The 220,714-nt window shown below is 41.4% G+C and overlaps 1 protein-coding gene, 2 long non-coding RNA genes and 4 other non-coding genes across 19 annotated transcripts; 2 read left to right on the top strand and 5 right to left on the bottom strand.

Moving 5' to 3' along the window:
- Positions 1-74,374: 74,374 nt before the first annotated feature.
- Positions 74,375-214,130, top strand: Ube3a (ubiquitin protein ligase E3A). Of its 13 annotated transcripts, none has more exons than XM_048329465.1 (14): positions 74,375-74,716; positions 77,796-77,867; positions 95,357-95,401; positions 99,218-99,347; positions 122,988-123,286; positions 126,769-128,015; positions 133,926-134,070; positions 136,274-136,479; positions 137,058-137,222; positions 137,480-137,635; positions 137,731-137,804; positions 144,021-144,164; positions 165,159-165,221; positions 213,902-214,130. In XM_048329465.1, exons 4-14 carry the CDS (start codon positions 99,295-99,297, stop codon positions 214,113-214,115), a joined length of 2,766 nt encoding a protein of 921 aa, XP_048185422.1. In that variant the 5' UTR covers positions 74,375-74,716; positions 77,796-77,867; positions 95,357-95,401; positions 99,218-99,294; the 3' UTR covers positions 214,116-214,130. The 13 variants fall into 13 exon arrangements, with proteins under 13 accessions (XP_048185422.1, XP_048185433.1, XP_048185434.1 ...); XM_048329468.1 differs by lacking the exons at positions 74,375-74,716; positions 99,218-99,347 and adding exons at positions 75,343-75,357; positions 90,360-90,479; XM_048329476.1 differs by lacking the exon at positions 77,796-77,867.
- On the bottom strand, positions 165,571-165,624 carry LOC125339167. Its single transcript, XR_007208455.1, has one exon. It is a non-coding gene; the product is annotated as a small nucleolar RNA SNORD109A (small nucleolar RNA).
- Positions 181,071-181,137, bottom strand: LOC125339165. The gene has a single exon (XR_007208453.1). It is a non-coding gene; the product is annotated as a small nucleolar RNA SNORD109A (small nucleolar RNA).
- On the bottom strand, positions 183,634-183,687 carry LOC125339166. Its single transcript, XR_007208454.1, has one exon. It is a non-coding gene; the product is annotated as a small nucleolar RNA SNORD109A (small nucleolar RNA).
- On the bottom strand, positions 188,302-188,382 carry LOC125339173. Its single transcript, XR_007208460.1, has one exon. It is a non-coding gene; the product is annotated as a small nucleolar RNA SNORD115 (small nucleolar RNA).
- Positions 211,833-216,046, bottom strand: LOC125338584. The gene is made up of 2 exons (XR_007208337.1): positions 215,287-216,046; positions 211,833-214,028 (listed from the first exon to the last, which is right to left on the bottom strand). It is a non-coding gene; the product is annotated as an uncharacterized LOC125338584 (long non-coding RNA).
- A 534-nt stretch (positions 216,047-216,580) lies between these two features.
- On the top strand, positions 216,581-218,210 carry LOC125338585. The gene is made up of 3 exons (XR_007208338.1): positions 216,581-216,970; positions 217,257-217,258; positions 218,171-218,210. It is a non-coding gene; the product is annotated as an uncharacterized LOC125338585 (long non-coding RNA).
- The last annotated feature ends 2,504 nt before the right edge of the window (positions 218,211-220,714 follow it).

Genomic DNA, 220,714 nt, shown 5'->3' with positions numbered 1-220,714 from the left:
TGATGAATGCCTGTGTTAGTCAGCCTTGTGTCACTGTGGGGGGAAAATGCCTCAGGTAATCGACTTAGAAGGAAGGAAAGGTTTATTGGGGCTCACAAATTAGGTTGATGATAGCAACCTGGTTGGGATATGAGGAAAAGGGAGTTACTCTCCGCACAGGGGTCAAGAAGCAGAGAGAAGGAGGAAGGGGTAGGTAGCCCTCAAGGACACGCCCCAATGACCTAACTTCCTCCCACTAGACCCCTCCCTCCCCTTAAGGATTCCACTACCTCTCAGTAGCATTAAGTTAGTAAAGGAATCTTTAACATAGGGACCTTTGGGAAACACATATCCAAGCCATAGTGATGGAGACATAAATATTTGGCCTAATTTTTTTTTTTTTTGCTACTACAAAAGTACTTCAAGGACTGACATTGTACACACACACACACACACACACACACACACACACACACACACACACGATAGAATCCTCAAGGAGGAAAGGCATATTATTCTGCAGAGAAAATGCAGTATGCAGCAGTTGCTGTGGCCTTTTCTTCTGCAGGCTTGGCAGCTTTCCAGAGTTTAACTGTTGCCTCCTAAGAGCTCAAGATCACTCTGTTTCTGGTGCTTTTTTTTTTTTTCTGGGCACAAAGTAGAACCAAACACTGCCTGTCTGCAGTACACACTTCCAGTTGGGGAAAAAAAAAATGTCTGAAAAGATTCATAGTAAAGGATGCCAGCGATGATGAGGAGAGACGGAGCTGTCTTCTAAAATCCTCTCTGCTTTTGAATTCACTTTTTATTTTTTTCCAAGCAGGGCATGGATTATTATTATTTGTTGGTAGTGGTGGTGGTATTTTGTGTTTGTTTGTTTGTTTGAATTTTCTGCCACACTTGCCAGCCCATAGGGAGAGAAGACCAGGGAGAAATGAGAAAGCCAAATTGCCCACAGTAGGTGGACCGAGGCAAGCTGGAAGCACGGGGTCAGCCTTTGGGAGAGGGTGTACACCCCAAGCCAGTCAGGACACAGCCTGCATCCTTGAGACCCTGGAGGGAGCATGGTAGCTAGAGCAGAGTGGGTTTGGAGCCACCTGTGGATTCTAGAAGCCAGGAAACTGGAATCAGAGGTTCACCGAGCCAGAGGGGACACCTTGGCTCAACATTTAGAGCATGACCCCGTCATCCCACGAACAGGCAGACGCGGCCTCTTGAGGGAGACATGGGCTGGTTTTAGGAATGCTGAACTTCATTCCTCACGACCCAGGACTTCTCTCTCCACATTCTTCTTTCTGGCGCATTCCCCAGGCAGCCTTGGCAGTCTCTCACAAAAGGTCCCTCCCTAGGAGAGGCCCTCCGAGACCCCACCGCTCTCCTACATCAGCCCCAAGGCCTTGGCCACGGTGCACTGAGGCAGCTCTAGGCAGCGATGTGAGACCTGGAGGCCCTGCACCCCGATAATGTCCTAATCACCAGGGACAAGACAGGGCAACAGCATTCAGCTGTATGTGCCTGTGTGTGGCATAGAGTAGGAGACTTGAAATAGACACTGGTGAGTAGCTTTTTCTTGTTTGTTTGGTGTGTGTGTGTGTGTGTGTGTGAGAGAGAGAGAGAGAGAGAGAGAATTGGAGTTTGAACTTGAGTATTTTTGCTCACAGCTGGCACTTTGCCACTTGAGCCAGACCTCTACTTTACAGCTTTTTTTTTTGCCAGTCCTGGGCCTTGGACTCAGGGCCTGAGCACTGTCCCTGGCTTCTTTTTGCTCAAGGCTAGCACTCTGCCACTTGAGCCACAGCGCCACTTCTGGCCATTTTCTATATATGTGGTGCTGGGGAATTGAACCCAGGGCCTCATGTATATGAGGCAAGCACTCTTGCCACTAGGCCGTATTCCCAGCCCCTCTTCAAATCCTTTAAATGCCCTTATCCTTGGCCTATTTTTTATGGGCACTCCATGGGACTTTTTAGACAAATTTAAACATGCAGTTCTTAAAAAATAATAATAATGCTGTTGGGGTGTGGTAGCTCATGCCTATAATACCAGCTACTGGGAAGGTGAAGGTAAGGAGTATGATAGGGCAAGGCTCAGTATCATTCAGTGTGGGGCCTCACATTGGTTCTTCTTTAGATGAAAAGGGTAAGGACTGGGTACAATTAATACTATGATATTAGGGCTGGGGATATGGCCTAGTGGCAAGAGTGCTTGCCTCGTATACATGAAGCCCTGGTTTGATTCCCCAGCACCACGTATCTAGAAAATGGTCAGAAGTGGTGCTGTGGCTCAAGTGGCAGAGTGCTAGCCTTGAGCAAAAAGAAGCCAGGGACAGTGCTCAGGCCCTAAGTCCAAGGCCCAGGACTGGCCAAAAAAAAAACAACACACAAAAAACTATGCTATTGGCCATTATAATTAGTTGTTGGTTAATTATAATTAATTATATCATCAATCTAATGGATACATGAATACAATTAATACATTCATACATTAATATATAAATACTATATTAAATACTATATTAATGGCCAAGGTCATTAATACAAATTGTCTGTCCTTGAAAAGCAAAGCAGTATGTTCATCTCTGTATCCCAAAAAGTCAGTGAGATTGAAAAAAAGAAAGTAAAAAGCTAGTGAGACCACATCCAACAAATAAACTGGGTGCTCTGACACACACCAGTAATCCCATCTATATAAGAAGTATAGGCAAGACCATACAGTCCCAGGAAGACCCAAGCAAACAGTATGACTCTCTATATTAAAAAAAAAGATTAACCTTAAGCAAAACAAAAGTGGGTAAAGGATGTAGCTCAAGTGGAAGAGCATCTGCCTAACAATTCAAGCCCCAGTACTAAAAAAGGAAAGAAGGAAAGAAGGAAGGGAGGGAGGGAGGGGGGAGGGAGGGAGGAAGAAGGAAGGAAGGAAGGAAGGAAGGAAGGAAGGAAGGAAGGAAGGAAGGAAGGAAGAAGGAAGAAGGAAGGAAGAAAGGAAGGAAAGAAGGGAGGGAGGGAGGGAAGAAAGGAAGGATACAATGCCAACATTTTATTCACTGACTTCAAAGCATTTTTATCGTTGTTGTTGTCTTCCCCTTTGATACCAAGGATCTACTCCAAGGCCTCCTGCCCTTTACCACTTGGTTACATGCCCAGGCCTAATTGCATTGTTTGGATAGTAACTGTTCATTACTCTTGTCTTCCAACATTGCTCTTCTTTTCGGTTTCCCTCCTTATTTCTCTGGTGACTCATTCCATGAGTATGTGTCCCCGCTCCTGACATCTATGGGCTGGCAGTAGTGGGAGGAAGGCAGTGACTCACTGGCCTCTGAATAGTCAGTTCTAGAAAATCAGATGTCTGATGCACTGAAGGGGGCGGTCTGTCCTCACTGCTGGAACATGATTTGGTCCCATTCATTGGATTTACTAGGTGGAGAACTAAATACAAATCTTCTGTCCTTAAGAATTAAAGGAGTATGTTCATGCCTGTATTCCTGGTACCTGGTATCCAGTTTGGTATCTCAAACAATCCTACCCAATCATTATTTTGTGAGGGAATGGATGAATACATGCAGGAGTCCCACCCAGAGCTACAGTTGATAATAAGAGCGTGTGTGTGTGTGTGTGTGTGTGTGTGTGATTGGAGGTGGAACCCAGGGCCTTGTACGTACTGGGCCAACACTCTTCCACTGAGCTACACCTCAGCCTCATTCATGACGGTGATGTATTCTCACTCACGATCCTTCCTGTGTTCGCGGTGCTGGCCTGGGACGTACGTGTACATCGTTTCACTCTTTGCCCTCCTCTACCCAAGGAGAGGTTGACTGGATACACTTTTGAGGGCTCTGCCTATCCTGAGAGTCTAAACTTCCTTCGAGATTCATGAAGGGTCGCTGCCCTTCCAAGGCACAGATCAAAGAGGAAACTTAACAGAGGGGAACATAAAACCAAAGGGCCAGGGAGAGAACGAGGGGCAGAGACCAGGCATGCGAGCGTTGACCATGGGACTGAAAAGAAGAGGAACCAGAAAAGATGGCGGAAGTGAGAATGGAAGGAGGTTGCAGTCTGACAGGTGAGGAGCGGGGGGGGGGGGGGCGGGGGGGGAAGGGAGGGCTCTGTGGGTGACTGGGGTACTGGGACACATCCATCCGGTCGAGAGCAGACTGGGGGCCTGCGTCTCCTCTGTTTCAAAGGTTGGCAATAGAGGGGACGGATGTCTTCTCTCTGCCCTAGATGCCATTTACAGTCTGACCCAAATGAAACAGAGAAGAGCAATGAGACTCTTTCCTCTTCTGCTCCATGTTATCAAACTCTGGCTCACAGCCCAGATCTTGGAAGTAGGCCATCTTTGATAAAGTAATGCAGTCTGCAGATGAGAAACGCATCGGAGAATCTGGCTCAAGGGGCCCGAAACACAGGCTGTAGGAGTCTGCAAAACACCATTTCCTTCAAATAGTTCAGAGCTCTGCCCTCATAGGATACATTCAGAGAGAAACTTTCTCTTAAAAAAAAAAAAAAGGAACATTTTTCCCCCCACTGCTGGTGGGAATGTAAATGAGGGCAGCCACTATGGAGACTAGTAGGGAGGGTTCCTCAAAAATCTAAAAATAGAACTTCCCATATGTTCCTGCTCCTTGGCTTGTAACCAGAGGAATCAGTCAGCACACAACGGAGACACCTGCATGCTCTGCACACTCACAGGTTGTTTGGATTCCTTTTTTTTTCCCCCTTTGAGGCAACAGATAAATGGATAAAGAAAATGTGCTATGTACCCACAATGGAATATTATTGAGCCATAAACAAGAATGAAATCCTGCCATTTGTGGGCAAATGGATGGACCCAAGAGACATTGTGTTAATTAAAGTAAGTCAGTGAGGGCTGGAAGAGGGCTCAGCAGGAAGAACACCAGCCTAGCAAGCATGAGGGCCCGACTTCAAAGCTCAGGGCTGCCAAAAAGTATCTGGACTGGAAGTGTGGCTCAAATGGTAGAGCACAAATGAATTGTAAGACCCTGTACTGGTAAAACAAAACAAAACAGAAATTAACCAGAAAAAAAAAAACAAAACAGAAGTGGAGCTGTGGCAGAAGTGATAGAGTATCAGTCTTGAGTAAAGAAGAACCAAGGGAGAGTGTGAGGGCCTGAAGTTCAAGTCCCAGTAAACGTGTGTGTGCGTGCACACAACCACACACACACACACACACACACACACACACAGCACTCAGAGGCTTCATTCTTCAGGAAGACTTTACATACACTTTAGATGTCGTAGCTTAATCAACTGATCCCCATTCCATGGGTGGCTTTATACAGGTGCATCACTGGTTTCTATTGTCTATTTTTTAATCCCATTTGTATATCAAATATAACAGTTCTTCTTTATGAATCAAATCAGATCAATAAGCACCTATTGCCTTCCATTGCTCTCGTATCAGTTTTGCTGATTGTGTGTGTGTGTGTGTGTGTGTGTGTGTGTGTGTGTGTGTGTGAAGAATTACAGCGGTAGACACCAAAGGCAACCTGCTTCTCAGAGTATCAAGCGCTCAGATGGTTCTGTTTTCCCGTTGTTTTGTTTTGAAGGCAGCGTCTTCCGATGTCTCCCAGGCGGGCCTCACACTTGAGATCCTCCTGCCTCAGCTTCCCTGAGCGTGAGCCTACGGCAAGCTGCAGAATCTGCTGCTCTCCTCAGTTTTCCTTGTGTCTATAATGCGGCTAGTGGTAACACATCTCTAGGGATTTGAGGGCTTTTTCTAGTCTTAACCAACCACAGTCCATTGCTCCACAGGAAAAGCTATTTTAAAAACCACACATTGCTTTTTGTTTTGTTTTGTTTTGGTCATGGGACTTGAACTTGGGGCCTGGGCGCAGTCTCTGAGCTCTTTTTCTCAAGGCTAGTGCTCTACCACTTTGAGCCACAGCGTCACTTCTGGTTTTCTGGTGGTTCATTGGAGGGAAGAGTCTCACAGACTTTCCTGCAGGGGCTGGCTTAGAACTGCAATCCTCAGATCTCAGCTTCCCATGTAGGATTATAGTCACAAGCCACCAGCCCCTGGTTGCACACTTCTAACATTCTACCTATTGGAAAGGCCAGTTATGCCAGAGTTTTTAGAATCTTTATCTTGACATCTACCCCAAGACAGCAAAAGATCCTTAGGACCTACCTATCCAAATGATTTCTATTTTAGAAGAACAAGAAGGGGGGGAGGGAGAGGGGAAGGAGGAAGAGGAGGAAGAAGAAGGAGAACAACAACAACAGCCCTCTAGATAGTTTTATCTAAAACTCCTAAGAGGAGATTATTGGGTTTAATCATGTATTTCAGATTACTTCACCCTATAAAAGTAAGATGACTGTCTTAGTCAGATTTGTATTGCTGTTACAAAAGTAGCCAAGATAAATAACATCACACAGAGAGAGAGAGAGAGAAAGAGAAAGAGGCTTACTTTATTTGTTTGTTTTTTTTCTTTTTTGCCAGTCCTGGGGCTTGGACTCAGGGCCTAGAGCACTGTCCCTGGCTTCTTTTTGCTCAAGGCTAGCACTCTGCCTCTTGAGCCACAGCGCCACTTCTGGCCATTTTCTGTATATGTGGTGCTGGGGAATTGAACCCATGGCTTCATGTATAGGAGGCAAGCATTCTTTCCACTAGGCCATATTCCCAGCCCCTTATTTCAGGTTTTCAGAGGTTTTAGTCAGTGTGTCCCCTCCCCAGGCCCCCTCCATCCCTGTTGCTTTTAGGCCAGTGGAGAAACAGAATTGCAAGGGAAGGGTGGAGTACTTACAGAACAAAGGTGCTCACCTCCAGGCGGCTAGGAAGCAGAGAGACAGAGAGGAAGGGCCTGAGCGCCCCCGGCCCCCCCCCCCCCTTCAATCTCCTTCAAGGGCACTCCCCAGTAATGTCACTTCCTCTGCTGGGCATAGGTATGAAGCATAGGTTTAAATAGACAAAGTACTGTGGGCAGGGGGTATGCGTTATTATTAAACAGTCCTGAATTCTTGGCTCCTGAGGAGTCTCAGAGAGGTGACTATGGAGAGTCTCTCCTGAGGAGGCTCCATTGTTCCTCAGGGCTAGTTTCCATCCTGGGTCTTAAAGAGAGGTGTTCTCAATCAATTCTGTCCTTCCTTGAAGGCGGAGTGATCACAAGCGACTGCAGAATGGCTTAGAGCAAAGACATGTGCAAAATGAAGTCAGGGAAGTTGAGATGTTCTCCCGCTTTTAATTTGTGGGTCCCAGTGAGGAGTCAGTGCCCTTCCACAAAAGCCGCTTTTAATTTAAGTGCACGCTACAGCAACCTCTGACAGTTTGCCAGATGGGTCTGATAACCAGAAGACAGCAACACTGGGATGGAGTCCTTTATCGCTATGGTCTTGAAGAATAAATCCATAGAAAACAGACAAAAGTAAAATGGCAAAGATGTACTGAAGGAAAAGTAAAACAGAGCTCCGGGGAGGCAGGAGGGGTCCCAAGGGAAGGTATCCCCTGTGATGCTGGGTGCAGGGGTCAGTGAGGTTGCCTCGGGAGAGAGCTGGGTGTCGCTCAAACTCATTGGACGGTCTCTAGGCTGTTTCAGTCCTCAGAACCAATCAGAGGCTTCTCACAGCCAGGACAAGCTCGAACCATGCATCCTTTACGTCTTGTGATTGGATGTTCCGTCCAGCACACATCTCTGGGGTCCAATCAACTCAGTGTTTGCAAGTGAGCCTTCCAGGGGGCAACAGACCTTGATGCCCACAGGGCTGCTCGAGGCCGTAGTGACTAATGGGTAGGGGCCTGCCTATGGAACTGCTCTCGGCCATGGTGAGGAATGAGGAACCTCTGTGGGAGAGAAGCCTTCTCCCCGATAGCCTTGCCAGGCTTTCTTTCTGTTTTCAGTTCTTGAGGGATATTTCAAATCCAAGTCATGTATTACAGGCTGTACTGTGAATATTGGGTACAGGGAATGTATCCTGTCAAGTCAAGATGTATTCTACTGTAGTCATTTAGAAATGTTTTCGGTTATTAAAATATCTTTAGGGGGCTGGGGATATGGCCTAGTGGCAAGAGTGCTTGCCTCTTATACATGAAGCCCTGGGTTCGATTCCCCAGCACCACATATACAGAAAAAAACGGCCAGAAGTGGCGCTGTGGCTCAAGTGGCAGAGTGCTAGCCTTGAGCAAAAAGAAGCCAGGGACAGTGCTCAGGCCCTGAGTCCAAGCCCCAGGACTGGCCAAAAAAAAAAAATATATATATATATATATATATATATATATATATCTTTAGTTCTCATTGACATTGACTTCTTTCTTTTCTGCAGTGATTTCACATTTAAAATTGTAATCATCTAACATTTACGTTCTGCCTAAATTGATCCATGCAATCTCAACAAACACACAAGCAAACAAAAATCCCAGGCCAGGCATCGGTGGTCATATCTGTAATCCTAGCTACTCAGGAGGATGAGATCTGAGGATCATGGTTCAAAGCCAGCCCAGGCAGGAAAGTCTATGAGACTCTTATCTCCTATTAACCAACAGAAAACTGGAAGTGGTGCTGTGGCTCAAGTGGTAGAGCACTAGCCTTGAGCTAAAGAGCTCAAGGACAGTGCCCAGGCACAGAGTTCAAGCCTCACGACCAACCAAAAAACAAAACAAACTAACAAAAAACCTAGGAACATTTTTGAGGCTTGCTAATAAAAAAAAAAATTCTTCCAAAATTTAAATGGAAATTCAAAGAAAGAAGAACTGTGAAGATCAATCTCACTAAAGATCAACAAGGGAAGATTTTTCTCTTCCACATATAATGATGTGTTATAAAGCTACAGGCAGTTCAGAGAGCACAATATTGTTCTAGGGCAGACAAATAGATTAATGACAAGTGAAACTGACAGCCTCATCTGCAGGGGGAAAAATACATTTCTCCTCTGCTCACAGACCACCAACAATCAACACTTTCCCATGACCTCTTCACTAGAAAGCAATCAATTCTGCAATCAACACCAGCCAGCCAAGTGTCCAGTTCTAACTCAACTCAATTCTTTCTGACACTGTCAATCCAGACTCAGCCTCAGATCCCACAAACAGTCACTTCAAAGATCATTTTGCCCACATCTGTAATCCTAGCAAATGAGGAGGCTGAGATCTGAAGATCACAGTTCAAAGTCAGCCCCAGTAGGAAAGTCCACAAGACTCTAATTTACAATTAACCACTGAAAAGCAGTAGGTGGAGTTCTGGCTCAAGTGATACAGCACACTAGCCTTGAGTAGAAAAAGCTCAGGGATGGGACCTGGGAACCTGTCAAGCCCCGGGACTGGCACCAAAATGAAAGTCAGGCCAAGAGTGTGGCTTAGTGGTAGAGTGCTTGCTTAGCACTCATGAGGCCCTGGGTTTGAGTCCTCAGTACCACATACACAGAAAAAACCGGAAATGGAGCTGTGGCTCAAGTGGTAGAATGCTAGCCTTGAGCAAAAGAAGCTCAGGGACAGTGCCCAGGCCCTGAGTTCAAGCCCCAGGACTGGCAAAAAATAAAATAAAATAAAAGCTGAACCACCCCCACTTGCACCTGTGCCCTTTGTTCTGAGCCAGTTCCTGATGCAATCACTTTTACAATCACCTTGAACTCTGGGAAAAACAAGGTTCTCAGGTAAGCATCCTGGGACAACATGCAAACTGCCCCTTGGACTAGGCAATATCCTTCTTGTTTTCAGCTTGAAGAGAACAGCCGAAAGCTACAGATCACCCCCGAGGCCTGCACAGTCAAAGGCTGAGCTAACAACGGTCACTCAGACGATACCTGTGGCTTGGGACTGTTTTAACTATGTAGATCTTTCACATTCCCTGCTCCTAATTCTTCCTATTTTTTCTGAGTCCGAGGTCTCATGTCTGTACCACTGAAGATGACTGAAGACGTATTAAAGATCTATCTACGCGTGGCCACCATGCAATAGATATCCTTCCTTTGCACTCCACCGTGTTTCTTGTTTTGTTTTTGCTGGTCCTGGGGCTTGAACTCAGGGCCTGGGCTCTGTCCCAGAGCTTCTTTGTACTCAAGGCTAGTGTTCTACCACTTTAGCCACAGGACCACTGCCAGCTTTTCCTGAGTGATTTACTAGAAATAAGAGTCTCATGGACTTTCCTGCCTGGGTTGACTTTGAACCGTGATCCTCAGATCTCAGCCTCTGGAATAGCTAGGAGTACAGGCATGGGTCACCAGTGCATGGCCTGTTTTTACATTTCTGATGGGCCACCCTCTCTGTAAGAGGTAAGATTAGCTAAATGCTTGTACAGTGCCTGCCAGGACATTCATGCTGTCTCGATGTTAGATCTGACAATCTGGAGTTGTATTTTCTGCTTCTGGGCAAGGGTCAGTACTTAGACCTCCTTTTTCCAAGCAAAGAAATCTCCTCTTGCCAAGACTAAGTAAGTTCAATGCTCTGCATCTCTAATGCTGGGAGACTTTCCTTTTTGAAAACCTCACCCTGCATAAATTACCCAGCTTGTATACAATCCTTATAGAGCATACCCAATTGAAGGTTCAAGAAAAGGGTCTTTTCATTAACCAGGAAAAGCTGTTGGAGGGAAAAAGGAAGAAGAAGGGGGGCGGGAAAGAAACTAGAAAAAGTCGTTTGCTTCACAATGTGAGCATGTAGGATTCTGAACATTGGCGATGCTGGTAATTATGACAGGATTTTCTAGCCCAGTATTCTGTTCCTGGAAAGATGTTAAGAGGATGATTGTAGGGAAGAAGGAGGAGGGTGGGCTACTCTCTTCATTCATCTCAGAGTATTTTCCAAGAGCTCCATGTAAAGAACCAGCCCCCACACAGACACCCCGTCACTGGCGTGAAGTAATTACATGTAGGAGGGACCGAATAAGCTCAAAACATTCATCACAGTCACTAGTGTGACAAATCAAGAGGAAGTCAGATGTGTAATAACGTGTGCGCGCGCACGTGCTCATTTGGGGTCTGAATTCAGGGCTTGGGTGGCTCGTGCCCACAGCCTGCTCAAGTCTGCTGCTCTACCACTCGAGCCATAGCTCCACTTCCAGCTGTTGTGATGCTTCATTGGAGATAAGCATTTTGTGGACTGTCCTGCCCAGACTGGCTTTGAACTGTAAAACTGTGATCCTCCGATTTCAACCACTTGAGTAGCAAAGATCACAGGCATGAGTCACCAGCACCTAGCTCAGAGAACATACACTTTAACTCGCAGGCAGCTGGGTCAGTATGGTAATGCCCAGGGCCCTGTCAGGGGGCATTCCTGCTTTGCTGTTCATTCCCCATCTCACAGCCTGTCTTTGTTTATTTATTTTTTTTGTTGACTGTGTTGTGGCTAATGGCATGATTACCTCAGGGAAATTAGGGCATGATGCAGAGAATGGGGAACTAATTGGCCAATATGTGAGCAAACTCCCTTCTGCCAGCAGCCTTTCTAACAGCAGGGTGCAAGACGGCAAATCAAAATGAACTGAGTCCCCACAAGCACCTTAAGCTCCTTCTACAAACAAAAGATTCAGGGAAACAGTGCTACTTACCAGCTTCAAGGTCAGCATCCATTTTTACATCGGCTGGAAGTCTTCCTGCCAGGGAGACTGAACTAACATAGAAGCACTTCGAGCTTTAAAACGGGGAAGGGATCAGGTCAGGAGCGACGGGAATGGGAATGGCGGCTGGACGGCTGGACGCAGTCATTCTACAGACTATACATGTGTGAAAATGGAAATAGGAAACTTAAAGGGGAAGGGAAGGGTTGAGAGAGATGAGAGAAGGGGGAGAGAAGAGGTGTCACTGATCAAGATGCGTTGTGCGCATACATTGATATGTTGAATTGAAAAACTTGTACAGCTAGTTAAGGATAGTTTTACTTTTTTTTTTATAATTTAAAATAAAAGAAGACCTAACTAGTCCTGTGTTCCTTACTAGCTCCCAATTGAAAGGAAACGTTTAACTCCTACTATGCTGGGGGCATAGGAGGGATTATAAAAAGGCTCACCCAGGCAGAGTGTGGCTGTGTAGGCCTATAATCCCAGCCACTCACTTGGGAGACTAAAGCAAAAGGTTTGCTTGAGCCCAGTGACCAGAAGACTTTCCATTAGACCTCAGCTCTTAAAGTTCTATGGTCTCTTGATAGCCTCAATCTAGAGACAAAAATCTTAAACACACACACACACACACACACACACACACACACACACACACACACCCCACATGGGTTTGGGAAGGACCTTTAAGAGCTATACTAACTGGGCGCTGGTGACTCACACCTATAAACCTGACTGCTCACGAGGCTGAGCTCTGAGGCTCTTGGTTCAAAGCCAGTCCGGGCAGAAAAAAAAAATCTGTGAGACTCTTATATCCAATCAACCCGCAAAAAGCTAGAAGTGGAAGTGTGAGTCAAGGGGCAAAGTGCTAGCCTTGAGCAACAGAGAACAGCACAGTGCGAGAGGATAAAGCACGGGGCTGATCTCGTTGGCGGAAGGAGGAGAGCCCCCGACACGCAGCGTATCCTCCCATAAATACTGAGCACCCCCAAACACCAGGTACTCTCATCCTGATCACCCAGGATCTACAGAGGCTCGTTCAGACTGTCTCTTTAAATCCAGGTCCAAGTTCTGCCTCAGGAGCCCAGACGATATCTACCAAACCAGGGGCTCCTTTTCTTCTAACTCCAGGCTAGTAAGCATGATCTTTTTTCTTTTTCAATGGAAGAAAGAAAAAAAAGAAGGTCAGATGGAGAGGCGCTGTGGCCTGTCTTCTCTTTTGACTCTCTTTGCAAAGGTAGGGAACACAAATGAGTAAGATGAATGCACCCAGGCAGAATGCCGTAAGTCTATCCATCGAGCCATTCAACTCTCCTTCATGGAATACACTGCAAATGACTTCCTCACATAGGAGTAGGCTATGCCATTAGCTGGTTTATAGGTGTGTGTGTGTGTGTGTGTGTGTGTTTGCACATGTGCATGCATGCATGCATGTGTGCCTGTGTTTTAAGGGGCCAATTTTAAATTCTATAACCACATGATGACTTGAGCATAAATAATTCTACTTTTGTCACACCAAGAACCCACACCGTTCATGGCTTTCCAGCCAGCCACATGTCACTGCAAGGATATACATTTATTATTTCTGAAGCTTCAGGGGTGACACGACCCACAGAGAAGGAACTGGAACACAAATCAGTGCAGGGAAAAAGGACAAGACGATAAATATGTGTTGTGTGTGGCGTGCGTCCTGCTGGGGGAAACAAAACGCTAATGTGTGCCGAACTCTTGGGGTTATGGCAGCTGGATCATTGTATCCATCTAAGCTGACTGTAGACCCAGAAACATGCCAGACTCTGAAAGGTCTGCAGATAGATGCTCCACATGCACCAAGGACAGCATACAGGTTTAGAAAACAGGAAGAGCTGTGAGAAAGGTTGGGTTCCAATGAGTGGAGGCAGGTGCCACCCAGCCCAGGTAGAGCAAGGATTCTGTTAACTGATGTCAGCTGCGCTTGTCTGTGCCTGTGAGGTTCCTGGATCCTCTATGAAGTTGTCAGGGAGCCCCACAACCAACCCAAATAAATCCACAAACACATAGGACATCCTGCATTAATTACAGGGTACCCAGGGCCTCCCTCAAAGGGTCCACCCAGGAGAGAAGTAGCTGAAGGGCCAACACCAAACATAACTAACCTACAGCAAGCAGGCTGTGTCTTTTCTCTGTACCCTGCGAACAATGCCAAAGGAAATCAGCCATGAGAACTTGCAAAAGCGGAGCTGAGACCCTGCTCTTGCTGAGGAGTTCCCAGCCTCCAGCAGGCCTGAGTTCTCCCCAGATGGAGCTCCCAGGGCTGATTCCTACCTCAGAGTGAACACGTTCACCTCTACAGCCAGAGAACAGTCATGACAGAGCAGGTCCCAGTGTTCCTACCACCGACGTGTATGGGCAACGGATGCTCAGGCCTCAGCGTCACACTTGAGATCTCAAGCCCAGAAGGCAGTGGTCACACGCAATACTCAGAGTCTCTGTCTCTCTCTATCTGTCTCTCTCTCTCTCTCTCTTTCCGTCTCTGTCTCTGTGTCTCTGTGTGTGTCTGTCTCTTTGTGGATCCCTGGATCTCTCTGTCTTTCTCTTTATGTATCTCATGTGTCTCGATGTCCGTCTGTGTCTCTTTGTCTCTCTATCTCCATCTCTGTCTCAATCTCTACCTCCCTATGAATCTCTGTCTGTCTTTATGTCACTGTCTCTAGCTCCTCTGTCTCTGTTTTTGTCTCCAGCTCTCTCGCACTCTCTAGCACATTTATAAGCATTATGAACTAGATGATGTCTTTCTTTTTTGAAGGGAATTGCACAAAATAGTCTTGGTCAGAATTTGTGTATTTGCCTGTCATCCTAGCTACTCAGGAGGCTGAGATCTGAGGATTGCAGTGCAAAGCCAGGCCAGGCAAGGAAAGTCCGTGAGACCCTTATCTCCAGTGAACCATCAGAAAACTGGAAGTTGTCCTATGGCTCAAAGTGATTAGAGCACTGGCCTTGAGAAAGAGTTTAGAGACAACTCCCAGGCCCTGAGTTCAAGCCCCATGACCACCACCAACAACAACAGCAAAAGTCTCCTACCTTCTGGACTGATGGGCAGGCTTCGGCCTTTATCCCTTAGCTGGAGAACTGTATTCAGGTACTGCTAAATTGTACCTTACATCTTCATATTACAGATACATCAGAACAGCTACATAGAGACTAAGTTATTATACTAATTCCTCACACTCAGCCAGGCATGCGCTGAGCTACAATATATTTAGATCTAAAGCTTTAATTAAAAATGGATGGTTAATTTCTTGTTCTGTGGAATCAGCACTTTTTAAAAAAATTGCATTTAAGTGGGTAAAATTATTTAGCATATAAAGGTGAAGATAAAGATTGTTCAATTTTCCTTGAACCAAGGTCTTCAAAGTTGCTAGGCAAGTACTCTACCACTTGAGCTGTGCCTCCAGCTCCACTTTTCTCTTCCCCTCACCCCTGAACAAAATTGCCTTTTCCAAAGATTGCTGCTCTTCTGTGACAGGACCACATGACGACCTCCTGTGGCAACTTAACCAATGCCCACCAGAATTGAAGGCAGATTTTGTTTATTTGGGTTCACAGTGGTGAACAGGCCTGTAACAGTTCCATTCAAGTGCAAAAAAAAAAAAAAAAAAACCGAACATGAGTCACCTTAGGCTTGTCAATACAGGATCAAAGTTGAGAAACTTGAGAGGAATCATGACAGCTATAGCACAGAAAACACATTTCTTGGCCAGGCACTGGCGGCTCACACCTGTAATCCTAGCTGCTTAGGAGGCTAAAATCTGAGGATCAGGGTTCCCAAAGCCAGCTTAGGCAGCAAAGTCCATGAGACTCTTATCTCTAGTTAACCACTAAAATCCTGGAAGTAGAGCTATGGCCCAAGTGGTTGAGTACCAGGCCTGAGCCTGAGTTTAAGGCCAAGTATTCACACACACACACACACACACACACACACACACACACACACACACGTTCCTTTCCTTAAAAATTTAAGACCCAAGAGCCAAACTGAAGGAGTCTGTGTCAAAGTTGAAACATCTCTAACAACAAGATAAATAATAAAAATAGGGCCGCATTTTAACCCATCAAGTTAAATAAAACAAATAATCCTGCGCCCATGCTGATATAGATAATTCCAATAAACACACGAAGGAGAAGAGACAGCTCTTTTTTTCATAGCAGGATTCCACTGCGTGTGGACTATACGAAGGGAAACACGGTCCTGGGCTGCCTTCTAGGAAATCTTTTAGACATATTCCTTGGTAAGTTGGTTTGGAGACGTGTTTTTGAGGCCAGTCTACCTGTGTCACTTCATACAGTTCTGTGTGCCTTTCCCCAGCAGATCTGGAGGACTTTGTCACTATCTTGGAAACCTAATTGTTTCAGTAAGAATTTTCCACACTACACTGGAAACTACTTAAAAAAAAAAAAACAAAAAACAGTAACTGGCCAGATGAGAGCAGACATCAGGAATGGAATTTCCAAGTCCTCACTGTTGAGATGCCTTTGAGAGAGGTCCCAGTACATCTCCAACGAAATGTTCAAGGCAGATAATGAGGTCACCATGTGTACTCACGTGAGCCCAGGGCCTGGCGTGTCTCGAGGCCTTGCAAACCTGCGGCACTGAGGAGACTTTCTGGTACAGGGTGTTACTCTTCAGTGTTTGCTGGAGCCAATAGAGGTAGCACGTGTCTATAACCCCAGCTTTTTGGGAGGCTTCTCTGGCCAAAAAGTTAGTGAGACTTCATTTCAATCAATAAACTGGGCATGATGGTTCAAGTTTGTAACCCCAGCTACCAGAGAGGCTGTAGATAAGAGGATCACGGGGTGAAGCCCAACTCTGGATTAAAAAAAAACAACAACTGCAAACTCCTTTCCTGGAAAATAATTCATAAAAGGGGAATAGGAGCATGAAAGTGGTAGAGTGCTGATCCTATAAAGCACAGGGCCCTGAGTTCAAAACTCACTCCTAACACACACACACACACACACACACACACACACACAGCACAAATAAGGTAACAGGCAGCGTACGCCGCACCAAGTCCTTCACTGTTGTAATCAAGGGCTATTGAGCAATCTCTGGGCTCAAGCCCCCACGTCTGACACAAACCAGGGGACAAAGGTGAACTTCTGAGTCGATGTCCTCTATTATTTTGTACCGCTTTGAATAAAATATTTACTATAAAGCATCTGATTCCAATTTGCTTCTCTTTCCCCAACAAATGCAGCTTGGGTTTGACAGGCAACAGAAAAGGCGAAGTTTATCCCCGGGCATCTGCTTATTAGCATATTCTTCCTGTAATTACCTCGGTGCTGGGATTTGCAGCTGTGCCCACCCCACAGGTGCGGCTCCCATGGTGGGGGAGGGGGGGCTGGGGTGGGAGCAGCAGGAGCACCCCCCCCCCCGCCGCCTCCTCGCTGTCATTTCTGTGTCGGTGGCAATGCGGAGGTGCACATAATTGTATCTGCCTGGCAACAGTCCTGCACGAGGAGGCAATCCCACCTGCTATGCGGGGGCTGAGGAAGAGCCCTTTTCATCCCTACCCTTGGCCTGGACACTTAGTCAGAGCTGATAGATCAAGCCGGTAGCTTGACCTCTGTCTACTACATTCTCTGATCTATAGTCTAACAAGAATGAGGAAATCCGTCTGTATAACAATGGGGGAGACATACATAATACACTTCCACTCATGAGAACTTAGATGGGAATAGACACGATCTGAGGCTCTAGAGTAGAAAGCCCCCTACTAGTTTTATACTTTACTGTTTTTCTTTGCTTCTTTGTTCTTTTTTTTTTTTTTGCCAGTCCTGGGGCTTGGACTCAGGGCCTGAGCACTGTCCCTGGCTTCTTCTTGCTCAAGGCTAGCACTCTGCCACTTGAGCCACAGCGCCACTTCTGGCCATTTTCTGTATATGTGGTGCTGGGGAATCGAACCCAGGGCCTCATGTATACGAGGCGAGCACTCTTGCCACTAGGGCATATCCCCAGCTGCTTCTTTGTTCTTTTATACATGCATATGAATTATAGAGGTTATAATACAATGTTATACACAGTTATATATGAATTGTGATCATGTATAGATCTGTCTGGAAAGATTCTCCTTGAAGGACCCAAGCATCTCTTGCTAGTGATTCTGAAACTTTAGGACCCAATAGAATCTGCTTGCTTCAGATTAGAGGAGGGTGGCTGTGTTTCCTGTATGAGCTTCCTGCAGGTGATCTAATTAATAAGCCACCCCATATTTGGTGTCTTACACCAAGAATTGATTCCTCAGATTTCGGCAGGCCCGAGGGTGAAGACTGGCTTCGCAGGATGGTAACCAGCCTGTCTGCCAGGCAGATCCCAGGAGAGAAGCCGTCCCTCGCCTCTTCCCATTTCTGGTGGTTTTGGCAATCTTCAACGTGTGGCTCTCTCCCTCTCATCTGTGACTTCAGTCTATTGTGGCCGCGATAAATAAAAAGTGTCACCAACTAGGTGGCTCAAGAAGAGCTGATTTCTCACAATTCTGGAGGCTGGGAAGCCCAAGATCAGGAAATCACAGACCTGATGTGAGGAGAGCCAGGTTCCTGGTTCCTACGTGGTTTTCTCTTCTCTATATCCTCACACAGGATAAGGACAAGGGAAAGGGAACCGAATGCATTCGTGAACATTCTGTACTCCTGGTCTAACCACCTCTTCTAACACTGTTACGCTGAGGACTGAACTTCAACATCTGAACAGAGGGACGTAAGTAATTCAGCCTGTAGGGCTCTGTCCCCATCCTCATCACATCCTCTCCCTCCCTCCCTTCCCCTCCCTTCCTCCTTCCTTCCCTCCCTCCCTCCCCCCCCCCTCTTTCTCTCTCTCTCTCTGGTGCTGGTACTTGAACTCAGGGCCTGGCTTTAGCCTTTTCACTCAAGGTCGGCACTCTACCACTTGAGCCACACCTCCACTTCCCATATTTTGGTGATTAACCAGACAGAAGAGCTTCAGACTTTCCTGCCAGGGCTGGCTTCTGAAAGGATATGTCCCGGCCATCCCAGGGGACCATGCAGAGATAATCACAGACAGGAGAAGAAGGTTCATAAGGAGGTTTATTAGTGGGGCCATAGTTCTCACGGGAGAGGGAGCTACATGGCTTCTGTACCTTATCCAGGTGGGGGTAAAGGGGAAGTAGGTAGGTAGTGAGTAGGAGTGGCTTATTGGGTATGGGTGAATCTGGGGGCTAGTGTGGGAGGAGCTGGGGACTTGAGGCTAGGGAAATGCTAACAGCTTCAAACCAGGATCCTCAAATCTCAGCCTCTTGAGTAAATAGGATTATATTATATTCTAAATAAAAATGTCATCTACAGTTTCAAAGATCTAGATGGAGATATTTTGGGGGTGCCTATTTTTTCCCCACCTACCACAATTTCTGTTTGCTAAAGTACAAATCCAGAGACACGCATGAAGTTATTCCTGAATTCACACGTGTTTCAGTATCGACTCAGAAACTGCAAAACTCAGCCCTTGGCTTTAAAAAAAAAAAATTGAATGCAGAGACTATCCTAGTGAACACTAAGCACAAGTGCACTTTTGTGGACTGGCCACCTTTTGCACACTTCCCAGAAGGCAGACTCCAGCCCTACAGGAACCAGGAAAGGGCAGTTTGACCCCATGATGGTCACAGAGGTGACCTGGGCCCAGGTCCTTCTCGAGTCTGAAGTAACCCCCTGCACCCATGCTGCTGTTCATAACTGAACCCTCTCCTCCTTTCACAAGTCTACTCTAGACCACACGGCCCATCTCACAGGGGCTGGCTGATGCCACTGGAAGAACCTTAAAGACATAAGGAGTCTTTTCATCTTAAAATTAAAAAAAAACCCAACCTGTGTTGAATAAACCAAGCTTATTCCTAGGAGGGGAAAAATTACGCAGGCTCTGAAAGGGGTCTTTATCATCTGCCTGGCAACAGTTGCTATAAATAGAAGTGCCCTGTTTTGCTATTTTTATGATTAATAGCTCAACATTTTCACAACATTGGCCTTGCTGGCATCCTGGCATCCTGATTTCTTGTTTGCAGTAGGCCTGGATCATTCCACCTCCTTTCTCTGCAGGCAAATTAAGGGCAGGGAGATTTAAACAAAAGAAAGGCTGCCTTTGGCTACACACACTCATATGCAAAACAACTAGAGCTACAGAAAGCAGGGCCATGCATGGACCACATCCTACAGGATCCATTACCTAACTATACCCCCCTCCCGTCCCCTGCTATGGCCCACCTCTGACCCGACTGGTTCCAGCATCTTCCAGTAAGTACCACGTGATGGGGACCAAATATCCAACACCTTTGTGGATTATTTTAGATCCAAACTCTAGTGCCATGGAATGGAAAGGCAGGGGTGCGGGGTGAAAGCCTCCTGCCAATGGATTCCTGGGGTAGGAGTGTAGCAGGAACATAAAACTGATGTGATGTGCACTTAAGAGCTCACCATACCAGCTGTGATTTCTAGGTATGCTCTTTCATTATTGCTTAAGTGTTGTCTTCATATGTTTCTCTGTTGCAAGAACAGATTCCCTGAGACTCCATTACAAAGGAAGGAAGTTTATTGAGTTCATAGTTTGGAGCTAGGTCTAAGAGAGAGCAGGTATAACTGGAACCTGGCACCACAGTGTTATAACACGGCAGAAAATTGGAAGGACACAACTTGATGCATGAGGAAGAGAGACAAGCAAGAGGACTGGCTTCACTTTTTTGGGTTGTTTTTTTTTTTTTTGCCAGTCCTGGTGGTTCACTCTACCACTAAGCCACATTCCAAGCCCCTGGCTTCACTTTGTGACAAGTCAATTATATAATATAGTCATTTTATGACAAGACTGCAAAAGTAGTGTTGTGGAACCAATCCAGTCCCAAGAGAAGCATCGGAATAGCCTCATCACCTCTTATAGGCTTCTTCCAGACCTTGCAACAGAATTTCCGGCAATCAAATTTCAACGCAAATTTTAGAAGGGGCAAACAATACATTATGTATATAATGCAGGAAAGTGGGCTGGCTCCTTAAGACATGAACTTTGATCACTATAATCTCATTATCTCTCTCTTTATCGATCTTTTAATTTCTATTTCTCCTCTCTCTCCTCCTCACCCCCACTGTTTTTACTTCTAGTTGTTCAGGTAAACAACTCCTAGTTTCAAGCTCCACCAACTCTGGCTTCCAGCTTCTTAACCCATAATGCATGGCCCTGGTCACTTGCAGCAACAAGACTCATATTGTATTAAATTCTACCCTGTCACAGTTCATGACATTCAAGTTACCATCTTCTTTCCGTGTTTGTTTTGTTTATATGTTCCGGAGATTCCAGAACCGGCCCTGAATTTCACTTTTCTCTGGTGTTATCCAACCTTGTGTCTTGGGTTGACTGGAGGAGGTAATAAGACATAAGGACTGTGCTTGTCAGGCAGTTTGCCCGGCAGTCTGTCCTTACATCTCAGGCCTCTGGATCCTGATCTTGACTTGTAGTTACAAATGAAGGAGTTCCTACCCTCACTCCAGAGCCAGTACCACCACCTCCCTCCATTTCATTTCTCATAACTCCATCGAATGTTTCCTCCAAATCGATTCTTTTTTCTCTCTCTCTTTCTGTCAGCAAGAACATGACAAAAACAAAACACAAAACCTTTCCATTACCAACCAGATAAATTTACCCTCTTTTTTTTGTTGGCCAGTCCTAGGCCGTGAACTCAGGGCCTGAGCACTGTCCCTGGCTTCTTTTTTGCTCAAGGCTAGCACTCTGCCACTTGAGCCACAGCGCCACTTCTGGCCATTTTCTGTATATGTGGTGCTGAGGAATCGAACCCAGGGCCTCATGTATACAAGGCAAGCACTCTTGCCACTAGGCCATATCCCCGGCCCCTAAATTTACCCTCTTGATCTGCCAGAATTCCTCTCACTTTTTCTGGCCTCCACTAACCTCCTATCTTCCTGATTCAGTATGACATTCCTTCTCAATTTCAGTACGTGTGTGTGTGTGTGTGTGTGTGTGTGTGTGTGTGTGTGTGTGTGTGTGTGTGTATTCTAGTTCTGGGGTTCTTGAATTCAGGGCCTGGGTGCTGTCCCCGAACTTTGGTGCTCAAGGCTAGTGCTCTACCACGTGATCACAGCACCACTTTTGGCTTCTTGCTGGTTAATTGGAAATGAGAGTTTCACACATTTTCCTGCTGGGGCTGGCTTCAAACTGGGACCGGCAGACCTCAACCTCCTGAGCAGCTAGGACTGCAGGCATGAGCCATCGGTGCCCAGCTTAGTTTCCAACATGTTAACAGCTGTGCTAGTTGAACTTCCATTTCCTCAAAAGTCTTTAAGATTTTGAAGGATGATAGCTCTTCATCTGTTTTTGGATGACTCAAGTCAAGTAGGCTATTATTGTTGTTGTTACTAAGACAAGGGCTCGCTGTACATCCCAGGCAAGCTTGGAACTCATGCTCGTCCTGTCTCGGTGTTGCAGGGTGCTGGAAGTACAGGCATGTGCTGCCACACCCATTGACAATCATTCTTTACTGTATAGTTTAATATACAAATTATGTGTCTCCCTTTACATACTCACTTCTTCTTTAAAGGGGATTAGCAATATCATTCTCTTCCAGGATAAAAATGATCATATACCTATTTTAAACAAAACAAAACAAAAACCTGTGAATAAGCTTGTTTTAAAATGAGAAAAAAAAAACTTGAGTGGGTGGAGCACTGTTCCCATTTTATATGCAAACAGTGACACCTACTGGTGGGGATATGGGCCATGATGGGGCCTCACGGAGAGAGAATTTGGGTTCAGACATATAGGAATTTCAGCGAGCTCTTGTGTTATAGCTGTCTCTTCACAGAGTCACAGAAGGCAGGCATTCATGAGACCCCGAGATGAGGTCTCACTTTGACTTTCCATGTGTTACCCTGGGAAACCACACAATTTAATTAAGACAAGCCATGGATAATTAAAACAAAGCCTGCCTTGATCAGACTCATTAGCCTATTTTAACTTTTAATTCACTTCCTTTGTGATACATTAAAAAAATTTTTTTTCAATTACTGGATGGTCATGGAGCTTGAAATTGGGACGTGGGTCCAGTCCCTGAGCTCTTTTGCTCAAGGCTAGTGCTCTATCACTTGGAGCTACAGTGCCACTTCTGGTTTGAGGTGGTTCATTAGAGATAAGAGTCTCACCGACTTTCCTCCCCAGGCTGGCTTCAAACTATAATCCTCAGATCTCAGCCTCCTGAGTAGCTAGGATGACAGGTATGAGCCACCAGTGCCACCAGCATTGCATTTCTTAATTTTGGAAGAAAATGAAGATTTGCCAATCTAGTCCAGTGTTTAAAATATCCATCTCGGCTGGGAATATGCCTAGTGGCAAGAAGCCCTGGGTTCGATTCCCCAGCACCACATATATAGAAAACGGCCAGAAGTGGTGCTGTAGCTCAAGTGGCAGAGTGCTAGCCTTGAGCAAAAAGAAGCCAGGGACAGTGCTCAGGCCCTGAGTCCAAGGCCCAGGACTGGCAAAAAAATAAAATAAAATAAAATAAAATATCCATCTCATCAAAGATCAGCAATCATGAGTCCATTTTCATCGGTAATTCTGTTTTTCTTGTATGGTTGTAAACAATGCCTTCAGGGATAAAATAATAAACAAAGCTGAAGCTGAGGATTACTGTTCACACACGGTAATGATAATGATAATAATAGCAATCGTGCCTATTGAAAACTCTCTTTCCTACCCCAGCTCTCTCACACTGGGAAAGGGGACGGAGCCCAGCTCCCCTAGGCCGGTAACTATCAAGAGCCCCATTCAAAGCACAACAAAGGCTGTTTCCCTTGGCCAACGTGCTTACTTAGGAGGAAGCTAAGCCATGCTCTGTGGTTTGAACCATAAGAAAAACTGAAACTCCATTGCACTTCTGGTTGTAAATGTGTCATATGACCACCAAATACAAAAATGATAGGAAAATACATCCCTACAATTTGCTGGGGCCATGACAGAAAAAGCCCGGCTCTCAAGTCCTAGCTCAAATCCAGGACTCTGCAGCAACTCTATTCCTGTGTGGGGCACTGTAAGAAGTGCTTAGCAGCTGCTTTTGATGAGAAACATTGCCTCCTTGTTTGAGTTCATTTACAAGCAGGATCAAAACTGAACCCAGTCCCTGTTTTGCATCTGTGTCCTTATCTAAGCCCCAAAACACAGGGCTTACTAATAAGCATCTTGTGTCACAAAGCAAACTGCTCCTTACATGGGTGATGCCTTCTTAGGATCCTCTTGTGGCAAAAGGTAAAACTATCCCCAAAAGAGCATAGCCAAAGTCAGGCACAGGTGGCTCATGCCTGTCATTCTAGCTAATCAGGAGGCTGAGATCTGAGGATTGTGGTTCAAAGCCAGCCCATGCAAGAGAGTCCATGAGACTCTTATCTCCAATGAAGCACCAGAAAACTGGACGTGGAGCTGTGGCTCAAAATGGCAGAGTGCTAGCCTCGAGCAAGAAAACTCAGAGATGACACTCACTCAGTCCTTGAGCTCCAGACCCACAACCAAAGAAAAAGAGAGAGAAAAAGAGAAAGAGTGGACAGCCGAAAAACTCAGACAAACCACTCCACAGGCAATAACGACGGGAAACAGTGCCTTCCTCCCTCTCCCTTCTGTGTGACAAAGCTAACATCCCCACAGGCGAAAAAGACTGAAATATCGTTCAGGCCATACCTGTCACGGGACTGTTTAATCATTATGGATACCTTTCTTCCTTTGCCTCGGGTTCTTTGTCTAGCAAACCTAAAGCTCATGTGTGTGCCTGAAAGATAGCTGGAGAAGAGCTAACACCCTGTCTTTTCATGACATAGCATGAAATCTTTTCTGCCCTTTTCACTAGGTCTCTTTATTTGACATCTAAGGGTGAGCAGCCAGATCTGACAGGTGGAGTTCCTGGGGATTTGGGCTGAGGACCTAAAACTCTGGGTTGAGTGCTATCAGGTAGGCAACCCCTCTGAATTCCTTTAGCTCATTCCTCAGCCGCATCAACCTCCAGTCACACTTCTGGATGGTTCTCATTCTGGATGGTTCTGGATGGTTCTGGATGGTTCTCATTCTTTTTTTTTTTTTCTTTTGTAATCTGTCAAGTCTATCCTTTTACTTGTATTCGTCCTATCGTCAACCCTGGTTGCATTCCAGGTACCTCACAAGACCTCTGTAATTATCTATCTACCAGTCAGCGCCTTCTGGGATGCTGCCACCACTTAATGATTGAATACATTTCTCTAGATAGAAACTGCAAGGCAGACACCATTTGCTTCCAGTGGCAGATCTAGGTAACTCAGGCTCAGAGAACAACTGAGCAAATGGCCAACCGTTAAGAAAAATAAAATAAGCCAGGAGCTGGTAGCTCATGCTTGTAATCCTAGCTACTCAGGAAGCTGAGATCTGGGCTGGGGATATAGCCTAGTGGCAAGAGTGCCTGCCTCGGATACATGAGGCCCTAGGTTCGATTCCCCAGCACCACATATACAGAAAACGGCCAGAAGCAGCACTGTGGCTCAAGTGGCAGAGTGCTAGCCTTGAGCTGGAAGAAGCCAGGGACAGTGCTCAGGCCCTGAGTCCAAGGCCCAGGACTGGCCAAAAAAAAAAAAAAAAAGGAAGCTGAGATCTGAAGATCATGGGTCAAAGCCAGCTTTGGCAGAAAAGTCAGTAAGACTCTTGTCTACAATGAACCACCAGAAAACTGGAAGCGGTGCTATGGCTCAAAGTGGTAGAGCGCTCGCCTTGAACAGCGAAGCTCAGGGACAGTGCCCAGGCCTGACTGGCTTGACAAACAAACAAATGTTAAAGATGGAGCCAGAATTCTAACAAGGATCTGCTTGGTGACTGAAGAGCATGCTTTTACCAATTATACTGTGTCGTGGAATTCTCCTGCTCTAAAAGCTTTGCTAGTTCCCACAGCCTACTGCATTCAACCTAAGCCGGCTCCTCTGGGGCTCACAATTCCTTAAGAATGTCCCTCTATTCACCCGAAGTGTCCTGAAAGGGAGCCCTTCACTCCTTTCAAAGTTCTTCCTCTTTATCAGCGCCTCTGGGACTCCCTAGGAAAAGCGCCTCTTACAAACGCTACCATAGACCTCCCTCATAATTCTGTATGAAAATACCCAGACGGGAGAAAAAACAGTCCTGCTTTAAAATTCTTTCTTAGCCCCTTGACTTTTTAACAAAAAGAAACCTGGCATTATAATCAAATATTCAGCCAAATAGTTATTGCATAGATGAGCAGTAGATGATAGATAATTAATGAAGAATTATCTTTTCAAGTTGTGTTTCAATTTGTAGGAAAATCAACTTGACTTACCCACATAAAAATAAATGATTTATGATGGCAAAATAAAACAATACTTTATTAGCAAAACAAAGCAACGTTTTATTAGCAAACATTAGTTGTACAAGGAAATTTCATGGTGACATTTTCATACATCTATACAATGCAGCCCCATCAACCTTACCCCCTCTATCACTTCTTCTTTTTTTTGCTGCCAATACTGGGGTTTGAACTCAGGACCTGGGCACTGTTTCTGAGCTCTTTTGTTCAAGGCAAGCATTCTGTCACTTAAACCACACACAGCTCCACTTTCAGCATTATGTGATTAATTGGAGTCGCAGACTTTTCCTGCCCAGGCTGGCATCGAACCACAATCCTCAGATTTCAATCTCCTGAACAGCTAGTATTACGTGCATGAGCCACCAGCTCCTAGCTCATGCCTGCTTATTAAAACAACCTCACAAGTTTCATTGCTTTATTTTCATACATGCAAAGCAAATACTTTGACTACATGCATCCTTGTTTACCTGTTTTACTCATTTACCAAGACAGCTTGCTTTATTTAACTGTCATTCATTTGTGTGTGTCTAGTATGTGTATATGTATGTGTGTGTGTGTAGTATATATGTGTGTGTGCATATGTGTGTGTATTAATTGCTCCACGGGATTTCACCATGGTATTTTGGATGTGCTTACACTACGTGCACTATCTCTGTTGTTTTTGTTGGTTGTGGGCCTTGAACTCAGGGCCTGGGCATTGTCCCTGAGTTTCTCACTCAAGGGTAGTGCTCTACCACTTTGAGCCACAGTGCCATGCCCAGTGTTCTGGTGATTCATTGGAGATAAGATTCTCACAGACTTTCCTGCCCAGGCTGGCTTTGAACCATGATCGTCAGATCGAAGCCTCTTGCCTAGCTAGGATGACAGGTGTGAGCCACCTAGGTGCGCTATTTCTGAATTGCAGGGAGTGGTTAGGGGTTGGCCCTGCAGTCGATCCCATGATTGGGACATGGGTAAGCATGGGCTCTAGCAGCGAGTTCTCTGGCCTGGGGACTGGGAGCCACAGGCATATCAGCACCAACAGAAGCAAAGTCATTTTGAGTGGCTGCACTATGCCATCCGAGTTCTCAACACACGTTCGCCCCTTCCTGAAGCAAAGCTAGGGAGGACGTGGCTGACACATCAGAGCATCCTGGTGTCACTCTACCGCCACAACTGTCCCGTATTTGGGGACAGGCATCACTTCTAATCCACTGAGAATGTGAACATTTCGTATATTGTATATTGTGTCCTTAAAAGTATGAAAACCTGGGGCGGGGGGGTTGGCACTGGGGGTCTAATCCAGTGATACGAGTCTGTGCTTAACATGCTCAAGGCCCTTCCAATCTCCAACACCCCAGCAAAGCATGAACATTCAGAAAAAACAAATCACAAGAGATATGTACTCATATAGATGCTACCTACATAAACACAGCATGTATATATATATATATATATATGCTACCTTTCATCTTAGGATGTCAGGAGTTGTAGAGTTTCATTATAGCCACATGCAATGTATTTAAGTAATTTTTTTTAACATGACAGCCCCATTTTATATTTTCTCTGTCTAGTATTGATGGTTATTGTTGTGGATTGAATGTTTCTGTCCTTAGGGACATAGCGGAAACCCCCATTTAAGAGGAGATTATAGACAGAGAAATGCCAAGGTCCTTAGCTGGGTACTGGTAGCTCAGGCCTATCATCCTACTTTCAGGAAGCTGAGATCTGAGGATCACAGTTCAAAGCCAACCTAGGCAGGAAAAGTCCATGAGACTCTCATCTCCATCTATTATTCACCAGGACACTGGAAGTGGCCCTGTGGCTCAAAGTGGTAGAGTGCTAGCCTCAAGCACAAAAGCTCAGGGACAGCATCTAGGCCCTGAGATCAAGTCCCATGACTTGTCGGGGATTTAAGCAACACCCCCCCCTCCCCACACTCCCCTGACCTACGGGAGAGATGGGGAAGGCACACCCCAATCGGATGAGGCAAGAAAGGAAGGGGCCGGCAGACCGCCCGCACCCAGCCCTCCCTCACCAGAGGACAATCAGACACATCTGGGAGACAAGTCAGCGGCAAGATCTTGTTTATTGAGGGGAACACATGTAACTAATATAAGGCACAGGAGCCAATCAGATCAAAGATCGGCAGGAAGGGGCGGGGTGTACGTGCACCTATCTAGGGACTGTAAGGGGATGCAGGAGCCGGGGACCAATCCTAGAGGCGGCCAGATTTGTTGTCACAGCCCACAGAACCGCCTCTGGGTTCATCATCAGGCGCCATCTTAGCCACACGCGTGGCCCCTGAGAAACAGGTGGGGCCAGCTAATTGACTTCCTCTTTCTGATCCAGGTGTGTCCCACAATGACTGAGGGGAAAAAGAGAGAGAGAGAGAGAGAGAGAGAGAGAGAGAGAGAGAGAGAGAGAGAGAGAAGAGAGAGAGAGGTGTGAAGGTCCAGGTGGAAGGTAGGTGAGCCTAGTGCGTGAAATGGGCCAGACAGAAGGATTCCTCCCCCAGTCGAAATGGAACACAGATATGAAAAACAATCACTCACATGATTCCCACACTTGTGAAACCATCTAACCAAGAGACATCCAATCGGATTCAGGAAAAGAGAAATAACCAACCAACAACATCCTCACCCACTCCGGACAAGCTGTCTCCAACCCTCTATGACCAATGCAGCAGCAGCAGCAGCAGCAGCAGCAGCAGCAGCAGCAGCAGCAGCAGCAGCATAGCCCAAGCTTCTCTAGCCCACTGCCTGCTGGGTCCCCAGTGAAAGCAGGCCTCTGTGTCTCCTAGCCCTCTGTCTCAGTAACTTCTTTTACCAACTTATATCCAGCACACACCCTCAGGCCCAGTGTGAAGGTATTAGGAAGGGGGCCTTTGGAAAGGGACTAGGCCATCAGGATGAAGCCCACAGGAAAGAGAATAGTAGTCCTACATTTATTTTTTTATTTTGCCAGTCCTGGGGCTTGAGACTCAGGGCCTGAGCACTGTCCCTGGCTTCTTTTTGCTCAAGGCTAGCACTCTACCACTCTTGAGCAACAGCGCCACTTCCAGCTTTTTCTTGTTATGTGGTGCTGAGGAATCGAACCCAGGGCTTCATGCATGGTAGGCAAGCACTCTACCACTAAGCCACATTCCCAGCCCAGTACCCCTATTTTTAAAAGAGTGCAAGCAGACAAGACAGCCAGGTGCCAGCGGCTCACATCTGTAATCCTAGCTACTCGGGAGGCTGAGATCTGAGGACTACAGTTCAAAGTCAGCCAGAGCAGAAAACTTGGTCCACTTAACTAGCAAAAAGCCTAGGGTGAAGTTGTGGCTCAAGTGGTAAAGCACCAGCCTTGAGTGAAAAAGCTAAGGGGCAGTGCCTAGACCTTGAGTTCAAGCCCTACTAGTGGCACAAAACAAAAACAACAAACAAGCAAACAAAAAGAACAAGTTGACTGTCTACACCCCAGAAGATGATTCTTACTACAATACAATACAGCTAGTTAAGCTGGTGCCCTGATCTTAGAATTGCAGCCTTCAGAACTTCCAGAAAGCAATGCCTGTTGTTGCGAAGCTCCCACTGCTAGTACTCCATGACACAAGCCAGCTGATAAAGATGACAGAACTCCACACAGTCCACGCTGATCATTCAAGAGTTCCTCTATCCCCAGATATAGAAATGCCTTTCTCGAATTCCGACGATAATCCTCTCTCAGCCCTCAGCAGAGGAGATGAATCATGAAAGACTGCAAAGCGGGCTGTGTTACTTGCCAGCAATGACACACAGGATCTTTCTCCTATCGACTTCCTCCCTGGCTGGTCTCGGGCCCCATTATCCCAGCTGTCCAGGGGCCTCTGAATCTTCTCTTCACCCATCAAAATCAGGGAGCCACCAAACCATGAGGAGAAATGATTTTCCATTTCCTTGGAAATTTGAAGGCTGGCAAGATAGCTGTAACACACACACACACACGCACGCACGCACGCACACACACACACAGAGCAAATCTCTCCACAGCATAGGGAGAAAGTAGGACAGAGAACACGGTACTGGCATGGGACAGGAGAGCCAGCTTAGCTACCTGGAGGTCACCTCCCTGGAAGACACAGCCTCCCCAATACCACCAGGCTCCCGTTTCCTGGCCATGTCTGGTGCAGCCCAGTAAGACTTTGCTCTGAGAGAACCAGAAAGGAATTCCTCTGAGAGGCCTGACATAGATGAATGGCATGTTGGTTTATGGATGTGAAATTTCAAGAAAGTAAGTGAGAACTGACTTCAATGATGACTTGAATCTTTTTTGAGCAAGATAAGAAAAAACAAGAGAGATGGTGTGGCTCACATCTGTCATCCTAGCTACTTAGGAGGGTGAGATCTGAGGATCATGGTTCAAAGCCAGCCTGGGCAGAAAAGTCTGTGAGACTCTTATCTCCAATGAACCACCAGAAAACTGAAAGTGGAGCTGTGGCCCAAAGTGATAGAGCACTAGAATTTCTTTCTTTCTTTCTCCCTTCCTTCCTTCCTTCCTTCCTTCCTTCCTTCCTTCCTTCCTTCCTTCCTTCCTTTCTTTCTTTCTTTCTTTCTTTCTTTCTTTCTTTCTTTCTCTCCTCTTTCTTTCTTTCTTTTTGCCAGTCCTGGGGCTTGAACTCAGGGCCTGAGCACTGTCCCTGATCCTCTTTGTGCTCAAAGCTAGCACTCTACCACTTGAACCACAGCACCACTTCCAGCTTTTACTGTTTATGTGGTACTGAGGAATTGAACCCAGGGCTTCATGCATGCTAGGCAGGCACTCTACCACCAGGCCACATCCCCAGGCCTAGAGCACTAGTCTTGAACACAAAAGCTTGGGGACAGTGACCAGGCCCTGAGTTCAGCCCCATGACCAACAAAAAAAGGAGAGAGGGGGAGAAGGAGAAGAAAGAAGAGGAGGGGGAGGAGGAGAAGGAGGAGAAAGAGAAAGAAAAGAGGAGGAAGAGGAAGAGGAAGAGGAAAGAGAAGGAGAAGGAGAAGGAGAAGAAGGAGAAGGAGAAGAAGGAGAAGAAGGAGAAGAAGAAGAAGAAGAAGAAGAAGAAGAAGAAGAAGAAGAAGAAGAAGAAGAAGAAGAAGAAGAAGAAGAAGAAGAAGAAGAAGAAATTTTTGATGATGTTCTTGTATCACCTTCCTGTGGTTGTACCTACACTATCTCTGTAATCTTATCTGAGTATATTGGAAACCGTGTTTACTGGTATTGGAAGTAGGAAATTCAAAGGAAATACCAAATTTGAGAGACACAGGGTAAAAAAAGAGAAACAACTACAAAAGCAATACTTGCAAAACTGTTTGGTGTAAGTGAACTGAACACCTCTGGGGGGGGGGGAAGGGAAAGGGGGAGGGAGGGGGGTATGAGGGACAAGGTAACAAACAGTACAAGAAATGTATCCAATGCCTAATGTATGAAACTGTAACCTCTCTGTACATCAGTTTGATAATAAAAATTTGAATAAAAAAAAAGAAGAGGAAGAAGAAGAAGAAGAGGAAGAAGAAGAAGAAGAAGAAGAAGAAGAAGAAGAAGAAGAAGAAGAAGAAGAAGAAGAAGAAGAAGAAGAAGAAGAAGAAAATGAAGAAGGCTGGGAATATGGCCTAGTGGCAAAGTGCTTGCCTCCTATACATGAAGCCCTAGGTTCGATTACTCAGTACCACATATATAGAAAACAGCCAGAGGTGGCGCTGTGGCTCAAGTGGCAGAGTGCTAGCCTTGAGCAAAAGGAAGCCAGGGACAGTGCTCAGGTCCTGAGTCCAAGCCCCAGAACTGGCAAAAACAAAAACAAAAAGAAAAAGAAGAAGACAAAATTTCCTCTACCTTCATGTCTCCAGTTCCAGAGAAATATAGTCTATTACACACTAGTTGCAAAAAATCAGTAGAAAAACCTGAGGGGTTAGGCGTGGAGAGGAGAAACACTAAGATAGAAGTTGACCAAGAGTAAAAGAGAGCTGGGGTGATAGCGTGCCAATCTCCCATGGATAGGGCTCTGATTCCACCCTATCAACACATACACACACACACACACACACACACACACACACACACACACAGAGAGAGAGAGAGAGAGAGAGAAATAGCCAATCCACAGAGGATTGGGGGAAGGGCAGTAGGGTGACAATGGTTGATTGACAATTACAGCATGCGGGACATGAGAACTGACATGAATTTCCATGCATTTGCAGATTTCATGCTTTTTCCAGGAAAAGTCGAGTGACATTTCTTTTGAAATTCATGTATTTGCTGCAATTGCTATTCTTTGAATAGGACTCCTTAGAGAGATGGTATCTCAGGAGTCTTGAGCACCAACGGTTCTTATTCCTAGTTTGGCTATCTTGCCTTAAAGGTGAGAAAACCAAAGCCCAGCGAAATAAAAGTCAATGGGCTACAACCTAGCAATGGAAAATTTTGATTCCTTTACCTCTTAACGTAAATTCTACTATCTTGTGATTGTTCCCAAACATACTCGCACGCTGTCACAACCCTCCTGCTCCGTAGATGCCTGCCTGCTCTCTGTGAGACTTACAGACGATAAAAACCCCAAGCTATGGGCTGGGAATATGGCCTAGTGGCAAGAGTGCTTGCCTCGTATACATGAGGCCCTGGGTTCGATTCCCCAGCACCACATATACAGAAAAATGGCCAGAAGTGGCGCTGTGGCTCAGGTGGCAGAGTGCTAGCCTTGAGCAAGAAGAAGCCAGGGACGGTGCTCAGGCCCTAAGTCCAAGCCCCAGGACTGGCCAAAAAAAAAAAAAAAAAAAAAAAAAACCCAAGCTATTCCATAGAAAGAATTTAAACTTCTGAAGAGAAGGTACCTATCACCATAGGAACCACTCCCCAAATAAATGAAGTCCTGGGAATGAAGCTAAGACACATGTACACAAAGGTAGAATCTTAGCTTTACACAACATTTGTGTAGTTGACACCAGAGACAAGTATTTAGCCACCTTAAAAAAAAAAAGCCCATGGGGCCCGAGTAAGGCTTACATTCCATCCAATAGATGGCAGTAGTCACTTACTGTTTTTTGGGTTTTTTCCCCTTTAAATAAGCACCTACAAGTCTAGTGTTCAGAAGGGGAAAACAACAGTTAGTGAAATGTAATATGAAAATCTTTCCATCCTTGCTAGAAAAACAAGTCATCCTACTTTCTAAAAATAGCATAGAATAAGAGGCATAAAAGAATCCCACCTACCTAAGCACTTCTCGAGAAAATCAACTAATAGCCCACTAATAACATGTTACTGATTACAACTAAGAATTGCTTTGCCTGTGCATGCGCTCTCTCTCTCTCTCTCTCTCTCTCTCTCTCTCTCTCTCTCTCTCTCTCTCTCGATTTTGAGTGCTGGAGATGATACTCAGGGGCTTGTACATACTAGATAAATGTATTCTACTAATGAGCCACATCCCCAGCTTGAGTTTTGGTTTTATTAGAAATAGTAAGGATCATTCTTTTTGTTGTTGTTGGTTGTGGGGCTTGAACTCAAGGCCTCGGTGCTGTCCCTGAGCCTCTTTGTGCTCAAGGCTAGCACTCTACTACTTGAGCCACAGTACCACTTCTGGTTTTTGAGTGGTTAATTGGAGATAAGAGTCTCTCTGGGACTTTTCTGCCCTGGTCAACTTCAAACCACGGTCCTCAGATCTCAGCCTCCTGAGTAGGTAGGATTACAGGCGTGAGCCACCAGCGTTGGCAAGGTCACTGGTACCCAGCAAGATCATTCATCTTCTATGATGAATTTAACTAGGCTTGAGTAAGTTTTGAGTTGTTGAATATAGCTTGTTTTCCACCCACCAGCCTTCTTGAAAGAAGAACAAACAAACAAAAAGAGCCAAGTGGTTGTTAACGATACTTCAAATACTGCCTAATTCTTGAAGTTTATTACACTTGCAAGCATTCATAGACTACCTGTTTTCCAATTTGAAAGCATTTAGAAAAAAGTGGTTCCCTTCGCTTGGAAGAGCCCTTAAGCAATAGATAAAAATCGTATACATACATATATATGTATATATATATATATACCATAATTTATGCCCATTGTAATTGCACATTAATATCTAGTCCCTAATAGGATAGGCATGTTTTTGTGATATGCTTTTTATATTTCTTTCAGGATTTGAATATAGGGCCTTGAGCTCTTATTCGGTAGCTCTGTCACTGGGACCACACCTCCAGCTACTTAAGCTGTTGTGCCAAGTTTCAAGACCACCCCAAGAAGACCACCGAGATTCAGACACTCCGAAATGCAAAAGCAAGGCAAGGCTTTATTTAACGAGCTGCCAACTCGGGCCTCGTCCTACCCACCGACACAGCGGAGGTTAGGAGGAAGCCCCGAGCTGTGATTACACAGGGCTTATAAAGGCAAAGAACAAGGTTACAACAATCAGCTGTGCAAGCGAGATTAGAACACAGGTACAAATCTGATTGGCTCAGGGTTCGATTCTAAAATGGGGTTCACGTGGTGGGGCCTGACTTCAAAGTCTGGCACCTCATTTCCCCCTTTTTCTTTTTGGTACCTTGGGAGCCAATCATGGCTCCATTCTGTCCATTTCAATGGCTTGCATGTCTAGGGGATGATATAGAGGTAAGGCATGGGCCAGTAGGGCCCAATGTAGTAACCAAAGGGCCTGTCACCATTTCTTACAAGAATAGTCTCTGTACTTCTGTTTTGCATGCCTCTAGTTTATCCTGCCTCATCTTCCCCAAAACAACTCTGGTCCCTTGATTTTAAAGGGGGGCTGATGGGTGAAGATCATCCATCTTCTGTAACTTCTTCAGGCTGACTCAGGGGCGTAGACCTTACCTAGCCAGGAACCTATAACCTTAGTCTCAGTCTTGAGACGAAGGCAAAGCGGCTGAGTTGGGTGCTTGGAGACCTCCCATGTTCCATCACGGTAGTTGTCATCCAGTGCAAAGCGGTCAGCTGGCCTGGCGTGGAAGCAATGAACCCAAGTGGCGATGCCGTCTAGGGTCCCTTCCACCGTGGTTCTTAGGATTTCAGTCCCCTGGTCTGAATAAATGGGGGGTAGGGACAGAAGCAGAATTATATAATGCCTTAAGTTGGGGTCACATTCTTGTACACGAGCTGCAAATCGAGTTTACACAAAAATTCAGCATTATCCAAATCAGCAAGCAATTCAGTCTGAAGGCTAGGGATAATGGGTGGGGGGTACCCGTACATTATTTCAAAAGGAGTAAAGCCAAGCTGATAGGGAGAATTTCTTACTCTAAGCAGAGCAAAAGGAAGGAGTGACACCCAGTCTGCGCCAGTCTCTAAGGCCAGTTTAGTTAAGGTCTCTTTTAGAGTCCGATTCATTCTTTACCTGTCCTGAACTCTGGGGTCTATAAGCACAATGCAATTTCCAATCTGTCCCCAGTGCTATCCTCTCATTTGACAAACTTACCCTTACTAACCATTATCACAGATGACTGGCAAATTCCTGCCCAGTAGACAGACATGGGCATTGGAAAGGCATGCTTATGAACTATTCTTCTAGGACTTCCCGGCTTTAACTTTTGAAAGGCCAACAGTAGTGACTCTAGGATCTGACACCATCTCTGCCATCCAAGCAGCGGCTTACTGCCTCTGGATGCTCCATCACTTTTGTCCCAGGAGGAGTGACTTTCGACTTGGACTCAGGGCCTGAGTGCTGTCCCTCAGCTCTCCAGCTCAAGACTAGCACCCTACCACTTTTGAGCTCCACACCACTCCGTTCCCAGCACTCTGCTGGCTGATTACAGACAAGTCTCTCACAGGGACCTTTCTTTGCCCGGGCTGGCTTCGAACCGCAGATTCAGATCAATGAGTCTTATAAGGGGCCACTTTACTCCAATTATAAGCAACAAGGTGGTCCACACAGAAGTAGTTTTTAAGCATGCTCTCTTACCTGGAACTTATTAAGGGTCAGTATTAGATCTTGACAAACTTGTAGGAATCACCTGTGCTTCTCTGTGGGCCTGCTGGAAACTGTTACAAAAAAACCTACAAAGAAGCTGGAATGGCAATTAAACATTTTGGTAGCCATAATTCTCCTTTTCTCACTTTGCAATAATTATTTAGGACAATTTTACTTCCAAATTTCTTATCTAGAAATGTATTCTTGATTTCCAAAGCCTTTTTAACACTAACACAACACTTTAGCTTTTATCTGCATCAGAAAAACTGAAGCTCACAGGCAATCTGAAACCAGGTGCCGCCCTTTGCTTACGGGCTGCTTGTTTCAAAAGAGCCTTTTTTTTTTTTTTCTTCAGTCCCAGTTACTGCATGGCATGAAGACCTTTGAATTTAAACTTAGTTTTGCATCATACTGTAGTCTTGAACATGTTCACACTCACACATGCACACACACATACATTTTCAAAAGATCTTAAAGCGTGCTGAATAAGCATCGGCCGTACATTTTAAGACAAAAACCTTTAACAAATGATTTTAGCATTCTCCAGCCTCATTTCCCAGGGTTTGATAGTTTTAGTAAAACATTTTTAGTCTTAGTAAAACATTTTAGCGCACCAAACAATTTTCTGCTTAAGAAGGCTGGGTGGGGGTCCCCTAGAGTTCTTTTTTTGCGGACATTCTCACTGATTGACTGATTGTGGGCTGTCACCTGTACATCTTTCCAGTGAGCTAAAGTCAAGTCCAGGGGAGTGGAAGGAACGTTCCCCATCATCCGTTTGTCAGTCAGGCACAGTGCAAGAAAAAAACACACAAAAATGATCTCCTTAACCTCCCTCCAGTGAGCTAGGATCAAGTCTAGGGGGCTAGATGGAGGTCCTCAGAACGTTATCCATAGCTCTGATCAGAAGTTCAGTCCAAAAGGCTACAAAAAACAAAACAATAAAAAAGGAGGAAAACACACAGGCCTGAGAACAAGAAAAGCTACGAGTTGCAGATCTCCCAAGCTGGCCCACAACCTCCTACAAGGGTGCAGAAGGAATGGACCCGAGTTGGCCCACAACCTCCTGCAAGAAGGAGTGGACCCGAGTTGGCCCACAACCTCCTGCAAGGGTGCAGAAGGAGTGGACCCGAGTTGGCCCACAACCTCCTGCAAGGGTGCAGAAGGAGTGGACCCGAGTTACGAGTTGGAGATCTCCCAAGTTGGCCCACAACCTCCTGCCAGGGTACAGGAGGAGTGGACCCAAGTTGGCCCACAACCTCCTGCCAGATAAGCAGAAGGAGCAGACCCAAGTACAAGGTGGGCGGGTTGAGTCTCGTTTAGGAGGCCCTCCTGGTCAGTTCCGGCCAAAAACCAAACTGACTCGTGCCCTACAAGTATAAGCAAAAGCAAAACAGACAAACAGACAAATTACAGGACAAGACAAATGAAGAGCGCTGTTTTCTTACCTTCGGAGTCTGGGATCTCGGGGTCTCTGGGGCTATCCCGGACGAGCCCCCAAATGTTGTGCCAAGTTTCAAGACCACCCCAAGAAGACCACCGAGATTCAGACACTCCGAAATGCAAAAGCAAGGCAAGGCTTTATTTAACGAGCTGCCAACTCGGGCCTCGTCCTACCCACCGACACAGCGGAGGTTAGGAGGAAGCCCCGAGCTGTGATTACACAGGGCTTATAAAGGCAAAGAACAAGGTTACAACAATCAGCTGTGCAAGCGAGATTAGAACACAGGTACAAATCTGATTGGCTCAGGGTTCGATTCTAAAATGGGGTTCACGTGGTGGGGCCTGACTTCAAAGTCTGGCACCTCAAAGCCATGCCTTCAGGTCTGCAACCCCTCTCTCCCATTTTGCTGGTTAATTAGAGATGGAGTCTTGTGGACTTTTCTGCCTGGGCTGGCTGGCTTCAAGCTGCCATCTTCCAGCTCTCAGCTTCCTGAGTAGTCAGGATTACAGGCATGAGCACAGGCTAAAAATACATTTCATAGGCTAGGGATGTATTTCAGTGGTAAGGTGTTTACTTAGCATGCGCAAGGATCTAGGTTCCACACCTACCACTGCAAAAAAATTAATAATAAAAACAATGTTTTCTTATGTTCTTTTTCCTATTCTTCCATTCTCACCCCCTTCTCTCTCCAGGGCTCTTGCTCTTCTTCACATGAGAAAAAGAATCATGTATTCGAATCAATATAAGAGTATGAAAAGAGAAACGAGGAGCAAGGAAGAGGGGGAGAGAATGGCATCTGAATTGGACACCAGTTTGGAAACCTATACATGCTTTTAAATATGTATGTTTAAGGGCTGGGGATATGGCCTAGTGGCAAGAGTGCTTGCCTCATATACTTGAAGCCCCGGGTTCAATTCCCCAGCACCACATATACAGAAAATGGCCAGAAGTGGCGCTGTGACTCAAGTGGCAGAGTGCTAGCCTTGAGCAAAAAAAAGCCAGGGACAGTGCTCAGGCCCTGAGGCCAAGCCCCAGGACTGGCAAAAGAAAAAAAAAAGTATGTTTAAAATATAATAATATAATTTTAAATATATATAATTCTTAAAATAAAAATGTGTACAGTGTACCTTTGCCAGAACATAAGAGAAACAGATATGTTTTAAAGTTGACCATTTGCCAGGTGCTGGTGGCTCATGCTGGTAATCCTAGCTTCTCAGAAAGCTGAGATCTGAGGATCACAGTTTGAAGCCAGCCAGGCAGAAAAGTCCTTGGAGGACTCTATCTCCAATTAACCACTGAAAAACTGGAAGTAGCACTGTGGCTCAAGTGGTAGAGCGCTAGCCTTGAGAACAAACAGGCTCAGAGACAGCGCCCAGGCCCTGAATATAAGCCCCACAACTGACAAAAATAATAATAATAAATAAAGTTGACCACACATTAATATAGAAAGAGATCATTTATTCTTTGAACAAAATCAAAAGCAGGAACCTTGGGCCAAAATAAAACCAAGACTCCCAACCAAAACTCTTCCACAAGCCCAAAAGTCCATAATGATGTTAATATCCCACTCGAGACTGGTAGCTCCCACCTGTAATCCTAGTGATTCAGGAGGCTGAGTGAGATCTGGGACAGAACTGCCCAGGAGATTTTTTTTTTTTAATCTCCCATCAGTCAGTAGTAAAGCTGGAAGTGGAGGTGTGATTCAAGTGGCAGAGCTGCTACCCTTGAGTGAAAAAGCCGATTGAGAATACTGTAGTACCACACACACACACACACACACACACACACACACACACACACACACACACACCAATGTCTCATGCCCATTCAGGTACAACAGAGTGACTTGTTTTGCTACTCGGGATAGTGCAGTGCTGCAGTGTTTAAGATCCCATCCTAGAAGTGAGAGGAAAGGCCAAGAGGCCAGGGGTGGAGTCAAGTCCTGGATATCTGGCCGGATGTGAAGCTACACTTTCCATCCTGCAGAACTTCAAAGAACCATCTGGAACACTGGTGCTTGTAAATAGGGGAAACAGAGCCTACAACACACAGAGAACAAGAATGTGAGTCCAAGGATCCAGGATCCTGTGCTTTCTCAGGGGTTACCAATTAGCAAGGACCAAGGAAAGGAAAAGGAGAGTCTTACTTTCCCCTAAAGGAAAAAGGGGAGCTGGTTGAGCCCCTAAACTGAAATGAAAAGAATAAGGCTCTTGAGCCTCCTACCTGGGTGACTAGAAAGAAGGTCCAAGGTTTTGTCAAGGTCAACTTGACTATGAAGATGCCACAAGAGAAAGTAGCTGCTGAGGAGCAATGCCCAGCAAGGGGGGGGGGGGGGGGCGGGAGGGGGAGGGGGCTGGGGACTCACTCCCATCACCCCAGCTATTAAGGAGGCTGAGATCTAGAGAACTGCGGCTTGATGTTAGCCTGGGCAGAAAAGCCTGTGAGACTTCATCTCCAAAATAACCAGTAAAAAAGCTGGGCTGGAGGTTTGGCTCAAGTGGTAGAGGGCTGGCTGAACAAGAAGCAGAGCAAGTTGGAAAGTCCTGGAATTCAAATCCAGGTCACCATGTTTCCCCCTTAGGGGGAAAAAAGTTACAGCTAAAATGGTACATCGACAAGCTCTGCAAATCTATTTCTCCATCAAAGCAATGCATTCCACTGGCAAGATTGGTCAGCATCCATTCTTTAAGAATTCTTTAAATTAAGTAGAATATTGCAATAATCACAAGAGCACTTTTGAAAGAAGAAATTGCTAAAAGTGGGTAAGAACACAATGGCATTGTGATATGATCTAACCACATCTCTCGCTGTTCAGTAGAAATGAAATAATATCTGTGGGATAATAGAATTCTTCAAATAAAAAGAAGTGTATGGCGTGCCTTGATCAGAACATAAGAAAAAGATAAATGAGTGTAAAGAGGATTTTATTGCTGGACTTAGGGAAGCAGTACCCTCAAGAACAAACAAAAGGAAGTGGTAGCTGTTATAGAACAAAAGCTAAAAGGAGAGGAAAGATGGCGGGCTGGATGCTTTCAATAAAAAAAGGGGTACTTAGGGACAGCCAGAGATAGCATATTTGTCCCAGGGGCTTAACCACTTAACTGGTCAGATGTTGCTGTGGTGCTCTGATTCAGAGGTCGCATGAGTCATTTCATTTAATTTTGAGGTAATTTTGCTTTCATCAATCCATTGTTTCATACACACCACACACACCCTTGCATCAATTGATAGCAAGTGCTTCCGACTCACCATTCAATGATCAGATCTTGTGCTTAGTAGCAAATCACATTTGGAAGCATTATGCAGTGTCAAGGCCAGCGCAAACGCAGAAGCATCATCTAGAAAAATCCGTGAGCGCCGCAGGTTTAACTAGAAATTCTCAGAGGAAATGTGTTTTTCTTCCTTGTGAGGAGGAAGCCTGTTGCTTTGTTCAAACCCAGAGGCTATTGCTTCTGTTTCCGTTCTAGCTAAGGTGTTCCCATGACTGTCTTTTAGAAATCTCAGTAAAAGACTGTAAGATGGAGACAAAGATATTTGCGAGAAGAATGAGAGATAACTGTAAACCCTACAAACAATGTCAATCTGTGGATAACTCTAACTCAGCAAGTCAATAATCCTTAATGCTATAGTTCATTTGGGGGCTAGAAACCAAAAGAAGGCTTTTTCTGATTTAATTGGAAATATCCTTGGCCCCACGAATCTCTTAAAACAAGCATTCACATGCATTCAAAACGTGTCAAAGATCACTTAGGTATTTTAATGCACACGGCTGTTGCCAAACCAAATGTTTGACATTTCTCCAGCGTAAAACTCCAATTTCTATGTTTAACTGGAGAGGGGGCACCGCTAAATCAGTCAAATACTTAATGACTAGAATTGGAGGTGGGTGCAAGGGAGGGGGCAGTCCTGGGGCTTGAACTCAGGGCCTGGTAAGTATCTCTGAGCTCTTTTGCTCAAGACTAGCACTCTACTATGTTGAGTCTCAGCTCCGTTTCCCATTTTCTGGTGCTAAATTGGAGATGAGTCTCATGGACTGTCTTGCCCAGGTTGGCTTTGAATTGAGATCCTCAGATCTCAGCCTCCTGAATAGCTAGGATGACAGGCATGAGCTACCAGTGCCCAGCTTATGAATAGAAAATTTAAGACCTATGCTTTTATGAATTTCTAGTACCTTCCCCAGACATCCACATTTGGCTCTATAGTTAATTCTTTCAGCCAAATTCACTGCAGGATAATCTGGGTGATGCTATGGTGACAAAAACTCCCCACCCCCAAATACTCCAGTCTCCTAATTCACATATGAAGTTTCCTGCTGGCTTACATTTTGCGCCCTCTGAGATCTGTAGGGGATGTTCTCTGAGCTGTCATTACCTCCCTCTGGGATGTGGGCTGGTGGAAATGTGACTAGCTATCGTGATGAGAACAGTACAAAATGAAGGCCCTCCTGGCTCTCGAAGCTGCCACCTCTAAGTGATTCTTGTCATTTCTGACTGCATTTCATGAGCCAGATGAGTCACATACACACATACAGAGCTGCATCTCAGAGGGCTCCTGGGTGTGAAGAACAATAGCCCAGTCAGTCAGCTCACCACATATGCCACTCCGCATTCTATTCTGGGCACTGGAACTACAGAGGTACAACTATAGTCAGAGTTCGTGTGACGTCCATAGTTCCTGCTATCGTTCAGATCTCCAAAGTTCCCCTGATTAAAAACTTGATTCCTCGGGCTGTGGGGTTGTTGGGAGGTGGTAGGACATGTAAGAGTTAAGTGGGGCACACCCTTAAAGTAGATTTGGGGAGCTTGGCTTCTTCCTCTTCCTTGTTGAAGGGCTTGAACTCAGGACCTGGGTGCTGTCACTGAGGTTTCTTTTTACTCAAGGCTAGCGCTCTACTGCTTCAAACCACAGCTCCATTTCCAGTATTCTGGTGATTAATTGGGGAGAAGAGTCTCACAGACTTTTCTGACTGGACTGGCTGCAACCTGGAATCCTCAGATCTCAGCTTCCTGAGTAGCTAGGATTACAGGTGCCAGCCAATGGTAGCCAACTGTACTTGTTATCTATATGTAATTGTACAAAGGGGTTTCAGTTCAACATGTTAGTGTGTGAATACAGTGCATCTCCATCAGTGTTACTACCCCTTCCAATGTTCTACCCCCTTCATACATGGTCTCCTCAGTGGTGAGAAGCAACAGGGCCAACAGAGCCTAGACTGAAACACCCAAAGCTAAGTGATTATAAACTTTTTTTTTCCTTTATGAGTCATTTATCTGAAGTATTTATTACACAAATGGGATATTGGCTTACACAAGTCTATAGCCTTGGGAAAGTACACACAAGAGAATTCACTCCATTGTCATTCACCCAGGATCACCACAAGGACACCATTGAGGCAAGGGGCCTAGCCCAGAAAGCTCCTTTTGCTCCAGTGCCCTGAGCCGCCTTTCCTCCTCCCAGAGACATTTGGTAGTCCAGCCTAGGGGACCTGGTCCGTCTCTCCCGCAGCACCATGGAGCAAACCAAGAAGTCCAAAGAGATGAAATTGAATTGATTTGGAAGTCTGGTCTATAGACATCATCAGGACCTGCGTTCTAAACTTAAGCCGAGTAAATGTCTGCTAAATTAAAAGGTTTAAGCCAGGCGTTAGTGGCTCACACCTGTAATCCTAGCTACTCAGGAGGCTGAGATCTAAGGATCATGTTTCAAAGCCAGACCTGGCAGGAAAGTCTGTGAGACTCTTATCTCCAATTAACCACCAAAAAACTGGAAGTGGTGCTGTGGCTCAAGTGGTAGAGCGCTAGCCTGGAGCTGAAGAGCTCAGGGACAGTACCCAGGCCCAGAGTTGAAGCCCCACAACTGACATAAAAAGAAAAGAAAAGATTTAAGTAGGATTCAGAACTTCTTAGTGTAGTGTATCCAGGATACAATTTTTTTTAAAGTCAGCCAGTATGCCAAGAACCAAAAAAACCCACATCTTGCCTAAAAAAATACAATTAATATAAATACTGAGATAAATATATGGTTGGAATGATCAGATAAGGGTTATAAAACATTCATATAAATCTGCTAACAATTGATGACAATTTTTCTTGAAACAAATTAAAATATTATTTACAAAAATCTCAAGAAGGAAATAGAAATTACAAAGAAAAACACATGAGAATTAAGGTACCAAAAAAAAAAAAGTAATAGAAATTTTACAAACAACCATCTAGATAGGGTCAATAATCAAACAGAAAGGCCAGAAAATTACAATCATGGCACTTGAAGATATAACTTCCCTAATTTGAAAAAAAAACAGTTCAATAAAAATAGAGAGAAAAGAGGCTACAAATGAAAAATGGGAGGTCTATGGATATATAAGAGATCCAAAGTTTATGTCATTAGAATTCCAAGACAGGAGAGAGTGCAGCTGAAAGTATGTTTGAAGAATCAAGAGTTTAGCCATGTGCACAAACCTGTGGATTATTATTTTTTAATTTAAAAAAAAACAGAATAAAGCTTAATTACATGAAGCCCCAAAGTCCATGTCAGAGAAAAAGAAAAATATCTTGAAAGAAGCAAGAGATAAATGACACATTACCTGTAGGAGGAAATTGATTCAAATAGCAGTTGATTGCTCATCTGAAACAATGAAAGAAAATAGCACATGTTTCAAGTATTTGAAAGGAAAAGAAAATTAACCATGAATTTCATGTCTGAGAACTATAGCCTTGAGGAATAAAAGGAAAAAGAAACTCTCTCTCTCTCTCTCTCTCTCTTTTTTTATCAGTCATGGGGCTTGAACTCGGCTTGGGCACTGTCCCTGAGCAATTCTTGCTCAAAGCTAGAGCTTTACCACTTTGAGCCAAAGCACCATCTCCCATTTTCTGGTGGTTAGTTCAAGATAAGAGTCTTACAGATGCTTCTGCCTGGGCTAGCTTTGAACTGCGATCCTCAGATCTCAACCTTCTGAGTAACTAGAATTATAGGCATGAGCCACCAATACCCAGCTAAGAAAGACATTCTTAGATGAAAGAAAAATAAAAAGAATCTATTTCTATAAGATCTATCCTTCGTGTATGGCTAATTTGTCAAAGCTGATGAAAGAGGGAATCTTAAAGTGTTAGAAATGAAGAAGGCAAGGGACAAATAGCAGGTATGGGGACACGTAATAGACAACCATCTACGTGACCTTTATAGATCATACTTGGTGGTTGTATTTAAAATAGTGCTGGGCTCCACTACTTTATGCCTGTAATCCTAGCTACTCAAGGAGGCTGAGACCTGAGGATGACGGTTCAAAGCCACGTTCAAAAGCAGATAAGTCCCATGAGACTTTTATTTCTAATTAATCAGCAAAAATGCAGCAGAGGAGTTGTGGCTCAAGTGGTAGCGCCCCAGCCTTGGATGAAAAAGCAAAGTGAGACTGAGAAGTCCTGAGTTCAAGCCATGGTATCTTCCCCCCAAAAAGAAAAAAATAACATCGTTTGGTTTTCAAACCAATGAACTTCCAAAGAAAAGAAAAAGAGACCTCTACAGTAGGGATGCAACTCCACACAACACCAATATGGTAAAATGTTGATGCCAGTAGATTACCATAAGCTGTATGCTATATTGCAATGCCCAGAGAAAACACACACACACACACAAAAACAACTTCAAAAATAGATACTCAAAAGCACAATAAGGGGCTGGGGATACGGCCTAGTGGCAAGAGTGCCTGCCTCATATACATGAGGCCCTGGGTTCGATTCCCCAGCACCACATATACAGAAAATGGCCAGAAGTGGCGCTGTGGCTCAAGTGGCAGAGTGGTAGCCTTGAGCAAAAAGAAGCCAGGGACAGTGCTCAGGCCCTGAGTCCAAGGCCCAGGACTGGCAAAAAAAAAAAAAAAGCACAATAAGTCAAGATAGAATTAAGAAACTTCTCAAGGAAGACAAAGCCTGGTGGCATATGCCTGCAATCCCAGATACTTGAAAGGCATAGCTAGTAGAATAATATTCCCAGGCTACTCCCAGGTAAAACCATGAGAACCTGTCTGAGAAACAATGAAAGCAAAAACTGCCTTGAAGTGTGGCACAAGTGGTAAAACTTAGCTAGTGTAAAGTCCTCTGTTCAAAGCTCAGTACTACTAAAAAAAAAAAAAATTATTATTGTATCCAAGGTAAGAAAATTGAGAGAGGAATAAGATCCAGGGGAAGCAAACAGAAAATAAAAATTATTTACAAAAGAAGATGTGAACACCAACATGTAAATATTTTTCTTCCATCTAGGTAGTTTAAAGACAGCAATAAGCAAGGCAGAGATTGGCAGAGTGGGTAAAAAATAACATAATCCCTTTACATGCTTCATTACTTCAAATGAAACAATATAGGTAAATTGGAAGGGCAAATAATAAAATAAACTCAATCCTCTATACCATGGAGTATTATTCAGCAACAAAAAGAACGAAATGAATTATTGATACATATACAATGACATGAATGGATGCAGGAGAGTTACAATTATGTAAAAGGTAATTGCAGGTAATGTCATAAGTACATGATTACATTTATATACAAAATCACAAAATCAGAGCAAAGAAGAATAATAGGGTCTGTGATTGTGAAGGGATGGAGTAGAGAAGGTGAATGTGGCCTGCTTTCTTTCCTTTTTTTTTTTTAGTGTGTGGGGGGATGGGCTGGTACTGGGACTTGAACTCAGAGCCAGGATACTGTCCCTTAGTGGGTTTTGGGGGGTGGGATTGTTTGTTTGTTTGTTGCTGAAGGCTAGCACTCTACCACTTGAGCCACAGCTCTTCACTCACTTATTTTATCTTATTTTATTTTTTGCTGGTTAGTTGGCAATAAGTAACTTTGGGACTTTCCTGCCTTTCCTGGTTTTGAACCCTGATCTTCAGTTCTCAGCCTCCTGAGTAGCTAAGATTATAGCCATAAGCCACTGGATACCCAGCTTAGATGGAGTTTTCATTGGGCAACAGAAGGAAATCTAGTGGTGATGAAGCATTCCGGATCTTGACTGTACAGGTGGAAACCTAATTCTATAACTTCTATACATATAACACAGGGGGGGGGGCGGGGAGGGAGAGAGAGATTTGTAACCTTCCCTCTTTATTGAAGTAGCATTTTGCTCACTCCTGGAGTTCATTGCCTCTCAGTTGTCCCTCGCTTCTCCCCTTTAGGCAATGTAAGATGTCTGAATAAAGGGAAGCACTTTCAGGAAGCGACCTGGCTCCTGCAACCGCCTCTGCTTTTGTTCGAATCTCTCTGTAAGGTCGCTGACATAGCTTTCTGGTTGTGAGTCAGCTAGTCTTGGCTCCCGATAAGCGAGCTGTAGAGTTAACAGCACAGCTTTGACTAAGCCCCAATTTGGCAAGCGCAGATGAAAAGGGAAAGGAACAGAAAAAGGAAAGCCAAGACTGCAGGAAGGCAGCATTGAGTAATAAAGATTTGAAGGCAAGGAGGCGCATGGCAATGGAGCTGCTCTTATAGCTCTTGGGGAGGCTACTGGCTCCTCTGATAGCAGGAAGCAGCAGCTAGGAGGGGGTTATGATGTTCCTCTATTAAATAATAGGAGTCACTATTAAAGAGCCTGTGGTTTTGAAATAAGGATACTGGGTCTAAGTAACTACATCTTGTTCTCACTGCCATCGTGGTGTTGTGCTGGGTGGTGGGGACTTGTCACCCAGATCTAAAATCCCTACAGGTGAGATGAGACATTCTTTGAGTTGCACATGCCCTGCTATGTAGCCCCAGGAAAGCTGTTGCTACAGAGAGAGGTCCCCCCTGATTGTTTCCCTAGATGGTTGGTTTTTCTCACCTCTGAGTATTTCCCTAGATTAGTCTGCTTCTGTTGGGTTGGTCCCCCACCCCTGACATGTGGGTTTTGCCTTTAAAAGCTCTGCGCTAACAGCACTCTGGGCTGCAGGTCTTGGAGACAGGAGTCCACCTGCAGTGGCCAGCCTTCTAATCAAGACTCCCAATGTGACCTCTCAAAACGTGGCTTCTCTGTGTCTCACAACTGAATTCCCATATAACAGTATAAATGCTTTCCAGGCCATACGAAAGGTTTAGCTCTCTCCCTGGGTTTCTTCAAGGAGGCTAAACAGGTGAGACCAGGAACTTGATATGAAACTCCAGTGCAAGATTGTATCGTTAGCAGAATAGCATTGCCATCATGCATCACCTTTATACATTTCTTTGGTGTGCTAGCATTGACAGGCATCAGGGGATATTCACTGACCGTGAACCTCTAACTGGGGTAATACCCTACAGTTGGAGTAAGCGGATATCCCAGCGAAATCACCACCAGCAATTCAGCCAGTAGCTCTCAGATGCCTCAAGTTACCAACCTTGCCTTCCAGTGCCAGTGAGGGAAAGGAACAGGGAGCGAACAGGGAGCTCCACCTGCCTTGGAGTCAGATCTTCCTTCCGAGGGAATAAGAAATGCTGGCCACATTGCTCAGTTTCTATTGCTTTTCCAACCTATTGCCCTCTCCTCACATTTACTTGTCTAACAATTTCTCTTTTTTTCTTCTTATTGTCAAGGTGATGGACAGAGGGGTTACAGTGACATACGTAAGGCAGTGAGTACATTGTTTGTCAAACTTGCTACCACCTCCCTCACCTTTCTCCTTTGTCGAAGAATTTCTTGAGGGAAGTTGATTATTTTTGAATCTCAAAATTTATGCTAAACTTCATTTGATCCTGGGGGTGATTCCATACTACTCAACTTTGTTCATCTTATTTTTTTTTTTTTCTTTTTTGCCAGTCCTGGGGCTGGGCACTGTCCTTGAGCTCTTTGAGCGTGGTTCCTTGTGTCATCCTAGCTACTCAGGAAGCTGAGAGCTAAGGATCATGGTTCAAAGTCAACCTGGGTAGAAGAGACTGTGGGACTCTTCTCTCCAATTTTACCAGCAAAAAGCTGGAAGTAGAGGGATGGGTCAATCAGGACAACAGTGGGCCTTGAATGAAAACCACAAACGGCAGTGAGAGGCCCTAAGGTCAAGCCTCAGTACCGGCACGCACACATACACCCAAAAAGGAAATACAAGGTAAAGAAGCAGCATTATATTGGTTTTAAATCTCTATTTTGTAGCCATCTCTACTAATCCTGGATAAGTGATTCTCATGGCTTTTCTAGCCCTGCCATTTAACAGTAGGGTCATTTGTTTAACAATTGTATTTATTTTGGTTTCAGTTCTTTTACATTTCAAATGAGTCTTTCCCCCCTTTATTGGTGTATATTAATTGTACAAAAGAATTTCTCAATGATAGTTCCCTGTGTACATATAATGTACTTTCACCAAATTCACTTGCCTTAAGATGTTCTTAAATAATAAGTGACAAGATGCCCAAATTCTCACTCAGCATGCCTCATCTGCTAAGAAAATGTCATGAGTAAGATGGAATGTTTTTCACTTTTCACTGTGTATATGCACACACATGCACACACACACACACACACGCACACGTATACATGCTCACTCGTTAGGTTTCTGGGTCAGTACCAGCTTTTTGGGGACCAAAAAAAAAAATTGCTTTTCAAAGACTCCATTTCCAATACCAGCTAAATCCCATCACCATTTAACAGCAGTTCAGGACACTAACAATGAAAACTGCAGACATTATTACCCAGTTGGATATTTTTTCTTTTTATTGCCAGCAGATTTATGTACCCAAAGAAGGAAAGGAAAATTCAGCTTAGATGAGAACATTATAGGCATTGCCCTCAGGAGCTAGGAGGATGCATGCAGGATACAGAGAGGCAAAGCTCTGGAACCTTCGTTTCTAAGGGAACCCTTGAATATCACGGTGCAGCGCAGGAGGTGGGTGATTTTTACCTCCCCTTTTCTCATTCACTCTGCCAAAACTAACAAAAGGAAGGTCTCTGGAGATGTATTGAGATTATCCTGTCATCAGAACAGCACCCGTACCAGCTTGGTGTATCAGGGAAGAAATCTGGCTCTTGGTTATTATTTTTCAGAGTGAGATCATTAAAAATAATAATAATAATAACCCTCTCTTAGAGTCCCCCTCCAGCATCAAGATCGGCTGATGATGGGAAGAGCTGGGTGTCTGCCTTTGTTCATAATGGAACTGACGCGTGTATGTGTGTGTGTTCTTAAATCGATTCAACCCATGCTGTTGTTTCTTATTCACCCAGGGTAGTACACAAGCTGGAAATTAGGAGGTCCTGAGTGACCTCTGACAAATCAGCTTTATTGATTCTCTCTCTCTCTCTCTCTCTCTCTCTCTCTCTCTCTCTCTCTCTCTCTACACAAAGAAAGCATTTACTGTGTTCTGGGAGCTGGGTTTAGCACAGTGATAAACTACATTCATAAAACCGCCAGCCTTTTCCGATTCATAATCTAGTGAGGGAGAGTGTAGATTTAAAAAAAAAAAAAAGAACACATACATTCGTAAATGCACACTGAATAAAAATAATAAGAGCTATAACAAGATTTTACTTGTGTGGGCTGCGCAGGCTAGGCCTCTCCCCCAGTGGGGACGCTCAGGCTTCAAGGGTGGTGAAAGCACTTGGGAGGAGGTGGCTTGGGGGAGGATGGGCTGCGGGCAGCAACAGCAGCCGCAGCAGCAGCAGCAGGAGGGGCCTAAGGCAGGAAAGAGCTCTGTCCATCCAGCAACTAAGAGCCAGCAAACAATGGGAAGCTGACAGAACAGCAGCGAACAGGTGGTGGGGTGAATCCTGCCGAGGTCTCTACAGGCTTCATTAGAGGGTTTAAGCTGCTGGGTGGATTTGGTTGAGTTTAGGGGTAGTAAGAGTCTATGTGCCCTGGGTGCCAGTGGCTCAGGCCTGTCATCCTAGCTACTCTGGAGGCTGAGATTTGAGGATCATGGTTTCAAGCTGGCTTGGGCAGGAAAAGTCCATGAGACTCTTTTCTCCAAAGAACCACCGGAAAACTGGATGTGGCACTGTGGCTCAAAAGAGCTCAGGAGCAGTGCCCAGGCCTCAAGTTCAAGCCCCATGACCAAAAAAAAAAAGTATTGATGGAGTGGCAAGGATAAGTATCAGATTGTAGAAACTGAGGGTAAGGCTATAGATAAGAAGTGGAAACATCCCTGCCCCCAGCCCCATGCAGGTACTAGGACTTGAACTCAGGACCCGGATGCTGTCTCTTAGCTTTTTTGCTCAAGGCTACCACTTGAGCTACACATCCACTTCTGGCTTTTTGCTTACAGATAAGAGTCTCCTGCACTTTCCTCGTTGGGCTGGTTTTAAACTTCAATCCTCAGATCTCAGCCTCCTGAGTAGCTGGGATTACAGGCATAAGCCACTACCCAGGCTCACCAATATTTCTTCAAGAGCCCTCCATTATAAAGGACTACAGAAAAGAGATGGATAAAGGATTCTTTTTATGGGTAAGGTTTTACAGGCTAGGGTAACGTTTTATAGACTACATGTTTACAGAATGCGTCAGTGAGAATACAATGGAGTTGAGAAGAATGGTTCCCCCCTCCTGGAGTAGGAAGTAGGTCTCCAAGAATGTACAGTGCACCCCCTGTGAGTCTTGACCCCTCTCAGGGGCTGGTTAGAAGTAAGACTTCCTAGGTAACACCCAGCATTGGACTGAACTGAAGATGAGGCCCATGGAATTTCCATTTTAATGAGGTCTTTAGTGTGTATAACAGGAGCTGGGAGCCCCTGTGAGAACAATGGTGAGTAGACCAGCCTCCAAGGAGAAGGGCACTTTACTGGAGACAATGAAAGCAGGAAGAAGTACTGTACAGGAAAAGGTAAATCTATCTATAGAAGAAGAAGCTCACCCTTGTAATATCCAATGAGTTAAAAGCCCCACCCTACTCCAGTCCTGGTAAAATGTTTCCCCCCCCCCCAAAGAAAAACAAAACCAGCTCTGATCTGGGTACAGGGTACAGGTGGCTCATGCCTGTAATCCTAGCTACTCAGGAGATCTGAGGATTGTGATTCAAGGCCAGCTTGGGCAGGAAAGTCCTTGAGATTCTTATCGCCAATGAGCCACCAGAAAACCAGAAGTAGAGCTGTGGTTCAAAGTGATAGAGCATGGGGCTGGGAATATGGCCTAGAGGTAAAGTGCTCATCTCCTATACATGAAGCCCTGGGTTCGATTCCTCAGCACCACATATATTGAAAAAGCCGGAAGTAGCACTGTGGCTCAAGAGGTAGAGTGCTAGCCTTGAGCAAAAAGAAGCCAGGGACAGTGCTCAGGCCCTGAGTCCAAGCCCTAGGACTGGCAACAAAAACCAAAAAAAATTAACAAAGTGATAGAGCACTAGCCGTGAGCAGAGAAGCTCAGGGACAGCACCCAGGCCCAAAGTTCAAGCCCCATGACTGACAAAAGAAAAAATGCTGTGATAGCCTCTTTTTTGAACATTACCTCAATCCTCAATCTCATACAAACCTTATTGTCTCGACCTTCTGAGTGTATAGCTTGATTGATAACTGACCATTCTCTGGGGTGGGGGTGGGGGTCATAGCAGCCTTTCCACTAGCTCCATGGTGTTGATGTCAGAGACACTGAACAGGAGAAAGCTAGAACTTGTTAGTGACTCTCCCAACTGCCCACCCACTGCCGTGAATCCACACTGACTCCCGACTTAGCTGGTCAAGAGCCTATCTATGCAGGCTGAGGGCTGGTGAGAATCTTCATAAGAATTTGGATGGGCCCAAGTGAAGATGGCAGCTCTCAACCCCCAACAGCTGAACGCTACCATACCAAGAGTAAGGATGACTATTTTCTGCCATTTGTTTTGTTTTATTATTATTTTTTTTTTGCCAGTCCTGGGGCTTGAACTCAGGGACTGAGCACTGTCCCTGGCTTCTTTTTGCTCAAGGCTAGCACTCTGCCACTTGAGCCACAGCGCCACTTCTGGCCACTTCTGGCTGGGGAATCGAACCCAGGGTTTTATGTATACCAGGCAAGCACTCTTGCCACTAGGCCATATTCCCAGGCCTGTGCCATTTCTTTTCAAATGTATTCTTCAAGTTGATATGTCCTGCTCATGGTTTCCTAATGAGTCCTAGTGTAAGGGGGGAAAATGTATCCAATTCTGCTCTTACAATGCAACACATTTTACTATTTCCAACCTTCAGAAGTGCTTTTAGAAAGCCACCAACCACTGTTGGAGCCTCGTGCCAGTTGGCAGGACATACTCTTCTGCAACAATCTTCCAGTTCAGTTCCCTACTGCCTTCCCTGGGAGAGTGAACCCTGAAGTACAGGACACCCCACTTCTCTAAGTGTGACAGACAACTGTGCCCCAGCGGGAGGGAATTCTCAGAGCAGGTGTTCCATCCCCTCCCATGATCCCCTAAAATAGTATCACTATCCAGAAATAGGTATGGGGTATCTAATGTTTGCCAGAATTGTAAGAGTAGAGCAGCTGGGAAGAGAAATCTTGGTCATGCTTACAATCAGTGTGCTTAAGGCCTAAGGCCCAGCTCTGTTTCCAGGGCCTCGGCACTGTCCCTGAGCTTTTCTGCTCAAGGCTAGTGCTCTACCGCTATGAGCCACTGTACCACTTGCAGTTTTCTGGTGGCTCACTGGAGATAAGAGTCTCACAGACTTTTCTGCCCGGGTTGGCTTTGAACCAGGCTCCTTAGACCGCAGCCTCCTGAGTAGCTGGGATTACAAACATAAGCCACCAGTGTCCAGGTCCTGGGCAACCTTTTTACATTTTCTTTTTTTCTAATTGACTCAAGGTAATAATACATATTTATGGTATATATAGAGTAATAACCCAATATGTATATATTATGTAATTATCGAATCAGAGTAATTAGTACTTCTTTCTCTCTTTTTCTCTTTTTTTTTTATTTTTTGTGGGTTGTGAGGCTTTAACTCTGGGTCTGGGCGCAGTCCCTGAGCCCTTTTGCTCAAGGCTAGTGCTCTCCTTCTTTGAGCCAAATGCTTCTTCTGGTTTTCTGGTGGTTAATTGGAGGTAAGAATCTCACTTTCCTGTCCGGGCTGTCTTTGAACTTCAATCCTCAGATCTCAGCCTCCTGAGTGGCTAGGATGACAGGCGTGAGCCACTTGCACCTGGCTGAGTGATAATCACGCTTCAGACAACAGCTGTATTTCACCTATATTTCAAACCAATAACATTGAGGTGAAATTTACAGATATTATTAAACATACTCATCTGTTCTCCTCCTCAATCCATAAATAACATAATGGTTACCAGATCTATTTATGCAACCATTGGTTTGAATCACTTTCTGATTTTTTTAAAATTTTTTTTTGCCAGTCCCAGGCCTTGAACTCAGGGCCTGAGCACTGTCCCTGGCTTCTTTTTGCTCAAGGCTAGCACTCTACCCCTTGAGCCACAGCGCCACTTCTGGCCATTTTCTATATATGTGGTGCTGGGGAATCGAACCTGGGGCTTCATGTATACGAGGCAAGCACTCTTGCCACTAGGCCCTACTCCCAGCCCCCTGAAATTTTATTTCATGCCTCCTGGCAGAGGTGGGAGGATCTGAAAGTAGTGCTCACTTTCCCAATAAACCCGACCTTTCTCAGCAAGGGGTCTGCATGTTGGTTTTTGTTATTGAAGAAATAGCAGAGAAAAATCTCCTTTGTCTTTGGTCACATAAGAATGATACAGAGCCAGACATTGGTGGCTCATGGCTATCATCCTAGCTACTCAAGAGGTTGAGATCTGAGGATTGTGGTTCAAAGCCAGGCCAAGCAGGAAAGTCCATGAGACTCTTATCACCAATTAATCACCAGAAAACCAGAAGTGGTGCTGTGGTTCAAAGGGGTAGAGTGTGGGGCTGGGGATATGGCCTAGTGGCAAGAGTGCTTGCCTCGTATACATGAGGCCCTGGGTTCGATTCCCCAGCACCACATATACTGAAAACGGCCAGAAGTGGCGCTGTGGCTCAAGTGGCAGAGTGCTAGCCTTGAGCAAAAAGAAGCCAGGGACAGTGCTCAGGCCCTGAGTCCAAGCCCCAGGACTGGCCAAAAAAAAACACAAAAAAAACCAAAGGGGTAGAGTGTGAGCCTTGAGCAAAAAGAGCTCAGGGAGAGTGGGCAGGCCCCAAGTTCAAGCCCCATGACCAGAAGCCAGGGGGGAGGGGTGGAAATAATGATACGGGATCCCTTATCCAATCCTCAAGCCAGTGGACATTACACCCATTCTAGTCTGGGCTGAATGGCAAGCACATTTGGGTTTCACCATTCCTAAAGAGAAATCCGTATCCACGCCACCACATGCTGAAGTCAATCAGTGGTGGCTTCTTTCTTTTTTCATTTTTCTTTTTGTTCCCCCCACAGATGTTCACAGACTTAGTTTTCACAGAGGGGTGTGGCACCCGAATGGCTCCAGGCCCAGCTTCTCCTTCACATCCCCTGGAGATCGGGCAGGCAAGGGATCCCATCACACCTGCCACCTTCCTTCATCAGCAGCCTCCAGCTGCTCTGTCAGCTAGGATGTCCCAACCGGAACACAAAGCCAATCAAACACGGTGCCGGGCTTTGAACTGAATCTTCATGGTCGTAGTTCTTCCTTGAAAATAAAATACATCATCTTTCTGGTCCGTGGAATGTGAACAAGCCAGGGCCTCTTTTAGCCTGTGATTGCCAAACAAGGCCATTGTGGTTTGGCTTACAAATGAAGACAACACTCGCTCTGGGTCTTCAGTTCAGATTGTTGACTAAGTGAGCAAGCCCCACTTGTCTAAAGAGGTCATACACAGGGATCCTCTCTCCCCGCACCGGTGCCCGTGTCCCATCTGGAAGTTTGGGCGCTCTCTGGTTGCCAGTGAATCTTGTATTCTCTGCAGAGGAGAGGGGAGTGTGCCCCCAACACTTCTGCGCATGTGCAGTCATCCAAAAGACTTCTCCAATAGTTCCATCAGCTGCTGAGCTGCTGACAGCTCCAAGTCCTCTCTGAAAAGTAGGTCTTTCTGGATATTGATGGCTCATGCCTCTTATCCTACTACTCAGGAGGCTGAGATCTGAGGATCAAGGTTCAGTGCCAGCTGGGCAGGAAAGTCCATGAAGCTCTTACCTCCAATGAACCACCAGGAAAAAAAAAAAAAAAGCTGGAAGTGTCACTGTGGCTCAAAGTGGTAGAGGTCTAGCCTTGAGCAGAAGAGCTCAGGGACAGTGCCCAGGCCCTGAGTTCAAGCCCCAAGAAAGAAGAAGAAAAAAAGAAAAAGAAGCTGGGATTGACAGATGTGACTTTTTATAGCTGCTAGTTGGGCAAGTTGACTCCACCCAGCCTGTCACTAGACTGTCCCTCCTCTTGGGGTAGTGATGCATCTCAGGGTAACCTTCCTGACTCTCAGTTCTCTACCGTCCATGTAAGCCTTATTTGACACTGTCACTGATGTGAGCAAGATGTATGTGCTGTGCGGATTCTGGCCTTCACAAGTCAGTAGCTGCTATAGAAATCAGTCCGTGGGATACTAAAGAATAATCTCCTTTGTCTTGTCCCACTGCCTGGCTTAATATGGGGGCCCTATCTCATCTGTAACCTTTAGACTCCTTTTGGAAAATTCTCCAGTAGCCATCGGGCTGTCCCCCCTCCCCCCGTATCAGGGGGGAAATGTAGAATCCATCAATTAAAAGCTCCTAAAGTCAGGTCAGAAGTAACTCAGAGACAGTGCCTGCAGATGCACGCTTCTTGCGGACTGGCCTTGTCTGTGCCAGTAGAATTATTTTAGGATTGTTCCTGAGGGCAGAAGGGACATTGGACAGCCAGCATTCTCTCCTGGCTTCTGAGCCAGCACTTGGCAATGTTCCTTGGCAGAAGATCAAGGAAGTAAGGCTTGCTCACAGTAAACTAAGAAAACTGGTTGATGTCAGGGTTTATTCCCTCAGCTGTGTGTGTATGTGTGTGTGTGTGTGTGTGTGTGTGTGTGTGTTTAAATCAACATGCCAAATGCAGTGACTTCACCTGCTGCTCCTAAAATATATTTGAAGTTATATTTGCATCTCATTCTTCATGATGGTCAACTGAAAGTGAAATTCTACCAAACCTCCCTGAGACTCAACCGACAGTGTAAATTATTTCAGATAATACTAAATGCAATAGGTGTTGGACATCAAAAATGAATTGGGATGTTGGTGCTTCATGCCTGTCATCCAAGCAACTTGGGAGGCCTTGGGATCTGAGGACCACAGTTCAAAGCCAGCCAGGGCAGAAAATCCCGTGAAACTTTTAGCTCCAATCTAACCATCTAAAAGCCAGAAGTGGAGCTGTAACTTAAGTGGTGGTGCACTCCTAGCCTTGAGTGAAAAAGCTAAGGGCCGGTTCTCAGGCTCTGAATTCAACCCCCAGTACTGGTACAAAGAAAAAGAAATTGGTTAATACTTTGAACTTCACTGATGTTCACAAGACCTCCCCACTTTCTTAACCCCCGCAGGTCAAATTTTACATTGTATAAATAATATGGGGGTCTCTCCTCTCTCTCTCTCTCTCTCTCTCTCTCTCTCTTTCTCTCCCACACACACAAACACACATTGTGGTTCTAGGGTTTCATCTCCATGAGACTGCAAGCAGGAAGCTGAGATGTGGTCTTTCTGCTGGGCAATGGCCTCCAGGGTCACAGCCTCTAATGATACCAACTCTGTGCTCTTGACCTCTCTCAGTCTTCATCCAAGGAACTCATCAGACACCTGTCCAGCAAGATTTCCCTCTCCAAGGCTCGTTGTCTCTTATCTCCCCAACCAAAGCAGTTCCTTCCCAAATTCCAAATCCCATCATTTAGAAATGCTTTTTCAATTGTGATTGTACAGGTGATGTGCAGAGGGGTGACAGTTATATCAGTCAGGTAAGGTGTACATTTCTTTTTGAACACTCTCACCCCTTCCCTTGCTCTCTCCCAGTTTTCCCCTCCCATCCCTACCCACAAGTTGTAGAATTCATTTTCAACATAGTGTCTAATGAGGACTAGTGCTGCGTTTGTTTACCCTTTGTCCCTCCAATTCTATGTCTTCCTTACACTCCCAAAGACAGATAAATGAATGCACAAGACAAAAGGAAAAGAAAACAAAAACAACAACAGCAAAAAGATAAAAAAAAAAACCCAAAACCTCTTCTTTCCATTTCCTGGAGTTCATTTGATAAATATTATTTTATATGATCAAATACACATAGTTATTGTGTCTTTGTGTTCCTCTCCTAAGAATATCATCCCCAAATCCCATTAATTTGCTCTATTGTTCATTGTTGAGGAAACCTGGACTCCAAGCTTTCCTTTGTACTCATAATGACTGCTTCTTCTTTCTTCACAGGCTTACTCCTTCAAACGGATGTGATTCTTCTTCAGTGCAAAAGTGTACATGCCTCTGCATATACCAATCCCACTCTTCTGGAGTTTGGATCTTGGAATGTCCTCCAAAGGCCTTCATGTTAAATGTGTGAGCCCGGGCTGTGATGCTATTGGTAAGTTGTGGACCTCAGCCTGTGCTATAGGTTGGTGCTGAAACCTTTAGGAGATGGGCCTTAGTGGGAAGAAGTAGGTCTTTGGAGGGCTAGGAATGTGGCTCAGTGGTAGAGTGCTTGCCTAGCGTGCATGAAGCCCTGGGTTCGATTCCTCAGCACCACATACACAGAAAAAACTGCAAGTGGCACTGTGGCTCAAGTGGTAGAATGCTAGCCCCCTGCAAAAGAAGGTCAAAGACAGTGCCCAGGATGAGTTCAAGCCCCAGGACTAGCAGGAGGAGGAGGAAGAGGAGGAGGAGGAGGAGGAGGAAGAGGAGGAGGAAGAGGAGGAGGAAGAGGAGGAGGAAGAGGAGGAGGAAGAGGACGACGACGACGACGACGACAATGACGACGACTTTGGGGGCTGCCTTTTAAGGAGATAATGAGACCCTGGCCTCTAACATCTCTCCTCTCCTCTCTTCATCCCTCCTCTCCTCCTCTTCCCCCCTCAGCGAATAGCTTCTACATTCCTGACATGATAGGCTGCCTAGCCAAAAGCCCAAAGGCACCAGGGCCCCAGTGACCATGGACTGAAACCTCAGATGCTATGAGCCCCAAACCTCATCTGTTTTATGTTGCTTTGCCTCTGGTATGTGCTGTAGGAAGGGAAAGCTGACAAACAACACATGCCCCTGTCTGATGCAACCCCTTAATCTTCCTTCCCTACTCCTTCCTGTCCATCAGCAATCATTTTGCTTCCTCCTCAGACCTGACCCGTTCCCCCTTTAACTACTGCTTATCTCCAACTCTCCCTCTGGCCTGTGTACAACTGTCTCTCTCTGAGAGAAACCCGAGGAGCCCTGGTTCACTGCCCGGTCATTTGCCCCAGGTCTGCCCTGCTGCTCACCCCCGTCTCACCTTTCACATTTGCTGAGCTCCTCCTTGCCTTTGACACCAAGGCCCTGCTCAGTTCCTCTGTTCTAATCACCATAGCCTTCTTCAGGGAGACGGAAAGCTGTCCCTTGAGGCAGCCATAGCGGCGGGCAAACCTGTCTGTTAGTCCTGTTCCCTGAGCCAGGTGTCTCTGTCTTCAGATCACGTGGCCTCTGTTCTGCTTCACTCCTTTTCTGGCCCTTGCAGAAGCGATCCTCTTTACCCAGGATGAGTTGCCCTCCCTCTATTTCATCCATACCTCACCCCAGTTTCATCCATACTTCCAGAACAAAATCAAATCCACTCCCCTTCCCAAAGTTCCTACTATCTCTATGCCAGCGGCAGACAGCTCCTGTTTCGCAAAACCATACTACCTGTAGGCAATACAGGCTCGGTGAACACTTCATTTATTCTAGAAGATATAAGATATAGCAAGTACATTCATTTCACATGTGCTGGAGATGTGTAGGACAACCAGGAGAAGAATAAAGTCCCAAGTGACACTGAGAAAGTATTATTCTGACAAGTATGGTGGCTCCTGTCTGTCATCCTAGCTACTCAGGTTGAGATCTGAGGATGGCGGTTTGAAGCCAGCCCCTGGCAGAAAAGTCCTCATGTGACTCTTATCTCCAACAAACTACTCAAAAAACCACAAGTGGCGCTGTGGCTCAAGGGTAAAGCGCTAGCCTTGAGCACAGAGAGGCTCAGGGACAGTGCCCAGGCCCTGAGTTCAAAGCCCACAACTGACAAAAATAAATACAAAGAAAGTGTTATCCTACTGGAAAGAGGATGGACCAGAATAATGGTTTAAATATGTGTCACTGTCAGCCTTCCTGAGCTGAGACTTCATCTATATCAGAGCCAGAACCTAGACCACAAAACCTGTTACATCTCATACACGATTGCCACAGTCACTTTCTGTGGGGCTATACACTTTCTAAAAGTTGGCAGAAAATGTCTTTGTATTTGTAAGGCCTTTTCTAATTGCATCTAGGCTGTATGTCACCTGTGGCACCTGGCCCTTACTCCCTCTGCTGAAATGTGTCACTGCCCAGACACACCCCTAACTGGGTGACTCTGTACTCTTGCACATGTTTCCAAAAGAGCAGAATTCCTTGAACTATTCTTCAAGATCCAAGTTACATACTAGATATTGATTTTTTTTAAAGTTTCTATCATAAATTTTCTTCAAAGCTGGGCGCTGGTGGCTCACAACTGTCATCCTAGCTGCTCAGGAGGCTGAGATCTGAGGAAAGCTCAGCCAACTTACTGAAACAATAGCAGAAAACTCCACCAATCTTGAGAAAAAGACTCATCTGGGTACAGGAGGCTTTCAGAAAATCAGACAAGGCAAGATCAGAAAAGAAACACTTCTAGATATATTCTAGTTAAGACACTAAATGTATGGAAAAAATTGGAGATTGAAAGCTGCAAGAGGGAAGTGACAAGTCATATACAAAGGCAACACATCGGAATAACAGCAGACTTTTCAACAGAAACTCTAAAATCAAGGGAGGCATGGAAGAATGTATTATAAACCCTGAAAGAAAGTAACTGTCAACCTAGATTAATGTATCCAGCAAAGAAGCTTTAAGAGACAAAGTAGAAATAAAACCTTCCATGATAAACAAAAACTAAAGGATTTCATGAGCACTAAGCCAGTACAGTAGAAATGCACTGAAAGGAATCCTACATACAGAAGATGAAGATAAATGTAACCAGGAAAATACAGGAAAGAACAAATTCCACTACAAGAGTTGATTAGCAGATGAGGATCAGAGAAGAAGCAAACATCACACACACACACACACACACACACACACACACACACACACACAAACACACAGGCAGGGAATACTATATCCTTTTAAATATTAACACTGAATGTTAATGATCAAAAATTATTTAATCAAAAGATATAGACTGCCCAGGAGCTGGTGACTCATGCCTGTAATCCTAGCTACTCAGGAGGCTGAGATCTAAGGATCAAAGTTCAAAACCAACCTGGGCAGGAATGCCCATGAGACTCTTATCTCCAATTAACCACAAAAAGTAGGAAGTGGAGCTGTGGCTCAAGTGATAGAGTGCTAGGCTTGAGCATAAAAGCTCAGGGACAGCACCCAGACCATGAGTTCAAGCCCCATGTTTGACAAAAAACAAAAACATAGAATGGTGGATTGGATGAAAAGCAAGACCTGAGCACTTGTTGCCTACAAGAAAGACATTTCATTGACACACATTCATTAAGACTCTTTCTATTCTCTCTTGGGAAACATGTTGAATGTATTGACCTAACAATAAGGGAAGCGAAGATTTTGTTTGCATTGATGAATCACAAAGGCCAGTGAAAAAAACTATAATCAAGCAAACAGCTATGGAAGTCATAAAGCTAAACTACAATAAGCCTAGAGTACCACTAAAAGCTACTTCTGTGGAAGAGTCCTTTGTTCATGACTCAGAAAACAACAGGTTATGTTCACTTCAAGCATTTTCCTAGTGGTAATACTCTTTACAACTCCAAATCGGGGAGAACGAAAATGGAATCGATTCATAGATTAGTAGGCTAATTACTCAGCAGATGAATAGATTAATAAGTTGTAGTACATTAGAATGACATAGCACCGCAAGTGAATGAAGCATAGATACATGCTACATAATGAATGGCTAAATCTCACAAACCTAATTTTGATTGGTATTCTTGTGTCAGAACCCCCCCCAAAAAATATATATATATACTATGTGATTTTATTCACATAAAGTTCAAAAAGAAGGAAAATGAATGACATTATGTTTAGGAATTCAAGTGTACATGACAGAAGCATAAAGAAATGGAAAAAAAAAATGAGCTCCATTAAGTATTTCCTTTAGGGGAGAAAGGAGGATTAAGTCAAACTCATCCAGCTTCTCTAGACAGACTCTTCCTAGCCAGAGATCTTATACCCGCTATGCCAAGGAGTGAAGCCAAGGAAACTGTGTTTTGGCTCCATTGACAATTCTAGGTTGAGTGTCTCAGAAGGCAATTTGAGTGCTGATTGTTGATACTGTCGGCTTTGCATTACAGAATGCTAATTGTTTTCCAGATACTAAACTTTTCGGGAGAATTATTATCTTGCACGGTACTTTTTCAATTATTAATTTGCTTTATTATCATTATAGAGATGATGTGCAATGGGGTTACAGTCACATGAGATAGGTAATGAGTACATTTCCTTTGGTACAGTGTCTCCCAGCCCCAACTTTCCGTCTCCACCCCCGAGTTGTTCAGTTCACTTCCATCAGTGTCCATGAGCAACAACATGGCTACACCTTTTCATCCTTTGTCCCTCAAGTTCTGTACCCTCTCCCCAGTGCCCCCGAAGACGTACACTTGAATACACTACATGTAAGGTAAAGAAGACAGAATCATCAAAAACTAAAACCTCAAGAAAAAGGAAGAAAGAGGAAAAAAGGAAGAAAGGGGGAAAAAAAGAAGTCTCTTGTTTCTATGCCTTGGAGTTCTTTCCAGTGTGTATATTATTTTGTATAGCTATGAAAAAGCACTTAAGCATTGCAACTCTGAGTTTCTCTCCTAAGAGTCCCCTCTTTTGGTCTCCCTGTGAGGGAGTCTCTAGAATCCTGTAGAATCTATCATGTCTCATTGAGTACCTCCTTTTTTGTGTAGAATGAACAGTGTAGAGCAAAACGTAGTGTTCCACACCTATAAGCCCAACACTTGGGAGGTTAATGTGGAGGAAAAAAAATTTTTTTTGAGTTTGAAATCAATCTGGGTTACATCGACTCCATAGAAAAATAATTTTTTTTTTAAAAAAAGTAGCGTAGGCAGTGTAGGTTTGAAATGAGCAATCAAAGACCTGTCAAGTCTTACTCATCCGGCCTCACCTCTATGTCCCAGAGATTGATTGAACATGATTGTGATAGCTCTTTGTGCACAAGCCTGCGGTGTTACTGTGGGGACTTAGGGATTTCTGACTTTCCGCCTTCTTTTCTGTCATTCATCTGCAGCACATAATTGTGAGCACTTACTTTATGCCGCTATTCTTCCTAGGTGCCTAAGAGACTGCCTTCATAAGACTTACAATGTAGCAGGTGAAATGGAAACAGGAAAAAAAAAAAGGAAGCAATACAAATGTATAATTTAAAGCAGTGATAAGTACTAGAGAAAAAAAAAAAGTACCAGAGAAAAGAGGAATGAAGTTATATGGAGACCATGCCATTTTAATATGTAAGGGCAAGGAAGGCCTTGAACAAACACTTAAAGAAGGTCACAGAGATGAAAATTTCCCACGGCTTGGTCTGCTTCTTTATTATTTGATCTAAAGAGCATGCATTTATTCAGTCGCTGAATATCCTAGAGTCACATCCAGCCAGAGTCACTGAATATCTCCTTTTCCTCCTACCCTCCCTCCATCTCGTGCCTAGGGCAGCCACGTATTAGCGTGAGTGTTAATGAATGCCTTCATTCTACACCTGCAAGGCTGAGTAGCTGGGATTGAAACCTCACAATTTCAAAAGCCCCCAAACACTCTCTACTTGACCCTTTATGGAAAAATTCTGATGACCCCAAGTTTAGATAATTGGTTCCCAAATGTGATCCTGTTGCCAGCCATTGCATTCATTCTGCACATTTCTTTCACTGCATGCAACCACTACATGTGATACATATCTCATTATGACTCCATTTAAAGTATTTTTTAAACATTGGTTTAAACTCATTTTCTTACTGGTATTATCAGTGTGCTGTTTAACTGCTAATCTATTGGAGATTTGTCCTTCTGTGTTTGATTTTTGTTTAAATTCATCATGTTCAGAAAAATACAGTATAAATGTTGTTAGTAATTAGGATTTTTTTCGGATTTTAACTAGAGATTTGTATATGGTATATGTAAGTGTTCTATGTACATACCCTCATACCCCCACACCCCCATATATATATATACATATATATATACATATATATACATATATACATATATACATATACATATATACATATATATATATATGGATATATATTTCTGCTTTCTTGCCAGGGCTGGCTTTAAACTGTGATCCTCAGATCTTAGCCTCTTGAATAGCTAGGATTACAAGCATGATCCACTGGTGCCCAGCTTACATGAGACTCTTATCTCCAATAAACTACCAGAAAGCTGTAAGTGGCTCTGTGGCTCATGGTGGTAGAGTGCTTAGCCTTAAGCAAAAGAGCTCGGAGACAGCTCCCAGGCCCCAAGTTCAAGCCCCACAACTGACACAAAGACAAAACACACACACAAAAAACCCCACATTGAAATATGTATGATCCCTTTAATGTCTTCATTTTTTTTGTGCTGTTGGTGGCAAATACTTTTATATTCACATGTCATAAATCATACACTATATTATATTATGTCTAACATTAATTTATTTGTTGTGGTAGTGGGATTTGAACTCAATGCCTTGCACTTGCTAGGCAGGTGCTTTAACATTTGAGCCATGACCCCATCCCAAGCCTTGATTATATTCTTACACATATGTTTCTGTTTCATTCTTTATTAATTTTTGCAGTACTGTGCTTCCATTTGGGATGATTTTCTTGCAGCCTAAAATATTTATTTGAGAATTTCTTTAGGAAAAGATTTGCTGGCCATGGATATTAACTTCTCTAAAATATTTTTGCTTTCACATTTATTTATGATGAAGAATCTCTGAGTAGAGAATCCTACTGTGGCTGCTATTTTACTCTCACCTTTCAAAGATGCCATTCCCTGTCATGTGGTACTACAAAATGTCAATGTCAGTCTTATTACTAGTCCTTTAAGAATAATGTGACTCATTTCTAGTTTTAAGATCATTCCATTATCTTTGGTTTCATAGCTCTTTGGCTATGATGCACTTCAGTGAGATTCTCTTTGTAATTTTTTTTTATCTGAGATTCACCAGTCTTCAGCTAGTGGGTTGATAGCTTTCAGCAGAATTAATACACACACACACACACACACACACACACATACACACACACACTCACATTCAGCAAATACAGAATATAATATATTCATATATTTTATATGTTTACATATTTAGTGATATATTTAAATAAACATGTATATTTATTTATTTACATTTACTTATTTTTTTTTGTGCTGGTACTGGGGCTTGAACTCAGGGCCTGGGTGCTATCTCTTAACTTTTTCACTCAAGGTTGGTAATGTACCACTCTAGCCACAACCCCATTTCTGGGTTTTTGTTGGTTAACTGGAGATAAGAGTCCCATGGACTTTCCTGCCTGTGGTTGTTTCAAACTATTATCCTCAGGTATGGTATCAGTCTCTTGAGTAGCTAAAAGTACAGGCCTAAGCTACTGGTGCCCCGCCTGCAACATGATATTTAAACATCTTCCTTGTGCTCCATTTCATCATCTTCTTCCAAAGGAATCTCATTAACCATGCATTAGATTATTTTCTTTTAAATTATTTGTTTTACATATCTTTTAGGCTCTTATCTTTATTTCCATTCTTTTCTTCTCTGTCTGCTTTGGTTTCGCTATATTGTTCTTGTCTTTTGCTATGTCTAGTTTGCTGCTAAAGCCACCCAATTTGTTCTTAATTTAGACACGGTATTTTTTTTTTATTTCTAGAGTATTCACTTAATTATGTTATAGAATTTTCAGCTTTCTGTTAAAATTACTTCTTCACAGTTTCAGAGACTGTTTTTTTGTTTTATTGTTTTTAATTTCTAGCTTTCTACACAAAATCCTAACTAGTAATGAAGAAAAACAGATCATGACATTAAGGCTTCAATTCTGTTAGAAGAAAGAATTGCTCTAACTTTATGTGTATCTAATAACATAGCTTCAAAACACACAAAGCAAAAATTGATAGAACTTAAAAATCAGTATGCAAATATACAACCAAAGAAAACGTTATTACTGATAAAACAAGCAGATTAAAAAGCACTTTTAAAACATGAGATGGTTTCTAGGCTTTTCAGATGTAACGGAAACCTGACATTTCTACTCTTGAGGGCTAATCATCAACAAAATCACTAGATAAAGGTAGAATCGGAAACACTAGCTCTGACTTTCTGGAGAGACTTAGCTAAAAACCATCAAATATTCTCCATTCCTCCATCAAGACAAACCTTAATGAAATTTTGAATGTATTGGATATTTTATCTTATTGCCATCAAAATTCAGTTCACTCAATTGCCTTATTAGAGAGTACATTTTCGAATCAACCTGTTGTTATTTTGAGGCTCTGTATATTTTTTTACAGGAAGAAAATAGGCTAGTCCTTTACAGTATTCCACTCCTCATTACTCATCCCTCTCAACTTAAAATCAATAAACCAATGTTCTAATTTACAATAACCTAGCTTGAGCTTGCTTCGCATGAATGTGGTTGGTGAGCTGCCTAAAATGCATTTTCAGCATGCAGTCAGGAAGACCAGACTGGATCTCTGAGGTAAGTTCATTATTCATTTTTGGCTTGCTCCTTCATTCATTTGCTCTTGGTGCCCTGAGTCTTGCAATTGATTGTCAGTCATCTGTATTTCTTGCCTAGGGCTTTTTGTGACCAGCTGGTGCTTCAATGCCCTAACAGCAAGCTATCAGAATGAGGACAACTGTGCTACACATTCACTGGCTCCCAAAGGTACTTAGCAGAGGTAAATCCCAGTTACTGACATTGGCAAACACCCTTGACAGAAGACCTTCTCTATTGAACATCCTTACTTTCTTAAGCCAGTGTTTTCAGGACTACCTCCCAAATAAATTATTTGCATTTGAATCATTGCCTCACAATATTTTTTTCCCCCGGGGAAAATAAAACCATTTCATTCATAAATTCATCAGCATGGATGGAGCATTGAGTATGTGTCTAGGTGTTGACAGCCTTAGCAGGAGGTGAGTCACATTGTCTTTTGAATCTTCACAATAGCATCCCCTTTACAGATGAAAAAAGTTAGGGCTTAAAGAAGATAGCTGTAGGTCATATATGGTACTGTGAAGTAAAATGACAGATGAGGCTGGCTAAGTCTCCGATGCCTAGTATTCAACTAAAGAGTATGGAAAAGGAGCCAGTTAAGAATATTACTGAGGTATAATACATCCATGAAGCAGTTAAAAAGGGGATACTGACTGATTTAGAAAACATGCTATGAAACCATTTTGTTTTACTTTTTTTATTGTTATTATAAAGGTGATGTACAGAGAGGTTACAGTTTTATCTGACAGGTAATGAGTACATTTCTTTTTGAACAATGTCACTCCTTCTCTTGCTCTCTCCTAGTTTTTCCCTCCCTATCCTCACCCACAAGTTGTAGAGTTCATTTTCAGTAGAGTGCCCAGTGAGGACCACTGTGGCAATTTGTTCACCCTTAGTCCCTCCATTTCTGTGTCCCCCACACCCTCCCAAAGACAGAGAAATGAACAAACAAGACAGAAAGAAAATAAAACCAAAATCAGACAAACAAAACCTCTTGTTCCCATTTTTCTGGAATTCATTTTGATAAATAGTATTTCACATGATTGGAGGCACAGAGACAGAGGCGTTGCAACCTTGGTGTTCTTTCCTTAGGAGTATCAAACTTTGCTTTTTGTAGTACTTGCAAGTTAAGAACTTGAGCCAAGTCCCCAGCCTTGACATCACATGTGGTATGGGGAGAAAAGACTCAAAGGGAAGCAATGGCTACATCCATCCAATAGGCCTTGTTCGTAAGAGTTTAGACTTTAGTAGGGAGTGCTCAGCCACGGGTAAAGTGAAGAAAAGGAACAATGTGCTATTTGTTTCCTTTTTATTTTTTTAAAGAAATTTTGTGATCAGGAGAGAATTATAATATGGACCAGCAATTTGCTGGGTGGTAGGGAGTAAAACACTGACGATTCCTTTCTGGAGATTACAGTTTAGTTCAAGAAGGCTCTAAATTAAGATAGTAGTAGGGAGATTATATAGGAAGAAATGGGTATTGTCATCCTGATGGTGATCATCAAAATGACAATCATAATAATGATAGTGCTTATTACCATCTACTGAACATTTGTCCAGTGTCAGGCATTAATCATTTCACATGCTCTATTATCTTTGTCTCTTCTTCAGCTAGTAGCTATGGTGATTTTTTTTTTAACAAAGGAAGGAGAGAGAGAGAGAGAAAGAGAAAACAGTTAAAGGGAAATGGTGGGTTTGATCTAAATGGTGATTTTTTTTTTACCTTGTACCTTTTACCTTTTTTTACCTTCTTTTTTTTTTTTTTTAACCTTCCAGAGGTGATCCACCTTATTCAGTGCCTAGATCCATCCAAGTTCTCAGAATAAGCTACAATGCACTTCAGGCTATGACTCACTTCCCTGGAACTTCTGTCAGCTAATCTAGACTCCCTTTTGTTTGTTTGCTTTTTTTTTGCTTCCGGACCATCTCTGTCCTGTAGGCTCTTTCCTCTACAGTGTCATAGGTCATTCCCACACTTCTGTCAAGTCCACTCAAATGTCATCTTTTCAAGGAGACTTTCTTTGTCCACCCTGTGTGACACAACTGCAGGAGCGTTTTCTGTTCCCTTCGCCTTGCTTTCGGGTTCTCATTGATACTTATCACCTGCTGACACAGCATATACTTATTGGTTTGCTTCCTCTACTAGTTCACAAACTCCATGAGCACAGGGTCTTTGTCCTGCTTATAGGTGTAGTCTTGGGATCTAATGTGGTGCTGGTCTACTTGATCTACTGAGTAACTGTGTACTGAGTGGAAGAATGAAGTCTTATAATAAATATGAGGTCAGTACTGTTACTTCCCCCCCCCCCTTTCACAGATCAAGAGATTGAGATCAATTGGAGTACTAAAGCTTTTCCATTTGGCAAGTGGCAGGACTGGGATTGGTGTGGGATATAAAAGCTTGTGTTTGTGGGCCTTATACCATGTGATTGGAAATCTTCTAAGTGCTTAATGTATATTGATGTGTAATCCTCCTTATACCTGATGAGGAAATGAAATGAGGGGGGTTTATGTTCTTGCCTGACATTTTGCTTGTGCGACTAAACCGGGACCTGTGTTCTTAACCACTTTGCTCTACTATCTAACTTAAAAAAAAAGAAAAAACAACAATTCGTTCAAGGATAGATGACTTTGTCTCTTGATTGAGGAAGGGGAAGAAATGTAGGATTAATAAATTATAATTGGGTATTGCCACAAATAGTCTTTATCAACCAAGTAAAGAAATATAGGATGAGTTGGATTTATTCACTCCTAACTCCAGAGTCCTACATCCAAACTAATATGTGATACCTTTACTTGGATATGAGGACACAAGATCAGAGGAAGTAAAAGTGATCCAGGATAGCCATGGCAGATTATACAAGTTCATGTAATGATACAAGTGAGCCTCCTCCCAGCTCAAAATGGTACACAAGCTTTGCTTACTTAACTCCTCAGAGACCCACCTTATTACTTTGTGAGCTCTAGAATGTTTCTTTTTTTTTTTTTTTTCCAGTCCTGGGGCTTGGACTCTGGGCCTGAGCACTGTCCCTGGCTTTTTTTTGCTCAAGGCTAGCACTCTGCCACTTGAGCCACAGCGCCACTTCTGGCCATTTTCTGTATATGTGGTGCTGGGGAATTGAACCCAGGGCCTCATGTATATGAGGCAGGCACTCTTGCCACTGGGCCATATCCCCAGCCCCTCTAGAATGTTTCTTTCTGTCCAATCTGTTTGTGCTGTCATCACAAAAACAAGCCAGTACTGGGAAATGGAGAAAGAAGAAAAAAAGTTTATTTTCTTGTGGGTTTGAAGACTGGTAAATTCAAAATCGAGGCACCAGCTACCTGGTTGTCTGACGAGGGCTGCTCTGGGCTTCCCAGCTTGTTCCTGTTGCTGTATCCTCTGGTGGGGCTGAAGTAGCTAAAGAGACCCTAAGCTTCTAGCCCCTTCCTAAGGGCACTAATCCACTCATGAGGGAAGAACTCATGACTCTATCACTTACATGTGAGCATGCATCTTGGCAAGAATATCATCAGTGAACCCCCCGCCCCCCCAGCATAGTGCACCCCTACAATCACATTCGTATTATTAGAAGAGGAGAGAGGAAAAGGATAAGGAACCTTCCACTTCTCCCTTCCCCTACTCAGCTTCTTTCCCTCCCCAACCTCTTCCTCCTCCTTCTCCCTCACCCCACCCCTTTGAGGAGGTGTCACTGTTACCCAGCTCCAGGGACCCTCCTGCTTAAAGATACCATCACACTCATTTCTTCTTTTTTCTGTGATCTAGAAATCGCAACCACCATTTCTACTCCTATCTCAATGTCCAGAACTTACTGACATGGCCACACTAGGAGTTTATTATTGGTAACCATGGGTCTAGCTAGATATGTGTATTATGTCACCAAGGAGCAGTAGCAGTCTCTACTACAGATAATCTAATATAGGCTTTTCAAACTAACTTCCTGCTGTTCTTCCAAAACCTGCTCCTCCACAGCTATTCACATTAACAGCGGGACATGGGATAAACTCAGGAGTGAAATTTTAAGTGTTGCGTGTGAGGTGCCTCTGGGACCTGAGGATTTTTGTGTCTGAAGCTTTGGTGAGTGGTCTGTGTTCAAAATTCAGACGTGATCTCTGACTGAAGTGATAAGAGTTTATGTAAATGGTACTGCCCAAGAGACTATATACTATGGTGGACAAAACCAAGAATGGAGAAGGGGATTCTGCCTAAGGGACAGCAGGTGTGATGCAAGACACCAGAAACAGAGAACGCAGGGTTATGGGACCAAAGAAAGTTTCCAGGAAGCAGTGGTTAGCAGGTAGAGTAACCTTTGTATTTTGGCTACTATGCTGATGACCTTGATAGACAAGCACAACATACGCAGTAAGGTGGAGGCCGCTGCTAAACGAGTAGTTGAGAAGAACTGGCAATATAAACACCCACCAGCTGTCTTGGATATGGTCAATACAGGAGAGTTAATGAACAGGAGAGGGAATAATTTTGGAAATAAGAGTCTTGAGCTGACTTAGAATCCATGCTGTAGGTCAGAGCCTTTCGAAACTTCATCAGCTGGCACGCATGGCCTTCGGCACATGAGCTTCCTCCTCCCCTTTCTTTTTTGGAGGCAGGTTCTATTTAAACCGCAACATGACTACTACCATTAGGTTTAACGTTTATTGAGTGCTTAGAATATGCCAGAGAGTATTCTCTGCAGGGAGCAAATTTTGCTTCAATAGTATTTCTTAAATACTGGGAGCTATTTATATACCAAAAGCTTAGTGTCTGTCAGTAACTGACTAATAGTTTGATGCAGCCTGAAAATAACAATTGTGAATATAGTCATATCTGACCCTTTTTCTATTCCATGTTCTCAGATTACTTCTGATTCTGCGGCAGGCTGGGTAATAAAAATTGTGTTTTGGGGGATCATCTGTTGTGACTCCTATCAATAAGAAGTCGCGCGTGTGTGTGTGTGTGTGTGTGTGTGTGTGTGTGTGTGTTAATGGGGTTTGAATTCAGGGTCTTAAATGCTTGATAGGTTGTTCTATCACTTGAGCCATCCAGTGAGCCTATCAAAATGAAATCTTGAACAATTGGTTTTGTCAAAAATCCAACTTCACTGATAGTTCCAGGTAAAATGTTTCAACTTACAAAGCCTGATTAGGCTTAGTAGTGACATTAGCAGTTAACCCCATAATCACTGAAGTGTTGGGATAGTTCTTTTTTTTTTTTTTTTTTTTTGCCAGATCTGGTGCTTGGAGCCTGAGCACTGTCCCTGGCTTCTTTTTGCTCAAGGCTAGCACTCTGCCACTTGAGCCACAGCGCCACTTCTGGCCGTTTTCTATATATGTGGTGCTGGGGAATTGAACCCTGGGCTTCATGTATAGGAGGCAAGCACTTTTGCCACTTGGCCATATTCCCAGCCCCAATTGGGATAGTCTTTAAAAAAAAAAAGGTTCACAGGTGTGAAGAAAAAAACATGTGATTTCCTCTTAAAATAATTTCTTGGGACTGTGAATGTGGCTTAGCGGTAGAGTGCTTGCCTTGCATTCATGAAGACCTGGTTCGATTCCTCCCCAACACATAAACAGAAAAAGCTGGAAGTGGTGCTGTGGCTCAACATGCAGAGTGCTAACCTTGAGCAAAAAGAAGCCAGGGACCGTGCTCAGGCTCTGAGTCCCAAGACGCAGGACTGGCAAAAAATAAAAAATTTCTTGGGGGCAGGTATCAGACTGTTGTCTTTTATGGTTTTCCAAAGCCTGGCACAGCTCTGGGTAAATTCTGTAGAAGTTGAAAGCTTGCTTAAGGCATTGTGTGTGTTTCAATGATTTATGATCTTATGATTTATAAGATTAAAGCTGCTCCAGCCAAGTGAGGTACTGCAAGGCTATAATCCCATTATTGTAATCCCAGGCTTTAGGAGGAAGGGACCGGGGAATCATGGGTCCTAGACCATCCTGGGGTACTTGGTGAGATCCTGTCTCACAAAACAAAACAAAACAAAACAAAACAAAACCAGGTACTGGTGGCTCATGCCTGTAATCTTAGCTACTCAGAAGGCTCAGAGCAGTGGATCGTGGTTCCAAGCCAGCCTGGGCAGGAAAGTCTGTGAGACCACTTATGTCCAATAAACTTAGAAAAAGCTGGAAGTGGAGGTGTGGCTCAAGTGGTAGAGTGCTAGCCTTGAGCAAAAGCAGCTCAGGGACAGTACTAAAGTCCTGAGTTCAAGCCCCAGAACACCACCCCACTCCCCACAAAACAAATTTTATAAAAGTAAAAACAAAAATCCTTCCTCTTATGCTATCTCTGGAAATGTGAAACTTTTTAAGAAATCATGTTGTCCCATTCATACTTAGATAACCAGCTATGTTTCTTGGAAAAAAAAATACCTAAAGGAAAACATGGTTCAGATAGGGGAGAAGAATATTTTTCATTAGACGTGATTCATAAAGAAGTAGAACACTACTGGTATTCTGAGGATTCCTTGCCACATTAAACATAACTTTCTCGTCCTTCCTGCCTTCTCATCTGTTTTTCTTATTTTTAGGGTCTTTATTTTTTGTAGCTTAGGCTGGCTTGGAATTTGAAATGCTTCTGGTTTTACTTCCTGAGTGCTAAGATTACAGCTATCCAAATAGTTCCTGCATCAAGTGGGACACTACTGTTACCCCTAATAATACAGAGTTAACATGAATCAACTAAAAGGCTCCTCTTTGACCTTAGCAGTAACCAACTGTATGGTCATTTTAACACCTGAAAGTAAATTTCTTTTCCTTCAGTTTTTAGAATTCAGGGATTGCAGCTACATTTTGATGCATCCGAGTATTATTTAAAAAAAATCACATTTCCTTTATTCAGAGAGCTTCTACTTCAGAGGGAGTAGCTATCAGCATCTTCATGCAGTAGCTATTGTCCTAATATTGTTTTTTTCATTATTTTAGTAAAGTCTTTAAAGATCTTCTACATAATCCATTTCCTAAATTATAATGAAGTTTCCAAATGAGGATCTGTAAAAGGGGGGAGGGGAATGAAGAATAAAGAAATATTTAACATCTTAGAAAACTTAATAACGTTATCCTCTGCCCCCAAAACAATTTCCTCATATATTTTTATAGATGATCTTTTTTTTTTACAGCTGGATATATATAAACTAGTTGTAAAAATATGTGCATATATAACCAGCTGTAAATAAATATATATATGCACGTAAGTTCCCCAAGCTGTAACCTGCTGTGATATATGTTCATAGATATACACATGCCAAACACAGATTCACGCCGTGTGTGTGTGTGTGTGTGTGGTGTGTGGGGGGAACCCTGCATAAATGATTAATACACAAGCGAAATCAATCGAATTCTAGATTGCGGAGGGGGGGGGTCCTGGGCGTAGCATTTTAAGGATTTACTCCACCAAGTCACCCGCTGTAAGGCTATGAATCGTTACTTTAGGGACTCTTGTAATTTTGCTAGCAAGTGTGCGGAGTCATAAAACAAAACCTGTTTTAGGGAGGGAAGGAAGGGGGGGGGGAAAAAAAAAAAGAAGAGCCAAGCAGGCAGGCAGAGCTCTCCTCTCCATTGCACGGGCGCAGCCGTCAGGCAGCGGGGCTCCGGCGTGCGCCTCGGGCAGCGCGGAGGCGTCCTAGGCCCCTGACCTTGGCCTCCCCGGAGCCGCCGGGCCCGCGCTCTCCGGCCAGCCGAGGCCACGCGGACCAGGGAGGGCAGCTCGGAGGCGGTGAAGCGGCCGGGGTCGGCAGGCAGCACGTCGACGGAAGCTTCCGCTCGTCCTCGGGGGGCTGGGCGCCAAGACACGACCGAGATTCGTCACCTCATGAAGGCATCAAGGTAAGACCAGAAGGGCTCGGCCCTCGTCCCCGCGGGGCCCGCGTGGTGCCCGCGTGGGCCCCGTCCTTTCCGTGAGGCCTAAGAGAGGGGAAGCTAAAAAAGGACTATGGCCGCCCCCCACACCCCGCCCCCCACCCCTCTACCCAATCTCAAGATGGCGACCGACCCTGGTAGGTCTCCGCCAAGCCGCAAGCCCTGTCCCCTTCCCACCCGTCCCCGCGCCGGCGGCGACGGCGAGCAGGAGGCGGGCCGAACGTGGCGGAAGGGGTGGGGGAGGCGTGCCCGACGACGTCACCCCGGGCGCGCGCGCCCTGGCCCCGCCCCCCCGTCCTCGCGTCGCGGCCTGGATGGAGCTTGAGCCCGGGCGGCTGGTCGGCGCGCGCGCTGCCTGCTGGGATACTCGGCCCGCCCAGCCAGTCCTCCGGTCTTTGCGCGCTGGCGGTCGCGAGATCCGTGGTTTCTCCCAAGATGGTGGCGCGGGGTTCGGGGTGACTACAGGAGACGACCAGGGGCTTTTTCGCCTTCGCTGAGGAGCTCGACGCGCCATCCTTGTCCCGCACGCGCACCTCGTCCCCGCGTCCTCATCCGCCGCCGACCGAGGCTTCGTCTTCCCCCCGCCCCCCCGTCCCTTCCCTCGCTTGGCCGAGCCCGGGTCGCCGGCCGCGTCGCCCTCCCCTCGGGCTCCGCGTCGGAGTGGATCGCGGCCTGGTCCCCGCCGACGGCCCCGCAGCCCCTCCGTGAGGACCGACAGCCGCGGCGACCGCGCCTCCGCGCCGGGTTTTCGGTGGTCCGGGTGCCCCCGTCTTCCCGGCCTCCCGTTTCCCCAGAAGGAAGCGCGGGTCCCGCATGAGCTCCGGCGGTGGCGCCAGCGAAAGGGAACGAGGCGGTGGCGGGCGGAGGCGGCGGGAGCGGGCGACGACAACCACCAGCGAGGCGGCCGCAGCTGCGGGAGCAGCAGCCCGGGTGCGGGGGCCGAGACAGGTCAGTGGCGGCCGCGGACGCGGCCCGGCCGGGGCGCGCTTCCTCCCTTCGCCCCCTCCCCCACCCGCCCCTCCCCCGCCCCCCCGTCCTCATCCTCGTCGCCCCTGGAAGGGGGGGGGGAAGCCCAGTTCTGGCAAGGACGGCGACCCCCCCCCTCCCTCCCTCCCACCACCCACCCCCACCTTCTGCGCGAGCCAGCGAGGGTTTGGGGGGGGGCGCGTGTTCTGGAGGGGGGGGCGGTGCCAGGACCGGGCCTCTGGGTGGCCGCGGCGGCTGCTGCAGCCTCAACTGTCAGTCCTGGCTGGGCGCCGGAGGGAGGAGGGTTTTGTCACCCCGAGGGGACGCGGGCGGCGGGCCCCGGGGCGGGGCGGGGCGGACGTGGCGGTGCGGTGCGTCGAGATTCTGGGGCCCCCCCCCACACTCCCATCCGCGGAGCCAGGATCGCCGGAGCCCAGCCGCCCTCCCCTCTCTCCTCTCCCTCCCTTCTCTCTCCCGCTCGCCCTCCCTCCCTCCCTCCCCCCCACCCCGCGGCTGGGAAAGGCAGGCCTTTGGCTTCGCAAAGGAGAGCGCTCTCTCTCTCTCGCTCTCTCTCTCTCTCTCTCAGCATTTTCGAGGTTTGGGGGGAAGACATCTTTGGACGTGTGTGCTTGGTTGGGGTGGGGGCTCGCGGGGCGGGGGCGGGCCCGGTGGATTGATATCTGGGAAGGGAGGGCGGATGAATTTTGCCTCGTCAAACCCCGAGGATTCGTGCCTCACCGGTTTACTCGTGTGTTTTGCTGGTCACCGGGATTCTGGAGTTGAATGTGAGTTTTACCGGGTTCAAGCCGCTCGCTGTATATTATAAATTGAAATGCAAACCCGCGAGCCGGTTGTCGTCCTCCCTCCCTCCCTCCCCTCCCCCCGCCCCCCCTTTTCTTACAGTTGTCAAATGGAAAAAGGACTCTTTTCCTCATCTTGGTGTGGAGGCTTTTGATTGAAGTCAGAATTGAATGTGTTTTAGTCCTTCTCGTATGATTTTTTTTTTAATACAGACACGGATTCACCTTAGAATCCTCGAAAGATAATTTAGTCGATTAAAAAAATGACTTCCGATAAACGAGCTAAAACAGAAATGGTACACGATCTGTTTGGGATTGTATTTATTAAATGTCTAGTGTGCTAGTGCACATGTAAACTGAATAGCATATGGGATTTGTGGTGCAAGATGGTTACTTTGAATGATGGAGGAAAACGGATTTGACCCATAATTTTGGACTCTTCCACTAGAAGCAGTGGATCATTCCAGAAACGTTGGAGCAAGATGGGGATTTGAAATAAACGAAATGATTTAGTTTAAGAAATGCAGTTGTGAAGTAGTTATGTCAAAGACACGTAGTCCATTTGTTGAATAAATTGTACAAGCGGATTGAGACGTGTTCCTCACACCACTGACAAATATCTTTACTAAAGAGATTATTTGATAAATCATGAAAATTAGAATTTAGGAGAGATGAAAAGAAAATTTTGTCTTGGAATGTGTAATGGGAATTGCCTTGGGATTTGGTATTCTGAAATATAAGCTCTTACAATAATTTTAATGAAATGAATACAATATCATTGATTATTGATAATGTTGATAAGCCCCCAAGGATGTTCAGAAATCCTTAGGCACTAATAAATGCATGCATGACCAAAACCAAAACCCTGGAACAAAACAAAATGCCCAACAAGATCCATTGAAAAACCAACAACAAAACAAGAAATAGCTTCAAAAGATAGTCTTTATATAATTGTCATGTACATATATACAAAAAATTGTAGACAAAGAGAACTTGTAATCTTCACAAGCTTTTTCTGCAAAATTCGAATGTAAGATATGAAAGCCTAATTGTGTTAATATTTAACTTGCTAAGTCCTGCACACAACATCCTCTGGACATTGCCCCCGAAGGAACCAGAGGAGTTTGACTTTATACAAAGTGAAAATAATGGTGTGGTTCCTTTTCAGAAATTCTGTAGGCTGCTTTTATTTTGTCTCTCCTAAAATCTATCCTTTTTTAGTAAGGTACTACTGATCAGAGATGTGAGAAAGAAAACACTCATGTATTCAATAAGTTAACAGAATCCATTGGCTTACAGTGTCTTTGACATCTAACAATCAGTTTCTAAAACTTGGATCATTTCTATTTCACTTCTACTATTTTTCTTTTGTGTGATAATTTGCTTCTATGTCTGGTTAAGTGTCATGACCCAAAATTGTGGGCCATATCTAGTTTTTTTTTGTTAACTCAAGCACTTGAAGTAATGTTTCCAAATATGTTTATTTTCCCTTAAGCATGTTCTTAAAATTACATTGCACTCTTTCTGTTTAGATCTCTTTTGTATAGGCCTAAATTTGAAATATTGTGTTAAGTGCATACAATACACAGCTATTAAAAATAGCTTTCTGATTTTTTTGAGCAAGTTTTCAAGTAAGTAATGCATGTGCCCCAAAGGGTTATATAAAAAGGTTTTAGATGCTCCTTTCCTAAAGGTTTAGACAGTTCTTTTCCTCATTTTCAAGTATAAAGACAATGTAAAAATCAAGGACACCATGGTATATATAATGGAAATAGCTTTGCAATTAGGACCTGCTTTTATTTTTGGTGCCCTACAGATTTGTTATTTATAAAACAGGATGGTGAAACTACCTCAGATTTGTGAGGATTAAGGTATGTAAAATACGTAGACACTGGATAAGCATTTCCTTAGAAGTCTTACCCAGTTTTCCTCAATGGTCTTAAAAGATTTTGTATGAAGTGGACTATAGTGTTTTATGCTTTCTAATGCTTGTTTCTTTCCCACTGTGAACTCGTTTCTAACAGCAATGAACTCCTAGTGTTTACCAGAGAGTGTCTTACCAGTTGTCTAGCCTGTTCAGGATGCTATAATAAAATATCAGACTGGGTGGCTTACAGAAAATGAAAAAAAAAACCCAAAAAGCTTTTTGTTTTTGTTTTTTGGTGGTGCTGTGCATCAGACCCATGGCCTGGTGTGAGCTAGGCAATTGCTGTACCACTGAGCTAAATTCCCAGCCCACTAATTTTTTTTCTTTTAAACAGAAACTTATTTCTCACAGTTACGGAGGCTGAGAAGTCCCAAGATCAAAGTGCTGGAAAATTCATGGATATCTGGTGAGGGTCCCCCTGCTGGTTTTTAGACAGTATCTTTTTACTTGTAACCTTACATAGTAGAAAAGTAAAAGGGGTTCTGTTTGGTCTCTCTCTCTCTTTTTTTTTTTTTTTTAAAGGAGAGGGCATTGATCCCATTCACAAGGGCTCTCCCCCAATTCCCACTTCCTGATACCCTCAGTTTAGAGATTAGACTTTTAATTTCAGTTCAGGAATTTTGGGGCAGGGGAAAGGTCAGACTACAGCACTAGAATATGCCTGAATCAGTCAGCAAATGATCAGTGAACATGTTAGGTACCTACTGTGGCCTCTATGAGCTTTGCTATGTTACAGGGGGCCACAAGGCAAGAAACATCTGCATTTGGAAGCTGATAGTGTTATTTCTCCATATAACACCATTTATTAAATTCTGAAACCTAACCAAATCATGGAACTTCAGTCTCCTAATCCTTCCAGTCATAGACATTTCTATAGGTTCAGCCCCTCCTACCTCATAGTTATGACACGAATGACTTACTGTTTTACTCCTTTCCTTTGATACAGTGTTCTGACATACATTTCTTCACATTTTGATTTCATTCTACTCATCTGCCATGTAATGTGTGTGTATGTGTGTGTTTGTATGAAATAAATATGTAAATTTACTCTGATATTAACAAAATATATTTTTCAGAGGAGAGATTGTCATTCTAGCTTCAGGTAATAGATCCATAGATGTTGTAAATTTGAGTATGACTTGAGGTTATTCATTTTATATGTAAGGAAAATTAAAAAGCTTTAAAATGGTTTTCTTAGACCACTTGGCTCTTGTGTTTGGCTTCTATTCAGAACTGCATATATTGGTATGTGTTCTATCATATCTGTTGTGAAGAGTAGTTATTCTTTGTGATTGATTACATTCCTAGTAGGGAACAAGGTTGACCTTTATTTCTTCTAATAAAGGACATGGTGTGAAATTACATTAAATAGAAAGTGTTACTTTCTAGAAACGTATATCCTATATCCAAACATGAGATGTTTGAAATGAAATACTTAAATATTCTCCAAAGTCTTTTTAAAAATAAAATGACTTAATCTGTAGCAAATATCTTTGCCAGCTTTTAATTTCATTAAATATCAAAGTGAAGCTTGTAGTGCTGTGATCTGTGTTATCGGTACCAAATAAATTCTAATTGGATAACTATTTGGAGAGATTGCATTAGGCCTATCTGTAAGGGAAATAAAATGAACATTTTTAAATTGCTATTTGCACATGAAGTTGTGCTATAAGCCAATTGTTACTTGGTTCTAACACTTAAGACATTATCTCCCCAGAATTAAATATTTTTAAGTGCTTCAGAATTTCAACAAGTGAACAAAGCCTGCCAAGGATGATTGAAATGGAGGGGAGTGCCATTGACTTCAGTGTCAGAAGATTTTGCATTTACCTGTCTTCTCTGGCTTTTACCTAGTCATTCATGAGCCTGTCATTTAGCTTTCCAAGCCTTTGTTTCTTTTTCTGTCAAATGAGGTGATACTTGCTTTGCTGTTTCAGAGGATTATACTTTTCAGATGTGATATTTCTTAAAAGTGATTTAATATTGCTAGTGACCTATTGGTGATTGCATCCTTGGCTTTTTTTTACTTTTTCTGATAACATTCTTAGCCGACTATTACTTTGAGTGATTTATAATTTGTGAGTTTATTTTGAATTTGGTAACTACGTTTGAGATGTACAGTAGGTTTTAGTAAGTGATATATATATATTTAGTGATATGTTAGTGTAATTATTAGTAATTAGTAATGAAGTAAAATATATAAATATGTAGTAGTAAAATAGTAATTAGTAGTAATATTAGTGTGATATATTAATAAGTGATATATTAGTATTATTGACCCAAAGTAAAAGCAGGAGAAGTTTTATACGACATAGACTCATCCAGATAACATTAGTCTTGAGCTTCAGTTCCAGAATATCTGAGCAGGAATGCTAAGTAAGGTATTGCTTCTGGATGAGGGAAAGGAATCTATGTAAGACTTATAAAGTCATCATCACTACCTCTAAAAGCGTTGAGGTAGTGACAGGCCCTGTACACTTATGCCAGTAAAATTCTCCCTATATGAAACTGCTGACTCACTTATGTAGAGTCTGCTGCTGTTAGTCTTAGCTACTCAGTGTGTTCTTTAAGTTGGTGTTGTATGCCCTTCATGATCAATTAATTGATCCCATTGTTACAGAAATTGAACATGAATAAGAGTTTCTGTGCTCTCCAACCTAGGGATGGAACCCTGGGCCTTGTACATGCTGGGGAGCTGCTTTACCCCTGAGCTACATCACTAGCTTGTCCCCAACTCCCTCCCCCCGTACCGTACCGGGGTTTGAATTCAGGGCCTCACACCCACCTGGCTTGCTTGAACTGGCTTGCTCAATTGGTATTCTACCAATTTAAGCCACATCCAGCCCAGCTTTTTGCTGGTTAGTTTTGGAGATGGTGGATTTTTCTGCCCTGGCTGGTTTTGAACTATGATACTGTTGATCTCAGCCTTGGAAGTAGCTGTTATAATAGGTGTGAGTCATCAGCCTGTAGTTTTTTCCCCCCCATTTTTCCCCGTTTTAAACTTGTGTTTTGCAGCCTTGCAGCTCTTTTCTAGTTATCCTTCCACTCACCTCCCCTTTTTTCTCCCTCAGTGGTGCTGGGCTTTTGTACTCAAGGCCGCGCACTCTTGCTAGGCAAGTACTCTACCACTTGTGCCTCACCCGTAAGCCCTTATTGCTTTAGGTATTTTTCAGTTAGGATCTGTATCTTGGGCTGCTAGACTGCAATCCTCACATGCATACCTATTGTATAAGCAGGAGGACAGGCAGGTGCCACCATGCCCAACTTAACTGGTTGTGATGAGAGACTTTTTTCTTATCCTGGCCTTGAACCTTAATCCTTCTGATCTTTGCTTCTGGAGTAGCTGGGATTATGCTCTGCTCTTTCCTAGTCTTAATGTATTCTTTTGTATATGAATATTGTAGATGTCCTTTTTCACATTTAGGACAGTATTGTTGCATGCATGCAAATTATATAGCTATGGAGTGAACGAAGATGCTACTGAATGCTGTACTTCCAGTCAAGTTATTTTCATGTAATAACTTTTGTTTCCTTGTATTAAATAGATGACTTATCCATTTGAAGCTTCTGATGGTCAGCAGCCTTCCTCTCATTTGAGAAAGGAGTCTTAGAATTTCCCTTATGACCTTTGGCTATCACCATCATTCATTTACTTTAATTTGCTGTGTAGCTCTGGCTCACCTCAGGCTTGGTAAGGATTCTAAACTGGCTTCCAGCTTGTCACCCTGCTTCAGGCACGTGCCACCACACCTGTTTCATTTGTTTAAATATTCTTTATGAAGTAGAATAAATCCAGTCGCTCTCCCCCAGTTAAATAGATGGCCAGTATAGAGAATAATATAATAAACCACCAGTAATGTACTATTTACTATGGACAAACCTCACGTTTTATATTTCCTTGCATTTTGTTGCTTTCAGTCTGGAACTGACATTCTTTATTTCTTTGTTTGTTTTTTTGCCAGTTGTGGGGCTTGAACTCTGGGCCTGAGCAATGTCCCTGGCTTATTTTTGCTCAAGGCTAGCACTCTACCACATGAGCCACAGTGCCACTTCTTCTTTATTTTTTTCTCACTTGATACCTTTAGCACCACAAGAATATTTCTCTTCATATTTCCAAAAAAATGCCTGTATTCAATATAAAGTATGATGTTCTTTGGAAGGGGAAAGTATTCAATGTCTGCTAATGTTTTCTATATAAAACTAATTGGTATAGGGAGAAATATGGAGTATTTCCAGTTTATTGGTACCTTTTTTCTTTATAATTTTTAATTACTGTATATTACACAAAATAATGAGTTTCATTATAACATTTTCATACGTATATAATGTATTCATTTAGTTTGTATGCTTTTTTCCTCAAGATTTAAGTCTTTGTGTGTGTGTACACACATATGAATCAGTTTTACTAGCCTTACAGTGTGAATAAATGAGGCCCATTCTTCATTGTTGTTAAATACTCTTGTTTTTTGTCTTTTTAAAGTGATTTTATTAGCATACATTAGTTGTACAGCAGCAAGTTTCATTAAAAATTGTCCTTTGAACACATCTACTGTTTGTGCCATGTGCTAATTGATAAATACTATTCCACTCAAAGATTAATTGGATAACATTTTTCATTCCTAGCTTTCTGAGATGAGCTCATAATTCTGAGTTGGTAATGAAAAATACATACACTATGATAATCTAAACCACTAGAAGTGAACTTTTTCTAATTTCTGAAGCTAGTTCATTGTTATTCAGTATCTTACCCACTTCATTGGTCCTTTAACATATTAAGCAGACTTTAACAAAGATGGAAAATAGGAAATTAAATTGATAATGTCTGGTAATTTAGGTAGTAAAAACATTCTGCTGTTCTGCAGATTGGAATTTTTAATTTTTATTTATTTGTTTATTTTGGTAGTGCTTGGATTGGATTTAGGGCTTGGAGCTTGCTAGATGAGCACTCTTAGCACTTGAACCATGTGTCTAGCCCCCTTTTGCATTGGCTGTTTTTGAAGTTGGCCTCACTTCCCTCTGCCAGCCCGGGTTGTGATCTTTGTACTTGTGCTTCCCTGTGTCTGTCCCTAAGGATAACAAGTGTGCTGAGCCATTTGTTGAAATGGAGTCTTACGGTATTATTTAACTCAGTCAAATTATGTATAATTATGCGGTGTGTTTCAGATTATTTTAATAATTAAGATGATCTTGTGGGTATTTAATTTAGTGTGGTGTTGTGTCTTCACTCCCACATATAATACTCTCCACATCTCTAGGGCGAAATGAAAGATCACATAAAGGATAGGGAAGGGTGAGCTAATACATAAATGGATTTGAGCTGGAGAATAGATGGTTCCACTAAGTCTTAAACCCTTTCTTATTATCTAGGGTTACAACGGTTTTGAAGTTACTGAATACATGGAATACTCTTGTTTTATACTTGTATGTGTTTGTAAGTGATATATTGTGTTCAGATTTTTACAGATAGGTTTTGCATATGTCTAATCAGTTTGCATTTTGAACCAGTATTAGTTTTTTTAGATGGTTTTACTGTGTGGTAATGCATTACAACTGCCTATCTAAATTGTGTATATCACACTATTGAATAGTTTGAATTGTTTCCTACCTTGCTGTTAAAAGTAATGCTGCAGTGATCATTTTTACTTGTACCTATGTGCACATTTTTCTCTTGGGAAGGTAAAGTTGCTGGGGAGTAGAATGTAAATGCTGAAGGCCCTTAGTATCTGTGATATGTAGCTTTAAGGAGGCCTCCATTGAGGAAAAACTGCTATATAATTTTAAGGGTACCCACAATGGGGGATGCTCAGGATTCATAGAGTTGAATACTCTTGTAATTAGTAAGAATTTTGCCGAGTGCCAGTGGCTCATGCCTGTGATTCTAGCTACTCAAGAGACAGACATGAGGATGGATCATGGTTTGACTCCGTCGTGGGCAGAAAGTCTGTGAGATTCTTTCTTACCTCCGATTAACCACCAAAAAGCCAGAACTGGAGCTGTGGTTCAAGTGGTAGTGCTAGCCATGAACAAAAATGCTAAGGGCCAGTGCCCAGGCCCTAAATTGAAGCCCTAAGACCAGCACACACACACAAAAAAATCACTGAAGTTTAATCTATACTTCACTTTTACAGTAGGTCTGAGCTTGGGCAAGTGGGATGACTAATACTCTGTGTTGCTAAGCCACAGTGTTTAGTAAGTTATGCATTTTCACCCTTTGGTGGCTTTCATCCACCATAGTAAGTTGATGAATACCTGTAGTTAGCTGTGTGTGCTTTTTTGCATTTAGCATGCTTGTGAGATTCGTTATTGGGTGTAGGGGTTGATTTTTTTTAATGGCAGTTGTTATGTATGTAGTATTCTGTTTTAGGAGTATTCTGGTTTTCCGTTGGAGGACATTTTAGTCAGTTTTGGTTTGGGGCTAAAAATATTGCCACTCTGCCTGGTGCCAGTGGCTTACACCTGTCGTCGTAGTTAGTCAAGAGGTGAGAGCTAAGGATCACAGTTCCAAGCTGGCACAGACAGGAAAGTCCTATGTTTATTAATAAACTACTAAAGAAAAAGAAAAAAGCTGAAAATGGAGCTGTGGCTCATCTGGTAGAGTGTTAGCATTGAACAAAAGAAGCAAAAAAAAAAAAAAACTAAACTCACTTAGGCCATGAGTTCAAGCCCTAGGACTAACACACAGAATATTGCTACTCTAAACATGGCAATAAATGTTTTCATGTAAGCATGTTCTTGTGTATTTGTTGTACTTAGCAGTAGAAATTTCAGATCATACAGTAAGTATACTTATATTTAGTTTTAATGAATATTTGCAATGGTTTTTCTAAGGAGTTGTACTGATTTTAATTGTATTTATAAATTAATGTACTATATTTTAAAATCTGGAAGGGTCTTGTATGAGAAACAACTATTTGGTTATTATAATTAGTATTTGAAATAACTTTAAATTGGCATTGAATTAAATTTATGTTAATTTTGGAAGAAATGATAATGTTTATTTAGCAACAAGTTACTTTTGGAACTAGCTCATAATAGTTTGTCAGGCCATGAACCCTCATTCCTTTTTTTTTCCCCTTTCTTTCAGTGTGGTACTGGGATTTGAACTCAAGTTATGAACCATGCCTCAGGATAGTTTTCTACTTTACTTATTTATTTTAGTTTGTATTAGTTAGACAGGGGTTGATAGCTTTTAGATAGAGGCTTGCTTTTTTTCCCCAGAGATAGCCTGGGCCTTGATTCTCCCTCCCCATAGCTTCCTGAATAGCTGGGACCACATTGGCACAACACTAGTTTATTGGTTGAGATAGAATCTATCCTTTTCCCTGTGATGGCTTTGAACCCTGATTTTCCCAGTCTGTCCTGTGTAGCTGAAATTAACCAGATGAGCCCCCATACCTGGCAGTGTGGGACTAGGTACATAAATTGGGAATCGAAGTTGGAGAGCACAGGGAAGTATTTGTAAATGAAATGTCTTGAGAAACAAAGCCTTTGAGATTGGAATTACACATAGGTATTATGTGATAGGTAGTAAATCCAGTGATTAGATTAGATTTGGCATCTGGTGATGGTGTCTCTGTGAGAGGGCTGTAATGCTTGAATGATAGGTAGGGATCTGGTGGCTAGGACCTCAAACAGTATGTGAAGAAACTTGAAATTTATTGTATTTTAATGACTAGAAAGAAATGCTTGAATATGGAAGTGATAGCTATTTTTTTTTTTTTTTTTTTTTTTTGGCCAGTCCTGGGCCTTGGACTCAGGGTCTGAGCACTGTCCCTGGCTTCTTTCCGCTCAAGGCTAGCACTCTGCCACCTGAGCCACAGCGCCCCCTCTGGCCGTTTTCCATATATGTGGTGCTCGGGAATCTAACCAAGAGCCTCATGTGTAGGAGGCAAGCACTCTTGCCACTAGGCCATATTCCCAGCCCGATAGCTATATTTTTTAGGAGGATAATTGAAGCAACAAGTAATTCTACCAGGACAAATACAAACCAGATAAAGTAAGGAGGCACTGTATTTTAGCGATGCAGGTAAGCATGGGAAAATAAAATAATTTTACCTTTATAATAAAAATTGAAAGGTAAGGTTTATAGGTTCTAGAATATATCAGAAGATATTGCACGGTAATGTGCACAGCTTTTAGATTCAAGTGAATTTGAGGATTGAAGAAAAATAAATTCTTAGCCTCCTGCTTGCTCACTCCTACCACTTGAGCTATCCTTGATTCAGGCTTTTTGGTAGTTACTTCTGGAGATGGATTCTCATAGGCTTTACAACCTTGACTGGTTTTAAAGTGTAATCCTCCAGGTCTCAGCCTCCTGATTACGGTTATAAGCATGAGTCACTGATGCCTAGTTTATATTTCAAATAACCTTGGTGTTTACCAAATGATCTAAAATGAGACATCTAATTGCTATTTTTTTGTAAGATGTTATTCTGTAACATTGGTTAAAGCACTGGAAGCACACGAGCAAATGATCTACATATTCCATAAAAGTTTTGTGTAGACTAGAAGGAAGGGCTAGACAAGCATGTTTTCTCCAGATTGTGTATAGTCTTATCTAACATAACTGAGAGATTTAGCTTTATTTTGGAAGTAACTAAAAGCCACCAGATGATAGTTGGAATGTGGAGGAATTCCTGTGGTAGAATTGGTAAAGCTTGGTAAATAATTTGTTATACTGAGATAGGAAGACTCTAGAATAACAACTTTTCTGATTTTGGCAACCAATTCCTCATAGGATTTAGTTACTGTCTGCTAAATTTGCTCTTTTCCACACGTGAAATCAGGACTTTGTAATACCTCTGCCTGTAATTTCAGTTCACTATGGATTGTAAATATGCAATTCATTGTGCTTTACTTGTGGCTATCTCCCCCACATGAAGACTAGAGATGATATCTTTATCCACTGCATTTTCATGCACCTAATAGACACTTGATATATTTTGATATATTTTGAATGAAAGACTGCTAAGATTTGAAGACTGACAAGTAATGGTTAAGTAAATAAAAATAAGGGGATACAAGAAAGAATGGCATTTTTTTCTCTTTTTAGTATATAAATTGGTGGTTAGGGACATGCAGAGTAGAGTTGTGTGTGTGTCTGGGTGTGTGTCCGGTGACTGGCCCTGGGCCTAACCTCATAACCTGGGTGCTGTGTTTGAACAAAAGCTCAAGGCAGTCTGCCACATGAGCCCCAGCTTTATTTCTGGATTTTTGGTGTTTAATTGGAGATGAGTCCCATGGACTGCTTGGGCCTCCATCAAATCATGACCCTGAGATCTGAGATACTCACAGGGTTGTATGCCTTTGGCAGTTGGTAATTGCAGTATTGTAAAGCTACAGATAAGGGCTTAAAGATACATAAAGGTCAGTTGTCAAATACAGAGGTGCAGTGATAATGGGGCCTGTACATCATCTGAAATAAAAGCTAAAAATTCAGATTGATGCACCTGCATCTCATGCACTGAATTAGAATCATTGCAGGCCCATTCTAAGTAGGTATCTTTTTTATAGATTCAAGTGGTTCTATTATAGAGTTAGTTTTGAAAGTCCTCTGAAATCTTAAAGTTTGGTTTAACTTTATTAAAAATACTGCAATGTATTTTCTTACATCAGCCTGTAGGGCACTGGGTGGGTTTCTTGTGAGATTTAGGTTTTAATTATGAAATAGTAGAATAGTAAAAGAGTTGAATTCCTTTTCCACTAAGAAATGTTCTCATTGTTTACAAATGAGTTAAGCATTTACAAAGATTACTTGAGGGCTTGCTTTAATCTTTTTAGACATTATGATCAATTAATTGAAGACATAACAATTAAAACAATATATTGAAGCCCTTTTATATGTCAGTAAGGCATTCTGCAGTTCTTATCTTTTTTTCTTTTGTGTATTTGTGTTTACTGGCACTAGGGATTGAACTCAGAGCCTTGCAGTCTCACTTGGCTCTTTGCTCACAGCTGGCACTCTACCCCACATCTTCAATCCAGCATTTTGTTGGTTAATTGAAGATATGGACTGCTTGGCTGACTTTTGAATGATGATCTTCAGATCTCAGCCTCATGAGTAGCTAGGATTACAGGTATAAGCCACAAGTACTTGGTTTCCACATTAAATACAGTCTGTCTCCAAAAACAACAGTCTTAGACTACAGGCTCAGACGCCAAAGGATCTGCCCATGGTTGTTCCTCTAGGAGGTAGTAGTGGATTTATATCCATGTTTGTAGATTACAGATGCTCAGCATATAGAATTCAATTAAAAGCAGAATTACTGTAGATATCTGAAAGGGATTAGGTGTATAGTCATTTTTCATATACATATTTTAGCCTATTTGTAGTGAGTAATTAATGAACAGGAAGCATTATCTTTTGGATAAAAGTGGGAAACTTGGCTTTGGCAGCTGAGAGCATTCAGGCTGCAGGGCCTACCCAACCATTTTGCCACAGCAACAGCAGTGGGTTAAATTTGTCTCTTGATGTATTTTTGGATCTTAAATATTTCAGAAGGCAGAGTTGTTTTTATTTTATAATGAAGTTTAGTTTTTAAAAAATAGAAGTTTATCCAGTTTTCCATGTAAAAGAGAATTGAGTGAGGTGTTTTATATTCTAGGTTAAAAATCTGTAAGAGCCCGATTTTAGAATTCACCACCTCCTCAGAAGTTTGGCGAAATAATGGTATGTTGGTTTTATTGTTTGAAATCCATATTGCATGAATTATCTTAGTGTAATGTTAGAGTAGTGACGTGTTCAGTAAATTTGAACACTTGTAATTTCTGTAGGTATTGAATATGCTGCCAGGGAGACTACACGCGGGACATAAGTGGGCCACTGGAAGAATTTATGAGATTAGTACAATATGAGATATAAAATGATACACATGAAGAGATTGAGGGCATAGGTTTGGCTGTTAGACTGTATATATTAATAATCACTTCCATTTGTAAGCAAATTATATCCAGGCATTGTTCTGAGCAATTTAGATGTTAGCTCACTCATCCTGATGACAACTTATATTAATGTTAATTCTGTCTGTGAAGAAACTGAGATTCAGAGTGCTTGAAGTAATTTGCCAAAGATTTCTCAGCTAGTAAATGACCATGCAGGGACATGAATCCTAGACTGACTTTGGAACCTGTATGTATTCTGTCGAGCACTGAACCTCATAAAAGGAGGGACTGGAAGATAGTATTTGACTTTAGTACTTTTAAAATTGCATGTAGTTTGTAATTATTTGAGGTCAGTTGTCAGCTACAAGGTATTTTATCTTTCTCATTTCTGTTTGAAAGTTGGAAGTTGTTGAGACCTTTTGGATCTCTAAATCCACACATATATTAATTCATGAGAAACCAAGAAGGAACTGCCTTGACTACACTGTTTATTTTAGGAATGCTATTGCTTCTTTATTACCTCAGTGATGCTTGCATCTTTCTTAGGAGACATGGCTAAGATAGGAAAGTCTGGGAAAAAGTTGTTTCTTACAGGGATATAAATCCAATTTCCTACAGTCCATTAAAGTTAAGTCAACTGTAACCTTTATCTGGATTTGAAGCTCCGTCTTCATAGCTGCACAGCAATGAGCAGCTTAAACACTGATGTTTCAGCCCTTCTTCTGGAAGTCTCAGATGCCTTGCTAGTTTATATTTGGTGCTGGGTCTATGTTATCAGTGTGAAGATTTCAATTATGAGGTGTCTTTCTCCTTCCTAATCGTCTCATCCTTGCTTATTTTGCTTCTCAGATTTGGCTTTGATACATAGTTGAGTAGAGAAATTTTAAGGGGAAAAACGAATGGTATGAGTGATCTCTACATTCTGGGATTTTTTTTTTTTAATCTGTGATATTTTTTGTTAGAATTATAGTATGATTAAAGTGGCTTGCTGAATTTCACTCTGGAAAGTTCGGTTAAGACCATGTATAGAGTAGGAAAGATACCTACTTGGTCAAGAGAGGAAGATGTACTTGGATTTTTTTGTGTTGTTTTTTCATAAATAGAATGTAATGGGTTTGTCACTGAGAAAGAGTAAAACATTTGTAAAGCACTTAAGATACTTTTGCCAATGTTAGATGACTACCTAAGTAATAATACACAGTAAGTGTGTGTGTGTGTGTGTTTGCAGCCATTGCTCCTTCAGTTTAAGAATCCTGTGATTAATCATTAGTCTCATTTTAACTATTGCCATAATTGTTGTACATCCTTGTTAATTTGTTACATATTCATTTATTTAAGTCATAAAAACGCTGTGTAGTAAAACTAAACCAAAACCAAAACTCCAGCCCTTCAGTAGAAAGTCAGCAGATCTTGATTTCAATTTCAAAACTGACTTCTAAAATCTTGGGCAAGTCAGTTAATCACTCTGCATCTCATTCTTACTATTAGTAAATTCTTAACCATATATGCCTTGACTAAATAGAGGCAGTTATGGAGAGACTTAAAACTACAATTGACTAGAGTACCTTGTAAACTCTTATACTACATAAAAACTACAAGGGATTTTTACAGGATTTTAACACCCAAAGTACCTGAGACTATATATGTTTCAGATTTCAGTGCTTTTCAGCTTTTTGGAATATTTGTATAGATTTTGCTGATTGAGTATTCCTAATCCGAAAATCCTGGGACTGAAATGCTCCCAAATGTACAACTTGTTGACTTGGTGTTTAAGACATTTTGAGTTTTGGGGCGTATTTTAGGGTTAGGGATGCTTATCCTGTATCATTTCTCAAGAGAGGATATCATTTTAAAGAAAATTACATACTAATAAAGTCTTTAGAAACTTTCTTATGATAATTATCCTTGTGATAAATTTTGTATAAATACCTGATTTACAGCTTCAAAGATTATTATTTGAACAATGAATTGGGTTTATATATTAAGTTTCTAACTAAAGATTTGTTTAATTTATTAGAGTTACTAAGCCTACGCTCAGATCAAGTTAGCAGCTAGACTGGTGTGACAACCTGTTTTTAATCAGTGACTCAAAGCTGTGATCACCCTGATGTCACCGAATGGACACAGCTTGTAAAAGGTAATTTTGAAAGTTATTTTACAGCCTTTAAAAGGCTGTCATTGTAAAGTGAAATACATGCGATACATACAAATAAAGAAAATGTATAGTTAGCAGGAACATTGATAAGAATAGAAGACCTAAGAATTGACCTTTTATTTTTTTCCTTCTGTACCAGTTGTGGGGTTTGAACTAAGTGCCTCATGCTCTTTCTTGACTCTTGTTCATTGCTAATGCTCTTATCTACCATTTGAGCTACTTTTCCACCTCCTACTTTTTTCTGCCTGGGTTTGTTTTAATCCTCTAGATTTTAGCTTCTTGAGTAGCTGGAAATAAGTATATATGCTACCATCACCCGGCTTTGTATATTGTAATAAGCCACCAGTGCCCAGCTTAGAGCACATTGTAATTTATGTGGTTTTTGCATCTTGAATAAAACTAGTATGTTTTTCTCTTTAGAGAATTACAGTGGCGTTAAAAAGAGTAGCTTTCTAGAATGGAGTAGCTACATTCAGTGTTACTGGAAATGAGTCAGCATTTAAACTCACTAGCTCATAGTGCAGTATTCATATTAGTGGTGTTTTATGACCATATTTTCTCTGCTTCAATGAATACCTACAATTGATACTTCCGAGGTTTATTTTTTAATATTACTTTTTAAATGTTTCTATTTAAAATTGTCTTTCTGGTGCATCTCCTTCAGGCAAACTTCAGGATATGCAGTAGGTTTTTAAGAACATCTTTAAAATTTATTTCCTTTGTTATATCTTTGGAATTTTTCTAAAATTAGGAACATGTACAGGATTCTTATAAATAAATACATTACTTAGGAGCCAAAATGTAGATTGGGAACTATTAGAAGGTGAGGTATGTTTATACACACATATACTTGCACACATACACACAAACATACATATATGTCATGGTTTTGAGAGTTTGAGTCTTGATTTTAGATTTTTTTTTCTTTTAATGATACTGGGGTTTGAACTTGCTAGGCAGACACTGCACTGACTACTTGAGCCATACTCCCACCCCCTTTTACTTTAGTTATTTTTTACATAAACTCAGGTTTTAGCGTGGGTCAGTCTTGCCCCAGCCCACAGATTTTTACATACATCTCCCAAGTAGCTGGAATCATAGGCAGGTGCTAACATGGCTGGTTTGTATGTTCAGGTGGGGCTTTGCTAGCTTTTGCCTAGGCCACAGCTCTGATTTCTGCATCCTAAATTGCTGGGATTATAAGTATGAGCCACCATACACAGCCATAAAATAATTTTAGAGTAACTAATTTAGAATATTAGAGAAGTTACTATAAAGGGGTGCTAGAAATTTATTCAGACGTGCTATTACTATTTTATAATAAACATTTCAGTTATTGTATATATTGACTTCTCTCTGATTTTAAAAGAGCTGGCAATGTGAATAGAAAGCAACCGATGTTTCAGACCCATGGCAGATTTATTTTAGGGCTAATTATCTTTGAATCCTGTGTGCTGTCTTGACTTTCTAGACTTGATTGGTTTGTCTAATATATATAAATATTAATGAGTAGTCTAGTATGCTTATAATCATTTGGTGACATTTTGGTACTAATATTCACATATTTTCTTCTTTAGGGAACATGAATTTTGGGGAAATACTTGTAGTAGCCTTTTGATGGTACACTTAATTTTGGTCCAGTTTCAGGATCTTAGAACTTTGCAGCAGTTATTATTCTTTTGAGATTGGATTATTTGTTTTATCTTTTTACTGTAATGTTTTTCCTGTTATCAGTTTCTTCCCCTTCTTCCCTGTTAATTTGGAAAGTTTTTATACTTACCTGTATAAAAGTTTCTGATATGCTTCTCATTTCTTGGCGCCAATATTTGTTTTGCAAGCCAGCTGTTTCTCCTTATATTATGACATTCAATGCTAGACCATGAGTCAGCTGGTCCATGGGGTTACCATAGTGTTTTTGGTCTTCTATTTTAGGAATTCAGGTTTGGAAGCAATCTTGGGGTGTTTACCTGGAAGACTGGTAGAGAGCCCACGTGTCAGGTGATTTGCTTATCCCTTGGGGAGACAGTGGAAGAATTTGTATTTGTGTCATTGCCATGAACTCCTAACTTCAACCTGCTTCAGTTTCTACTTCCTATATTATTTTGTATAAATTGAAAATATAAATGCACTTTAAAGTTTCTGCGTTATTGACTTGAATGGATTGTGATGAGTGTAATTTTGAAATCCTGATACAGAAATGAGAGTTCCTTTTAAGGAATTTAGGACAAAGGTGACTTTTTAAAGTTTTTTTTTTTTTTTTTTGGCCAGTCCTGGGCCTTGGACTCAGGGCCTGAGCACTGTCCCTGGCTTCTTCCCGCTCTGCCACTTGAGCCACAGCGCCGCTTCTGGCCGTTTTCTGTATATGTGGTGCTGGGGAATCGAACCCAGGGCCTCGTGTATCCGAGGCAGGCACTCTTGCCACTAGGCTATATCCCCAGCCTAAAGATTGTTTTTTATATCTTGTACTCAGGATTGAACTTGGAGACTCTAGCCCACTAGGCAAGTGCTCTACCACTTGAGCCAAGCTCCAAGCCCTTGAAGATTCTTCTCTTAAAAAAAAAAAATACAGTTGTAACTCTACAGTCAGTATTCAAATTCACAAATCAATTCTGTGTATGCCTGTTTGAATGTGTGTGTGTGTGTGTGTGTGTGTGTGTGTGCATGCCCATGTGGCCTGTGCGTGTGGGGGGGGGGGCGCACGTGCTCTGGTACTGGAGCTTGAACTCAGGCCCTAGATCCTGTCCCTGAGCTTTTAAAAAGCTCATGGCTTCTTGAGCCACAGCTCCCATTTCCAGCCTTTCAGTGGTTAATTGGAGATCACAGTCTCACATTTTCTTGCCTGCCTGCTTCAAACCATGATCAGATCTCAGCCTCCTGAATAGCTAGGATTACATTCCTGTAATCCAATTAAATGTTTGAAGAAACTATTTAGGGAATTGGGAATCATTAGAAACAGGTTCTTACATTAATTCACTTTATATCATCAACTCCTAAGCATGATACTATTTATAGAGTAAAAGAGATTTTTGTTTGCTTTTTTTAAGATGGGGTCTCATGCTGTAGGTGTGATTGGCCTTGAACTTAAGGTCCTCTTGCCTAAGCCTCACTCAGCTGGAGTTATCATTGTGGGCCACTCTGCTTGGTTCTGAGATTTTTTGTTGTTTTCTTGCTTCAAAATACACTAGAGATAGGAAATATTGTTCCCCAAAATGAAAGTGAAAAAACTCTTAATGCCTTAGGATTTTAAGTCTGCACATGTTAATATATTTTGAAATAAGAAAAGCAGTTGAAAACTTTAAAAAAATGAACAATTATCTACATCAAAATACTAATACTGCAAATGATACACTTTTGTTTTTAGCAGTACTAGAGTTTGAACTTAGGGCTTGTACTTTGTAGACTGGCACAATACCACTGAGCCATACTGCCAGTCCTGTTTTTCACTCGTGTAGGGTTTGGCTTCCCGCCATGAGCTCCCAGAGTAGCAGTCCACTAACTTTAGGTTTCCCATCATCACTGGGCCACTGTCTAGCTTTCTTTCATGGGGAGAGTCTCCTGGACTTCTCTGCCAGTACTAGCCTGGGAATGTTGTTCTCTCAGTCTCACCCTCTCATGTAGCTTAGGATGATAGGCTCATGCCACTGTGCTGAGCTATGGGTTGTTAAAGGGTCTCATTTACTTTTCTGTGCATGAGGCTGGCCATGAGCTTCAATCTTGCTGTTGTCGGCCCTCCCAAGTGGCGAGGGTTGCAGACTTGAGTCTTGGGCTCCTGGTTCATATGATGCACTTCTGACAGATGTTCTTGCTAGTGTGTGTATGTTTTTGAAATAAGATAATCATGGTTCAAATAGTACATCTGACTTAATTATCTATCTCAAAAGGCACCAAGGCTATTAGATTTTCTTTTTTGGTAGACTTTTTTCTTTTTTTGGCAGTCCTGGGTGGCTTGAACTTAGGGCTTAGACACTGTCTCTGAGCTTCTTTTGCTCAAGGCTAGCACTCTACCACTTGAGCCACAGTGCTACATCTGGCCTTTTCTGTTTATGTGGTACGGAGGAATCAAACCCAGGGCTTCATGCATGCTAACCAAGTACTCTACCACTAAGCCATATTCCTGGCCACTTTGTTCTTTTTTGATGGAATTTGATAGACTTTTTCTTCAACTGTCACCTAGCAAGTGTTTTAGGCCATGTGTGTATGTATGTGTATACACATACAATGTGTATGATGCTTAAATTAGGTTAAACATTTATTTTCTCAAACTTATTTTTTAAGTTATTGTATATAAGCTATATAAAAGGGGATGTGATATTTCTATGCCTGTGTACAATGTATTCCAATCATCTTAGTTCCTTTGATGTGAAAGCAGTCATAGACAGTACGTAAATGATTGTGGCTACTCTTGAAAAAGAGCAAAAAAGTAGCTGGTGAGTCTAGTATTTTATTTAGTGTGTTTGTGTTTGTCCAGCCTGCAGTTTGCTGACTCCCTTCCCAATCTGAAAATCATGTATCTAAGAATATGAAAACCACTCTGTTAATGGGATAACCAATACTTGGGCTATAAAAAAAATTTACAATTGTCTCTTTATTATAAATATTTGGCTTTTCGAATAATTATGGCTTATGCTTATTTGTCAGATACAGTGTTGATATTTTTCTTTCCTTTGAATTTTATTAGCCCTTAAACTAGATGTTTTCTATGGCAATCTGATCTGACTATTACTTTTTTCTTATATCGAAGTCTTAGTTTTTATAATTCTTATTTAGGGCTTCTTTTAGAGCTTGCCTCCCCAAGTTGCATGTGTACTCCTTTTTGAACCATTGGTGCTTTGCTAACTTTCCTTCATTGCATTTTTCAGATCACCAGGAGAACCCCAGTCTGACGACACCGAATCTAGCCGAATGTAAGTATAACTTGGTTGAGGCTGGGGCGTAGTTTGTTACCTTAGACTGCTTTAAATGGTATCACATTATTTTAAAACAATTTCCAGGAAGACTTAAAAATATATCAGCAGATAGAAACATTTACTCTTTCCCTACCAAATACTTTTATAATTATAATCTGCTATTGACAGTTATCTAGTCATTGGTAATTGTAATTATCTAATAAATAGATAATTATTTATCTGTGCAGTTATAGTGCATATCCCTGAATGTGCTTACATCTCTGTTCCCTTTACATTTGTGAGAATATTAGACCACCAGTTGCGTACAGAATTCTTAGTGTTTGTTATCAAGTGATTTGGCTCATTAAAGCAGGATTATTTAAATACGTCCTTAGTTTACTCTTTAAGTATAAGGCATGAGAGCCTATGTTGTGGATTCAAAGATGTATAAAATTTAATTTCCTAATTCTTACAGTATATATAGAGAGAAACTTATACACAGTAAAAGATTCTGAAATACATCCTTTCTGTCATTGAAGTTGGATGGTATTTGGGATGCACTGGACACACGACAGAGTACCACAGTACCCCTTGTATGATAGGAGCTTTAATCCACCTGGCAGAAAGATAGATGTGACATGAGATGTTACTGGGAGTGTGGCAGCTGGAAGCTTGGGGTTATGTTAAGCAGAAGCATGCCCAGGGTCATGAAACAGCATGCTGAGTATAGGAAGCAGTAGGCAGTTGAGGCCTTTGAGATTATAGGCTGAGAGAGTATTGGAGATGAATTGATCGTTAGAAGTAACTTGGTAGGGCTTTGTATGCTATGAGAAGATTTTGGCTTCTATCCCCTAGATATTTGGGAATCTTAAACCATTGGCTTAGTAAAGATTAGTTAACCCTGTGATAGACATTTTTCCATTGTCCTGGAATTCAGTTCAGTGAGTATTATTTTATTTTAAGATCAGAGGCACAGAGGCATTGTGCTTTTGGGTTCTTCCCCTCAGACATTAAAAAAAATATAATAGCAGAAAAACAGATTTAAAGACAAATGTGTGGTATTTATAGTCAGGGCTTCAGTAATAGTTCAGTTCAAATAAAGCCTTATAAAGGTTTTTAAGGTATAAGGTTTTAGAGTGAAAAATATTGCTCACCTTGAAGTAGAGGAAAGACCCTCATCAGAAGGAGGTAAAGACAGATTTGTGATGTTAAATGGTGTGAGTTAGCAAGTTTGACAGTTAATTTTTTTCTCTGTAAATAGATCACATTCCTTCAAATGCTAATGAACATTGTGAGTCTCCAAGAAAGTTTAAAATGTATTCCTCAAATTATGTGACTCTGTAACTTTCAAAAATTATAAAATAAACATGAAAAGGTTGGATATTTCAGTGGTGTTATGAATGTTAATACTGTTGTGCAGTCATCACCAGGACTCTGCCAGTCCTAGGGGTTGAATTCAGGTGTCACGCTTTTCACCTTGCTTGCTTGGCTATCATTTGAGCCGTGCTTCCAGCCTGGCTTTTTGCTGGTTATTTTGGAGATGGCGCGTCTTAAGGACTTTTTGCCCAGACTTACTTCGAACCACAATCCTCTGGATCTCAGCCTTCTGAATAGCCAGGATTACAGGCAAGAACCACTGGCACCTGGCTAAAAATGTTCTTTTTTCTCCTTTTTTTTGGTTTATGCATGGATTGAACTCGGGACCCTCACACTTGGCTAGGCAGGCATTCTACCACTTGAGCCATACCTCCAGCCATCACCAGAACTCTTAATTTTGTAATACTGAAACTGTGCTTAGTAAGTCATTTGCCCTTTCCCACTGCTCCTGGCAACTACCATTGTACTTAGTTATCTTATTTGTGGCTACTTGAGAACCTCATATAAGTGTATGCCTCAGCTTTTACCTTTTGGTGGTCAGTGTATTTCACTCAGTATACGGAACGTCCCCAGGTTTCATCCACGTTGTAGTGTGTGTCAGAATTTCTCTGTAAGGCTGAATAATATTTGTATGTATATATGTATATGCAATGTTTTACTTGTCCATTCATCTGCTAATGATTATTTTCATGATTTAGCTATTGTGAATAATGTTGCTATGAATATATGTATACTCTTGGAGATCCTGCTTTGAATTCTGGGTATACACCCACAAGTGGAATTACTCAATGATAGAGTAATCATATTTTTAATAATTTGAGAACTTGACCTATTTTCCAGTTTCTATATATTTTACATTGTACCAACAGTGCATAAGGATTTCAATTTTCCTACATCTTTGTTAAATAAATTTTATTGACTTTGGTAGTAGTTGTCCTAAGGGATGTGAGGTGGCATTTCATTGTAGTTTCAGTGATTATAACTTTTCTATGAAATGTTTTTTTCATGTTTTATGAAAGGATTTTGTTTTGTGTTAAAGATTTTAGATGTTGAAAACATAGGACATTAATGAGTTTATGGTGAAGAAATAGAAGACTAGTAACTTGAAAATCTAATGCATTGAATATCCAGCTGTGGTTAGAAGAAGCCTTGTCATATTTAAAATGTAATGACTTCTCCAGGAGCATTTCAGATTGTGTATTAGCAGATTAGGTGGGTCAGAACACACAGAATCAAATAGAATTTCCACATTATAGTAGTTAAATATATGTACTATTGACAGTGGCCATGTTTGGAAAGATTGTGGGGCCAAACCAAGGTGTAGGATTATTTGCAAAAGAGTGTTGTGTCTTGTAGTCTAGTTGTCAAATGGTTGGAGTAGGATTTGAAGCACTCATCACACTCTAGAAACAGGAAACAATTATCTATGGACAAAAACACCTTTACATAAGGTAAGGAAGCCAGATGAGAGGTGGGGTATGGTATAGAAATAAGAGACAATGCATTGAAGAGGGTTGGAAGATCCTTTTACATTTCCTGCTTTACCTGTCCCTCCGCCTTATCATCAAACATTGCATGGACACTGTGGGGGAGGGAGGGTCATAGTAAAACTTAGGGCTTGGTTAGCTCCTGACTGTGGATTCCATCCAGTACCCAATTGAATCTCCAGGCCACCCCAGTGCCAGGCCAGATCCTATAACACCAGGCTCTAGGCTTGCCTAGTGCCAGGCTGGACCTCCAAATCCATATCCAGCCTAGACTCTGGGGCTCCACACTCCAGGAAGCCCAGCATTCAGACCAGACCTGAATCCTGCGTGTGCTCAGTCTCCTTATGTCTAGGCTCCAGGATCATTCCTGTGGAACGAAGTGTGGGTCAGTCTCAGCAGCCTTCCCTCAGGGACCAACCCTCTAGGCCAGCAATTGCACTCAGCCTCCAGACTGGCTCCTCTGGACCCCGGCTACACACTTGCCACAGAACTAGGTTGCCATTAAACTAGGTTCTCTGGCTTCAAGCTTCAGTAAGCAAGAGTACAAACCCACCTGAGCCTTCTGTTACCATGCCTATACCCTTGTACTGAAACTCCAGGATTTCCTTCCTGGAGTTGCTGGCCAACTGCTGTGGCCTCGGCCATCAGGCTTATCTCAGGGAACTCATGGGTTATATCCATCCCCAGTACCTGAGTAGCTGCTGCATATGTAGGCTTTAGGCCTACCCCATGGAACTGTGCAATTAGGCCAGCCCCTGTGGATGTAGGTTCTTTGGCATCTATGGGGATATGGATTCTTGTGGGCCCAATCAATAAATCTACTACTGTAGATCAGGCTTCATTTCCAGTCTTGTAGACACAGGGTAGAGGCCTGCCTATATGTTGACCTATGGGACTGCCCTGTTCAGAGACTCAAGTGCAAGCCTGCCCATGTGTCACATCAGATGATGTGCTGAAAATTTCTTTGCAGGTTGGCTGTTTTTTAAAGACAAAACACATCTACAAAGACCAGTCAGTCCTTATTCTTCAAATATTGAGACACCAAATATGACCACAAGGATCAAGAACAGTCGGAAACATGCCACCACCAAAGGAACAAAGTAAAGCACCATTATCTAATCCTAAAAAAAAGTCCATTTGATCATTCAGATTCCCTTTCCCTCCCTCCTCTCTTCTTCTCTTCTCCCCTTTCTTCCCCTCTTCTTTCCCCTCTCTTTTTCCTGCCTCTTTCCCCCCCCCCCCCCTTTCCTGTCTTGGCTTTGGGATTGAGCTCAGGGCTTTACACATGTCAGGCAAGCATTCTACCACTATGTCCTCATTCCTTTTTTTGCTTTTATTTTAATTTTTTTTAAGATGGGATCTCAAAAGTTCTGGCCTTGAGTTTATGATCTTCCCATCTACCTCTTGGGACTTGCTGGGTTTACAAGCATGCACAGCATGCTCAGCAGTGTAATGGTTTTAAGGAAACACATGAATTTTAAAAACACATAGATGTAATTGAAAGAAATCAGGAAAACAGCAACACAAATAGAATATTAAAAGATTGAAATGATTTAAAAGAAATTGTGAAATTACATCATTGACAATTGCTGTAGCAGAAGAATCCACATAGGAAGGTAACTTGTATTTATAGCCAGCGGATAGAAAAGGAGTAAGAATGTAAAGGAATAAAGCTTATAGGATTTATGAGACATCAAAAGAAATATTTGCATTATAAAAATCAAGTAAAAAATCAAAGCTTATTTAAGGAAATTGTAGATGTATGTCTATGTGAGGTCAAAGGTCCCAGTAAGATTCAGTTCAGATAAGACTACATGAAGATATGTTACATACAACCTTTACAAGATCAGAACCAAAGAGAAGATTATGAAAGCACCAAGGGAAAACTATTTCACATATAATAGAGTTCCATTAATTAGGAAGAGATTTCTTTTTCCTTTTTTTTTTAAATAGTATTTTATTTTATTGTAAAGGTGACATCCAGAGGGATTATAGTTTCCTTTTTTTTTTTTGCCAGTCCTGGGCTTGGACTCAGGGCCTGAGCACTGTCCCTGGCTTCTTTTTGCTCAAGGCTATAGTACTCTGCCACTTGTGCCACAGCGCCACTTCTGGCCATTTTCTATATATGCGGTGCTGGGGAATTGAACCCATGGCTTCATATATACGAGGCGAGCACTCTTGCCACTAGGCCATATCCCCAGCCATTCTGTTTCCTTTTTTGTGCCAGTCCTGGAACTTGAACTTAGAGCTTGGGTGATGTCCCTGAGCTGTTTTGCTCAAGGCTAGTGCTCTACCACTTGAGCCACGGATCCATTTCTGGTTTACTTGATGTTTATAATTGGAGACAGGAGTTTCATGGACTGTTTACTTGATGTTTAATTGGAGACAGGAGTCTCATGGACTATCTTTATCATGCTTGGTCTGGATTGGAACTGCTATCCTCAGATCTCAGACTCCTGATCAGCTAGTTTTACAAGCCTGAGCCACTGGCACCCAGCATAAGAGGAGAGTTTTATTAAGTAGAAGACTTAGAGATCAAAAGGGAATGGAATGATAAATTTAGCCTACTTAATATATGACTTGAAAGAAAGGACACAACAGCTTACCAGCCAAGAATCTAACCTGTTAAAGCCGCCCTTCAGAAACAGATACTTTCCCTAGAAATTGAATCAGATATTTAACTTATTAGACCCCTCTTAAAAGAAATACTACTAAGAATTCTTTCATGTGTGGCAGTATTGCCATTTGAACTCTAGGCCTTGTGTTTGATAGGCAGGTGATCTACTGTTTGTGCCATGCCTACAGCCTGGGAAATTTTAAAGCTGAAAAGAAGGGTCTCTAATTTGTAGCATAAAAATAGATGGAAATATAAAATTCAATAGTATGTTAAATACACAGCCTGATTTAGAATACTCATAATTCTTAGTGGTGTATAAGTCACATATCTTTATAATGTTAAAATACAAACTCTTCAAGATAGTAGCAACAGCAGTAATAGTTATGACACCAAAAATGTAAAAAAATACGTGGAGAAGTGATGAGTTTTTTAATGCAATCACATGTTAAATGAGTACCAGCACAAACATCATGAACCCATGTGGTAGGTCACTGACTAGGTAGGGGTTCATTCACCAGTACTGCAGGAAAGACATATCATTCACCCCCTCTCAAATGTATTGAAGATGTAATATCTGACTTGAAAGTATACTATGAAAGCTATAGGCTAGCATGGCATAAAATTCCACACATAGACAAAATGAATGCAATAAGGATAGTAGAAATAAATGCACATACTTTCAGTTGATTTTTGACATACGTGCTAATTAAGCACATACAAAGCATATCAAAAGATGGTGGTGTGAAGAACGAATATCACAGAGAAGAATGAAATTGTACTATCTTGGTTCATACTGTATACAGAGCCCAACTCAAAATAGCTTAAAAACACAAATGGGAATTGGAACTTAAAGTAATAGAAGATAAAGGAAAAGATCTAACTTTGGTTGCAAGTTTTCTTTTTCTACAACCCCAAAGTACAGGAAAGTAAACCCAAAATAGTTTCTATTTTACTAAAGGAAAAACAGGCCAAAGATGCAATCAAGAGTGAAGAGACAACCCGTGGAGTGAAAACATTTGCAGCTGCACATCTGAGAAGAGTTACAACATATATAAGGAACTCTAACCATGCAGTAGTACAAAAATTACCCATTGAAGAAATGGGCAAAGGACTCACTGGTGACTGAAAAGAAAAATCACAGTCATTTAGGAAATGCTAATGAAAATAATGACATGTCACCTTAACTAAACCTACTAAGAATTTATCTGTACACCTTACACTTGTACAAATAAACATTCATGTTGGTAAGGATGTGGTGAAAAGAGAAACCTTGCATTCAGTGCAGCAGTTACGGAAAAATCATATGGAACTTCCAAAAAATTACAGAATTGTCAAGGTTCAGCATACTTACTGTTAAATATATACTCCAAGGAAATCAAATCAGCATGTTGAAAAAGGTGTCTTTTGTGTTTTGACACACATCGCAGCATTAGTCACAGTAGCCAAAGAAAGTTAAAACTAAGTAACCACCACTAGATGAATAGGTTAAAAAATTGCATAGCAATATATATGTAGTATTACACGGTGCAACTGAAATCCTGACTTCTGTGACATAGGTGGAAGCTGGGGTCATATTAAAGTCAGGTATGAGTGAAAACTATTGGCTGATTTTGCCTGGATGTGGACTGTAAAAAAGATAATTTAGAAGTAGAGAATATAATACTGGTTAACGGGGGCTTCCAGAGTATTTGAAAAGGGAAGAGAAAATTAGAAATTCATATTTATTGTACTGCATGATGATTTGTAGTTAATAACAGTGTATTTATTGTCATGAAAATCACTAAGAAACTTAAGTGTTCATTAAGAAAGTGCTGTGTATGTAACATTAACTTGCTATATCATGTTGCATGTGGTAAATTATGTTTCTTATTTGTCATTTAGAAAAAAATAAAGAAAATTGAAAAATATCTGGTGTCATGATATGTCAGAACATTTTGTAAGAATGAATTTTTTTAAACTGTTTAAATTTTTCTATACAAATAGATCCTTGTGTTAACTCTATAAATACTGTGCTAAAGCTTTTAAAAATTACCTTACATTAGTTATGGGATGGGACATTTATTACTACCTTTCCACCCATTTACAGTATATTCCGATCAGTCTTACCCCCTTTGTCATTCTTCCTTTCTCCTTCCCAAAACATTTTCGGCACCTTTCATTATTCTGTTTTCATAGTTGTAATTTTTCAACTATATTCAGTGTTTTCATCCTCTTTAGCCTGCCCATTTCCCGTTTGAACCCATCCCCTGGTAGTCTGTTTTTTCATCTCTCTCTCCTATGGGTGAGTAGCTTTCATTGAGGTGGTGTATGCTACTTTTGCATATACTTGCATTGTATTAAAATACTGACATCTGTTTTCTCCTTATTTCTCTTTCTAAGTATCTTCTTAGCTTGATTCGTACTGTTCTAAATAATTATATATTGACATACATGTGTATACATACATACATACATACCTATATACATATGCATGTATATAACATATATATATATTTGTGTGTCCACATCTGTGAATATGTATGTATTTTAGGTCTAGCTTCCACATAGGAATGGAAATTCTTGTTTAGTTTTTCTCAGTATGTTCTCCAATTGCATCATGATTTTTTTTTCCTTTCTTTTTTTTTTTTTTTTTTTTGTTGATGGTGGTCCTGAACTCAGGGCTTAGGCATGGTAATTGAGCTTTTTTGCTCAAAGCTAGCCCTCTACCACTTTGAGCCACAGGGCCAATTCTGGTTTTCTGGTGGTTATTTGGAAGTAAGAACCTCACTTCCCCTGCTCGGGATGCCTTTGAACCTTGATCCTCAGATCTCAGCTGAGTAGCTAGTGCCCTGCTTCATTTTTCTTCATGGCTGTTCAATATTCCATCTTAGGTAGGTTATGGGTGTCTAAATTAGAACTTGTTCTCTGTTTTATCTGGGGAGGTGGGGTTTGGGAGAACAATGGTGGGCTTAGGAGTTTTAGGAAACTTAACATAGCACATAAAAATGTCACCACATAAGAAGTACCTTTGAGAAAGAGCCAACCTGTATTGAAATCTTAAGAGGTTGAAGAACCTTTAAATAAAGCAGTTGAAGATGTCTTTTTGGAGATCTTGGTAGAATGTTAGGAAGATGACTCCAGACTGAGGAATGAAAGATATTAAATGAAACTTGGGTTTATAGTAAAAACTAAGGATGTAGACATGAGATAGGATAGGAGGTTTGTCATTTAACCTCTGTCACAAGCCCAAGTTATATTAAACTCCCATACTGTGTATCTTGACCATGTTAAAATAGAGCAACAGCCAAGCTGACCTACCCTGCCCCATGAGAGCATTCTAAAATCCTAGTTGTAAGTCCTTTGGGGATATAGTTGTAAGCCCTTGCATCTGCCAGCGTTTCTTGAGTTTCTGTACACGTAGAAACGGTAACCAGGCAGCACCTTAGTGAGTAAGCAGATCCAGGCTTGTTTTACCATTATATATATTGCCTTAATAAATATTACTGGTTTTACCTGAAAATAAGTGAAGGTTCCTCAATGATAATATGTCCGCATTCATCCAGGCATTTTGTTGGCACTTCCATACACATTTGCATCTGTCGTATCCCAAATACATTTTAAAGATGCACTTAAATACTTTGAATGCCTTTGAAATAGTAATTTATGTGTATTTTGAGTGCTGCTGCCATTGCTTGCAATTTTGGTGGTATTGGGATTTGAACTCAAAGCCTTGCACTTTATAGCCAGGCATTACCGTGTGAGGAACACCCTCAGCCCCCTTTGCCTTGGTTCTTTTATGAGATAGGGCCTATTTTTACTCCTGGACTGCCTGGAATTCAATTCTACTTAGGCTACCTTGGTGGGGACACACCACCGTGTCCATCTTTAGTGTCTCCCCATAGCTGGTGTGGTAGGTGTGCACTACTGAGCACAGTCATTGGTTGAGATGAGACTTACACACTTTTTTTTTTTTTTTTTTTTTGGCCTGGGGTGGTCTCAAACCATGATCTGTTCTTTGCTTCCCAAATACCTAGAATTACAGGTTTGATCCATCGCCTCTAGCACTCATTTCTTTTTTTTTTTTTTTTTAAATGTTTCCTATTTCCTGGGTTACAGAAAAGCACAGCAAAGATTTTTGTTTTGTTTCATTTTCTCTTCGCCAGTCCTGGGGGTTGAACTCAGGGCTTGGGCTCTGTCCCTGAACTTCTCTGTGCTCAAGGATAGTACTCTAGCACTCGAGCCACAGCACCACTTCTGTCCTTTTCTGTTGATGTGGTACTGAGGAATCGAACCCAGGGCTTCATGCATGCTAGGCCAGCACTCTCTACCACTAAGCCACATCCCCAGTCCCATAGCGAAGATTTTTTTTTTTTTTTTTTTTGCCAGTCCTGGGCCTTGGACTCAGGGCCTGAACACTGTCCCTGGCTTCCTTTTGCTCAAGGCTAGCACTCTGCCACTTGAGCCACAGCGCCGCTTCTGGCCGTTTTCTGTATATGTGGTGCTGGGGAATCGAACCTAGGGCCTCGTGTATCCGAGGCAGGCACTCTTGCCGCTAGGCTATATCCCCAGCCCCCATAGCGAAGATTTTTAACAGCTGTTACTTTGGAACAGCCTAGAAACAGAACTCACTTAATGAGATCTTTTTATTTGCTTATATGCCTGTACGGAGGTTTTTGTTTAAACTGATGACGTGTAATAGAATCTTTTTGTATGTATTTAGAGTGTGAATTTTATTCATTTTAGAGCCGTTTGTCAGTAATACCCGATTTCTCATAATTGCTCTCTACTCTTATCTCTATTACTATAAATGAAGCAAGGGCAAAACTGTGGTTTATTAAAACAATATTTTTTAAATACTTAGTTTAAACACTGGAATGCCCCAGATCAGTCATAACGCCATCTTTATCCTTTGTGGGTAAGAGCTCTGTGTTGTTCATATTCTTGGAGCTTTCCTATTTCTGTCTCCAACTCTGACTTACCTCCTCATTTGTGTATTTATTAATGTAGGAATTGGATAACTTCTCAGAGTTAAAAGTACAAAAAGAAAAGTTAAAAGCAATCAAGATGCTTTTATTTTCATCCTCAAATCTACTTGTCACAGCTTTTTTTGTTTTTCATCTCATTTCTCTTCAAAGCTTTGAAAGCCTCCTTAACTTTTGTTTCACACGCTTAAATAATTGATAAATCCATTTGCCTCTACCTTCCAAATATCTATTAATCATATACCTTTTATCATTCCTAGCTGTATTAATTAACCCTGAGCAAAGCTGTCACTTTCGTTTGTTTGTACAGGATTGGAGTGCTAGGGTTTGAACTGGCCTGGTACTTGATAGGCATGTGTTCTGTCGCTGAGCCAGGTCTCCAGCCCTTTTTTGCACTGGCTGTTTTTGAGATAGGGTCTTGTTTCCTGCTGTAGCAGTAGGGACAGGTGTGAGCCACCGTTCCTAGCTTCTTCTATTGAGGAGGAGTCTTGTAGACTTTCTGCCTAGCCTTGGCTGGAGCCTGTGGGCTTTCTTACCTCAGCATATCATCTAGCTAAGATTACAGGTAAGAGTCACTGGGGTCCAATTAAGGCCATCTTTTGCTGGAAGAATTTTTCAGTTGCAGTCTTGTCCCTGGCTAGGTGTGATGTTACTTGCCTGTCATCATAGCTACTCGGCAGATGAAAGTAGGAAGATTGCGGTCTGAGGCCTGGATAGGCCAAACTGTGAGGCCCCATCAAAAAGAAACTAAAGCATGAAGGTCTGGGACAGTAGCATGAGTGGTAGTGGCTTTGATTCACTCCTCACTCCTCCCTACCACTCCCCTCAAAAGCCCTGCTCTCCTTGTATTCTCTAATAAATTTGTTGTTATGTTTTCGGTGTTCAATCTCTTTCAGAGACTTCTGTTTTCTCTCAAAGTAGTCTACTTGGCCCTGAATTGTTTCCTTTCAGTAACATCGCTATATGTATTGGATTTATTCTCTTGCCCCTACATCTTTGTGTTCTTATAACTTGTACCTACCGTGTGTAGTCATTCTTGATATCCACAGTCTCCATTCTCACTTCTTTCAGACCCCTCAGATAATACCTTCTTCATCAAAGAGGGTATGGCCAATTTTTAAACTTTATTAAACCAACTTTATTAGTCTTTTCTATTACTCTTGTCTTTTTTCTTTTAAATGACTTAATGTCCTTTACCTTTTATATTCATTTCTCTGATTGTTTTACTATAATGGAAGCCTACTGGGACATATAAGAGGTTTCATAATATTATCTACCTAGGCAGCATCAGAGAAATAAATGTTTATTGAGGCTCTTATTGTAATTTATTAGCTTCTAAGGACAGGACAGTGATAAGAGACCTATTTTCTGAATGAGCAATTCTAATAAGGTGTGATGGTGAAGTAATGGAGAAGGCGCACGTGGCTGTGGGCAGAGAAGAAGGATGCCTGCCTCCTCATCTTGGAAGAGATACCAAAGGTGAATCCTCTAGGATGCAATCAAAGAAGACATCAGAGCTAGCTCATCTACTGAACTGTATAGGCAGTTTAGTACTGACTGATGGAATGTAAGACCAGATGATGGTAAGAGGCCTGGAAATGATAATTAGGAAGCTACAACTGTATCATGAAAGATCTTGATGAAGTATTAAAGTTTGTTTTCTACTGAGAGACATGGGAGAGCTAGGCCTTGGTCATTCTTTCTACCACAAGAAACATACAGACCTGTATGGGTTTTTTTTTTTTGTTTGTTTGTTTTTGCCAGTCCTGGGGCTTGAACTCATGGCCTGAGCACTGTCCTGGCTTCTTTTTGCTCAAGGCTAGCACTCTACCACTTGAACCACACTGCCATTTCTGGCTTTTCTCTATATGTGGTGTTGAGGAATCGAATCCAGGGCTTCATGTGTACAAGGCGAGCACTCAACCACTAGGCCACATTCCCAGCCCTGACCTGTGTCTTCTATTTTAAAAATGTGGAGCTATATTCCAGGTTTATATGTGTCTTTATGTAAGTGTACTTATATGTAAGAAGATTAAACCTTCTCAGAAGTTAGATTGAATAAAATCTGGTTCCTTCTGTTGAAGTTAATCTGAGGGGTTTGATTTCAGGACCTCACACTTGTTCTTTCCAGGTAATACCGAACCATTTCCCCCCCCACATCATTTTTTTAAAAATTCTTTTTTAAAGTTATTTTCTTGCTTTTTCCCTGAGACCAGCCTCATATGCCAAGCCTCCTGTTTGTGGTCTTGAGTAATACCCACCACCGTGCCAAGAATCTTGATGAATATCTTATTGGCAGTTTTTTGCCCTCCAGGGCCTTGCACATTGCACATGCCAGGCAACTGGTCTGCCACTGAGCTGTGTCCCAGTCCTGTCCTTTTTGTCAAGGTTGGACCTCTGACCTCACTCTCCTGTGTTTGCCTGGGATTATAGGAGTGTGCCAACACATTGGGTCTCAGCCCTTCTTCTCGTCCTAATTTATCATTTTCTGACACTATTCTTTTTATCCTGTTTCTGATGAAGAAACAGACATTACAGTCAGCATTCTACAAATTACTTACCTTTAAATACTTCTTTGACAATTGCCTCTTCATTCCTGCTAGTACCTTCACTCTTTGCCTGGGTCAGCTTTGCAGAGGTAATCATCTTAAGTGGATTGCCTTCCTCCAGTTTTATCTATTTTGCCCAAATATTCAAAATGGAATTATTTGTAGAGGCAAACTTGATGAGTCACTTCCCTGCTTTGAATCCATTAGTGACTAGCTTTATTCATTATTATTTAGTGGTTTATGGAGTGTGTGAAATTTATGATGTGATGAAGCCTCTGTTTACTTTTAAGGGAATATAATGAGCTTTTATTTCACTGTTGACAAAAATGAAAATTCTTTGGTCATTGCTGGTGAGGTTTCCCATGATCTAGCATCTCCCCTTTTGTCCTATTTGTTGAGCATATCCTTGAAGTAAACTGTTGTTATCCTATAAATACCATGTTGTCAAATTTATTTCTTCATTACATACTCCTCCATCTGAAGAATGTTTACCACACTTTGTATCATCAGCCCCAAGCCATCTTTTGTGATTCACTGGTGCTGAATTGCCTCTCTTTGTATTGTCATATCTATGGGCATGACTATGTCTTTCTCCTTTAAACGTTAGGTCATTAGGAGTTAATTTTATATTGCTTGTTGATGTGGGATCTTAATTCTCAAGATGATTTTGGTCTTTACTGAAGTAGACATTTTGAAATGGTTTTGTTATTAAACTGAAAGAAGATGCATCCAAAGAAAAAGTATCTATCTAATAGTGGATCCCAGGAGTATGAGTAATTCTAGAAATTAAATATTTCTAGAAAAGAAGTCTTTGAAAACTGCCAAAGAAAGAAATAATTTAATAAAAGCCTGAAGCCAGTAATTTCTTGTAAGTCTATTCCTTAGCAAAGTTAATTAAAATAAGTAGTGAGAAGGAGTGACAGTAGCCAAAAGTTCCAGAAGCTAGGTTATGGAAGCTATTTTTGCCCCTATACTCTGTTGTTCCTACACCCTGTTCACTGCTTCTTTGAGCATAAAAATTATTTCTCTTTCAGCATAAATACTGCCTTTTGAAAGCTCATGTCTTCTGGAACATCATTCTTTTATCTTTTTTAGTTGCTTAGAGAGTTTCCAATAACTAAGCTGAAGATTGATGTCTGAACTTGGGTTCTTTATTGACTCTAAAGTCTTCTGTCACCTGCATCTATGTGTTTATTATACTACTCCCTATCATCTCTATGTGCCAACAACTTTATTTGCAAGAGTTCTTACCTGGGCTTCACTGCTGCTTCCCACGTCCACAGTGGTGCCATACTTTTAATGAAAAAACCCACCTTAGCTTACACAGTCTTTGGATCATTTCTTATGTTTCTCCAGTTGCTTTCTGTTACTTCATTTCTTCTTCCTTCTCCTGGGCCCCAGTACTGTCTTCCATTTACAATACTCTTATTTTATCAACTTTATTACCTTTATTATGCAGACTCAAAAGCTTTAGTAAATAATGCTCGTTTACCCTCTTCTCTTTTCTGGAGTGTACCAGATACATATTAAAAGAAAGGTTTTTGTCAGTTTTTTTTTTTTGTGTGTGTGTGTGTGTGTTTGTTTGTTTGTTTGTTTTTGTCATGGGGCTTGAACTCTGGGCCCTGACCCTGAGCTCTTCAGCTCAAGGCTAGTGCTCTGTCACTTGAGCCCTTGGGCCAGAGCACCACTCCTGGTGGTTAGTTGGAGATAAGAGTCTCACGGGGGCTGGGAATATGGCCTAGTGGCAAGAGTGCTTGACTCATATACATGGAGCCCTGGGTTCGATTCCCCAGCATCTCGTATCTAGAAAATGGCCAGAAGTGGTGCTGTGGCTCGAGTGGCAGAGTGCTAGCCTTGAGCAAAAAGAAGCCAGGGACAGTGCTCAGGCCCTGAGTCCAAGCCCGAGGACTGGGGGAAAAAAAAAGTCTCACGGACTTTCTGTCCAGGCTGGCTATGAACCTCGATCCTCAGATCTCAGCCTCCTGAGTAGCTAGGATTACAGACATGAGCCACTGGTGCCTGGCTTTTGCCAGTTTTTGACAGAGAAATCTTGAGTACCACTTTAAAAATTAAGTAAAAAACCAATTTATCTTACTAATGATTTTTGACATGTTGTATGGTAGTGGTAGCGGTGTATGCATTATTGTGTGACAGATAACTAGAATCTTTTCACCTTCTAAATCAATTGAAAATGTACATTTATAGCACAACTCCTGGTCTTTTCCCTTCATGGCATAAGATAGTATTCCCTCAGCCTCTATGGTTATTGCTGTGATTACTGTTTTAAATGCTGGGAAAGAAGATTTTTGGAGAACCCATGTGGGTTGAATGCTTTCTGGTTCGGAATTTTTAATTATTCATTCTTTTCTTTTTCTTAAAGAGAGAAATACCTATTAAGGTTATTTCTTTTCTTGAAATGCAGGGAATTGAGCCCTGGGGATTGAGCCTGCTAGGCAGTGCAATTAAGCATTTGCTTGTTCTTAAGGGAAGTTCTGGTTGTGGCTCATGGAATTTGCACATTTCATCTTGGTTATCCAGTTTGTGCTCCCAGTTATTCATTGTATTGTTTGGTTAACCCTCCCTCCTTTTCATTTTCATTTTCTTTTCTTTTTTAACTGGTCCTGGGACTTGTATTATGGCCTGGCCCCTGTCCTTAAGCTTTTTTGCCTAAGGCTAGAACTCTACCACTTGAGCTTAGCTCCACTTCTGGCTTTTTGGTGGTTATTTGGCTGATAAGAGTCTCCTCGACTTTTTCTTCTCCAGCAGCCTTTGATTAATCTTTTTATGTTTGTGGATACTGTAGTGAAGTGCCCTTTTTTATTTCTAATATTAGTATTTTTGTCTTAGGTCTCTTTCTCGGCTTAGCTAGAGGTTTATTGTTTTTATTGATCTTTTTAAGGAGCCAGCTTTTTTTTTTCTTTCTGTTGATATTTTATTAAAGTGGTTTCTTATTCTGGTGTGTTTTTTTTTTCCTACTGGCTTTTAGTTAATCATCTTTTGTAAGTTTCCTTAGCTTAGATGATTTTAGATCTTCTTTTCTAATATACATAGGAACCTAAATTTCCCTGAAGCAGTGTATTCCATAAATTCTTGTTAGGTGTACTTTTTCATCTAGTGTAAGTGGTTTTGACAGTTCTTGAGCTTTCTTTAAAGCATGACTTATGTGAAGCATTTTTCACAATCTCCAAGTATTTTGTGATATTCTAGCTATCTTTCTGTAAGTCATCTCTAGTTTATTTCAGGTATGGTCTTAGGGTGAAAATGGCATGATTTCTGTTATTAATGTCTTATGGTTTGGAGTGTAGACTGTTGTAAACGTAAATGCTCTTGGTCTGAGCATGAGAAGATTACACAAAATCTGCCATTGTTGGATACAGTGGTTTGCAGATGTCAGTTCTCCTTGACTGATAGTTTTCTTGCTGAATTAATCCTCTGATCATTACCTCATTTCCTTTTCTGTACTGCTTTTATCTTACAGAACCGTCTGGTTCCTGCATTCTTTTGGATTAAGATACTTTTTGTTTTATACTCTGTCTTTCATCTTGATGCTAAAATATCAATGGCTACATAACACGTTAGTATATTCTGAATTTGTATGTTTAGTTGCTGTTGCTCTAGTGAGTTTTATACATTCTAACATTTTCTCTCTCAGTCCCTCTTTGTCTCTCTCTCTTTCCCCACCCCCTTTCTTCTCCCTGTCTCTTTGGAGATAAGAACCTTGAGGAGGGTTTGGAGATGTGGCTTGGTAGCCAGCAAGTGAGAGCATTGGGTACTGAGTTAGAGGTCCCGTCTTGGACCAAAAGACACCCCAAAAACCTGAGGAATTTTTGGCTTCTTGGGCTGGCCATAGTTGCCAAATTTTATAACCTCTTGAGGAGCTAGGATTTATATCTGAGCCACTAGTGTCAGTCTCAGTGTTTTCTTCTGATTTGCTAGTGTGTCTTTATGTTTGTAAAACTCTCTGTAGCATTTCTTTTAGGCCATATCTGTGGTGAGAAATTATCACAGCTTTGTTTTTCTTGGAAAGTCTCCATCTGTCCTTCATGTCCAAGAGAAACTTCTAAGAAAATTTAAAAATGCTTTCCTTCAAGAGTGTTAAAATTCATTTCTCCTGTAGCCTGTAAGTTTTTTTTTCCTGAGAAATCTGTTGTCACGCACATGTCATATATGTTATGTATTTTATCTTCCTTAAGAATCCTGTCTTTAATCTTTTAGAGCTTGGCTATACTAAGTCTTGGTATAGAGTAGCTTGAACTGAATTTGACTAGTGACTTCTAATGTTGTAGGTGGATGTTTATATACCTCTCTAGGATTGAAATTTTTTTTTGATAGCATCTCTTTGAAAAACGTTTGTGTCATGTCATTCTCCAATTCTTGTTGAGCCCCAGTAACCTGAATGGTTTGCTCTTTTAGCATTCCTGTGAGGTTTCTTCATTCCTGCTAATCCTTATTTTTCTCCTCCACCCACTTCTTTTGGGGGGGGGGGGTGTCTCATGTAGGCCAGGCTGGTTTCCAGCTGGGTATGGAGCCCTTTCTGGCTTTAAATTTGTAATTCCCGAGTATAGGTACTGCAGGTGTGCACTGCTACTCTTGGCTTCCCCTCTTTCTATTACTTATCCCACTCTCCCTCCAAATGCAGCCACAAGGGTTAAGAACAACAAGAAATATAACACCACCAAAGGAAGAAAGTCATTATTTTATCCTAAAGATGTTGACGTTGGAAAAATCAGAATTGCCCTCTCCTCCTCTGTCTCACCCTTTTCACTTTTCCTCCCTTCTGTTCTACAATGTGGATAGCATTTGATTCCTTTCTCTTTCTCATGTGTATGTCTCCCTTACCAGTGGGCTTTATTTTCTTTTTTGCATCATTAGTTTATACATGTATTTTATGCTTATATATACCCCTCTAAACCATCTGGAATATCTATATCTGTGTGTCTGTGTAAACACATACACACCCTGTATCGTTTGTAGCCCTAACCAGTGTCTTATTTCTTTATCATTTTCGTAGATACCCACTGACTGAATGGTTGTCAGAGCCAGAAAATAACATGGGAACAATGCCATCATGGAGTTCCAAATCTGTGTTTCAATGTCCTAGTTAGTGGTGTTTGTAATACTTTTTCCCTAGTTAATGGTTGATCCCCAGGGCTGGATTTTTTGTGAGTGGGAAGACAGTGCTGGTGTTTGGCCTTGAGCCAAACCATTCATTTATTCAGATAGGGTGTTGAACTTTTTGCAAGTGATGAAATTTCATTTTTTATGTCTACATTATACTCCATTGTGTATATATCCCATATGTTCTTTATGCATTCATCCATCGATTGGCACTTGGGCTAATTTGATAACTGTGGCATTGTGATGCAGTAAACATGGGTATGCAGCTGTCTACTATATCCCAATGTACAATTCCTTTGTGTGTATACTCAAGTCAATAGGTAGCTCTATTTTCAGTCTCTCTCTCTCCCTCTCTCCCCTCTTTTCCCCCATCCCTTATCTTTGCCCTCTCTCTTTTTCCTCTCCCGTCTCCCTCCCCCCGTGTCTCATTACCTGATTTATGAAATCATAACCCTTCTGTGCAACACCTTAATAACAAAATTATATCTAAAAAAAAAAGAATTGAATGTGACTGGAAGTAGATACCCCTTCCTGATTTTAGAGGAATGCATTTAGTTTTTCCACACTTAGCCTAAGGTTAGTAATTTGGCCTATGTAACTTTGGTTATGTTGAACATTGTTCCTTCTATTTTTTTTTGTTTCTTTAGAGTTTTTATTATGATGATGTGTTAGATTTTGCCAGTGGTCCCTTTTTCATCTGTTGATATCACTGTGACTTAATTGGGTTGCTGGTTGAGCTTAAACTCAGGATCTTGTGCTTTTTCTCGCTCACAGCTGGCACTCTACCACTTGAGCCGTGTCTGCCGCCTGATTTTTTTGCTGGTTCACTGGAAGTAGAGTCTTGCAGACTTGTACCTGAACTGGCTTTTGGAACACGATCCTCAAGCTTTCTGAGTACCTCCAGCCTGAGCCACAGGTGTATGGTCAGATTTTATTTTATTTTTGAGTGCCTGTGGTTGTGCACCTGTGCATCTTCCCAAGGCTTTCTCATATCACCCCACTGAGAGGTACTCTCTTTTCCCTAAGCTGTGTTTGTTTCCTAAATCAGGTTGTGTTTCCTTTACAAATCAAACAGCTGTATGACTGGATTTCATGTGGTTTTGAGTACTGTTAAGTGTGTTGCTTTTGTGGAAGGTGCTATGTGTCTCTAAGCTGTCATCATTGAACTTGATACTTTCTCATGTGTTTGTACTTCCTTTCCTTCTGCTTCTATCTTTAGGACTCTTAGTCATTTCTTCTAGAGTTGATAGGGTGATGAGTTTCATCAGCTTTTGCTTGTCTGAGAGTTTATTTCTTCTTTGTTACTGATGATTAACTTTGTGTATAATATTGTTGACTGGCTGGGTTTTTGTTGTTTCTTGTTGTTTTGTCTTTCAGAACGTAGAACTCTAAATATTTCATTCTGGCCTTTCAGTGGTTCTGAATAGTCTGTGCTTAATCTAATGAGGATTTCCTTATGTGTGATTTGACATTTTTTTGCTTGCTACTTTTAGAATTGTCTCATTTTTCCTTTGACAGCTTTCTTATAATATATCTAATTATATTATCTTTTTGGACTGAATGTAATTGGGTTCTTTAAGTTTTATCTGTCTGGGTGTCCATAACTGTCCCACGATCTGGGAAGTTTTCAGTTACTAACTTTGTGTGCCTTTCTCCCTCTGTCTCTCTTGAAAGATTCCATTAATATAAGTATTTGTCTTGTAGTTACTATTGAGTTTCTCATTCTTTGATCTTTTTTCTTTGTTCTCTAATTGCTTAATCAAAAACTTTTTTTCAAGTTCAGGAAATATTTTCTCCTGTTGCATCTAGTGTCCTGTCGTTCCTGCTTATAGTTTCTGAGTTATTTAGGTACAGAATTTAATTTTGTTCTTAGGCCATCACTTTGAATTTCTCATTTGTATCATGACTTTTTTTTCTGATCTCAAGTTGTTTGTAGCTTACTGAGATTATTAATTGCTCCAAGTCCTTCTTAAGTGGCAGTTTTTAATTTTTTTTTCTCTTTGGGGAATGTTACAGGAGAATTATTATGTTCCCTTGGTATCTGGTTTCCTAAGTTTTTTGTGTTTCCCAGATACTTATATTGTTACCAGTGCTTCTGGTATAATAGCTGTACTTTACATTTTTAGGTTTTCTTTAAAAATTTCTCATTTTTGGTGATTGAGTACTAATGTATTGGTGTAATAGAGTGTTGGTTTTGATATTCTGTGTGACGTGTGTGTGATTCTCTCTGCAGAGCTGGATCTGCAGCTTCTTCACATGGAATCCTCTTCAGGGATACCTGCAGTTGTTTCAGTCTTGTAGGCTGAGCATATTTTGGTTGCAGTGGCATGATGCTGTTAGGTCTGTCTGCTGTTGCTTGATCAGTTGGGGTAGCCTCTCAGGATGACGGGACCTTTTGTCTGCCTGGCTGAGGAGTCTGAGGTAGGCACACATGGACATAGGGGGCACCAGCAGTGTGTTGGCCTTCTCTCAGTGTAAGTCCACTAGGTCCTAGGATTATGTGGCAATGCATGGGTTTGGTAGCTGGAAATTCAGCCTTTCTGCTACATCTAGGATCTGTGCAACTGGGGCTGTGCCGCAGTCATGCATGTGAGTGGTATGCTGGAATGACCACAGTCTAGATGGAAATCCCTGTGGGTACTTCTCTCCAGGGCAGGACACACTCTAGCAGTGCTTTCAAGGTGGTGCCAGATAGTAACAGCACGAGACTGGGGATAGTAGGTGTACACTAGGGGCTCCTGTTCTAGGCTACTGCATTTTTGTGGAGTCTAAACAGCTCTCGGAGCTGCTGAGAACCTGCGAGGGCTATGGGAGTCGTCCTTGGGCATCTCCATCTGCTTTGGGCACCGTTGTACATCTCCAGCTTACCTTGTCTAGTGTCAGGAGAAGTCTGTCTTGGCTCCTTTGTAGATCTGAGAGGGACAGACATTGTTAGACAGACAATACATCTCACTCTTCTCCATGATGCTGTCCTAGGTTTTCCTACTTCACAGGAGACACCCCACTTTCTAGCGTACATCCCAGATTACTCCAGTTGGAATATAGTTTGATTTGCCTTCCTCCCTCCCTTCCTTCCTCTCTCTCCTTCCTTCTCTCCTTCCCTCCTTCCTTCTTTCTTCTCCTTCCCCTTTTTTTCTCTACTCATATCCTCCTCATTGCCACATTTTAAAAATAATGCAGCTATATTAATATATATTTTCATATTATTTATGACCTCTTTAATAATTTAAGGCAAAACCATACAATTCCTTCCCACATGTAAAAAAAAATATATTGCCAGTCCTGGGGGTTGAACTCAGGCCTGAGCACTGTCCCTGGCTTCTTTTTGCTCAAGGCTGCACTCTACCCCTTGAGCCACAGCGCCACTTCTGGCTTTTTCTGTGTATGTGGTGCTGAGGAATCGAACCCAGGGCTTCATGCATGTTAGGCAGGCACTCTGCCACTAAGCCATGTTCCCAGCCCCCTCCCCCCCCTCAATTTTAAAATGTTGCCTTGCCTGGATTTCTCCTGCCTTGGCTTGGATTATAAGCATGAGCTACCACAGTGGGCTAGCATGTAGTATCCTTTTCTTGTAGTAAATTTGTCTAGTTTGTGGTGTCTATTCTAGCCTCATCAAGTGCTTTTGCAGGTGTTTTCTGCTAGAATTTGAAGTGTTATTGTTGATACATCAGATGTTTGATGGGACTCTGTTTCTCAATGAAGGCATCTGGTATTGGTTTGGGGATTTTCTTTGTTGAGAGATTTTGGATTACTGATTCACTTTATGAGTTATAAATCCATTTACAGTTTTTATTTTATGATTCATCTTAAGTTTTTTGTTTTTTTGGTAGTAATACTGGGGCTTGAATGTAGGGCCTCAAGCTCTTACTCTGTTTGTTGCTCATGGCTGCTGCTCTAATACTTGAGCCATACCTCCACCTGACATTTTTGCTGGTTTCAAACTGATTCTCTAGGTTTCTGGTTCCTGAGTAGCCAGGATTACAAGCATGAGCCAGTGCTGCCCCACTCATCTTAGTAGACTTCATGTGTCTAGGAGTTTGTCTATTTCTTCTGGGTTAATAAAATTGTTGGAGTAGAATTCATATGTCACTTACTGTTTTTATGAAGAACCACTAAGCCATGGTTACTAGCTTTACAGTCTGACAATATAACTTAGGACCATTTTTTGACTGTGATCCTTCTCATTTCTGCCTCCCTAGTAGGTGAGATTATAGACATGAGCCATCATGCCTAATACTTTATATTTTACCTGTCCATCCTTTGTTTCTGTGTTTCATCTCATTTTATTATTTTCTAGTCTGTCATTGCAGTTTATAATTTTAATTCCTATTCTTTGCTCTTTGTTCATTGTCACATCTTCACTTTGTGACAATTGCTATTTGGCTTCTTAGTGCCTTTATTTTTTGCTTTGTCTTGGGATTTTAGTTCACATTTAAGATCTTTTTTAGTTTCTGCCTCCTGCAATGGTGGCAACTGTTATAGCATTTTGATTCCTATGGCTTGCTATTTATGTGGACAATCTTCTAGTATTTATTTTTTTTCTTTTTTTTGCCAGTCCTGGGGCCTGAACTCAGGGCCTGAGCACTGTCCCTGGCTTTGTTTTTGCTCAAGGCTAGCTCTCTGCCAACTTGAGCCACAGTGCCACTTCTGGCCTTTTCTATATATGTGGTACTGAGGAATCGAACCTAAGGCTTCATATATACAAGGCAAGCACTCTTGCCACTAGGCCGTATTCCAGCCCCCTAGTATTTATTTCTTAGTAGGGGTAAACTAAGTGTTGTTTATAGTTACTTTATTCATCAGTTTTACGATAGTATTTTTCTTTGGTAAGTTCAGCACTGTTCTAAACTAGGAGATGCACACGTGATAATTAATGCTGTTTATCATACTGAGATATCTTTTCTTCTTTTACTGCCACTTGTGGAAATCATTTTGTGTGCCAGTAGACTTGCTTTCTAGAAAGTTGCAATATGGTTACAGCATTTTTCTCCTAACATTGTGCTATGAAAGTTGTGAAGTACACAGTAAAACTGAGAGAATATGACAGGTGACAGCCTTGTGCCTGCTACTCACATGCTGTTATTATCTCCACTAATTTCTTAACACCTCCTTTGTTTTTATGCATTTCAGCTAATTGCTGACGCCAGCACATTTCCCAAGATGAAACTAATTTTATTTCGATTATATCCTTTTTTTCTTTTTCTTATTTATTGTCAAAGTGATGTACAGAGAGGTTACAGTTTCATACGTTAGGCCTTGGGTAAATTTCTTGTACTGTTTGTTACCTCCTCCCTTCCCCCTTCCCCCCCCCCCCCCCCCCCCCGTGAGTTGTTCAGTTGGTTTATACCAAATGGTTTTGCAAGTATTGCTTTTGGAGTCATTTGTCTTTTTATCCTTTGTCTCTTGATTTTGATATTCCCTTTCACTTCCCTAGTTCTAATACCAGTATATACAGTATCCAGGGTACTTACATGAGATACAGTGATAGTGCGGGTACAACCACAGGAAGGGGATACAAGAGGATCATCAACAATAGAAGCCACAGTTTCACATGGCGTGTTGAAAGTGATTACAACAGTGATATAGCAGTCATTTCCGTAACATGGAGTTCATTTCTCTTAGCATCATCTTATGCATTCATAGGGCATAGCTATTAGGCTCTTGTGATCCTCTGCTGTCCGGTGTGTTAAAGTGCTGTTGCAGTGTGAATACAGCTATGTCATGTCTCAATAAACGTTATAGACATGAAAAATGAATTTCATACATGTATGTGTATTACAAAAGCAAAATACGCTTGTCACCTTTCTGTCCATTTAAGAATATAAAATATTCTAAGCTTGTGAGCATTAAATAAACAACAGGTGATGGACCCATGAGCTTCAAAAGGCATTTTCCTAAAAGAGTCCTTATTTCTGTGCAGCCTTTCAACTGAAATTTTTGTGCCTTAAATTAGATGTGCTGAGATTAATTTGAGATGTCACTGGAGTGAGGCAAGAGTAATGCTTATTAGGGTTTATTCTTCCAGTGTAATGGAGGTTCTGGTAGGAACACCTTTTAGTCAATTATTAGTGAAGGCGTGATTTGTAACCTGGGGTCAGATGAGTGTAATAATCAGAGGTGGTTAATCCACAGGATCCCAGTAACAGTATTTAAAGTTCAAATTTTGAAGTCAAACCTAGATTGAATGCTTTTCATTAAATATGTGATATGTTAGGTAATATTTCTGAGCATCAGCAGAATGCAGGTTAATAAAGCCATCTCATAGCAGTGAACACTTAAATAGGGGTTCATATAGTCCAGGTAATCTTCTGAGCACTTTATATTTAGTTTGGTTCTCACAACCATGAGTGTATATATCTTCATCTATACTGCCACGTACTAATAAAGATACCAAGACACAAAAAGGTTTCCCATTAAAGGTTGTATAATAAGTTATGGAGTTGGCAGTTAGGCAGTGTGGTCTGAGAGTAAAGTTCCATTAAAATTTACTGCCTTCTAGAGTGGGACTATCTATAATAAAGTGCTTACCACATATGGGCCTTCAAGTCAGGTATGTTAACTTAATAGATTATGATATATCCTTTCCTTAGGAAAGTCGTGTGATAGCAGACAGCATGCATATGTATGAGTCACATTACAGTATTTAAGAAGATTTTGTGCTCTATCAGTTACATACTACTGCATTTTTTTTTTCATAAAACTTTTCAGGACCACTAGTGTTAAGAGCGGCTTGCTAGGGCGGCCCCTACTTGTAATCCCTGCTGCTCAGGAGGTAGAGATTGGTGAGCCAGGAAAAATTGTTACAGAGAGGCAAATAACTTACTGAAGTTCTGTCTCAACCAATAAATTGAATTAATTGTTTCAGGCTTGTAGTCCTAACTACTGGAAGACACAGGTAGGAGGATCGTGTTTCAAGGTTGACCTTAGACAAATAGGAAAGACCTTATTTAAAAAATAATAAAAGCAAAAAGGACTGGAGGTGTGGTTGATTGCACCTGCTAGCAAGCATAAGGCCCTGAGTTCAAACCCTAGTATAGTAACCCCCTCTCTCCAGAGTTTTTGTTTTCTTTTCAAAATCACGATCTGTAAAAATAATATAATGTCAGTGACTTAAAATATGAACAAGTTGAAACATTCCTGAACGGTTCCGAATTGTTTAATTTTTCCTTTGTGTGATACTGGGTTCAATTGCCTACAGGGTATGGTGAGACATGCCTGTAATCCTGCAATTCTAAGGGGTTGGGTTCTGAGGCAATAGAACTGGAAGTTCAAAGCCAGTCTCTGCTATATAGGTGAGGTAATTCCTTCATTTCTGTCTCCCCATTAACTATCCACTGAAGATAGTCCTTAAGGTCCTGGAATTCTGGCAGAATTAACCCAGCCCAGTTTCTTACCAGCTATTCAACAAATGGTAGTGAACCTTCTGGACTCTTTAAAAATGGGAAAATCGATGTGGGGAGTTAGTTGCTGCTGCTGCTGCTGCTTATAGTCAGGCACTGACACTTAGTGTGGATCTTCTGACTTGTTGGTCTTACTGTTTTCAGTGTTGCATTCCTTTATTCAGTAAATTCAGAAGCAAATCTTAAGTAATCTTTTAAGTAAGCTCCCTGTTGTTGGACACAGGATTTTCCCAGATTCCATAGAAATATTTTCATAAAATTGTCTTATTTTCATCCAGTGACATTTCTCATGATATTCATATTTTAAAACTTCATGTGTTCAAAATTTTCTCACATATATATATTTTTTGTTTTATTTTGGTATTTTTTTTGGCCAGTCCTGGGGCTTGGACTCGGCCTGAGCACTGTCCCTGGCTTTTTGCTCAAGGCTAGCACTCTTCCACTTGAGCCACCGTGCCACTTCTGGCCATTTTCTATATATGTGGTGCTGAGGAATCAAACCCAGGGCCTCATGTAGATGAGGCAAGCATTCTTGCCACTAGGCCATATTCCCAGCTCCTGTATTTTTTTAACTAGAGAAATGTACTATAGTTTGAGAGCTTAGCATAAATTTCTATTCTTTACTGAAGAATGATAACACCTCCTTTTGTCTGTACTCTATATTTCATTGTTTTACATGTCACTTTTGCTTTTGTCAGGCGTGGGGCTTGAACTCTGGGCCCTGGACACTGTCCCAGAGCTCTTCAACTCATACCTAGTGCTCTACCAGTTGAGCCACAGTGCCATTTCTGGTTTTCTGAGTGGTTAACTAGAAATAAGAGTCTCATGGACTTTCCTGCCCCAGCTGGCTTGAACTGTTATCTTCAGATCTCAGCCCCCTGAGTAGCTAGGATTACAGGCATGAGCCACCCGCTCCCAGCTCACTTTTATATTTGCATGTATTTATATCAGGAACAAAATTGTCCCCCGAAGTATGTGTTTTTTTAATAGCTGTTTACAAGTAAAACATCTCAAGTCACATTTGTACAGTTTTTTAGTGAGTTTTGTGGTTCTTTCTTTGCTGTCTGCATGCCATGAGTTGTAAATTGCTGTGGAATGTTTTGCAAATGTACGCACCAGAATGTATTGAATGTGTTTGAATTGTCACCCTTTGTCAGTTACTTTGCGGGTTTAAGAGTTTACATTTCAGATAAAATGTCCCTGACTTACCTCTTCGCCATTTTCTGGAGTATCTCAGGAATAACAAGCTATACATTACAGTGGAGATAGTTTATGTAGTCCAATATTCTTGGAGATGGTCCTGGAACAGCTGTGATAAAACATTAATCCACATGCTTTCAGTTTACAAAGTAAGGGGAATATTAGCTTTTGTATTCATAGGTCTTGAAATATTTTTAGGGGTCCTGCCATTTGGATTTACTAATGAGCTTTGGAAGCAAGTTTTGGGCTCAAGATGGTACGTTTTAGAATATAATATCAACTGTAGGTAATTCATTCATAGGCTTTAAAATTTATCATGTTTGGTAATTGGAAAAATGTCCTTATTGTCCTTATTCTAAATAGAAGCTCTTAATTGCAAATCAAGTGTTTACAACTATTGAGATATGCAGGGGTGCTCATAAAAGGAATAATGGTGTGTACAGCAGTGGTAAAGCACGTATGTAGGCAGCACACACAAGGCTGTGAAAGGGGTAGAGGAGAAAAACTGGATTTTGTCCTTTAGTTTTTACAAAATATTTTAATATGTAAAGTGATAAAAATAACAAGCTCAGAACTGTAAATACTTAGTTTCCAGCAGTTGCTTACCCAGTTTAAGCACATGTCACACCAAATAAGTGTCTTCCCATTTTTAACCAAAGCATAGTATACAAAGCAATGCCTTTGATAATCACTGGCATTCTAGTCCTGGTTTCCTAGAAAATACAATGTTCCACTTGTCAAAGGTGAGTGAATAGTGGATTTAATTATTTTTTCACATTTTACCTTAGTACTGTATATTTGTTACTTAAGTGCCTGACTAACTTTTGCCTTGGTCTGCTGTGCTTTTTTTGAGCTGTACTAGTGACTGTGCTTCTTGTTTGAATGTTTGGTACAGGAAGCGAGCAGCTGCAAAGCACCTAATAGAACGCTACTACCACCAGTTAACTGAGGGCTGTGGAAATGAGGCCTGCACGAATGAGTTTTGTGCTTCTTGTCCAACTTTTCTTCGTATGGATAACAATGCAGCAGCTATTAAAGCCCTGGAGCTTTATAAGATTAATGCAAAACTCTGTGATCCTCATCCCTCCAAGAAAGGAGCCAGCTCGGCTTACCTTGAGAATTCAAAAGGTGCCCCTAACAACTCGGAGATAAAAATGAACAAGAAGGATGGAAAACCTAGGATTGACTTTAAAGGTAAGATATGTATGATAGATTTAAATATGAAGGTTTTGGTGGTGGTTGTTTTGCCTTATTGTGTGACCTTAATGCATAGTAGTGTCGTGGAACCAGCGTTTACTTTTGAATTCGTGTCTTAACTACATTTCATAGATCCAGTGGCTGTTGATCAGAAGAATGTGCACTCCAAGAGTTCATTTGTTAATGAATTGATTGGCAACTTTAAAATTTGTTTCACTAAGACACATGGATTAAGATGCAGTTAACTTTTTCAGACAAGCTCATACAATCTAGTTAAATTATAGAACAGTTGGAATAAATAAGACCGCTGAAAGAAGCAGAAAAACAAGATAATCCACAGAGGGCCGTAAGTCTAGGATGTTGCTGTCCCTCAGTAGACCATATTACTGCACCCAAAGCAGGTCATCACCTTATCACTGGATGACCAAGAGGCAGAAATATTCAGATCCAAAAAGCTCAATTCATTTTATTTTTAATTTTGGGGGGTTTTGAGGCGAGTTCTCCTTGTATAGGCCCCCTGGTTGGCCTCAAATTTCTGACCCTTCTGCCTCAGCCTCCTGAGCACCACCATGTCCAGTTTGGATTATTTATAATAGATGCCTATAATAGATATCTTCTGCAGTTCCATTACATTTTAGGAAGCGAGAAAAGGATTTGTCATTAGGAAATGGGAAATAGGCCCTCTGACTTTTCAAGAAGGGTGTATAGTAAAAGATACCTAAAAAGCCCCAAATGATTATACACACCTGATTCCAGCACACAGGAGTCTGAGATAGGAAGAGGATGAGTTCAAAGCAGCCTATGCTAATGGCAAGACTGTGTCTCTAAACATGAAGAAAAGTAAACATATATTTCTAATGGATCAGGCTTGAGAATTTGTCCTTAAAGGATTTGAGCTCTTAAAAGAAGCTACTGTATATGTTCTTGATACATTGTATATTGTATATATGTCTACCTGACCTAGAGAAGGGATAGAAAAACAGGGCGTAAGATATCACAAGAAATGTACACACTGTCCTACTATGTAACTGTACCCTTTTTGCACAACACCTTGTCAAAAAATTTGTGTTCAATTAATAAATAAATTTAAAAAAAAAGAAACTACAGGTGCGGCTGGGGATATGGCCTAGTGGCAGGAGTGCTTGCCTTGTATACATGAAGCCCTGGGTTCGATTCCTCAGCACCATGCATGCAGAAAACGGCCAGAAGTGGTGCTGTGGCTCAAGTGGCAGAGTGTTAGCCTTGAGCAAAAAAAAAATAAAAAGCCAGGGACAGTGCTCAGGCCCTGAGTCCAAGGCCCAGGACTGGCAAAAACAAAAACAAACAAAAGAAAACTACAGGTAAGGGCACTCATGGGGGAGGGCCTCAGGTAAAGTTCATGGTGTGACTGGTATTTTTGCAGTTTAATTCTTGGGAGCCATTTTTTCAGTAATCCCTTGCCATTTTATGTTGTCCTTTATTATAGACAATATAATTAAAACATTAAAGTATAGATAAGAACTATTTAAACTTTTTGTATGCCTTACAGTGCATGTTTGTAAGGAAATATTTGGTACAACAAGGGTAGGACTGGATTGTATAAAAGTGTCACCTCTTTCTTCACTATTTAAGAATCGGCCTTTCCCTTGTTGAAAGTGATGTGATGATGGATCAACGACTTGCAGCAAGCATTACATTATTTGACCCGTATGTTTCATCTCTAGAAATTTTTTTTTTTCTGTACTGGAGTTTGAGCCCCAGGGGGTTGTACTTGAAATGTTTGCAACCTACCACTTGACCCATACCCCAAGTTGTTTTTGCTGTGATTGTTTTTTTTCTTCATTTAAATGGGGTGTATTTTTGTAGTTCATTTTTGTTTCTCCTGGGTAGCTGGGATCACAGACGTACAGGCCAGCAAGGTGTGTTAGTTATGAAATCTTGCCAACTTGTTGCCTGGCTTGGGTCTCTCCATCTCATCTCCACCTTCTTTGAAGTAGCTCTAGTCACAGACCTGAGCCACATGCCCAGCTTGGTTCCAGAATTTAAATACACACAATAGATTATTTGTGTGTTGTTTTTTTCCCTTATAAAATATGATGTTTTTCATTTCACTAGTTAGAATGGGGAAAGCCTCTTCCCCCAAAGCTGGAAAAGTTATATGTGAACTGATTCTGTTCTCATTAAGAAGAAGAAATAGCTTTTGTCCACTACATAGTCTCTGTTTTCCTTGCATCTTCCCACTGTTACCTTTTCAATTGACTCTAAACAATTTCTAGTCATTCTCTCTTTGGGTTTATACTAACCTAGTTTTTGTTTGCAGATAGCAGTTGTAAATTCAGAGGTAAAGAGAATTGATATTATCTTCTCGAGCCTTCACAGAATAGTGACCTCAGAATAAACTAGAAGTACTTAAAATGAACTGATTTGGTTTTAATACGTGCAGGAGTAGAACAAAGGCCATTTCCAATGATGTACTGAAGGAAATTTTACTAGGACAAAAGTCCTAGAGTGCGTGTGTGTGTGTGTGTGTGTGTGTGTGTACACTGGGGCTTGAACTAGTTGTTTTGATTAAGGCTAGCACTCCATCACTTGAGCCACAGCTTCACTTCCAGCTTTTTTTCAAATAGTTAATTGCAGATAAGAGTCTCATAGACTTTCTTGCCTAGGCTAGTTTTGAACCTCGATCCTCACATCTCAGCATCTTGAATAGCTAGGATTATAGGTATGAGTAACTGGCAGGTCTTAACCTTTGGAGAAGAGAACAAGGGTTAAAAGCCTTTGAGTATAGTAGTATTCTCTAACTGCACAGCAAGGTTGCATTGGAGTATTATGTTGAAAAAGGCTGTGATATTTGGTTTATATTTACCATTAATGCAACATACTAATATATAATTTGGATATGAAGGGAGTTTAACTATAATGTATTATATATTGTTCTAATGCAACATATTAATATATACTTGGAATACAAAGGGAATTGGAACTGTAACATCATTATGTATTGATAATACTAACTGTTACTAATGAGAGTATTATGTATTGATCAAAGAATGTAAACATTGGTATTGGCTCATTGAAGAATAGATAAGAATAATTTGATTGGGGAACCTAAGTGTACATTTTTGTTTCAAGAATTCTGACTCATAGCTGGGCACTAGTGGCTCATACCTATAATCCTAGGTACTAAGAGGACTGAGATCTATGGAGGGGGGGGGGGTGTCTTATCTCCAATTAACCACCAGAAAACTGGAAGTGGCACTGTGGCTCAAAGTGGTAGAGTGCTAGCCTTGAGCCAAATCACTCAGGAACAGTCCCCATGCCTGAAGTTCAAGCCTCATGACTGACAAAACAAAAAAGAATTCTAACTTGTGATTTTAGCTATTTTATTTTATAACATTTAGCTATTTTATTTTTCACTGGAACTTAATAACAACAAAGTAAACAAGCATGCATTATGAAAATGAATGGTTTCTTTTTTTCTCTTTTGATTTCTTTTTTAGATGTGAGTTACCTAACTGAAGAGCTGGTATATGAAATTCTTGAATTATGTAGAGAAAGAGAGGATTATTCTCCTTTAATTCGTGTCATTGGAAGAGTTTTTTCTAGTGCTGAGGCATTGGTACAGAGTTTTCGGAAAATCAAACAACACACCAAGGAAGAACTAAAGTCTCTTCAAGGAAAGGATGAAGACAAAGATGAAGATGAAAAGGAAAAAGCTGCGTGCTCTGCTGCTGCCATGGACGAAGACTCAGAAGCGTCTTCCTCCAGGATAGGCGATAGCTCACAGGGAGACAATGATGTACAAAAGTTAGGCTGTGAGGATGTGTCAGTGGACATTGACTCCATAAGAAGGGTCTACACAAGATTGCTCTCGAATGAAAAAATAGAAACTGCCTTTCTCAATGCACTTGTGTACTTGTCACCTAATGTGGAATGTGATTTGACGTATCATAACGTATACTCCCGAGATCCTAATTATCTGAATTTGTTCATTATTGTAATGGAGAATAGAAATCTCCACAGTCCTGAATATCTGGAAATGGCTTTGCCGTTATTTTGCAAAGCTATGAGCAAGTTACCTCTTGCAGCCCAAGGGAAACTGATTAGACTGTGGGCGAAATACAGTGCAGATCAGATTCGGAGAATGATGGAAACGTTTCAACAACTTATTACTTATAAGGTCATAAGCAATGAATTTAATAGCCGAAATCTAGTGAATGATGATGATGCCATTGTTGCTGCTTCAAAGTGCTTGAAAATGGTTTACTATGCAAACGTAGTCGGAGGGGAAGTGGACACAAACCACAATGAAGAAGATGATGAAGAGCCCATCCCTGAGTCCAGCGAATTGACACTTCAAGAGCTTTTGGGAGAGGAAAGAAGAAATAAGAAAGGTCCTCGAGTGGACCCCCTGGAAACTGAACTTGGTGTTAAAACTCTAGATTGCCGGAAGCCACTTATCTCTTTTGAGGAGTTCATTAATGAACCACTGAATGATGTTCTAGAAATGGATAAAGACTACACGTTTTTCAAAGTAGAAACAGAGAACAAGTTCTCCTTTATGACGTGTCCCTTTATATTGAATGCTGTCACAAAAAATCTGGGACTGTACTATGACAATAGAATCCGCATGTACAGTGAACGAAGAATCACTGTTCTCTACAGCCTAGTGCAAGGACAGCAGTTGAATCCATATTTGAGACTTAAAGTCAGACGTGACCATATCATAGATGATGCACTTGTCCGGGTAAGTTTGACTGCTATTTAGCATCGATACTAAATTAAAAGGCTGACAATTGATTCAGGCTAGCGAGTTCACTTAATAAGTGACGTAGAATTTAGGAATACAATGGATATTTCTCTGAATATTATACTTTCGCTGTATCTCTAAAGTATTGGTTATCTTCATCTGATGACCTTATCGTGTGAAACAGTGGATTTTCTGAGTCTTGGAAACTAGTTCTAGAAGTTTCTCCAGAAAAGAACAGTGTTTGGAAAGATGGAAATAAAGACAATGTGGCAATACTCAGTATTAAGTAGGGAGAGAGTAGTTACTAAAAGTGATACAGTAAAATTACTTTACGAACGTCTAACTGATGTCCAGCAAATTTGTTGTGAAAAATTTTGAGCTACAGGAAATACCCAGGACAGTTTGGTACGTCAGTAAGACTTTGAAATCCTCTTGAGAAATTTTTCACTTTTTCATTGTTGTTCCTTAGAAAATAATTCATTGATAACAATGAGTTCAAAGCTCAGGTTCTATTTGAATGGGACAGTCCTAGTGTGGACTGATCATGTATATCTTTTGTTGTTGTTGTTCATTTTTTGCCTCCAGGCCTGAGCACTGTCCCCTGCTTCTTTTGTGCTCAAGGCTAGCACTCTACCACTTGAGCCACAGCGCCACTTCTGGCCTTTTCTGTTTATGTGATGCGGAGGAACCAAAACCAGGGCTTCATGCATGCTAGGCAAGCACTCTACCCCTAAGCCAATTCCCAGCCCTTGTGTGTATGTTTTTAAAGATAAATATTCTCGCTTCATCTTGAAAATCTTACCCAAAGATAATTGTGCTTATAAATTTTTAAAATTTACCTTTTAGAGGAGATAGACTCTAGGTATGATAGAAGACAGAATTGCTGATTATAAGGTGCCTTTTAATTGCTGTCAATTTCTGAATGGTAAAGTTGTCAAAATAAAAACAAACAAAAGCTAAGGTTCTGGCTTCTAGACTTTCAAACTAAGAGTTCTGATGGGGAGTCTAGGAATCTGCACATCTGTTAATGTCCCCAGATAGTCTGGTAAAATCAGATTGCTAACCAATATTTGGGAAGATGGCTACAGTGCAGTGTAATGCAGATAGAGAGAGAGAGAGAATGTGTGTTTTATTTAATAGAACATTTTGAAGAGGATAACAAGAAAACTTCTGGGAAGTAAGAATGGGGATTAACAGCACCTGTATTATCAATCAGATCCAGGGAGATTGAGGGAAAATAGTGAGAAGTTAAATACCTAGCATGCTTAGGATAGGATTTATGGTGGGAAGAAACTCTGTTTTCTGATTAGTAAGTGAATTCTAGGAGTTTGAGTAGCTACTTTAAAAACAAATGGATTGGCTAAGATGTGCAACTGAATAGGGAAATCCCAAAACAGAGGTCAACATAAATGATGATAGGTGCAGATGCAATGCCTAGTACCCAAAAGTCCCTGACCCATTGTATCTGGGATCGAACATTACTGTCTGTCCTACTAACCATGATGACCCTTGGTGAATGCCCTTAGTTATCATTGAGCCATAAACCTAATTCTCTTAACTGGTTGACTTAACATATAGTAGTTTAAGAGTAAGATTAGCTGGACACCTTGGCTTATTCTATAAGGAGCAGAGAAGATTGCAGTTCAAGGCCAGCTCAACAAAAAACCGTTTATATGACTTACTTCAACCAGTAGCTGGACATGGTGTTATGTACCTGTTACTCTAGTTATGGGGAGCACAGTGGCTGGGTGCAGCAGAAACCACCCTGGGGAGCACAAGTAGGAGAATTACAGCCTAAGCCAGCCCAGGCATAAAGTGAGACCCTTCCTTGAAAATTAGCAGTACAAGAAGGGGCTGGCTGGTAGCATGCCTCTAGTAAGTAGTGGAGTGTCTCCCTAACAAGTATGATGCCCTGAATTAAATGGGCACTACTACTTGAGGGGAGGGGGGTTGTGCTGCTCTGGGTATGTTTAATTTTATACATCCACTATATTATACATAAATGCAATTGCCATTGTTGTTTCTTGTTATTTTAATTGAAATGAAGAGTTTTCTTCTTAGTTTTTTAAGTAGTCAGCATTATAAATTCTTAGCATCATATGACAAAACAATAACACACTTCAAACTCCTTATTATTATCTGTTGGAAGAATGAAATGTAGAGAGATTCTTACCTGCAGAAACCAGTGGCAGAATTGGAAGTAGAACTCAGGATTCTAGGACTCAAGGACAGATAGGTGATTGGGCTATGACTTAAATATTTAAACTTTATACTAAGGCATAACAAACTGCTCTCTACATTTGTTTATGGAAAATATGAAAGTGTTAAATATATCTGGATACCTTAAATAATCTCATTGTAACAGTTTAATGCTATTTGCCAGTGCTCTGTTGTCTGGAGAGTCTTAGAAGTTGACTTAAGTAGTAATATATCTTACCACATTCCAAACAGCTTTTGATATTAAAGGTTGAGTTTTAAGTTAAAAATGTGCATAAAGTATGTACACCTTTAAATTTAGTTCCTCTTATAATTCTTTGATTGACTCGGGCTTTTTTTTTTTTTTTGCCAGGCCTGGGCATGAGCACTGTCCCTGCTTTCTTTTTGCTCAAGGCTAGCACTCTGCCACTTGAGCCACAGCGCCACTTCTGGCCATTTTCTGTATATGTGGTGCTGGGGAATCTAACCCAGGGCTTCATGTATACAAGGCAAGCGCTCTTGCCACTAGGCTATATCCCCAGCCCGACTCGGGCTATTTTTAAGAATAAGAAAAATGGAGTCCTGTATGTAGTAATGGACTTTTTTCAGTTCTTGTTTAGTTTTATGTTCTGTACTTGTTCCTACAATTTTAAAAATATTTTTTAAAGGGACAAGCTACCCATGGGTCCACTATGTATATCTGAGAGTGTGGTACTCTGAAATAGCTATTTGGAATTTTCATCTGCAGAAGTTAGTTGCTAGCAGTTACACAATTTAAAAAAAATTTTGCTTTGGAACATATCCTGACTCCAAAAATAGTAATGTAGTCAGTATAAACAGTTAAAATATGGAAAGCCCAGATAGATCAAAGTTACTGACAATTGTAAAAAAATTATTACTAGTTGTCATAGAGGTAGTGAAGCATTTCAGAGACTGTAACCTCCATCAGCATCCCATTTGTGACTCGATTATTTAGCCTTTCATTCTCTTAGAGTCTCAGTTTGTAAAATTAGGTTAGTAATAACTATTCCCTTAGAGTCCCAGTTTGTAAGATTAGGTTAGTAATAACTATTCCATAATATTGTCATGAAACAGAGTGAGTTGCTTATTTGTAGTGTTTTTTAAATTCTGTATATTGTTCCTAGAGTATGTTTGTTCAGTAATGGCCTAGTGGTTAGACCTTTACACAAGCCAACAACAACAAAAAAACTTTTAGAATCAACAGAAAGTAATGGTAACAATAGCAAACTTAAAAGTAAGCATTGATTTCCAGAAGTGAATTTATCTAAGTTCTTCATGGATTTCACGTTAATACTATATTATGATACTTTTTGTACATGGCAACTATAGCAAAGATAGGTGAAGTTAAATGTGTATAGAGCCTATTGCATTAAAATCTTATGGCACTCAGGATGGAGAAGAGAGACTGATGGAAATGAACAGACATATAATATCTTAATTAAAATGAAAATCAAAGTCTTGATTGTTATGTGACATTTCAGGTAGAGCCAGTGTTAGAACACACGACCTGAATCCTGTGGAAAATCTCCACCAAATCTTCTAAAAGGTTATACATCCATAAGGAGGAGAAAAATAGTAAGATGTATAGTCTAAATGCCATACAAATTTTTCACCTTGGAATTAATTATATATGCTATAAGCATATTTGGTCTTGGTGATAGAAATTAAAAATAAACATTTATTTACCTACTTCAAAACCTAGCTAATTGAAAACTGAGAGAAGATAAGTAGAAATGAGTTACATAGCAATACAGCAGGTTACCAAGGTACCGTATTTGAGCTGAGGTAGTAATTAGAAGTTTTAGTCTTCAAAGTTTTATGTGTTCATTAGCATGAGACAGGTTTCTAATTAGAACCCTCATGTCCTCCCAACCCTGAAGGTTATTTGTAAGTCTGTGTTTACTTGACTGTTGAATCTTGAATTTTTTTCCAAGAATTTATGTCCTTTTTGGACATAAAGTTGTGACCCTATTACTCAAAGAACCAAGTTGCTCTAAAAGATAACATAATATGTTACTCTAAATAATATTGCCAGCTTTGTACAACTCTTTTCCTTCATCTTTTTTTAGGGGATGGGGGGCAGTCCTAGGGCTTAGCTGGGTTCAGGGCGTCTCTGGTGTCTTTTTTTTTCTTTTTCTCAAGGCTAGCACTCTACCACTTGTGCCACAGCGCCCACTCCTGGCCTTTTCTGTTTATGTGGAGCTGAAGAATCGAACCCAGGGCTTCATGAATGCTAGTCAAGCACTCTACCACTAAGCCACATTCCCAGCCCTCCCGCATATTCTTAAGCTTTCACATCCTTCAGTATGAAGAGTAGTATCTGCTTTTTTTTTTTTTTTTCAGACTAGAAAATAATTGGGTCCCCTACTAAATTAAGTAACAGTGGAACTAGTAAGTATTATTCTCAGTCTTTAATGCTGGCTCAAAAATAATAGGTCTTAATAATATGTCTCTTAGTATAAGCCTAAAAATGTGTAAAATGTTAGAGACCACTGTTGAACAACAGATGTTCTTCAAAGCGGAAGCTAAGAACTCAGTGGCTAAAACTGTGAAGCCTCAGAGTTGAAGATAACCAGGAAGTAATTTTCTCCAGGCATCCCCAGCAATAGTTACAAACCTTCCTAGTACACAATTTATATATCTCATTGAAACAAAACTTTGACAAAACAGTAAGTTCTTTTACTGTGTGGCATGCAATCTGATTTTTCCCTGTTGCTGCTTGCAAGTCTTTAAATGTATTAGACTACCCATCTGGCATTGCAGTTGGCGTTTTGAGAATCAATGGATATAGGGCAACCTGACTTGATTCATGAATTTATGAGATTTTTATTTTTTATGTAGACAAGAGATTGCTATTAAACACGATCTAATAATTTTTTTGTGGCCCCAAACTAGTAACATTTGGAATGATTAGATAAACATCCTTAATCACTGTTTCATCTTGAAGAGTAGATTTCTTTTTAAGTTAGCAGATGTTGGAAGCATTTTAGAAAAAAAATGAGTAAGTAATCAGGCATTGTTATCAAATTCTAAATTCTTAAAATAAGACCAATTACACTGTAAATACCTCACAAAAGAATCTAGTGTTGATGATTAATCCCATAATTAGCTGAAATTAATCACTGCTACATTACTCTGTGGGTGCAAATGTATTTGGTGAAAGATTCATACCTGAAGGTATGTTTCACTCTAAGGAAAATATGGGTATAAGCTACATTCTAATTCATTAAAAGTGCTAAATTACACTAAATGCTATTGTGAGAGACCATGAACTCATTTCTTATTTATCCTATATATTTTTCTAATCTAATAAACATAATGGACTACTGATGAGCAGTTTTGAAGTCAGGTTCCTATACCCCAGTATTTTTGGTACTCAACACTAGGCCTTTTGTTGTCTTAGCTATTTTGGTGCCCTTTAATATGTAAGTAGCAGAAAATCCAATTCTAATTTTCTATGATATGTTAAACTTACAACAAATTAGCAAAGTAACTATTTTTTTTTCCATTTCTTATCCCATTTCTATGACTGAATCTGTCTTTACAGTTTCTTTAACAAAAAAAATAACTGTCTCCTTTTATCTAGGAAAGAAAAGTCAACGTCTTTGTTCCTTAGCATTTCCCTTTGTTTTTATTTTGTTTTTACTCTGATACTGACATTGATTTTCTCTTTATTTTTCCAATTACTAGTTAGAGATGATTGCTATGGAAAACCCTGCAGACTTGAAGAAACAGTTGTATGTCGAATTTGAAGGAGAACAAGGAGTTGATGAGGGTGGTGTTTCCAAAGAGTTTTTTCAGCTGGTTGTGGAAGAAATCTTCAATCCAGATATTGGTAAATAATTTAAGTTTTATAAAATGGTATTCTATCATTTTGAATTAAGAATTTGTTTACCTTGGCTTATAAATACTGCAAATTATCAGCAGCAAAAGATTTTGATATGGTTCTTCTATAATCATATGTAACTAGATTTCCTTTTGTAGCTGATCTGTATTACTCCTTTATTAAAGTCTTTCTTTAAGTTACTTAGCCAAATATTTTAATGACATCTGATTGCTATTTTTGGTAAATTTACTTGGAACATCTTAGAATGTTACTCATAAAATGGAAAGACCTTTGTTGCTCTGTAACCTAAAGCAGTCACCCAGCTCGTGGTATTCATGAAACTAGATTGGTCAGAAAATACCTGTGGAGAATGGCCCACTGTGTATTGTACTCACAGTTCAGAAACACTGGCTCATATCAAGTTAGGCTTATTTGCTATAAAGTTTCTTGCACAGAACCTTTTGCTCAGTGTAGAGCATTTGTCTGTCATGGGCCCAGAGTTCACACCCAATCACAGCAATAATAAGGAAAATAAAACAATAAAATGCATGGGGGAGGGGGCACTCCAGAACATGTTTTTTCACTTCACGGGTAAAATTTCTCCCGTGTGTGTGTGTGTGTGTGTGTGTGTGTGTGTGTGTGTGTGTGTGTGTGTGTGTGTGTGTGTGTGTGTGTGTGTGTGTGTGTGTGTGTGTGTGTGTGTGTGTGTGTGTGTGTGTGTGTGTGTGTTGTGTGTGTGGCTTGGCTCAAGGCTAGCACTCTGCCACTTGAGCCACAGCGCCACTTTGGTTTTCTGGTGGTTACTTGGAGATAAAAGTCTCATAGACTTTCCTGCCCAGGCTGGCTCTGAACTGAAATCCTCAGATCTCAGCCTTCTAAGTAGCTAGGATTACAAATGTGAGCCATCAGCGCCCGGCTCAGAGAGTTTTATTTAAACATAGTTTGGGAAAGACATTACACATATCAGTCTGAAAGTGAAAAATCAAAATATACTTTGATTCCTTTTTCTACTGATAAAGTAGGTGAGGTAGAAATGATAAAGTCTTTTGGATAGTCTGCATAACTTGATCATTCTGAGAGCTGGTTCAGAATTTTAATTCTGAAAAATTATTAAATTGTTAGATTGTACCAATCTCATTATCGGGATTGCTTGCATTTAAAACTGGGGAAAAAATTAGGAAAAAGGATTCTCCTAAAGGTACAATCACATTGTAAAGAGCCATGGTGCAGAGTAATATTCATCATCTTGTTGGACTTCCAGGGTTGAGCTGTTTAGCCTGTGGATTCTTAGTGCCATAGTATGTTGAATTAACCTTCCTGTTACTGTTCTCAGTTACACATTGTATCTGAGTTTGTACATGGGCAAATAGAAGCAAACATTTTGGGTTCTTGGAACAAATATTGTTATGGTGAGACTAACTTGGCTCTCTTTCTCTCTCTCTGTGTGTGTATATATATATGTGTGTGTGTGTATATACATGTACACATATATATACATACATACATACACACATATTTTTTGGGGTGGTGGTGGTCATGGGGCTTGAACTCTGGGCCTGGGCAGTGTCCCTGAGCTGTACAGCTCAAAGCTAACACTCTACCACTTGGACCTCAGTGCCATTTCTGGTTTTCTGGTAGTTAAATGGAGATCAGAGTCTCATGGACTTCTGCCCAGGCTGGCTTTGAACCGAGATCCTCAGGTCTCAGCCTCCTGAGTAGCTAGGATTACAGGTGTGAGCCACCAGTGCCTGGCTGCTATATTCTTAAGTTGTGTTTATTCTTAAGCAAAACTGTGTCTTTTATATTTCAGTGTGTTCATTGTAAGCCAAAACACATAAAACTGCCCTTTTTGGAAGAGAGAAAATAAATATATGCATGTATTTTCAATTATTGATTGGATAAAGTATGAACCTAAAGTCACCTTTCATATATGTTACTTGAGTTAATGAAAACCTTTTTCTACCTACTAGAATCCTTCCACAGTTGCTTATTACTTTGGCAACTTAAAATTACATACTACTGTTCCACCATTAACCACATTCAGATACTGTGACTGGATGTTGTTTTCTCTCGTTTCACTATAATAGAAAAAAAGCTTTTGTATACCTACTGTATTTTAAATTCTAGATATCCTTTCAAATTGACATTTGTATTGTTCGTTACTCTGTCATAAAATATAAAAGTAATATATTTTTAAAAATATTTCTTGTAGGCATGTTCACATATGATGAATCAACAAAGTTATTTTGGTTTAACCCATCCTCTTTTGAGACGGAGGGTCAGTTTACCCTGATTGGCATAGTACTGGGCCTGGCTATTTACAATAACTGTATACTGGACGTACATTTTCCCATGGTTGTCTACAGGAAGCTGATGGGGAAGAAAGGAACTTTCCGAGACTTGGGGGACTCTCACCCTGTAAGTTCATTGTTGTCTTTCTAAATTCAGTCTCTTAGATTTTATTTAAGGGATGAATTACAGTTTCTACAAAATTTATTACAGTTTTTGTTTCGGATTCTTGTTGGTATTTATACGTTGTAAAATAAAAACCATTTTAATCTGGCTTAAGTACTTTGACCCCTGAAAAACTCAAAGGACAAAGTTTTTAGATTGCCCGCAATCATTTGATTCTGTAAAGAAGTGTTTTTAAAACAATTTGCCTTTTAATGGACTGCATGAATCTGCCAGCTGATCTCAGAGCTGCAATATGTCAGTTTCCCACCCTCCACCCTGCCCCATAGCCTAGATAGAGGCACTGTGGAGGATCTCATAGTTACCCATGTGAAAACGTGTTGCTGAGTTGCTGGTGCAGTTTCAGAGCTTCTCTGCTGTGACATTTATGAGAAATCACCACTGATGGTCTTACTTTGTTGTTATCAACTATTAGCAGACAGGAGAGAGATGGTCTATGCTTACTTTCTGAGAAGAATGAGATAAGCATGTGTGTTATGTTTTAGTGTTCTGTGGTAGCTCACTTTTCCATTTTTGATTATTAGGTTCTATATCAGAGCTTAAAGGATTTATTGGAATATGAAGGGAATGTAGAAGATGATATGATGATCACTTTCCAGATATCACAGACAGATCTTTTTGGCAACCCAATGATGTATGATCTAAAGGAGAATGGTGATAAAATTCCAATTACAAATGAAAACAGGAAGGTAATACAGTATTTTTATCATTGTCACTTTAGGAGTTTCAAAGCATGCATATTGTAGTCTTCAAAGAAGTACTTATAGTTCAAACCAAGAACGATGATGACAAGAAATGAAATTCATATAAATGGTACAGCTGCAGTTTGCTAAAATCTTGGATATAAAAATATTATTCAATGTTTTTTTCCCTTGAAAAAATACCTTTTTAAAAAAATTCTTATACCATATTTTAAAAGTAGATCTTATGGTTGTGTTTCCTACAGGAATTTGTCAATCTCTATTCTGACTACATTCTCAATAAATCGGTAGAAAAACAATTTAAGGCTTTTCGCAGAGGTTTTCATATGGTAACCAATGAATCTCCCTTAAAATACTTATTCAGACCAGAAGAAATTGAATTGCTTATATGTGGAAGCCGGGTAAGCAAACGTCTTCCAAAACAATCATGTATTGATTTACTGTTTGTAATACTGTAGTGTAGAAGATGTTAAGACTTATTTTCTTGAATTTGCAGAATCTAGATTTCCAGGCACTAGAAGAAACTACAGAATATGACGGTGGCTATACCAGGGACTCTGTTGTGATTAGGTGAGGTGCTTAATTCTTAAAAGGAAGATTTGATTCACTAAAGAAGTGTGTATGCCTGTGTTTCAGTCCTTTGTCTGTAGGTGCTACTTCCCCAATAACCACTCTCAATTTTCATCTATAAAAATAGAACTAATAGGGGCTGGGGATATGGCCTAGTGGCAAGAGAGCTTGCCTTGTATACGTGAAGCCCTGAGTTCGATTCCCCAGCACCACATGTTGTATAGAAACGGCCAGAAGTGGCGCTGTGGCTCAAGTGGCAGAGTGCTAGCCTTGAGCAAAAAGGAAGCCAGGGACAGTGCTCAGGCCCTGAGTTCAAGGCCTAGAACTGCAAAAAAAAAAAAAAAAAGAACTAATAGATGGTCCGTTTTTAGTCTCCTGTTTCATAAATGAAGTACTTTATGTGAGTCTCATGTTATCTCCTGCATTTGGACTATAAGTTACTTGAGACCCTGTTTATATGTGAAATGGTGCGTTCCTTAATTTAATCCTCAAGGTAACATGACGAGATCTATATGTACTAATATGTCCAGATAATTCCACAGTTAGTATTCCCAGCACCCACTGTCTTCCCTTCAGTCCAGTGCCTTTTGTTACTGTCTGCTTGTCTGTAATCCTGAAAGATGCAAGCTGTCATGTTCTCTTCTGAGGTTGGTAAAAAGGGACCATGATGCCCTTTTGCTGCCCGCTGGTAGGATGAGGTGAGAACGCATTCAGATGAGGCTTCCTGGAAGGTTATTGCTTTACAACTCCTTTAAATGCAATAAGTAGTCTTTCTTTTTTTTATTGTCCTTTTGTGTTATGAAATTTTTCATCTTGGTTCGTAGGCGGTTACTGCTCTTTCTGGTATATGTTTGGTCATTTCTCTCAGCTGTTGTGAATCTACTTACTCTTAGCAACTATTGTATTGCTATTAACTCAGTTCCAAAAGTGATTCGTAAAAGGATTGAGATAACAAACATGGTAATAAAAAAGCCCTACTTGTTGGTTGCAAATAGTATCAAATATTTATAATACTACTGATAGGATGTTTAATAAAGTTATGTTATAAAGTATCATCTTAATGCTTCCTTGAAAATAGAAACATCTTACATTCTTTATGGGGAAATTTTCTTTGAAATTGAAATTGTTAGCTTTTATAGCAACATAATTTTATTTAATTGTGCACTTGAACATTTGTGAATACATGGTTTTAAGGACAAATACTGTGTGAAATGACAGCAGTATAGCAGCTTCTAACTCATCCTTAGATTTGATAAAAAGCCTTTCTGAACTATTCAACTTCTTGATTTCATCAGTATAAATATGATGAATACATTTACCAGCATCTATAGCTAATAGGAAGTCAAAGCCCTTATTAATAGTGGTTGTAATACTAGAATTAAATGACAGTTGGTATTAATTGCATGTGCTCTGAATTCATGAAAAAAATACCCAGAAGGGCGTTTTTGTGCCTGTGTTTTCCAGCTGCTAGAAATAGAAAGGTTTGAATATTTTTGACTAGTCACAATCATCTCTTAAAGTCTTCCCCCAACCTTTCTGGGGTGGAAGGTAGAAATGCATTTTTAAACTCATCTATTTCAGAGGCTTGATTCAGTATTTAGTTTCCAGCCAAGTATTTGACAGATTTTAGTTTGTATTTCCATCTAGACATTTTTTGTTTGGTTGTTTTTGCCAGTCCTGGGGCTTGAACTCAGGGCCTGAGCACTGTCCCTGGCTTCTTTTTACTCAAGGCTAGCACTCTGCCACTTGAGCCACAGCGCCACTTCGAGCTTTTTCTATATATGTGGTGCTGAGGAATCGAACCCAGGGCTTCATGTATACGAGATGAGCACTTTACCACTAGGCCATACTCCCAGCACCTCCATCTAGACATTTTTGACTAACTCTTTTAGTGATTCTTATCATGGATTATGATTGCCTGAATCTTATCAATTCATCGAAGACTACAAGTTATAATATTGTAATTCCTTATTAATATCTGCTCTACCTACTAATGCTTCTTAAGTATTACCTGCAGTAGTCATCAACTTGTTGGTTTCTAAGCATTTTCAGGTACAAAAATATGATCCACATATTGGTAAATGTACCTATCACACAAGATTCTTAACTGAATACTCATCATTATTACTAATTTTCTATTAATGTTCTCTATGTGTTACCAAATTTGGTCTTGGTAGTCATGATGGAGTTGTTATATGAAGTGAAATTTGAATACAGTAAGCAGAGCAGAACTTAAGTGGACAGTATAGAATTTGAGAAAATGATACCTTTATAAAAAATGTCAGTCCAGATAAAATATGTACCTTTCCCACACAGAGTTTTCCTATGTGTCTCTTTACAGTCAGTCTCCATTCCCCACAGGTAAACACTGGTTTGATTGCTGTCCACATTAAATTTGTTCCTGGCTTTCCTATAAGTGAAATCATACAGTTCATCCATGTTATTGCATTACTGTATAGATCATTGCTTTTTGGCAGAGTAGTGTTAACACACACAATGTGGTTATCCATGACCCTGATGGTGAACAACTGGGTGGGTTATTTTTGGGTTTGGCTTGCTATGAATAAAGTTACATGTAGTTATATGTAGTCTTAGTTTAGTGGAACTTTTTTCTCTTGAGCAAACGTGAGCAGCATATAGTTGGGTCATTGTTTTTCATCCATTCTTTTAGTTTCTAATCCTTCAATTAGTACATTAAGTCATTAGCATTTAAGATTGTTACTGATATGTTAGAACTTCATTTTGCAACTTTCTCATTTGTTGTCTCTTTTCTCTTTGTGGCTCCTTGTTTCTTTTTTCCTCCATGGATTACTTACTAAGCAGTTTTAAGGATTTTGTCTTGATTTATGTTGGTTTTTGTGCATTTTGCCTTGTATGGTTTTCTTCATGTGTATAATATGTACATGTGACAGCATTATTCATGGATGTTAACGGTACTTTGTGCAAAATGTCAACTCATCTTTTAATCATTTCCCTTAATCTTCAATAGAACATTGACTGATGTTAAATTCTTCTAATTTTCCTCTATTAAAAGCTATTTATTTTTCCTCTCGCTGAAGCAATGGTTTCACATATGCTATTCTTGGGTTTTGTTCAGCTTAAGCTATTGTTTGTATCTTTTACCAAACATGGAGAGTTTTCAGCCATTCTTTCTCCATATATTCTTTCAGCCCCATTCTCTTTTTCTTTTCTTTTTGGGCCTGTGATGATGAGAATTGGTGTGTCATTTGTTATTGTTCTGCATGTACCTAACACTTGGTTCACTTTTTCAGTCTATTGTTTATCTGGTTCATATTTCTGTCTTCTGTCATCTTCATTCTATATGTTTATAATTTCCATTTGGCTCTTTTCTGTTGTGACTTCCATTATTATTATTATTATTGCTGAGAGTGCCTATTGTTTCTGAAACAGTGGAACTTGTAGTAGCTTGTCAGATCACTTTTATGATGACAGCATTAAAAGCTTTGTCAGATAATTCCAAGATCTTATTCATCTGTGTTGGCGGAAGATAATTTTCTTCTTGTGATTTTCCCCCCTTTTTCTTAGTATGACAGGTAATGTTTGGATTGTGTCCCGAACATTTTACCTGTTACATGGAGAGACTTGGGGCCCTGTTTAGCTTTTTGTGTTTTTTGCTTAGCAGGCATTGACACTGAGTCGTTGGAATATGCAGAGGCCTGACAGTGCCGTATGGACTGAGGTTCCAGTGACAGCTTATGTAAAGAGCAATCCATCTTCCCACTCTTCTTTCATATGAATGTCGTCTTCTTTCCTTTTTCGGTACTGCGTTTCATTCTCACCCCCTTTTTTGCTTTAGTTATATTTTCAGGAAGGGCCTTGTGCTTTTCGCAGAGCCAGCTTCAGATCATGATCCTTACTTTTTGCCTCCCACTCAGCAGGGATTATAGGTGAACATGCCTCTGCGGGGCTCCAGACAGTGTCTCAGTTAGGTTCTTTGTCTTTATTTTTGTTTCTTTGCTTTCCTCGGCTGACCTGGAACTTCAGTCTTTCTGACTCCCTGGATAACTGGGTTTCAAGTGTGTGCCACCCAACCAGGCCAAGCCATCTGTGCTGATTGAGTTTTACTTTTTAACTTTTCTTTCCTTGTTAGGTTTCTAGGCTCTTTGTCTTTAGTAGAAATTTTGATTGTATTATTTATCCTTTGGTCACCTTATGTGTGAGCATATTTTTCTTTATCTCTGAATTTTTATCTACTTTGATATGTATTGTTCTTTGATATCTGCCATTTCGCTTTCATTTTGGAATGTGGCATTTCATGTTTTTTTATTGTTAAGTTATTTACTTTTTCTGTTAGAAAACTGCTTCACTTGCAAAATATTTTTCATAAGACGTTTATTTCAATTTTAAAACTTTTCTTTCTCATTTTCTTGCTATTACTAGCTCTCATAGACAAGCAGGGAAGAGTCTGGGTATCTTTAATGGCCTACTGTTGCTGAGGTAAAAGAATTCTTTAGGCATATGGCTCTTACTTAGGTGACACAGTGCTTTTGATTCTTTCTGGTTTGGTTAAAGCCTTTTTTCTAGCCACTTCCATCCACTGGTGTCCAGAAACTACGTTCAAGGGACATCTTGGCCAGTTCTGGTCCCATTCTGATCCCTGACTGCGAAGTCTGGGGTGGTCTTAGTATTCTTTCTCTTTAGATCTGGGCAAATTGTTTAGATATGAGTAGGGTAGACATGATTCACATTGCTGCCATGGAAGTTTCTGTAACTTTCTAAAGCAATTGATTTCATTATATACACTGGGAATTTTAAAATTTATTGTTTTTAAAAGCCAAATAAATAGCTTTTTAATAATACATCCAGCCCAGATCATTGTGATGATCCTTCATTTGCCAATGCCTTCAGGGTTTTCTCCTTCCCAGTGGTGCCTGTGTCTCTCTCTGTACAGTGTGGGGATGCTGTGTTAGCATCCACTGTAGCTAAGGGACGGCTCAGCCCTACAGAAACTTAACATTTTCTCTTGCCAGTCCTCCTAAAGAAATGGCAGTAATGAGTCCCTGGCAAATTCCATGACCAGGTTTCTGACAGTCTCAATATCCTTATATAGTCTCCTAGATGAATAGATTTTCAGGAACTGAGGGGTAGGGAGGCAGTTATAGTGACAGAAAAGTACCAAAAGATTAGTGAAAGCCAGGGAAGCTCATAAAGGTGACACATGACATCACAGTTGTGGTGTCACAGAAACTAAAATGCTAGTGTCTTGGTCATAAAAGTAGTAATCACAGCATAAAACACCAGAATTCCAATGACTGATTTGTGAAATGTGACATTCTCTGTTAGGATCCTGGAAAGAACTTGTCAGATAAATACTACAGTGCATTTGTAACTAGCTGAAAGTACTCCTGATCTCTAACAAATCTTACATTTTTAGCTGTGGATTAATGTATACGTTCTTTGAATAGGTAGCTAATTATTTAAACAAGCATGCCTAGCATGATCTTTATAAATTTGCTGCTTAGAACAGAATAACATCAGTGTTTATTACATAGCTTTTAGAAAGTCAGCGATTTCTCTTAAAATAACCTTATAGGACTATAAATGCAAAAATCATTCTCTCCTACCATATAGAGTATATACTATTTTTATGTAAGTTTTCATTCCTATAAAAATCATATGCTTTTTCTTATTGCCACAAAGTATTGTTTGGCTTTTTTTTTTTGCCAGTCCTGGGACTTGAACTCAGGGCCTGAGCACTGTCCCTGGCTTCTTTTTGCTTAAGGCTAACACTCTACCACTTGAGCAGCACTCTACCACTAGGCCATATTCTCAGCACTTTGGCTTGGTTTTATCTTAGAATTTTCTCATTACTAATCTGTATCACCTTCCACTAATCAAGTTAGGTAGAGAATGAGTAGATAAGGAGGAAAATTATGGGAGGAAGGCAACATCTACAGTTAATTTTAACGATATTGTTAGTATTTTTCAATTCATAGAAATGTGTTTTATTGTTATTGACTACCTATTGTGATTATACTATGAGTTATATTGTCATTTCTTACTGGTGGGTCTTAATGTATGTTGGTTTTCTTAAGATAAATTTGCCTTAGTAAAATTACTGAATCACTAGTTAAAACTCTTTAGTCTTAAAAATTAACTTGAAAGTTGTCTTCTAATATTTATACTGTAAGCTTATATTAGTGCTAGTACTAGTGAATGCCAAATTAAAATCATAATTGTATCTTTTCCCTCTAGGGAGTTCTGGGAAATCGTTCATTCGTTTTCAGATGAACAGAAAAGGCTCTTCTTGCAGTTTACAACGGGCACAGACAGAGCGCCTGTGGGAGGACTCGGGAAATTAAAGATGATTATAGCCAAAAACGGCCCCGACACAGAAAGGTAATTAGTGAGTAAACCTGGCTCCCCACCCTACTTGCCTGTGAGCTTTCTTTGTAGATCCGGGGCACCTTCTGGTTTTCTTTTGAAATCCAATTCACACCAAGCATTAGTTCAGAGAATATTTGGCTATTATTGTTTGAGCAACCCTTTAAGAAGTGACAAATGACATTTTTTGTGCTGATTTTCAAATTAGTATGATTCTTTTTTTTTTTTTAACAGTTTTGTTAATTGAAAAGCCTACTTACATGGAAATGTATTTAGAATGGTTTAAATTGAGGTTTAGCAGATTGTCAGTTCAGCATGAGATTATTCAGTAACCCTCTGTTAACATAATTTTGACGTTTAATTTTACTATCTCATTGTGTACCTTTGTATGTGGGAGACTTAATATATTGCACCACCAGCAATTGCATATTTAGTGCTTTAAAAGTATAAACACATTTCCATTAGGGTTTAATTTTCATTATTTAGCTCGTCCTAGCATTCATGTAAGTTTATATTTGTGAAATCATTTTCCTAGTCATATTACCAGAAATATCTCTAATAAACATTAAAGAATATAGACTTGGAAATCTAAAATCAGGTTTCAGTATTTTCTCCAAATTACAGTTAGTTCTCAGTGATTTCAATTGTAAAGAATCTATATGTCTGTTGGGAGAAGACTTAGTTATATAAACCACAAGGATTAAAATGATACCTGCTGTGGGTGATAGCTCAGCAGAGGGAATATGCCGCCCTCCTCCTCCTCCTCTTCCTCCTCCCCCCCCCCCTCCTCCTCATATCTTAGTATTAGTAGTTATCGAGTAAAGGCGGTGATTCTAGTTTATCTTTGTGACTTGTTTTATGTAGATAGAGTTCTTCATTGCAAACATCCTAACCATATCCATCTAAAAGTAGGAGCACTTAATATCGAGCATATTTCCCATGACTTATTATTTTTCTGTTTTTTTTCCCCCCCTTTTCTCTATTTAGGTTACCTACATCTCATACTTGCTTTAATGTCCTTTTACTTCCGGAATATTCAAGCAAAGAAAAACTTAAAGAGAGATTGTTGAAGGCCATCACTTATGCCAAAGGATTTGGCATGCTGTAAAACAAAAATCAAAAAACAAAAAGGAAGAAAAAAAAGAGAAAAAGTTTAAAAATGTAATAAATATCACGAGGGATAACGTTGGTGTTGATAGTGTCACAGTGTGAAAGGCTGTAAGATAGCGAACCGCAGTAGTCATCCGTGTCTGTGCCTCCCTTCTTCATTTGGGACATGTGGGCTGAACAGCAGGTTTCAGCTGCATAGATGAACAAATCCTTTATTATTATTATAATTATTTTTTGTGTGAAAGTGTTACATATTCTTTCACTTGTATGTACAGAGGTTTTTCTGAATATTTATTTTAAGGGTTAAATCACTTTTGCTTGTGTTTATTACTGCTTGAGGTTGAGCCTTTTTGAGTATTTAAATATATATACCAACAAAACTACTCTCCCAAGAAAAACATTGCCATCATTTCGTAGACCATGGAACCTGCAAGTATGTGGTTTTTTGGTGTTTTTTTGTTTTTTTGTTTTTTTTTTTGGTCCCTGTATCTAACTCAAATCAGGAACTGTTTTTTTCCCCCTAATGATTTTTGCTTTTGAAACTTGAAGTCTTGGAAACAGTGTGATGCAAGTACTGCTGTTCTAGCCCCCCTAAAGAGTTTCCTGTGCAAAATCTTGGAAATCAATAAAGATGGAAGGGAGAACTTGGAATGTTTGAACTGCAACCCTCAGAACTTTAGTAACAGCACAACAAATTAAAAAACAACTCATGCCACAGTACATCATCTTCATGTGTCTTGCAATGAACTGTTTCAGTAGCCAACCCTTTTTCTTAGACTATGGAAGGACAGGGATTTTTTTTTTTCTTTTTGTTGTTGTTCTTGTTTTAAGTTTACTGGGGAAAGTGCATTTGGCCAAATGATATGGTAGTCAAACCTGTTGCAACAAAGTTAGGACGTTCGTTGTTTGTTCTAAACAAAAAGCATGTGAAAGCGCACTTAAACTTTATTAATTACTCATTACCTAGGTTTTACACAGACAATCCAGCGTTTCCCCTTCATGTTGCCGTCACCTTGTTCAATCGGCCGTTTCATTAAGGCACGAGATCAGTGTTGCAGTGTAACAGAAAGGATGGCTACTGTGCCTTGTGTTACTTAGTCATACGAGTAAGTAGGCCTGGAAATGAATGGAATTTTTACTCCTAAGAATTAAATTGTATATCCCCAAAGATTAAATTCTGCTTTCAAAAGTACTGTTAAAAAGATTACTTTCAATGTACTACAGAAAATAATAGGTTTAAATGACTGGATATTTAAGGCAGTAATTTCCCTGTTCCTAGTCTTCTGTGTCTGTGATGTTCATTTCCTTTTTTTTTTCCTTTTGCATTATAAAATAAAAGGATTATGTATTTTTAACTAAGGAGAGACATTGATATATCATTTTACTGCAGGCTACAGCTCATGTGCTGAGCTTGTGCCTTGATGATTATTTAAACAGATTACTGCAGATCAGCCTGATAATTTGTCTGAAATTGGCATGAAAAATAATAGCTTTCAAATCATTGGAGGGGGAAAAAGGATGTCTTTCAGGATTATTTTAATTCTTTTGGTAATTGAAATACAACTGTTAATATGTACTGTGATGCTAATAAAATAGTGGCATTTATTTTTCACTATAATTGAATGGAAAAAGAAAATATTGTGATGTGATAAGGTAACATGGGGATTTTCTGGGCCAACCTTTAGAATACTTATGGTATATACACTACAATTCAAGGAACCCTCAGTCATTTTAAAGAGCCTCTCATCCACTGTGCTTCTTAGTATTATGGACATGAGAAGTTAAGATGTGCTGGGGATGAATTCTATTTAATCAGTTCGCAAATTCTCAGTTTCTATTATCAATATAGTATTGAAGTCCTATAATTTTGGTAGCATATCTGTATGAGTTTCAAAAATTACAATTGAGTAGAGGTTATCAGTTATTTAAGTCACATCAATAAGATTTAGCAAGGTGTCCAAAATAAATCCACCCTTAATTCATCTTTTTTTATTTTGGGAGAAAAAAAAAGTCACTTCTCTCACCTCCTTAAGTAATCAGTTACTGCATCATATTATTCATTATGATAGTCTTTTATTATTTACTAGAATGCCAGTGAACAGAATCTTAAGACCAAAACAAATTTCGACTGTGACAGCTACTCTCTCTGTCCCCAAATGTTAGGTTATAAAAGCACTTCTGGGGGAGACTATTCTCTTACCTGCTTTGGTTTACTTTAAATTGGTCCATTACCTCCAGGGCAGAGGGAGAATTGAGCTATAAACTAGTTTCCTAATTAAAATGTTATTTTCCTACATGTAATTTCTTACCTTTCGGTATTATAGAACAGTCATATGTAAAACATAAAAATACAGCCTGCCACACACTTTGGAATCTGGCAGCTCTAGCAGATGAATTGGCTCTCCAGACTCTGTTTATTGCGTTTCTGGACTGTGATTGTGAAAGTCCAATTAGGATTTCTTTAGCTTTATTTTCAGACACATTTCTGTGTAGGTACACCGAAATAAAGAAACCTGAGAATGAGGCTTCAAATAGAGCACTTAACTGTATCATTCATTCATTCATTCATTCATTCATTCTGAGTTTATTTAGCCAGGTGTTTTACTGGAAAGGACAAGTGGTTGTAATGGGCCAGCACTTCCATTTCAGTAGGAGCCCGTTAGGCTGAGGTTTTCCCCGTTGAGGGGTTTCTCAAGAATTCAAATAAGCTGTCAGAGGAAGTGTCTTCCTAAATTACTGTAATCTGGGCCCCCTTAGCTGCTTACCTCAACAATATTTTGTTTTCTGTCCAGCCTTCTCTTTATCTAGCACTACCTATATTCGTCCTATCTTTCCCCAGACCACCAAAGAACCAAAAAAGCTTCCAGTTGCTGCCTCTTTGACTTTGCTTGCCTTTACCAAGTGTAGATTTCCTGGCATTTTCTGGCCTTCCCTGTTCATGTGTTGGCAATTGTTAACAATCATGGCAAGAAGGTTTTGGCCAGATGTAGGCTAGATTTCACTGGACTGTTTCACTTAAAATTCATTTCTGAAGCATATTCATCACTTCCTAGTTGCCAAAATCTGAGTTCTTAACTTTGAACCTTGCCATCACTCTAAACTTGGGCTGCTCTTTTCCGTCTGCTCCTTTTCTGTCCAGATGTTGGATTTCCTTCAGCTTCTACTCAGAAGACCTGAAGCTGACCACTTCTTTGGTCTGCCTCAGTCACTCTCATTCTTCTCCAATTTTGCATCTCCTTCCTCCGTTTTCATGGGAAATGCCCCCAGCATGCAGAAGCACACTTAGTGAAGCTAGCCTGATTTTTCACTAAACATGGCCTTTTCTACTCCTTATTTAAAAATATTTGGATATTTAGTGATTAAGGATTTGCCTCCTTGAGGAGGTTTCTTGGAGTCACTGGCTCTGTTATTTCAGCATGTGGCTCATTAATAGAGAGACAGAGGCCTGCGGGTCCCTGAAAGCCAGCTTCTGTGTAGCTGTCCAGTCTGCTCTTGTGCGCAGTGGCCAGGCACCTCCATCCTCTCCCGGAGCAGGGAATGCTGCTGTTGCCAAGTGTTCAAGGAGGCTGAGCTCGGCTATACCACATGCAGCACTGTGATGAGTCCCACCCGACACACCGCAGGAGAGTCACATCAGCCTTGCTCTTGCACTTGCCATTTAGGTTCTAAAGGGAACTAACTCCCTGCGCACATGAGGCCCCTTGTCCAGGTGACTTCTCATCTTCACAGGGTAGTTCACTGTGATAGGACAGACGGGTCACGTACCTTGCCTGAAGTTAACACAGCCAGATGAAGTAAGGGCTGTACCTACTACACCTATGTAAAACGAGCCATTTTCCCCATTGCCAAAAACATTCATATCAAGAGCTTTAGGTTTCAGCTCAGTAGGATGCAGAGTATTTATCCTAATTATCCTCCAGTCCCCAAAGAATCCATAGAAAGTGGGCTGGGATGTGCCTGGGGAACCAGCAGCACACAGTGGGTGAGAGTGCAGCCTTGAGAGTCAGGCGGCTCACGTTGCCATTCCTGGCCGGGCTACATCCTCCCTTGGCTTGCATTATACCCAATCCTACCTTATCACCAGTTGTCAGGATTCAGTGCAATTGAGATCCAGACACTAGGCAACATCTTGCAAGACATCCTGAGAGAGAGAGGGGGGTTCTCCCAAAATTTGCCAGTCAAATAAGAGAACAGGAAATATTGAGAGATTGGAAGTGTTTGATAAAGATTTTGCAAGAGTTGACCTCTCATCCACCTCAAAATAGAAGAGGAGTGCTTTCCCTCATCTTTAAGATATAATTCACATACATAAAACCACCCTCTTGAAAGTGTAAAATTTGTGGTTCTTAGTATGTTCACAGAATTGTGCAGTTGTCATCATTATATAGTTCCAGAGCATTTTCATTACTGTAAAAAAGAAAAACAAAAACAAAAAACTGTACCCATTAGCAGTGACTGCCTGTTCTTACCTCCCAGCCCCTGACAACCACTAATGTACTTTCTGACCATGGATTTGCTTATTTTGGATATTTCCTATCAATGGAATCATCATATGTGGCCTTTTGTATCTCCCTCCCCTCTAGAGTAATGTTTTCAAAGTGCATCTGTGTTGTAGCATGTATTGGTACTTTGTTTCTTTTGTGGCTGAATACTGTCATTGTATTGATATCCTGTATTTTTTGTTTATCCATTCAGTTGGTGGATACTTGTGTTGTTTCTGCTTCTTGGCTATTATGAATACTACAATCATGAACATTTGTGTACAAGTTTTTATGTGGACCTAAGTTTTCATTTCTCCTGGTTGTATCTTTTAAGTGTCTTGTGGTTTTAGTTCTTATATTTAGGGGTCTTTGGTCCATTTTTGCATGTGGTGCATTGTAGCAGTCCAGCTCCATTTGTTGGTATGTGGATATCCAGTAGAACAAACGCCGATTGTTGAACAGACTGTTCTCTCCTCATGGAATGGTCTTGGCACCCTTGTCAAAAAACAAGTGACCATAAATATAAGACTTTTAATTTTGGACTCTCAATCCCCCCCATTGTTCTATATGTGTGCCCTTATGCCAGTACCACATTGTGTAGATTACTGTAACTTTTGTGGTAAGTTTTGAATTTGAGATTTGTGAGTCCTTCAACTTTGTTCTATTTCAAGATCATTTTGGATTTATTCTGAGTTCCTTGTATTCTACATGAATTTTGAGATCAATTTGTTAATTTCTGCAAAAACAAGCACCTGGGATTTTGATAGTGATTGTGTTAAATCTGTAGATCACATTGAAGAATGTTGCTATTTTAACAGTATTAAATTTTCCAGTTCATGAACATGGAGTCTCTTTCCATTTGTTGAGGTCTGTAGTTTCTTTCAATGATGTTTAATTGATTTCTGTGTATAAGTCTTGACCTGTTTGGCTACTTTTTTTTGCAGGTATTTTATTTTTGATGTTATTACAAACATTTATTTTCTAGTTTTCATTTTTTGGGTTATCTATTTGTAGTGTTTAGAAATACAATTGATTTTTGTATATTGACCTTGTATACTGTAGCTATTCTGAACTCATTTATTCTAATTTTTTAAAAAAAATTTTCTACATACAAGATCATGTGTCTGTGACTAGATACTTTTACTTCCTTTCAAATTGATTCTTTTTATTTTATGTTCTTGCCTAAGTGCCCTGGCTAGCACCTTCAGTACAATATTGAATAGAAATGGCAAGAGTGGACATCTTTTTCTTGTTCCTGATTTTAGGGGGAAAGCATTCAGTCTTTCACCACAAAGTATGATGTTAGCTGTGGGTTTTTTCATAGATGCGTCCAGTTGAGGAAATTCCCATCTATTCCTACTTTGTTGAGTGTTTTTATCCAAAAAGGGGGGGGGGGTGTATTGGATTTTGTCAAATGCTTCTGTATCTATAAAGGTTGTCATGTAGTTTTGTCCTTTATTCTATTGATATGTTGTATTACATTGATGGATTTTTGTATATCAAACCAACCTTGCATTCCTGGAATAATCCCACTTGTCTATGCTACATAAACCATTTTCTATGCTGCTGGACTTGGTTTGCTAGTATTTTGTTTAGAATATTTGCATCTATATTCATAAAGGATATTGGTCTGTAGCTTTCTTTTCCTGTTATCTTTTTGTCTGGTTTTGGTATCAGGGTAATACTGATCTCATAGAGTAAATTGGGAGCTTTCCCTGGTTTTAATTCCACCGAGGTATGTTTCAAATGGAGTACTTCAAGACCTTGGCCTGTGATCTTTAGATGTTGGGGAACACAGACATGCATTTGGCTCTGGCAAGGGTCCCCAGGTAAGACATGCCCAGAGTGGCCTGTGGCCACTGAATAGTGGACACGTCCACCAAGGATGCTTCTCGCGGGCCCACGAGTGAGCCTTTGGAAATCACGTTACTCAAGCCAGGCCCAGCAGCCAAGTACCACCTAACCTCAGGGAAGGGGAGGGAGGTGGGAATACCAGCCAAGCCGGGAGTCCCCATTGGGATTTCCAGGAGGGTGTCCATCAGAAAACACTAGCCCTCGCCCCACCATGGCTCGATGTCATAACCACAACTTTATCATGCAAGTTTTCTCCTCAAATTCCCTCCACTGCAAAAAGTCAGAAATGTGTATGGAGTGGGAAAGATGGAACAGGGAGGGGAAAAACAAGTTGCCACATCCCTACCTTAGGCTTTTTGCCCATAGACACAGGCAAGAGGTAGAGTTGTGCTTTCAACCGAGATAGTTTGGTGTTTTACCACCGGCTTTTTACTATTTCTGAAATGCTTTATTCCTAGAAAGTTACTAGAAAAGCCACGTGGCTTGATGTTTCACTCCCAGAAAAGTCTAGAGATAAGGATACAGAAAGAAAAAGCAAAACTGCTTACTGCTTTTGTCACCACCACACAATATTAAAATGTAAATCAGCTCTATTTACTGCAAGGAAAGATTTTTGGGGGATTTCAACCCCTGCCCCTCATCCTATGAAACTTTTTTTTTTTTTTTGCCATCCCTGGAGCTTGCCTCAAGGCCTGAGCACTGTCCCTGTCTTCTTTTTTGCTCAAGGCTAGCACTCTGTCACTTGAGCCACAGCGCCACTTCTGGCCATTTTCTGTATATGTGGTGCTGGGGAATGGAACCGAGGGCTTCATGTATAAAGGCAAGCTCTCTTGCCACTAGGCCATATTCCCAGTCCCCCTATGAAACTTGAGTGCCATAAAAACCCTGGTTAACGTTTTCTGGCACTATTGAACATTTACCATTTTGCAGGCTGCTGGAGGCTTCAGGTACTCGAGCTGCCTATTGAATCAAGGTAAATCAGGGAGACTAATCAGGAGACCACATTCAAAGCTCAAAAGTGGGTGAAAGGAATATATAAAAGCACACTTTGACAGTTGAAGTCCAAAAACATAGACAAAACTTATACAGAGTTACAGATATGCCCTGGGCAGATGACAGACGGGGGTAACAAGCACCCCTAGGCACAGCGCTTGCAGGCCTTGTGATAGGACTGGAGGGAAGGCAGGTGGTGGGGGAGGGAAGGGGAAGGTGGCTTCTAGGCTATGCCAAGGACTCGGGACTTCACTTTGCAGAAGAGGCAAAGAAATCCATTTCACACTTAGCCATTATATGAACCAGGAGAGTATCATGTCCCCATGGTCACCGCATTTCAGAAGTTACTGCCTTGGTTTTGGAGGGGTGGGTTGCCTGAGAGTAGAATGGGGAAGGTAGTGTACAGGAGAGCGAAGACAAAGGCAGCGCTCACAAACTGGGTTCAAGCAACCAATGAATAAAGATGGTCTTCGTTCTGACTGGATTAGGTGGGAGGTAGAGGTGAGTAGTGTTTGGTCACGTTCTAGTCAGTGCCTCAGATACCTGATGGTACCGCTCTTCAGCCAAGAATGCAGATCTAGAATCCTATAAAGATGATGAAAACGGCCCTATGAAGCCTACCACCATTTCTCTGAAGCATTATCACCAAGGGCAAGCCGGAAGGGAGGGTAGAGCAAGGGACAGTGATGGAAATGCTACCACTTGGGAGTTACACAAGGAGCTTGTGGTTAAAACCAAACCAGATCAAGCTCTGTGCGGGGAGGGAATTTGTGTTGCTCATGGCTGTGCCTCCAGTCCCGTTTAGCAGATCGATGCCTCGTGCCACATATAATGACCAAACCATCAGAATCTCCTCTTCCCATTTCTCTGTTGGCTGACTGCCACTAATCTCAAAGGCAGATGCACGTGCATATGCATGCGCGTGTGTGCACGCACACACACGGAGACAAACGAGCCAAGGGAAAAAGCATTTCAGAGCTTTCAAAATACTAACTCCGGGCTGGGAATATGGCCTAGTGACAAAGTGCTCACCTCATATACATGAAGACCTGGGCTCGATTCCTCAGCACCACATAGATAGAAAAAAGCTGGGGGGGGGGGCTGGGGGTGCTGGGGATATGGCCTAGTGGCAAGAGTGCTTGCCTCGTATACATGAGGCCCTGGGTTCAATTCCTCAGCACCACATATATACAGAAAACAGCCAGAAGTGGTGCTGTGGCTCAAGTGGCAGAGTGCTAGCCTTGAGCAAAAATCAGCCAGGGACAGTGCTCAGGCCCTGAGTCCAAGCCCCAGGACTGGCAAAAAAATAAAAATATTAACTCCCAAAGTGGTTGACCTGTGTTGTTGCCAAACCTGCCTTGCTGCCTTTGACCCATTCAAAATCTGGATGAGCTTGTTTCGGTGTTGGTGGTGCTGGGGATTGAACCCAGGGGCTCGGTATGGTAGCCAGACAACCTAACCCTTGTCCTGACCCATGCCCTGATGGTTTGGATGTTTTGTTTGGGATTTGGGGGATTGAATTCACTACAAACACTGCTTGCTAGACAGATGCACTGCCACCTCAACGACAACTCTAGCACTTCTTTTTTACATTTAGTTATTTTCCAGGTCTTGTGAGTCCCTCTCCCCCAGGCCCCCCCTCCCCCGCTGGCCTCACACTACAAGTCTTCCCAGTCTGCCATTCAAGGAACTTGTTTGCGTTTTTGCTTTAGGTAGGGTTTCTTGCCTTTGCCCAGGACAACTGTGGACTGTGATCCTCTTTACTTCTGCCTCCCAGCGGAGTGTAAGTGCGAAGGCACATGCCTTATTTGTTGAGATGGGGGTCTCACTATTTTTTTCCCCTTGGCTGGCCTTGTACTATGATCTCCTGTCTCCACTGGGATAGCTGAGATTACAGGCAAAGCTACCACGCCTGCCCCTCTGGTCTGTTTCTTCAGACCAGAATGAAGAATGAGCCCTTGCGCTCCAGAGACATTTAAGGCAGGAAGGAAGAGGACCTCCACAGGCTCAGGATGAGGTTGAGCACGACTCCAGTTCACTGTCAGCCAATGGTGGGCTTGGGGCCTTGTCAGATGGAAGCTGTGCTATTACCTGCTTTCAATGTTTGCTTCTGTGTGCCTGCTTCCAGCACCCACATCTAGTAGCAGTGCTGTTCACCATCAACGTGGTAGTACGGCTGCCTTGTTTTCCAAATTTAAATTGTGTTCTTCAGGGCTGGGAGTATGGCCTAGTGGCAAGAGTGCTTGCCTCCCATACATGAAGCCCTAGGTTCGATTCCTCAGCACCACATATATAGAAAATGGCCAGAAGTGGCGCTGTGGCTCAAGTGGTAGAGTGCTAGCCTTGAGCAAAACGAGGCCAGGGACAGTGCTCAGGCCCTGAGTCCAAGGCCCAGGACTGGCAAAAAAAAAAAAAAAAAAAATTGTGTTCTCCAATATTTGAGTCGTAATTCTGGAGGGCCTCTCATAGTCGGCATTTCTATGTTTATCATAGCTTCACTCCCCCAATTTGCAATGTCTGTGAAAGGAAATCGATTTACTCATCCTAAAGCTCAAAACATAATTGGATAAATGTATGAATAATAGGATTGCAAAGCCAGAGAGCCACATGTGTCAACCGGACTTCAGATTTCTACACCACCACCAGGAGGAGGTAGCACACAAAGTGCCATTTCAGACATTTGTTTTTTTGTTTGTTGGCATTCAGAGGTTTCTTGGGGATAACAATCTCATATTGCTCATGTGAGCACCCCTGGTTTTGGGAAAGCACTAAAACTCATTTTTTCCGTAGATGTCTAAGAAAGCAGCGAGTAAACCCATGATGTTTTCCTGAGGGCCGTATAAGGGCTTTGTTCAATCCCACTCGTCTCTACTTGTACCTGGCTCCTCAGGTCATTCAAGGTTGGCCTTTTGTCCTTCGTCACTATCCTGTGTATACATGGAAACAGAGGTGATAAGATGGTGAACCCATTTGGGTGGGAGGAGCATGTCTGTGGGTGGGCGTGGCCTCTGCTGGCAGGCGGGGCCCACTTCGGTCACCTGATCTCACGCACAACACTTTAAACCCTGCATGTGTTCAGCTATATGCTTGACAGTCTCAATTCCACTTTCATAGGTTATACATATACTTAAAAAAATTATGGAACTTAATACACAGAAATAACTGGGAGCCAATATGATCTATTCATTCAAATGTCAGCCATTTCCTATACTTACTTGCTTCCTGACCACCCAGTGAACAAAAACCATTTAACTACCCTATACTACACCTGAGGAAAAAAGTCTGAAATGCTGACTACAAGGGGCAAAGGATTTGTGTTTCAGTTAGCTCAATGGCAAGCTTTCCAATATCAAGTTAAAGTCACTAGATTTTGTAAGGCTCTGGTAAAGCAGTAACTAGAGATCATCTTGTTCAACTCTTTAAGATACTTAAGTTTTCAAGACTCAAAAGCTGTAAGTCATTTTACCCAAGATCTCAGGCCGTTGCCTGTATACACATACAGCTAGAGAACAGAGCCTCCACCTACCACTTGGTGATCATTGAACCCTGGGAAACAAGTTAACTTCAGTAAATATGAGGAGTCTCCCCACTGGGCTTAACTGAGGGTGAGGGTATGGCTAGCAATTCCCTAGCCAACTAACTTTCATTTGTTTATTTTTGTTATTATAAATCAAGAAGCTAGGTTTCCCACGTGAGTCACTGAAGAATCAAAGTTGCTAACATTCCCCAAATTATTGTCTTTTACTCTCTCTTTTTTTTTTTTTACAGTAAGAGCAATACTGCCAAATGTGTCCCAGAGTCATGTATCTTCTTAGATATTTCTCCTTGAAAAAAAAAAAATGGTTCTTTGGTAATGAAGATGAAGCCTGGTGTGGAAAGTTCGAGATGTCCTGGCCCCAGCCCGGCCTTGCCCTTCCTTTGCTGCCTGTTCTAGCTGCTGGGCCTCCATGTTCTCCATTCAAAGGCACGCAGGGCCGGAGGTGATGTGTATCCACTGTCTTACTGTTTAAAATCCTGCCGTGGTTGCTGGGATCTTATAGAAGAGGAAAGCATTTTGCTTCCTGTGTTCAGGAACAGCCTTGAGATCAGGGGTAAGATTCCCCCCCCCCCGCCCCCCACACCGGTAAGTATTAAAAAGTAGCTACTGAACGATGAATGGGTACAACAGGGAGGGGTGTCTTAAAGGGATGGGGAGAAAAAGTGCACATTCCATGTGGTGATGAAAAGTTGCTTCCAGTCTCTTTAAGAACTATTTCTGTCCTCTTCCCGCCCCATGAATTCGGAGTGCTCTCAGGCTTCCTATCTCCAAGGGGCTGGCGGGAAAGGAATCTTGAGCATAAGAGGGCATTGGAGTGACTGGGATCCTGTCCATGGGACACACATCTCTTTCACTCCCGAGCGGCCTTCTGTCTCTGAGGGTGGATTTGATCTCGGTCGAATGAGCGGGGAGCTCCTGGCCCTGGGGGATGTTCTTGGGTTTTGACCTTTTCTTTTTCGAATGATCGATTAAGAACTTAAGCAGCTTGCCTCTCAGTTTCCCCCCGCTCGCCGGCCTTGACGGGTCGCTGTCCACAGAGCTGGAGTTCCCACTGGGGAAGTCGTCGTCCCAGGACGACGGGCTGCTGTCCCCCGGAAAGGCTGGCGCTTGTCCTCCTTGCTCCAGACCCCCCAGCGGCTCCAAGGTTAAAGCCACAGCTGGCTTTTTCTTGGCCTTTCTTCCTTTCTTACTGAGCGCTCGTGGGCCTGCCCCCTTGGCGTCGGCCTTTCCTGCCACTCTGGACACGGTTTGGGACTGGGCCTTAGTGGGCTGGCTGTTCCTGGTGGCCGGGCAGATCTTGTGTTTGTGCGGATTGGGTGGCCAGCTCGTCTTGCTTCCGTTCTCCATGCTGTTCTTGATGATGGCCCTCACCGCCGCCTCGCTGTCGTCCACCAGGGGCGCATTGTAGTTGGACAACGTGTTTTTGGAGGTGAGTTGCTTGACCAGCTCCTTGTTGCCTAGCAACCGGGCATGTGCCAGCTCCGACCTCTGATGCCTGGAGAAACACTTCTTATAGAAGGCGATCTGTTCCGTGAGGCGGGCGTTGGCCTCATACTTCTTCATGGACTCCAGAAAGCTGAGTTTCTTTCTCAGCAACTTCTCTTCTTTCCAGTTGAAGGAAAGAATGGAGTGGGATTTCTCGGTTTCTTTGAGCTTGATGGTCTCTTTCAGTACAGCGGAGCACTTGTTTCCTTGGTGGCTGGAAGTGTCCAGCGAGCTCTGGGATTTGATCTGGTAGCTTCTCCTTGAGATTCCCAGTTGATCTAGGGGACCTGCCATTTCTCGGTCCACCTACGGACGGAGCAGCCAGTGTTCTGTCACCAGCCCCGTGAGGGCGCTCTGTGACATGAGGCCTCTGTGACCACACAATTCTATTCCAGGCCTCGGTGGGGTGAAGAACTCTGGGCGGCCAGGACTGGTGATCTGTGGCCGGCTGTGTGCTGGAGGGGCCCCGGCTGAGCGGCCTCCTCTGCGGGAGGAGCGGGATTGGCCGCAGCGGTGTTTACTCTCAGTGACTTCCCGGTGCGAGGGGGTTTCTTCCATCTGGCTCCCTGTAGCTCTCCCTGGCCGGGATGACAGGGAGGTCACCCCTAGGGCGACGCACAGCTAGGAGATGAGCAGTTACAGGGCGGACAGGGCGGGTTTCTGCAGGCTGACGGACAATGATTGCCGTGTCGTTTCGTGGTGTGAGCTCCCGAGAACGAAACTCACGGCTTTGTTCCATTTTGGCCCCTTCTGTGTTTGTGATGAGAACTGAGGAGAGAGAGACCGTACGAATAAAGGAGACACGGCTGCTGTCGGTCTGTCCCCCCCAACACCAGGTGGGAAGCCTGTCGTTCCGGCTTGACGTTCACACACTGGGTGGTCTCGCCCACAGTGGCAGGAGGGTGGTCACGGGTCTCGTGGATGGGGCAGGTGTCGGCCTGCAGAAACTCCGAACTCTGAGTCCTGCTATGTCAGCCCTCGAGCAGTAGTCCTACTGACACCAACCTCCTCACACAAGGCCAGTGAATTGTGTACTGACTGCAGCTACCGTGTAATGAAAGGTTTGTATTAGGGACTGGAGGCGTGGCCAAAATGTAGAGCACTAGGAAGAGACGGAGACCCTGAGTTCAAGCCCCACTATCAACACACACACACACACACACACACACACACACACACACACCCTGGCTAGGTATTGATGGCTCACACCTGTAATCCTAGCTAGTCAGGAGGCTGAGACCTAGAGGGTATGGTTCAAAGCTAACCCTATCTCCTATTCATAAGTAAAATACCAGACTGGAGGTGTAGCTCAAGCAATAGAGTGCCGGCAGTGAGCCAAAAAGCTGAGCCAAGAGCACAAGGCCCCGAGTTCAAGACCCAGTATAGGCGCACACACACTCAAAGAGATTCATGTTATGTGGGGTTTTTTTGGTAAGATTTTTAAAAAATTGAAGGGGTTCATTGCAGCATTTACATATATGTCTACAATGTATCCTAACCAAATGCACACACTTGTCCCTCGCCCCATTCCTGCTTCTAAAATAATGTCAACAGGTTCCGTTCTGTTTTCGTATTTTTCAAGTAAAGTACTTCAACTGTATTCATCCTCATTCCCCTTCTTCCTTTGCTCTCCCCCCTCCTGCTGATAACCTACTGGCCGTCTTGTACTTTCCTGTCACTTCCACTTTTTTAGTCTGTGTTTAATTGTACCGGGGGGTTCATCATAACATTGCAGCTATGCGTATATTATATTTAATCATTCTCCATTCCCCATTCTCGCTATTGTTGAACAGCATTGAGATTCCTTATTCATTCCTTCATATATATTTGCAGTAAAATTTGATATTCACCCTCCATCATTTTTTATCTCCCTCCTCTCAATCAGTTCCACATTCTCAGTGGGTACAGATCAGCACTTCCATGTATATGTATCCTTTAGGTGCAGTTTATACAAATGAGCATTTATGTGGCTTCTGAACATGGCTTAGCTCATTCAACATGATCTGTTTCCATCTGTTTTCCTGTAAATGATGTGGTTTTTGTTTTCTTTACGGCTGTATAGTATTCTATGGTATGTGTATCATATTTTCTTTGTCCATTCATTGGTTGTTGGGCACTCTGATTATAGAGTGTGCTTGTAGCTTTCTCTTATGTTGATTTACACACCTTAACATATGTGAAGTAGCATCATGTTGGTGTGATAAGATAGGGCCATTTTTGTTTTCTTTAGGAAACACCATACTGAATTCTATAGTAGTTGAACTGGTTTATATTCTGGCAGTGTATTAGGATTTTCTCCCACATCTTTGCTAGCATTTGTTGTTTTCTTTATGATTGCTATTCTGACCACTATGAGGCAGAATCTTAGTTGAATTTTGGTTTTGCATTTGCTTTGTGGTTAAGGATGTTAATTATTTCTTCATGTATCTGTCATTTGTACTTTTTCTTTGAAGAATTCTTCTAAGAAGAATTTGCTTGCCCATTAATTTATTGCATTATTTATTATTCTGCTGTTTAATTTTTTTGAGCTACTTGTTCGTTTTGGATATCAATCTTCTGTCTGTTGAATAGCTGGCACCGTATTTCTCCCATCCTTGTCCGCTGTCTTTTGGTTCATCAGATCCCAAAGCCTCCTTTTCCTGCTTTTCCCGGCAGCAGATACCACCTGTGTGGTCTTTTCTCAAGAAGAGCTGCTTTGTCCTATGTAAATATACAAAGCTATGATAGGTCCCTCACCTTCCTTCCAAAGAGACCCTACTCTTGGCTTATATTCAGGGCAAAGATTGTAGAGTGTTCTAGTGAAATTGAATGGTTGAAAGATAGTGATTTTTGAGCTGGGTGCCAGTGGCTCATGCCTGTAATCCTAGCTGCTCAGGAGGCTGAGATCTGAGGATCCCAGCCCAGGCAGGAAAGTCCCTGAGACTCTCCTCTCCAGTAAACTACTCAGAAAATGCTGAAGGTGGGGCCGGGAATGTGGCCTAGCGGTAGAGTGCCCGCCTTGCATGCATGAAGCCCTGGGTTTGATGCCTGTACACCACATAAACAGAAAGAGCTGAAAGTGGTGCTGTGGCTCAAGAGCTAGAGTTCTAGCCTTGAGCAAAAAGAAGCCAGTCAGGCCCCAGGACTGGCCAAAAAGAAAGAAAGAAAAAAGAAAAAGAAAACGCTGAAGGTGGCGCTGTGGCTCAAAGTGGTAGAGAACCAGGCTTGAGAAAATGAGTCTCAGGCAGGAACAGCGCCTCGGCCCTGAGCTCAAAAACCCCACAACTAACAAAAAAGAAAAGGGTAGTTGGAGACATTAATAATGCCCTAGTTTTAATAAGTGATAAAAAGGTCCATAGAGAAATAAATGACTTAAGTATTATAGACAACTGGAGGTAACAAATACATTTATATTATTCATGCAGTCCTTTAATGGAAAATGTGTTTTAAAAATACATACTCCTGGGCTGGGGATATAGCCTAGTGGCAAGAGTGCCTGCCTCAGATACACGAGGCCCTGGGTCCAATTCCCCAGTACCACATATACAGAAAAAGGCCAGAAGTGGCGCTGTGGCTCAAGTGGCAGAGTGCTAGCCTTGAGCAAAAAGAAGCCAGGGACAGTGCTCAGGTCCTGAGTCCAAGGCCCAGGACTGGCCAAAAAAAAAAAAAAAAAAAAAAAAAATACATACTCCTGTAGGAGTGCCTATGACAACCTAGGGGTAACAATGAAAATATCTGTACCCCACACATGAAAGGACTATGACCCTGCATAATCATATTTTTATTTTTCTCCAGTTGCACAAAGCAAGTGAGTAAATTTTCATGCCAGTGTGGTAGAGCCTGAGGTCCTGCTTTTTTCCTTGTCACGTTATGGGGTCCTCAAATAATAGCAACAAGAAATTTCTGTTCAGAAACAATGGAAACCAAGAAGATGCTGGGAGAAATATCTAGAATACCGAAAGAAAAACATGGTAAAATTAAAGCAGCAAATAAGGCCTCCCCAGATACATCTGTGACCCTACCCCACCCCCAGAAGACTTGCCCTGTGGGAAATGCTAAGGAATGTGCTTTAAGCTGAAATAATTCATAAAAACAGCTGACCAGCTAAATCTCAGAGTCACGAGGCGGCCCGTTTTAGGTTATGAATCTTTTTCATTGATTTAAGAAATCTCAAGAGGTAGAGTTTGGAAGGATTTTTTTTTTTTTTTTTTTTTTTTTTGGCCAGTCCTGGGGCTTGGACTCAGGGCCTGAGCACTGTCCCTGGCTTCTTTTTGCTCAAGGCTAGCACTCTGCCACTTGAGCCACAGCGCCACTTCTGGCCATTTTCTGTATATGTGGTGCTGGGGAATCGAACCCAGGGCCTCATGTATATGAGGCAGGCACTCTTGCCACTAGGCCATATCCCCAGCCCTGGAAGGATTTTTGTTTGGCACACAACCTAGGAAAAAAAGCAGGACCTCATTTCAACCAACTAGGTGAGCATGGTGGTCTACTGCCTACAGTCCCTGGTAAGTAGAGGCACAGGTAGGAGGATTGCAGGCTAGTTCTTGGCAAAAACTTGAGCTTCAATCTAAAAAAATAACTGAATCAAACAGGTCTGGTGAAAGAGTGCTTTCCTAGCAAGCACAAGGCCCCGAGTTCAAATGCCGGTACCACCGTAATAGTAATAATTATTATAGATCTATGTTAATGGACACAAGATGAAAGGATGTAACTTTCTTTGCAACAATGATATGGGTCTTAGAGTTAATAAAGAACTTTTTCTGCCATAAAATTAATTTGATCATCAAATCATTAGGAAATTAAGGTGTTTTTCACTCCTACGGTAGCCATGAAAAGAAAACTAAAAGTATACATCGAAAGAATACTAGGAGGGAATTATACTGGTACCCTAGGGGCCATGAAATTCCCCAAAGAAGGCAGTTAAAGAAGCTGAGGCTGGGTGCTGATGCGCACACCTGTAATCCTAGCTGCTCAGGAGGCTGAGATCTGAGGATTGCAGTTCAAAGCCAGCCCAGGCAGGAAAGCCTGTAAGACTCTTCTCTTTAATAAACTTCCAAAAGAGCTGTTTCAAGTTCTGAGAAAAAAATAATCTCTAACTTGCTTTCAACAATGTGGGTTCTCTTACCTTAAGCAATTTTTTTTTTCACAATGGGAAAATAACATTGTGGGTAAGTGTTCACCGGTAAGTTGAATTGCTAGGTGAAACTCAGGATCAACCACCAGAATATTCCTATCCCACCAAAACATCAGCTAAGTCATCTAGAGTCCTGTTGGGGATTTCCTGTCACCTGTGATTTCCTAATTTCCTTTTAGATGTATTTACCCCAAACCAAGAGCATCATTGCTATAGACTCAGATGTTTTCAAGTCTAAAACTCTAACCAGGCACCAGGAGGCTGAGGTCTGAGGATCATAATTTGAAGCCAGCCTGGGCAAAAAAAAAAGCCTATTGAGACGCTTATCTCCACTTAACCACCCCAAAGCCAGAAGTACAACTGTGGCTCAGTAGTAGAGAGCTACCTACCCTTAAAGAAAAAAAGCTCAGAGACAGCGCCCCGGCCCTGAGTTCAAGCCCAGGAGACCCAGCAAACACAAACACACACGCACACACAAATCTTAAATCACTATTTGGTCAGGCCCACCCACTTTGCCACAGACTCATCTTTTTAAGTAGCTAAATAGTCCTCCTCCTACCGCACAGGTTGGCCTAAAATTTAGTTTGTATTTACACGAAGCGTAGGCTTAGTGACTGATTGACTCAGATGAGCGTGAAAGGCCGCATGATAGTGTCCGTCCTGGCAAGGCTGGATCTGCAGGCTCACTTGTAGAACGAACCGGGGAGCCATGGTATCTCTAAGACGACTGAACAGAGTAAGTACATCAGTGTTCTCATCGCGTCCGTGCTTCTTTGTCATAGGTGTGTGCATACGCGCGCGCGCACACACATCTGTATAAAATGTTTTGTAGAGATGCTGATATAAGATAAAAGTATAACTTTGGTACCTTCTAAACCTTTCAAAGTTATTAAACAATGCCCCTGTTTTCTAGACCATTCCACAAAGCTAAGTAGTTAGGCTTGATGAGGACCCTGTGTGTCTCACGACTATTTCAATGTACGGAAGGAATGTCAAAAACATGTCCTCCATCATTTTATATTTTCATATTAGCATTTCTCAAAATAAAGCAGGAGCAGGAGTTGATAGCTGGGATTTTTTTTTTAAATCTTAGGCTGAAAATGGGGACATTAAAAACTAGGATTAAAAGTTCAAACATAGTTTAAATATGTCAGGAACAAAAAAGTTTGGGACTGGAAAACCCAAGCCATTCATAGTTCATGCTTTTATCAGAGTGCATAATATTGTGCATTTTTTCTACTGTACAATTAATTTGGGCTTCTACCTTAAAGTAGACGTTTAGCAAGTTGTAGAGAAATGATCATGTGGTGATTTTTATCACAGAAGAAAAATATAAGTCATAGAATTTAAGAATGTACAAGAAAGGTATGCCAATATGCTAAAATTTTAAAAAGTAACTATAACAAACTATATTTTCTGAAAGGCCTTGCATTAAAGAGAGAAAACATTTGACTCATTATTGGGACTTTAACCATTGAGCACCAAGTAATACACAATTTGCCAGACAGTATTCCTAAGATACATATTGACCAACATTTGGCTTTGTTTCTTGCTATCATTTTACTTCGTACCCAAGAATAAAATACGTATAGGAAAGAACATACACTAAAATTGGATCACTCAGTAAACACACACCATCCCAAACACAGCAAGTAATCAGAACATGGAGACATAACTGGATGCTGAAACGAGCCAGGTTTCTTAAATCTGACTCACACATACCATCAAGAAAGAGAAAATGACAAGTCAACAACTGAAATAAAAGCTAAACTCCACATACTGTGACCATAAATAACACCTACACATCATGAATTTACTCTTTTAAATGTTCAGGAATTAAGCAAATGAGGATAGACATTTTGGCATAATAAGACCTCATAATGTTTTAGATACAATATTAACTTTCATAAAAAGTTCTCCTAAATTCTGCAGTTTTTCCATTAAAGCAGAAAAGACAAAAGGAGAGAAAAATGATAAGGATTCAATAATGTATGGGACACTGGTGAGAATTTCAGTAAGGAAAACAAACACCATAAGAATGGGTCTTTTTTCTTTTCTTTTTTTTTTTTTTTTTTGCCCGTCCTGGGGCTTGAACTCAGGGCCTGGGTGCTGTCCCTGAGCCTTTTTGTGCTCAAGGCTAGCACTCTACCACTTGAGCTACAGTGCCACGTCCAGCATTTTCTGAGTAGTTTACTGGAGATAAGAGTCTCACAGACTTTCCTGCCCAGTCTGGCTTTGAACCATGATCCTCAGATCTCCGCCTCCTGAGTAGCTAGGATTACAGGCGTGAGCCTCCAGCACCAAGCAGTAATATTCTTAAATACGTGTTGAAAGAGATAAACACATGGCTCTCAGGACCCGGCACAGAGTACATGGTATGTAAATTCCAAAAGATAGTGGCTTGGTACTCACCCCTCTTCTCGCATCTATAGATATCACCAACCTATGAGAAAAAGAAGAGGAGGCATAATGTTGGAAAATGCTCTACAGAAATGGTGACATGGAACTAAAACAAGGTTCCATTTGTTAGTTCCAGTAGTGGTGTTCCCTTCTTTTAGAAATCCTAACGATAATTTCAGCACACAGCACCGTTGCTGACTGCTTTCTGAACATCATTAATATATTCATTTGCCATTCAACCAAGTATTTGCTCTGTCCAAGTGAGTAAATACTTGTGCTTAAAAAATAAAACAAGATAAAAGATGTGCACTGCCTTCATCGGTGAGCATACCAATGCCCATTATGAGCGCAAGGCAGTCTTCCCAGAATGGCATCACCAGTGGGCTCCCACTGGAGCCAGGCTGGGAAACTTATTTGTCTTATAAGACAGCGCACATCTGGTTCTCAGATTGACGTCTGCACGGAGTCCTCCTGCGTCCTCAGAGCCTTGTGCTCATCTGGATGGGCACACACGCGCCCCCTCGTGGCCAATAAGAACCAGTAGCCAGGCCTGTTGAGGGCAGCCTGGTCTACTGTGTTGTGAATGGTGGCTAGTCAGTACATTCAGAAAAACCTGTGACTTGTACTAGGCTAGTAAAACAATGAAAAGGCTTTTTAAATGTTTCAGCACTAGCGAAATGTTCCAAGAAATTACAGAATGAAAGGCAAGAGGGCTGACAGCAAAGTTCTGGAGCTGCCAGATGGATAATGAGAATCCAGGGTGGGTGACCCTTGAATTTCATTAAAAAATGTTTTCCCCCAACATAAACTTGTGAAAAACTGCCATCAATTTTTCAAAATTATCTAGGTTACTTTAAAGGAGGTGTGTGTGTGTGTGTGTGTGTGTGTGTGTGTGTGTGTGTGTGTGTGTGTGTGTGCTGGTTCTGGGGCTTGAATTCTGGGCCTGGGCACTGTCCCTGAGCTTTGTTGCTCAAAGCTAGTGCTCTATCACTCAAGTCAAAGCTCTACTTCGGGGCTGGGGATATGGCCTAGTGGCAAGAGTGCCTGCCTCATATACATGAGGCCCTGGGTTCGATTCCCCAGCACCACATATACAGAAAATGGCCAGAAGTGGCGCTGTGGCTCAAGTGGCAGAGTGCTAGCCTTGAGCAAAAAGAAGCCAGGGACAATGCTCAGGCCCTGAGTCCAAGAGCCCCAGGACTGGCCAAAAAAAAAAAAGCTCTACTTCCAGCTTTTTTGGAGATAAAGAACGCCACAGACATTCTGTATGGGCCTGTGATACTTGTGGACCTTAGAGCTCCATGTATCTGGATATTCAATCCCCCTGTACATTTTGGAAGTGGAGAACCTTATATTTTAATAATTCTGCCCTTTTCTCATTTCATCAGGAAATCCCTTCATTCTTTTTTTTTCATGTTATTGTAAAGGTGATATACAGAACATCTGTGGTCACCTAAGTCAGGTAGAGAGTACATTTCTTTTTGAACACAGTCACCCCTTGCCTCGCTCTTGCCCAGTTTTCCCTCCCATTCTCCCCTGCAAGTTGTGGAGTTCCTGTTCCACATAGTGTCCAGTGAGGAGCACCATTATTTTATATGATCCAAGGTACAGAGGCATTGCACCTTTGTGTTCCTCCTGCGAATATGCTCCTTTAGTCCTATTCTATGAACATCTAGAGACCTGAATAGTTGATCATGTCTCAGTGTATGTTTTTCTTTTTGCCATCTAATGTGTTTATTGTAGATTGATAGGCACATTCTAGTTACCACAAATGAGGGGAAACCATGTAAGCTGTGTTTCTTTGGGTCTGCCTTACTTCTTATATTCTTTCTTTGATGGTATGCCAGCCATCTTTTGGTTATTGTTTTTACATTTTTTTAATGAAGAGAGTCTGATAATACTTTGGCATGAAAACATCTCATTTTAGTAAATTTTAACCCAATATGAAATTCCCACAACAGTTCTCCTAAATTCTACATGTGGTCCACCAGCAAAAGAAAGATTGAGAATGCAAGAGAACATAATACAGATTCAGTCAGGCCGGTGTCACTGGTGAGATTTTCAAGGAGGAAAACACTACACAACATTCTCCAAAATGCTTCTGAAGAACTATGCAGACTCAGAACCTAGCATATGTGAAGTTCAAAAACTCTTGGGTTCAGACTCACCCTTCTCTGAAGTAGAGGAATTGATCCCAGCTCTTTCATGTCAGCAAAGCATGAGGAAAAAGAAAACATATTTCACTTTAGATACTGCTAGACAACCAGTACAATAAAGATCTACAATATGGTTCCATTCACATGAGTTGAGCTAGGATAGTTCTAGCCCTATTTCCCCTTCTCCATACAGTCAATCAACGTGGCTTAATATTCCGACCTGTTAGCCAGATTCTATTCTGAGTCCTAGTCAGGCATTCTTGCCTTCTTTAGGGAGAAAGCAAATGGGACTTTCAGTACGCATCCCTCTTGCTCTCCTCTGAGTTCTGCATTTTAAGCTTCCTCGTTGGGTAGTGGAGCATGTACTGCCTGTCCATAAGTGTCTACAACTGGCTGTTAAAGGAAAAAATGAATCTAGTCACTGCCCAAAGATGTGCCTCGACTTCTAAGATAGGATGCCGGTGCCTGTAGTGACAGCAAGAAAGCTTCCCACAGTAGCAGCCCCGAAGGATTGCCCGGTAAAGCCAGGCTGAGCATCTTAACTAGTGCTTCCAGAGAAAACCTCATCTGGTTGGGCCTTGTCCCAGTCTAGTAATATTAGACGTATCAGTGTGGGATAAGTTTGACACTTTGAATCAACTAAAAGTTTCCAGGAATAAGTCATAGGATTCCAGTAAATGAAAACAAAAAAGCAAGACTTGAAACGTCCACATTCTGAACATACCAGAAACAAAGATAAACCGAGGAGGAACACCAAATATTAATTGCACTCCAAATCAATTGGTGACACGGTGACACAGCTCTCCCAGAACGATTTAGGGCCCATCAAAGCTCTTCAGAGAGGTGGCCGACCTCAAAATGCTTCATCCACAGAGAAGAAAATGTGTCTCCTGGGGAGGCAAACGCATTGCAGCCTCGGAGATAATGAACACAGAATCGGAGACAACTCTCCGAACAATCAGAGAAGCTGCTCACCTCTCTTCCCTTCAAGTACACAAACCTGTCGTGGCTCAGTACCTGCAGCAGAACATCAAAGGAGGAAAAAAAAAATCAGGCCAGAAAAAGTACTAAGTACAAGCTCAAGCAGTACTGGTTCCTTTAGAATCCCTACCAGGGAAGCCAGTACTTCCCAGGCTTTGCCATGCATGCCACAGTTGCTCCATCATTTCTTCTCCTGACCATTTTATTTCTTCACCTCTTTCCTTCCTGGTTTCCCCTGCAAAGAGCCAAAAATAATCTATATGAAGATGTCCAGTGAGGAACAGTGTGGTTAGATTTTTTCCAGTAGGAAAATCCAAAGTCTTCAACTAATGAACATTTCAAGGAGGGTGACATGACGGGAAACAATGGAGGAATACCGCATTGGAGCTCAGTATCACCAGGCATATTTTCCTATCTTTAGTCAGGACAGTTACATCACCTGTCAACATCTCAAAGGTATTCCTCCCACCCTAATATCATATTTGAAGCCACCACCAGAAGTCTTCTTAGATCAGTTATCTTGGGTGGACGTTCGGCTTGACTGTAGTTCATTGAGACAGGATGAAAATCACCAAAGGAGATATATTTACTCAGTAGTGTAGAAACAAAGAATTGGAAACTAAGTGTGAACGAGGGGTATATCAGATGATTAAAATCTCTTAGGACTGGGGTTGAGGATTTAGCTCAGTGGAAGAGTACTTGCCTGGCAAGTGCAAGGCCCTGAGCTCCGCCCTCAGCTCCGTCAAAAAGAACAACAAATCTCTTAGAAGATGGCTGGCAGGATGTACAGCAATGAGAAAAAGAAACTAATTCAAGTCACTGATTACATAAGAACTATGCAGAGTCTGGTCGCTAAGATCATATGGAGAATTTCTCTTATGAAGCTATAGAAATTAAACAAATGAGGAGACCCTGATAATATTTTTTTCCTAAATACATCATCTATGATTTTTGATCCAATATGAAATTTCTATAATACATCTCATATTCTTCATGTGCTACCCAATGAAAGAAAGATTTAGAAGGGGAGAAAAAAAATGATAAGGATATAATAATATAGGTGTCAGGGATGAGAATCTGTGAGGAAAACACCATCAGTGTATGCATGACATTTCTCTGAATGAACGCCAGGGTCTAAGATATCACAGAGTACCTGACACCCAGATATCAAAGCGCGTTGGTTCCTTGTTCTCTTCTCTGAAGTAGAGAGACAGATTCCAGCTCTTCTGTGTCAGCAGTGTGACAGAAAGAGAAGGAGGCACATGTCACCTTACAAAGGGATTGACAACAAAAGCAAAACAATTAAAATACAGTGCCCTTGCCATTCATTGGCATAGGCTGACGTGGCCTTCCAGTGAGTCTCCGGGGGCTTTCCATCCGCACCTTCATGTAGCTTCCTCCTCATTTACAGAAAAACAAAGCTAGTCACTGAATAGAGGACTTGCATTCTCTCCTAAGACAGGCTGCTGAGAGTGAGAAAGCTTTCCCACAGTAGAATTGCTGAGGTCAACCAGTAAAGCCAGGATAATGATCTTTCTCATCCTATTTGAGGGCTCTCTTCTGGTTCTCAGGCTGAGCTTGTCAGTGTATGCAAGCACTTGCTACCAACTGGCAAAAAAAAAAAAAAAAAAAAAAAAAGCAAAGTAGCAGAGTAGTTGCTCACCTCTCTCCTGCAAAGTAGAAGAACCCTTTGCGACTTCAGACCTGCACCAAAATATAGAAAATAAACTAGATCAGAATAGATACTAAGTTAAGGTCAAGCAAAACACAGTAATGGCTTCTTTATAGAAATCTCAGTACTTCCAGTCCTTTGCACACATGCTTCAGTTGCTTCATAATTTTCTCTCCTGTGCATTTCATTGCCTCACCTATTTTCCTTTCTGGTTTCCTCCAAAAGGAGCCCAAGAGAGTCTGTGTGAGGATATCCACTAGTAACAAAGCAGTTATCTCTTACATAGGAAAATTGAAGCTTGTCTTCATGTAGTAAAAGTTTTAGGACAATATACCATAAACCAAAAAGGAGAAGGCTTGTGAGAATGGGAAATTATTCCAATTGAGAAATATTCCAACAGAACCAATTCTGACTGACTTCTTGGTGCGATCTGAGAGCTGCTGCTCAGCCACAGCTCAGATCACTGTGCGGATCCTTGGTTGACAAGCACCCATGCATAGCTCAAAGGCATTCCTCCCACCATTCTATTACTCACAGGTGCATTCATCATGTATCAGAAACTTGGGTGGACAACTGCTCTGATTTTAGTTCATTTAGACATCATGACAAATCTACAAGTTTCCCAGGCTCTTCCAGTGAGAGTCACCCAACAATAAGTTAGAGTCATCCACTAATTAGTCACTGGAGAGAGTTGTCAGGGTCGAACCATTTACATAATATCATAAAGAGTTTGGAATGAACTGTGACCCAAGCATCCATCATGAAATAGATGACTCAAGCGTCTTAAAATCCATCCACCTGGCAGTTACAGAGAATATGATATTGCTTGCAGCTGATTGGGTTACAAGAAGATACATCTTTATCTTATGAGTATAGATAGGATTGTTACCTGACATGATTGTATTTTTTTCTGACTATAGCAACCTTATTTCAACATGACCTACTCTTAGCCTAGCAAATTCAGTGCCATGAAATGTTACCTACTCTCAATACTTGCAAATAGCTGGGATTTTACAATGCAACTCAGTCCTTATAGCTACAGTACATTATTCTCTTATAAGCTATGAATGTTTCTCTTCTTCTTCCTCAGACATGGAAAGGACACATACAGGGAAGAAAGTATGTCAGGAATAAATATTCACTGGACCTCTGGAATAGTGAATTAATGAGTTCACAGATCTTGAACTCTAATACCACTGGCCATAGATAAGATTTTTTAAATCACCAAGAGTAGAGGCTTACCTTTTTTCCCTGAAGTAGAAGACATGGTTGTTTGTGGCTTTGCACCTGTAGCAGCAAAATACCAAAAGAAAACAGATCTGAAAAGGTACCAGGCAGGAATCATCCAGTTTTATTGATGCCATCTCATCCACATCATGAAGAGAAGAAAATTATGTATCTAGCTTCTAATATTACAACAATTAAAAAAAATTCAAGTCAATGATTATGCTAAAAGCAGGAATAAATGGAATATGATTACTAAGGTCCTATAGAGAATGGATTCTCTCTTCATCTATAATTTTGAATATGAATTTTCCATAATAAATCTCCCAAATTCTTCATGTGGTCCAATATTAAGAGAAGGAGATTAAACAAATGAGGGGGGACCTGTATAAAGAGCTCTTCCTCTGCAAATCAGGAATTAAGCAGATGAGAAGAACCTGATAATTTTTTGCACAAAGAGATCTTCTCAAAAATGTTTGATTAAGTATGAAATTACCATAATAGATCTAAATTCATCCTGTAGTCACCAGTGACAAAAAGCCTTAGACAGTTTATTTTTGTCAGTTGTGGGGCTTGAACTCAGGGCCTGGGTGCTGTCCCTGAGCCTCTTTGTGCTCAAGGCTAGCACTCTACCACTTGAGCCACAGCACCACTTAAAAAAAAAAAAAACATCTGAGGGCTGGGGATATAGCCTAGTGGCAAGAGTGCCTGCCTCGGATACATGAGGCCCTAGGTTCGATTCCCCAGCACCACATATACAGAAAACAGCCAGAATCAGCGCTGTGGCTCAAGTGGCAGAGTGCTAGCCTTGAGCGGGAAGAAGCCAGGGACAGTGCTCAGGCCCTGAGTCCAAGGCCCAGGACTGGCCAAAAAAAAAAAAAAAAACATCTGAAGCACTGAATAATGCAGGTGTCAATGGTGAGAATCCCAATTCTTGAAAAAGTCATTGCGGAAATAAACCCTGACACCTGAGAATCTGACACAGAGTACTTGACACATTCTTGAACATTGCGGAGAACCTTGGTTTAGAACTCACCTTCTCCTCTGAAGCGGAGGAATCCATCCCAGCTTTTCTATGTCAGCAATGCCTGACAGAAAGGCAACATATGTCACCTTAGGAATTACTTGATAACCAAAACAATAAAGAACTAAAATATGGTTCCTCTGGCATTAGTTAGCATGTGGACCTTTTTATTTATTTATTTATTTTGGTAAGGTTTTGGGGATTTTCAGTACACATTCTGGATTGCTTGCTCCTTTCAGAATCCCAGCATTTGAACGTCCTCATTCGTTACTCAAGAACTATATCCCACCACCAATATTTACAACCCCGTGTGGAAAGGAAATGGAGCTACTCACTGACTAGATAAGGCATTTGCATACGTCTCATGCATCACCCTTGCTGGCTCCTGTCTGAATGCCACCTACTTAACGCCTTCATTTATTGCTCAGCAATGTATTTCCTATATGCAGGCATCAAAACTTCTCTTTTCAAATCAAATTGAAGTTAGTCCCTTCCTAAGGTGAAGGGTGTGCACTGCCTCATAAGATGGGACACTAATGACTACTGGGAGCAAAAGAGCTTTCCCACAGTGCTCTCTCTGAGGGAGGCAGCAGGTAGGCCCGGCTGAGAAACTCATTTGTCTTATTACAGAGCCCTCATGTGGCGCTCAGCTTGACGCCTGCACTGACTTTTGTGCTCCTCACGGACAAAGAAGCATTTCCACAGCTACTCCTATTCTGGGCAGCCATTTACTGTGTGATGCATGAAGAACGATAAATGTACAGTCGATCGTTGCCCCGAATTGGATCTGTAACATCTTTAGTAAGGAAAAAAAAAAATCACTTCCATAGTTCTGGTCAATGAGGTGAATATGTTTAAGAAAATACAGTGGAAGTTTCCAAAGTTAATGTTTAAGAAGTCAATCATATCACTGCAGTAAAAACTAGTATGGGAAGGCTCTAGATGTGCCAGGTAATAGCAAGCCAGTGCTTTGAATTGCATTAGAGATGATTGTGACTAAACATAACCCCTGAAAAATGTCACTGGTTTCCCAATATTATTTAACTTTAAAAAAATGAATTAAAATGAATAAATACCTATCAATGAATAAACAAAAAAAATATTCCTCAGAAAGGAAGTGATACTCTTAAGGCCAAAACACATCTTTTAGGAATAAATCCACCGGTTGAGCTTCTGAGACAATAAACTCAGCAGACTTTGGCCCTTTGACATCACTAAGCAAAGCATACCAATCAATCAATCAATCAATCAATCAAAGCACCAGAGTAGCTGTTCACTTTTTTCCCCCAGGTGCAGTAATGTGGTAGCTTTCAACTGTAGCAGAATATCAAAGAAAAGTATCAGATTTATTCTAAGTAAAACACAGTACTTTTTCCTTTACAGGTATGTTAATATATTTACTTAATATTATAGGTACAAAGTGTTGAGACTTAACTACACCCTTGAATATATCATGAAAAATATTAAGATCTATTAGAAATCACCTGATAGTATCAAAGATGAAACTCTCAAACTCTTTCCAGCTAATTGGGTTATGGTCGAAATCCAAGGCAGATATATGTTTATATTAAACACATAACATTGGCTGGGCTCTGGTGGCTCATGGCTGTAATCCTAGTTTCTAAGGAGGCTGACATCTGAGGATCGTGGTTCAAAGCCGGCCTGAGCAGGAAAAGTCCTTGAGACTCTTACCTCCAATTAACCGCCATAAAAAACGGGAATTGGAGCTGTGGCCCAAGGGGTAGAGCACTAACCTTAAGCAAAAGAAGCCCAGGGATAGTGCCCAGACCCTGAAATCAAGCACCAGGACCAGGGGGCGGAAAAAAGAACATAAAGTTATTACCTCACCCCACTTTATATGACTAGAAGTAATGTTATTTCAATAGAGCCCCAAACTAGCTTAGCTAATTATGTTTCATGAAATTCATTTTAGTATCTTAGTAAATATCTGACTTTCCCCCCCAATGAAACACTACACTCATTACTATTACCTAAAAATCTATTTCATTACTACTGTATAAAATATATTACCATTCCTTAGCTGTGTAAAATATCCTAATGCAAAAATGAATTGTTCATTTTCCTGATATGTCGTCTTATCAACCTCATCTAGCTTTTAAAATACACTGAGATATATCAAAAGACAATTATGGGAGAGAACCTAAAGCTAACTATAATAAGAACCTAGGAATACAATCAATTTGGTTATTTGTGTTTTGGTGGGGCGTCGTCCAGATGGATAGTATCTCCTCCTGTCGGCTGTGGTAATGGCAATTCCAGTACCTATCCCCACCGCTGGCTCCTTTCTGAATGATACATATATTTTAAAACTTCCTCATTGGTGCTAAAGAACCCATTTCCTGTCTAAGTATCTACAATGATGTTCAAGTGGACATAGTAATTTAATAGTTTCAAGAAGTCCATTATTTGGTAAGATAGGATGCTGATGCCCATTGTCAGAGCCAGGAAGCCATCCCACAGTGGTATAGCGAAGGGGTTCTCAATGAACCCGAATGGTAAATACGCATTCCCCCAGCCTACGTGTTCTGCATTAGGAAGAAGAAATGTACAGTAGACATGTTGCTCTGTGTTACATCTATCCTACCTCGAGTATAAAAAGGGTTGTGACTTCTGTGGTGAAAATTAGGTGAATATACGTGTAAGTTCTGTCAACCTTAAAAGTTAACGTTTAAGGGCTGGGGATATGGCCTAGTGGCAAGAGAGCTTGCCTCGTATACATGAGGCCCTGGGTTCAATTCCCCAGCACCACATATGCAGAAAACGGCCAGAAGTGGCGCTGTGGCTCAAGTGGCAGAGTGCTAGCCTTGAGCAAAAGGAAGCCAGGGACAGTGCTCAGGCCCTGAGTCCATGCCCCAGGACTGGCAAAAAAAAAAAAAAAAAAAAGTTAACGTTTAAGAATTCAGTTATGGGGCTGGGAATATGGCCTAGTGGCAAGAGTGCTTGCCTCCTACACATGAAACCCTGGGTTCGATTCCTTAGCACCACATATATAGAAAAGGCCAGAGTTGGCGCTGTGGCTCAAGTGGCAGAGTGCTAGCCTTGAGCAAAAAATGAAGCCAGGGTGGCTGGGGATATAGCCTAGTGGCAAGAGTGCCTGCCTCGGATACACGAGGCCCTAGGTTCGATTCCCCAGCACCACATATACAGAAAACGGCCAGAAGCGGTGCTGTGGCTCAAGTGGCAGAGTGCTAGCCTTGAGCGGGAAGAAGCCAGGAACAGTGCTCAGGCCCTGAGTCCAAGGCCCAGGACTGGCCAAAAAAAAAAAAAAAAAAAAAAAAAATGAAGCCAGGGACAGTGCTCAGGCCCAGAGCCCAAGGCCCAGGACTGGCAAAAAAAAAAAGAATTCAGTTATATTATTATAAAACAAGAGTGGAAATACATTGGGTTCAGGATTTTGCTCAGTGGAGAAGCAATTGTCTGGCAAGTGCAAGGCCCTGAGTTTGAGTCTCAGTTCTGCAAAATGAACAAACAAAATATAGACTTTGCCGGTGCTGGTGGCTCATGTCTGTAATCATAGATACTTGGGAGGCTGAGATCTGAAGCTCACAATTCAAAGCCAGCCCAGCCAGAAGTCTTTGAAACTCCAACCAGAAAACCAGAAGTGGAGCTATGGCTCAAAGTGGTAGAGCAAAAGAGCTCAGGGACAATGCCCAGGCCCTGAGTTCAAGCCCCACAACCAACAACAACAACAAAAAAAAAACAAAAAGAAGGAAAGAAAAAGTTTAAGAAGTTAATCATATCATTATAGTAAAAACAAGAGCAGAAGCATCAAATTTGTGTAGGCACCAGATAAATGCATGTCAAGGATTTGAATTTCATTCCAAATTATTGTTATCCAACATAAAATGCTCAAAAAATTTAGCAATTTTGCAGTACTAATTTTTTCCACAAAGATTTTAAATGAAATAATAATAGTCAGACAAGACAGCAACACACCTGAGACCAAAAACATATCTCTCAGGAATATGGGACATCACTAACTATGGTATAAAAGCAAGACTTTCAGAAATCCCAGAGCTTAGCTGCTCACCTTTTGTCTGCAATGTGTTGTAGCTTTTGACCTGAAGCAAAATACCAAAGGAAAAAAAAATCAGATGAGAAAATATATAAGGCAATTATTCCAAGTAGAACATGTTAATGCTTCCCTTACAGGAATGTTAATATATTTACCCAATGTGATGGAATCACGGAATTGAGAATTTACAGTACACTTGAATATATCACTGCAAAGGATTATTAAGATCTATGCTCGAAATAACCTGACAAGATCAAACATGAAACTCCTTCCAGAAGGTTGGTTGTCAGTCATATTAGAAAGAGGATTTTGGCCTCACTCAGTTCCAGTTTATCTTACTGGAAACCTTATTTTAACATAGTCCAAAACTAGCTTAATAAATTCTCTTTTAGACTATTCATCCTTGAACCCTAGCAAGTATATGGATTTTTATTTTCATTGCAACCCAGTCCTCCTTAGGAAAGTATGAAATATATTTCCATTTATGAGCTGAGCTGTGTAAAAGAAAATAAATCTGTTATTTTCACAATCTTTCCCTACTTTCCAAGCCCATCTTACTTCATTTAATGCACTATGATATATGAAGAGACAATTATTGAAAATAAAAATGTGTAACTATGAACTGCGTAGGAATGCAACCTATGCAGTGGTTATTTATGATCTATCTGGTGGTTCTGTGTTCTGGTCTTAGGGCCTCACACATTCTGTAAGGTACCCTGCCACTTGAGCAGTGTATTTGCTCCAGCCCCAACTCTTGGTGAAATTCTTTGCTGTGTTATATTGCTTATGAATCTTTCAGATCACATACGTGAATATTCATAACCACGCTCCAGGTTTGGAAGTCTCATGGCCATTGCATCTTTACTGCTTCTGCCTTTTGCTTTCTTTTTCGTGAAATCCCAGAATCCTTATACCACCTTGTTTGATGACGTCCCATATATTTGGGTGGGATTTGATAATTACTTCGATTTTCTTTATTACATCCTCCCAACCTCAGTTCTCTGAGTAGCCGAGATGACACACGTGAGCCACCCATTAGCACGGAGTGAAATGTGGCCTTTTCTTTGGGCCTGGTCTCCCTCTTTTGCTCTTGCAGGCCTTGAAACTCCAATCCTCATGCATGCGCCTCTTCATGGCTGAAAGCCATGATTTATGGCTAACTACTTTTGTTTCTGCCAAGTCTTTCATCATATTTATGGAGTAAAAGATATTTGGATGTTCTTATCCTGATGGAATAAAATATATTTCAGTATTAACCCACCTTTATCTTATGATTAATCCACATTCTGTACTACTCCATGCTAAAACTTTCTGATAATTCTTTCCTTAACAACAGCATACACTTAACTTACTATTCAGACATTATCCATTGAGGATTCAGTACCATTCAATCTACTGGACAAGAGTCTTGAGATATGTATTAAAGCACTATTTGGACTCTCATTTCTTGCTCTAATGTTTGTTTCCATTGAAATATGTATAGAAAAGTTGTAAAACTAAAATTAAATATACACTCAACTGTTTAAACTCAGTAACATAGCAAGTGATGATCAAGAGACGCACATAGGCGACAAGACCCAGGTTTCTTATTTTGACTCTCTTACCCAAGCCATTCCATGTCAGTCCAAAAGTGATGCGTTCTGAAGAGAATTACACTAATTCAAGCCAGTGGTTAATTTAGATGCAGATACAGAGAGCATGCCAACACATAACTTTTGGCTTTTGGATTGTCTCTTCTGAAACTCCAAGAAGTAAACTAGCCAGCAAAGTCTGATAATGTTTTGGCACCAAGAAGACTTACAATAATAAATTCTTTCATCGAATATGAAATTGCCATAACAGTTCTCCTAAGTTCCACATGGGATGCATCAATGTAGGAAAGACATGAAGGAAAAAAATGATAAGGGCTTCAATGACTCAAGGTCACTGGGGAGATTTTCAGTGGGGAAAACAAAACACCACGAGAGTATTTGCCAATAAGGTCATAAAAACTTAAACCCAGAGACTGCAAAACCTGGCCCAGAGTACAAGGCACGTGTGCTCCCAAAATGTTGGTGGATTACTCACCCCTCCTTCCTGAAGTGGAGAAGCAGGAGTCCAGCTCTTCTCTATTAGCAGAGCACAACAGAAAGAAAGAAAGATGTGACATATTAGAAAATGCTCAACAACAAATTCAGGCATGAGCTAACATAGGGTTCCGTTGCCATTCTATGAGACAGACAGGTAGCGTTCCCTCCTTTTGGCCATGGTAGTAATTTCAGTACAAATAACCATTGCTGGCTCTTTTCTTTTTCTTTTTTCTTTTTTTTTTTTTTTGCCAGTGCTGGGGCTTGAACTCAGGGCCTGAGCACTGTCCCTGGCTTCTTTCTGCTTAAGGCTAGCACTCTGCCACCTGAGCCACAGCGCCCCTTCTGGCCGTTTTCCATATATGTGGTGCTGGGGAATCGAACTGAGAGCTTCATGTGTAGGAGGCAAGCGCTCTTGCCACTAGGCCATATTCCCAGCCCGTGCTGGCTCTTTTCTGAATGGCATATTTTACGTCCTCCTTGGTTGTTAACAAATACATTTTTAACATAAACACACATCTCTAACTTCACATGAAAAGGAACTGAGTTGCTTAGCAGAATTGCAATGTGCATTGCTTTAAGAGGCAGGATGGGAACGCCTGTTGGCAGAATGGCCTTCCCGCAGTGGCACCACCGAGGGGTGAGGAGCACAACCAGGCGGAGACTCCTCCTTGTCTCTTTAGCACCCTGCGTCTGTGCTCGGCTTGACAGCTGCACTGAGCGGTCAGCGTCCTCAGACACGCGCTCACCACCCTGGACACGCACCCTCCTGACACACACGCATTTCCACAGCCAGCCTTGTTCATCTGCTGGGTTAGGCAAGAGGAGTTGGAAGCGTACAGTGGACTGTTTTTGTTGTTGTTGTTGGTCATGGGGCTTGAACTCGGGGCCTGGGCGCTGACTCTGAGCTCATCAGCTCAAGGCCAGAGCTCTATCACTTGAGCCACAGCGCCACTTCCGGTTTTGTGGTGGTTCACTGGAGATAAGAGTCTCATGGGCTTTCCTGCCAGGGCTGGCTTTGAACTGCAGTCCTCAGACCTCAGCCTTCTAAGTAGCTAGGATGACAGGCGTGAGCCACTGGCACCCAGCCCAATGGACTTGTTTGTTTTTTTGCTGTCAAGTATGAACCAGTTTGTGACTCCATTTTGTCTAATGAGTTGGTTGACTATGTTCAGGAACTTCTATGAACTTTCAATTGTTCATGACTAAGAATGAAATCATATCACCGGGCACCCGTGGCTCACGCCTGTAATCCCAGCTACTCAGGAGGCTGAGATGTAAGGATCAAGGTTGGAAGTCAACCCGGGCAGGAAAGTCCGTGAGACTCTTATCTCCAATTAACCACTCAAAACTGGAAGTGGTGCTGTGGCTCAAAGTGGTAGAGCGCTAGGCCTTGAAGAAAAGAGCTCAGGGATAGCACCAGGGCCCTGAGTTCAAGCCCCACACCCAACAAAAAGGACAATTAAATCATATCATTATAGGTAAAAGTTCTTACAAGTTCTTTATGTGCCAAATAAAGGAAAGAACAAAAAAATGAGGAATGTCTGAAAGTATTTTGGCACAAAGCTATCTTGCTATGACAAATATTTTAATCAATATGAAATTGCTATAACACTGAGCTCTTTCAAAAATATTTTTTATTATAAAGATTGTGGAACAGAGGGGTTACCATTTCATGATTTTTTTTTTCCAGTCCTGGGCCTTGGACTCAGGGCCTGAGCACCGTCCCTGGCTTCTTTTTGCTCAAGGCTAGCACTCTGCCACTTGAACCACAGCGCCACTTCTGGCCGTTTTCTATCTATGTGGTGCTGGGGAATCGAACCCAGGGCTTCATGTATATAAGGCAAGCACTTTTGTCACTAGGCCATATTCCCAGCTCGGGGGTTACCATTTCATACATAACTATTCTATAAGTTCTCACACCTCTGTGGGAAGAATAAATATGAAAAAGAATGCAGGTTATCACTTCCAAGAACCTCAACGGGAAAAACAAAACACCGTGAGGACATTTTGCCAGCATGTTCCTGAAAACATGCACACAATGACCTCCAAACACGGTTGGCAAAGGTACACGACACGTGAACTCCAACAGACACGGACGGGCTGATTACTCACCCCTCTCCTGTGAAGGACACGTCAAGATTCCAGGTTTTCTAGGTCAGCAAATGCAGACTGAAAGAGAAAGTGCCATCTTAGAAAATGCTTTGCAGGGCTGGGAATGTGGCTTAGTGGTAGAGCGCCTGCCTAGCATGCATTGAGCCCTGGGTTCGATTCTTCAGTACCACGTACACAGAAAAGGCTGGACATGGCGCTGTGGCTCAAGAGGTAGAGTGCTATCCTTGAGGAAAAGAAGCTCAGGGACAGTGCCCAGGCCCTGAGTTCAAGCCCTAGTTCTGGCAAAAAAAGAAAGAAAGAAAGACAGAGAGAGAGAGAGAAGTAATGATGAAGTGACACATGGTTCCACTGCCATTCTATCATGAAGTCACCCAGGGACAAACCCTACCAGCCAGGCCAAAGATCATTTCTTTACACATCCAAATGCCACTGGCTCCTTTCTGAATTCCATCTTTGGAAACTTCCTAATGCGTGGCAGAAGAATGTATTTCTGTGGTAGAAGTCTCTCCACCTCTGTGTTCAAAGGACATGGAAGCTAGCCGCCAAATACACATGTGCTTTGCCTCAGGAGCTGGACGGGACATGAATGCCTGCTGCAAGAGCGAGACAGTGCTCCCCACGCGGTACCCCGAGGGGCCGCCCGTTACAGCTCTTACCAGAGCCCACATCTGGTTCTCAGCTTGACACCTGCTTTGAGTACTTCAGCGTCCTCAGACAGTTGTATTCATCACAGACCCAGACATGCGCCCTGGTGGCTGTGGGCGGCCAAAGTCTACTTTGTGATGCACCAAGAAGTGTACGTGCGCAGGAGACCTGCCCCGGACCGCGGCTGTCACACTGATGGTGTGAAAAAGATTTCAGACTTGTCAAGTTTCAGCAAAAAATTAGAAGAATTTAGAAAAAAAAGTGAAGCCCTCAATAAGTGGAAGATTTAGGAAATAAGTTGCATCTTAGTCAAATGAGCAAAAGACAACAGCAACAGTAGAAATAACAAAGATCTGAATGGGTGAAATTAAATCAAGGATTAGCACACTTGGATTTATCCAACATAAAACAGTGAGGAAAAGAAAATCTAAATGAGTTCCTTATATAATCAAGTTGCTTTTGATTTTCCTACATTATTGAGTTGCTTCCAAAATGTTCAACATTTTGAAAGAAGTCAAAATAAAAATTACTTAAAAAAAAAAAGAAGCAACCATCATGAGGCAGAACATGCAATCCATCAGTAGTCTCGCATTGAAGACTGATGGAATGAAGCAACAAATCCTGAGGCTCTGACACCACTGACCACAAAACAGAAAAATAAATAATAATAATTCAAAAGGCCCAGATAGCTGCTCACCTCTCGTCCATGAAGTACAGCAATATCTTATCACTTTTGACCTGTTGAAACACAGCAAAGAAAAGGACTCAGATCAGAAAATGTACCCAAGTCATTACAAGTAAAGCAGATCACTGCTTTCTCTAGCATATACCGTACAGGAACTGCCTTATTTCTAGTCCTCTCTACAAATACCATCATTGATGGGGTTTTTGTCTCCCATAGCATCTCATTTTTATTTTATTTATTTATTTATTTGTTTGTTTGTTTGTTTGTTTATTTATGCCAGTCCTGGGGCCTGGACTCAGGGCCTGAGCACTGTCCCTGGCTTCTTTTTTGCTCAAGGCTAGCACTCTGCCACTTGAGCCACAGCGCCACTTGTGGCCATTTTCTGTATATGTGGTGCTGGGGAATTGAACCCTCATGTATACCAGGCAAGCACTCTTGCCACTAGGCCATATCCCCAGCCCCAGCATCTCATTTTTAAAATTATTTTCTCCCTAAGTTATTGTCTCTGAAATGAACCAAGGGTGCTCTCCATGAAGTTGTCGAGTAGCACAGCAGCTTTGTCTTAAAGATGATGTTCTAAAGTTGTCTTAATAGGATTAAGATTTTGCTGAACTTCTGGCGGTGGCTCATGCCTCTAATCCTAGCTACTGAGGAAGCTGAGACCTGAAGGTCACAGTTCAAAGCCAGAAGAGGCAGGCAAGCCCATGAGACTCTTCTTGCCAATCAACCCCCTAAAAAGAAATTGAAGTGGAGCTGTGGCTCAGGTGGTAGAGGGCTAGCCTTGAGCACAAAAGTGAAGGGACAGCACCCAGGCCCTTAGTTCAAGTTTCACAACCAACAAAAAAAATTGTTAAGATTTTATAAAAATATACTGATCTTGGGGCTGGGGATATGGCCTAGTGGCAAGAGTGCCTGCCTCGGATACACGAGGCCCTAGGTTCCATTCCCCAGCACCACATATACAGAAAACGGCCAGAAGCGGCGCTGTGGCTCAAGTGGCAGAGTGCTAGCCTTGAGCGGGTAGAAGCCAGGGACAGTGCTCAGGCCCTGAGTCCAAGGCCCAGGACTGGCCCCCCCCCCAAAATATATATATACTGATCGAAATCAAAAGAGAAAATCACATGATGACAGTGCCCAGCTGAGGAATGTGCCACAGGAGCCAGTTCCAAATGGCTTTGTGCCCTTAGAGAACTAGCTGTTCAGGTGAATCTCGCAACCTCAGACACGTGCCACCATTAGTCTAGATAAATCCACTATGGATAAATATACCGAACTCACACCACACACCAAACGAATCCTCCTATATGTTTAGCGTCAGTATTTGACTTTTATTAGATATAAGCCCTGGTGCACTTTTGGGTCAACTTCAGTTTATTTAGCTAGAATAGACATTCACCCTTCAGTTTAGAGTAATTCATGAACAGGTACATTGCAGGGAGATAAGTTGTCAATGCTCATTTGTTTACTCAATATTACAGAGATAAAAAGTTGGGAATGAACTCAGATCTTTGGCTGTATTTTTCAAATGTTTATTGAAGTCTAGAGTGCTTGAAAATAAAGCAAGAGAAAACCTGCCATATAGTTCCATTGCCATTCATTCGTATGGGCATTTTTATTATGATAATTTCTATCTGCACCGCCATTGCTTGACCCTTTCTAAATTCCAGCTGCTCCATTTCTTCATTGGTTGCCCAACAATGTATTCCCTATTCATGTATCTAAACTTCTCTGTTCAAAAAAAAAAAAATGAAGGTGGTCAACAAACAGATGAATGATGTTCATTGCCTCATAAGATGCTATTCCCTGCGAGGAGAGGAAGAAAGCCTCTCCCCGGGGGAATGGGCTCCCATTGGAGCCAGGCTGGGAAGCTTATTTGTCTTATTAGACAGCGCACATGTGGTTCTCAGATTAACACCTGCATGGAGTCCTTCTGTGTCCTCAGACCCTTGTGCTCATCTGGATGGGCACACACGCCCCCTCGTGGCCAATAACATTTCTGCAGGCAGGCTGTATAAATATCTTGGTTCACGTTAGTCATATTGGTAGTCTAAAAAACAATTCTGACTTGACTTGACTGCTGAAGTCAAATTAGAAGAATAAGTTTGGGGAAAATTTTCAGCCTTTATGGAGTTAAAAGGTTTTAGAATCAAATCATAACACAGTAATAACAAGAGTAGAAACATCAAAGATTTGGCACATGCTAGATAAAGTCAAGTCAAGAAAGAGAACTCTTGCACTTCCTCAAAAGTTATTTTCGGGGCTGGGGATATGGCGTAGTGGCAAGAGTGCTTGCCTCGTATACATGAAGCCCTTGGTTCAATTCCCCAGCACCACATATACAGAAAACGGACAGAAGTGGTGCTGTGGCTCAAGTGGTAGAGTGCTAGCCTTGAGCAAAAAGAAGCCAGGGACAGTGCTCAGGCCCTGAGTCCAAGCCCCAGGACTGGTTAAAAAAAAAAAGTTATTTTTGCCAGGCACCCGTGGCTCACGCCTGTAATCCTAGCTACTCAGGACACTGAGATCTGAGAATGTAGTTCAAAGCCAGCCTAGGCAGGGAAGTCTGTGAGACTCTTATCTCCAATTAACCACCAAAAAGTTGGATGTGGAGCTGTGGCTCAAGTGGTAGAGGGCTGGCCTTGAGCACAAAGGCTCAGGGTCAGTGGCCAGGCCCTGGGTTCATGTCCCCAGTACTGGCACATAAAAGAGGTGAGGGGAGAAGGGAGGGACACTATTAAGTAGATCATCAAATTCAAGTTCATAACAAGCTTAGCAAATTCTAGTTTCTAATTTTTAATTTCAATCATTACCAAAGTTGTTTCAAATGTTTTGATTCTTTCTACAAGTGTTTCGATTCTTTCTATACATGTTTTCATTTTTCCTATTGCTTCCTATTCCTATTCCTACTCATTCAGCCTTCATTTCTATGGTATACATTATTATTTCCTTTTAGAAGCTTTGTAAATCTCCTAATACAATAACACCTTTGTGATTAAGCTATATAAACATAGGACAGATTTTTTATGCCCGTGTACTTCACCTATACAATATTTATTATTCTCAAATGCCTATAACATGTTCATAAAGAAAATAATAAGTGAAAGAATCATAACACTCTATGCTCACAATGCAGTGAAAAATTAGTCTTCCCAACAACACATAAAGTGCTTTCTACCAAGCCATTTGCAAATTTCTTTTTAAGCCCCGAATAAAAGGGAACCCCCAAACAGAAATAACCTTTTAATACATGACACCGGAATCACACCATATGAGAATCTATTGTGTGTATTTAAAGCAGTTTCAGAGGTAAATCCTTTGCCCCGAACATTTTTATTATTATTTAAAAGCATGGGCCATGACTCAGTGTTCTGATTATAAATAAGAATCAGATTTAGATTCTTTCGGGTCCACCCTGGAAGTGAACCCCCCAACATATCCATGTCTCACTGGATACAGCGCATCATTATGTATACATATATGTATATGTACATACATGCACTTACATGTATATTTATATACTAAATGTATATTTATTTATTTATTCATTGGGCCTGCCACTGTCCCGGAGCTTTTTTCCTTATAGCTAGCACTGCACCACTTGAATCATAGCTCCACTTGGGGCCTTTTTGGTAGCTACTTAGAAATATAAGTCTCATGGAGACTTTCTTGCCCAGGCTGACTTTGGACTGCGTTCCTCAGATATCAGCCTCCTGAGTAGCTCAGGATGACAGGCGAGAGCCATTGGCGCCCAGCTGCATTGCGTAACTTGAAGTTGAGCACGCCAAGGACTGTCATCCGGGCCAGCACCCACCGCCATTTCCTCCTCCAAACCTCACTTATAGCCAAGACATCTAGCAGCAAGGCCTGTGCCGTGCACACCTGCCGAATGGAGACCAGTTCCCTGGGAAGCACGCTAACCGACGGCCATCTGCTCAAGAAAGCAGTCCAAGAGTTCTTGGATCGTGCACAAGGGCTGACCTCAGAAGCAATCTCCCTCTGCCTGCCAACCCCCGATCCCCACTCCTCAAAGACAACAAGCCAGGCACAGTCTGCCCATGCGCAGAACAATCTCAACTCATTCAAGAGGGCCCAAGACACACAGCAACCCACTGGGGCCACCGAGGCAGCATATGCATTTCTAAATCGGGAATCTCCCAGAATCTTCACAGGCTATGGACAAACTCTGTTTTCTCCAGGAGTAGATCTTGGCCAGAAATAGGGTTGCCAAAGCCATCACCCTGAGCATACACATCTACCACAGCCCGCCCACTGGTGTTTTCCCTTCAGTCACAACAATGGAGACACCAATGGCCACCAGGCCCTTGTTCTACAGCTTCTCTAGTATGAAGTGGGGGAGGTTAATGAGGGGGAGCCAAATCCCTTCCATTGTTACTGCTGTACCAACAAACTCATGTCCCACCAACAAAAAGACTAACCCTAAGTCGGGCGCTGGTGGCTCCTGTCTGTCATCCTAGTTACTCAGGAGGCTGAGATCTGAGGATGGTGGTTCGAAGCCAGGTAGAGCAGGAAAGTCCATGAGACTCTTATCTCCAAGAAATGACCAAAAAAAGCTCGAAGTGGAGCTGTGGCTCAAGTAGTAGAGTGCTGGGCTTGAGCAAAACAGCAGCTGAGGGACAGTACCCCTGCCCAGAGTTCAAGCCCCAGGCCTGGCAAAATAAATAAGATTAACCCTGGCACAGAGGGTGTCTAAATGCCACTTCTTCTTTTTCAAATCAGTGTAGGTAAAGATGAAAGCAGATTCCCCCCAGGGTTGGCAGCATTTCTGCCTGGTGTACTGATACTCCATCATCCTGCCTAAAGCCATTTGGCTTGGCAGGACACAAGGCATGCCCAGTTCCTGGGATCGCATCCAAGAAGGACATCTTTCATGGTCAGGGAAGTCCTGTGATGGGTATGTCTATACCTGAATACGTCTATCCTCGGTTCCCAGGGGCATCCAGTGCTAATACAAAATCTGTTGGGTCATGCCACTGTTCCCCCTCCCCTCCCCATCTCCCCCATATGGGATCTAGAAGACTCTAGGGCTGATCTGGGCAACAGGTGTGAAGGGCAAAAGTGGAATAGCAACAACAGAGCGAGCAGGCAGCCTGTGTTCCGAATCTTCAAAAGCTTGGGGTCCATTAGAAAGTCAGAATGAGAGGCTTTGGTGGCGCAGGGAGGAAGATCTCCGGACCCTGGAAGCACGAAGCCACCTATTCTAACCGTGCTTTCCCTCAAGTAGGCCTTAGCACCATCCTAGCAGGCATGATTTTTATATCCTCTGCTCTCTTCATCTAGCCAGGCCGGGACACAGCTCACTCACCTCAGGCAGATTTCAAAGCTCAGGGAAACAGCCGTGGTGTTGTGCTGCCCTCTTGTGGTGACTGGGGGGAATGTCAGGCAGTTCGCTGGTGGCAACCACTGGATTGAAAGAAAGAAGAAAAGTCTCATTGCAATCCACAAACACTTTCCAGGATGGAGGGTTTTTTTTTTGGTGGGGGGGAGGTGGGTCTTGTTAGCGCAAGACCTTGCAGATCTGTCCTAAAACGGAACCGTGTTGGAGGACATAGTCCGCTGGGCAGACAATAAAGTTTGCTTTCTATCATCAGGTAGGCCTCACCCTGCTCTTACCTGCTCCCAGGCAATCCACAGCCACCACCACGGGGGTAGTGGCCAGTCCATCCCAGAGCTGCTTTGTGTGGCCAAAATCACACATCTTCTCCTGCCCACCTTAAATTCCCTTCTCCAGACAGCTCGCAGGGAAACTGCCAACAAGACACACCCGTTGCATCCGGACATTTTAGCCCCCGCATGGATTCCCAAGACAAAAATCTCAAGCCCACCACCCGCCATGCCACGGCTTGTTGATTCACAACCCAGCCTCCAGGGATCGAGGAGGGAGGGTCAGAACCCACGTCCACAGACACTGATCTCATCTGCCCAGAAGCTGGGCTTCCGGAACTGCCATTCCTCAGAGGTGGGGCTTTCAGAACTTTAAGAGATCGACGCCCACCCTAACCTGTCAGTGTCCTGCGCTGCCGCTCTCAGAGACCCTTGCTCTCGAGGTCCTGTAATTAGCCCATCCTTGGTCCCCTGGGATCATTCTGGAGTAATGCTGCAGCTACTGCCCTTCCATCAGGAGAGTCATGATCCCAGTGTGTCGGACGCACCTGTGGTATCAAAGGCCCTGGCGCCAAAACTGGACAGCAGGTGTCACTGAAAGACAAAAACGGGACAGCAGCCGCTGAGCAAGGAGGGAGCGAGGCATCCCGAATCGAAGGGAAATTTGGGCCGAGTAGGAGCTCTGGCGGTTCATGGGGGAGCACTCCCAGAGCCTGAGGCCACCCGTCCCCCTGGGAACAGAGGAGCTGCGTCTCCTGTTCCTGTCCTGTCCTCTCTTTCTGGGCCTCATTAGAATTTTAGGGCCTGGACGCTGTCCCTGCGCGTGTTTTGCTCAAGGCTGGTTTTCTATCACTGGAGCCACAGCTCCACTTCCACGCTGTCCCCCCTGCCCCCTCCCTTTGAACTACAATCCTCAGATCTCAGCCTCCTGAGAGGCTAGGATGACAGGAATGAGCCACCAGCACCTCTGGCTGAGCATCATTTCCATGTCATTGCCACTCTTCAGGGCCCTATAAGGCGTCATTATTGACCCAGCCTTCTCCTGTGAGCAATGGCAGCTTTGCCACGAGGCCTAGGATATCCTGGATGAAAAGGAAGAAGCAAAGTGTCATAGCAATCCCCAGTCCAGCAGGCACAGGAAGACCGTGAAGGGGGCAGCACATAGCTCAGCGCGGCCAAGGTCATTTCCGGAGCCCCATCAGGTTGACAGGCACCGTTCCTTCCTGCTTGGAGGCGATCTGCAGCTCCCACCACAAGTCACCTATGCGCTCTGCCAGGGAGGGACGATATTTCGGCACTGCCCAAATCGAATCACACATCCTTCCCAGCACACACGAGACACCTTTGTCTCAAAATTCAGCAGCTGACACAAGGCCGCTGTAACCCTCAGGAAAAGCCAGGCCTGAACATCTAAACCCAAACCACACATCCTAGATGACACTTTGATGCTCCATCTCCAAGACTGACCCGAATCCTGCACCCAGACACGGGTACCCTCCGAAGGGCGTCTCCAGCCATGCCCAGAAGCTGAGCTTCACCAACCATCTGGGGCGTCAGAGGCAGTGTCTGGCTCTACACTCTCCCTGCATTGACTTTGTTTCCTAACAGTCAGCTAGAACCACCGGAAGCTTCCTCCAGGCACCCTCCAGTTGGTTTCCCAGCCAAGCCAGCACAGCGCTACATGATTTCCAATCCCCTCACTAGGATGGCTACCACACACAACAACCTCAAAGCAAGCCACAGGCCTGTGCCATCCACCAAGTCATCTTCCCCGGCCTGGACACCATGCTCACCTCGACCATTTGCTCTCTACAAAGTGGTCGGAGAATCCTCAAGTTTCGCTTTCTGCCTCATGGAGCCCAAAGCATCCATCCTGGTTGCGCATTCTCTGAGCCTTCCCCACCGGGTGCACACTTCCACCAGATCCCAACTCCTCCCTCCTCTAAAAATCAACCAGCCAACCAACCTCTGCATCTACCCACCAGAATCTGAGCATCCCGTGGTAATTGGGTCCACACGGTGAACTTTCCAAGCCAGAACTATTCTGCGGCCATGGGAAAAATTGTTTTCCTTAGGAATCCTTGTGAATTAGGGCCAGAAATCAGATTTTCAAGGCCACATCATCACCCTGAGTGCACACACGATCACAACCCACTCATCAGAGGGTTTTTTGGTTTTGTTTTGTCTTGTTTTTCCACATTAGGGACCATTGATTACACCACTTGTGGGCATTCTTATACACCCTTGCTCTAGAGTTTCTATAGCTCAGGGGGAGCTTACCCCCCACATCATTGCAGGGGACTTAATGTCCCACAGACACCAAGGTGTGTGCACGGGTGGTGACCACTCAAGGGCCACGGAGAAGCCACAGGAGCTGCTCCTCCAGTGTGGCCAAGCACGGCGGGCCTGCTGTGCTCGGAGCCAGCGCTGCCCAGCCGGAAGGCACTTCAGCTCGGTACGACACCGAGCAAACCCATCTTGTGGGGCTTGAACTCGGGGCCTGGGCACTGTCCCTGAGATCCCTTTTCTCAAGGCTAGTGCCCTACCACTTTGAGCCACAGCTCCACCTTGGGCGCTGTTTCTCTGCTGGTTATTTTGGAGATGGAGTCTGGCAAACTTTTCTGCCTTGGCTGGCCTCAAACCCTGGTCCTCCAGATCTCAAGCTCCCGAGTAGTGAGATTTCAGGTGAGGCACTGGCACCGGGCATGAAAGCATATTCTTCATTAGCCCCACGTTAAAAAAACAAAGTTCTCGGGGCTGGGGATATGGCCTAGTGGCAAGAGTACCTGCCTCATATACATGAGGCCCTGGGTTCGATTCCCCAGCACCACATATACAGAAAATGGCCAGAAGTGGCGCTGTGGCTCAAGCGGCAGAGTGCTAGCCTTGAGCGGGAAGAAGCCAGGGACAGTGCTCAGGCCCTGAGTCCAAGCCCCAGGACTGGCAAAAAAACAAAAACAAAAACAAACAAACAAAAAAGTTCTCCACCATAGAACAAGTTTATAAATTATTGATCCATCTAAATAACCTATCTTTCTAAGCATTTTATAACTTGAGGTTTCTTTTCCTTTTTTTTCTGGGTGCATATTAGCGTATATTAACTGTGCAAGTATGGAATTCATGGTGCATATCACGCATGTTCATCAATGTTACCCCTTTCGTCGTTTCCTATCTATGCTGCCCACAAATCTAGCATGACAGCCATACACCACGGTGCCCAGCTGTCGGTGAAGAAGGGAGTCTCCTAAGAACTCTTTTGTTCACGCTGGCCTCCCATCCCATTCCTCCCCACCTCAGCCTCTCACTCTTCTTCTTCATGTCTCAGCAAAACTTCATTGTGACCAGGTAGCGAGGGGACGGGTGACATCAGGGCAGACAGGAGGAGGAGGAGGACGGAAAGGTGACATCCATGAGGAGACACGGTGCTTATGAACTGACAGGTTGAATTGAAACCATTCCATAAAGGTAAACCACAAATGGAATACAAATGAAAACCAAGGAAACTAAACTTCATTGTGTATGCATTGCATGTTTTCTTTATTCATCCACCTGCTGATTGGCACCTAGGATGATTCCATAAGTCAGCCACTGTCAATAATTAAAGGGTTGCTAAATTAACTGAGATTCCTTTGAATAGTCACTAGGCATCTATACTACACACACAAACACACACGCACACACGCACACACATATGTATATGCACATACTCTAAATACATAGATATACTTCATATAGTGTATGTATATAATCTATATATACATATATACTATACATATAGAAGGTACTATATATAGTACATATATGCTATGTATTTATACATAGTTTATATACTGAGATAGATTCAGTTCATATGCTCCTTTACTATATATAGTATACATATACACATGTGTGTATACATACATATAATACACAACTACCTATACACTATAGATGTAGCTCCATGAGCTGCTTGTTCTGTTTTCAGCCACTTGAAGAATCCTCTGTATCTCTTTCCGCAGAGCTAGACTAGCCCAGTGTAGCGGCTCCCCTTTCCTCTCCATTCTTATCTCACTTCAAGTTTCTTTTCTTGGTCAGAGCCATTCTGACTTGGGCAAGGAGAGAAATTCAATAAAGTTTTGACTGGCATTTTCCCGATGGCTAAAGATGCTGAACTTTTTTCCCTTGTGTGGATTGCACTTCTGAGAACTATCTGTTCCATTCATTTTCTCCTTTGCTGATTGTATTATTTATGCTCTTGGTGTTTTACTTTCTGGGTTCTTTGATCTCAGTAATGGGAAGGCTGTCACTTCTCTTTGGTAATTGATTGCTTTGCCTTGCAGAAATCTTTTTTAATGTAATGCAATCTTATTTGTTCATTGTTGCTATTACTTTCTGAGCTAATGTATTTCTGTCCACAAAGTCATTGTCTATTTTGTTTTGTTTTGCCAGTTCTGGAGCTTGAACTCAGGGCCTGAGCACTGTCCCTGGCTTCTTTTTGCTTAAGGCCAGCACTCTGCCTTTGAGCCACAGCGCCACTTCTGGCCATTTTCTATATATGTGGTGCTGGGGAATTGAACCCAGGGCTTCATGTATACGAGGCAAGCACTCTTTCCATTAGGCCATATTCCCAGCCCTCATTGTCTATTTTGAAGTGTTTCTGTTTTCTTTTAGCAAGTTTCAAACTTTTAGGTCTTCCATTAAGGTCTGATGCATTTTGAAGTGGTTTTTCTGTATGAGTTGAGAGATAAGAGTTTGTTTTATTATGTGACATGTGAATATTCTGTTTTTCCACGGCCATTTCTTTGAAACTGTCTCTTTTTCCCCCCTATATGGTCCTGATACCTTTATTGACAATCAGGTGTCTGTAGCTGCGTGTTTTTTCTGTGTCCTCTTTTCCAAATGGTCTATGCATGTTTTTGTGCCAGAATCATATGTTGTTACTATGGCTCTGTAATATAATTTGAAATAAAGTCTTGTAATAACTCCAAAATTGGTCTCTTGGCTCAGGATTGCTTTGGAGACTTGAAAGCTTTTTGTGCTTGCAGATCAATTTTAGGACTCCCCCTCCCCCCCATTTCTCAGGAGAATGTTAATAGTGTTTTCATGACTATGTCACTGCGCCTTATGTAATGTTCGTTTATACCCACTTCCATGCCATTTTCCCAGTCCAGGAGTATGGGGGTTCCTTGCATTTTATAATATCTTCTGTATTATTCAACTTTATTCTTAGATGTTCTCTAGTTTATTTATTTTATTTTATTTTTTTGTGCTGGACTAGGGCTTGAACTCAGGTCATTTGCTTTTTTTCATTCAAAGCTGGTGCCCTACCACTTGAGTTACAGACCCATTTCTATATTTTTGGTGGTTAATTGGACGTAAGAGTCTCACGTACTTTTCTGCCTGGGCTGGTTTCAAACTGGAATCCTAAGATCTCAGCTTCCTGAGTAGGTAGGACTATAGGCAGATGCCACCAGAGCTGGCTTTTGTGATAGAGTTCTTTTAGGGTAGAGTTCCTTCATCTCCTTTGATTTGTTTCTGGGTATTTTATTAATTTCGGAGGGAATTATGAATAAGATTATCTTCCTGATTTGTCATGTGTTCATCACTAATATCTAGAAAATGTACTGACTTTTACCTGTTGATTTTTGTATCCTGATAGTTTGCTCCACATGTTTACCAGATCTAAGCGATCTGATTTTGGTTGGTCCTTTGAGTCTACACATCCAATTGTTTGAAATACATTTTCAAAAACATTACCATAGTTGTATTTGGATTTCAGCACTATGTGTTACACTATATCTCTTTTCACTTGCACATTAAAAAAAATTAATTTGGGCCTTCTCCTTCTTTTGGTAAGCTTTGTTGTGGGCTTGTAAATCTTATTTCTCAAAGACTCTGTTTTGTTGGTCCTGTGTGTTCCTCTTCCAGTCTCCGACGTATATGTATCGGCACCCTTTCCTGGCTCCCTAACACTGGAATCTTCCAGGCAGAGGCTGTCCTGGCTCACACCTGGAGTCTATGTGGTTCCTAGCTTTCAGGCTGGTACTGTACGCAGGCAAAGGGTTAACATGGTCCACAGTCAGGTTTGAATTTTATAGCTGCACTTGGCAACATTTAGCAGCTTTCCAGTCTTTGTATACTCAGAGCTAATGGTGGCCCCAATCAGCGTTGTAGCTGGTGAGCTGGGTAGGTTTCCCCTTCACTTTATACATGCCCCACCACCCCAGCGTGAGCACCCAGGGGTAGCAACTATCCAGGACTAGACGATTCCCTCACTATGGTCAGAGAGAGAAGCGGACTGAGGACTTGGAGCTGCACTTGAGCTGGAGTACTGGCTATGACTCTGCCCAGGGGCCTGCCTGGGGGCCCGCTAGCTTCAGGGTTTGAAGATCCCACTGAAGTCCAGTCCCGGGCTCAGAGCTCTCAGCCTGCCTGCCTGTGTCAGGGCAGCAGCTCCGGAACTGAGATGGCTGAGTCTTGGCGTGAATCCTCAAGTAAGGGGGCTTGCTGCTGATTGTGGGAGGGCGCTGCCAACCATGGAATCTGCTCTCTCCTCCTCCTCTCCATTCCTGCCTCTCCCACCTCAGCACTGTGGCAGAGTGCCCCCTGAATACACCACCTGTGCATGCGTTTAGGTCCCCTGAACAACTCAGTCCCAAATGGTTACAAAACCCAGGGACAGGGGAAGCAAAGCAGTGGAGTTCCCTAACACTTGTTTACCACGCGCCAGGGATCCACAGTGGACCAAACCCCACGATGGATTCGAGGCCTGTGAGATCCTTGACTTTCCCCAGCAGCTAGGTCTACCAGTCAGTTTGTTGACAAAAAGGAAAAACCTGCCCAGCTTCAATTGTCCTTCATGGCTTGGAGAGACAGGGTTTTAGCTGCAGACTGATTTCTCTCCCCGTAAGCTCTCTGTGTCGCATCTTTCATGATTCCAAATGCTCCTAATCTCTTCAGGATAAACCTTCTTACTTATGGAGTTACAAGGGGGAGGGGGGACCTCTTCATCCACTTGTCTTCTGCAATGAATCATAGTAAGAATGGCTGTCATGATTTGATTGGTATTTGGTGCCAGGATGGCGGCTTGATCTCTGAGCCATGTGCTCTGGCTTGGCATTTTCCACTTGTGGTCAACGTTCTAATATGTGGGCCACACCTCTACGTCTACCTTTTTGTGGGTTCATTGGAGGAAAGCATCCCCACCCCCCAGATTCATTTGCCTGGGCAGGTGGGGACCTTGGTGCTCAGATCTCAGCATCTCAAGTAGCCAGGATTATCAGCATGAGCCACCAGCATTTGGCTTGCAAACTTTTAATGGATGTGTGTGTGTGTGTGTGTGTGTGTGTGTGTGTGTGTGCGCGTATGTATATATATCCATTAAAAATATATATAGCAACAAAATTTAATTCCAAGATGTCCAATTCTAAGGTCTTCCCTGATTCCACCTATTCTTTTTCTTTATTGCTATGTCTTATATTAGGTTTTCCTTTCATCTGTATTTGGTTTATTCACTTTCCAAAAGGCACTTATTTTGGTCCTAAGAATTTGTATTTGCATGGGGCTGGGAATATGGCCTAGTGGCAAGAATGCTCGCCTCGTATACATGAAACCCTGGGTTGGATTCCTCAGCACCACATATATAGAAAAAGCCAGAAGTGGCGCTGTGGCTCAAGTGGCAGAGTGCTAGTCTTGAGCAAAAAGAAGCCAGGGACGGTGCCCAGGCCCTGAGTTCAAGCCCAGGACTGGCAAAAAAAAAAAAGAATTTGTATTTGCAGACTGTTTCTAATTCTCCTTAATGTGATGCTTAGTAATCTCTATTATTCAAACCATGATCTTTAGATATTAGACGTTAAAAAAATTCACTTTATTTTCTTACTTCAGATCTTAGGTTTGGTTTTTTTTTTTTTTGTCAGTTGTAGGGCTTAAACTTGAGGCCTGGGCCCTGTCCCTGAATGCTTTTGGTTCTAGGTTAGCATGTTGAGGCACAGCCCCACTTCCAGTTATCTGGGGGTTAATTGGAGATGAGTCTCTCACACTTTCCTGCCTGGGCTGGCTTTGAACCATGATCCTCAGATCTCAGCCTCCTGAGTAGCTAGGATGACAGGCGTGAGCCACCAGTGCCCAGCAAGGGCTAATGTTTTGCCACTTGTCAGTACTCTGTAATTTTATAATAGGCCTTCAAATTTGGTTATATGATTCATCTTCATCAAGCCTATATTAATTCTTCTGGACTCTGGTTCCTATAAAATTGTTGAAATGATAGTGATACTTTCCAACAAAAAGTTAATCAGATGTATATTTGGCATGTGATGGCGCTAATTGTTTGCATGGATTTCAGCAGAAATTACCATCTCTATGTGAATTAAACTTGTCAATGGGATATACATCTTCATTTCTATTATTTATTTCCTTTCCAGACATTTTTCTAATACTGTGTGTAGATCTTTTCCTTTGCAATTGATGTTCCCATTGCTCCTGAAAATATTCTTCTTAAAATTTCATTTATTATTGATTCATTTATTATTTCGCAAAGATATCTGTACTTTTACTTGGTTGCTGCTTTTGAATACAGCAGCGTGGCTTCCTTTTCTAATATTTCTTTCCTTGCCAGTTGTGGGGCTTGACCTCTGGGCCTGGGTGCTGTCCCTGAGCTCTTCATCTCAAGGCTAGCACTCTACCATTTGAGCCACAGCACCACTTTTGGTTTTCTGGTGGTTAACTGGATATAAGAATTTCAAGGACTTTCCTGCCTGGGATGGCTTTGAACCTCAATCCTCAGACGACAGTTTCCTGAGTAGCTAGGATTACAGGTGTGAGCCACCAGTGCCCAGTCCTTTTCTAATTTTTATGACTCTTGTTCAGATTGTGAACAACATTTGTACCTTTTCATTTCAAATCCTTCATCTATGTTTTACTTAACATCTGGTACAGTGTTGGGCAGAAATGAATAACAGAAAATAAATTTGGTTCCTGTTCTCAGAGGAAAACTTTTAGCCTCTCCATTTCACTGGTTTCATAATTACTTTCTTCCATAAATACCTTTCATTTTATTAAATAATTATCGATAGTAACATATGTACCCATGATAAATGTATAGACATACATCTGTATGAATTATATGACCTTATATGAATTTGTACTGTGATTAATATAAATGACTAAAATGAATTTGTACTGATGTTTCTCACTTTAATCCGTTGCAGCATGAGTCTGGCTAGCTTTTTTACCTTATCCATAACCTTTTACTGAAACATTAAGAAAACTTACACCACCTGCCAAGCAGTGGACTGCTCAATTCTTGTGTGCATGCACAAGTTTCAGAATTGCTAATGCGCATGCGCATGGGAAGCAATGTTTCCAAGCAGGACATGGAGCTTCTTGTCACTTTGCTTTTTGTTTAAAAAATTCCACTCATTTCCAAAGTTACTTAAACCAGCTCCAACCCACCAGGCTTATCAGTAAGATTGCCTTAGATGTTTGCAATACAGATCACTAAGTGTCTCATCCCGGGAGCCTCCATTTTCCTACATTGTGTGTTTTTAACTTTTTTACATACATGAAGTCCTGAGGCTGGGAATGTGGCTTAGCGGTAGAGTACTTGCCTCGTGTGCATGAGGCCCTCAGTACCACATAAACAGAAAAAGCTGGAAGTGGTGCTGTGGCTCAAGAGGTAGAGCGCTAGCCTTGAGCTCAGGGACAGTGTTCAGGCCCTGAGTTCAAGCCCCAGGACTGGCAAAAAAACAAAAAAAGAAAAAGAAATGATACTAAATTTTTGATCCCTAAGCTGGGCGCTGGTGGCTCATGCCTGTAATCCTAGCTAGGCAGGAAACTGAGATCTGCAGATGGCGAGTGGAAGCCAGCCCAGGCAGGAAAATCTGTGATTATAGCTGTAATATAAACTGCTCAAAACACAAAAGCCAGAAGTTGTGCTGTGGCTCAAGTGGTAGAGTACTAGCTTTGAGCAAAAGAAACTCAAAGACAGAACTGAGGCCCAGAGTTCTAGCCCCAGGACTGGCAATAAATAAATAAATAAATCTTGAACTTCATGAGAATAAGCGCCTGTCTGATAACAACTCTGTGTACCTAGTATCTATCAGTCTATCTACCTACCTGTTATCTGGTTACCTATTTATCATCTACCTATTTTGCCTTTCCCAGAATGTCATATGAAAGGACACATACTGTATATATACATAATAGACTGTTTTTTTTCACTTAACAGTATATATCTAAGAATTTCTGTGTTCTTTTTTTTTTCTCTACAGTACCAGGGTTTGAACTCAGAGTTTCATAGTTTCACATGCATTTTTCTGCTCACAGCTGGCACTCTACCACTTGAGCCACACCTCCTGTCCAGCTTCTTTGCTGGTTAATTAGAGTCTCTCAGGCTTTTCTTCCTAAGGGCAGCTGCAAAGGGAAATCGTCAGACCTCAGCCTCCTGAGTAGCTAGAATTATAGCCACCTGGAAGAGTTTTCTATGTTTTGGTGAGGCTTAAAAGACTATATTTTACTGTCTATAATGATATTCCATTGTTGCGTATACTATAGTTTGTTTACCCACTCACCTACTGAATGATATTTTAGTTAATTCTAGTTTTTATTTCCATTTTCTTTTCTAGAATATGTATAACAAAGCTGCTATACATATCACATTCTGGTTTTGTGCAGACATGGGTAAATACTTAGGTGCATAGTGGCTAGATGTGTGGCAAGAGCACCTTTAGCTTTATGATGATAACCTTTGTTTTGAAGCGGCTGTACCATTTTGCATTTCCATGGAATATTTCTTACCCATTCACCAGAACTTGACATCAAATCTTAACCATCCTATTACTATACATGCCATGTTTTCTTATTGTTTCATTTGCATCACCCTACTAATAGAAAATATTGAGCCTGAGAAAATGTCACCTCTATAACCGGTGATATAGATCTGTTCAACTCTTGTGACCATTTTGAAATGAGTTGATTTCTTACTGATGAGGATTTTTTTTTTTTTAAAAAGAGTTCTTTATGTGTTTGGATAGAATACCATTATAAGATATATGTGAAAATATTTTCTCTCAATCTATGGCCTATCTTTTTATTGATCTTTCAGTGTCTTTTGAAAGGCAGAGACTTCAATAGAAAAGAAGTCCAATAACATGATATTTTCAATCATGTGTTTTGGGTGTAGAGATCTAAGAACTCATCATAAAACCTAAGATAGCATAGGTTGTTCTCTTATGATTTCTTTTACAAATTTAAAATTGTTTGCACATTTCTAGTTCTATGTGACATTTTGAGTTAGTAAATATGTAAAGTCTGAATCTAGCTCACTTTTTGCATATGCACACTTCTTTGTTCCAATCTGTTCTTTGGATGACTATCATTTGTTCATTATGATTGCCTTTGTGCCCTTTTTGAAAACCAGTCAATTTTACTTTTTGTACCAATATTGGGACTTGAGCTGAGGGCCTGGGTACTGTCTCTTAGTCTTTTCACTCAAGGCTGGCACTTGACCCACAAGTCCACTTCCAGCTTTTTTGTTAGTTAATTTGAGAGTCTCACAAACTTCCTGCTAGGGCTGGCTTTGAATTGTGATCCTCAGATTTCATTGTTCTGAATAGCTAAGATTACGGGTGTGAGCACCAGTGCCTAACCCACTTCAGCTTTTAAAGACCACTTAATTTCAAGACCTATAAACTCTCTCTGAGTGTATGTGTTTCTGAGCTTTCTGTTCTGTACTTTGTTCTTTTTCAGTGCTATACTATCTTATTATAGCTTTATAATAAGAGCCTGGAAATCAATTTGTCTGAATCCTCCTCCAATACTCTTCCTTAGTATTGTGGCTACTGCCTTTTCATATACACTTTATAGTTAGTCTGTTAACATATACAGTGTGGTTTGCAGAGGTTTCAAGCAGGATTGAAACTGAGTTTAGCAGAACTGACATTTAGACAATGCTGTGTCTTCTAAACTATGCTCATGGAACGTTTAGATCTTTGAGTCCCCAAATACATCACCTCCATATCCATTTATTTCAGTCATTTCTTTCAAAATGTTTTCTGCATCTAGGCATATAGGTTTAGATTTATACTTGAGTTTTATGTACAAATATAAATTTTTATTTACACCTAGTCTCCAGGGGAACAGTAGCTGCTATTTATTAACCTTGTGTTGTGACTTGAATATAAGATACTCTCTAGAGGCATTACGGGCTTGTTACCAGCTCATAGGATTTGAGGAAGTGACTAATCTGAAGGCTCTGATTTAAGTAGTGAATTAATTCCCAGACAAGGTTCATCATATGATGGCATTATTGGGAGACAGGGACTTGTTGGGGGATATGGACACTGGAAATATGCCCTCAAAGGATGAATCTTTCATAGTCATGAGATGCTTTAATATTCATGAGCCCTTCCTATCTCTCTATCTCCTCCCCAGATACCTTGAAGTGAGCGACCCTGCCCTCTGCACCATCATGCTTTGCCTCACCCACACCTGCACAGGATAGGCCAAGGGACCCTAGGCTGAAATGTAAGGAACGAGGAGCCAGAATAAATCTTACCATCTCTGACCTAATTTTTTCAACATATTTCTCCACAGCAAAGAGGGAAATTAAACTTGCTGTATTTGTTCATTAGCTCTAGAGAATGATTTTTTAAAACAGATTCTTTGAGGAAAATTTTCTCTCTATAGCACAGTCAACTGTGAATAAAGAGAGTTTGGTTTCTTCAATTGCTTACTCTTTTTTTTCTCCCTCATCTTAACATTAGCTAAGACTTCATGTATGATGTTGCATAGGATACAAAAGGACATCTTGCAGTCCACATAACATCTTCCTCTGTAGCAATGTTCTTAGCTGTAGATTTCTTTTTTGCAGATATTCGTCAGCACATTGAGGAAATTTTCTGATTCTTCACTGTGAGTTTCATTCATCCATCTGTATGAATGGGTTTCATTAAATGCTTTTCTGCATGCATTCGTATGATCATATAGTTTTTCTTCTATAGGCTGTGAATGTGGATGTTAATGCTAATTCTAGTCCTTACAAGCTAGAATTACGTTTTGGTGTATAATTTTCAATGTTGTTGAATTCCATTTGTAATATTTTGTTAAGGATTTTAATATCAATATTGATGAGATATATGAGTCTATGTTTTTCTTATATCTGATTTTTGTGATGGGGCAATGATAGGTTCATGTAATGAGCTAGGAGTATTTCCTTCATGACTATGTTCTAGATTTAACAGTAGAGAATTGGCATTCTTTCCTAAGTTCCTAAAATTCACCAATGAAAAACTACCTGAGCCTATGCTTTTTCTTTTGGGAATGTTAATTCAATCCCATTAATGGATTTAGGACTGTTTATTTCTCCTTCTGTGGGCTTTGGAAGTCTCTGTCTTTCAAGAAATAAATAATTCTATTATTAAATTGTAGGGCCCAGAGTTATTCTTAATAGTCCTATCTTTTTCATACACACACACACACACACACACACACACACACACACACGTACTGGGGCTTGAACTGAGTGAGGACTTGAGTGCTGTCCCTTAGTATTTTGCTCATGGCTAGAATTGAGACTAGCTCTGTTTTCAGATTTTTGGTGGTTGGGAGAGGAATCTCATGGACTTTCCTGTTCAGGCTAGCTTTGAACCTTGACTCTCAGGTCTCAGCCTCTTGAGCAGCTAGGATTACAATGCTATTATCTTTTAATTTCCATGAGGATAAGAATTTATGCTCCTACACTTAGTTTAGCAATGTTTTTGATTTACTAAAAGAATCAAGCTTTGGTCTTGTTAGTTTGAAGTATAATTTTCCTGTTTTAAACTGCATATTTAAATTGTGATTTCAGATTTTTGTTCGTTTGTTTAAAGTGTTTTTTTATTTTTCTGAGGTAGGAGCATAGCTGTTTGATTAAAGATCTATTTTTTTCTTTTCTAATACACAAATTCATTGCTAAAGACTTCCCTGTAAGCACTTCTTTAGCCATGCACCACAAATTATATTTTAATTTGGACTTAAAATGATATTTAATCTATAATGACTTGTTCTTTGATATACGTTATTCAGAAGCATATTACTTAATTTCCAGATATTTTGGGGTTTCTCAACTATATATTTATTTTTAGTTTTATTTCATTCTGGGCCCATATAATTTATATTCTCCTAAAATAACTGTTGTATTGCAAAAAGTATGGTCTCTTTGGTAAATAAAATTTTTTAGTACAAGTTTGTTATGATCAAGGTGATGTACAGAAGGGCCACCATATTGTAAGTCAAGTAATGAGTATATTTCTCCTTGGGCAATGTCATTCTTCCCTTGGTCTCTCCCAGGTTTACCCTTCCATCCTACCCACAAGTCACATAGTTCATTTTGGTAAATGATTTTTATGGGTGCAAAGATCATGTGTAACTCCTCTCCCATGGCTGGATGGAGTGCTCTTAGCATCAGATAAGTTAATCAAATACTATCGTTCAAGTTATCTTTGCTATTTTTGGAACTCTTGACCATTGCTTACAAAGAGACATGAAAGAGCCTGAAGATTTTTCTACTTTTTTCAGTTCTATTAACTATTATATATTTTAACACTCTGTGGATAAAGGGCTGTCCTTCATCTCTTATACACCATCACTTTTATGTCTGTTAGTCTTTCTTTGTGTGAAGCCTGCTTTGTCTGAAATCAATTCCACAACTTTTTTGATCCGTGTTAACATTTATATGTTTTTGATCTACCAACAAATCTTGAAAGATTCCTTGTAGTCATCATCTTGTTAGATTTTGTCTCAACTCATATTTTATTTTATATTATTATTGTTATTTTTGCTGATTGTGGGGCTTGAACTCTGGGCCTGGGTGCTGTCTCTGAGCTCTTCAGCTCAAAGTTAGCACTCTATCACTTGAGCCACAGCTCTACTTCCGTTTTCTGGTAGGTTCACTGGAGATAAGAGTCTTAAGGGAAAGGGAGAGGAGGAAGGGGGGTATGAGGGACAAAGTAACAAACAGTACAAGAAATGTATCCAATGCCTAACGTATGAAACTGTAACCTCTCTGTACATCAGTTTGATAATAAAAATTTGAAGAAAAAAAAAGAAAATGTTACTACAGTTAAAAAAAAAAAGTCTTAAGAACTTTCCTGCCCAGGCTGGCTTTGAACCTCTATCCACAGATCTCAGCCTCCTGAATAGCTAGGATTACAGGAATGAGTCACAGCACCCAGCTTAGGTATTCTTTTAAATAAGTCTCTGTGTAGTGTGCATGTCCCACCTGACTCAGAATTTTCCCTTCACAAAAACATCTCAAGTAGTAGAGCTTCTTATTCCCCCCCCACATCTTCTCCATAATCTTTCCTCTGGCTCTAGCAATCCCAGTGTCTTTCCTTGAAGCACTGGTTCCTGTTTCTTTGTTTGTTTTGTTTTTGATTCTGATTGGTAATATAGGAAAGATGGAGAAGGCTAGCAGGATAGGAATTTTCTTTTCCCATCTGGATAAGAATTTGGTAAAGAACGTTTGAGGAGGGGCTGGGAATATGGTAGTGTAGTGCTAGAGTAAAGTGCTAGTGGTAGAGTGCTCCAATCATATGCATGAAGCCCTGAGTTCGATTCCTCAGCACCACATATATAGAAAAAGCTAGAAGTGGCGCTGTGGCTCAAGTGGCAGAGTGCTAGCCTTGAGCAAAAAGAAGCCAGGGATAGTGCTCAGGCCCTGAGTTCATGCCCCAGGGCTGGCAAACAAACAAGAATATTTGAGGCGCTCTTTCTCAGGTCTTTACTATGAGACACTATGGAGGTTCCTCGTGCTAGAGCACACACAGTGGGGTCCTCTGGAAGCACACAGTGTTGGAAACCAAAGGGGCTCATTAGCAGCTCAGTGATGGAGTATCAGGATCTAATCCAGGCCACAGAGGTAATTGGGGAAGCTTGTCAGCTCCCAGGTTGATATGGAGGTGCATGTAGGGGTGTTGATTCTTTTTAGTACATTATTATGTGCACTAATCCTTTATTAGATAGATAGTTGGCAAATTTAACCAAGAATCTAAAAGATCTCTAAAATGAAACTATTGAATTACTCAAAGAAAATATGGAAGTGATAAAAAATGCAGAAAAAGATCCATGCCTATGCGTTGGAAAGACACTGCTAAAATATCTGAATACCTTCAACTTAAAAATCCAATGTAGTCATTACAAAATAACAATGACATTTTTCCTATCAGTAGAAAAAAGTAATCACAAAATTCTTACATGATCACACACACACACACACACACACACACACACACACACACACACACACACAAAATAGAAGACACACAAAAAGAAAAATCCTGACCAAAAAGGAACAAATCTTCATTTACCCAGACTTCAAAATGTATTACAAAGCATGGCTGAACAGCATGGTACCAGCATAAAAACAGACACTTAGTCCATGAAATAGAACAGAAAATCCAGAAGATAATGCAACTATTTATAGACAACTGATTTTCAACAAAGATCTCAAGAACACCTATGGGAGAAAGGTGCTGAGAAAAATGGATGGACATACATGGAAGAGTGAAACTAGTTTCTAACTTTTGACCATATACAAAAAACAAATTCAAAATTGACTAAGTAACTAAAATAAGACTCCAAACTCTGAATACTTACTAAGAAATACATAAACACTTTAAGATATGGGGAAAGGCAATTATTATTTTTATTGTGCCAGTACTAGGATTTGAATTCATGGCCCAAGAGCTGTCCCTTAGCTTTTTTCACTCAAGGCTGGTATTCTATCATTTGAGCCACAATTTCACTTCTGGCTGGTTAATTAGAGGTCAGTCTCACAGACTTTTCTGCCTAGGCTGGCTTCAAACCATAATCTCAGATCTCAGTCCTGAGTAGCTGGGACTACTCGGGAGCTGTTGGTACACTCAGTTGGCAATTATCTCTTACATGACCTCAAAATGTAGGCAATAAAGAGAAAAACCATAAAAGGAATGGGCTTCTGAGAAGCAGAGGAAATGGTCAACAGAATGATGAAACAGTCTTTAATCTCATGAATCTCCCCACCAGGCATAGATTCCCCTGCTGAAAAAGTACACAGCACTATCACAAGAGATTTTTTTTTTTATATTATCATTTCAAGAAAGAAGATGATTTATTCGTCACTTCTGTAGCTCAGTCAGAAAATATAAATTTTCTTCTAAAGTGGAGGTATAATTTAAAAGTATCATGATGAGAAGTGATGCCCATTAATATTTCATATAACAACAAGTTTCTTCAAGCAAACTCAGGCAAATGAGATTCTGTCTCAAAAGACTAAGAGCTGAAGATGTAGCTTATGATAATGTTTGCCTGCCATGCAAAGTCCTGCATTTGACCACCATCACCGCATTATTAAAAATGAGAAGGTTTATGATCATTTCAAACCCAGAATATGCTATTTTTAAGTGTGCACTCAATAAATAAAAACACCCATTAACATAATAATTTTATTACATAAATCAGAAATTTTAATTACTTTTTTCTTATGAGGGAGCATCTATTAAATTAATCAAATAAAAACTGATTTCACCATATAGGACATATAAGTAAACTAATCTTATGAAAATGCTATATAACATGTCTTCAAATCATTGCAACAGGAGAGACAAACAAGTTATATATAAGTAAACACTTTGAGGTGGTATGCAAGTGTAACCCAATGTATTTATCAAACTATGGTAGATTCAGGGAAGAACTCAAATAGTGTAATTCCTCAGAAAGACTAACTCACAGACCAGTAAAATAAACACCAGGAAACAGGTACTGAAAAATGAGGGACTGGGGTCAGGGCCGGGGGAGGGGGAGAAGATGAATGAGAGAGAAAGGAAGAATGCAGCCGTAAAATTAAATGTATAACCTATGAAATTAAGAAAATATAGGGGAGGGATGGGGCTGGGAGGGAAGGGAAGAATGATGAAAGGGGTGACATCAATCAAGATGCATTGCATCTATAAACTGCTTTGTTGAATGACAAAACAAAAACTACAAAGTTATGGTTTAAAATGTCAAAAACAAACACACCATTTAATAAGTATGAAATAAATAATATAAAGCAGGTAAACTAAAATAATTCTGATTATATAAACACAAATAACAGAATAACATCAAGTTTTACAAAGTGAATAAAATAAAAAACACTAGCCAGGTGTCAGGGGCACATGCCTGTGATTCTAGCTACTTAGAGGCTGAGTTCTGAGGATCCTGGTTTGAAGCTATTCTGAGAAGCAAAGTCCATGAGACTCTTACCTCCAATAAACTACCAATGAAGCCAGAAGTAGAGCTGTGGCTCAAGTAGTAGAGTGCTAGCCTTGGGCAAAAAAGCTCAGGGATAGTGCCCAGACTCAGAGTTCAAGCCTTAGAACTGGCGCGCGCGTGCACGTGCGCACACACACACACACACACACACGTGCTTGCACACACACAAATCTAATTTTTTTTCAAAAAAGAGACATGCCAGAGACAAAAAAAACCCTAAAAACTGTCAGCACACAGATGCTCTCAGTTGATCTAATTTGATTTAAAATATTAATGCATAATACAGTGAAAAAAACACAGCTCTTTAGCAGCTGGTTCTGGGGAAGTGGGGTATCCATATGTAGAAGACTTAAAACTAGATCTCTCTTTCTCTGTGCAAAAATAAATAAAATGGATCACAGCTTAATGTAACCTTGATACTACTATAGAATGCATAGGGAAAACACCTCAAGATAAAAGCATAGCTAAAGAATTTCTTTTTTTTTTTTTTTTTTTTTTGGCCAGTCCTGGGCCTTGGACTCAGGGCCTGAGCACTGTCCCTGGCTTCTTTTTTTTTTTTTTTTTTTGCTCAAGTCTAGCACTCTGCCACTTGAGCCACAGTGCCACTTCTGGCCGTTTTCTGCTTTATATTATTTATATGTGGTGCTGGGGAATCGAACCCAGGGCCTCATGTATACGAGGCAAGCACTCTTTCCACTAGGCCATATCCCCAGCTCCTAGCTAAAGAATTTCTATGTAGTACTCTAACAGTTCAGGAATTAGGAGCAAGAACTGACAAATGGAATCATGTTAGATAAAAAGTTATTTTGTACAGCCAAAGCAACAATAAACAATGATAAGTGATAGCCTACAAGCTGGGAAAAAGCGTTTATGAGGTTGTTTGTCCCACAGGGCATTAATATCAAGAATATATCAAGAATTCAATGCCAAAATAACAAATAATTCAACTATGAAATTGATAAAAGTGCTGACCACATAATTTTCAAATGAAAATAATCAATAAATACATAAAAATGTTTAAATTAGCCATCAAGAAAATTTAAATAAAAAAGACTGATATTCCAACACATATCAGTCAGAATGGCTATTATCAAGAAAAAAATAACAATAAACGCTGGTGAAGCTGGGGTGGAAAGTCTCTTATTTGCTAATGACAGTATTTTAACTAATCTAGCCAGTAATCTAGTCAGTAAGGAGTTTTCTAAAAAAAACAACCCAAAAAACCCTAAAAGTAGAACTTGCATATGCTCCAGTAATACTATTCCTGAGTGTATGGCTAAAAGAATCAAAGTCAGTTACTTTACTACAGAAATGTCTGTTGTCATAGCACTATTCACAATAGGAAAATTGCTACCCACCAATGGATGAATGAAAATATGGTAGGGGGCTGGGACTATGGCCTAGTGGCAAGAGTGCTTGCCTCATAAACATGAAGCCCTATGTTCGATTTCCCAGTACCACATATATAGAAAACGGCCAGAAGTGGCACTGTGGTTCAAGTGGCAGAGTGCTAGCCTTGAGCCAAAAGAAGCCAGGGCCAGTGCTCAGGCCCTGAGTCCAAGGCCCAGGACTGGCCAAAAAATAAATAAATAAAAATAATAATAAATAAAAGAAAAAAAAGAAAATGTGGTAGTCAGGTGTTGATGGTTCATGGCTGTGATCCTAGCTGCTGAAGATGCCGAGATTTAATGATCCAGGTTTGAAGCCAGCTGGGACAGACAAATATAAGGGACTTTTGCCTCCAGTTAACCAGCAAAAAGCTGGAAGTGGTGGTGTGGCTCAAGTGACAGAGTGCAAAGCCATAAGTGAAAAAGCTAAGAAAAAAAAAAAAAGATTATGTGTGTGTGCGTGTGTCCACATGCATGTGTAAACTTACACATAGTTCCTGGCTATGGACCTAGAAATGACACAAACCAGTAGATACAAATATAACTGATATCTAAATTCTGTTTTTAAAATACTTTTATGTGACAAAATGGAGCAGAGTTTATCCTCAATTTAGTCATAAGGAAATATCAGAAAATTACAAATTGAATACAAGATCATAGTATTCTTCAAATGTCAATTTAACAAAATGTAGGAATGAAGGGAACAGTCTCAGATTTGCTGCACTGAGGTAGGAGGTGAAGGAGGAGACATACAAAGAAGTGTAACATCGCAATATAGGATTTTGAGTTAGAACTGAGATCAGATCAAAACCATATTTGTGAGACAATCGGAAATAAATTGAATATGGCTTTAAGATTAGTTGGTCATATTGTATCACTTCCCAATTTTAATAATCATTACATAAAAATAAAACAAAGAAAACTGAGCTTAAAAGCATACAGGAAAGCTCTTTCACTTTTGCAAATTTGCTGTAACTCTATAATTAACTTTACAAAGTAAAAGCTGTGAAATAAAGACATTTTACTGAAGAAGACTGACCACTGATATTTCCATGAAAAATTGTTTACCTAATTAACCAAATGCCAAATTGAAGCCACAACAAAATACCACTTGACAATCAGTTAAGAGGATATGATTTTAAAAGACCAACTATTTACAAGGTCGGTGACAGTGGAAAGTGAAAATCACTGGGTGGGATTGAGAAAAAGTTTAGAAGACTCTAAAAAACTTCTCTGTCAGTTTCCTACAAAGGGGAAAATAATCCATTCACAAGCAAGCAATTACATTTTTAGGTAATTCAAATAGTTAAAAAGGAGAAAAGAATCCAATCAACAGGAGACTGGATAAGAAAACTGAAATATACCTATTCAATGCAGTATGTATTTTATTTTGTCAGTTGTGGGTCTTGAACTTTAGGACTGGGCACTGTCTCTGAGCTCTTTCAGCTCAAGGCTAGCACTCTACCACTTGAGCCAAGTGCCACCTCTGGTTTTTCTGGTGGTTAATTGGAGATAAGAGTCTGAGAAGCCAGCTGCATACTGTGAATTTAATCATGCTAATTTCAAAGTAAGTAAAATTTATGATCAGAGAAACTAGAACCCTAATCCTTATGAGAATTTGCTTAACAAGAAACAAGCAGTAATGTAGCTTCTCAAGTGGTAATAGTATTCTAATTCCTGAGGTAGAAGTTACTTCATCACTGAATTGTATGATTAAGATCTGTACTCAAGTCTACATTTCTAGGTATTAGGAAGAAGATAATGGTTCAAGGCCAGTCCAAGCAAGAAGATCAAAGACTCCATCTAAAGCACTGCCTGGGCATAGTGGCCCATACCTCTCATTTGAGCTATGTGGAGATGACAATTAGGATGATTTCAGTCTAGGCCAGTCCAGGCAAAAAGTGAGACCTTGAGAATGACCAACACAAAAAAGGCTGTGGGAGTGCTCAAGTGCTAGAAAGCCTACCTAGAGAGTGCAAGGCCCTGAGTTCAAACCCTAGTACCATCCCCAACTCAAATAACAGGTCTATGTACTTAACTATGTCAAATAAATAAATTTTATATGCCTGACATAATCTGCTAGATACTAAAATAGCTATTAAGTATATGAAAAAAGGTTAAGGAATAGTAAAAATATGCGCATATGTGCTACCTGTGTACACACAGCTTGTGGAGTAAAGATAAGTGGTGTGTGTGTGTGTGTGTGTGTGTGTGTGTGTGTGTGTGTAGGACAAATAAGAAACCAATCACACTAGGAAGGGCATAGTGGATATGTGAGGAGAAGATAACATGGAAGGCAAGTTGGGGTTTAAAATGGCCATTATAACTTAAAAGCACATTTTAAAAATGCTTCTGGGTGAAGCATGGTGGTTCACACTTGTAATCCCATCTTCTTGGGAAGTGAAGACTAGGAGAGTCATAGAGGCCAATCCCAGTAAAAGTTATTAAGGCTTCATTTCAATCAATAGCTGTATAAACTATATAGAAATCAGAATAGGGGAATCAAGTTTAGGACAGCCTGGGAAGTATCATGAATTGTGAAACTATTTCAAAAATACCTAAAACCAGCTGGGTGCTGAGATTTGAGGATCACAGTTTGAAACTAGCTGGGGCAGAAAAGTCTGAGATCCTTATCTTCAATAAATTACCAAAAAACAGCTGGAAGTTCAGCTGTGGTTCAAATGGTAGAGCACTAGTCTTGAGCAAAAGCAGCTCAGGAATGGGGAAAAAAACCAAAACCAAAAACAAAAAAACCGTAAGACCTAAACAGTTAAGGATGTGGCTAAAGTGTAACAATTACAAGATCCTGAGTTCGACCCTTTGTACCATCACCAAAAATTGGATAATACATAGATAGGAAGGAAAAGAAAAGAAAGGAAAAGGAGGGACGGAGAGAAAGAAAGAGAGAGAGAGGAGGGGGGAGGGAAAGGGAGGGGAGGGGAGGGGCTGGGTGGGAAGGGGAGGGGGAGGAAGGGGGGATGGGAAGGGAAGGGAAGGGAAGAGCAAGCAAGGTTTTAGGGGGAAAAGAATTATGACTTCAAGCCTCATTTTAAAATAGTTAAGAAAGTCTTGTGGGCTCATGCATGTAATTCCCAGATGTTGAGGGGGCAGAAATCAGGTAGACTGCAGTGCAAAGGGTAGTTGGGAAACAGGTAGGTTATCAAGTACCCATCTCAAGAATTAAGCTGGTAGTGGTGGTGTATGTCTATAATCCTAGCTGTGCAAGAGGCAAAGATGGAAAGATCATGGTTGAGGTGTGTCTGAACAAAAATGTAGGACCCTATCTGAAGAAAAAGAAAAGAAAAAGGTTTAGGGGGTGTGGCTCAAATGGTGAAGCACTTGGCCTAGCAAGCACAAGACCCTGAGTTCAAACCCCAGTACTATTAAAATGTAAACCATAAAAAACAACAGAAAGCACTTATGGCAAATGTTGGTAGTAAAGAACATGAGTTTGTGGCCAGCAGTGAGACAACCTCACAGTTCTTTTGTCCAAAACTCTGAATAAAATGCTTTTTAGTAGATAAAAATAGAGCAAATCTTTCATTACCAAGACCAGGTGAAAATAAATGATTACTTATGTTTAAAAATTTATTAGGAGAACTAGCAAATGAATTTAGGGAAAATATGCAAACTAACTGGAACATTTAAAATATGGATAAAATTATACCAAATATCCAATTGAGGGAAAGTATAGGAGAGGATTGGTGATGCTAAACCCCACTAGTTAAATTTATTTCATTAAACATCATAAAACAAATCACCAAAACTTTGTACTAGTGTGGTAAGAAGTCTGCATGGACTATAATTTTCTAAGAGAAAGAAATTATTAAACATAAAACACAAACTATCCAACAAGCAGTAACTGTAGAAAGAATGCAAAAAAGATTCTAGGCATCCTAGCTTCAGGTTTATCTGACTAGTTCATTTAAAGACTGAAAGCAATCCTATAGCCTTTTAGCCTATTAAGAATAGAAAAAAGATCATTGAAAGAATTTTAACACAACCAGAAATTTTGATATCAAAGCATAAAAAGTAAAGCAAAAAGAAAATCACAGATTCACTTAACTTAGTCAATATGCTTCCAACATTCCAAATCAAATAAATTCAAATTGATTTTAAATTATATTATTAAATTTATTTTAATTCTCTCTCTCTCTCTCTCTCTCTCTGCCATTCCTAGGGTGTGAACTCAGGGCCTAGCCTCGCTGTGCTCAAGGCTAGCTCTCTACCATGTGAGCCACAGCACCACTTCCGGCTTTTTCTGTTTATGTGGTACTACCGAGGAATTGAACCCAGGGCTTCATGCATGCAACACAAGCATTCTGCCACTAAGCCACATTCTTATCTCCATTTATTTTAATAGATCTTTTTCAGAATCAAGTAGAATCTGTTCATTCAGAAAAGGTTTCAATAGTAGAAAAGGAACTGTTTCATAGCATAAATGTTTTAAGCAATAGTGCTAGTGTTTGTGCAAAAAAATACTGATCACATGTACCACCTGATTTCGATTAAAATTCCTTAGAAAAATATAAAAAGTAAAAGACTTTTCTAATTAAACAAACCAAATATCTCATCTCAAAATTAGTGTACTGATGAATAAGATCATCCAAATAAAAATAACTTACCTACTGGGACTAAGACATGATACCACCATCAGCAGAATTCTACTCAGCAAAATGCAACTATAAACTGATAAATGAATTCAGTTTCCTCATCTAGGAAAATAGCTCTTCTGCCACTGATAGTATCTTACCTAGATAAATGGCTCACTTAGACAATAATTTCATAATCAAGACTCACATCATATTCTTCATAGTCTTCCAACAATCATTGCACTATATTTTTTTTCCTATTCCTAATCAGTTATCTGCCTTAAATCACAACAGCCCAGACCCAAAGGCACCTTTCCTCTGATCCATGAAACACTATCAAACCCTGTCAAGGTGGTGTTTTCCCTTGCTGCAGTAAATTTAATAAACTTATCTTTGCTCATTCATAGCTCTTTTGGGTGGTCTTTTGGGTGGTCTTTTGGGAGAAGCAGACCAGCAAAAAATGTGCATTGCAACCCAAGAAGCATTCCATTAAAGGCCCATTTAAATCAAGGGTGGGTAATATTTCAACAATTGTTTAAGTGCTCTGAAAGTACCAGTATGTGGACTTAGGCAAAATCAGGATAAATTGGAAGAGGGCAATTAAAGCTATCAATATTTGCAAAAAAATTCTGTCCACATTTTGAAAAAAATATGAAAAGTACTGAGGTGACCATTTACCCCTCAAAAACACAACAAAACTTCCAGATTCAGAAAAAATGAACAGAGTAAAAGAAAAATCTCATAACTAAAGTGAAAAATGTCAACAGCAATTAAAATTTTTGAATAAGAGACATATATTGTTCTTGACTGTGAAGACAATATTACTGAAAACCAATTTCCCCAAATTAATTTATTAAGTCTGATGAAATTGCAGTCTAAACTGTAATTTCTTCCAGTAAGAAGACACATGAGACAGGAGGCAGAAGAAGAGACACACAGATCCACAGAACAAAAATGGAGCCAGTCAGATGAGAATACACCATAGGCGCAAGATGGCATTACAGATAAATGGGCAATTATTGGCAAATAATCGCAAGTAATGGCAAATAACTTGGCAATTTAAGACTTCAAAACAAAAATATTCTAATGATATACGAATTTGACTTAAAAAAAACCCCACAATGAATTAGAAGTTAACATAGGTGAAGAGTTTTATGGACTTGGTATTAATACCTTTCCAAAAATGATGTGAAACCAGAAGCTATAAAGCGAACATGGTTATATACTTGGACATATAACAATTATACACATTACTATAACAAAAACAAAGTTTAAAGGAGCATAAAAATATCTGTAATGCTTGACAATCTGAAAAGTTATTCCACCAATAGTAAAAGTGCTCACTGAAATCAGAGACGAAAATCAACACTCACCCCCAGAATTGGACATAAAGAAATTAAAAATACAGATGACTAATAAACACATGAAAAACAATGATCAAACTCAAAAACAAAAGAAATACAATTTAAGACAATAGTTGGGCTACCACATTTGCAAAAATTTAAGTATGTTTAAAATTTATCATCTGTGTGGACGTGGGAAAGTTGGCAATCTTATTCATTGCCATTGAGGACAAAATTGTTAACCACATTTGAAAAAAAGAATCTTTCCATAAATTTCAGAATATTAAATGTTTGTATCCTTAATTCTAGTAATTCAACTGCTAGGTAAACTTATTATAGTATCACAGACAAATGCAGAATTGTTGATAAGAGGGAGGTTCATTGCACAGAAATTTGGTACTAACATAAATAACCATGAATGAGAAATCCATAAAACATTTAATTATATTTTATCTATAGAATAGTCATGCAGTCATTCAACAAATGACACAGATGTATATGTATTACTGAAATAGAAAAAAAACCACTGAAAAGACTTAAATGGAAGAGGTAATTGGCAGAAGAATGTGTTACAATATGGGTTCACTTCTAAACACCCACTCCAAAATAGCTTACATGTCCATTTGTGCACTAAAAAAATGCACATCTTTCTTGAATAAAAGAAAACTGTGAGAATTGAGTTGAAAGAGAGGAGGGCCCTTAGTTTTTATATTATTTGGTCTTTGAATTTTTGAGAAAAAAGTATGCAGTTTCTTTTGAATATATCAGCTTTAAAAATTTATCATGTGGCAAAGAAAAATGGTAAATATGTATTTATGGGAGCACTGAGCAATTCCACCATTTTGAGCTTCTTGTGCAATTTATGTGAGGCTCCTGTGATTGAGTCAAGCGGCAGCAAGGGAAACAGTCACCATGCCCAATTAAAGTCTCATCGGTGATATCCCAATATGAGCATTTCTCAGTTAAGCATTTCTTATCTGCAGGAGGTATCCACTGCCACACAAGAAGAAAAGTGTCACCGGGCATAAAGAAGACTTTTATCGTTGTTTTGATGAAGCTGGTATAGAAATGAAGGCATCAACTGTAGCAAACCCACTCAATGCGGTCACCCTATACAAGGACACAGGGAAAAGTAGCATAGGTGAGAAACGTTCTTTTCTACATCTCTGCTTTTTTCTTTTTTCATTTTCTTGGTGACAGTTCTGGGGCTTGAACTCAATACCTCACTTTCACTCAGTTTTCTTGCTTCCAAGTGAAGCTCTACCACTTGAGCCAAGCCTACTTATCCCTTCCTCAATTCTGAAACAATAACTTAGTGTACATAGCTCCATACACTTCAGGATCAGCATACTTGTCCAGGGTCTCTGTTACACATTTCAGAATAAATTACCTGATTCACACTGAAAACTATGTCTGTTACTTAAAAAAAAACCTGTTTATCTTCACTGCTTAGTAGGACAAATTATTCAGAAAATTAATAAAAAAAAATCTATTCATATTATTCTCAACAAAAATTTACTGAGAACTTATCAAAGGCAGGCAATTAACAAGGTGTCTATGTCATCAAAAAAGTAAACAACAACAACAAAAAAACCTGACTAGGGCTGGATGCTGATGACGCATGTCTATAAATCCTAACTACTCAGGACGGTAAGATCTGAAGATCATGGTTCAAAGCCAGCATTGGCAGGAAGGTCCATAAGACTCGCATCTCCAATTAATCACCCCCAAATTGGAAGTAACACTATGTCTCAAAGCGGTAGAGCACTAACGCTGAGCAAAAAAAGCTCAGGGGCAATGCCCAGGCCCTGAGTTCAAGCCCCACAACTGACAAAAAATATTCTTGACTAGAGTAAATTAAATGTAGTTAAATGAGATGAATTAACTATATATAAAGAGCTCAGCTACAATGGACTGGTTAGAGTTAGATTTTCATTCTTCTTCTTCTTCTTCTTTTTTTTTTTGGCCAGTCCCAGGGCTTGGACTCAGGGCCTGAGCACTGTCTCTGGCTTCTTTTTGCTCAAGGCTAGCACTCTGCCACTTGAGCCACAGCGCCACTTCTGGCCATTTTCTATATATGTGGTGCTGGGGAATTGAACCCAGGGCTTCATGTACAGGAGGCAAGCACTCTTGCCACTAGGCCATATTCCCAGCCCAGAGTTAGATTTTCATTGAGGACAGAATTTGTTAAGCAAAACTCTTCAATTCAAGAGGAGTTTACAACTGTGCCTCCCTAATCTGATTCTTGGTGGGTTGTTACTGTTGTCTGGTTACAACTAAGGATAAACTTAAGGAGAAGATGTATCAACTCATATCCCATCCTAGGACTCTAATAAAAACACAGTCTCTACCCACATAGGCATCATACCTGTAAAGGGCATCCAAGTGATCATATATAGGAATGAAGATTTGGGAAGTAAACTGTCAACTAATTTCTTAGAATTGATTGAGGAGTTAAGGTGAGGGTACTAACAACTCCTCTTCCATGCTGGATTCTATTATCACCTGACAGGAAAAAAAAAGGAAAAACAATAATTTAAAAAAGAAATACATGCATATATGCAGATGCATCTGTAGACATGTGTCACATACATACACACATAAAGAAACAATAATGTAGATATTCTGTGTTGTGTTAGACTGGGTTGGAATAGTTAATATCAGTTAAGTCTTCTCTGTGCCATGTGCAAAAAACATGCACATCTTTGCTCATTAGGTCCCTGTAGACAGAGACAGTGGCCAGGTAATAATTATTGCTAGCAAGATAAAATTTTCAAGCCCTAAATAAAAATGTAACAATTGTATGTAGAATGGTAAAAGTATGGTCTATTACTGCATAGTAAAACCTAAGTAGGGCTCCTAACAACTCTATTGGAAAACTAAACTTATTTCCACAAGGCCATCTTTACAGAATAATGTATGTCTATGAGAAAAATAAGACACAAACATCTACTGCTATGTTCCCCCAAAGACTCCTTTCCCTCCCACAATGCTCGAACTAAGCCATGAGAGCAATAGAAGTGAGCAACATAGGCCAAGACATGAATGTCCAGATATGGTGAACTCCTCACTAATACAAGGGAACCCTGAGCAAACTGGCATTATCCAAGGGAATCTGCACTGTGCATGTACATATAAGGACAAATCAGGCCAAGCTAATGATGTTACTGTGTATGTACTCTGATCTATAAAGCCCCACTCCCTGTGGCAAGCAATGCACTAAAGGAGCATTGTGGAAAGGATACGGGTTAGTGGCTAGGCACCATGAGAGATTAGGAAGCCACCTGTCCAACATATGCTGCATGCAAGGTATTCTAGGCTGCCACAAATTATAATTTGGAAACACTTTCCTATTTTCCTTGCTTTCAATTTAGGATCTTTAAGACAGATTGCCTCCCTTCAAGGATTAGGGCCTGTACAGATAGAAATAAGTATTTTATTACTTACACATGCTAGGGTAGATAAGGACCACACAGAGATCAGTTATCATAAGGACAGTAAAAAGAAGTGAGAAGAAAGGAGGCCAAGAGTAATTGAAGGAGGGAGGAAGGTTGAGGTAGAATAAGGTTGTAGAAACAGGTTTTTCTCGGGGAACTTGAATTGGTGGGGGTTAAAAGCAAGCAGGAAGAAGCTCTGTGGAGTTATATAAGTGGAAGCATATATGATAAATATGTATATATGTGTATGCAAGTGTTTGTAGGTATGTACACATGTATGTACTGACATACATAGGACAGCTATCAGAATTGACCACATTGAGGAACTAGAAGGAGATCTAGAAGTGGAAGTCCAAATTCTGTTGCTGGTATGAGAATGCTTCACAACAAAATTGGGATTCTTCACTACATTCTTTGATACTCACAGCCAAGAAGACAAAACTGCTAAGACCTCAAGAACAAACCTAGATACAAACCGCATTTTGGCCCAATATCAACTTGGTTCCTAAAAGAGAAGGAATCACTCAAATGCACTTGCTACACAACGCTTTGATGGTATAACCTAGGTTTAGAATTGTCAAACATTCTAGAATGTAAATGTATAAAAATATGGAAGTTCTACTACACACACATCCACACACATGTATGTATGTATGTATGTATGTATGTATGTATGTATGTATATTATTTGTTCTGTTTTGTTTTGCTAGTCCTGGGGCTTGAACTCAGGACCTGAGCCTTTCTGTGCTCAAAGTTAGTGTTCTACCACTTGAGCCACAGCACCACTTCTGGCTTTTTCTGAGTAGTTTATTGGAGATAAGAGTCTTACAGACTATTTTGCCTGGGCTCGCTTCGAATGGTGATCTGCAGATCTCAGTCTCCTCAGTAGCTAGGGTTACAGGCGTGAGCCACTGGTGCCCAGCCTCCACTATATTTTTAATGTGAGGGGCAACTGGAGGTATGGCTCAAGTGGTAGAGCCCCTGCCTAATAAGCCTGGAGCCCTGACTTCAATCCCCAGTACTGAAAAATAAAAAGAGTGAGTCACTTAATGTGAGAGGCTTCCCAAAATAAATCAATGAGTTTCTTTAAGAAATTTCAACAATGTATACACAGAAAGTTAGATTAAAGTAAATGACACTGTTATTGAAGTACTTTCTAGAAAACTTACAAGGATGAGCAGAGATACTATTGTCACTGTATTTGATTTTGGTACCCTGAGTACTGTTTTTTTTTTGGGGGGTGGCTTGGACTCAGGGCCTGAGCACTGTCCCTGGCTTCTTTTTGCTCAAGGCTAGCACTCTGCCACTTGAGCCACAGCACCACTTCTGGCCATTTTCTATATATGTGGTGCTGGGGAATTGAACCCAGGGCCTCACGTATACAAGGCAAGCACTCTTGCCACTAGGCCATATCCCCAGCCCCCTGAGTACTGTTTTTATGTTTATCTGAATTAGGGAAGGGAAGGGGAACATCAAAATGGTGAGCCAAAGGACAAAAGGTGAACCACTTTCAACAGCAATACTCATAAGACAATATGTTGGAAATTATCTGTACAGTTTGGGGGAGGTTGGGGAGGGAAGATGGGAGAAAATGAAGGAGGAGGTAACAAGTTTGATAAGAAATGTACTCACGCCTCATGTATGTAACTGTAACCCATCTGTATATCACCTTGACAATAAAATTCATAAAATTTAATTAATAAATAAAATAAAATTTAAATTTAAAAACCCACAAAAGGTCAATGTTGTGATACTGAGTTCTAGGTGAAAGTAGAGCTTTGTTTCTATCTATAGTCCTTCATTGAATAAGCACAGTGGGGCTGGGGATATAGCCTAGTGGCAAGAGTGCCTGCCTTGGATACACGAGGCTCTAAGTTCGATTCCCCAGCACCACATATACAGAAAACGGCCAGAAGCGGCGCTGTGGCTCAAGTGGCAGAGTGCTAGCCTTGAGCGGGAAGAAGCCAGGGACAGTGCTCAGGCCCTGAGTCCAAGGCCCAGGACTGGCCAAAAAAATAAATAAATAAATAAATAAAATAAAAAAGAATAAGCACAGTGGGGCAATTACATTCTTAAAATAACTTACAGGATCAGTAGTGATGTCTCCTCTTTCATTTCCAATTTTAGTAATTCATGTGGGTTTAAAGTTTTATCAATTCATTCCTCTTTGCACAAAACCCAACTTTTGAGGATTTGTTTTCTTTCTGTCTGTCCTTCCTTCTTTTTCCTTCCTTCCTCTCCTTCTCCTCCCCCTTCTTTATGTGTTACTAGGGTTTGAACACAGGGGCGTGTACTTACTAGGCAGATGTTCTAGCACTTGATCCATGCTCTACCATCCCCCCCCCCGCCCCCAAATAGGGACTCAGTGGCCCGGATCTTAAACATCCTATTTATGATTACCTGTTAACATGGTACTGAAGAGTCAAACCCAGGGCTTCATGCATGCTAGGCAAGCACTTTAACTCTAGGCCACATTCCTAGCCCTATTTTTCTTATTTCTTAAGGTGAGAGCTTAGGTTAGATTATTTATCTTTTTTGTTTCATTTAAACTACATTTGGCTGGGTGCTGGTGGCTCACACCTGTAATCCTACCTACTCAGGAAGCTGAGATCTGAGGATCATGGTTCAAACCATTCTGGGCAGGAAAGTGTGTGAGACTCTTATCTCCAATGAACCAACAAAAAACTGGAAGTGGTACTGTGGCTCAAGTGGTAGATCACTAGCCTTGAGCTGCACTCAGGGACAGTGCCCAGGCACAGAGTTCAAGCCCCATGACGAGAAACAAAACAAAACAAAACAACAAAACCCAACCATGAATTTGGCCATGTGCTGGTGGCTCATGCTAATAAACTACTCATAAAAAGCCAGAAGTGCTAGCCTTGAGCACAGTCTCAGGGACAGGGACTAGGCCCTGAGTTAAAGCCTACTCCTTCTCTTATATTACTCAGTTTTGTGGTGTATTTAATGAATTCCTTTTTAATGTATTTTTACTGTTATTGTCAAAGTGATGTACAGAGGGTCACACTTATATAAATCAGATTTCTTTTAGGACAATGTCACCCCTTCCCCCAGTTTTCCCCTTTCCATTTTTCTCCTTACATTCCTATTCACAAATTGTAGTGTTCGTTTTCAACACAATGTCTAGTGAGTACCACTGCTGCATTTGTTCACCCTTTGTCCCTCCATTTCTTTGCCCTCTTACCCTCCCCTAGACAGACAAATGAATAAGACAAAAAGAAAAGAAAAGAAAAACAAAGAAAAAATCTAGGCATTCTCTATAAGGGACCTGAGATATATGACAGACACTGAGCTTTCTGTCCCGTGGTACACACTAGCCAGTCCCCACATTCTTCAGTCATGGAGACGGACAAGTTGACGAGCAGTCCGTGGCTGTACAATGTAGGTATAGTGTCATCAACATGCTGTGAATCCCTATAAGGAATGTCAGAATACATACTTACCATGAGAGAATTTCAGGGTCAATTGAGAATGCGTTAGCAGAATTATTGTCAGACCATTCTTCATATCACTTTTCAAGAGGAAGGAATAAGGTCATATTTGTGACCCACTACCAAGTCCATGTGGACCTGTGATAAAGACAAAATATATAAAAATGAAAGATTTACATGTCTATTTGCTAACTGTAGCAACATTGAATCATTAAGACCTTTTGAATTTTTTATTGTTATTATAAAGGTGATATACGGAGGGGTTACAGTTACTTAAGTCAGGTAATGAGTATATTTTGTTTTGGACAATGTTACTCTTCCCTTATCTCTAAGTTCTTGTACATATATACACATGCTAAGTACTGATCTATTAGGATGCTACTCATTTGTTAAAAAATGAAGAAGTACATAACTCTTTGAAGTACATGAGAAAGACACATTAGGTACCTCACTAGATTAATACCTCATACTGTAATGGTCCCTCCAAGAGTCCATCACTCAGAGACAATCTCAAGCAAAAAGATGGATTTATTAGGGAAGTAAAAAGCGAACTGACTGGCCAGGGCTACAGCCCAGACTTGGGAACTGAAACTGCAACTGTAAAAAGCAGGCTGGCCGGCCAGGGCCGCAGCCCATACTGGCCAGGGCCAAAGCCCAGACTCCAGACTTGGGAGCTGGGACCACGTGCCCTGGGCCACGCTCGGGGTCGGGTTATAAAGGCAAACACCACATGGTCAAGCCTGCCACAGGCAGGTGGCCAATGAGGTTACAACACTTACAGAGCATGCCAGGTCACACGCAGGTGGCCAATGGAGTTATAATCTGCCTCATAGCAACTGTTTGAACCAACCTATCATTTTAGTTAGACTTGGCCCACAAATTTGGTGGGGCTCACATGATGCAGGCGGCT

The sequence above is a fragment of the Perognathus longimembris genome, chromosome 20 (assembly GCF_023159225.1).
Source record: "Perognathus longimembris pacificus isolate PPM17 chromosome 20, ASM2315922v1, whole genome shotgun sequence".
In the NCBI taxonomy this organism is placed as follows: Eukaryota; Metazoa; Chordata; class Mammalia; order Rodentia; family Heteromyidae; genus Perognathus; species Perognathus longimembris.
This window is presented reverse-complemented; position numbering and strand designations above follow the sequence as displayed.

Excerpts from the sequence above, each read along its gene's own strand:
- Ube3a (XM_048329469.1), top strand. The coding sequence starts at position 90,460 with ATGGACACAGCTTGTAAAAG. Across the intron at positions 123,287-126,768 it reads ACCTAGGATTGACTTTAAAG|ATGTGAGTTACCTAACTGAA; the intron begins GTAAGATATGTA and ends TTTCTTTTTTAG. Across the intron at positions 144,165-165,158 it reads AACGGCCCCGACACAGAAAG|ATATCACCAACCTATGAGAA; the intron begins GTAATTAGTGAG and ends TCGCATCTATAG.